At 37.3% G+C, this 288,358-nt stretch overlaps 9 protein-coding genes and 4 long non-coding RNA genes across 26 annotated transcripts; 7 read left to right on the top strand and 6 right to left on the bottom strand.

Moving 5' to 3' along the window:
* The first annotated feature begins 2,715 nt into the window (after window positions 1-2,715).
* Window positions 2,716-5,327, top strand: LOC129733066 (uncharacterized). Of its 9 annotated transcripts, none has more exons than XR_008729420.1 (4): window positions 2,716-3,033; window positions 3,241-3,299; window positions 3,457-4,899; window positions 4,956-5,327. It is a non-coding gene; the product is annotated as an uncharacterized LOC129733066 (long non-coding RNA). The 9 variants fall into 9 exon arrangements; XR_008729418.1 differs by having other exon boundaries at window positions 2,716-3,083; XR_008729419.1 differs by having other exon boundaries at window positions 2,716-3,083; window positions 3,427-4,899.
* A 448-nt stretch (window positions 5,328-5,775) lies between these two features.
* LOC129733060 (DDRGK domain-containing protein 1) lies at window positions 5,776-8,004 on the bottom strand. 2 transcript variants are annotated; one of them, XM_055694613.1, is made up of 4 exons: window positions 7,762-8,004; window positions 7,605-7,704; window positions 6,141-6,634; window positions 5,776-6,083 (listed from the first exon to the last, which is right to left on the bottom strand). In XM_055694613.1, the coding sequence occupies exons 2-4, from the start codon at window positions 7,696-7,698 to the stop codon at window positions 5,808-5,810; spliced, it is 864 nt and encodes a 287-aa protein (XP_055550588.1). In that variant the 5' UTR covers window positions 7,699-7,704; window positions 7,762-8,004; the 3' UTR covers window positions 5,776-5,807. The 2 variants fall into 2 exon arrangements, with proteins under 2 accessions (XP_055550588.1, XP_055550589.1); XM_055694614.1 differs by having other exon boundaries at window positions 7,814-8,004.
* Window positions 8,005-14,663: 6,659 nt separating this feature from the next.
* On the top strand, window positions 14,664-17,587 carry LOC129733068 (uncharacterized). Its single transcript, XR_008729424.1, has 5 exons — window positions 14,664-14,935; window positions 15,326-15,526; window positions 15,932-16,083; window positions 16,143-16,502; window positions 16,723-17,587. It is a non-coding gene; the product is annotated as an uncharacterized LOC129733068 (long non-coding RNA).
* Window positions 17,588-37,075: 19,488 nt separating this feature from the next.
* Window positions 37,076-37,583, bottom strand: LOC129733069 (uncharacterized). The gene is made up of 2 exons (XR_008729425.1): window positions 37,471-37,583; window positions 37,076-37,416 (listed from the first exon to the last, which is right to left on the bottom strand). It is a non-coding gene; the product is annotated as an uncharacterized LOC129733069 (long non-coding RNA).
* Window positions 37,579-52,443, bottom strand: LOC129733067 (uncharacterized). The gene is made up of 5 exons (XR_008729423.1): window positions 52,086-52,443; window positions 51,306-52,031; window positions 38,010-38,123; window positions 37,696-37,938; window positions 37,579-37,637 (listed from the first exon to the last, which is right to left on the bottom strand). It is a non-coding gene; the product is annotated as an uncharacterized LOC129733067 (long non-coding RNA).
* A 3,143-nt stretch (window positions 52,444-55,586) lies between these two features.
* LOC129733054 (zinc finger protein 83-like) lies at window positions 55,587-59,387 on the top strand. The gene is made up of 7 exons (XM_055694606.1): window positions 55,587-55,805; window positions 55,860-56,695; window positions 56,749-57,189; window positions 57,244-57,432; window positions 57,495-57,745; window positions 57,805-57,902; window positions 57,956-59,387. The coding sequence occupies exons 1-7, from the start codon at window positions 55,683-55,685 to the stop codon at window positions 58,151-58,153; spliced, it is 2,136 nt and encodes a 711-aa protein (XP_055550581.1). The 5' UTR covers window positions 55,587-55,682; the 3' UTR covers window positions 58,154-59,387.
* A 30,025-nt stretch (window positions 59,388-89,412) lies between these two features.
* Window positions 89,413-92,247, top strand: LOC129733056 (60S ribosomal protein L3). The gene is made up of 6 exons (XM_055694610.1): window positions 89,413-89,554; window positions 89,893-90,085; window positions 90,277-90,445; window positions 90,827-90,962; window positions 91,247-91,636; window positions 91,823-92,247. Exons 1-6 carry the CDS (start codon window positions 89,552-89,554, stop codon window positions 92,177-92,179), a joined length of 1,248 nt encoding a protein of 415 aa, XP_055550585.1. The 5' UTR covers window positions 89,413-89,551; the 3' UTR covers window positions 92,180-92,247.
* A 1,792-nt stretch (window positions 92,248-94,039) lies between these two features.
* Window positions 94,040-97,001, bottom strand: LOC129733052 (zinc finger protein 678-like). The gene is made up of 6 exons (XM_055694603.1): window positions 96,760-97,001; window positions 96,544-96,688; window positions 95,726-96,485; window positions 95,248-95,667; window positions 94,690-94,884; window positions 94,040-94,637 (listed from the first exon to the last, which is right to left on the bottom strand). Exons 1-6 carry the CDS (start codon window positions 96,883-96,885, stop codon window positions 94,082-94,084), a joined length of 2,202 nt encoding a protein of 733 aa, XP_055550578.1. The 5' UTR covers window positions 96,886-97,001; the 3' UTR covers window positions 94,040-94,081.
* A 5,948-nt stretch (window positions 97,002-102,949) lies between these two features.
* Window positions 102,950-174,401, bottom strand: LOC129733053 (glypican-6). Its single transcript, XM_055694605.1, has 8 exons — window positions 173,179-174,401; window positions 115,620-115,784; window positions 109,485-109,719; window positions 109,253-109,409; window positions 108,782-109,048; window positions 108,159-108,721; window positions 107,928-108,097; window positions 102,950-104,971 (listed from the first exon to the last, which is right to left on the bottom strand). Exons 1-8 carry the CDS (start codon window positions 173,432-173,434, stop codon window positions 104,607-104,609), a joined length of 2,178 nt encoding a protein of 725 aa, XP_055550580.1. The 5' UTR covers window positions 173,435-174,401; the 3' UTR covers window positions 102,950-104,606.
* An 11,935-nt stretch (window positions 174,402-186,336) lies between these two features.
* Window positions 186,337-192,190, top strand: LOC129733049 (UDP-glucose:glycoprotein glucosyltransferase). Its single transcript, XM_055694597.1, has 7 exons — window positions 186,337-187,094; window positions 187,147-188,576; window positions 188,632-189,270; window positions 189,330-190,060; window positions 190,228-190,348; window positions 190,415-191,795; window positions 191,854-192,190. Exons 1-7 carry the CDS (start codon window positions 186,878-186,880, stop codon window positions 191,895-191,897), a joined length of 4,563 nt encoding a protein of 1,520 aa, XP_055550572.1. The 5' UTR covers window positions 186,337-186,877; the 3' UTR covers window positions 191,898-192,190.
* Window positions 192,191-194,605: 2,415 nt separating this feature from the next.
* LOC129733048 (proliferation marker protein Ki-67-like) lies at window positions 194,606-212,812 on the bottom strand. 3 transcript variants are annotated; one of them, XM_055694593.1, is made up of 13 exons: window positions 212,395-212,812; window positions 211,931-212,307; window positions 211,810-211,874; window positions 204,322-206,182; window positions 204,046-204,255; window positions 203,675-203,812; window positions 203,416-203,610; window positions 202,528-203,296; window positions 201,843-202,487; window positions 200,419-201,786; window positions 198,514-200,356; window positions 198,229-198,450; window positions 194,606-198,168 (listed from the first exon to the last, which is right to left on the bottom strand). In XM_055694593.1, the coding sequence occupies exons 1-13, from the start codon at window positions 212,566-212,568 to the stop codon at window positions 194,768-194,770; spliced, it is 11,268 nt and encodes a 3,755-aa protein (XP_055550568.1). In that variant the 5' UTR covers window positions 212,569-212,812; the 3' UTR covers window positions 194,606-194,767. The 3 variants fall into 3 exon arrangements, with proteins under 3 accessions (XP_055550568.1, XP_055550569.1, XP_055550571.1); XM_055694594.1 differs by having other exon boundaries at window positions 201,843-202,475; XM_055694596.1 differs by lacking the exons at window positions 203,416-203,610; window positions 203,675-203,812.
* Window positions 212,813-227,477: 14,665 nt separating this feature from the next.
* LOC129733055 (chitobiosyldiphosphodolichol beta-mannosyltransferase) lies at window positions 227,478-229,309 on the top strand. 3 transcript variants are annotated; one of them, XM_055694609.1, is made up of 4 exons: window positions 227,478-227,617; window positions 227,693-228,287; window positions 228,349-228,915; window positions 228,977-229,309. In XM_055694609.1, the coding sequence occupies exons 2-4, from the start codon at window positions 227,731-227,733 to the stop codon at window positions 229,191-229,193; spliced, it is 1,341 nt and encodes a 446-aa protein (XP_055550584.1). In that variant the 5' UTR covers window positions 227,478-227,617; window positions 227,693-227,730; the 3' UTR covers window positions 229,194-229,309. The 3 variants fall into 3 exon arrangements, with proteins under 3 accessions (XP_055550584.1, XP_055550583.1, XP_055550582.1); XM_055694608.1 differs by having other exon boundaries at window positions 227,481-227,593; XM_055694607.1 differs by having other exon boundaries at window positions 227,537-227,637; window positions 228,977-229,308.
* Window positions 229,310-230,973: 1,664 nt separating this feature from the next.
* LOC129733064 (ragulator complex protein LAMTOR5 homolog) lies at window positions 230,974-232,693 on the top strand. The gene is made up of 4 exons (XM_055694623.1): window positions 230,974-231,153; window positions 231,212-231,273; window positions 231,331-231,445; window positions 232,563-232,693. The coding sequence occupies exons 1-4, from the start codon at window positions 231,119-231,121 to the stop codon at window positions 232,615-232,617; spliced, it is 267 nt and encodes an 88-aa protein (XP_055550598.1). The 5' UTR covers window positions 230,974-231,118; the 3' UTR covers window positions 232,618-232,693.
* Window positions 232,694-288,358: the final 55,665 nt, after the last annotated feature.

Raw genomic sequence — 288,358 nt, 5'->3', positions numbered from 1 at the left:
ACGGTGTCCTGTTTCAAATTGACCAAGCCATTACATTGCTCTACAATCTGTTGCAGGGTCAGGTCTGCCGATTCGTTGAATTTGTTTATAAAGCGCATTCGAATCTCCGCCTCTTGCTTGGATTTAAGGCAACATACATAAATAAGGCACTTAAATTGTTCCTCTGTTAACTCCGATAGCTTGAAGTCGACACAGGCTTTGTTTACCTAGTAGGCCAAATAGTCGTCACCATCCTCCTTGGTGGTCTGCAAACAGTTGTATCGCCGTTGGAATATTGACACTGTAGCACCGAACAGCGTCTCAGAGAAGGTGAATTATCGAGCAAGCTTCGGAAGTATGAAGCTGTTGTAGCGCTCGAAGTCGGGTGGGCTTAATTTCCGCAGGAGTAATCGCACTTTTGCAGCGTCATCCAGCTTGCCGGCATCTTTTTCGATAAACTCCGCCATGTTACTGGACAGGGAATCCAGCACCGATTCGTCACGGGATAGACTGGGCAAGCTGCGTAGCGGCCAATTGCTGGGAAATTTGCCGCATTAGGACCTGTTGATTGTTCACAACACACTACAACCTCTGTTAGGTTAGCTGACTGTGCTGGCTGTGGTTCTGCCATCACATTTAATCCCCGGTCTTTAGTTCCACGAAAAACGCTTTTTTCTCTAAACGAACGCGCAAAATTTCCACACGAAAACTCCTATACCTCGTCGCCACTGTTGCGATATATAGGTGAGGGACAACACACGATTTACATGAATAAAATAAACTTTATTGAAATTAACATGAACACAAACACAAAATATCAAAAAATTGGTCGCAGTGACGAAAATACTCAACACAGAAAAAAACATGAACAACGTGTGTGCTATCGCAATTGAGAATAAAACAAGATGACGTCGGCTCTCTCATCCGGTCACCGACGTTCGCGTTGGCATCTGTCAGGCTGACGGCTGTCAGTCGATGAGCCCTGCGGTGATGCCAACATTTTGAAATTACGATTTGAAAATGTACTTGCAAATTTTCAAACTAATATTCCCCAATGTATATCTTTTGCCAGTTGCGCCCTTATCGCAAATCACTCCGGAATTGTAGATTTATGTGTGAAAACAAAAAGCAAAAATATTTCCTTCCTTCACTTTCGCAAGTGAAAACCAAACCAATATCAGTAGAGTCGTCAGGGCCAGTATTATCCGAGCTATTGACATCCCTATACCGAATAACAGTGAATGACAATGAACTCATGTCCTGGGCTCAATCTCTCCGTTAAAAAAATTTGACAGATGGTATTATACGCATGTATCAACTAGCGATACTCAGAGGGAGAGATATGCGAAGAGAGTGTTGTGAGCCAAACAAACATGTCAAAATTCGAGCCAAACGAACAAGAAAGGTAACACATTGAAAGGTATTGCAATAAGGTTCAATAAAGATTATATTTACAGTCGTCGTTCGCTAACTGCAACATGTTTACATTGCAGTTATCGAAGGCCGTTCGATAATTTATTGCGTTTTAGTAACTACTTTACATAACCAATATGTAGGCGAAGATAAAGTTCATCATTACAGAAGATCATTTTACGAGATGTTTCTGAACTCAATTCATGAATGAAATTTCGACAGAAAGCTCGGAACCGCTGACATAACGCAAGAAAAAGCAACATCAGTGTCAGCAGGATCCGTGACACCTGTCAGTTCCTAAAATGGTCTATTTAACGCTAGGTCACAAAATATTGTTTGTGATCTACTATGCACTGCCTCACTGAGTAGTGAAAGCTAGCCAAACGATGCACAAGGAATTTTGTTTTTCTCTTATAATAACTACGGAAAGTGAACCACATAATATGGTGATTTTGCTTCATTGACTAATAGTGGAGATCTATAATCTCCCATCTAGAATGAAGAGACAACAAGTAAACGAAATCGAAAAGAAAAAGTCCTTTTGAAATGTTTCTAGATATTCAACAATTTTCATTTTCGAATGCATTTAGAATCCCCCCGCGAGATTTGTCACTTCAATGTCAAAAATGACTTTGACTTCAGATTTGACGGATTGCGGTCCGATAACTGCAAAATTGTTGCAGTTATCGGTCTGGCGTTGCAGTTAAAAGACTTGCAGTTATCGAACGGCGACTGTATTTTTACAAGTTTTTCATGTTTTAAAACATGAATTGAGAATGCTCCAAAGTTGCTTCATCACAGTGATTTTTAACTGGTGGTTCACAAACCCTTTGTATGGTCTACAGAATAATGATGAAAGTATATAAAATTAAACATAAACATAAAATTTAACACCTTCACGCTTTTTGTGATGCACTTTATTATTCCCCAGGACTTTTACCACATACATAAGACATACGTAACACTCAGGAAGAAATCTTCCAAAGAAGTTGGTACAAAATGAACTACTCGAAAGTACCAACCTCTGTGAAAAAAACCTCTGTTTGAGTTGTTTTTGATGGCAGTGTACCTGCGCAGCCCTGCATTTTTCTCGTTCCTACTCGAAAAATGCTGCATTGATTTTGTAAATAACTTTTTGACAGTTCCTTATGGGATTTTCTTTGGGGCTCGATAAGGCCGAGAAAAAGAAAATTTATTTTGTTCATTATTTATCGAGCAGTTTGACAGGGCGAGGTACGGAGTACTATGGGGCAACGTGTACCAGAAAAAAACGCCAGTGTTACGTATGTCTTATGTATGTGCTTTTACCGCCACCATCAGTTATACGAGCCGAATAAAAAAGTTAGTGAACATTGCGCTTTGAGAAGAGATCTGGCACCTCTGATATGTGAAACCTAGTTGCAAAATCAGCGGTTTTTTTCATCGCTTATCTCTCCCTCTGAGGATCTCTAGTATCAACTAAATCGGGTTCTTGTGCAATCGACATATTGATAAGTCAATTTCGTCAAACCACTTATGTTGACTATTTTTGTCACCCAATTAATTGGAAAATTAAATCAGTTGTCGTAAGATGTGAATTCAATCTGTTATGAGATCGCTTTATTATATAAAGTAAAATCGGATGATATTTTATGTTGATTAGTAAGCAAACGAAATAGAATTTCGTAGTGTTTGTCAAAATGGTTCCGGGAGTAGAAGCAGCATAAGATTTTTTGTCGGATAATTCTATATATTTCAGGTAAGTAAAAACTCATTCTTGAGTATTTTACAATTACTCACAGTTGCACGAATCGTTTATGTGACTTCTTTAATCATTAACAGATGATAACAACTGTTTTAACCTTTCAGACAAATTTCCTGTTGCACTTCTACATTTCGTAGAAGATTTATTGTGTCTTTCATCTCAGGTAAGAGAATTCATTATATAATGATAATGAGTAAGGTTGTGATCTATTAATCCAAAACAAGAACAATCTGAATATTGGGAAACCTTTGATGATTCTTTAACCGAATAAAATGTTTTGTTTTGTTCAGATGTTTAGAACAGAAACCGTTTATCGACAGGGCACTGGAAGGTTACCGGGATCGGAGCCGATTCAAAGCCCTCATTCAACTCCCGGCTGTACGAGCAACATCTAAAGCTTAACCGGCTGGTTCGATAACTTTAATAGGAGGATTAAGCTGTCCAGAAGTACCACTGAAGGTATGGATCGGCTGCGATTTAAGTTAAAATATAAGTTCAAATTAAAACTTAACTTTCAACTTTATACATGGATTAATCAGCCTATTTAGTATGCTTGAATAAAAATAATCTCTCTACTAATCTGCATATTTAATCTGATTTAATTGGATTCAGAAAATGATCCACCGATTTCTCAACCTATTTCGTATGGTTCAGGCAATTTCATCATCAGACTAATCTCCCTGTTTCGTCTGGTTTCGTATATAGGCTCGAACGAAATCACCCTAAAACCACTCGATTTGGTTGGTTTTCGTCGACCGATTTCGTATAGACCTTTTTACGTACGAATGCTATTAGTTGAGGAAAATATTTACTAATAGCTTCTTTGTTTTTCCTGTAGGAGCCTATGACCACTGCTACCATTAGTTAGATATATTGTGGTATAGCTGCTTTGTTTGCAATGCTATGTCTCTAGCAGCTGGACAAATATTTAGTTGAACACTCATTATGTGTTTTAAACTTGTTTCTGAATAAATGTTTTCATTTCTGATCAGAAATCGGAAGAAGCTGCTTAACATGATCGACCAAAAATGGTAAAAAGTGATAAAAGCCGAAGCAACGAGATGCGGTGTTTTACAGTCACATGATGTGACTCACATCTCTATACTGATCAATCGGTAAACCCCCCAGTTGTTTCGTCGGAATCGAAATCGGGCAATTGTGCCTATGAGAATGTACTAAATATGGGGAAAAATAGGAGGGTCTTTTTAACGGGTCATTTGTGCCCGCTGTCAGCTGTCAGATAAAGGTGTGTGAGAAGTGGCGGTGTGATATGCTATCTCGTTTACCTACGTTGAGATGTTAGCCCTTGAAACCTGGCCCTTGAAACCTGGCCATTCGGTTTATTCCGTTTATTCGCGTTGAAAGAGATTTCGAAGGCTGTTCGCACCTACGTGAGCACTCATATGTAATAGTCAAAATGCGCGTGATGACAAAAGCAAAAATATTTCCTTCTTTCTTTTTCGCACGCAGAAACCAAACAAATATCAGCAACACCGTCAACGCCAATATGGATGATATTTTCACAACAATAACAACGTAACAACTAGAACTTCGATTAGTTAGAACTTTTTTCAGAAAGCGACAATGGTATTGCAAGGCGTATTTGGAATGATGCTTTCAGCATCAATTGCCGTTTTAGTTGTAGTAGGTGTGGTAGGTGGTATAAGAGCCTTTTATCAATCGCACTCAGATTTCAGTCGAAACGAAGAACCGTTTCATTCAAGTAATTATGAAACGTATTATCCCGATAATAGCGACGATGAGTATGACACTTATTGTAAAATAAACTTGTTTAACTAACATTTCCACTATTTTTCAGGATATGTTCTATTTGTATGAACAGTATAAAAGATAAATCAGCCAGGAAGCTTCGTTGTAAACATGCGTTTCACAAGAAGTGTATTGACGATTGGTTGTGCGAGAAACCAATTTGTCCAAATTGTAGAAAAGAAGTGTAGATGTTCGGATCGATGAACTTGCATTAACATTTTTGTTTAATCTTCAACTAAATGCCGTTACGGGAGGACATTCACCAGTGCGCTTTCAAAAGAAAATTTCAAGCAATATGAGAAGTTGAATGATTTGGTTTAATTGAAGTTACTTCTCGTTGAAAATAAAAAAAAACTCTATTTTTATTGTAACAACGCGTTTCTATTACATGACACCGAGAAAAGGAACCGACAAAGGATTGGTAAGAAATAGCATTTAATTCCATAAACAAAATAAGAAAGGTGAAAGGAAATTGTTATATACAAGTTGAATCTTGAAAAGTTATGAAGCGGGTTATTATTTAGCTTTGAAGCGAGTACATGTCTAAATTTATTCGCAGCACATGGCACTAATGATACTCGATGGTGTGAAATTAAACGTAGACTTAATTTTGGTGTATTTCTATGGTGTAGGCACTTGCTGTTTGAGCGATATTTATATTGTATAGGACTTTTCTCTCGATGTCGCCTAGTTACTGAATGAAGTCTTGGTGATTGTAAGCTTTACAATAAGATAGACTGTTACTTCTTCCCAGACTGAGCAAATTGATCTAGTGAGCAATGTGACTGTGAAAGTATGGACCTAAAACCGTTATCACAATGTGTTATATTGCTATTTAATCTTTGAGATTAATACAAACCATTATTTGAAAAAAAAAAATTTATTGACAGAATTTGAGAAATTAAACAGTTTGTGCTGCATTTGTAACAACTGGTACTAAATTTATCAAACTGCTGCTATTTTCAGCTAAATCGCTCATGGAAATACGACCGCGTTGTTTGATAAACTTTGCCACCGTACGAAGCTCGTCTTCAGAAATATATATAAATTTCCCTCTATCATCTATAACACCACTTAGTCGTCCTTCTTTCTGAAGCTCAACTATCCTATCAATAGCTGATTGTGTTTTGAGCTTGAAACGGACGGCTAAATCTTCCAGAACTATAACTTTATTATCCTGCAAACAAATAAAATGAATGTTATCTATAGTATTGAGTTCTGAATCAGAAATTACCATAACGAAATTTATAAACTCTTTAAGCATGTTTTGCTTATCATTTTCTTCCTCTTGGTCAAATCCTTCCTCTTCGACACAAAACGCTTCTTTCATTTTAATATACTCTTCATGTTCTTTACGTTCTTTTTCTTCACGAGCTTTCCGTTCGGATTCTTCTCTTCTTTTTTCTTCTTCCGCTTCCTTCTCTTCTATTCGTTTTCGTTCTTCCTCCAAAAGCGCATCCTGTTTTTTCTGCTCTTCTCTTATTTTCAACTCTGCTTCCCTTTGTGCTTTTTTCTCGGCCTTAGCTTCCAACTTGGCCCTTTTTTTTGCTCCAATTTTCTCGCTGTTATAATCTTGTGCAGCAACTGGAATACCATCTTCATTATCCGAGTCGTCCCTAGGCTCGTTTGCTGGTGGCCTTTGTGGCTCGGCTATTCTAGTTCTGTTTCGCTGATTGCGAATCACCTGTGCTCGCCGTGGTACATTAGGCTCGTTTTGTTGTGGTTCAGCTGAAAATAATTGGTGCTATCAGACCGTTTTCTATCTAAAGTGGTATCCTTGAACAGCAAACCCAGAAGGATGGTTGAGAATCAACGAAACAGAATGTTGCCCAAACTTTTTAAATTATTGAACCAAAAGGTTTTTACTCGAATACTCCAGCGTACAATTTTCACGATGATCGATACAGTTTTAGAACTTATGAAGAACAATTATTGCTTACATATTGAGGTATCACTTAGATACACCTAGTATTCGAAATCACTTTCATACTAATAGGCACACAAAACCAAAAGTTTTTTAGTTAACAAATAAAACCACCGCCGAAAATGAAGCGACCCTGTCGCAGAAATAATCCAGTAACTCGACCGACCTGTACATATCTGTAACTGATGGCAAGCGAAGCAACGCAAATATCATCAGTGTACTGATGAAATATATTTTATGCCTGATATGCAAGATTTCAATACGCACTGCTTCCTGACATTTCATTTATCTAAACAACTAGCTGATCAATAAAAAGAACAAACTGCATTGCAATTGCAAAGATCTTTTATATTGGCTTGCTATCTACTCCATTTTTATGAATTTAGAATTAACTAAACTAACTGAAACACTACTGTTTCCCAATAAAGCTTTCGACGGTAATTTAGACTTGGGCATTTTTTTCACTTGATCGGATAATCACAAACGAAAACAATTAGTGAATTAATTAAGATATAGTACAAGTTGCGTTACTCGTCATATTGATTTTCTGTTCAAAAGGATGATTAAACATCTTGTACGCGTTAACAGTATTTTCAAGGCAACGCTCTTTGATGCAACTTAAGCCATCTCTGCTACACCCCTTTCCAACTACTCAAATAGTATATTGTTTATTGAGCTTAACTTTTTATCCAAATCCAAATATAGTTTATTATGTGCGTTTATAATAAACTTCAATTTGGTTTTCAATATTACGGAGTATTTTAAATCTCTTACCTTTCGCCTCTTTCCTCTCTTTAGAAAAATAATATAATGTCAACAAAATAAGAAGTAGTGCCACAGCTATGGCAAGCAACAGAATTACGTCCATATTCAACTGGAATAAGATTACAAAAAAATGAAAAAATATAATATCCCTAGTAAATGTACGTACATTGTACAATAGAGTAGTATGTAATACTTCTGCATAAAAATCGGCAACATACTCGTGAAACGTATGTCGATACAGGAGCCAACTAGTCAGAGATGCCAGATGTTTTTGAAAAATGTCTGCAACTGCTGGAAAAACCGGAAAAATGTGCTCGAAATCTGAAAAAAATCTACCCGTGATCCAAAAAAATTTCGCTCGCGCAGGCAAAAGTCTGTATAAATCTGCACAAATATAAGGAGAATCTGACAAAAATCGGCAGAAACCGTGGAAAAGTGCAAATGCATGCGAAAATAAAGGATGGAAATATTTTTGCTTTTGTCATCACGCACATTTTGACAATTACATATGAGTGTTCACGTAGGTGCGAACAGCCTTCAAAAACTCTTTCAACGCGAATAACCCGAAATCAGGGGGGATCTATCTGTCAAAAATCGTGTAACCAACATATTCGGCAACATGGTGTTTGTTTTGGTTTTTGTTCCTTTTGGTCATGAAATTGATCGATGTGAAATATTATAGAATTGGAATGTTTTTCATCGGAACTCGAGAAACCGCGGAAAACTTTCATGAATGTTGTTCAGCTATTCACATTTTTCCCCCATTATTGTTCATAGTTACAAACATCATGGACCAACAAACGTCATGGACCAGAGTTGATCTGCGATAACACACACATATATGAAATTTGACAGCAGTGAATCCCCTCTGGCGATAACACACACATATATGAAATTTGACAGCAGTGAATCCCCTCTGCCCGAAATGGAGATGTTCGATTTCGTAGGGATGGGCGATACTAGCATCGATACCAACGGTATCGATACTAGGGGTCGCGGCTAGCAATACTCAGAGGGAGAGATATGCGAAGAGAATGTTGTGAGCCAAACAAACATGTCAAAATCCGAGTCAAACGAACAAGAAAGGTAACACATTGAGAGGTATTGCAATCAGATACAATAAAGGACATTTTTATTTTCACACGTTTTTCCTGTTCTATTTTTAAACAATGAATCAAGAATGCTTCTGAATGACTTTATCACAGTGATTTTTAACTGATGGTTTACAAACCTTTTATATGGTCAAAAAAATAGTTTTCAATTATGATGAAAGTAAATAAAATTAAATTTTAACATAAAATTTTAACATCTTCACGGTGTTGCTGATGCACTTTATCATTCCCCAGGTGCGTAACGGTATGTGATCAGCTGGTGCGTTATTTACGTCAAAATGTTGTGTCATATTGAAAATCATGATGTCATGTACGTCATTTTATTTACATCGTTTTATCAATGTCGTTGAAATTTTCGGATGCATGCAAGCCCCATCAAGTGCCCGGAATGTCCCTAGCGCATGCGTACTGCAGTGGACTTGTACATCACAATCCGCTAACTGAAAAATTTAGCTCGATAATCGCTAAACGCTAAACCCATATTAGCGGAATTTTCGCTAATCGCTAACTTATTAATACCACAGACAAACAACGTACCACTCCGTATAAAATTCTAAGAAAAATTCGTTTCCTACTAACTTGTGCGACACCTACTGAACATATTCCGCAAAAGTTAAATTTTTTGCTTTTTAGGCAGCACGGTGTGCGGCAGCTGTCAAGTGAGTTTGAAGGGAAGTAGCACGTCAGCGCCACCACCGCTGCGACGGGAATATTCCGCAAAACTAAAACTCATTTGAATTGACCGTAATTTGATCCACGAAAACAAATTTCGTGGTACGTTCGTTTGGCTTTGTTAATACGTAGATTGTCATATGGATACGTTCATTGTCTATAAAAACAAACGAAAATAATTACTTAAGAGTGCTATTTCCAATAATAGATCAAAAAATTCACAGAACAGTAGGTACTTAGGAATTATATGAAGCAACATTTGGGTTATATGAGCAACAAAAGTGATTCTGTTTGTATGTAATGTAAATGGTTTTTAGAATGTTTTCAAAAACTCAAATATTATCTGAATCGAAAAAGTAAGACCTAAGTTGTCGTTAATTCTAGCGCATTGCAATATGCAGAAACTATTGGCTCTAAAAAAATTTAATCTAGATCACATTGAGCTTGTTCTCCAGAATGCTTATGTGGCTTATACCATAACTGGAATCATATTTTTGCACCTTTGTCAGAGAATTCTAGACAGTTCAGACAATTAAACGTTGTTTGAATGAAACATATGTGTTAGAAGTAACTTTTGCAGCAAGGTTTGTTCATCATTCGAAGTAATTTATGTACGCCATCAGTGACTCACAGTTTTTGAAAAAAGTTTTTTTTGTCGCTTCTCTACAAATTTAGCGAATTAGCGATAAGCGTTTCGAAGCCAGAAATTTTAGCTACGCTAACAGTCCGCTAATTAGCTCAAAAATAAGCGAAATCGCTAAATCGCTAACTGAAAATTAGCGTCGCTATTTAGCGATTAGCGAATTAGCGGAATAGTGCCCACCACTGCTTATCATCGAAAAGAATCGAAAGGATAATTCTGGAGTACTTCGTGATAAGATCGTATGTCTAAACGTAAACAAAACGAGTGAGAGATGATTTGTGCTTGTGAAGTACAAGGGATATAACTCTCACTCGTTTTGTTTACGGTTAGATATACGACCTTATCACAAAGTAGTCGATAATTCACCTGTATTATATGTGGCGACAAGTTGGTTAATAAGTGTAATTCCGACAAACATATGGCTTCGCATAAAGCACTTGAGAAAGGTTGATATGCTCTACTTGTGGTCATAAGTATTTTATGAGTACACGGTTGAATCGACAAATGCGATCCCACACCAACGAGAAACTGTTTGACTGTAAATCTTGTCCAAAGGTAAAACGCTGATTGGATGTTTGCTTCTTCTGATTGAATGACGCCTTTTGAAGTAGAATACTTCTCTCAGGAAGTTCGGCTACATAGGGATGTGAAATGAAAATCTAAATCCGAAAAAAGTGAAAAATAAATATGTCCAATTTCAAATGCTAATAAAATGATTGGTATTCGATGGATTTCCTTCGTTCTTGCAGCAATAGATTGGAAAATCTTCTTAGATTCTTCCCAAATGAAGATAATTGTAATTTTCGAATTCAAACTATTGTACTATTGAAAATAGTCAAGCCTTGTCAAAACGAAAAATTCGACCTCTGATTGGTCGTTATATGATTAGTAAAGCGGGCAATGTATGTAGTTTCGCGGGAATGCGAAGATGAACGGGAATAGAAGGTGTGACTAGAATTAGAAAAAAATTTCCCTCGTCCCGTCTGGACGAGGGGAAAATTTTTTCTAATTCTAGTCACACGTTCTATTCCCGTTCATCTTCGCATTCCCGCGAAACTACATACATTGCCCGCTTTACTAAACTTAAAATGTAAGTCAATATGACAAAAAATGAAATAAGTTCGTAAAGCGTTATATGATTGCTTCCCAAGCACGGTCGACAGAATCATATACCTTGCAATTGAAAATATGCTATTTGGCCTATATAAGAGCCTGTTTCAGCCGAAGCCGCTCATAATAGTTCTAGACAGCGACAACAGGAGTCATCCCTTAGCAGCAGCAATAGCAGTACAGTGGAGTGGATACAAGCGATAGCGGATAGCGGTCACTAGGGATGGGCGATACTGACGAAAGTATCGATACTTTTGTATCGCGATACTTCAATGAACTTTGATACCAGGTATCAGAGCATCGGCTGAAGGAGTATCGATTATCGATGTTTCGATAGTATCGGTATCAGACCTGTGATTTTTTCTTTCAAAAATCATCATTTAGAAAGTATCGATACCGGTACTCATCCCTCGCGGTGAGAATCGATGCTAGAACATTCGATACCGCGATTCCCAGTATCGATACCGTTGGTATCGATGCTAGTATCGCCCATCCCTAGCGGCCACAAATGTGAGGTAGCAATGGATAGCGCACTAGTTGCAGCAGATCTCAGCATCGATAGCAGCTGGGCCAGCTCTGATGCAGGGACAGCGGATACCAATGGCAGCGTATAGCGGCCACAACTGTGGCATGGCTACGGTTAGCGTAGCAGTTGCAGCGGGTATACCTGACCATGAAGCATTTATACAATAATTGAATGAAATTTGCAATTGCAGCAATCGGCCTTATTTAAGGCTACTAAATGTTTTTGGAAGAGCATAATGAATAGTTTTTAATAAACTGCAACTGAGGTTTGATGCTGCTGCAAATGCACAGCAGTGTGATGTTTATTACGATTTGTTGATACTGTGCTTACCAAGCGGTATAAACAAAACAAATCCGATTTGAAACAAAAAAGATCGGCACGTTCTGCTCACGATGCTGAGTCTGTTTTAGAAAATTCACAACACTTCATTAACAAGGATATAACGTCTTGAAGAAGGCGGTTAAAGTTCGACATAATAGCAGAATTTCGACCTTCATACTCATGTCTACCATCGGCAATATCAAACACGCAACAATCTGCTTCCATGCGAAACGGGAACATTTTCTTCTTCCAAGCCGCACAACACGACACAATACTTGTTATTTTGTTGCGTTAATGAGAGCTCTATCGGTCCGGCTCGACAGAATGTCCACAAGAAATCGTTTTTGTACATCCGTGTTACGAAACTGAGGAAAAACTGTAGGAACTGAAAATTAAGGCGGGGCTTATCAAACGATCGCTCTGAGCTAGAATAAATGAGATGTATTTTTTATACATTAGTATTACGACATACGAAATAAAATTTTTCGAACGTTGTAGAATGTTATAACTGGAAATAATTCAGTCACACCTATTTTTCCAGTTATATCATTCCACAACGTTCGAAAAATTTATTATATCAGAGCGGATATCGCACGCTATCTAATCATGAAGCATTTATGCAATAATTGAATGAAAATTGCAATTGCAGGAATCGGCCTTTTGCAAGGCTTCTAAATGTATTTGGAAGAGCATAATGAATGGTTGTTCAAAATGACTGACACGCAAGCAGCCGGGTTATCTTTCTTGTGAAAGTATTCTACTTCAACCTGCGGTCGTGGCTTTGCACACAACCCTCCTGTGATTTTTCCAGACCTTCGCAACCAAAAATACTCTCAACATTCACTAACGATCTCATACTGATGAAAAGGTTTACTCTTGTTGAGTTCTGTGTAGACACTTTTCAGTTTAGGCATCATCTAAAAGATCACATCAGTGCTGTGCATCCGAATAACGCAACTGAACAGATAAAAGTCGAACCCGATGTGAGGAGTCGAAACTTTCCCACAATATGAAGTGCGTATTCGGGTGCGACTTCATCACCGATAACAAGGCGAAGTACTATACCCATAGAGTGAAGCACCTGTCAAATTTTCAATGTACGCACTGCCCGGAACGGTCTCCCACCCGGCTAAGGTTGGTGCATCACCAGTTTTTGTTGCGATCAGTGCGGTAACACTTTTCGTTACAAGGGTAATTCTATTCCGTAAAGCGAACAGGGAGGGACAATAAAAATCGATATTTTTTCCTCTACAGAATTTGGCAGCATACAGCAATGATCGTCCGTACGCGAGCCAAATTTATGGAATGGTTTTCGTGCGGGAGCATCGGCTGAAACATTGGGATAATGCATTGACAGTATCCCGCATTGCAAGACGGCGTTTTCAACGTAAGGACTGTGCTTAGGAAATAAAGTAAAAATGAAAGATATTTTTATTTATATGATGCACTTAATTCAATAAGTAAACCAATTAAAAAATGCAAATTATAAAAATCACAGAGAGCAAGCCGATGAAAATTTATTTTCCAATACCTTGAGACTACGTGCATGTTATCAAAACAAAGTATTTTACTTAGACTTAAATTAAAGGTGTTTTATTTTCTCTGCTATTTCATCAAACATTTCGATGTTCATGTGCAGACTAGCAAACATTGTAAAAAATCGGTGCGAAGTTAATTAATAGGTTTCTCTCGAAACAGCAGATTTTGCAATGCTAAATTGTTTACGATAATATCGTAAAACGGGAATGAATAAACTCGTGTTCTGGAATAACGACGATATTTAATAATGCCCGAATTTGATGTTGATCCAAAGGAGGTTGTGTACATCACATTAGCTCCGGTGTCCTCCTTGGCATAATAGTGGTCATTGCTCCTTTTTTGATTTCTCGACTTCCTTACATCCAATTCAAAACTCCGTTCATTTTTCGGATCACTATCCAGCAGTCATCTCTTTTCCATTTGAGTGGCTGCATCTAGTTAACAATAATAAATGTCAATAGTTAACTATTAACTTTATTCTTGTAAAGATATTGCGAAATTCTTCTCTACTTAGACTCAAGTGATTTTAATTTCGTGCTGCCCAAATTTCGCTCTTGATTTCGAGCAGTGACACCAAATGCATTTAGCTGCGTTCGTTTCATATTTATTTATACAAAGAATATGAGTAACAATCGACTTGGTGTTTATTTTGCAGCTATTACGATTTACAACATTATTTCACCCTTAAAACTCACCTTCGAAAGATTTTTCTAGTTAGCCACAACTTTTGAGAAAACAACAATTGTGAAATTTTGAGTTTTTTTCCTACACTGAACCAAGTTGCCAGGCCGTAAGTGAATGATTCATCATTCAGAATTATCAGATTATGCAAACATCGATAATCATATGAAATATTCGAGTGAAAGATAATTAATGTTAAATGACATGATTCATCATGTGAATTGTGGAAGAAAAAAATTCGTTAAGCAAAGAAATAACTTTCATATTTTGAAGGATGCTAACCGACATTCAAAGCAAATGAATTCAAGAACAGATGTGAGTGAAAATCATCCACGAGAGCCCCATAGCGAAAATCATGCAATACCTGATTTCATTTACTCTGATGTTGGATTCATTTTCCTATAGTTCGGAAATTGACAACCGGGAACTTATAATTTCAGTTGCGAGCGTTGGGGTCACTCGGCTTTGGTTTAGGTTACAATATTATTTTTTAATTTCGATTCAACTGATAAATAAAAGTGGTTTCACCCGTGAATTGTTTGAAATAGAGAAAAGAAAATAAGTGTGTGAGTTAGTTAATGGTAAATAAACCTATAGCATTGTTTTTTTTATTTGGTGTTGCCTTCTGTCAGGCATTTGGCTGAGGCCCATAAATAGCATTGATTTATTTTCAACGACACATTTTGAGCAAGAATATCGACGGCTTACAAAATAGTCCTTGCTCCAATCAGTTTCGGTAAGTTCCTTTGACTACCCTGATTACACAGTCTGTTGGGCTCACTAAACAAAACTGCAAGAGCCCTATTTTATATGCAATTAGAACGTTACTGTGTTTCCTATAATATCCCATTAAAAGTATAATTGTTACTCTCGGTTGACTGTGCTTTCATATGCGTTTTCTAAAACCTCTGAGAACATTTCTTGTAATGACGATCTCGAAATAGATATTTAAGTTTTTTAAGGCTAAAATACAAACTTGAAAAGCAAACGATAACTGGTCGACAAAAGCGAAAAAATTTGCGCCGAAACTGAAAATAGTTTCCCTTAAAAAATTATAGCTTTTTAATCATTCCCCGGATGTTGTTACAAAACTAACAATATATTCACCATAATTTTGATATTTTAGATTACGTATTATGTTTCTGTAGCATTTCCTGAACGGTGAAATCCCGGTGGAAGCATTCATCAAGCATATAAACGATTGAAAGGGACCATCACTAAAAGGCAAGATAGGGAATTACTTCGTACTACCTGTTGAAGAAGCCTGAAGTGTGGTGATATTTTAATAAAATATCCCCACTATAAAAAGGAGCTCGGATATCAACTGGTAAGTAAGCAACATTTTTCGCCGAAAGTAAAACATTATCTATTTAGTTGAAAACTGGTTTTATCGTCTAGCGACAAGCGATTTTTTTCTTAACTACACGTTATACATACTGTCGGAAGCAAGGTGCTGTTTAATCCATCCGATGCATGACTTCCGACAAAATGTATAACGTGTAGTTGAAGAGAAATATGGATTATCACAAGTCGATGAATTCGGTTTTAAACTGATACATAATATTGCTCACTGAAGAAGATTCACATCAATTAGAATCTGTCGTTTTAAATTGTGTGAAAATTTCACAGTATTTTTATTTCATGGCCAGAATAGCAAATCTCAAACATTTATTTTGGCAGTTTGCTGTTGAAATAATCGAATGAGTTTTGATGGTTCACTTCCATGTTCCAGATCGATGAAGATTACCGTGATTTAGGATACAAAGAAATAAGAGCTAACTGGAAAAATATAATCGACAAATTATGGACGAATGTCATATTGAAAGTTCGAAGCCAGAACTCTTGTTGTGCTGGAATTTATGAATCGTTCAAATCAATCTGAAGGTAAGGATTATTATTAATCAATCACATTTACACTTGATTTTTGTTTTTCTTCATTTTAGATGCTCTCATTTGTTGCTTTTTAATTCAACTCACTAGGCTTTACACAAAAGCCTAGTAAAGTTACAAAGATCATGAGACCAGCAATTCTAACCGCACAAGAGGATGCGCTAATGTGTGCTGGTAATCTAGACTCTGCGCACGAGTCCAATCAAACCACATCCCAATCAGTCGTCGTTGAAGATGATTATACACCTCTACGAAGAGACAGTTCTATGTGTGAAACGTATACACAAAAATTGACAGCTGTATACCGATTTTCAAGATATGTTCAACCAATCTACAATTAAACGCTGCATAGCAGCGATATAAGCAGGAACATCGATATAAAACTGTCACGCACGAATAATACACAACCCCTGGTAAGCAACATTATTTGTTATATTTAAACTATTTGGTAAATGCCGGCTCGAAGAATTTATAAGTATTATATCTAGTTTTTTTGTAAAATATAGAGTTCCCCCAATATAGGCTTAGAGCCTAGCTTGGTACTGTTTCTTCCTATAAATATACAACTTCTAAAATTAAAACTTAAGCCACGCAGTTATACAGGGTACTACAGATAGTTTTCATTATTTTTAGGAACCAGTTCCAGCAGTACATTCACAAAGATCTGCAACGGTTTTTGAGAGCTATGAGTTTGTTCAATCGTTACGGGATAATGATCGCATGGCACTGAATTTTCTGCTTGATCTCTACAAACGTCGTAAAATAACACGAAAGGATATTCTCGATGTTCAATCTAGAGTCAGGGACTTGAACAGTCATCTTGAAGGCCTCATCAGTTCAGTAGTATCGTTTCAAACTAACGACCCACTAACGCGTTTTGTTACTTTTTTTATCTATGTGTTTTGTTACTGATATCTCTCTACAAAAATTGTCTGCTATGTTTGATTTTATTGATACAGCGCACAAATTCTCTAAGTTTCAGAATCAGATCTTTTTGAACAGCCAAGAGTTTTTATCATTGAGAACATCATCAATTTAATCTTAATGGATATAGAACTTCAAATCAAAAAAATTCTCGAAACCGAAGATGTTTCAATAGATATAATTACCAATATCAACGAACTAATGCAAATATGAAATTGTTAAAACCACTCAGTCCATAACACTAAAACACAAAGTATTGTTTGGGAAACTTCGTAGCAGTAAGTCAAAAATTTATAGCAGAATTATATCAAATAATAGAATAGCTCAATTATTACGCATATGCGTCTAGATGGAAAGTTGACTGTTTAAACAATTATTTTTAGGCGTTTGAAATAGGAAAAAAAGCTAGATGAATTTTATGTCATTGTTATGAATATTTTAGATGGAGCACCTTTTACTATAGAGCAAATTGATAAAAAGAAATGTTTCGCAGGAAATTGTATTAATCTTTTGATTAAATAGGAAGCAGAAAACAAAAATTCAAAAATTTTTATATTTACATGGTTGATAATTCACAATAAAGGGGATTTGAATTAAAATATGTCCGTTTTATTTCGATGTGATCGAAATCCTGAAACTGTAAGATATAATTTCTCTCTTCAACCTGTTCCAATTCCAAATAGCAGTGTGTTATGGTTTTAATATAAATTGTATAATCACTTAAGAACAACATGATGAGTCTGTAACTATTTCAATGAAAAACATACAGTTTGTTAATTTATTCTTCCTTCGAATGAATGATGATCATCCTGTCTTAGAATTGTTTACATACAGTAATGCTATGTTTATATGACTGAACTCGCGGACGATATTCATTCTGGAGCTAACACAAAATCCGTATAGGGCTTCAATGAAGCAATAATCATACACTTATGTGCGGCCGATTTGGTTCAGTGTAAAAGTCGCAGGTGCATTAAACAGAAAATATCGGTGCCCCTAAAATCCCGTAAACTTGGCATCACTGCATTCCTGTTCAATCGGTGTTGACAGCTAATTTTCGCACGACCGATATTCCTTGAATTTTGATAGCTACATTTTTGTGAAATATTTAGAGAGCATACTGCTTCATTCATAAACTCGGTTACAAAACAGTTGTAGAGGTTTGTAATGAAATGAAAATATGTGGAAATATATGATTTATTCATAAATAATTTCCGATTTTAGGTGTGAAAGAAAAATATGAACGAAGGCGAATTCGGTAGTGAGGATGAAACGGTGGGTTTTAGTACCGATTACGGATGGATAGAAAATCGAGAAGAAGAGCATTTAGAAGCGGAGGAAGATGAAACCGAAATACTGGAAAAGGAACATGACTCGGAAAACATGTTTGCTGAGCAAGAAGTAGCAAGCAATTTTGGGTTTCGTTTCTTGATTTTCGTGAGAGAATTCAAAGGACAATCCTCAGGTGTCCATATCGCATACTGGGATATTGATGGCAATACAGTTACCGATTTTAAACACAAATTGTGGGAGCTCGCAAAACCACATTTGCTGCGGGAAGTTTTATTTGAAAAGCAGACAGACGGTAGTACGGTTCCAGTCTGGCCGGAGAAGGATAGTCCAGAAGAAGAAGACTTTTCCAAGTTCGTCATTTTTTATGAAAAACAAAATCGAAGATACACTCAATTGGATAATTTAACTACAACCCATCTACAAAACTGGAAGAAAAAAGAAATCCAGTTGCATTTGCACAAGTACTCACTTGCCCTTAGCTCGCGAAAAATATTCAACAGCGTTAAATAGTGTTTGATCGATCCATCTGAACGAGATAAGTCGGGAGCAGCTTCAACACAATTAGTTGTCGATTTTTCTAAGAACCTCCGTCAAAATCACGGTAAATATTGGGACGCTCATGAAATAGCCTGGTCGATGTGGGCATCAGCTATTTTGGCTGCACCAGCTCATGTTCGTAGTAATATGATTGATTCACCTCCACCTCAACATCTGCAACATCTATTTCGAGCAAAAAAGAGCATAAGGATCGAGCTTATCCGTAAAGATCTCTCACTGGCACGTAATGTGAACGCTACATTTCGCGAAGAAATTGTACGAGTTAAAGAAGCTTTCGTGGCAGCTGATGGTATTGTTGAAGAATTGCAGCTTCGAATGAATGTTCTGAAATAGCACATCGAGTCACTGGAACTACGCAAACGTCTGGGAGAATCGTTTCTAACATCAATGGATGCGGCAGTAGATGCAACTGAAACAGAATTCAGCACCTTTCTTGCTAATCAAGTGATTGATATGGATGATGTAGACCATGAATAAATAGAGAATTTGACTTTTTTTATTTTTTGAGAGAGAGCATGTAATGTAATGCAAATAAAACATTTCTGCATTTTTATTTTTTAAGATTGCTTTTTGGCGCTCATTTCAAATTCCTTGGTTTCCAAATCTTCATCACAACCTATAAATACCCACAAATAAACCCTCAATTTCTAAAAAGTTTTGTCATATTAAAATTGCTGAATTTGGCCATCGTCTCAGCAATTTCCAATTTGATATCGACTCTTTCACCTTCCCGGTGACATTTTCACATTTCGCGTTTGCATAGTCCAAATACTACTTCGATAGGATTATAAAACGGGCAATAAGCAGGAAGAAAAATAGGGTAGATACCAAGTGAACGTTAATATTCAATTATTTTGGCATTGCAATGAATTTTGGCTCCGTTCATAATCCAAATGGAATGTTTGCCAGGGTAATGTTGCACCAGATTTGATTCCAATGCAAATCGCTTACAGTTTTCAAAGAAAACCAGGCGCGTAAAAGTGCCGTCTGTATTATAACAATCAAGCATGCCATGCTGTCCGATGAAACAAAGAAGTGATCCTCTTGCCTTTCGTACGAATTCACCACGAAAAACCAATCTGTGACCTTTAGTGCCATAACCTCTTGAACGAAGCATGGAGCGGTTATCGAAAGAAACCTCATCCAGAAAAACGAGATTGGAGTATTCCCACGATATTGATAAGAGCTCATTGAAAAAACGGATAATATCGCTTTCTTTAATTTCTAATGCACGTCGTTCGAGACTTTTCCAAGTTAAGCCAGAATACGCCAGATGCTTGCGACTGAGATACTTAGACCAAACTCTTGGTGAAATAGTTTTTGTGCTTCATGGAGATAGACAGTTGGTTTTTTCTTGTACAACTCTGTTAGCCATTGTCTTTTCTCCGGTGAAAATTTGCACGCGTCTCTCTCGTATTTTCGTCGGCAAAAAAAACCATTTTGTTCGTATCTCGAAATCCAATTCGTAATTGTTGTTTTGTGCTTTTTGTAAATGACTGCCAGTTTCGATTTTGACGATCCCAAAAAGTAATAGCCGTAGAGAACATGATACACCGTCGAATCAGCTGCCCGCTGTCTTTCAACTATCGCGAGAATGTCCATGAAAATGAAAATTTAGGTATTTAGTTATTACAAATATTTGTATTGTGAAAAAAGCTAGTACAAACAGTGCACTTGATTAAGGTTGACAGATTCGACACATTGTTGTAATGTCGAGTAGCTGTCAAAGTCAATTTTGCAGATTGGTTAATTTCGTATCAAAAGTCTAATCAATGACGAAAACCATAATACTGCAAGACAAAACGAACTACCACACTAAAACGTACCTAGAAGCATCTCCAACCCGGAAAACATTTCAGATTCCATTCTAACAACAAAATGCGATAAAGTGACGAATGACTAACGGTTAAAGTCACTATAATTAAAAAAAAAAAGTAGGAGGGTGGTATTCAAGACACGACCGCATGACGTTGACTACCGTATTCTTATATTCCATTAAAGAGGGAATTGTAGAGGGAATTGCAACGCTTCTTTTACAAAACTTCTGTAACAAAATTTCGAGGCACCAAAAGGTGCCAGTTGCCGATTATAGTTTCCTGGTTAGTCCGTCCAGAATTCCAGCCATTCAAGTGTTTTGCAGTAGCCATTTACTACTAAAGCCACCAGCATAACGGGTGAAACCGGCACGAGATGACCGGTACTATTTTGTCTTTCCTCCTTTCAGCTGCTAACACCTAGCGCTGTCGTGAAATTAACATCAACATAAACATGCATTTTTGGAAGGTTTTTTTCCGCTAACAGCAGCAATTGTAAAACATAAAATTCAACTAACCGCTTCTATTATAAAACTGCGAGGCACCAAAAGGTGCCAGTTGCCGATTTCTTGTTTACTGGTTTCCGTCCAGAATTCCAGCCATTTTAGTATTTTGCAGTAGCCACCAGCATCACGGGTCAAACCGGCACGAGATGACCGTTACTATTTTGTTTTTCCTCCTTTTAGCTGCTAACACCGAGCGTCCGTATGTATCCGGTACGGTTTAGTAGTGAAACTGATGGGGTGAAATGTTCGAACGATACGTTTTATACCAAGGCTTCGTCAGATAATTAGAAAGAAGGCGGGGCTACATAGATGATGGAATGGTAGAGACAAATGTTTCTTGAAAGCTGCGCCGGCCGCTGTCGTAATATTAACACCAACACAAACATGCATTTTTGCAAGGTTTTTTCCGCTAGCAGCAGCATTTGGAAAAACAGAAAATTCAATTAGCCACTTCTGTACCAAAATTTCGAGGCAACAAAAGGTGCCAGTTGCCGATTATAGTTTCCTGGTTAGTCCGTCCAGAATTCCAGCCATTTAAGTGTTTTGCAGTAGCCATTTACTACTAAAGCCACCAGCATAACGGGTGAAACCGGCACGAGATGACCGGTACTATTTTGTATTTCCTCCTTTCAGCTGCTATCACCTAGCGTCCGCATGTCACTGGTGCGGTTTTGGAATCAGAATTATGGGGCGCCGGCCGCTGTCGTAATATTAACACCAACAAAAAAATGCATATTTGCAAGGTTTTTTTCCGCTAGCAGCAGCATAAACATCGGAAACAGAAAGTGACAACAACAATAACAACAAAGTCAGATCGATTGTATCCGTTAGTGTCGACTGTGCTTGGGAAGAGAGGTAGTGATTGGCTGCGCGGTATGATTCAGACAATCGATATTAATTACCAATTTTTCAATAGTGTATCTCAAACAAAAGTTTGTTTTTGTTACATAAATTTAACCGTAAAAGAATTTCTGATCGATTGATGCCAAAACCTCGAAAACCTGATTATAGATGACTGCAAAATAAGCGCTCAAAACCTGACCACTTTTCTCTGGTTTTCCCTGGTTGAATTACTAGATTTTCAAATTCAGGGGCCTAACTTCGATACAGACGTTAGTCAACGTCAAAAAAAAAAAAACAAAACAAAACAAAATGCGATAGAAAATATAAATTTTAAATTTATAAGATTATAACACATAAGACCTTTCCATTTGCTGGTCAAAACATCTCTCTTTATTTTATCCTTTAGTTTTTCAATCGGAGTACAAAATTCTTAATCTAGTTACATTGATGGGAGGAGTCTAAACGCATACTTATTGGAACCGGCTATGCGCAGCCAGTCGGACTACGCATACCAAAACAAAACAAACATCGGTCGCATGCCGCTCCATATAAGCATGCCCGCGCGACCGAGATAGGTAGCGTCATCGATCGTACAAGTGGATTGGTGACGAACGAAATTGATCAAAGCGGAATCTAAAAGAATGATCATGACGGTTAGTGGATATTGGTTACGGTTCGAAATATAATTAGTGCATGCGTAGGCAATAAGCACTTCTGTGGGAAATTATGGATTTTGGACAGTGCATGCGGAGTGCACTTGGGTTTATTGCCGTGGCTTAAAGTGATGAGGATTGCGTCTATGGAAATTGATACTAAGAACAATCGATTTCGATTGTGGGAATGGATTCGTTGGAATGTTGGTTTGGTATCAGGGAAATCTGACTATGGGAAGATGTTTACGTAATGAAACTGGATATTTGGATAAGTGTTTGGGACGGTTATAAAGTTTTGGCTTATAGACTCATAAACTTAGGAAATGGAAAATTGTTTATTTTCAGGATTTATTATTTAATTTATGGGATCGTTAATTAGGAAAGGGAAAGTTATTAGTGGGTTTATTTTAATTACATGACATCACCCTCCTTTTAGTGATCAAACTTTATGTAATAAAGTTGATCATCCAAGGGGTTAAAAGATAAGAAATACATCGTGTTTAAACTCCCTTACAAAAGTTAATGGATATTACATATTTTTTTCCTTAAATGTAGTCTAACCGAATTTCACAGCATTCGGAGAGAAGCTCCGAACACTTTACCTACTTTCTTGGCAATGATTTTTTGATTTCTTAATATGTTTTTTTTTTGAAAGTTAGGCTCGGTGGGTCACTACTTAACTTAAAAGAAAATATGTTATAATTTGTTATAATATGAAAAATATAATATAAATGTAAATATGAAAATTCTCTTTTTTTTTGTACATATAATCATAAAGTCTTTAAGAATGTTATTTGCAAATGTATATATGAAATTTGGTAAATACATTTGATATAATATTTGAAAATAAAAGAAAAATTTGATCTTGTAATTATGCTTTGATAAGTCTATTTTTGTGAGTCTGAATTTTATTTTTAGAATGTATATGCTCTATTATGCAATTTGGTTCTTCAATATTTGTGACTCTATATGGGCCTGTATAAAATGAGTCTAGTTTTTCCTTTTTTCATTGGTAATATAAACTAGGTCATTGATTTTAATGTTAATTGAGTTTGTGTGCAAATTTGAATTTTCTACTCTATTGGTTTTGTCTTGTATAAGTTTTTGTCTAGCAATTTGATTTTATTTTTGAAGTTTGTATTGTAATTCTTTATTGTATGAGTCGAAGTTGTAGACTGGGTCGATTTTGTCAGTGTATTGTTCTTGTGGTAATTTTGCTTTTGTTCCGAAAGCTAATTCATATGGTGTATATCCATGATTACTATGGGGTGTTGTATTGTAGTTAAAAGCATAAAAATGTACCCAATCATCCCAATCAGACTGGTGCTCGGAAATGAAGGATCGTAGGTATTCGTTTAAACATCTATGATTCCTTTCAAGAGAACCTATTGTCTGAGGGTGATAAGCTGTGGAAAAAGTTTGTTTAACTTGTAGTAATTTACAAATTTGTTCTAGCACTTCATTTTTATATTCCGTGCCTTGGTCGGATTTTAGCTCTAAAAATTTTCCGTAGATTAAAATGAAATTTTCAACTAAGGATTTTGCTATTACGTTAGCCTCCTTTGTTGGAACTGGTATCAGTACTACATATTTGGTTAATTCACATTGTATAGATACAATGTATCTATTATTTTGGTTCGATTTGGTAAATGGTCCTACCGTATCGATAGCTATCACTTCAAAAGGTTTTGATGGTGTTGTAGTAACTACCATTTTTTCTTTGGTGTGTTTATACACTTTGTTTTTTTTTGCATGCTTCGCAATTCTTAATAAAATTTATTATTGTTTGTTTCATATTTTTCCAAACATAGATTTCGCTTAATTTTAAATATAGTCTGTGCTGTCCAACATGTCCACTAGACTGGGACACAGTTGTATGGGAAAAAAGCGTTGGTGTAATTTTTTCGCTCCAATGCACTTTTCGTGTTCCTTATGGGTCCTGTAACAACTGTGTAACTTTTCAGATCGATCGGTGGAACCCCTGATTTGCGCCCGATTTTTAAAGTTTCCATACGATTTTATATGGGAAAATCCACTTTTTCAAAACTTATCCTCTAGAAATTTCCAGTTGGCTCCTAAAAATATACCAATACATGATATACGTAGGAAATTTTCCTGGGAATAATTATTCTGAAGACTGTAAGGCGCTACAAAATTTGTAGAAAAAGTTATTCACCTTAAACTGATCGAATGTCTGACGAACGGCTCAACATTGAATTTTTCCAGCAACACTGCTGCAGCATGCTGCTGTTGCAAACTCAACAACGTGATGAGAAACAGTTTCGCGTAGAATTAAGCTTGAAAGCGTGATTTTTTGCTCATAGTATCTTCGGAGAAAATGCTTAGAATATCAATCCCTATATTTTGATAGTATTCGTTGTGTGATATATACCCCTAAAAGTGAGAAATCAGCTTTCTAAACACCCCTACGTAGTGAAAAACATTTTCGTATGGGATTAAGCTTGAAGTTATGATATTTTGCTCACGTTATCTTCATTATCGGAGAGCTTGCTTAAAATATTAATTATTAAGTTTTAATGTAGATTGATTACTCCCCCTAAAAGAGGGAAGTGAACTTTCTAAACACCCACCTCGTGTGACTCTGGTGTCTTTCAGAAAAGAGTTTGGTAGATACATAGCTACAATTTGTGCAGATACATGGCCAGCAGGTCACTACGAACCACGGTAAATGAAGTCTATTGAAAAAGAGAAAAAGAGAGTATTGATCTTTGGGCGGGATGTTGGTTGAGCGGGCACCAAGGTGGGCCGCTGAAAGATCCGAAACAACTGGAAAAGGGTAGGTTTTCAAAGTTTTTCTTTAGCTCCCCGTGTTGATTGCAAACCGCTGTCTGTTGAAAATGGAAACATCTTTGGCCCCAACTTAATTTTTATTACTGATAATTATTGCAATTTATATTGATTAAAACACTCAGCAGGTCCCCAAATTTTTTTCCAATACATATCGAAATATCAACTGCAACAATATGTTCTACACTGACGGATCACTTCTTGATGGGTCCACTGGCTTCGGTATTTTCAATAACAAATTAACCGTCTACCATAGGCTCGATAATCCTGCTTCTGTTTACGTCGCAGAATTGGCTGCAATTAGGTACACCCTAGGGATTATCGAAAAAATGCCCACGGACCATTATTTCATCTTTACGGACAGTCTCAGTTCCATTGAGGCTCTCCGATCGATGAAAGATGTTAAGCACTCTCCGTATTTCCTGGGGAAAATACGGGAACATCTGAGTGCTTTATCCGAAAAATCGTTTCAGATTACCTTAGCGTGGGTCCCTTCTCACTGCTCGATACCGGGTAATGAGAAAGCGGACTCTTTGGCTAAGGTGGGCGCAACAAACGGTGATATTTATGAAAGACCAATTGCCTTTAATGAATTTTTCGCATTTGTACGTCAGAATGCGATCATCAGTTGGCAAAATTCTTGGACCAAGGGGGAACTGGGAAGGTGGTTACATTCCATAATCCCCAAGGTGTCGACGAGCCCGTGGTTCAAGGGGTTGGATGTAGGTCGGGATTTCATTTGCGTGATGTCCCGGCTTATGTCCAATCACTATAGATTTGACGCGCATCTCCGTCGTGTTGGGCTCGGGGAAAGTGGTATCTGTGCCTGTGGTGAGGGTTATCACGACATAGAGCATGTGGTTTGGTCATGCCCTGTACACCGTAACGCCAGGTCTAAATTAATAGCTTCCCTGCAGGCCGAAAGTAGGCAGCCGGCTGTTCCTGTTCGTGATGTCTTGGCGAGCCGTGACCTATCCTACATGTCCCTTATATACGTTTTCCTGAAATCCATCCACGCCCCAGTTTAATCCTATTCCCTTCCGCCTACATCCAACCAAACGACAAGAACACGTTAAGACCCCGGATCCGGAAACAGCAATCAGACCCGCACGATACTCTCAAGGCCCGATGGAAACAACCCAATATTCCAGTCCGTAATATCTTGGCCCAGCAGCGGAACATATTCAATATGCTGCTTACCTATGGCGATGGAAAACCATCAAACAACAAATCAGTGCTTTAAATGCAAAACATTCTAGCTTTAAGTTAGATTTAGTTTCAGCTCGTAGTCGGCAGCGAGGATCAAAAATTTGCTTCTAGTTATTAAGATACTTTAGAAAGTAAGCTACCAGATATAATTGGCGCCGTTAAACATTAAATTGTATTTGTGCCGTGTCAAATAAATTATAGATGAAGAAAAAAAAAATTGATTAAAACATATACAAAAATTCAACAAAAAAAGTTATCACCTTTCAATATTTCAGAGGCTTTTGTTGTCTGTGGGATTCGACAACTTGTAGCAAATAATTCTGTTGATCGGGATCTTTTGTTATTTTGTTGTTGTAGTCGCTGACAAGCTTCACGGCCCTCTCTGCAAAATCATTCACTACTGCAATTGCCTTCACGCGTTCTTGTGCTTCCAGATATTGTTTATTTGATTGCCATTTTTCAGGTTTTTCTTTAAGAAAGTCCGTTGAGATTTTCATGATTTCGAAAAATCGTTTCGTTGCCTTTGTTTCAAAGTTAGAAAGTGTAGAGTTTTTCTGAATGTTATTAGCCTTTATTAAGACTTTAGCATTCTCAAGTTGTTTTGCCTTCTTAAGTTTTTTTTGCTTCTGTTTACCTTTTTTCGCTACTAGAACAGACGAATGTCTTCTTCTTCCTCACCTATGTACACCTCATTGGTTCGTAGTGACCTGCTGGTCATGTATCTGCGCAAATTGTAGCTATGTATCTACCAAACCCCTTTCTGAAAGACACCAGGGTATGATCTATTGAATTGGCACCAGAACCCAAGTTGTCACACGAGGTGGGTGTTTAGAAAGTTTACTTCCCTCTTTTAGGGGGAGTAATCAATCTACATTAAAACTTAATAATTAATATTTTAAGCAAGCTCTCCGATAATGAAGATAACGTGAGCAAAATATCATACCTTCAAGCTTAATCCCACACGAAAATGTTTTTCACTACGTAGGGGTGTTTAGAAAGCTGATTTCTCACTTTTAGGGGTATGAATCACACAACGAATACTATCAAAATTGATTTGATATTCTAAGCATTTTCTTCGAAGATATTATGAGCAAAAAATCACGCTTTCAAGCTTAATTCTACGCGAAACTGTTTCTCATCACGTTGTTGAGTTTGCAACAGCAGCATGCTGCAGCAGTGTTGCTGGAAAAATTCAATGTTGAGCCGTTCGTCAGATCAGTTTAAGGTGAATAACTTTTTCTACAAATTTTGTAGCGCCTTACAGTCTTCAGAATAATTATTCCCAGGAAAATTTCCTACGAATATCATGTATTGGTATATTTTTAGGAGCCAACTGGAAATTTCTAGAGGATAAGTTTTGAAAAAGTGGATTTTCCCATATAAAATCGTATGGAAACTTTAAAAATCGGGCGCAAATCAGGGGTTCCACCGATCGATCTGAAACGTTACACAGTTGTTACAGGACCCATAAGGAACACGAAAAGTGCATTGGAGCGAAAAAATTACACCAACGCTTTTTTCCCATACAACTGTGTCCAGTCTAATGTATATATTTTTTGTATTGGTTGTACTTATCTTAACTATGTTTAGTTTGGTAGGTTTAGCATCTTCCACGTCTTGATGAATTCCTGTGTAAGGTCCTCTGCGACTTCTATCCCTCTTTCAACCTAGTAAGTTTGAATTCCAGCTTTCCTCTAACTTTGAAGGTGAGTAATATTTCGATTTCTCGTTCTCCACATTTCGCGTATCTTTTCTGGACAAATGGGGTGATTTCCTTTATCGCCCGCTCCCACATTTGGAAGTATTCCACACACTCTTCGAAGTCGTCCAGAATATGTTTCGTCGTTTTCACTCAAATTGTTTTTTTTTTCATTAAGTTTTAATATTTTCTTTAGGCATTTATGTCATTTAAGCTTTTGGCTATCTTAACTGCACGTCTATTTATTCGTTTGTTTAAGAGTTCGTATGCAGTTATTATTAGTTGTATTATATTAATCAGTAAGACTGACCATATTGAACTTCGTGAGATTGCAGCGCTTCGCTGTGTAACTCTTGATTATTAATTATTTTTACTTGTGGGTCCCCGTTGTGGGATGTTTCCACTTTAGAATAGGTTTTACCCATATTGGCATTTTTATGATTTATTTTTGTTCCAAAAAAAAAATTCACATTTCACTATAGTTTTTTTTTAACGTACGTATGTGTTTCACTGAAATTCTTCGATTATTTCGCTACGTTTTACTGAATTTCTTCAATTGTTTCGCTATGTTTCACTGAAATTCTTCGATTATTTCGCTACGTTTTACTGAATTTCTTCAATTGTTTCGCTATGTTTCACTGAAATTCTTCGATTGTTTCGCTACGTTTTACTGAATTTCTTCAATTGTTTCGCTATGTTTCACTGAAGTTTTTCGATTGTTTCGCTAAAATTCTTCACTATTATTCATCGAATCCAATATCTCGCGCCCATCACTATTTTAACTTCTAAAATTTTTATCCCGGTTCGCTAAGTCCGGTCGCCATATAAGATTATAACACATAAGACCTTTCCATTTGCTGGTCAAAACATCTCTCTTTATTTCATCCTTTAGTTTTTCAATCGGAGTACAAAATTCTTAATCTAGTTACATTGATGGGAGGAGTCTAAACGCATACTTATTGGAACCGGCTATGCGCAGCCAGTCGGACTACGCATACCAAAACAAAACAAACATCGGTCGCATGCCGCTCCATATAAGCATGCCCGCGCGACCGAGATAGGTAGCGTCATCGATCGTACAAGTGGATCGGTGACGAACGAAATTGATCAAAGCGGAATCTAAAAGAATGATCATGACGGTTAGTGGATATTGGTTACGGTTCGAAATATAATTAGTGCATGAGTAGGCAATAAGCACTTCTGTGGGAAATTATGGATTTTGGACAGTGCATGCGGAGTGCACTTGGGTTTATTGCCGTGGCTTAAAGTGATGAGGATTGCGTCTATGGAAATTGATACTAAGAACAATCAATTTCGATTGTGGGAATTGATTCGTTGGAATGTTAGTTTGGTATCAGGGAAATCTGACTATGGGAAGATGTTTACGTAATGAAACTGGATATTTGGATAAGTATTTGGGACGGTTATAAAGTTTTGAGTTATAGACTCATAAACTTAGGAAATGGAAAATTGTTTATTTTCAGGATTTATTATTTAATTTATGGGATCGTTAATTAGGAAAGGGAAAGTTATTAGTGGGTTTATTTTAATTACATGACAAATTTTAAAAATATAAATATAAAATTTTCCAGCAGCACACAAACAGATCACGAGTAAAATCAAAATGGTGTAAGTGAATGATGTTTTTATTTTTTTCATCGCGACACTTTCGCCGAACTTATGAGACCCTATCTGACATGACAGCTCATTTCACATATTCGTCGATATGCTAACAAAAGGGTGTAGGTTGAAAATTGTAGGTAGGGTTGTTCGGTCGTTTTGTTAAAATTATTTAAAAGTGTCGGAAAGTTCATTTTCACTAGAATCATCAAGTTATTGCCGAAATTACATCTTAGCTAATATCACAGACAAATAGACGTGCCTCTTCGGAAAAAAATTCTGAAAAATCTTCATCTTTATTCGAAACGTTACACTCGTGCATGGTGGCGTGAGCTTATTGCCCACTAATTTATTTTCGTAAAACGGTTTTTGTCTTTGCTAATGGGTGTGCACGCTTGCTTAAATTAACACCAGCGGCATTACTGACGGTTTTTGTCTATGATAATGATTCTGCACGATTGCTTATAGCGACTCTAGCGGCATTATTGCCCACTAATTTTTTTTTTTTTTTTTTTTTTGTAAAAGTACGTTTATTCTAGTTATTAAAATTATATACATAATTATTTAAACTTCGACTTCAATACTGAATCTTAGTGTGTCTACGTCTATCCTATCATTACAATTTTCAATGAAGGTGATATAAACCACTAATGTCTTTAGTAGTATTATTTTTGAAGTTAATGAAATTCCCTCTAATGAAGGAAAGAGAAGTTCTTCTGCTCGAAATGTGCGACCGCCACTCATTTCCATTAATTTTTGTTGTAGAAATCTGAATGCATTTCTTACTCTGAAACAGTCGAAAAATTTGTGCTGAATGGTTTCCACTACATCTGCTGTGCAATTGGTACACACGTTGGTATCCGCTCGTCGCATTGTGTGCAACAACTGTTTGTGATTGATTTTTTGATTCACGTAGATGTATAAAGCGCTGCGCTGGGAAGGCAATAGATTTTTACTACTAATATTCTTCCACACACGAAGCCAGTTGATGGTAGGATTTGTTATTTCCACCTTTGGTTTATCTGTGCCTTGTACAAAGAAACGGTGGATAAGTTCGGCGGAAGGGTGTTGGCGAATTTGGAAGGGAAAATTGGCAATATTGTCTAGAATTTGTTTTAGGCAAGGGAGATCTGTTGCGGGATTTGTAGGTGAAGGATTAGTTTGGTTGATGACAGAATTGTAATATGGAAGGGATTCGATCTCGTGTAAGTGACGGCTAATCAGCAACGACTTGCATTTAAGTGCAGGCAGATGTAGATTGAGACCACCGTCCTCTTTTCTCCGTGCTAGCTGCTGCATCGGTATAGTGGCACATGCGCCACGAAACAGGTAGCTCCTCATAGTGACAGTCAACTTCGCCACGTGTGCCGCCGTTGGAAGTAAATTTGCAGAAATGTACCAGATGCGTGACGTCAGGAAAGTATTCAACAGAGTTACTTTTTGATGTAATGACAGGGTCCGCTGTGAGTGTAGCCATACAAGACGTGAGAAACTTGCTACTAGCAAGTCCCAGTTCAATTTACTCATTAATCGCACGGAGTTCGCGAAAATCACGCCGAGAATTTTGATTGTGGTTTCTGTTCGTAGCCATGGCACGGTCAATGGTGAATTTGTTATGCCAACGTCAATCGCCACAGTTTTTGTTTCGTTCAAACGCGCTCCTGCAACCCTTTCAAAGTGTCTGAACAAATCCCGCATTGCATTCAGTTGTTCTGTACTGGTTACTATCGCACTGATATCGTCAGCGTAGGCAACGATTAAATCTGTTCCGCACACTTGCTCCAGACGCCGCAAGAGAGGATGTAAATACAGCACGAACAAATGCATAGAAAGAGGATCCCCTTGGCGCACTGATCGCTCGATCGGAAAAGAAGAAGAAAGGTGACCATTAATAAGCAGTCGCGACGATGAAGCTGCTGCTATATTGGAAAGGAGATCCACAAACGATGAATTCAACCCCAACGTCCGCATTGTGTTGAATAGAAAACGCTGGTCTACTCGATCGAAAGCATGATCGAGGTCAAATGAAATCAGTTTGCCTTTCCTCCGGTTTGTTTTCAGTTGCGCGATTCTGTCTTTAACAGCAAGTGTGGCTTGAAAAATATTTCGACCGGCGTTTGAGCACTTTTGGGAGCCGGTCAAAACATTGTGGTTACGAACAACATTTTCTAACCGCTGCTTCAATATGCGGGAAAGAGTTTTATAATCAAAATTGCACAGACTGATCGGCCTGTATGATTGCGCAGTATCCCCCGCTCCGCGTTTTTTCACCAACACGATCACCCCTTCAACAAATTGTGCTGGGAAGTTTGAACGTATCGCTTCATTCAGTATAAGATTCAGCTCACGATGAATGACGTCAAAAGTGCGCAGATAAAATTCCTTGGGTAAACCGTCGGGTCCCGGAGATTTTTTCGACGCACTCGTACGGATAGCAGATAAAATTTCAGTTGTGGTAATGTCATGCATACACGCGTCGTTAGAAATATCATTTTCTGGGATTACTCTTTCGCATGCAAACGGGTCTCCTTCCTCTACTACACCCACATTCCCACGGGCGTAAAGGTTGGAGAAATATTGCACCATGTGATCCTGGACAGCAGCAGAATCGTCGATTATTTCGTCTCTTTCGTTTCGCAGGCTCTCGATGGTCGTTCGTCGTCTCATTCTTTCTCCTAGCTGGAATGTAGATATTGGTTCGCCGGCAACGTAGGTTTCGTTGATTCGCACAAACATTTCGGAGAACCGGCGTTGGTGTGAAAGCATTTTTGCTTTAACCCGGTTGATGGTGGTCAGCATTTCACGGTTGTTGTGGTAGCCGTCGTAGGCTTGTCGGAGCAGCACATACAGACGTTGTTGCTCCCGGTAGAAATCATCAAAAGCGAGTTTGGATTTCCATCTGAAGAAGGACTTTATCTTCGGCTTTGCGCAAGACAACCACCACTGCATCCATGACTGGTAGTTCCGACGAAGCCGAGTCCAATATTGCCATCGGATTTGGAATTCGTCGATGTTTTCGGGAGTGAGAAGGTGGGGGCGAAGTGACCAATAACCATACCCATGGGCAGTGTTTGGAAGAGGAAGGCAAATTCTGGCGGTGACGGCTTTGTGATCCGAAAAACAGCATACATGTACATCAGTTGATCTCAGCTGTTCTTGGAGGCTAGAGCTGACGTACAGTCGATCGAGCCTGGACGAAGAGTTGTGCGTGATGTACGTGTATTGGATTTCACGCGGCCGAAGCTGTAGCCACACGTCTTGAAGCCGGAGCTGCTGGACGGTGGTCTGAAGAGCGGGACTGGAGTTTTGGCCTGTTGCATCGCTTTGCCGAATTACACAGTTAAAATCGCCACCAAGCACAAAGTGGTCGGTGCGATGACGAAGATAGTAGGCAACGGTGTTTTTGAAAAAACGCTCTCGCTCGGCGCGATAGACTGATCCCGACGGGGCATACACGTTGCAAAGCGTAGTATTGTGTACACGCAGTGCGATTAATCTCCCGTCCAGGCTTTTCTCTACATGGGAATATTTAATGTGTTGTTTCAGCGCTATTGCAGTTCCTCGTCTGGAATGGTCAACATTGCAAACGATGTTGTATCCGGGTAAACTGAGCTGTTCGTTTTCGACCTCTTGCAAAAACACAATATCCAGTTCCATCGTGCGAATGAATGTTCGGAGAGCGTTTAGCTTGGTTTGATTGGTAATAGTGTTTATATTAATTGTTCCGATGTTACAGCTGGTGTACTCCATCACTGCTGCATCTCTTCATCAGAAGCTCGAACGTACTCGTTGCCGGTGATGGTAGTTTCGTCGAAGTGCTTCATTTTTTTGCCTTGTGGCGCTTGTAATTTCTTACATTTTCGACTGCTGTTTGAGGCTAGTGACGTTTGGGAGCTATCGGTTTCATCGCCTTCTGGTCGGTGGTAGGGAGAAGCAGTGCCATATGAGGTTGGAAGCGGCGTGAGATGGATGACGGTTTGCTTTCCAGACGACCTCGTTGTAGGTCCTGCGGGGGGTGGCATCGTGGTTTTAGTTTTCGAGAGAGCTAGGGCTGCAACCGATGTGTTTTGTTGCTCGATTTTACGGAACTGTGCTGCATTGGTCGCAGGTGTTGGTTTTCGTGGAAAAATTGAGCTCGACAGAGGTTTGGTTGGTGTTGGTTGAATAGGTTTAGCTTTGGCTACGTTAGCGTAGGATTGATCTGCTGCGACTTTTTGGACCAGCAGTTTTCGGTTTTGCACACATGGGATGCCGATGTGTGCAAATTCGTGGCAGTGCAGACAAGTTTGCCTCTGCCCCTTGTAAGCCACCGCAGTTTCTTCACCGTCAATCTTTATTAGAGATGGGATATTTTTTCGTATTACTACGCGCGCGATACGAACACCAGTTGTTATTCCACCCAACTCACCATACCGGTCATCCCATAGTAGATCACGAACACTGATAACATCCCCGTACTCGGCAAGGGAAGTGGCGACTTGATCGTTGGATACATATTCGGGCAGGTCGAATATAGTTACTTCCACCGATCCGTCCTCCATCGTGATTCGCAGCTTGTAGGACTTTCCGTCAAGCAAGAACTCATGTTTACCGTCGTGCTGGTCCACAATCTTCTCGGCAAGCTCGAGGCTGTTGACCTTCACAAATGTACATGCTAGCCGTTTGCTAGGTTGAAGTTGAACCACGTTTTCCCGCGTGAGACCGAGTTCTTGAACAACGAACTTATGGATATCGTCATGAGAAAGCTGCTTCGGAAACTGCGAATAGTCCACGCGAAAAGTATTTTCGCGGCGCGGCATTGCGAGATGTACCGAAACTTGAAACGATAAAACGTACGATATAGCCCGTGATCGACTTCCAATAACTGCTCGCTCGTAAAGAATCGACTAATCAGCTCGGAAGTTGAGCGCTAACCACTAATCAAAATTTCAAAATAATCGTTATTTTTCTGGTCGATGAAATCGTCATCGAGTGGCACGTCTGTACATCTGTGCTAATATCATAACATAAGAACCCAGTTTGTTTACTTTTTGCGACTCACGCCGATTTGGAAAATTACGCGAGAATTGCAGAATCGCGAGAATCTGATACCGATACTATCGAAACATCGATAATCGATACTCCTTCACCCGATACTTCGATACCTGGTATCGAAGTTCATTGAAGTATCGCGATACCAAAGTATCGATACTTTCGTCAGTATAGCCCATCCCTACGGTTTCGATTATGTCTCGGTTAAGGCCCAAACATAATGAATACGTTTGAGTTGCGTAGACGTTAATTTGACAGAAAATGTATGGACTAACTGTCAAATTGCCGCAAACGCAGCAGCAACGTATCCATTGTGTTTAGGCCTTTAGGGTTGTTAATATTTGATCGGTTTGAACTAAACTGTAACGTCTCCAGGCCTATGACAAGCTATCATTTCACCGTGACCTACAAAAATGTTTCCTGAATTGGGTTGTTTAGGCGACATTCATATATTACGTAACGCAGAAAAAACAATTTTTGGACCCCCACCCCCTCTTTATGTAACGAATCGTAACGCCAACACCTACCCCCCTACTGGATGAAACGTCAAACTGAAACGATAGCAACGACCGGTGTGAAAACGGGTGAGTGAGCAAAATAGCGGCGCTGTACACAGCCACCATAACAAATTAAATGGTACCGCACTGCTAAGGATGCCCGTTAAGGATAAAAACCTCGTGAAAGTTATATTTACTCAGTTTGAGCCTTAAACGTACAGAAGTATGTGTGCGTATACTAGAGTGCCTATATATAACTAGAGTGGCGCCGTGTCATCCAAAGTAACGCTGGTAACACTGAACATCCTTTCTCTTTTCCCCACACGTGTTTAATAGGTTGTTTGCTCACACGCTCGTAAATAATAACTCATGAACTGAGCAACTCTGACTCAGTTTAGAACGATGAAAATGAGTAGAAGTCCTTTTTGATTTTGAGTAACTTTGACTCACTTTTTGGGTTCCCTTCATATAACTTCTTTCTGAGTAACGTCGCATATAACGACGTCCATTTTGAAAGGTGATTATGATGTGCTTCAGTTTGTGACATATGTTTTTTAGTTGTGTGTGCCTCAGAAGGCATTATAACTGTTTACTTTTATTACAAGGTAATTATTGCTGAACATGTGATGTCGTTTATTGGCCGTGGCTGATTTCTAGCCAGTAATGAAACTGAACTGCACCCAAAAAATGAGTTATGTCGTACTCAAATTTTGAGTAATAATGACTCATTTTAAAGACGCCTAGTGTTACTCAGTTTTGAGTATTTGTGGAGTTACTCAATTTAAGAGTTGTTCCACTTTTTACGAAAATGCGTCAAATGTTACTCATTTTAGAGTTATTATTTACGAGCCTGCGCAATTGGAATGACACTGACAGATAATTTTTATTCCAATTTTGACAGTGTCGCCACTCTATACATTTATAGGCACTCTAAGGGATACCAAATGTGCAGATTTGTCTGCAAAGCGCAGATTTTTGGAGTCCGTGTGCAGATATTTATTGATTTGCAGATATTTGCAGTTTTTCCACGGTTTCTGCAGATTTTTGTTAGAGTCTCCCTATATTTGCATAGATTTTCCTTAAATGTGTGCAGACTTTTACAGACTTTTATTCGCGCGAGTGAAATTTTTTCGGATCGCGGATACATTTTTATCAGATTTCGAGCACATTTTTCCCGGTTTTTCGGGCAGTTGCAGACATTTTTCAAAAACATCTGGCATCTCTGCGTATTTCATATTTGGTGTGTTGGTGTACATAGAAAACTAAATTTACCCAAAATTAAGTTCTTTTTACTCAATTCGGACCATTTCTGCAGCTACCTAAAATTAGGTTAAATGCAGAGTACCCAAAATTGGGTAATCCGGTATGAACTACAAGTTGGGTTAAAAGTACACAATGATGAGTTCAGGGTTTCTAGTAAAAATTACCCAAAATTAAGTTCAAACTACCCAACTCAAGCATTGAAAATTTCTGCAGAACAAATAGAAAAATTTCGGTTTTTTTTCTCCAATAAAAATCAAAACATTAAAAATAATAATTATACCATTATTTATTAACGAGTCAGCGATATAATTTAAATAAAATATAAACACTTCACGGTATTGGGCTGTTTTTTTCCTACTCATAAGGCAAGGAAGCATGTCTACGCAGGTACGTTAAATGTTCCAGCCATACCTTCACAGCCAGTTCCGGAGCCGGAGATTTCACCGTCGCAACTTCCTTTATAATCTTAAGTCACGGAACGACACTCGTGACATCTTCGTGCTTTTCGCCAAGCAGTTTGTATTCATTGTACGAATTCTCCATATTCTTTAGAAGAATTCCGACCACCTGCTGAACCATTTGCACCAATCTTTTTGAACGCATTAAAATCTAAAACGAAAACAAATTAGTAAATAGCCAGATTATCAACCTCGTAAGTCCTACTTTTTAGTTTTCATCAGATAATCCTCGCAAAAGGTGTTCTAAATGTCACGACCCTTGTTGGTATGCAACTCGTACGTTGAATAACGTATCCCAGATTGAGTCCGATTGTCCCAGATTGAGTCCGATTGCCGCAATTTAGCCGAGTTTTATCCAGGCCGGACATTTAACTGCGAATGTAGGGATATCATTAAAAAGCATGAATGTAAAGAAAAACTACACACTTACTAAGCATGAACCAGAGATTTCACATAGTTATCGTAATTGTACTTGTCCTCTTGAATTTTAAACAGCAATTCCAAATACTGTTTGATCTGGCTGGCTTCATCATCGTACTCCCTGACGTCACTATCAGACGAGCAAGAAACCGGCACAGGCGGCTTTTGATAATGATCCCTTCATTTCATTTCGGCATCAAACAACGTGCGGTTCGGCGTTGGCAAACTTCTCAACATGAAAATGTATCGTAACCTGTTAAAAATGAAATACTATTAAAAAAAATTAAAGATAGATAAATAAAAGTGAGTTTTTTCGATACATACCTCTATCCATTTTATCAGGGGAAATGCGAGCATCCACGTCGCGTGGTTCAATCTGAATCCTGATTTCTCGGTTAGTAAGATGTTTTCCATTTCTTAGGGCCTCTCGTGCATGTTCTAAAAAAGAAAAAAGGCAATAGGTTTAATAAAATCATTCATATTCGTTACAAAAAAGCAGCTTTCTAAACAGACCTCTCAGACCATCTAAACATATAAAAATGCAGTTCTGTCTGTCTGTCTGATCCATATAGACTTAGAAACTACTGGACCGATCGGCGTAAAAATTTGTATGTAGGGATTTTAGGGGCCGGGGAAGGTGACTAAGATAGTTTGAGACCCCTCCCCCTTCTGGAAGGGAGCGGTCTCATACAAATGAAACACAAATTTCTGCAAAACTCTAGAACTAATCAAGCAAATGGAACCATATTTGGCATTTGAAGGTTTGTGGGAGCAAGAAATATTTCCATGGTGGTATGACACCCCTCCACACAATTTCTGCACTTCTCGAGAACTAATTAAGCAAATGGAACTAAATTTGTCATGTGAAGGTTTTTGTGAGCAAGAAATATTTCCATGGTGGTTTGACACCCTTCCCTCTTTTTGAAGGGATGGGTCTCATACAAACGAAACACAAATTTCTGCACAACTCGAGAACTAATCAAGCAAACGAAACCAAATTTGGCATGTGGAGGTTTTTGGAAGCAAGAAATATTTTCATGGTGGTACGACACCCCTCCCTCTTTTGAAAGGGAGGGGTCTCATAAAAATGGAACACTAATTTTTGCACATCTCTTGCAAATGTAACCAAGTTTGGCATGTGAAGGTTTCTGTGAGCAAGAAGTATTTCCATGGTGATTCGACACCCCTCCCTCATCAGAAAAAGAGGGGTCATATACAAATGAACAACTTTCTGCACAACTCGAGAACTAATTAGGCAAATTGAACTAAAGTTGGCATGTAGAGGTTTTCGTGAGCAAGAAATATTTTCATGGTTGTTTGACACCCCTTCTTTTTATGGAAGAGAGGGGTTCTATACGAATGAAACACACATTTTTGCACAACTCGAGAACTAATCAAGCAAACGAAACCAAATGTGGCATGTGAAGGTTTTTGGAAGCAAGGCATCTTTCAATGGTGGTTCGACACCCTTCTCCTTCTGACGGAAAGGGGACCTTTAAAAGTGAAACACAAATTTCTGCACAACTCGAGAACAAATCAAGCAAATGGAACCAAACTTGGCATGTGAAGGTTTTTGGGGACCAGAAATGTTTCTATGATAGTTTGACACTCCTTCCTTTTCTGGAAGGGAGAGGGAGAGGAAAGGCTCCCATACAAATGAAGCAGACATTCCACTTAATTTCTCCGAAAAACAGCCTAGAATAATCGGGCTGATGCACAATCGCCAAAAATCGACGTCAGACGCTATTTTTGAATGCAAGATGGAAGCTTCTGGCTTCTGGAAAATAGCCAAAAATGGCCGAAGACCATCCAACATCGGTATTTCTGGAACCATAATAATGACTAGAGGCCAGAAACTGATACCACATGTCATTTCGAAATCCAAGATGGCGACCTCCAGTGTTTGGAAAATAGCCGGCAAGGACCAAATACATACTAATATGGGTATTGCCGAAATCGGGATAATGCATAGAAGCAAAAAATCGACCCCAGACATTTTGAATTTTGAGAAGGCGACTTCCGATTTCTGGAAAACAGCCAAAAATGACTAAAAACCACGCAATATTGGTATTTCCGAAATCTAATAGCATAGCAGTAAAAATCGACCGCAGGCATGATTTTGAATTTTAAGATGGCGGTCTCTGGAAAACAGCCGAAAATGATCAAATACTGTCCAATATACTGCCGCTCCAAGCATAACTGTCCCATATTCTGTGCAAACCTTATGGACGCTGGGACAGTTATGCTTGGAGCGGCAGTATAGGTGTTTCTGAAATCGGGATGATGCACAGGAGCAAAAAATCGACCCTACATCCCGTTTCAATTCTAAGATGGCAGCTTTCGGTGTTCGGAAAACTGCCGAAAAATGACCAAATACCATCCAATATGGGTGTTTCCGGTACTTTAATGATACATATAAGCAAAACATCAACCGCAGGTATCATTTTGAAGTCTAATATGGCAACTTCCGGTTTCTGGAAAACAGCCCAAAATGACTAAATACCACCCAATTTAGGTATTCCTGAAACCTGAATGATGCATAGCAGCATAAATCGACCATAGGCGTGATTTTGAATTCTAAAATGGCAACTTCCGGTCGATGGAAAACAGCAAAAATTGATCATATACCACACAATATGGGTATTTCCGAAACCAGAATAATGCACAGAAGTCAAAAATTGACCCCAGGCATCATTATGAATTTTAAGACGGCGAATTCCGGTTCCTGGGAAGAAGCCGAGAGTTACCAAGTATCACTTATTATGAGTGTTTCCGAATTTCCGGGATGATACATAGAAGCAAAAAATCGACCGCAGGTGTCATTTTGAGTTCTAAGATAGCGACTTCCGGTGTATGGAAAAAAATCGATCAAATGCCACCCAATATGGGTATCTACAGAACCAGAATGATGCACAGAAGCTAAAAATTGATCTCCAACACTACTTTAAATTCTAAGATGGCGACTTCTGATTTCTTAAAAACAGCCGAAAGTTACCAAATACCCAATACGGATATGTCCGAAATTGGTATGATGCATGAATACCAAAAATCGGTCTAAGACACCGTTTCAAAATCTGAGATAGCGACTTCCAGTGTTCGTGAAACAGCCGATAATGACTAAATTGGGATGCTGCATACTGAAGAAATCGACCCCAGATACAATTTTAAATTTTAAGATGGCGACTTTCGGCTTCTGGAAAACAGTCGACTGACCGATTATCACCCAATAACCCCAAAACCCGAATGACGCCCATAGGCTCGATATTTACTCCACATCCCATTTTGAAAGACATGATGACGACTTCATGTTTCTGGAAAACAGCTTAAAATTACCGAATACCAATCAATATAGGTATTCAAAGAAATAATATGATGTACTGAAGCCTAAACGCGTGAATGTTTTTTTTTATATGATAAAACCAATCATTTTAAATGATTTGTTCTTTTAGTTACAACCTATCTAATATCCGATGCGTCATGCGTTTGCAGACTATAAACATATCGCAAGGTCAATCTTTAAATGTATGAGGAATCAATTTAGAATGTTTAAAAATTTTCAAATAAAGAAAACAAATGGACGGGGCGAAGTTTGCCGGGTCAGCTAGTCTGTTATAAATATGAAACGACTCAGTTTCATTTCGTGAGCCAAGCCTGGACCGGTTTGAAGGCTTGCGGTTGCATTTGAAAGGTCTTGTGCTGTATTATATCGATCCGAAGGGTCTTTCAAAAGTTTCGTAACAAAGTGTAGGTCGATATACTATTTCGATTTTTTCAGCAACAGCTGTATCGATTTTAGCCCCCTAAGGGCATCCTTAACAGTGCGGTACCATTTAAGTTGTTATGGCGGCTGTGTACAGCGCGGCTATTTTGCTCTAAGAGAAGAGTGGCCAAGTGGCTTCTTTCTCTTCTTCTTTGCTATGAAACATATCCCCGGTTGAATATTATTTTCGTCTGCCTTACAAAAATCCAGTGCAACCAGAACAATTTATTTATTTGATATTTTTATTTAACAAAAAACACAACAATGAAAATTGGATTACAAACAACATATAAAACAAAACAACAAAACTTCGTCCATATTTATATCATCATACTACCACTGCCAAACTTTTTTTTTGTTTTTCTGACTTCGGACTTTTTATAGAGAGCAGTATGAAAAATATTTGGCGAAACACTTAATTCCTGTTGCAAAATCAAGGGGAAAATTGCTTGTTTTCAAGAAAAGCTTGATTTCACGTTACCACGAACAACTAAATAAACAACATAATAATAAAAAGAAATACCTTCACTGCATTTTCGACTATTGCGTGAGATTTTAAAATTTGGAATATCTTTTCCAGATTTTTCGCATAATTTTAGCCACTGTCGATAAGGTTCTGCATTCTTGGGAAATCGATAAAATTTTACGACCAAACTCTTGGCACTTCATTCAAATTCTTTTTTGTTTTTTTTGTCGCCACGAAAACAAAATTGTGTCCACAATATTTCACTTTTACTTACTCAATGACTGGGTCGAACACCAGCTGTTTAGCAACACGGCAAGCTGAACCCCTTTTGAATATTGTCACACACGCGTGCTGTCAAAATCAACCAATCACGTTTGGAGCAAAAAACCTGGAGCAAACCGAGGTATCATCTTGGCCACTCTTCTCTTAGATTTTGCTCACTCACCCGTTTTCACACAGGTCGTTGCTATCGTTTCAGTTTGACATTTCATCCAGCATAAACCTTTAGCAGCGCGGTTATCGGGCTGCTAAATTTGAGAGCGCGATGCTTCCCGGAAGCTCGGCTACTATTTCTCTAGCGCGTTTAGCAGCGACCGGTACGGTGTGAAGTGATGATAGAGCGCTGCCAAACGGGATATAGAAGCGCACCGTTAAGGATGCCCTAAGTTGCATTTGAAACGTATTACGATCTAGATATTGACACTTTTTTAATAGCGAGTTGAATTAATGAACTACAATAATAAATTAAAATTAACACTTCATCAGAGGTCCTTAGAATTATCATTTAGGAAATCGTTATCTGATAATTAGGAACAGTGGTTAGTCGCGATTTCGCGGAAGCCGCGAATCCCGCGAAATTCAGCATTGGCCGCGAAATTTACAAAAACCCGCGAAATGCCGCGAAAGTTATGAAAAATAGCAGCATGCTATGTCAATCACGACGCATTTCGATTTAAAAACCAGCGAAATTCATGAAAATCAGCAACACAGATAAAGCTAAAGATTAATGGGCACCTCGATGGCAACGCGTCGTCTTTTTGTCAGCCTGGGTTGAATTGTCTTCGGACGGTACGGTTACTAGATCCACTTCGAGCAATAATTTTGGCGATTGCAGGTCACTGCATTATAGAATTTCAAAGTGTGCAGCCTTAAAATCGAAGTTGTAAGCTGAACCAGCGAGCATTTTTTTAAAATACTCGACAGTGAGATGATTTGGTAAGTATTCAAATCGCTGACATTTTGTTGTACTTTTACAGCTTGCAGAAAAATATTTAGCGATTCCCTGAAACTCGGTATATACGGAACGCAGCGTTAGCCAGTAAAACTTAATTAATACGGACCTGCCGAAACTAAAATAAGACTAAACGTAATTTGACACAGTTTGTACTTTTTGTTTAGTTTTACTTTTTGTAATGCAAAGAAATCATGAATCGTACGGTTAAATTACCGTATATTTAATTAAATAAAACAGTTCCTCGTTTCTACCAAAAAAATTACTTTACTTTGGGTTTTCCAGAAAAGTAGGTAGCCGCGAAATAACCGCGAATTTTGAATATTTTCTATTTTGCCACCCGCGAATTTTTGACTTTTTGCCGCGAATTACCACTGTCTCTACTGATAATGAATGTATTCAAGTATTTACCTCTTCTATTGTTTCAGAGCTAATTGTAGTGTTTTTCCAACGAAGGAAATTCGCCTAAAACGGTTGCAGCCATTACTGTTTTTTATGCCGAGGTTGATTATCTTTGCTTACAAACTAAAAAAGCTCTTTTTTTAATCTGTTTTTTTTTTCATAAAAAAACTACCAGAAAAATGGAAAAAATTAGAGCCAAAACGGTTTGTTCAATTAGTACAATATTTTCAGCAAAGCTGTAGACCGTTATTTTGTGCTTCCGGGAAAATATACATTGTGAGAAAAAAGGGTATCTTCTGAAAAAACCCAAAAATGTAATTAAAAATTATATACAGTCGAACCCCTTTATATCGACATCGCAAGGGACTGTCGTTATAGCGAAATGTCGCAATAATACGAAGAATGTTTGCATATGTAGAACAAAAGGTACCGTTGAGAATGTCGTTATAGAGAGATTCGACTGTACTATTGACGCAATAAAAAATGACAAGTATTAGTTTTGGTATGCCGTTATAGAGGAAGGTCGTGATAGCGAAATGTCGCAATAAAACGAAGAATTTTAGTATAAAACAGAAGGGACTGTTGAGATTGTCGCTATAGCGAGATTTGTCACTATAAAAAGTGTCATTATAGAGGGATTCGACTGTATCTCAAAACACTCGCTTTTTATAAATATGAATTTTTCTACAAAAACTACACGTTATAAGCTAACTAAAAGTATTTAACTAAATTTGGAGAAAATGAAAATAAAAAAATCAAATCAAATGAAACATCAAATGAAACTAATTTTTTTTGTCTTTTTTCAGTTCAGTTTTTTTACAGTGTATATTTTTCTAAGAACAAAATTATTATTTACAACTTTGCCGAATGAGGAGCGGGGGCCTAGTGTGGTTGGTAACGTCTCCGCCAACCACGCTCGACGCCTGGGTTCGAATCCCACCGCTGACATAGGTGTCGATGGTTGTGAGGTGGCGTGATCCACTCACAACCAACCAAACTGGTCTAGATTCAATCCTAGCCGATACCGGGAGATTTTCTGAGGCGAAAAATCTCTGGGATCACGCCTTCCATCGCATGAGGAAGTAAAGCCGTTGGCGCCGATCTGTTAATAAACGGGTCGTGAGTTAGGGTCCTGGGTGTGGAGTCGCCTCCCTGGGCGTCGGTGATTGGCCACAACAGTGGCGGAACTAGACCGACGGAAAATAAGCGAGAATAAAAAAAAAAAAACTTTGCCGAATAAACTATACCGATCAAACAAACCGTTCAGATGCTAAAAATTTTTATCATAATTAGACAATCCGCGCGGAACATAGTCTCAAAACTTGATGTCCCGGGTTTTGTGCTGACAGAAATCAAACGTCGCGACTATTTCCTTTTTACTATTTGCTATTTCCTGTGCTGAGTCTTTTTTCAATAAAAAAGTAGGAGGGTGGTATTCAAGACACGACCGCATGACGTTGGACTACGGTATTCTTATATTCCATTAAAACAAATAATAGAGAGAATTGCAACTCTAGTATTTGCTGCAATTTTATCTAACAGTGCATTTCTGAATGCTGAGACGTTAAAACGTTATAAATAATAATATATACTAAAAGAATGGATATCTTTTATTTAATCGCTGTCATTTCATACATATTCGAATCAACCCTTTGCTTGCTGCACTACCAAGACAATCATTTAATTGAGCGAATTGGTAAAATTTTCCTATCTAAGCAAAAAGCAAACTTTACGAAACTATCTGAAATTGGAGCCCAGAACGATTCAACCGAAAATTTTAAATTTGAAAATTGTTTGACATTTAATCGATAAAACTCATGCTAGTTCCAGCCCAGCATATAACTTCATGTATTTGAAAAAAAAACGTTTGGTTCAATAACTCAATATAGCAAGAGCTCAATCACACGTTTTTCGGTAGTTGTTATCAAGGTTTGGGCGAGTGACAGGAAAATATCTTAACTTCTTCAGTTGGGATTTAGAGCATTTCTAATTGTTTTGTTATTTTTCACGATAGCGACAAGTCTGTTTCTTTCTCTGTGTGCGAGAAACAAAATCAAAATAGCGTACCGAGAAACAAAAACGAAAATTTAATGAATGCTCATTGAGAAAACTTGCAACTCTTTTTACCAATAATTTATGATACTCAAAAGAACCCGTTTTGATCTAAATCAAATTTCTAGTAAATAAGTGTTGATCATTCATAGGTAGTAATTTTTCCTCGATGAATAAAGACTGGCTGAAGAAGTTAAAATCGCTGCTGTAAAATCAAATTCACAACTGTGTTCGTTAAGACGTTTTAATATTTTCAATGACAATAATAATCTTCGATAAACACCCGCTATAGTTATTCACACACATGCTATAACTATCTAAACACGCGTTAAAACTATTACTATCCATACATACGCTATAACTAATCATTACACACGCAGCAGCTATCCACACACAAGCTATAACTATCCGTACACACGCTGAAGATATACACGCAATAGCCATAATATGCTACACATGCTAGTGTCTTACACACGCTATAGCTAGCCATACACACGCAACAGCGCCATCCCTATCATCGCAAATGTCATAGCAATACAGATGCACATACGCTATATGTGCACACTGCACACACACCCAACGTTTTCACCCAACGATATCTGAATTGGATTACCGCTGGTGGGGTCCAACTCAGATCGAAGGAGCACCGAACTGAATGAAGAAATGCAGCTTCCCACTACCTCCGCCGCTGCTGCTTGATACCACCGCTCTGGTTCTGCTGCAGCTCAGTTTGGCCGCTGGAATCAGCCACCGCTGCTGATTATACAAGACCGGCCTGGTGGCCTTCCACTTGTTAACTGATGAGGCCTTCCACTTGCTATGAGACGACACAGGCTATTATATAGCCCAAAGCAAAAATCCATCCGCGAGCAAACAAGAAGCGAGCTTGTGATTGGTTGAATGTGCACGACTTTTAACACAACTTTTAACTAGTTTAGTATCGAAAACATATTTAAATTATTATATGACAATCTTGCGCAATATTTCCCCTATCAATCAAGCCATTGGTGTTTAGAATCTGTTCAGTGGTAATGATAAAAGAAGCATTTTAAAACGGTGTTGAAACACCTGATGCAGCTACCGAAAGCGAGCTCGTTATTGGTTGAAAGCTGCGAGACTGTTTACAAAGTCAGATCGGTTGTATCCGTTAGTGTCGACTGTGCTTGTGAATAGAGGTGGTGATTGGTTGCTCGGTATGATTTAGACAATCGATGTGATTTATCAATTTTTCAATAGTGTATCTCGAACAATAGGTTATTTTTGTTACATAAATTCAACCGTAAAAGAATTTCTGATCGGTTGATGCCAAAACCTCGAAATTCTGAAAAGAAATGACTGATATATAAGCGCTCAAAACCTGACCACTTTTCCCTGGTTTTCCCCGGTTGAATTACTAGATTTTCAAATTCAGGTGCCTAACTTCGATATAGACGTTAGTCCAACGTCAAAAATATTTTTAGCATTTAAACGGTTTGTTTGATTGGTATTTTTTTGTTTTATTTCACAACTTTAAGTTTTTCTATTTTTTATTTCTCCATGTTCAGTTATATATTTTGAGTTAGCTTATAACGTGTAGCTTTTGTGGAAACAAAAATAGATTCATAGAGAGTGAGTGTTCAGAGATATTCAGTTTTTAATTATATTTTTGTTTTTTTTTTTTTTTTTCTAAAACGTACCCTTTTTTCTCACAGTGTATATTTTTTCTGGAAGCACAAAATTACTATCTACAACTTTGCTGGAGATATCGCACTAATGAACCAAACCGTTTTGGCTTTAATTTTTTTGGGCAACTTCACCTTTTTCGTTTCTCATTTCTCCATCAATGTTAAGCATGTCTTTTGTAGTTTTTATGAAAAAAAAAATCAGATGTTTCAAAAATGAGCTTTTTAGATAATTGATTTTGAATGTTTGTTTCAACTTTGTTTTTTTAATAGTGAATTTTTTTTGGAGGGACAAAATTGTTTCCTACAACTTTGCCGAAGATGTCACACCGATCGAACAAACCGTTTTTGTTCTAAACATATTTGTAATCAATACCTTCCCTACATAGCATTTCAAAAATGATTCGTGGTTCAAAAAAAATAAACCAATAGCACAGAATAGCATCTTTTGCCCATACAAACTTCGATGCAAAGTTTCAGCCAAATCGAAAATGACAATTTGAAAAATATATAAAAACTGGTACATTTTGGGTGAAATTGTTCCTTGGCGATATTGTGCCTGTAATGCTCTTTTTTGTTCTAGAAACATTCATTTGACACAGAACAAGCGTAGTTTTACTTCCTCAAAAACCAAATCCCAGAAAAATCTCTCAAATTCAACAATACCTACGCTATTATAATGAATGATTTTGTCTGATTTATTTCTAATTAAATCAAATTTATTGTATGAATCTTTCTCTAAAAATAAAATGTCATTTTCGATTTTTCGGTTGAAAAGGTATTTCATTTACCTACCAACAATTACATTCACTATATTACGAAGTCATCTAATATACGTATTTGTTAAGTTAAAAATAAAAAATATCATCTAACAATATTGAAATATAGAAGTAGATTCTGGATAAACCTCAGTAAATGGACAAAAAATTCCATAAGCCGCGAATGCTTGAAAATTTTTTGTCCATTACTCTTACTCTTTTATAAATTTACATTTTTAGGCATTTACTCTTTTAATGTTATACTGGTCACGATCATTTAATAAAAATGAATTAAAAATACATTTTTTAACGCGTTTCTCAACAATTTTTTTACATGTATCCGTTTTCAAGATATTTTAATATAAAGTTTTAAAAATAAGATTTTCATGAAAATACGCTTTTTCGTAAGTTATTTGTAGTTCTCCAGCAACAAACATAGATATATCAAAATATATAACCGATATAACACAATTTATTCTTTGACATCAAAGAGTTCATTTTTATAAAAAGTTGCCTTATAACTTCTAGTTTCGTTGAAAAAAATTCAACACTTTGTTTTTGTAAATTAAAATTTAATTTTTTTTTTCGAATTTCCAGATCATTTGGCATGGAAACGCTCTAAATTAGATTTTGAATGATTGTATAACAATTCCCTGAAAACCATTATTCCGAAACCTGTTTCTCCAAAAGATATTTCCCCGAATGTACTGATTCACTGAAGATAATTTCTCTGGAAGATTTTTTCCAGAATGTACTAAGTCCCCGGAAGTTATTCTCCGAAAATATTTTCCCGAATACAGTCAGGTTTTTACGCGGGTTGGTTTTCTTAATAACTAAAAAACGGTACAGTGGTTTTCCGCTTTTATCAACAGTCGTTTTTATCACTACTCGCCAAATTCACGCTCGATTTTCTTTCGTTTTTATCACGCTTTTTTAAAAAAACTTCAAAACAAGAATAATGTACTTCCAGTTGCAGAAAATGTATTCGAAACATCATTTTAATTTGTACCTTGTGTCTTAGTTTTATGAACTTAATATATTTGATCAATTTTCTGAGGCAACCAAGTGTCATATCTGTTATAAATAATTTGTGTCATAATTTTGAGAAAAATGAACCGTGAAATACGTATTTCATTGACTTTGAAGCAAAAATTACATGTTATTCGGGCAGTTTAGAAAGAAGATCTGTTAACTACTTTAAAATCCCTACAGTTTGATCCTCATAGACCGTGGTTTCAAAAATTATAAAATCTAGCGGTTCCACAATTTCCACAAATTAGGCTCTGCTGGCTATGCTAAAGAATTAGCAGTACAAATCATATTGATATTGCATGTATAATAGCCGTGAGAAAGTCCGTAAAAATTCAATGGAGAAAAATATCAAAACCTAACCTTTTCTTGTTTATTCATTTGTATCTTGAACTTATATTCCATCCAACTATGCAAGTGCATCATTTTACTCAAAATATCAAAAATTTCAATTGAATCCAACACAAGAAATTCAATTTTTATCATTTCGCTAAGTTCACGGTTTTGCCAAATTCACGGTAAATTTTTTTTTAACCGTGATAAAATCGAAAAGGTACTGTACTACATATCGACCTCATTTCAATCACGTTTTTTGTTTCGGGTCAAAAGTAATCATATATTAGTTTAAAAAAAAATCACAATTCTTGGTATAAATACTGAAAATTTATGATATTGCATTTAGGCCTCAAGAATGACCACTTGTAAGTTTTTCAACTCAATTTAGTCTTTTTTCACGCGGTTCCATACACATTTGGAACGCATCCACCGCGTAAAAAACCTGACTTAAACTATTTTCCCGAAAGCTACAATAGAAACGTTGTCTTAGAATCCAAAATCGTTGAAAATCTGTCCACGTGGTATGTGGATGGCCCCTTAGAAAAATATGAATTTTGGTCAGTCCCATATTACAAATAAACGCCAAACGAGCTCAGTGCTGAAAATAACTAGCATAAAATTATCGTCGCTATCATAAAATACCAATTGAAGTACTAATAGGAAAAATAATCAATTTGTTGCCTATACTGCCGGTACCCGCATAACTGTCCCATAATGATTTTTGTCACTTTTAAGTTATCATCGGGAATCGACTTAACTGTTATCATATTTTCCGAAAAAATCTGAAATTGATACTTTTGTATGGAAAAACATGGAAAAAATACCAAGTTGTGTTGGTCCCATATTGAAAGTACCCGCATTACAGTCCCACTGCATAGTGGTACAAACGCGAACAGATAATTTTGCTCCAGATTAGTGTATATCGGATAACTTTAGGCATATAGAAGTATATCATTCAATTAACTATACTAATGTTGTTTTTCTGTAGTACAATCTACGTTGTTAGTGATACTGCTGGTTGCTGGTTGAATTTATATGTGATGGGACAAAATATGCGAGTGCTTTTGAAATGTACCCGCATATTTTGTCCCATATTGTTTTTTTTTCTCGAATTATGTAACGTAAAACCAATTCCATCCATGGTTTTTTGTTCTCAACGTTAAACTTATGGTGCCATGAAACTGTTCTGGTCATTGGTTTTGGGTGAAATTGCTCAAAATAGCTGGAAATCAGAAAAATTCACGGGTAATATTAAATCGCCGTTCTCTCAACATGTTGTTTTTTATTATGGGACAGTTATCCGGGTGCCGGCAGTATACAAGTATTCTGTCATAAATATATTTACGTCGGATAAAAGCATTTTTGCTCACACATGTTATACACACATACACGTGATACACACACACACACAAACACACACACACACACACTACTCTCTCTCTCTCACACACACACACACACGCTGCTCTCTCACACACACATACACACACACACACACACTGATCACACACACACTGCTCACACACACACACTGCTCACACACACACACACACACACACACACACACACACACACACTGCTCACACACTCACACACTGCTCACACACACACACACTACTCATACGCACACGCTACTCAGACACACCCACGCTACTTACACACACACACACACACACACACACACACACACACACACACACACACACACATACACACACACATTAACCGCACACACATACTCATACACGTTACTTACACATACACACACGTTACTTTTACATACACACACACGTTACTTTTACATACACACACACGTTACTTACACATACACGCCATTCACACATACACACACGCTATTCACACACCCACACATACACACCCACACGCTACTCAGACAGACACGCTTAATATATGATACACCATACCTCCACTATCGGCAGCACCCTAACGGCTTCCAAGTCTTCCAATGGTCCCTTCCTCCCAGTGCCAATTTCGGGCCGTATTCCTTCCAACTGGTGGGGTCCAACTCAGATCGAAGAGAAGCCGAACTATTCGCCTCGACGGTCGACCAGGGAATGATCTTCTTTCAATACGGAATGTCCTTTTATTGCGTCACTCAGTGTGGGGAACTTGGGTGATTGGGGGGAGAATTTTAGTATTTTGCTATTTCCTGGGCCAACCGTTTTATGATAAATAAACCATCCTAAGGTTGTTGGCAAAGTTCCTCAACCAACACCTGATTGTAAACGTGTGTGCTGTCCATGACAAACCATTTCGGCACACTCATGGATCACGGACTACCAATTATCCGGATGGTTAAAAAAATCAGAAATAAAAATTTTCAGTTTCCCGGCATCTGAGATCAGCTTGATGTTCAACGTTAAAAAATTCGGGTATTCCTCCGCTAAACAGTATATCAGGGACCACCAAGTGTGTTCCGAAATCATCTCTGTTCGCCAAGCTGGCGTCTCACCTAATTCGGTGGAAATTTTATTCGCCCGCACTCCGGCTGATATAAGCCATTCAATTAAATGATTTGACATTCAAGCAATTGCTGTGTGATTTGTTGATGGTTGATTAATAACTCATTCTGGCGTTCCGCCTGCTTAACACTCCCGGCAATTTTCCAGCGGCTCCTCGAAACCATCGGCCTACAAACGTTTAGTTTTATTAGGGTTATAGTTATGAGTGATAGCAAAACTTACGTCGCCTCGCCGTGTTGATCCCGCGGTTCATCCATCCTTCCTTCATGAATTCTTCACCCGTTGCACTTACGTTTATTAAACAGTTTCGAATAAACTCTCGCGAAAAATACGGCAATAATATATAAACTGGAGTAACAGAATTTGACCGGATTTGTTTTGATTGAGTTGTCAAACGAGAGGAGCTCAAATTACACGACAAAGCGGTTAAGTCCAAAACTACTCAAAAATAAGTTCTCGCGCAACAACTCAACGTTTGGGTTAAAACTACCCAACTTGGAGATCGAATTTTAACCCAACTACAAGCTCGAGAGCCGAACGTCAAAGTTGAGTACTCTCGAACTGCTTTTTGGGTACTTTCAGTTTTCAGTGTACTATAGTATGTTGATTTTAGTGATGGGAAATATCGCCCAAAACGTACATCGATAACAATCGATAATTCCGGGGGTTTTATCGATATTATCGATAAGTATCGATAATTTGACAGCTAACGTTTGCGGTAAAAAAATTTTTTTCAGATGATGAAAAAAAAACTATTTCAGATGGGGATGAAAAAGAAACTATGACAGATAATTGAGTTGGATGAATTTCCCATGCAAGGTTATCATGTTAGCTTCCTCGCAAAAAAATATTACGTCCTTGCGTGCGGCCTTCCGGCAGTTAACCGTAACATTTGCCATAGCGGACGAAAACATGCGTGTAGCCATGTTTTTAAGCTCTTTTATTCGTTTTTTTTTATTAATTCCTCCTCCGTTTTCGCGACAAAATTGTTGGAATAGATCTTGCGCTTCAAGTTTGCCCAGAAATTCTCGATGGGAAGCAGGTGGGGGACATTGGGCGGATTCGCCGACTTCGGTACCACATCGATATTCAGCCGCTCCATCTCCTCCTACGATCGCTTCGAGTAGTTGGCCGACGCCAAATCTGGCCAAAACACCGTGTCTTCGCGCTTATGGTATTTCTTGATGAACGACGCAACGTCTGTCAGGCACTTCGTACTATAAATTTCCCCATTAACGGCCAGCCCGGAGCGAAAGAAGAGTAACTTTGACATCCCTTTCTCGCTGATTGTCAGCCACAGCCGCACCTTCTTGGGGAACTTGGTCTGTGAAATAAACAACCGCTGTCGCTGCGTCATTGCCTGCAGCTCCGAGACCAGTGGTCGGGACTGCAGCTTCTTGTATGCATGTTCATGTTCTCCAGATACTTTTTCACTGTTTTAGAGCATGCACCAACCTCTCGGCCAAGTGCACGCAGCGATTTAGCCCTCGGTCTTCCTCTTCAGCATCCTTTGAAGCTTCTTGTCACTCAGGGTCGTTGGCCGTCCAGAACCGGGTTTTCTTTCGATGCTCTGATCATTGTCCAATAGTGTCAAAATGTTGTAGATGCCAGAACCGGCATACCCGGCGTCCACAAAGTGCCGCACGATGTCTGTTTTTGACGCCATTTTGAAACCCATGGAATCGGCAATTTTTGTCTATTTTTTTACCGACAACGTTATTGCGGTTATAGTAACGGCCCAAACAGAATGGATACGTTTGCGTTGCGTTGGCGACAATTTGACAGTAAATGTATGGGCTAACTGTCAAATTGCCGCAAACGCAGCCGCAACGTATCCATTGTGTTAAGGCCTCGAATGACAAATCTTACGATACTGCGAATGATAATTCAAACTACCGGACGAGTTAAACAGTTTGTTTTGGAAAGTCTTTGAGTTTTACGCCGGAAGTGCTTTCTACGGAGTAGTTTCAAGCCGAAGTTCATTTTGAAGGTTGTGTAATAAGGGAAATAATTGAAGCAGGCAAAATTCTGTCAATTTTTAAATGGCCAAAACTTTACGAAAAATGAATCAATTCAGACAAAACAGGTTTCATTTTACTGGAAAACAATCCTAGATTCCTAGTATAACTTGAGAACTGGACGTGACCAAGGGTCACTGGAAATGTTTCAGATTTCCGGAGTGTGTGCCAAAGTGTACATTTTTGCAACGCGTAGAACTTTTTCTGACATTCTGTTTCACATAGGTTTATATGTTGTCAATAAATCAGAATTTATTTCAGGTTCATTGGTAGCCAAAGATTGAAAATTCACCAAGGAATCATCGAGGTATGAATTTATTAAGTATGGGTGTTGGTTTTGGCGGTTTTTTCCCTGTTGGGTACTAATTTTCTTTGAGCTTGCAGCACTCTAGCAGAATTCAATCGAACATTGTGGGTGTGTAGGTCTTATTAAACCAAGCAACTTTGCAAACTTGCGTTTGAAAATTTATCTGGATTAACATTTAAAAAGGTCAGATTGAAAGTTGAGACCATGATAATTGTTAGTCAAAATTTCGATCATCATGTGACAAATTTCAGGAACTCATTGCTGAAAATTGCACTCTTCAGGATGGGCGTAAGTTCATCGAAGCAGTCCCAATTGTTTGCATGCTTTGGTTGGAAAAAAAAATCAAAAATAAATGTTAACATGTGTACTGTTTTTTGAACCCGTTTGTCCCGTTTTTATCCCGAGAAAATCTGGTCAGCCCACTTCAAAAATATAAAAAAATAAGTTTAAGATCCTACTCTGAAAAAAATATAATTTTAAAAACAAAAAATGATTTTAGAAAATATCGGTGATCTCAGATTTTTTTAAATGAAGTATTTTAGATAGACAATTTAGTTGCCTAAAACGTTCTATGCGTTGCAAAAATGTACACTTTGACACACACTCTTGAAATCCGAAACATATTCGGTGTAGGATGGTCACACCAAGTTCCCAAGTAATACTAATATAATACTGTTTGCCAGTGGATCTGGTTATCAAAATTGATTCATTTTTTGTAAAGTTCTGGCCATTTAAAATTCGAGAGAATTTTTTTTATCTCAATTATTTTTCTCACCCCCTGTATAAATCAGGATACTTTTTTGGCGCAACAATTTCGTTGATTTGGATTTTTAGTGGAACTAAAAATTGTTTGTTGGGTAACAGATACTTTAAACTTAAACAGTTCCAAGTTAAACTAAACAATTACCAGAGAATTAACAATAGACTGCCGCTATGCATGTCCATCATATTATAAGAGTTGGCAAGTCAAAGAAAATGCTTTTTATTACAATTTCGTTTCATTGCTTTTTATGAGATGGCGCGAAAAGTTTGGATATTTTTTAAAGTTCTCCAGTACTGAGTTGTCGAATTCATCTGTTCATAGGAAACTAAAAACTATAAATACCTTTTTAGTTACCATTATTTCTCAGAAACTCAGTGACATCCGGGGCGAACCTTTACACCACCCCCAACAATGCTAAATCTTGTCGAATAGCAACAAATACCCAGCGGCAAAAGCAACTCCTGGGGAAGGGTAGATGAGGTCTCCTTCTTTTGGGTCTCCTCCAGTAACCAGCCGCACTGACTTGTGCTCACCCTTATAATATCGATAATTATCGTTAACGTCAAAAAATTAACGATAATATCGATGTCAAGCACTTATCGATATCATCGATAAGTATCGATAAGTTTCCCATCACTAGTTGATTTGTGTTTTTGGTTAAATTATTAAACTAAAAACATAAACACTGTGTATAGTGATTCGATTTTCGATTTCCATTGTTTTTTGGAAAGATGGAAGTTCACATATGTGAGATATGCATGTCTGACAATGCTCTTATATATCTCGACATTTTTGGTGAAGCGAATTGCAAAAAAAATATATCTACTGTTATTACCAAGCATCTTTGGTTTACGGTAAGCTATTCTTTTGCTTTTTTTTCAACAAAACTAACTGTTTCTTCGTAACAGTTCGAACCAAACAATAAGCAGCAGGTCATTTGTAATGAATGCTGGAACACTTTAAACGAGTTCAATAATTTCTATGACAATATCGCAAAAATCCATCGCAACCTGGAAAAAAACATTTTGAAGGAGGAGATCTTAGATGATCTTTTTGGCGATAGTGTTTTACGGGGAAATCACAATAACGATAACGAAAGTTCAGAACATCCTATTATTTCAGAAAAGAAATTTCCTGGGCCTTCAAATTTAGATACTTCAATTAGCAGAGAGGTAGAGGGCTCCCCCAATGAAAGCTTTGAAAATTGTGCAACGCGAACAACAGAAGAGCAGAAAAAAGCATATGAGCAGATCACCACTATTAAACCACAGGTTGAGACACAATCTGCTTCTATGGAATATTCAACTAAAAGAACTGGAAGATATAAAGCCAAAACAGTTTACAAAGCTGAATCATCCTCGGAAGATATGAGTAACAATTTTTCAGATCTAGATGAAGTTGATTTTCATCAATCAATAACCAATGTACCAAGGAAGCGGGCTCGGTTGGAAGACACAGACTTCGCAAAGAGTGATACGAATGAAAGTGAAAGTGAAGCAAATGCGAAACCGATAAGGGCAAAACGAAAAAAAGATCCTAGATTATTTGAACATATCAAGGAATTTATTTGCTATCATTGTCCAGAAAAAATCGAATTTGATCGATTCTATCATGCAACGCTTCATTATAGAGAATTTCATAAAGAGCCAGCCTACATCAAATGCAGGATATGTGACAAGCGTTGTTATTCACCGGGAAGCCTTATTAGTCACATGGAAGTGCACAAAAATCCCGACGTATATAAGTAATTATTGTTTGCATGTGTAGTTATTTTTTTACTGTTTATTATATTTTTAGATGTCAAATTTGTGGTAAGGTGAATGATGAACAGGTGTCCTTAGCAAAACATATGCGTCTTCATCGTTCAGAAATAGTTGAAGATCTACCATACGAATGTAGCCGTTGTCTCCGTCGTTTTTCTTCAGAGAAAAGACGAGATAGGCACGAGAAAGATCATGATCGAAAGCGAAGTGTAAAACCTACAAAAATTGTTGGTCGTGATGAAGAGCTGTTGGAGTTTTATCGACGAATCATTTGTGATATATGTGAACAGCAACGGCCAGTTAACGATATCCGACATGAGACAGAATATGACAATTTACTACATTTGAAAAAACACATGCGCGAAGAGCATGATGACAAAGGCTATCTAAAATGTCATATGTGTGATAAAAAGTGTTATATTCGATCAATGTTGTTGATTCATAAAGATTTTCATTTAAATCAAGACAAATTCAGGTCACTTTTTGATTAATTTACATGTTTTAAGATAATGGAAATCTCTTTCTACAGATGCGAGATTTGTGGTAATGTATATCAAAACTTAGAAAAACATAAAGAAACTGCACATGCAGCACATGGTGAGGCTTTATTCTGTTGCGAACATTGTGGTAAGGCGTTGACTAACGAAAAAAGTTTAAAATCTCATGTTGAGAGAAAGCATGCCGTTAAAGATACTATTTGCGACATTTGTCAGAAGCCGTAATTATAGCGTTGTCAAGATAATAATATTATAATTAAAAATATTTTCTTTTGTATTTTAGGTTTCACAAAAGTATGCTTGAAAGCCATAAGCGAGTCGTTCACGAGATGGCGTCTTATATGTGCACTAAGTGTCCTCGTATGTTCAGGAGTATGTTTTCGTTAAATAGGCATTTGGATGAACATGAAAATAAAGTCAGAGAGAGAGTCAAATGTTCTCTTTGTGGTATGACATTCAAGCATAAGTACATATTGCGTAAACATATTGGTTCTGTACATACTACAGAAGCGCCTGTGTCTTGTGATGTTTGCGGTGAGAGGCAACCATGTAACTATGTTGATCATTTCCGATTATTTAGTTCTCTGTTATAGGTAAGCAATTCAAATCCAAGCATCATTTGTGGTCTCATAAGTCCGACACGTGTAACAATCGCAGATTTGCTTGCACAATTTGCGGACGAGTTTTCAAGGTTTGGTTAAGGCTAGTAAATTTATCAACGATATTTTAGATATTCTTTTTTAGGTAAAAGTTCGATTGAATGAGCATATGACTACCCATACAGGAAAAAGTTTGTACCAGTGCACATTCTGTCCGCTTACATTTAGTTTCCAATCAATTCTCTATACACACCGAAAAAAAGCACACTATGAGCAGTGGCTTGAGTTGCAGGCAAAACGGGAAGAAGGTGTCAAGTTTAAGGTTCTAGAAGCTCCTGCATGACTTGCCTATTCAATTGTTATTGAATTGATAAACGTGACGAACCTTAAAATATATTCAAAATTCGGTATACAGTAAGGTCGTTTTTACGCGGTTTTTTTTTCGCGGGTTGCTTTCCTCCATTACTCACGGTACAAGATATCGACCTCATTTCAATCACCTTTTCCGTTTTAGGTCACGAGTGATCATATAGGGTAACGGGGGTATTTTGGCCCACATGCATATTTTGGCCCACCCGGTAACATTTTTCGCATTTTATCTGATAAATTCAATGAATATTGGAAAACTATGCATGCAACATTGAATAACACACCTAAGAATCATACTACACTGTAATTTTCGCCGAAAAACTGGCTCTAGGTAGTGTTATTTTGGAATTAGTTCATACATATTCAAAGTCATGGCTGCGTCAACCCAAAGTCAAGAGGAAGTGGTAATATACAAGTCAACGTCCGGAAGCTATAGTAACAAATATGTATGCTCTTCAAACAATTCGTTGTTGTAGTTTGTTTTTAATGAAATGTGCGAACACTTCCCAAAGCTGGCCAAAATACCCCTGTTACCCTATCAGCTTTCAAAAAAAAATCACAATTTTTGGTGTAAATACTCAAAATTTAAAATATTGCATTTTGGTCTCTAGATTGGCCACTATCATATTCAAATGAGGTTTGAACGTTTTAGGACGGTTTTCTTCGTTGTATTTGCAACTCAAAAAAGTCGTTTCTTACGCGGGCCCATACAAATTTGAAACGCATCCCCCGCGTAAAAAACGACCTCAGTGTACTTCACAATGTCTTCTTTGAAACTTGGAAACTGTCAAGTTCTTTTGACGTTGGACTAGCGTCTATATCGAAGTTAGGCACCTGAATTTGAAAATCTAGTAATTCAACCAGGGAAAACCAGGAAAAAGTGGTCAGGTTTTGAGCGCTTATATATCAGTCATTTCTTTTCAGAATTTCGAGGTTTTGGCATCAACCGATCAGAAATTCTTTTACGGTTGAATTTATGTAACAAAAATAACCTATTGTTCGAGATACACTATTGAAAAATTGATAAATCACATCGATTGTCTAAATCATACCGAGCAACCAATCACCACCTCTCTTCACAAGCACAGTCGACACTAACGGATACAACCGATCTGACTTTGTAAACAGTCTCGCAGCTTTCAACCAATAACGAGCTCGCTTTCGGTAGCTGCAACAGGTGTTTCAACACCATTTTAAAATGCTTCTTTTATCATTACCACTGAACAGATTCAAAACAGGAATGGCTTGATTGATAGGGGAAATATTGCGCAAGGTTGTCATATACTAATTTAATTATGTTTTCGATACTAAACTAGCTAAAAGTTGTGTTAAAAGTCGTGCACATTCAACCAATCACAAGCTCGCTTCCCCTTTGCTCGCGAATTGATTTTTGCTTTGGGCTATATAATAACCTGCGTCGTCTCATAGTAGTCATCAGTCAACAAGTGGAAGGCCACTAGAACGGTCTTGAATAATCAGCAGCGGTGGCTGATTCCAGTGGCGAAACTGAGCTGCAGCAGAACCAGAGCGGTGGTATCAGGCAGCAGCGGCGGAGGTAGTGGGCAGCTGCATTTCTTCATTCTGTTCGATAGCTAGAGCTGTTGCGTGTGTATGGCTAGCTATAGCGTGTGTAAGATATAGCATGTGTAGCATATTATGGCTATAGCGTGTATATCTTCAGCGTGTGTACGGATAGTTATAGCGTGTGTGTGGATAGCTGCTTCGTGTGTAATGATTACTTATGGCGTATGTATGGATAGTAATAGCACATGGTTGGATAGCTTATGCGTGTTTATAGATAGTTGTATCGGATGTATGGATAGGAATAGCGTGTGTATGGATAACTTTAGCATGTTTGTATAAAAAACTATAGCTACAGCGTGTGTATGAATAGTTTTAACGTGTGTATAGATAGTTATAGCATGTGTGTGGATAACTATAGCGGGTGTTTATCGAAGATTATTATTGTCATTAAAAATATTAAAACGTCTTAACGAACACAGTTGTGAATTTGATTTTACAGCAGCGATTTCAACTTCTTCAGCCAGTCTTTAGTCATCGAGAAAAAATTACTGCCTATGAATGATCAACACTTATTTACTAAAAATTTCATTTAGATCAAAACAGGTTCTTTTGAGTGTCATAAATTATTGGTAAAAAGAGTTACAAGTTTTCTCAAAAAGCATTCATTAAATTTTCATTTTTGTTTCTCGGTCCGCGGTTTTGATTTTGTTTCTCGCACACAGAGAAAGAAACAAACTTGTCGCTATCGTGAAAAATCACAAAACAATTAGAAATGCTCTAAATCACAATTGAAGAAGTTAAGATATTTTCCTGTCACTCGCCAAAACCTTGATAACAACTACCGAAAAACGTGTAATTGAGCTCTTGCTGTATTAAGTTATTGAAATAAACGTATTTTTTGTTTAAATACATGAAGTTATATGCTGGGCTGGAGCTAACCGAGCATGAGTTTTATCAATTTAATGTCAAACAATTTTTAAATTTAAAATTTTCGTTTGAATCGTTCTGGACTCCAATTTCAGATAGTTAAGTTAAGTTTGCTTTTTGCTTAGATAGAAAAATTTTACCAATTCGCTCAATTAAATGATTGTCTTGCTGGTGCAGCTACGAACAAAGGTTTGATTCGAATATGTATGAAATGACAGCGATTAAATAAAAGATATCCATTCTTTTAGTAGGGCAGGAAACATATTTAAGTAGCTTTAGGAACCGCCTGTGTATTCAGACGAAATACTCGAAATGTGCTGGGTGAAACTCAAACAGTAGTATATCAATCTGCTCTCTATCGTTTCCTCTGTCAGAACTTGTTTTCGGATTGTAAAACTAAGTTAGCAAACTTTGACAATCATCAATCAAAGTTACCAATCGAGGGACACTATTCCAATCACCCCGAACCTATTTTAAGCAGTTTCCATCTGTTTTGCAGGCGTTTTTTTTTCAGCACCTGAAGTGGCTCCTGAATGGCTGCAATATAGGTCGATTTGTTTCAATTGCAATTGTTCACAGATTTCTTTGTGATTAACGGTATTTCTTATATTCGTAAGACAGCTAGACAATCAAAGTTTTCGTTTCCATCATTGAAATTGTCGATAGTGGTCGAAATGCAGGAGTTTGAGGCCTGTTTTCTTCGACTGATTAAAATAGGTGCTACTGCTTAAGCCGTTCCCTACCCTATATATTATTATTTATAACGTTTTAACGTCTCAGCATTCAGAAATGCACTAGATAAAATTGCAGCAAATACTAGAGTTGCAGTTCTCTCTATTAGTTGTTTTAATGGAAAATAAGAATACCGTAGTCCAACGTCATGCGGTCGTGTCTTGAATACCACCAATACCATTTTTTAAGTTATTTTAAACACTCAGTTTGATTCAATTGATCATTTGACCAGGTACAATCATATAAAATTGATTGTGATTGAGCCGACTCTACAAACGATTGCAACTATTAAATAGTTTCGACTCGGCGCAAATCAGAAAAAGTAGGAGGGTGGTATTCAAGACACGACCGCATGACGTTGGACTACGGTATTCTTATATTCCATTAAAACAAATAGTAGAGGGAATTGCAACTCTAGTATTTGCTGCAATCTTATCTAACAGTGCAGAGCATATCTCAATACTGAGACGTTAAAACATAAATAATAATATATGGGTCATTCAATGTCAAGTGATCAGGCAAATGCAACGACCCTCTCTGATTCGCTTCAAAATGAATAAAACGACTTGTTTTAGTTCGAAACCCACCTCCAATTGCGGGGCCCTTCATTTTTGTATTTTTTGACAAAAAATCATTTTCCATGTTTCGTGAAAAACATCATATATCAGAGACCGAAAGAGCTACAGACAATATTAGACACTCTTGATGTAGATTTGATACGGTATATTTTTCCAAATCTGTATCATATTTCCAGTTCGCTTATTTTTCGTTCTTTCTCTACTCACATACTGTCTGCTTAATGAACTTGAGTGTTGCCAATATTGATATTTTTACGTTTAAAAACTAAAACTTCGTTTATCTCAAAACACCTCCAATTGTTTTTTAAATCTGATGTCACCAATGTGTTCAGCGAAAAATTTTACATAAGAATCACCTATCCACAAAATGCAATATGCGCCGTTGTGAAGATATTCAACTTTTAAGATAACGAGTTCGTTAAATTCACACAACAAATGTGACCAAATGTTGAAACTCACTCGAAACAAAAGCACTATTTCACATCTTAAGTGTGGGTTTCTCATGGCCTTTTTGATGGTTTATTCCTTTGTTTTCATAAAGTGGTTTCTGTCAAAACATACGCAGGTTGATTTGAGTTTTCACGACAGTGAAAAAAATTGTGTATTCAATAGGTTGGAGTTTAAAAAGTAAGTGTACAGCTGAAAATCACAATCGATCGCACTTAACATCGCGAGAATGGATTTTGTTCAAACTTCGGTCTGGTGTTCAACGTATGCAAACTATATGCGGAAGCCATGAAAACAATGCTGCAATTCGCTGAATTGCCATGGTGGTGCTCGTAAGAAAAATTTAAAAATAATTTCGTCATGTTTTCATGACAGGTTTCATGAGTACAATAGTAGAAGGTCGAAAGACATGCATCCAATGTAATGCAACACTGAGAACGGAGGTTGTAAGGATAAATTTGCGAGATAGAATGATGGATCAGGGAAAAGGTGTAGCAATCGGTAAAAATAGTGAACCTCTGCACAAGTAATGTTACAAGCATTATAGTTAGCATTCATTATTTCCTTGTTATAAATACTGGTGAGTTGGATCATTTAGCTGAAGAATTGGAAACTCCGCATGAGCTCAGTAAAAGGATTTTTCACACTATAATCTTTACAACATGAAAATATTAAAATTGAAATTATTAGCTCACTTCTACGATGTTATTATTGTTTTGTTCCATTTGAAATTGTTTTGAACCTATTTTAATTGTTTACTTGTATAGTAAAGACACAGCTGGTTTGCCGTAACACGGTTTTGCAATCTCTTGGTCAATCGCCCGTTAGTGAGTCGAAGGTCAAACGATCGAATAAATACAGTAGAAAAAAAACTGCTCAAGGCATCAAAAGCTTTAAAAAAATCTTTTGAGGCTGTTTCTAGTCAGCAAAATGAAGGTCTAGAAAGTGCTGGAGAGGAAATGGTTCGGCAACTCAAAGAAAAATTCATTTTTTAATAAAACGAGCGATAATATCCAACAGTTGTCAGTGTTGCCAGGTTCGATTCAGTTAAATCTGTTCCGGGAATCCGAGGAATGCATTCGGCGACACCTCAAGCGGACGCCATTCTAATGAAGACATTGTCAAGCTCTGATCGGGTATTTATTTCAATTTAACTCCAAAAGTTAAACAAATCGCATTGTAGGCGTATTGTAGTATGAAATATTTGAGTTGCATATTGCAAACAGATGTGGCATAGCAACCTTCAATTCTATCGTTGAGGTCTCGCAGCGTGAGCAATAACGCTTGGGTTCAATTGCCTATGTTAGAACCACCAACGATGCAAGTTCACAGGCTCAGCCTCGACCGTACTCAAATTACAGCATTTCCATATTTCACGACGGGTTGACAACCGTCATAAAATTCAAGTACACATGCCTGTTACCAGGTACCTCCAATTCTCTCTCTTTCTTGAGAGACACTCTCGTCTCTCTATTTTCCAATTATGTATTTTGACTAGCATTAAGTTCGATTTAGTGATATTGAAATAAACTCATGCATTCGTAACCAGTACTTGATGGCGTAAAGTCCTCATTCAGAAACAAGTCCCTAAGTTGGGGTTAATCATCATCCACAGTCTAACTGGGTAATAACCACAAGCTAAAGTCCTCATTCAGAAACAAGTCCCTAAGTTGGGGTTAATCATCATCCACAGTTTAACTGGGTAATAACCACATGGCTGACCGTGACTCGGAACAAGAGACCTGTAATTATTGCAGTAACTCAATTGATTTGATCTGAGTGGTAAATTGAATTTACCAATAGTGCTAGTGCCTGTGTAAAAACCAGTCAAGTTATCAACTGTGCAAGATAAAATGGGCAACTCCAAGTCAAAAGACACCGAAATTAACGGAGACCCTCAAGTGCAAGTACTGAATCAATTACAAGTACACGAAGAACTACATAGCAGCCACGATACAAAACTCAACATAATCCTGGCTTTGTTAATAGTGCAGTTTGCCGTTATGGTGTATAAGCTCTTCAGGGAGCACACAAAAAAGCAGGCTTTGAAAGCAGCCAAAAGCATGGCTTCAATGAATCACGTATGAAGCTCTTCTAGTGATTTGAACAATCAATGGTAAATCTGACTTTTAAGTGACTTTCATGTTAGGGAACAGTGCAAAAAAAAAAAAAATGTGAAGAAAAAGCAAACACATAATACAACAAAAAACGGAACAGCGAGGAACAACACGATCGACAGCAGAGCGAGCGACAGCAGCAGAGCACAACGAACCCGTAGGAACGGTTACCAGCGAGCGGCGATTTCCAACGACGACATGCAGATGACGATTTCAAATCGTAAGTTACCGTAAATGGAGATTTTTTTTAATTAGATGGATTTTGAAGTTGATAACATAAGAGTTCAAAACGGAATAAGAGAACTAACTCGAATACTTAATAATCTAAAAAAAGCCCCCTATAGGAATTTTAAAAAAGATACATTGCTGAAAAAAATAACATATTCTAGGGAACTTTTTAAAAATATAGAAAAAACGCTAATTAAAATCGAAAGTGTAACTCTTCCGGACACCTTAAACTTCTATATAAAATCATCCAGACAAACTTTTCTTGAAATTAAAGATCTAATTGAGGCAAAATTACCTTTTGCGAAAAATAGCCATTCATTTAAATCAATAGTGTTGGCAGTTCTATTTTGCATAAAAGTGAGTAGAGCTAGCAGAAAAATAATAATAATGCCGTCAGTAGATATAAAACTGGGCACCGCATTGGTTAATACCTATGACGGTTCACCAGCGCAATTAAATGCATTTATCGACGCGGTCACATTATTTGCTGACACCGTCGAGGCAGAGTTTGAGGCCGCAACAGCTGCACAAAAAGTAACAGCGCAAAACACAGTGGTCCGTTTTATTAAAACGAGGCTTACCGGTGTAGCGCGACAAGCGATTGGAGAACTAAATGAGCTCCAACAAATACTCAACGCTATAAAACTTCGATGTGCCTCAAAAGCAACATCAGATGTAATTCTGGCCAAACTAAAAATAACAAAACAGAATTCAACCTCCGAACAATTTTGCGACGCGGTTGAAAAATTAACAAACGATCTGAGATCTACCTACCTCACTGAAGGAATCCCTCCAGACACAGCCGAAAAGATGGCTACGAAACGAGGAGTGGAAACATTAATAAATGGTATAAAAAACCAAGATACAAAGATAATCCTGAAAGCAGGAAACTTTGAAAAAATCAATGATGCAGTTCAAAAACTGCAAGAAAATGACTCTTCAGAGTCATTGCAACAAAAACATATTTTCCATGCAACACAGAGAGGTCATGGAAGACACAGATACCAACGTGGTCAGAGCGGACGAGGATATGGTCCTCGAGGTAGAAACACATAGAATAATAGTGGACGCTATAACAATAACCGCAATTTTAATCAGTACAATAATAACGGTTACAGAACTGGTAACAACAATAATTGGCGTGGTAGAGGTAACCAGCAATCCTACTATCGAAATCAGGGAGCTGGACAGCAAATTTATTACGCAAATCAGAACCAGGGAAACGTCCAGATCCCCCAACAGCAACAACAAATTGGGGGAATACTTCCGAACCAACAAATACAGCAACAAAATCAACCTGTGCGTCTAGCCCAAATAGTGCAGCGCCAGTAAAACCAACGAAACAATTCTTTGCAATTAATTCAACCTGTAGTAATTTTGTGGTCCTGAAGCTAGATTTTCTCGACTCAGAATGCACTTTGCTAGTGGATTCTGGTGCTGAAATATCTATTTTCAAAACAAACAGAATTAATCCAGCAACATTTGTTGACACCAATGACCAATGTTCTGTTTCAGGAATAAATGACTATGCAGTACCTACTTTAGGTACCGCACTTACCTACATTGCTTTACAAAATCAAAATAAAATTGGTCATAAATTTCATCTAGTTGACCATCCTTTACCGATCCCTACCGACGGAATACTCGGTAGAGACTTTTTATGCAAGTACCATTGTACTATTGATTATGATACCTGGATTCTGACAGGTAGAAATAAATCTGAAAACTTTGAATTTCCCATTCATGACAGCATCGAGGGCAACATTTTTATCCCACCTCGTTGCGAAGTGTTTAGACAGGTCAATATTGGAAGCACGACTAGTACATATTTAGTAAAATCTAACGAAATTAAACCAGGAGTATTCGTCGCAAACTCTTTAGTAAATTCAAAAAATTCAATTTTAAAATTCTTAAATACTACCGACAAAATGGTAGCTATTAGCAGAAATTTTCAAAATCATTTGACCGATATCGAGAACTACGACGTTTATACTTTCAATAAGCATAATGAAAATGTAGAAAAACGACAAGAACAATTGATCTCGGAATTACAACTGGATCAAACACCGCGAGAACTAAATTCAAAAGTCATTGAATTATGTAAGGGGTATGACGATATATTCGCCCTAAAGACTGATAACTTAACGAGTAACAATTTTTATAAACAGGGAATCGAGCTCATTGACAACTCGCCTGTTTACATTAAAAATTATAGACTTCCTGAAGTTCATCGGGAAGAAATTAAAATCCAAGTTGACAAAATGTTGAAGGAAGATATCATACAACCATCGTTATCCCCTTACAACTCACCCATTCTAGTTGTTCCCAAGAAGTCTGCGACAAATGACAAAAAATGGCGTCTTGTCGTAGATTTCAGACAATTGAATAAAAAGATTCTAGGGGATAAATTTCCTCTCCCTAGAATCGATGATATTTTAGATCAACTAGGTAGAGCTAAATATTTCTCTACTCTAGATTTGATGTCCGGATTTCATCAAATAGAAATTGATGATAATTCGAAGAAATATACAGCCTTCTCCACTGATTCAGGCCATTACGAGTTTAAAAGACTTCCATTTGGTCTGAATATATCTCCTAACAGTTTCCAAAGGATGATGACCATAGCATTGAGTGGTCTCCCTGCGGACTGTGCGTTTTTATACATCGATGACATAATTGTCATTGGATGTTCCGTTACACATCACTTACAAAATTTAAAGCTTGTTTTCGATAAACTTCGCCAACGAAATCTGAAGCTAAACCCAGCGAAGTGTAACTTCTTTTGCTCTGATGTGACCTATCTTGGTCACCATATTTCCAATGAGGGGATACAACCCGATAAATCTAAATTTTCAGCAATCAAAGACTTCCCAGTTCCTCAGAACGCAGACGACGTAAGAAGATTCGTCGCCTTTTGTAATTATTATAGGCGTTTTATACCCTATTTTGCAGAAATAGTACATCCTCTAAACAATTTATTAAGAAAAAATGTAAAATTTGAATGGTCAGAAGATTGTGGAAATTCTTTTGAAATTTTAAAACACAAATTAATTTCTCCACAAATTTTGAAATTTCCTGACTTCAGAAAACCTTTTATTTTAAGCACGGATGCATCCCAAATAGCTTGTGGCGCAGTGCTTACTCAACAATATGACGACATTTACTTGCCAGTGGCATTTGCAAGTAAATCCTTTACTAAGGGTGAACGCAATAAGTCCACCATAGAACAGGAGTTGATTGCAATCCACTGGGCAATCACCTATTTTCGACCATACCTGTATGGAAGACGGTTTACAGTGAAAACTGATCACCGCCCATTGGTATACCTTTTTACGATGAAAAATCCTTCCTCTAGATTGACTAGAATTCGAGTGGATTTGGAAGAGTTTGATTTCAGCATTGAACACGTCGAAGGAAAGCTAAATATCGGCGCCGACGCACTTTCACGTGTAATTGTTGACTCAGATGAACTAAAATCTATCTCTGTTTTACCAATACAGACAAGGTCTATGACAAGAAGTAAAGCCAATAACGACACTGAAATTCGAAACCCTGAGACTGATCACCCTAGGGCATGCGACTCGGTGAATAATATTGACGCTTTTAATCTCCCGAAACTAGTTTTGAAAATAAATGAAACCACACCAACTTTGACAATGGATATATATGATAAAAAAATGAAAAAGAATCTTGCTCAAGCGCAACTTTCTGAAAATAAGTGCAAGGAAATACAAGATGTCAAAGAAATAATTGACATAATTAATGTGATGGCCACACATTTAAATATAAAAAGATTAGCAATTGCAAGAAACAGTGTTATTTTTTCGAAAATCAACTCTGAAAATTTTAAAGCGCTATATAATAAATCACTAAATGAAGTAGACCTAGTAGTCTACACACCAGCACAAATTATAACAAACAAAACTGACATCGACAAAATAATTCTTGAAAGTCACACGTCTCCTCTAGGTGGACATGTTGGAACCACAAGATTATTAAATAAACTACGAACGACATATTACTGGAAAAACATGCGAAAAACTATCAACCAGTTCGTTAAAAACTGCATTGATTGTAAAAGAAATAAACACACGATACATACGAGGGAAAAATTTACTGAAACAACTACTCCCAGTAAAGCATTCAACCTTGTATCTATTGATACAATAGGTCCTATGACAAAAACCATAAACGGGAATAGATACGCCTTGACGTTACAATGTGATCTCACAAAGTACGTTATTGCCGTACCTATACCCGATAAGCAAGCACAAACTCTTGCGAAAGCATTCGTAGATCATTTTATACTTATATTCGGATGCCCAATTTTGATAAAAACAGATTTAGGAACGGAATACAAGAACGAACTGTTCCAAAAAATATGTCTATTACTTTCAATTAATCACAATTTTTCTACAGCCTACCACCCGCAAACAATAGGTGGCTTAGAACGCAATCATCGATGCCTTAATGAATATTTACGACAATTTATTAGTGAGCAACAAAACGATTGGGATTCTTGGCTTAAATACTATACTTTCTGCTATAATACTACTCCCAACACTGAGCATAATTACACATCATATGAATTGGTCTTTGGAAATTTGGCAAATTATCCTCAAAGATTAGCAAATCCCGAGAAAATAGATCCAATATATAATTACGATAGTTATTATACCGAACTTAATTACAGACTACAATACGCAGCAAGTAAGGCTAGAGAATTATTAATAAAATCCAAACAAAAAAGAATTACAAAACAATCAGCAACAGCAAAACCTACAGATATCTCAATCGGAGAAAAAATACTACTAAAATCTGAAAATAATAGAAAACTAGATATGGTATACAATGGCCCACACGAGGTAATATCAATTAATCACCCAAATATAACAATAAAAAATTGTATCACAAACGGACAAAAAACAGTACATAAGAACCGAATAATTAAACTATAACGTAACATTGAAAACGATATCAAACCATTATTATATAACTAGATTTAAAATTTGAAGGTATTTGGTAACATTTTATGATTTAAAAATGATTTCCCTACGCTCATCATTTTTCATAAAAGGGGAAGATGTAGTATGAAATATTTGAGTTGCATATTGCAAACAGATGTGGCATAGCAACCTTCAATTCTATCGTTGAGGTCTCGCAGCGTGAGCAATAACGCTTGGGTTCAATTGCCTATGTTAGAACCACCAACGATGCAAGTTCACAGGCTCAGCCTCGACCGTACTCAAATTACAGCATTTCCATATTTCACGACGGGTTGACAACCGTCATAAAATTCAAGTACACATGCCTGTTACCAGGTACCTCCAATTCTCTCTCTTTCTTGAGAGACACTCTCGTCTCTCTATTTTCCAATTATGTATTTTGACTAGCATTAAGTTCGATTTAGTGATATTGAAATAAACTCATGCATTCGTAACCAGTACTTGATGGCGTAAAGTCCTCATTCAGAAACAAGTCCCTAAGTTGGGGTTAATCATCATCCACAGTCTAACTGGGTAATAACCACAAGCTAAAGTCCTCATTCAGAAACAAGTCCCTAAGTTGGGGTTAATCATCATCCACAGTTTAACTGGGTAATAACCACAGTATTGTGGAATTTAACGAACTCGTTATCTTAAAAGTTGATTATCTCCGCAACGGCGCATATTGCATTTTGGATAGGTGATTCATGTGTAAAATTTTCCGCTGAACACATTGGTGACATCAGGTTTAAATGGGGGTGTTTTGAGATAAACGAAGTTTTAGTTTTTAAACGTAAAAATATCCGAACAATTTCAAATGAAACAAAACAATAATAACATCGTAGAAGTGAAATAATAATTTCAATTTTGATGTTTTCATGTTGTAAAGATTATAGTGTGAAAAATCCTTTTACTGAGCTCATGCGGAGTTTCCAATTCTTCAGCTAAATGATCCAACTCACCAGTATTTATAATTGGCAACACTGATGATGTCATTCGATTGTAAATTTAATAACCGTTAAAAAGAGTGTCTAATATTGTCTGTAGCTCTTACGGTCTCTGAGATATGAAGTTTTTCCAAAACATGTAAAATGATTTTTTGTCAAAAAATACAAAAATGGAGGGCCCCGCAACTGGAATTGGGTTGTCCGATTGACCCAAAATTCTGGATTTTTCAGTTACGACCTAAAACAAGTCATTTTATTCATTTTGAAGTGAATCGGAGAGGGTCGGGGCCTGAGCCTGAGAGGTCGGGGCGGGATTTTCCTGATCATTTGACATGGAATTACCTATATATTAAAAAAAATGGATCTCTTCTATTTAATCGCTGTCATTTCATACATATTCGAATCAAACCTTTGTTCGAATCAAACCTTTGTTTGTAGCTGCACTACCAAAACAATCATTTAATTTAGCGAATTGGGTAAAATTTTCCTATCTAAGCAAAAAGTGAGTTTGCTTTCTGAATCTGCAATTAGGGACCAGAACAATTCAAGCGAGAATTTTAAATTTAAAAATTGTTCGATATTGAATCGATAAAACTCATGCTAGGTTCGCTCCAGCCCAGCATATTGGCCCTGACGACTCTGTTGATATTGGTTTGGTTTTTACTTGCGAAAGCGAAGGAGGGAAATATTTTTGATTTTGTTTTCACACATAAATTGACAATTGCATATGAGAATTTGCGTAGGTGCGAACAGCCTTAAAAATCTCTTTTGCTTGTGTCAGGGCCAATAACTTCATGCATTTTAGAAAAAAATACGTTTATTTCAATAACTAAAAATAGCAAAAAAAAACCTTTATTTCAATAACTTAAAATAGCAAAAGCTGAATTACACGTTTTTCGGTAGTTGTAATCAAGATTTTGGCGAGTGACAGGAAAATATATTAACTTCTTTAATTGTGATTTAGGGCATTTATAATTGTTTTGTTATTTTTCACGATAGCGACAAGTTTGTTTCTTTCTCTGTGTGCGAGAAACAAAATCAAGTCCGCGCACCGAGAAACAAAAACGAAAATTTAATGAATGCTCATTGAGAAAACTTTCAACTCTTTTTACCAATAATTTATGATACTCAAAAGAACCTGTTTTGATCTGAATGAAATTTCTAGTAAATAAGTGTTGATCATTCATCGACAGTATTTTTTCCTCGATAAATAAAGACTGGCTGAAGAAGTTAACATCATTGCTATAAAATCAAATTTACAACTGTGTTCGTTAGGGCGTTTTAATATTTTTAATGATAATAATCAGAGTCTATGTTTATAATATAGACTCGCGCAAAGCTGAAACCAAAGAGACCAAATCAGTGTCAAACAAGGGTACCAATCGAGCAATGTAAATAAACAAGGTGATAATGTTAGGAGTGGATGAAAAGTGTTGTAATTGAGCGTGATTAAGAATATGTGTTTTTCCGAAGTTTTACTTACACATTTTAATCCAACATCAAACCTGTACACTGGTTCAGTTAAATTCAACAAAGCATCACCGGTGTAATCTTTCAAAACTGTGTACCTTGTGAAGAATTTCAAAAAATGATATTCGCTTATGCATGGTGAAAAACAGAACTGTATAGTTCTTGGCAACAAACGGCACAAAAACTGTGTTGCCGAAACGATAGATTTTCTCTTTGCGCGACTCTATATACACATAGACTCTGATAATAATAGACCATTTTACGAGACGTTTTTGAACTCAATTCATGAATAAAATTTTGACAGAAAGCTCGGAACCGCTCACATAACGCACGTAAAAGCAACATCGATATCAGCAGGATCCGTGACACCTGTCAGTTTGTAAAATGGTCTATAATCTTCGATAAACACCGCTATAGTTATCCATACACACGCAAAAATTTTACATACATACGCTATTCCTATCCATACATCCGATACAACTAGGGGTGGGCGAAACGCCTCTTTTGCAAAAGCGGCTCTGAACCGCTCACTCACGGTTCTGAACCGACTCATATAAACGGCTCATGGTTCACAATGATTCACGAGCGTTGGCAGTTAGTGTTGTCTCGGAAAACTTCGGGTTCGCGCGAATCAAACAGTTTTGGTGCGCTCAAAGAACCGTGGTTCTTTTCGTGAGCCGTTCGTTCTTTCGCTCTTTTTTAAGAACCGGTTCAAATGAACGGCTCGTGAGCCGTTCGCCCACCCCTAGATACAACTATCCATACACACACATAAGCTATCCAAACATGTGCTATAACTTACTTACTTCATTTATATGGCGTCATATCATTAAGATCCTATGCCGAATCCAGAATACGTCTCCACAAAACTCGGTTTTGGGCTGCTACTCTCCAGTCTCCCCTTACACCCGCTGCTCTGGCATCCTCATCGACAGCACACATCCAGCGCGTGCGCGGTCTGCCTCGAAGTCGTCGGCCTCTATCCGGTTCTCTACTAAATATTATCTTTGCCGGTCGCTCATCCGCCATCCGTGCTACATGGCCAGCCCACTGTAACCAGCCGTGTTTCATCAGCTTGACAATATCATCGTGTTTATATACTTCGTACAGCTCGTGATTCATGCGCCTGCGCCACACCTCGTTTTCTAGTTTGCCTCCGAGCATTGATCGCAGGATTCTACGCTCGAAGACCCCAAGCGCTCGTCGATCGACCTCCTTCCACGTCCACGATTCATGTCCGTAAAGCGCCACCGGGAGGATCAGCGTCCTATAGAGCGCAAATTTCGTACGGATCTGTAGGCTACGGGACCTAAGCTGGCTACGCAATCCGTCTCTTCACCTCGCGGCTCACCTCGTTGTCACATATCACGAGAGTACCAAGATAAACAAACTCGTTGACCACTTCGAAAGTATCCCCATCCATCTCCACCGCAGCACCAACACTCGCAGAACTACCACGCTCTCTGCCAGCCACCATATACTTCGTTTTGGCAGTGTTTAAGGTGAGTCCAATTCTCGCAGCTTCCCTTTTGAGAGCCGTAATGGCCTCCTCAACTGCTCTACGGTTAACACCAATTATATTAATGTCGTCCGCAAAGCCCAGTATATGTGAGACTTAGTGATGATGGTGCCGCTCCTCTGCACACCTGCCCTTCGTATTGCACCTTGCAAAGCTATGTTGAACAGCAAGTTCGAGAGCCCGTCACCTTGCTTCAGACCTTCTAACGTCACAAACACGTGCAAAAATTTGCCCCCTGTCCTGGCGCATGATGTGAAACCGTCGAGCGTCGCACGTATCAGTTTAGTTGGGAAACCATGTTCTAGCATTATTTGCCACAGCTCGTTGCGTTTCACTGTATCGTACGCCGCTCGAAAGTCTATAAACAGATGATGTGTCTGCAGGTTGTGTTCTCGAAACTTGTCGAGGATCTGTCTCAAGGTGAACATCTGGTCCGTTGTAGATCGTCCCACTTGAAACCCGCATTGGTATTCTCCAACAACGGCTTCCTGCAACGGCCTCAGTCGCTGGAACAGGATACGAGAGAGAATTTTGTAAGCGGAATTGAGGAGGGTTATGCCTCGATAATTACTACACTCGAGTCTATGTCCCTTTTTATAGATAGGGCATATGAGTCCTTCCAACCAGTCCGTAGGTAGTTGTTCCTCAGACCATACCCTTAGGATAATCTGGTGAATTGCACTACACAGCCGTTCGCTCCCAACTTTGAAAAATTCGGTCGGTAAGCCGTCCTTCCCAGCGGCTCTGTTGTTTTTTAGCTCTGCAAGCATTCTTCATCCAATGGTGGTGGGTTCACAGCTTGTCCGTCCTCCCCAATTTCTATCCTGTTCCCCTCGACGACTCTCCTCCCTTCCTCACCGTTCAACACCACTTCAAAATGTTGCTTCCAACGCCTGGCCACCTGCGATTTATCGGTAATCAGGTTCCCCTCCCTGTCATTGCACATGGCAGGTACTGGCACGGTCCCAATCCTGATTCCGTTGATCGTTCTATAGAAGCTCCTCGTGTCGTGCCTGGTGAAGCAATTCTGCGCCTCCGCGAGGACGCGATCGTAGTGCTCACGTTTCTTACGGCGATGAAGCCTCTTTTCGGCAGCTCTTGCCTCCCGGTATTTCTCCCGCATCTGACGCGTTACACGATTAGCTGCTACTAACGTGTTGGCGTAGGCTCGATTCTTCTCCTCCGTCACCTCTAGGCACTCAGCATCGAACCACCCACTACGCGTGGTTCCCGTTGTCATGCCTATCACCTCTCGCGCTGTTTCACTGACCGCATCATGGATGTGCTTCTACTGCTCGTTCAGGTCCACTCCAGCTGGTTCACCGATCCGTCTATCAACTTTCCGAGTATACTCTGCAGCAACACCTTCCGCTGATAACCTCTGGATGTTAAGATGTATCTTCCGCGCCGATCTCAATTTAAATACATTGGAAAGAACTCCTTTCGTCCGACTTGTGCGTTCGTATCTCCGATGACGATCTTTATATCGTGCTGTGGGCACTCTCCATAAGTTTTATCGAGAAGCTCATAGAACTCCTCCTTTACGTCATTGGTTTTATCGTTTGTCGGCGCGTACACGTTGATAAGGCTGTAATTGAAGAATCTGCCCTTGATTCTCAATACGCATAGACGGTCATTAATAGGCCTCCACCTAATAACACGCTTCATTTGGTTTCCAAGTAGTACGAAACCGACGCCCCGTTCCGCTCTATCGCCGCCACTGTAGTAGATGTGATACTTGAAAGAAGTGCCCGTGGTCTGATCGATCGCCCGGAATTCACGTTCTCCGGTTTTAGGCCAACGCACCTCTTGTATGGCTGCTACCTCCACTTTTGCCTTCCGTAGCTCTCTGGCCAAAATGCCCGCGCGTGCCGATTCGAGCAGAGTCCTAACATTCCAAGTACCAAGTTTCCAATCGTTGTCCTTTTTCGTTTGCCTAGGTCTATACCGATTGTTCCGATTCGTATCATTCTCTGGATTGTTCGTACTATGTTTATTTTCAGCATGCTGCCTTACTAGGGCTGCGATGCCTAGTCTCGCGACGGGGCTGCCGTCTTGGGTGTAGCTGGCGAGACACCGCATTTCATAGTTCAGCCGTCCGCTCCGGATAAGTCGCTGTTTGAGCCGCCTCTGACCTGGGGAACAGACGCTCAGGCAAGCTGCTCTCCAAGGAGAACAACTCTCCCTTCCCTGTCAGCATACGACCAAGTTCCCACCGGTCCACCGATCTTCCCTTGGTTGCTCGTATCCCAGTCGGTACCACGTGGAGGTAGGGATAGGAGTTGCTGGGCATTATGCTATGGACCTCACTGGGGTCTATTTTATGCCAACTAGTACGGGTGTACGGCTGGTACGCATTGCCCAGTCGTTTACCAACCTGTGCTTTAACTATCCATACGCTATAACTTATCATTCAACAGATATCCAAGCTAGAACAAAAACCTGGATTAATCCACCTAGCAGTGCAGCAACTTTCGTTATACTAACTATTACTACATATAAATTTATACTAACTACAGTGCCTCCACAGTTATAAGTCGTCGCAAATACGTCTATTCTCTCGAAACTGAACAATTTTCATAAGCAGTTGTTTTTTTTTTTTGTAACACGTTTGTAACCTTATTTATACGATTAAAATGATTTAAAATTGAAAATATCACTAAAATCTATAATTTTGCTCGGTGCAATAAGTGAAGTGACCCATAATTGTAGTAATGTTACATTTTGCGGTGCACAATTATGGGTCAGTCCATATTTTGGCTATTTTCAGTACTTTTACATGAAAATGCATCAAGACCGCATGAAACAACTTATTATCAAGCTTTTACAACAAAAAAATTTCTCGCTTTATGTATTTTTGCGATTTTATAAACTAAATCATTTCGAATGTCAAAAGCAGTGCTGATAAAAGTCATTTTCACCAGCAAAATTTTTCGAAAAATGCAGCCAATCATTTTCAATTTTCACTTCCAATGATCGCAGCACTCTTTCAGATACACTAGATTTTTGTCCTAGTAACGTGCTGTTATACTCAGATGAAATAGATCGCGCGCATTGTTCACGGTTACGGAATAAAATTTGACGACAAATCCAACCAAATTATCTTCACTTCAAAGCGAAAAAGAAAAACAAACAGTCCACTCAACCAAAATAAACCTCACCGAAACACTTTTTCACTGACACTGACCGATGCCTTGACAATCTTCGTTAACTGATAAACTGATTTTGTTGTCTTGCTTTCATCGCATGAAATATAATGAGGTGTTTTGACAGTTCACTTTCATGCAAAAAGCGGGAAAGGAGAACTCTGAAAGGATTGAAAAAAATAACGTTTATGGATGCTTTTTTTCACTTTCACTCAAGAGTGTCAACAAATATCAACCCTGGTCAAAAGTGACCCATAATTGTGTCTTTTTCCCAACCGATTTACACGCATCAACTGCAGTGAAATTAATTGTTGATCGAAAGTACACATCAGAACACAGAGGTAGTTAGTAAACATTCGTAGTTGATAATTTTTCCGATTTTATATCCATTTTTGAACATTCATACAACACGTTGACTGACCCATAATTGTAGAGAGACTGTATTACTACATATAAATTTGTTATGCCCACCACCGCACGTGCTTAGTTCGTAAACAATCATCTGGCATCTCTTTCTTACTTGCATTTTAAATGGCGACGACGTTTCATTATTTATCGGCAGTTTTGCCCGCACACCGTGGAATAAAGAAATTCGCTATGAATCAAACCTCCATGAGGTTCCCACATACATTCTCAATACCACAACGGCTACGTTTTCAAAAATCGCGAGACCGAGAAAAGAACATAATGATTATAGATTATGGATTAGCATCGAATATTTCCTACGAATTGCAGCAAAGTCCTAAAAACTTGCTCTCAAGAAATTATACAACGCGTTAAATGCTTTAGTACCATAGAAAAGTTGCTTGAATAATACGTGTGATTATTTAAAGAAATCAACAACAAAAAAATGATAAAATCTTTGAGGATCAAGTGCTAAAAGATTTCATTGAAACTCCTATAACTGCTGTTGAAATGTCAATTCCCAGTACACATCAGATGCTGTTAAGAATTGTTAAATTAATTCAAATTCAAATGCATTTTTTCAAAATTGAAGTTTTTCGCAAGACTCAAGACTTTTGACTGTTTAAAGTGTACTCGGGAACGTAACTCTTGTTGGAGACCTAGGCTGTATAGATCATTGCACACGAAAAATAACCTCACTTTTCTGACACTTCCCACGGGTTTGTTTACAAGGTGTTCCATTCACTTTTTATATGATAGGAGTGAACACGAACGATACGAGTACGAAGAAGATGGGAAAACTCTTCGCCTATGCGAATTCGTTACTGCGACCTTTTGGTTTATTCTTGGAAACGCAATTTTCAACAAGACACTTCCGCATTTTTATTCGAGCCGGAAATTTTACTATGCAAACAAACCCGCGACAACTGTCAAATCTCTTTCTACTTTTTGTTTTATGACGTCATCGTGCAATGATCTATGGTAAAATCTTAAACACTTTCAGAACTTTATAAAACTTGCTGCCAAAACGAGGATCGGGATAACATGAATACTCTGTTTGCACTGACCTTTGAATAAATTTAAAATAAATTTAGAAAACAATATTTATATTACACAAAAGCGAAGTGTATCAAGTAAACGAGAACCGGACTTAAATAAACATTGCAGTTTCCTCTGAAATCTATTGAATATTGTTTGTAAAAAGCTATTAAAAATAAAAGGTTCATTTATTTACACCAGTTAGAACGAACTACACAGAGTATGAAAATTATGCACAGATGTCTTTTAATCTTAGTTTTTTTTCTGAAAAAAGAGAGAGCGAGAGAAAGAGAGATAGTGATACAAAAAAGGGGTTGAAAGAGAAATGATCCAAAAAGTAAAATACTCCATGTTTGAAAATTCTTTGGTAAATATTCTAAAAATCAAGCAACCAATAAAAAACTCGTTCAGTATGATTTTCAAAAAGGTTTGGAGCTTCCATTTGCACTTGCAAACACCTCAATCGATTAATGCATTCTATGAAAGGTGGGATTTTTTTTTGTTTTTTTTTGCTCGATTTTGGTATACTACACACTTAGATTTTATTACCGAGAACTCAACAGCTGATCAATTCAGCGAAATGTTCTATAAGTTTCCGGCGAAATTTTCAAGAACTTCGGCAAATGGAATGTCAATACTTGCTGGTTTACGGTAAATCGATATATTTGCTGAGTGTTCGTCGAAATATATTGCTGATATTTGTTAAAAACTTCGCCGAGCTCAATCAGCTGTTGGGAAGTTTGCCAAGATAAATTTAGTGTGTACACATATAAACAACATATTTACAAATACTAACGTACATACACACATACACATTTATATAGGCAATGTTCATTTAGACGAACTGAGTCGATTGGTATACGACACTTGGCCCTCAATAGACTTATTTTGTGTTTAAAGTTAAATAACCTATGTTAGAAAATACTCTATGATCAATATCTCGAAATCTAAGCCAATAATTAAAAATCCACTCGGAAGCATTCTGGGGGAGCACAGTAGCTTTCATTTGCATATAAAATCATCAAAATCGGATATTGCGTTCTATAAGAAAGGTGCGTTAGTATTTTGCGTCATATACATACAGACAACATACATACACACACACACATACACACGAACAGACATTGCTCAGTTTGTCGAACTGAGTCGAATGGTATATACCATTCGGCCCTCTGGTCTTCGGATCTATTTTGCGTTTTTCGACCGATTTTATAACCTTTGTTTAGTATAACAAATGTAAAACTTCAGAAATCGTGTGTAAGATTTCAAATTCTTACTCGTTTGGAATGCTAACGACATATTTCTGCAACTTCGACTTAACCACCTTATTGATGGCAGCGATGCATTATAGTCAAAGCTGCCGGACGCATGAAAATTCTCACAGATAATAGAGTCGCTGTTTGTGCAACGATATAACACTGTTTTTGTGAGGTTTGTGTATTTTTTTTTCATATCAACACTAAAACAAACAAATTTATCGCAAATATAAACTGGAATTAAATGAAATTATCGATTATGTACAAATTACGACTGCTCAAAATTTTTATATTAAAAAACACTTAGATTTTATTGCCGAGAACTCAACAGCTGATAAATTCAGCAAAATGTTCTACAAGTTTTCGGCAGAATTTTCAAGAACTTCGGCAAACGAAATTTAATACCTGCTGGTTTACAGCAGATCGATATATTTGCTGAATGTTCGTCGAAATATATTGCTGACATTTGTTAAAAAAAATCGCCGAGCTTCATCAGCTGTTGGGAAGTTTGCCGATATAAATTAAGTGTGAACGGCAACGCTTCTTATTGCAATAATATCGATAAGAGCTGGAAAACTATCGATTTTATCGAATCATTGACCACTGAGTGTTCTTAGCGCCACCATACTGCGTATTGCAACATGCTAAAAAACCGTTGCGTCTTTTTACACATGAAGCAAAATTAGCTTGGATGTGTGTTATCTGTGGTGTAACGTTTCGAATAAGAACGAAGATCTTTCAGGATTTTTTTCGAAGAGGCACGCTTGTTTGTCTGTGGTGAAAGCGTGGGCACCGATCTGCTAAAGCGTTTTGTTCGAAGTTGCATATCTGTTCTGTGGCAACATTCAATTTTATAAATCTCTACTTGGTCTAATACCTCAATTGAATCTCTAGTGGAGCCTAATACCACAGATAACAGACATCCAAGCTAATTTCGCTTCATGTGTATAAAGATGCAACGGTTTTTAGCATGTCGCAATACGCAGTATTGTGGCGCTAAGAACACTTATAGTGAATTTCTTTATTCCACCAGCTCACCTGGTTTTGACCTAGAAGCAACCCAACTGCTGTTAAAACCCTTCTTTATTCGCCCGATTTCGACCCAGTGTTGACCTGGCATGCTGCCCGGAGCGCACTGTAAAATTTGCCAGCTTCAATCCGCTACCACACGTGCTTAGTTCGTAAACAATTATCTGGCATCTTTTTCTCACTTGCGTCGTAAGTTACGATGTCGTTTCTTTATTCCTCGGCAGATTTGCCCGAACACAGTGGAATGATAAGTCAATGATTTCCATAAGCCTGTATTACACTCTTTGACCAAGCGTCAGATATTTGGCACTTTTTGACAGATAAAAATTTGGTCAAAGATAATTGTTTGTCACTCCTCAATTTTAACATGGGGCAAACACGGGCAAACAACAACCATGATGTCAAATAAATTTGACCATTATGTCAGAAGGTCAAATATTTGACCATTAGACAAAGAGTGTACTACAGGCTATCCAGCTTTTTACGCGCCACAATGGCGGACGCTATAATGAAAAATTCGTAATTATGTTACCTACCCTTTTGACAACTCTGCTTACGTCAGTTTGACTCTTCATGTATTTCGTACGAAAAACAATAAATCTGGCAACATTAATGTTTCCGAATCCGCAGAAATCACGAATCTGACGTAAGCAGAGAGGTTCACAAATTACGAACACGCATTATAGCACCCGCCATTATGGTGCGTAAAAAGCTGGATAGTTTTCCAGCTCTTATCGATATATTATCGCAGTAAGAAGGGTTGCCGTTTTTTAATGTAGAAATTTTGAGCAGTCGTAATTTGTACATAATCGACAAATTTATTCAATCCCAATTTATATTTGCGATAAATTTGCTTGTTCTAGTGTTGATTTGAAAAAAATCACAAGAAGGTTGTATGCAAAGCCACGATCGCAAGGTTGAAGTAGAATACTTTTACAAGAAAGATAACCCGGCTGCTTGCGTGTCAGTCATTTTTTCTAGTAAATAAACGTTGACCGTTCATTGGCAGTATTGTAATTTCTTTTTGTCTGATACTTTGAATGAAGTTCATTGAATATTTTTAAATTTTGTGCAAATGAGAAGTTGAAGTGCTGCCGAATTGTAATATGCACATTTAATACGACATCATGAACGGGAACGGAACAAAAGGCTACGGTTATACAGAACGCGAATGCCGGCGCGATGCGATTCGCCTTACCGTGGTGAAATGTACAGCTCTTTTTAAGGCGAAGTAGAGCTATACATTTCAACAGATTTCGTCTTGCCGAATCGCATCACGCCGTTATTTGCGTTCTGCATGACCGTAGCCAAACACTAAGCGGCGCAAACACGTAATAATAATCAGAGTATGCATGTAGATGAAGATAATTAACTTTGGATTATAGCGCAAAACGAGAAAATATTAACTCTTCAAATAATCATTTGTGTTCTTCAAATTTCAGTTGTTCAATTTAATATCCGATGAAATGTTTGTTTATTATCTGATGAAGCTCTTATATAGGCCAATTTACTAGGTCCATAACTCTGCCGACCGTGCTTGGGAAAGCGCGGTATAACGACCAATCAGAGGTCGAATTTTGTGTTTTGACAAGGCTTAAGAGTTTTCAATAGTACAATAGTTCAAATGATAAAATTGCAATTTCATGCATTTGGTAGGAATCTTAGAAGATTTTCTAATCGATTGCTGCAAAAACGAAGGAAATCCATCGAAAACTAACCGATTTATTAGCATTTGAAATTTTTCTCACTTTTTTCAGTTTTAGATTTTCATTTCACATCCCTATGTAGCCGAACTTCCTGAGAGAAGTATTCTAATTCAAAATTAAATCTTCATTAATTCATTTGTTGTCCTTATAAGGACAATTGTTCAATTTATCATAGAATGTAGTGTTTATCTTACATCTCTGTGTTACCTTGATAGTGAGGTCAACACAATGAGAAAGGTGTTTTCACATTGAAAACTAGACACGGCTTTACTGGAGGAAGTGTTGGCAAATGCATCTACCGCTATCATACGAAAGCGCGTCGTTTCATGTGGGGAATATCAACAACGAAAAATGACGCGCGTCTAAGCATAACCCGAACTGTTTCGCCGTGCTGCTCCCATTTACCTTTACATCGGCCTCAGGGAAGTACCGGCTGCATCTGCATCTACCGCTGAGGCTGTCACTATACTGCTATTGGTACCAAAAGCTATAAACTCTTCAAATAAGTGTTTTATTTGTTCTCAAAAGAACAATTGTTCAATTCAAAATTGGATTTACGCAATCGCATCTCTGTAATATTACCGACAATAATATTCTTCTGAACAAAATGATACAACTTTCCCATTAGGCCTCTGCCATAATAGACGCGAAAAGCGACGCGAACCGATTCGCTCGGCTGTAGGTTAATGTACAGCCATCAGTAGAGCTGTACATTAACCTACGGCCGAGCGAATCGGTTCGCGCCGCTTTTCGCGTCTACTATGGCAGAGGCCTTAGAGAAAGTTGCTGGCTGATGTATTCACTTCATGCAAGCCTGCTGCTGATGCTTCCCGCTACCACGCTGAAACAGCATTTTAGTGAAGGGAGTGTCGTTGCATCAGCTGACCCTGCTACTATCGACGTGATATACCCGCTGCAACAGCTACGCTATGCATAGTCATGCCACAGTTGTGGCCGCTATACGCTGGCCCAACTGCTGAGCAACTGCAACGCTATCCGTAGCCATGCCACAGTTGTGGCCGCCATTGGTATCCGCTGTACCTGCATCTGCTGGCCCTGCTGCTATCGATGGTGAGATCCGCTGAAACTGCTACGCTTATCCACAGCCATGCCACAGTTGTGGCCGCTATCCGCTATCGATGGTACCCACTGCTCGCTCCCGCTGCTGCTAAGGGAGGACTGCTGTCGTCGCTGTTCAGAACTATCATGAGCGGCTTCGACTAAAACAGGCTCTTATATAGGGATGAAAATAGGAATGAATTATTTTTCGTACGTGGTGGAATGATATAACATGAAAAATATGTGTGACTTCATTCTGACTCAGAGCGATCATTTGATAAGCTCCACCTCTTTTTTCAGTTTCTAAAGTTTTTCCTCAGTTTCGTAGCACGAATGCACAAAAATGATTTCTTGTCGAGTCGGACCGATAGCACTCTTATTGAAGCAACAAAATAACATGTTTTGTGTCGTGTTGTGCAGCTTGGTTGAAGAAAACGTTCCCGTCCCCGTGTCGCATGTAAGCAGATTATTGCGTTCAGTAGACAGTAGATAGTGTATCCAGCGAATAAACACCGATGGTGCTCTCACACACGCAACGGTTTTAACCCGTATCTTATTGCGGTTTGTAACATCAAGCGATTTCGTTTGCTCGCTGTTGCGTGTTGCATCATGTTGCAACTTGGCAGCTGGGAGACGACGAAATTCTGTTCATGCTGATTGATTGAATCGACTTCATATTAGCTCTGCATAGTCGAACTAACTGCTTTTGTGAATGCGTTCTAACAGGGCAATTTATTATTCAATGTCGGTTATGCTGATCGCAGCCTTTGCGCTGCCCCTACAGTGGGGAGTTTACTGAATAAAGTAAAAATTAGACAACTACAACAGAATTTGATTGCATCCCGCACAGAATGTCTGCTTGTGTTGATGCCAGAAAATTATTAACCTTCAATTATTTTTTTATTTGCCTTGAAAAAAGCATGTTGCGGTTCAAAATCGGTTGATAATTACAACCTTTGAGCTGCCCCAACATTGGTGGAATTAAGATACACGGACAACATGCACTGTGGAAGCTATTTCACATTCAGTAAATTAGACGGGTGCGACAAATTTGAATTTCTAGGATGCAACACAGAATGCTTGCTTGCGTTGACAAAAATTATTAACTTTCAATGACTTGTTTATTTGCCTTAAAAAAGGCATTTTGATTTCCGAAATTGGATTTCCTGATGGCAATCATCATGCTGCCCCAACACGGGGGGAATAATGGCTGTCTGGCGACACACGCTGAGAAAAACCGCGCTGCTTCTGAGACGTGGTGACCAACCACAGGGCTAGTGCTGCTGCTAAGGAAGGACGACTGCTGTTGTCGTTGTCTAGAACTATTATGAGCGGCTACGGCTGAAACAGGCTCTTATATAGGCCAAATAGCATGTTTTCAATTGCAAGGTATATGATCCTGTCGACCGTGCTTGGGAAGCAAGCATATAACGACCAATCAGAGGTCGAATTTTTCGTTTTGACAAGGCTTGACTATTTTCAATAGTACAATAGTGTGAATAAAAAAATTACAATTATCTTATTTTGGGAAGAATCTTAGAAGATTTTCCAATCTATTGCTGCAAGAACGAAGGAAATCCATCGAATACTAACCGATTTATTAGCATTTGAAATTGGACATATTTTTCACTTTTTTCGGTTTTAGATTTTCATTTCACATCCCTATGTAGCCGAACTTCCCGAGAGAAGTATTCTACTTCAAAAAAAAAAAACATAAACCTCACAAAATCAGTGTTATATCGTTGCAAAAAATAGCGACTCTATAAGAATTGAGAAGAGAATTCTCATGCGTCTGGTAGCTTTGACTATGATCGAGCTTTAGTGATGGCAGCTAATGTTGTTAATGTCGCAAGTTGCAGGAAGATGTCGTGAGCATTCCAAACCAGTAAGAGTTTGAAATCTTACATGCGATTTCTGGAGTTTTTGTTCTAGCTTGGATGTCTGTTATCTGTGCGTATACTGTTTTGAATTGGTAAATGTAGTATCCTCCGATACGTCTTCCAGTTATCCAGCTTTTTACGTGAAATAATGGCGTACGCTCTAATGCAAAACTCGTAATAAGTTTAAATTTTTTCTGAAGTTTCCATGTATTTTATCAAAACAAAAATATATCTGGCAACATTTGTGTTGCCAGACGTACACACTTGAATTTTACCACTGAGTACGGTAAAATAAATTACCTAGATTTCAACAGCTGAGATCTCGGTAATACATCAAAACACCGAGATTCTGTAAAAGCAATAATCAAAAACCTGTCAACTTTGACGAGATTCTCGGTAATGTTCAACTGTCAAAGTATTACGAGAACTTCGGTAAAATTTACAGACGTACGTATTTTGCGATATTTGTTCGTCAGATAACCCAGAATATGATTGAAACGATTAAATATACAAATTGATTTATTAATTACTAAGTGATTAACTAAACACAGCTTTGGTAAAAACTGGAATGTTGTATTGCTTCCAGGAAATAAAGTAACATCTATCACTCTGCAACTTCCATCCTGCGAGCGAGTTGGTAACCTATAAAATTGATTGGAGAAAGAATTAATCGTTTTATTTAAATATTCTTTGCAGCAAAAAAAACGAGATCTGAGAAAAAATAGTGTATACTCACTCAATATTTTAGTTAATCTGAACTTTGCAGATTTCTCCATAATAATAATCAGCCGCAAACCTGCTCCTTTCTTTCTACACCGAAACACCGAAAAAAACCGCTAGTGAAGCACTCGTTATTTTGACAGTTCAGTTTTTCGGAATCTCGATAAGATTTTTTTTTGTTCGACGAAATCTCGGTTAAATAATGTCAGGGTTCCGAGATTCGGTATTTTAGTTTACTGAACTCGGAAATTTTCGGTTTTACGGATTTTTTCTGTAAAAAAAAATTTACGGTATTCCGGTAAACACTTACGGTTTCCGATTTCTCAGTAATTTTCTTACGTTTAGTAACGTTAAACTAAAATGTTTTCAGGTATTTCGGTACTTTACTTTACCGAGAGAACATTATGCAGTTAAGTGTGTAAGCAAAGAGGTTCGCATACAAGGCGATGACAGCCCTATCCAGTGGTGGGCACCATTCCGCTAATTCGCTAATTAGCGACGCTAAAATTCAGTTAGCGATTTAGCGATTTCGCTAATTTTTGAGCTGGTTAGCGAAACTGTTAGCGTCGCTAAAATTTTGGCCTTCGGAACGCTAATCGCTAATTCGCTAAATTTTGTAGAGAAGCGACAATAGAAATATTTAGAAAAACTGTGAATTGCTGATGGCGTACGATAATTGTTTCGAAAGATGAACATACTTTACTGCGAAAGTTACTTTTGTCAGTTTTTTACACTAGAATGGAGTTCCAGCTATCGTACAAGCCACAGAAGCATTTTGAAGAACAAGCACAAGGTCTAGATTGAATTTTCGGCACACCAAGAACTTTGGTAAATTGCAATGCGCTTGAAATTATGACAATTTTGGTTCTACTTTTTCGATTCAGATAATAATTGAATTTTTATGAAAACATTCCTAAGAGTATCTATTTTCAATGCAAGCTAAATAACTTTTGTTATTCTTGTTTTTACAAAATCAAATATGAATACCGTTTCGTGAACCTCTTACTGTAAATAGCTTTAAAAAGTAATTGTTTTCGTTTGTTTAACCAAAACAGATCAAAGAGGCCAAATCTTACAAAACACGAGCAATAAATATAGCGATATGACTATTTACATATTAAAAAGTTAGCGATTAGCGACTAGCGAAAGTTCCGCTAATGTGGGTTTAGCGTTTAGCGATTATCGAGTTAAATTTTCCGGTTAGCGACTTAGCGATTAGCGTCGCTAAATTTTCGGTTAGCGGTGCCCACCACTGGCCCTATCTAAACTCTACACGTTTGACAGTCGGCAACCTATTATTTAAAAATAACGCCCCGAGGCAGGCGTCCAGCAAAAGTTCCATAAACTTATCACTTTAGTCAGGAATACTCTTCACTTATTCAACTTAGAAAGAGATAGCATGTGGCCCCTGTTCGCATATCACGAATCCAGCTTTTTACGCACCATAATAGACCTTTCTATCTGCGGTAGTATTAGTGGTCGATTTCACTAATACATGTTTTTTGTTGGTTGCAAATAACACGCTGGTGGGTAACAAAATAATTCTAGAAAGCTCTGGCGGGTGCTATAATGCGTGTTCGTAATTTGCGAACCTCTCTGCTTATACAGAAAAGTAAAATGACCCAACTATGTGTATTTATGACGCAAATCAGCCCTTTTATGCGGGAAGGTACTTTTAGGTAAAGGTGATTTACCTAATTTTGAATACCTGCACGGAAGCAAAAACATCATATCAAGAAGATCTGAATCGATCCCATAGAAATAGCAAGCGTCAAATCAAACAGCGCACTCGCGCAGTGGAAGTTTGCTATAAAAGTGCTGCTAATTACATCGCTGCGAAAACAAAGTGTGTGTATTTGGTGGTCCAGCCTGTGCGTTCGGGTTGCATTCGCATCGCCAGCACACACACTAGTATGTGTCAGTTCCACTTTTACTCAAAAGGCTGCGCTGCCAAAACTGTCGCTCAATCTCAGGCAGAGTTCCTAGTCTTCTTGATATGATGTTTTTGACGGAAATCATCATTTGGGTAAAATGGAATACTTTAAAACATTAATATCAATATTAAAAACTCCATACAAAATTTTACCCAACATTCGGTATTCGGATTTTATTGAGCTGTTGTGTTGTTTTTACCTATTTTTATGCGTATTATTTACCTAAACCAGTGAAAACATTCAGGTTTACGTAAATTTACGTTGTTTTTATGTGTTCGCTTGGTAATATTTTCTTTGTGTGTACGTCAGTTTCGTGATTTCTGGAGTTTTGGTAACACTAAAGTTGCCAGATTTACTGAATGACGTAAGCAGAGTTGTCAAAGGGATAGGTAAAATATTACGATTTTTTCATTATAGCGTCCACCATTACGGCGCGTAAAAAGCTGGATAGATTTCTCCAAGCAAGATCTCACGAATATTAGCACCATTGCAATCGAAGATAGTGTGCGTAGAATCCATCTCTGTTCAATTAGTTTTTGTTCGAAATTCCTACAGCTAACCAAGAAATTTAAAAAGCTAACAAAGAAAACTATCTCACTAACACTAATGCATTACACCAATACAGAATCCAATGGAGAGCTCTTTCCAGCTTTTTACGCACTATGATGGCGGACGCTATAATGCAAAGTTCGTAATAAATAACCCACCTTTTTGACAACTCTGCTTACGTCAGTTTGGAGCCTTCATACAGTTTATGAAAAGAAAAATATATCTGGCAACATTTGTGTTGCCATTTTTTCAGAAATCGCAAATCTAACGTAAGCAAAGAGGTTCGAATATTACGAACACGCATTATAGCGACCGCCAGTATCCACCAATATCGTTCTCGTTTCATAAAGAAACTTATAGCGAATTTCTTTATTCCACTGAATGCGCGGAAATCTACGAGGGAATAGAGGAACGATATTGCGATTTACGATGCAAAAAAGAGATGCCAGATAGCCTCAGGTGGGACCTGAGAATGAAGAAATTCGCTATTAAAGAGTGGTTGGTCGAATTATCCAGCTTTTTATGCGCCATAATGGCAGGTGCTATAATGCGTGTTCGTAATTCAGCAAGTCTCTCTGCTTACGTCAGACTCGAGATTTCTGGAGTTTTGGCAACACTAATGTTGCCAGAATTATTGTTTTCCTTGCAAAATACATGAAAAGTCGAACTGATGTAAACAGATTTATCAAACGGGTAGGTAACATATTACGATTTTTTCATTACAGCGTCCGTCATTATAGCGCGTAAAAATCTGGATAGCGACCGCCATTATGGTGCATAAAAAGCTAGATCTTCTTGCCTCTAGAATTCCAGTGTAATAACATTTTTATGATATACCCTCGAAAATTGTGAAAAACTCTTGTGAGTATAATTGATAAAGTTTAGTGTGAAATCATAATAATTGCATTATAAAACCAACGGCTAAACCGATTTAAGTGCACAATTAATTAGAAAACGGATCTATTTGTTACTGCGATTTGTTTCAGTGCAGTGAATATGGTAAAGTTGCTATAATTTTTTTTATAGTACATCAATATTTGTTCGGTTTTCGGTTGTGAATGTTTCGGACTATAGGTTCTAGTCCGTCATTCTTTTAGGGTGTTCGGGCATGGTTTTTCGTTCATCCATCTTTTCCGTGTCGATACCTCTTGCGAGTTACACGTGTTCGTAGACAAAATGGTAAGTTTTAAAAAAATACCTTATGAGGTTTTTTTCTGTTTAGTTTTGCATTGGAAGTTTACCAGTGGATTAAAATTGATAATGCTAGTTAAGTCTATCGATAAACTAGTTTTTATGATGAGGGAAAATATTTCACTACGAATGTGTATTCGTTTATATATTTTGAAATTATAAAGCTAAATTGACTAGATAATTGACAAAAAAGGAATTTTATACCTACCTTCATATTTGCTGGTAACAATAATGTATAAATATTTGCTGGTAGAAATCCACGTTATTACTCAGGTTATTACTATTGTAGTACCTACGTCAGTCTAACCTCACTTTAAACTTTTCAGTCTCATCGTAAGTTCTCTGCGCCACGTCATGGCTCCATGGCGTTCTATCCAAAAAAACGTGCTTCTCGGCATCAAGGACGTATAAAGGCATTCCCGAAAGACGATCCATCGAAACCAGTGCATTTAACTGCTTTCCTTGCATATAAAGCTGGTATGACGCACATTGTGCGAGAGGCGGAGCGCCCCGGATCAAGTATGTACCTTTATTCGCTATTTATTAGTTCCAAATTTTTCGATGATGATCAATTTATTGTTTACGGTTATTTTCTGAGTAACTATGATTACAAACCAGTTTAGAACTAGGGCTGGCTGAAAAGTGACATATCAAACGAAAACTCTTGTTTATCGAACGTTGTTCACAGTATTCTGCTTTGACAATTCCAGAGATTAACAAAAAGGAAGTGGTTGAAGCTGTTACTATTTTGGAAACACCGCCCATTGCAATTGTAGGAGCCGTTGGTTATATTGAGACTCCCTTCGGACCACGTGCTTTGTGTAATGTCTGGGCTCAGCATCTATCGGAAGAATGCCGCCGTCGCTTCTATAAGAATTGGTAAGTGTTAAAAGGATAACTAAGTTACCTTTGCTCGATCTACAAGTTGAACAATCTGAATGATGAAATTTATCTTGTTTTACAAGATGTCTAAACACCCATGTTTGAAGCATTTTCACTGCTGCTTTCCTTCTGAATTCATTTTGTTCAATGCGTAAATTTTATTAGTATTATTTCACTGTACTAATTATTATCAAAAGCTCTTCGATCATAGTAAGAGGGCTAAAATTTGTCATGTGAGCCTATTTCTTTGTAACGCGGCGAGAAATATAGGTGACCATGGCTTGGGTAAATGGCCTCCGCTCAAGAAGAGATCCTTGAAGAGGACACTTCCCACTTTTCTCTACTTCTTTTATCCGAACATTTTTCGTTTGATCTAAGGCATGCGAGCAAGAAGAAGGCTTTTACGAAAGCCTCCAAGAAGTGGACCGACGATCTAGGCAAGAAGTCTATTGAGGACAACTTTAAGAAAATGATACGATACTGCAAGTTTATCCGCGTCATCGCTCATTCACAGGTAATGGTTTTATTGAATAAGAAATATGTTGACATAACCTGGATGAACTGTTGTCGCAAGACGATAGAATCATCTAAAATAGAGGGCCGACTCTGCTTTCACCATGCACGGTTGTTCCTCAATGTCACAGAAAAAATCACCCTTCGGGAGGTGATGGATGGTATATTCCTAATCTTTCGTGTAGCTCTTCGGGCCGTGATCGCGTAGATAAACCATACCAGCCACATGCCCAATAACAAATTTTTGTTCGCAGTTTTAACAGATCAGCTGTTTTTTTGCCATAGATTCGTCTTATCAAGCAGGGTCAAAAGAAGGCTCACATTATCGAGATACAGTTGAACGGTGGAACTATTGAAGATAAAGTCAACTGGGTAAAAAATCATCTGGAGAAACCGATACCGGTCTCGCAAGTATTTGCGCAGGATGAAATGATTGATTGTGTCGCCGTAACTAAGGGTAAAGGTTTCAAGGGAGTTACCAGCCGTTGGCACACCAAGAAACTTCCGCGCAAAACGCACAAAGGTTTGCGCAAAGTAGCTTGTATTGGTGCTTGGCATCCATCCCGTGTCGCCTTCACTGTTGCTCGTGCTGGTCAGAAAGGTTATCACCATCGTACCGAAATTAACAAGAAGATCTATCGTATTGGAGCAGGAATTCACACTAAGGATGGAAAGGTAACTATAGATCTGTAATTGTGCAGTTTAAAATCACAACAATGATGAAATCACGTGTAGCCGACATCATTTTTACTACATTTTTATGAATATCAAATGTTTACATAATGATAGGACTGATGGATATATGTGTCAATTCGATAAACTAAATCTCGGATAAGCAATAACGGAACAAATTGTTTACAGATCATCAAAAATAGTGCAGCAACCGAATATGATCTAACGGATAAATCGATTACACCAATGGGTGGCTTCCCATTTTACGGTGAGATCAACAACGATTTTCTCATGATCAAAGGATGCTGTATCGGGGCCAAGCGGCGTGTTATTACGCTGCGCAAATCGCTGTTGGTACATACTAAGCGTTCTGCACTGGAACAAATCAATCTTAAATTCATCGACACCTCTTCCAAAATTGGACACGGTCGTTTCCAGACACCAGCAGATAAACGTGCCTACTACGGTGTCCTTAAGAAAGATCGTATCCGCGAGGAAAAGGCCCAGGCTGCTTCAGCTGCAGCAGCTGCAAAATCTTCAGCTTAGGCTAGATACATTCAACATTTGTATTTGCATAGCCATTAATACATTTGCCTGTACATGCAGCATTAAAATGTGGTTGAAACATTTTTTCTTAAGAATATATCCGATTATGAACATACACTAAGGTCGCTTTTTACGCGGGTTTTTTTACGCGGATTCCGGAATTTACGCGGTTTTTTTACGCGGATTCCGGATTTTACGCGGTTTTTTTTAGGCGGCACGTTTCCCCCGCGTAAAAAGCGACTTCAGTGTTTTATACTACGACTATGCTACCGCTCTTCGCATGTCGGTCCCATAGCAAAAAACTTAAGAGGAGAAAACTTCCACTGAATTATTTTATCAATTTTGGTTATTTCGTGTCCGCATAGTTTATATTTTTCTATTAGAATAACAGCTATGGGGCCGTTCAATAATTACGTAAGCATATTTTTCCACTTTTTCAACCCCCCTCCCTCCCTTGTAACTTCGTAATTATTGAACGGCCCCTATGTGACTGACATGCGAATAAACTTCGATCTGGTCAGCTAAAAATATTCGCATAACCGTTCTCAACCATATTTAATAGTTTCATCGTTCATAGTGGCAAGTAGGTATAGTTGGTGAACTGTAATTAACGTAATTAAAGTTTAGATGTCTGGTGATGCCATACGCCACCAGCGCAGTTCTGCTCTTCGGTAGGTTTTATTACAAAAAATTCGGCAGGTGGATATTACAAAAGATAACGTTTGTATTCAAAGTTTGAATGCGTTTTCACATTTTTTTTGTGAATGTTAGGTAGAACCACAGACAAACAGACGTGCCTCTTCGAAGAAAAATCCTGAAAAATCTTCGTCCTTATTCGAAACGTTACACTCGTGCGCCACCATGTAAGCTTACTGTCTATTAACTTCTTTTCGTAAAACGGTTTTTGTCTGCTAATGGGTGTGCGCGCTTGCTTAAATTAACACCAGTGGCATTACTGACGGTCTTTGTCTTTGATAATGCATGTACCGTGAGGCGTCCTAATTCTGCGCGGCTCCTAATTCTGCGCACTTCGTACCAAAATGTTGATGCCGTTTAGTAAGAAAGGAAACATAAGCTGAAAGCTAACAGTTAATATATAGGAAATCACTTCCAAACTTCATTTTTGAAAATCTGCTTTCAATTGATATTTTTTTAACATTTTAATACGAAGTGCGCAGAATTAGGAAACGCGCAGAATTAGGGCACCTTACGGTACACGCTTGCTTATAGCGACACTAGCGGCATTATTGCCCACTAAGCAAAATTTTAAAATAATCGTTATTTTTCCAGTCGATGAAATCGTCATCGAGTGGCACGTCGGTTTGTCTGTGATAATAGGTACATCAGGTTATAGATCATAGGGCAATCCACGGGTGACGTTTCACTGCTTGTACGTTTGTTATTGTTGCTGTTTTTCAAGCTGATCGCAACTGTCTCATGGATTGCCTTATTGCACGATGACGTCACAAAAAAGAAAAAAAAAGGGATTTGACAGTTGTCGCGGGTTTGTTTACATAGTAAAATAAACCAAAAGATTACAGTAACGAATTCGCGTAGGCGGAGAGTTTTCACATCTCTTTCGTACTCGTATCATTCATTTTAACTCCTATCACTAAACAGTGAATGGAAAAAAAATCTAACACCATGTAAACAAACCTGTGGAAAGTGTCAGAAAAGAATGGGTAATTTTTCGTGTGCAATGATCTATTTTGCGCGTTTTCTTAAAATTATTTTGTTTCAGATGATTTGTAATTTTATTGCTCTGATGCGTGCAGACTGATTCAACCGAGCTGACAATAAATCTGGTATAAGAAAGAACGATTCGATCGAATTAATTTAATATTCCAACACATTTACTAATACTTTAGTATAATTTCAATATTTATTAGCGCAAAACTACAGTTAATTTCTTATTTCGATAACAGTGGCAATACCTTGATCAGGGCGAGACTGTACTTCTTGCCACTCCTCCGGATGCGCCTTTTTGCGATGCTTGTAAAGGTTAGAGATGTATCCAAACGTTTTAAAACAAAAAGCACACTGGTACAAACTCGTTCTAGTGTGAGTCGTCATATGTTCGGTCATTGTCAATCGCATCGAGAATCCTTTTCCGCACACTTCACATTTGAATGGTCTCGAATTGATAGTTGCCGAACAAGTGTTAGTACGATGGCGAACCATGTGAAACTTAGTGCGGAACTCTTTGCCGCACATATTGCAATTGACGGGAGCCTCCTTTGAGTGAATTACTTTCATATGTTTTGTTAGGCTTGCACCACGACGCATTTCTTTACCGCATATTTCACATTTCACCGGTTTGCGTAACTCAGCATCATGCTCGCTTTTGTGAGATTCAAGACCACTGCGTGTTTTGAACATTTTCGGACATTGCTCACACATGAACATTTCGTCGGTATGAGCGGAACGTTTATGAGCACTGATTGCTTTTTTGCTGAAACTGTGAAAAGTATCAGATATAGCGCAAGACTAGTTTCGCTGCATCAACTTACGGTTTGTTGCAGATATCGCATGTAACATCTTTAATAGCATGCACGCGATCAATGTGATTCCTAAGGTTTAACACACAACGGAACATTTTGCCACAATGTTCGCAACTATAGTTTTTCTCCTGGGGTTCCGTTTGGCCATGAGCCTTAAATTTGTGCTTTTCGAGAAACTGGAATACTTCACCGCATATATCGCACCTGAATAGACGTTAATTATGTGTTCAAATATTTAGTGCAATGAAACTGTAATCAGAATTTAATTCAAGTTTTCGATACGATTTTGAAATAAGTGATGAAGGGTCATACACGAATTGTGTGAGGAGACCATTTTACATTCGAAATACTATAGCACTCCATTTTGTTGAATCACCCCTTTTCCCAGTGAACGTGCATAAGAAATTTTGATATTTCTCTCTCTAAACTAGAAACTTGTACATGACCCCTGAATAGAAAACTTAATACAAAACCTAAATAACTAGCTTTACTCAATTTGACTGTGCTATTTGGAAGCGCACCTGTCGTAAAAAAACAAGACTAGTGAAAAGCGATACAAAGTCCTACCTGTACCGTTCAGGATTCTCATGTACATCTACATGTATCATTAATTGTTGCCGGCAAACATTTTTTTTGAAACATATCGGGCATTTAAGGTATGGTGTTTTGTTGTGCTCACCAGCCATGTGGAGTTTAAGATCCCAAAAGTTTTCGTACGTTACACCATCGTTCTTTTCTTCATCGCAAATTTCACAAGAAATTTTCTTATAAAACGCAATCAATTCATCATCACGTCCTTTTTCTCGTTTTATGACAATTTTTCTTCCATGCAATCGCTCATGCTTGTCGCGAGCACGTTCCAATTCAAACCGTCGTGGACATATCGCGCATGGGAACGGTAATGATTCCTCCATCTGAAGACGATGGGCCCGCATGTGCTTTTTTAATGTGATTTTTTGATCAGTGACCTTACCGCAAATTTTACATCTGTGAAGCAAAACAATTAATAAGCTTTATTGTGAAACTTTGACCAATCTATTCGTACTTGTTTTTATCTGGATCATCGTGAGTTTCCATATGATTGATAAATCCACCTGGCGTAAAGCATTTTCGATCGCATTTTGTGCACTTCAAGTAAGCCGGTTCCTGGTGGAATTCTCGATAATGTAAATTAGCATGGTGAAACCGATCAAATTCAACGCGTTCCGGACATAAATGACATACAAATTCTTCTATATATTTAAACAACCTTTCATCTCTGGCTCGTTTGCTGCCTATTCTAGAACGATCGCCATCATTTGAACCAGTATCTGAATCATATTTGTTTCGAGTTAATCTTTTCTTAAATTTTCTGCGTTTTTTAACCTTATGGCGCAATTCAGAATCTTTTGAACTTTCACCCTGCTCGGTTTCATTTGAGGTGTCTAAATCCGTCTCTTTTTTAACCGCAATAGCTTTTGGAGGCCTGCCACGACGTTTTTTTATTTTGGGAATTTCTACTGCTTTTAATTTTCCTTCTTTTGGCTCCGTCTTATAATCCAAATCATTGTCATCGTCGAAATCGTCTGCAAAACAGTCTCCATCTATATCTTCCGCATCAGACTCTGTAATCTCTGCTTTATATTGACATACTGGAGTCGATGTATTTCTTTTAGGACGAACTGCTTCAGACGATGACACCTCTGTTGTTTGTTTACCGATAAAACCGATAATAGAGCTATCGGCAACTCCATCGGTGCTGCGATTTTGATCATCTTCGTCTAAAGGTTCGACTTTTACTTCATCAATCGGATGAAATTCAAAATCTATAAGAAACATATATCTGTCACGATTGATTGCTGCTTGATAATGAATATTCACTACCTGGTTGCACATCAATTTGCACTGTTCGAGAATCAGGTTCGTTTGTCTCTAAATGTAGTTTTTCCAACTTGCAATAGAACAAATGAAAATCATAAACATTTTTCCAACAATCTGCGCAAACATAGCATTGGCCACTAGGTTTCAACTGCAAAACAATGGGATTAGGATTTTTACCCATGAACCCATGGATTTATATGCATATAATATATCAATTACCTCAAACCATAAATGTTTTGAAATAATGGCCGAAATATCCATAGACTGGTTCTCCTCGCAATAGATGTCTAAGAACCATTTTGATTTAGTGGTAAAACACAGTGCACAACTTTCAGTTTTCACCATTTTACCTCAATTTTTTCCCATTTTGCGTCAAAACTGCTAATGAATGAAGATGCCACAAAACCAACCCTCTATGTTGTGTTGCAATATTCATGCGTTATTTTTGACAGCAATGGCCTATACCACAGACTTGAAAGAAAGATATACAACTTCTGTGTTGAATCATAATTTAAGATTATTTAGTCCCTAGATAAGTAATGTACTGAGAGGGAGAAACGGGTACGAAGCTGTGTGAGTGTCAAAATTAACCAGAATGAGCTGTCATTGACTGTCAATTTGAACCAAGGCAAAAAAAGCATTTTTTTGCGATGAGTATTGTTATAACTGAAAGGTATCGCGTTGCTCGAAAAAATATTCATCGTAAACAGTGTTTGTATTAGATGCCGTTTTGCAAAATGTTTTGGTTTGTTTTTACGTAAGATAATAAATTTCATAAGCTTCAAGTAATAATCATGCTAGTAGCGTAGATCGATTATTAAACTTGCGCTTCCCGTTATTTAAGGCTTTGGTTACAATTTCGAGCACACTTCATCACTGTCGAACTCAAAACTTTTATACAACTGAAAAAACTTTTACAACGGCAAATTGGAAAAAGACACAGACTCGAAAAATTAGTCTGTAAAATTTGCACATTCAGTATTCCTGATGTTACTACAAACTTCGTTTGAGTCATGCATGCGTTACAGCAAGAAGATAGTTACACCACATACTTAGACATACGTAACACTGGCGATTTTTTTTGGTACTCTTTGCCCCACATCACCCGGTACCAACACCAGTTTGAACTGCTCGACGAAAATGAACGGAATAAATTTTCTTCATCGCGGCTCTACTCGAGCCCTTAACAAAATCCCTTAAGAAACTGTCAAAAAGTTGTTTACAAAATCAATGCTGCATTTTTCGAGTGGGAACGAGACAAATGCAGGGCTGCGCAGGTACAAAACCTCCATAAACTACTCAAACAGAGGTTTGTTTTACAGAGGTTGGTACTTTCGAGTAGTTCATTTTGTACCAACTTTTTTGGAAGATTTCTTCCTGAGTGTTACGTATGTCTTATGTATGTGGTTACACGCTATCAGAAAACGACGCTTGTGCGTGTTCTCTGTTTTGAGTGTAGCATTCGTTTCTCCCTCCCAGGTTATGTATATGCCTTGTTCAGACTACCTGATATCGCCAGATGATATCGGATGTCACCTCGAGCGTTCACATTAGAGTGAGCTGATATGATTTGACATTTGCTTTGGTAATTGAAAAGAGAAGAAAACGAAAACAGGTCAAAACTAAAGCAAGACAACAAGAGCAATGGGATTAGGATAGAGATGTCAGCGAGTTGGCTCGCACCAACGCGAACTCTCATATGAATTGTCAACATGTGCGGGATGAAAATAGCAAAAAATATTTCCTTCCTTTTTTTTCGCATGCAACGCGAAGGTCGAAATTTGTAGGGTTGCGTCAAAAGTCTTTTGGCCGTGTTGCCAACTGCTTGAATTGTGGTTATTATTGGTTTTCGAACATGATATCCGCGATAGCATGCAGCCGAGGTGATATCCGTTGACAGCTCGATTGTATGGGATATCAGGTAATATGGATGGTGATATGGCCTCGATAGCACGAATCGCCTGATATCAGGTGATATGCGGTGTAGTGTGAACGGGGTATAAGTATGTGGTTCACCCATATACCAACTGTCATTGTAGCAATTTTGGAGCGATTTTTATTCTTCATTTATTAATTTTAATCGAAGGACAATGATATAAAGTTTTAAAAATCACGTTTTACTCAGAAAATTACCACATACTTAGACATACGTAACACTGGCGATTTTTTTGGTACTCTTTGCCCCACATCACCCGGTACCAACACCAGTTTGAACTGCTCGACGAAAATGAACGGAATGAATTTTCTTCATCGCGGCTCTACTCGAGCCCATAATAAAATCCCTTAAGAAACTGTCAAAAAGTTGTTTACAAAATAAATGCTGCATTTTTCGAGTGGGAACGAGACAAATGCAGGGCTGCGCAGGTACACAACCTCCATAAAATGCTCAGAGGTTTTTTTTACAGAGGTTGGTACTTTCGAGTAGTTCATTTTGTACCAACTTTTTTGGAAGATTTCTTCCTGAGTGTTACGTATGTCTTATGTATGTGAAATTACTCTCTTTTAGCTGATATATAAAAATCAGAGATTCGTGAATAGCTAAACAACCCAATTGTCAACATGTGCGGGATGAAAATAGCAAAAATATTTCCTTCCTTTTTTCTCGCATGCAACGCGAAGTTCGAAATTTGTAGGGTTGCGTCAAATGTCTGTTGGCCGTGTTGCCAACTGCTTGAAATGTGGTTATTATTGGTTTTCGAACATGGTTCCGCGATAGCTAGAGTGCCTGTAAATATATAGAGTGGCGACACTGTCAAAATTGGAATAAAAATTATCCGTCAGTGTCATTCCAATTGAGCAAACAACCTATTAAACACGTGTGGGGAAAAGGGAAAGTGCAGACATACGTCCAAGCTGAGTTCTAAACTTGTGTAAAGTTTTTTGTAGTAGCAATCCGTAACCAGATAGCACTACCAGTACCGCCAGCGAAGTTCGAAATTTGTAGGGTTGCGTCAAAAGTCTTTTGGCCGTGTTGCCAACTGCTTGAATTGTGGTTATTATTGGTTTTCGAACATGATATCCGCGAAAGCATGTAGCCGAGGTGATATCCGTTGACAGCTCGATTGTATGGGATATCAGGTAATATGGATGGTGATATGGCCTCGATAGCCTGATATCAGGTGATATGCAGAGTAGTGTGAACGGAGTATAAGACCGTCGTCTTTATCTCTGGTGCTTTTTTCAACGTATAAACCTTTTTTTCCGGTTTTATTGATGTTTTTGTTACATAAGACCTATGTTGTTTCCGTTATCACATAGGACCTATCTGATTGGTCTCGTAGTTAATATTGGTGACACATTGGACCTTTGATTCAATGGCTTTAAAGGCCTAATAAAAACAAATGCATATATTATTATGATCAACGTATGATATTCGAATTCGCGATTCATTTCCATAGAAATATTGTCTATATTTTCTCACGAAATTCAATTTCTTTTACTAGCATTATTCTTACACTAAATTCTTCTTTGAGGATCAAAATAAATAGGAATCTATTGGCCACATGCGCATGAACGTAGAGGTGAGGGTGTAGTCGTCTGTGAAATGACCGTAAAAGACGAAGTGGGAGGTCAAAAGGAAAATGGAAATGTAAGGCTTAATCAAGAAGGAAAATGTCAAGTGATAGCTCATACAAGAAGATTAGAAATGTATAAATATCTGAAATAGTTTAATAAAATTTCTGCTGGTTCCATTTTTCACTCTAAATAAGGAATTTCGGATAGCCAACAGCACAACTATACCAAACATTCAAAACCTAACATTCACACACATATGAGCATACATTTCAAATACATCACGCAAAAAATCCAGATGACTAATTCTTACCGGAAATTCAGCTTATCGGAATTTCCGGTCCGGAATAAATCCTAAAATGGCCAAATTTTGCCTAATCCAGGTTCCTGGAAAACAACTTAAGATGACCAAATATCATCCATTATGAGTATTGCGGAAACGTTACACCCAGAGGCCAGAAATCAACTTAGGACGTCATTTTAAATTTCTAAATACATAGTAGCTTCTAAATTTCTGGAAAACAACCTTAAAGTAGGCTGACCAGACGTACCGTTTTGAACGGGACAGTACCGTTTTTTCAACTATTTTTAACCGTCCCGTCTTTTTACTATTTTGTACCGTTTTAGGACACTGCTTGAAAAATTTCCAAATAAAGCTTTGCGTTGAAATTTTCCCATAATGGAAAATAAGTTTCCAATCAGCCAGGATTTTTTTAATATTACTGAGTACATTTTGCGCCTTCCTGATAGCACCGCACCACTGGAAAGGGCATCCCCTATCGTGGAAAAGTCGGGATTGAAGTTGAGACCATGACAATTATTAGTCAATCATGCAAGTGACAAATTTTAGGAACCTATTGCAAAAAATCACACTCTTCTACGCAAAATTTATCAAACGCTAAGTATCGTACAGGATCCGGTAGGTTCATCAGAGCCTGCCACAAAAGATAATTAATATGATGGTCGCAATGGCTCTTTTAGTCCGAATGCCCTTCAGGCATACAAAAAAAAAAAAGGTTCGTCAAAGCAACGAATAATTGTTTTCTTGCTTTTGTTAGTGAAAGTTTCCAAAAACCAATCTTATTAATTGTCCCGTTTTTTAGACCCATTTGTTCCGTTTTTATCCCAAGTAAATCTGGTCAGCCTACCTTAAAGGGACAAACATCACCCAATGTTTTTCAGGAACATTATCCCGGGCCGCAAGCCGGGAGTAAACTCCATGTTTAGCTTTGGAACTCGATTTTGCAGCTTCCGGTTTCTGGAAAACATCCTTGAATTGTCAAGTACAATTCAATGAAGGTATATCCACGCATTTGGGTACATTTTGCCGCAGCGCCAAAACTGAAAGTTTGATTACAATAAAATTCAATAGTAACCTAAGCGGCAAATAGACCCTTCATTTGACACCAAGATAGGAAGAATCGGTCTTACCATCTCTGAGAAAAGTGAGTGCTAAAAAACACACACACACACACACACATGTACACCTATATACACTCGGCCATTTGGATCACTTTTCTACTTTTTTAATTAGCCAGTGATCGTTAGGAGAAAGTGTTTACTTTCATTATGTGATTTCACATTTTCATTAACAACGGACAAAGTTTGAATCCGATTACAATGAAATTCAATAGCAATCTATGGGGCAACTTGACCTTTCATTTGACACTAATTTTGTAAAATCGGTTCAGCCATCTCTGAGAAAAATGAGTGAGTTTAAATAACCGCAGGATAACTTTTCTTTACATAACTTTTGAACCATATGTTCAATCATTACGAAATTTAAAGGTTAAGGGTTTTGGAGACAGCTTGATCATTTGCAACCAGTTTTATTGAAATCGGTTGTGTGGTTTCTGAGACATTGATGTTTCGGTATTTTTCACATTTTGATACATAACCTCTAAACTAAAAATCCGATTACAATGAAATTCAGTAGCAACCTATGGCGCAACTAGACCTTTCATTTGCAATTAATTTCATGAAAATCGGTCCAGCCATCTCTGAGAAAAGTTGGTGAGAAAAAAAAGTTGCACATACACACACATACATACATAAACACAGAAAATGCGCAGTTCGTCGAACTGAGTCGAGTGGTATATGACATTCGGCCATTGGGACCACTTTTATACCTTTGGTTTTTCCAGTGATTGCTATACCTTTCTAGGAGAAAGGCAAAACGTAACAACTCAACCAGAAGCTCGGAAAGAAGGGCCGGAAGAAGGTGAACAGTTATACGTCTCTATGCCGTGGTTCGGATGACGCCAGTAGGACGGTAGTGACATGGCCGAGGATGGTACTGAGCGGCGATTAACGATTCAGCATCTGAAATCGTATTGCTAGTTTAAATACAGTTTTCAACTTTACAGAAATTATGACATTAAATCAGTGGATTGCATAGATGGATAGAATAGATTTCTCATACTATGAAAAAATGTTATGCAATTTTTAATCTTTGGACTTCGCTGACGCCAATCAATTCTCTCAGCGGCATCTAGGAAAACAAAGTATGAAAAATAACACAAATAATTCCGAAATAATTCCACAACTTACCGATAAAAAAGTGAAGATTAGACAAAGAATACTTTTTTCTAACTTTTTTTCACAGCGTTTTTCCGATAAAGAATTTTCAAGAAGTTATGAATTCTCATCACATAGGAGACTGCTGAGTAAAAATGGCTACAAAATAGTATAAGACCCTCATAACCTCCCTTGGCTCCTATCCTTCACCCGGAAGCACGCGACGTTGGGCTGTCAAAGCTGATACAACTTTGCGGCTCATCAGGATTGCGTAAATCTTTGAGACTCGAGATTGGAGCTCAACCCCCAAGCCCAGAGGAGAGGATACGAAAAATGAGTATTTAAAAAATAACATGCAGTGATATTAGCTTGAAATTAATTGTTGTTATAAATTGATTTTTATTTCGCGTACCATCATATACTGTTATATAATTAATACTCTTCAAGGACATTTTTTATTACATATCTGCATTCAGTATCACCATACGATTTATCTTACCGATGAACATTATTATCCATGTTTATTTGGAAATCGAACTGTTCATGTACCTATTTGCGTTTATAATCAGACTATGCCATGAGAACTATTGTTGGTACTGAGAGTTTAAATTCCAAAAAGGTACTTTGATATGGATCATCTCGCTATACGGTATTCATCTTTTTTTCTGAGTGGTTGTAGCCAGTTGCTTTCTATCATTTTTTCCTAAGTATGTTTACTTTTGTACAAATACTATGTATATTTCAGCAAATACTGCACTTACAACTCGTCCAAATGCGTGCGCTTTTATCATGTGCGTGTTACGCTTTGAATTACAGCTTAAAAGTTACTGTTTTATACCCCTGTATTAAATATGCAGCTCATTAACATGTCTTAGAGATGTAGATATTTTAGACATGTTCATTAAAAATAAGAATTGATTTAGACATGTAATCGGTTCGTGGTTGAGTTATGAAGCGCCTAATTGCTTTTAATTTGAAAGAATATTTTGTTTCAAAAGGTATCTAGCGCTAGTTAAACATAAATTTTTTCTACATAAATTAAAATATATTACCAATACGGAAATGTTAATAAATATACTAAGCATTTATCGACACTTTCTCTGTTCGTTTCGTTATACTATCTAGAGATCTATTAATAGATATTTACAGAGGATCAACGGTGTACGCAAAGCATTTTAGTGGCATTTTGTTGGCAAATAAGTAGCTGTATTAAAGGCAGTCGTATGTTACTTAGATTTATGCTAAATATGCTGTGAAATGGTTTGAACAGAGATGTTTTCCTTTTGAAATAAGGAACGATTGAGATTGTTTTACAGTTGAAGGTTTCTTTTTACGCGAAGGAAGTAGGTTTATCTATTTAATTTGACTAGAGTTGTGATAAGGCCTAAAATATTAATAATGAAATCGCATTTCAGCCTAAACTTCCTTCGCATTTTTGTTGATGGAAAATTTGCACCAAGATTTGAGCAAAAGAAGGATTGGCGTCACACAACTGCAATGTAATTAAATGCTTCTATGGAGTTACGTTGTAATAGACAACAATTCGGTAAATGCTGGCACGGTAATTTGAATACTATAACACTGGGAAATATGCGTTTGAAATTGAAAATCTTATTATGATAATCGGAATTAACAATGATTGTGTCTCGCCACCTTCATTAATATAAGATTAAGTAATTAAGTTAAGAAAATGTTCACTTTTAAGAACATAGAAACACATATATGTTAGCTACTCAATAATTTTAAAGCTCACATACAGTTAGACAGAACTGAAAAATCTATTCATTGTCGGTTACGTATTGAGGGTTGGGTGTATATATTATCTTATACAGCTGCTCGGTATATTTTCATCACATTTGGATCATGTACAATAACAAACGCATCAATTTGAAAAAGAGCATCTATCTATAAATATATGCACATCTCTTCAGTATCCACTATCGCACTTGCCTTTACATTCAATAAAACTCAAGACTTTGACGGGATAAATTAAAAAATTAAAATAATATACATATTTTATAGCTACTTTAATCGGATCACAGCAAATCAGCAAACAAACCGCCAAACCAAGCCATCACAAGCGGCAGGAAGAATTGCAGCAAAGCTCGCGTTATCGATAACGGTGGAATACGCTCACTGTTACTTCCGCCGGTAGCAGTTGACGTTCCACCGCCACTACTGCTGCCGCCGTCAACGACGGGAGTAGTTTTATGACTGGTGTAATCAAAACCACTATTCCTATCGGTATTATCTCCTGCGGCACCACCGGCCGGCGGTCCTGATGCTCCCGGGAAATGCGCATGTTCATCCAGTTCAGGCCAAGGCCCAAGTCCGGATCCATTTTCTTCTTCATCATCCAAGCCACTTCCGCCTCCAGAACCGCTTCCGTAGTAATTATCTTCTGCAAAGAACAAAAAAAAATCAATACATCGAGAAACGTATAGCATGTCTAGCTGATTCCCTGTTGTATCCCTAGTTCTTATGAAATCTATCCAAATTGCCTATTAGGTACGGCAAGTACTCGTTATGTCAAAAAGTCAGTGTATGGCACTGTTATTTCAAATGTGTCAAATGGCGGTTAGGACGTAAATCTAAAAGAGTGGCCAGCAAGCTTGAAAACCAATAAATGACACTCAAAAGGCAAAATACAGACCGATATCGAGTGAGACCATTCGTCATAGTCGGGTAGCCTGAGAGGCAATGAGTATTCTCCGCGATTCACTATACAGTGTTCTATCCAGTTAGTTCAAAGAGTAATACCTCGTTCTAAGAACAGACCTCGAATTTAGCTTAAATATTATGCTTAAATAATAATTACACTGTGCTATAGCGATTTAGAACTTCTGAATTGACCTAGTGTAGGTTGTAAGTCTTATTGAGTGTAACATTCGCTCATACTAGAAATTTTCCAAACACCCCCAAAATCTGAAGTTATGGTCAAAATACAGTTTTTTGGACCTCAGTGCATACAATTTTTTTTTAACTCAGTCATTTCTCAACCGATTTTCAACATTTAAGCAGTTTTGGAAAGAAGATAAACAGAGCTTTCAAAACATCTACTGGTTTGAACTAATAGCACTAAAACATGTTGAGTTATTTGAGTTTAAATTTAATTTTTTAGTTTTTTTCACGCAATTTTTCAATTTAATTTGAAATTTGCCACCTGTTTTTGTGAGGAAGACACTACAAATACACTAAACTTTTGAAATTATATTCAATGAAGAATCAAACAAAAGTGGTTTTGTGAAAATCGGTGAATATTTGACTGAGTTACATATTTTTTTTATGAAAACCAGAATTTTTGGCTTCTATCCCACAATTATTTCGCGGTGCTACAAATGGTGAAAAAACACAAAAACTTCTGAAGTGACCTACCGTAGGTTGTAGGTCTTGTTGAGTGTAACATTCGCTCATACTAGAAATTTTCCAAACACCCCCAAAATCTGAAGTTATGGTTAAAATACGGTTTTTTGGACCTCAGGGCATACATTTTTTTTTAACTCAGTCATTTCTCAACCGATTTTCAATATTTAGGCAGTTTTGGAAAGGAGATAAACAGAGCTTTCAAAACATTTACAGGTTTGTACTAATATCCCTAAAACATGTTGAGTTATTTGAGTTTATATATAATTTTTTAGACTTTTACATGCTATTTTTCAACATAACTTGAAATTTTTCACCTATTTTTGTGAGAAAGATACTACAAATACAATAAAATTTAGAAAAAAATATTCAATGACGAATCAAACAAAAGTGGTTTTGTGAAAATCAGTGAATATTTGGCTGAGTTATAGGTTTTTTAAGAAAACCAGATTTTTTGGCATCTAACGCACAATTGTTTCACGGTGCTACAAATGGTAAAAAATGTAAGGCGTCGTACACAAATTACGTAACGCCAAAAATCTAGATTTCAGACCCCCTCCCCCCTTATGTAACGATAAGTAACGTTCGATATGACTCCCCTCCGTCAAATTACGTAACGCTAAACAACCTGACCCCCCTCAAAATTTTCAATTTCGAGCCAACATCGTAGTTACGTAACTGTCCCTACTACCCCCCCTCCCCCCTATGTAACAATAAGTAACGCAGGCTCAACCCTCCCCCCCCTTCATGCGTTACGTAATTTGTGTACGACGCCCAAGAGCTTTCGATGTGACCTAGTGTGGGTAATAGCTCTAGTCAAGTGTTAATAGTGCGCATACTTAAATCTTTTCAAATACCCCTGAAATTTGCAGTTATGATCGAAACCCAGTTCTTGGACCTCACAATAAAAAATTGTGTGAAAAAATCTAAAAAAATATATTTAAACTCAAATAACTCAACATGTTTTAGTGATATTGGTACAAACCAGTAAATGTTTTGAAAGCTCTGTTTATCTTCTTTCCAAAACTGCCTAAAAATTGAAAATCGGTTGAGAAATGACTGAGTTAAAAAAAATGTATGCCCTGAGGTTCAAAAAAACGTATTTTGACCATAACTTCAGATTTTGGGGGTGTTTGGAAAATTTCTAGTATAAGCGAATGTTACACTCAACAAGACCTACAACCAACGGTAGGTCACTTAAGAAGTTTTTGAGCTTTTTCACCATTTGTAGCAACGCGAAATAATTGTGAGATAGAAGCCAAAAATTCTGGTTTTCATAAAAAATATATAACTCAGTAAAATATTCACCGATTTTCACAAAACCACTTTTGTTTGATTCGTCATTGAATATAGTTTCAAAAGTTTAGTGTATTTGTAGTATCTTTCTCACAAAAACAGGTGGCAAATTTCAAATTAAATTGAAAAATTGCGTGAAAAAATCTAAAATATTATATTTAAACTCAAATAACTCAACATATTTTAGTGATATTAGTACAAACCAGTAAATCTTTTGAAAGCTCTATTCATTTTCTTTCCAAAACTGCTTAAATGTTGAAAATCGGTTGAGAAATGACTGAGTTTAAAAAATTGTATGCACTGAGGTCCAAAAAACCGTATTTTGACCATAACTTCAGATTTTGGGGGTGTTTGGAAAATTTCTAGTATGAGCGAATGTTACACTCAACAAGACCTACAACCTATACTAGGTCACTTCAAAAGTTCTTGCATTTTTTTTCATTTGTAGCACAGTGCTATATTTGGGCTATATTTGGATGAATAGCATAACGACAGCGCTATGAGAAGCTTTTCGCAGCATTTAGTACAAAAGCCAAAACTTTTTAGTTGCAGGTATTCCTTCTGGTAGAAAAACGGTCTAGAGCATATTTATTATATAACAACGCGTCATATTTGCTACCCAAGATCATGTCATCTGCTATGATTGATCATAATTTTTCGCTAAAAACACCCATAAAACAGTGATTTTTAATATGTACCTTGATCAGGCCATTCTACGTCGTGTCCGTTGTACGCATTTCTCAACTGACTAATTGCAGTTCTTAGCGTGTACAGCTGTTGTTGCACTATTGCAATTTGTCGATTACTGGATGGGCGGTTGGGAAATTCTGGGTTTTTGTCAACCTCGGACGCAACTGCATGAAGATACCTAATGAATATGAAATGTTTTAACGTGTTCTTTACAGATATTATAAGTCATTGTATCTTACCGGTCAATTGTGTGCCCATTCCAGCAGCTACTATCGCTACTTGGAGGGGCAGCAACATCTTCGTTATTACATAACATATAAGGTAAATTGGACCAAAATCGTTTCGAATCCTTCACGCGTTGCCTTATGTCTTTTACAAGACGATCTATGGGCTCTCGATTGTTATCTCCCTCATCAGTCTGTTTTCGATTATTCTTTCTTCTATTGCTACGGTTGGTGTTTGCATTTTCATTTTGTATTTGGTGATGACTAGGTGGACTGTTGTTGTTAGTAAATTGAATTTCTCCAGTAGAAAACTGCACTGGCTCATATTTCAATTCACGACTAGACGAATCCTGTGTTGATCTTTTCACTATATGTCGATCATTAAACACATTCTCTTCGTCAAAAATAAAACTATCACTGTCGTCGTGAGCGGTAGTTAACCTTTCCATGTTACGTTTATTTCTTATAACGGATCCTGATGCAACCACTGGTGTAACACCAGAAGCTCTTCTTCGACGACCAAGAGCAGGCTTGCCGCATCCTTGAAAAACGCGATTAGATATATCTTGACCGGTTTCCTAGAACAAATGCACCATCATTATTTCCACTTCTCTTTTTACTAACGTTTAACAACAAACCTGGAAGTTCATAATAGCTTCTGATATTTTGATATTTATTGGTTCAACAACCATAACTATATTAAAGGGTCCTAGCAAACGGTCTGAAACTCGTTCCATCGTGGCTACAAATGAATCCCACTCAGCATCCAACTCGAGGTAATTTTGTAGACAACCCTTCATCACGTTTACGCAATAGGATGAGCACGGCTTTTCCAGAAATCCTGCACAAGTATTACATGTGCTCATTTTCGTCAATGCAGCCGTGCACTCAGCTGTTAACCGTACCTGCAAGGCAGAATAACACACATTTCGTATAATAAAAGTATAATGAAAGAGGAAATGCAAATAAGATGTATGTATGTTGTACACTTTTTATCTGTTTTCAGACAGTTTGTGCTAGGCTGTGTCGCCAGCTTTTATAAACAGACCATAATTTAACAGGTTCATGAGAGCAATTGTGCAGCTTCGTTTGCCGGAGGTGAAACTTACATTAACCATGTTCTTAGCAACCTCAGCAGCTGAATTTAACGCCTGGGCGAATGTACGAGTAGCAACGAAAGATCGTTTGATTTGCACTGAAAGCTTATCCGGGACGTCTCCAAATGGTTTTAATTCCTTCATATGTTCGCTGACACATCCAAGATATCTAAACAGAGATGCAAATGAATATATAGGTAGAACAATTTCGGCTTCGTTATAATGGGCATTGATGAACACTCACTTAGTGTTGAACGTGTATTGCGAATTAAGAACGGTAAACATTTTCTGATACAGCACATTGAAGAATGAATCCATAGCTTCCCCAAGGTCAACCTTGCCGTTTGCATAGTACCGCTCCAATTCAGTAAATAGATCTGAGAAGACGTACGCATTTTGCTCGTAAATTGTACCGTAGGTTCGCTTGAACATCGCATGAAACTCTGCTTTAGATTCTGAGAGCAATTGCTTGAAGAAATCTGTAAAAGTAAAGAGAATAGAAAAGAATTTTAGAATTTTGGTTTTGGTAAGATTACTTGGGTATTAATTATTCCTGAACTATTTCGACTTTCTGTCATCCGCAAACACTCTTTTTTGCATACAACCATTTAACAACTTCAAACATGTTGAGAAGTAAACATTTTTTCCTAGACTTGCTTCCAATAAAATTTTAAATAAACAAACGAGATAAAAAAGGAAATGAAAACTCGACATAATTTGCATGGCAGCTATTTGTGTGTTGAGCTCCATTCCGTTTGTATCTCTGCTAGCACGGTGGACGCCGTCTTGCCATTTTCTACACCAATCTGTGCTCGACAGCCTCATAAATTTGTATACATTTCATTTCGATAATTGAAATAATATGCTAATATTCTTAATATTGACAAACGACGAGCGCGCGTAACAGGTTGACTTTGTCATCTCTCTTTTAGATGAAAGAAAAGTGGTTGTCGCTGTAAACGCATTGATTCTGTTCATTGTTCAACACACTGAACCTAATAAGGTAATATCTTACTGGGAATAAATAATGCAGAAAAACTTTTCTTGCATCAGCGTTAATGCGTAGTAAAACGGTTGAGCCGTTGACTTATCCTGGCGAACTGTGATCAATCGCGTGCTGATCATCATGCGAAGCGCTTTCTGTTCCGTTTGATGATGTGTCATAGTCTGGCAGCGTTTAGACGTAAACTTGATGATGCTACAAAATTATAAATTTGCATACGATTGGAATATGAAAACCTGCTCAGTTTGTTCACGTTTTGATTTCACGCCTGATTCGGACGGTATAAAGTGACTGCCAAATAATGAGTTGATCGGGAACCACAGGCTTTATAGCTTTATTAATTCACAATACTTGAACATAATGGTGATTTGAGCTTGTGCTCAGACAACCACGTGCGATTCCATAATTGAAAGTAGAAAAAAAGGAATTACTTTACCTTATGACGAATTTTCAAAGTTATAATACTTTAAATAGCCTTGGAACATTTATGAAGTGACTTCTGAAAATGTTCACATAACTCTTCGCGTATCTCCTCCTTTTTGAAAGATTCAGTTTTAATAAATTCTAAACTGTGTTGGCTTTATGGTCCGATTGAAGATAAATTTCAGCGATTAGATTTTTTCAGCGGCAATAAACATTGTATCAATAGTAAAGTGTTGTAGTTGATAGTAAAATTTTGTAGTTGAAAATGACATAGGAGAACTTAATGGGATATTCACCAGCGTTAATTTAGCTAATGAAATTTGCTAAATTGACAACTTTGGGAAACGTTGACGTAAACATGATTTCATTCGCACGAATTCGTGAATATCCATCAGCTTTAATGAACAGACAAGTTACAGACGTATTTTGTTATCATAACACGGAATATATTCTATGAGATTGCAGTCTGCATATTGATTAGTGTTAACAATTTTACCCAGAATGCTAAAGATGTTCGATGTGTGAGATTTATCATGAGTATACTGAGCATCCAAAAACAATTTTAACATTACTAGGATTACAATCTATCATGACAAGTAACTTTGAAAATCAGAATTTCCTACGACTATAAGTTTTTTTTATAAATTATGCAAGAAACTTGTCAAAAATTTTGTGAGTTCGAAAAAGGTTCGAATTCCTAGAACCTAAGATTCCTAAATCTTCGCTGCTTGCTTTATTTTACGACGAGAACATCTTCGCGCAGTGGTGACAGAGGCAGTATAATTGGAAATTGATTGAAATTTATTTTAAAATTTAAATGAATTTCGCGGTTGGCGGTGCAAACGACCGTTAGGCTTTAATCTGAGTTCCTCTTTCTTGTCGATGGAACATCGCGCTGTAAATGGTGGCTTATTTGAATGATTTATCCATGCTCTGTGCTTTCAACGTGCCGCTTAGTTGTGTGAATGAAAATTTATTCTAATTTGAAATCGAATATGACAAAATTAGTTGATAGTAAGCCAAAATTGATACATCATTGGGGGAGACGATTATCACATCTGTCGAGTGAATATTGTTGTACAGATTTCTGACCAAACATAAGTGACATTTTGTTTGCTAAGAAAGTATGAGAACATCGTTTAGCTTATTTTTGTCGGTCAAATTATATGTCAAATAAAATATTGAAATGTTATACTGAATCGAACTTGGATCTTGGATTAATTATAAATAATGGACATCTCATGGTTGAAGCTGAATAAAAACAGGTTAATTCAAAGTTTCTTTTTTTGTCGTTGATTGCTATCAACTGCCTCATGACTTGCTATAACATAACAGCTACACTACAAAATGAGCAAGTATCGCCTACCAAAGGCAGCTCCACATGTGCATTTAATGTGGGCACATAAAATCGGAAAAAAATCCTGATTAAAATTCAAGTTTTACCCGCTCATATACATATAACAGAAACCACAACGACGTTTTATTTTGCATTCAAGCAGATAACCATTCTGCGTGGCACGTCTGGCTAAGTGTAGACTAGAATTCGAAACACCTTGAGACAAATGATGACATGGCATAGACATGCGGATGTAACAACTTCATGTAGTCAATAAAAATACACAAAAACTTGATAGGTAAAAGTAAATAAATTACATTTCACTGTATTTTCACTGTGTTCGATCGCACTGGAATTCTACTATTGGAAATTTCTCTTATTTATTTACAGTTTTGAAATTGAAAGGTTTTTGATTAAGTAGATAAAACGAAAACACTAATTCCATGCATGGGATTTCTGATCCTATATCAATATGTCGGTCATATTTCTAAAAATAACGAATAGAGCCCGGTTATTCAGGGAATATAAAACGAATCGTCAATCAATATCGGCTACGGACAACAGTTTAAAGGCTAATAAATTAAACTCAACGACGAAACTTAGTTTACAACTACCACATAGGACCAATTTAGTTATTCCTTTTCTCTGCCGCTTATGTTTAATTTCACCTAAAAAGACGGAAACAGAGAAAATAGTGCAAAACATACATTCATACTGTCGGTGTTTACACCTAATAGAGAATCGGTTGGTGCTCATCTACTACATGTCGCAGTATTTCAACATAAATGTATCATTTACCCATTTTCCTCACTCAGAATATTTTTCCTCCCCTCCTTTCGGTTTCTCTCACGAATATAACTTACCTATATTTCTAACACACTAGAGCTAGGCATACCACCCAGAGCCAGTGTGGTGCACTGTTGTGTTTTATGTTTTTCTAACCTTTTCTGGGTTTATTATTTGTTTAATAATATGTTTCGTAAATAAAATGCTCGCTTGAAAACCAGTAGATAAAACTGGAATGCGTAAAAACGATAAAGCATCCAAATCATTACATGCCCCGTGGTAAACAAACTCCTCAATTGTTGAAACAAAATTGGTGGTCTTCGTGGTGTAAAAATAGACAAGCAGATGCACTTACATTCAAGACAGTCAATAACTACTTTGATGTTTCACAACTCGAGTTAAATGTACGCATTATAAAGTATGCAGGTTTATGAGAATTTGTTGCAAGAAATTGAATAAGTTACTATTAGTAGCAAATGTGTGAACAAAGTTCCTTTCAGCAGATCTCGAGACACGTTCCTAATTTAACAAATCAGTCGTCGTATGTTCGAAACCCGTCTTTCTTCAATTTCTGCTGTTTAGTACTAAACGATTAGCACATCTACCTTGAATTAATCGGAACTGTGATCTAGGCCTAGCGTTTTTGTATCACGGGATTTAAATTTTCGATCAGCTACCTTCCTTAGACGACTTAAATGTCAAACTTTCTTATATGCTGCATTGCAGTAACTTGTAGGTAACACATCCTCGCAAGATGCTTAAAAGAATCTTCTTATGAAGAAACGTAAGTTAGTTGATTCGTAAGTTGATTTAATTTGGTGAGATATCGGACTCCTTCATGACGTTAGATGGTTTGAAGCGGGGAGACGGGCTGTCAAACTTATTTTTCAACATCGCATTGGAGGGTGCCATACGGAGAGCCGGCGTGCAAAGAAGCGGCACCATCATTACGAAGTCTCACATGCTTCTCGGTTTTGCGGACGATATCGACATCATTGGTATCAACCGTAGAGCTGTGGAAGAGGCCTTCGGACCTTTCAGGAGGGAAGCTGCGAGAGTAGGGCTCATCATTAACTCTGCCAAAACGAAATACATGGTAGCTGGTAGAGAGCGTGGTATTCCGACGGATGTTGGTGCTGAGGTGGTGTTAGATGGGGAAACTTTTGAAGTAGTCGACGAGTTTATTTACCTGGGTACACTAGTGACATGTAACAACGAGGTTAGCCGTGAGATAAAAAGGCGGATAGCAGCTGCAAACAGAGCCTTCTATGGATTGCGTAACTAGCTGAGGTCCCATAGTCTGCAAACCCGTACTAAACTTGCACTATACAAAACACTAATTCTTCCGGTGGCCCTGCACGGCCATGAAGCATGGACGTTGAAAGAGGCCGATCGGCGAGCTCTTGGTGTTTTTGAGCGTAGGGTTTTGCGTTCAACCCTTGGCGGCAAACTAGAAAATGGTGGTTCATGCGTCTGAACCATGAAGTGTACCAGGTGTACAAATCGGCGGATATAGTTAAGCGGATAAAACACGGCAGGTTGCAGTGGGCTGGGCATGTAGCTAGAATGCGACCAGCGAAGACTATATTTAGCAGAAATCTCGATAGAGGCCGTCGACTTCGAGGTAGGCCTCGCACCCGTTGGATGTTTGCTGTCGACCATGATGCCCGCGAAATAGGTGTTAGGGGAGATTGGAGGATAGCAGCCCAAGACCGAGTGACATGGCGACGTATTCTGGATTCGGCATTGGATCGATAACCGGTCTATTGCCGTAAAAGTAAAAGTAAGTAAGTTAATTTAAATTCAGCAAGTATTCGAGAGTTGGGAGAAAACGACCGTTCTATATGAGCTGTTGCGGAACAGAGTGGTCTAAAGACCATTTTTTTTTCGAAAATGAGTTTTTTTCATAAACCGCATCTACTCAAGAAGCTGAAGTTGGGAGATTAAGAAAATTTCGGAAAATCGAATTTTATAGCTGATTTATTCCGTGTTGAAAATTCGTCCGAAACAGAATGGCCGTTTTGTTTCGGAACAGAGTGGTCTATGTACATAAATCGATGTAAAACTATCATGTAACACGTAACATGTAGCATATTACATGTGATAAGGAACATGTAACTTGTTTTGTACATGTCACACGTGATATGTAACATGTTACACGTAATGTAACACGAAAAATGTAACATGTAAAAGATTGTGATATGTAATATCTTGTGTTACATGTAATGTAACACGTGACATCTTACATGTGACACGCTATATGTATCATATAACATGTGACACTAGCCATTTTATACGATTTACCGTCATTTTCTTTGTCATTTACCGGGTTTGTGTACATAGACCACTCCGTTCCGAAACGATTCGAGGATTCCAGTGAATATATATATATGAAGTCAGAGTGGTCTATGTACATTGGTGAGATAAAATCACCGATTTCGCAAATAAACTGTTAATTTGATGTATCCCAATGTTAAACCACTTCATAATCTTTACATTAGAACATTTTGTTTGAAAGAATTCGTTGAACAGAATTTTATTCAGAGATTTTTCGAAAATTGCTTCTCCTGAACAATTTGCTCGATGGCACATAGACCACTCTGGTTCGCAACAGCTCATATGGCGGAGACAAACTGTATACTGCTCTAACGGCCAATCTCTACAATGTGGCTAATTTCGAGTTCAAAGGTGTTAACAAATTATGTCTTAGTAAGCAGAAGCTATGGTTATATTCAATTTGATCGTTTGCAATAGTTGGTGTATGTTTTATTGCTACTTTTGTACAGTACGAGAAAGATGAAACAAAATGACGAATTCAATTAGCTACTTACCATTGAATTTCTGCGCTCGGTTCCCTAGCACAGAAGATAGTTTTGTGATCGAGTCTTTGGTGTTACGTTCCAGCAGCGCTTTAGCGTGAACGGCGAGTTTGTTCTCAATAGTATGCGTACAACAGGTGCCACCAGGTGGAACATCACAGTATCGAAGTGGTCTATCTGCAAGGTGATAGAGGAATAGAACTAATTTAGATCAACGCTGATGATATGACTTTCAACTTTACGGTTTCCAAACAGAGTTCTGAAACCAATATTATACAATTAACTTGAAAAAATCTTGAAGAAACAATATTCAACCCAAACTTTTGTGCTGTAGAAAGAAGTTCGTCACCGAATTTTAAAAACGCAATTTTTATTTTCATAGATCATTTACACTGGTATTGATAATGGTAGTTTCATATTACTTTATTGTAATTCAAAGTTATCTTTACAACATCGATTTTTATCAATAACACTAATAATACGGTACTCCTGAAAAAAAGTTGAATGACGAGGCGACGTAGAACAGTTACTTTCAGTAATTTCAATTTATTAATTATATTATAAAAATACTGCTAGATTAGATTAGACTAGGTTTGTAATTATTAACTATGAAATCATATGAATAAAACCAATGTTTATCTGAACTGGTTCTATTGAAATATGTCCCAAGGGATTAGCTCTATAGCTTTCTATTTATTTGTTTATTTCGTCGAGCAAATGTAGACTACAGTTATAATAATACAATGTTTTCTTATATTATTCATACCCGATTAACGATTTGTGCTTTTTAGATGATAAATTGGGATTGGACCACCCAGCAATAAAATGTGTTACCATTTTTACTCGTTTGCGCTGATCAGAGATACCCAAAATTAAACCATGTCCATTTGAAGAACGTGAGAACCGACGAATGAAAAAAAGAAGGACATATCTTCATTATACACTGCTTTGTGAACTGACACAAATCGCATTCGACACGCTGAGGTGTGGCTTAGCACTCAATAAATTACGATTTTATGTTAGATTTTGAATAAAACCTAACAAATAATTAAAAAGCCTAATCAACTGTCATGAAGTAAGTAGTGAATAACGTTCTTCACCTTTTTGCTTTCAAGCAGTTCGAGAATGTGTAAAAAGTGAACATATATACTGTTTGATATAAGTACAATCCATCTTAAAACTTTTTCGCATTCTTGAAATGTGTTCGATTTTGTCAATATTAAAAAAATGCACAATTTTATGGATATTTTGTCATCCTTATAAATAAAAATAAGTTGGTGTCCATTCGCGGCTACGAAGGGGCTGATATTTGTTTGGTTTTTGCATGAGAAAAAGAAGGAAGGAAATATTTTTGTTTTTGTCATCACACACATTTTGACAATTGCATATGAGAGTTCGCCTAGGTGCGAACAGCCTTTAAATTCTCTTTCAACTTCGTAGTCGCGGATAAATAAAGACATTACTTGAAATAAGATCAACGGATTTGCACGATTCTTTTTTGCCTTTCTCCTAGAAAGGTATAGCAATCACTTGCAAAACCGAAAGTATAAAAGTGCTCCAAAGGGCCGAATGGCATGTATCACTCGATTCAGCTCGACGAGCTGAGCATTTTCTGTATGTGTGTGTGTGTGTGTGTGTGTATGTGCAGATTTTTATTCTCACTCACTTTTCTCAGAGATGGCTGGACAGATTTTCATGAAATTGATTGCAAATGAAAGGTCTTGTTGCCCCATAAGACCCTATTCAATTTTATTGTAATCGGATTTTTAGTTTAGAGGTTATGTTTAAAAATGTGAAAATCACGAAACAACAATATCTCAGAAACTACACAACCGATTTGAACAAAATTGGTCTCAAAAGAATCTGAAAAACCCTTAACTTTTGAATTTTATGAAGATTGAACATGTGGTTCAAAAGTTATGAAAAGAAACGTGTTCTGAAGACTGTTTAATCTCACTCATGTTTCTCAGAGAGGGCTGTACCGATTTTCATAAAATCAGTGTCAAATGGAAGGTCTAGTTGCCCCATAAGACCCTATTGATTTGTTTTGCAATCGGACTATTACTTTTCCTGTTATGTTTAAAAATGTGAAATCCAGCTATGCAAAGGAACATATTCCGAAGACTACTTGGACTCACTCACTTATCTCAGAGATGGCCGACCCGATTTCCACAAAATTAGTGTCAAATGAATGGTCTAGCTGCCTCAGAAGACCCTATTGAATTTTACTGTAATCATACTGTAACTTCATTTGTAATGTACCAACTTGTGAAAATCACGAAACTTCATTATCTCAGGAACTACACAACCGATTTGATTATTATTATCAGATGAGCGGGCTAGTTAAGGGTTAACTGATGAATTATGATTGAACACGTGGTTTCAAAGTTTGGCTGCCCTACACGTTCCCATTTCATTTGATTATAATCGAACTTATGCAACCGTTATGTATTAAATTATTAATAAAACAACGAAAGTCTATTATCTCAAAGATTACATGACCTATTTGAACATAACTAGTGTCATACAAACGAGTCATCTCTCAAACTTACAAATAACAAACTTCATAACAATTTGATATGTGGCTCAAAAGTTATGGAAAGAAGAGAAATTCAAAGACTATTTAAAACTATACCTGCTTTGATCGATATATGTGGCCTCAACATAATTTAAATGTGGTATCGTACTATTTGAACGTTCCAAATTCATTGATTCCTTGCAATGTGTTTAAAGTCTGCAAATGCACGACGAATCGATCATAGGATATGATCAAAGTCAAACAACAAACCGTTTGAAATGATTGGTTTTATCGAAATGACAATATCCTCAACTTTTGGCTTCTGTACATCGCCTTAATTCTGAATATTTTCATATTGGGTGGTATTCTGTCATTTTCAGCAGACTTTTTGGCATCAATCTGACACCGGAAATATCCATATTGGGAGGTATTTTTGGTTATTTTCAAGAAACTAAAAGTGGTCGTCTTTAAATTCAAAATGGTGTCCAGGGTCAACGTATGTTTCTATGCATCATCACGTTTACGGAAATATCCATATTGAGTATTATTCGGTCATTTCCGACTGTTGCCTATAAGTTGCCATTTAGCAATTCAAAATGGTGCCTGAGGTCAATTGTTAGCTCCTTGCATCATTCTGGTTCCAGAGATACTCATATTGGATAGTATTTGTTTATTTTAGGCTGTTTTTCACAAACCGGAAGTCGCCATCTTAGAATTTAAAATGCTATCTGTGGTCGATTTTAGCTCCTGTGTATTATTCTAGATCCGGATATTATTATATTGGGTGGAAATCGGCCATTTTTGGCTGTTTTCCAGAAACCGGAAGTTGCCATCTTACAATCCAAAATGTTGTCTGAGGTCTATTATGGTACATATCAGTTACCACTAAAAACATTCACCTGCCAATATGGTTCCATTTAGTTGATTAGTTCGCGAGATTTGCAGAAATTTGTGAAGAAACATGTACTTCCAGAAGAGGGAGGGGCGTAAACCATTATGAACATATTTGTTACCTCTAAAAACATTCACATACCAAATTTTGTTGTATTTTCTTGATTGGTTCTTGAGCTGTGCGAAATTTGTGTTTCATTTTCATGGGATCCCTCCCTTATAGAAAAGGGAGTCGGGTGTCGAACCATTATGTACATATTTGTTACCACTAAAAACATTTACCTGCCAAATTTTGTTCCATTTGGTTGATTAGTTCTCGAGATGTGCACAAATTTGTGTTTCATCCCACTATTATGGACATATTAGTTACCCCTTAAAACATCCACATGCCAAATTCGGTTTCATTTGCTTGGTCTATTCTTGAGTTGTGCAGAAATTTTCGTTTCATTTGTATGGGACTCCTCCCTTCCAGAAGAGGGAGGGGTCTCAAACTATCATAGGAACCTTTATCGGCACCAAATACCCCTACACACAAATTTTCACGTCGATCGGTTCGGTAGTTTTCGGGCCTATATGAATCAGACAGACAGACAGACTTGACAGACTTGTAAAGATTACAACATCAATATTTTAGAACCTAAAGAGTGAATATACATTTATTTATATTGAAGCGGTCATGAAAATCTATTTTTGCAAATAAAAAATTGAATGAGAAAGGCTGGGTCTGACCGCTAGGTGGATTAATTTAGGTTTTTAGTAGGAGCGTTTGTTTGTAACTAACTTATTTTGTGTAGTAATGTGTAATTCGAATTGTTAGGATTTATTTGTCTTCACAATTACGACTTATCATTATTCATCCTTGCTTTCAATTAATTTAATTGCTAACTTATTGACTATTCCATTTTATTTTTGGCAAATGAAACTCAAATATCGAGGTTACAGCGTTTGCAGAATAAAGTTATGCGGTTAATTTTGAGATGTAGTAGATTCACTTCCTCGGCCTTGATGTTGGATGCCTTGCAATGGTTATCTGTGAAGCAGCGAATTGTGTTCATGACGATGGTGTTCATTTTTAAAATAGTTAACGGATTGCTGCCTCGATATTTGTGTGATCGAATTGTGAGAGGAAGTGATATTCATAGATACAATACTAGAAACGCGACAGAAATTCGAACACCAAATTTTATTTTTGGAGCTTCGCAGAATTCATTATTTTTTAAAGGAATTAAAGTGTTCAATTCGATGCCTACACAGGTCAAACGTGCAGCAACGCTACTTGAGTTCAAGAGACAATGTATTTCACACGTCAAAGCTGTTTTTTAGGCAGCTAAACAGAAATGTTTTACAATTCACGCACTAAATTGACGAAGTTTTCATAACGGATGATTTTATGTGGACTTTTGCTGTGATAGCTTTTTAGTATTTATTTAAGCATTGTAAAAACTATTATGTTCGTCCCGATGATAATGATGGATTTTGTATTTAATGTAGTAGTAAAAAAAAAATAAATGAGAAGTCTACAAAGGTTTGAGAATCGCGCGCGTTACACAGATATAATTGACTACCTTTCTTAAATTAATATATGACATTTTGAAAAATAAAGGTTTTTTTTTATTTACATACATACAGATGTATTATGCTGATGTATGTTATGAAAATTGAGTTTTTGTGACACAATAAACTTTTAAGTAGTTCTGGACATACGTCGGATTACTCGGGAAAATTATGACACTTTTGATTGTCTTTGGACGTTGAAATTCCTAGCTGTTCTAGGACTTTTTCGGGTTGGAAATTTTCTAGACTTCCCTAGGTGGGGACATCCTCATGAGTCTCATGTTAAGTTCACGGTTTACCTGTGCTTTGCTTGCTGAGTTCGGCGGGAATGGCCTTGTTGGGACTGTAGCAATTTAGCTGTGGGCTAGATTGGGTGTTGGCTTAATTCAGATGTGAATAATGTTCAATTGATTGAAAGAAGTAAAATAATTAGAACTTGGTAATCTTGGTCGTAGAACGGCTTAGAAATTTGTGTTTAAATTTTTTTTTATTCAGTAATACTGCCGTTTAAGCATTGGAATATTATGGAGGATTTTATATCTGTATTGACAAAACCAGTCCGTTTTTTTTGCTTTCTGGTTTAATTGAAGTAATAACTAATTATCTAATAGATAAATCGTCTACCTCAAATCTTTGTAGGGGTAAGAGGCGGGACCATGATCATCATCATCACTATAAGGCAATCCACGAGACAATTGCGACCTGCTGATTTCAGTTTGTTTTCAACTTTTGACAGCTTCAGGTTTGTTCGAACGGTCGCAACTTGGACCCTTAAGGATTTTTGTCGAAAATTGGCAGTAATTTTACATGACCTAGCGTTCAATGTTTCAACATAAACGCTTTGAAATCTTTTTACGAATTTTACTCTAAATCTTTTGCGGCGTTTACTTTCTTTTGAACAACACCTTGACCAGATCGATACAGCATAAGGCATTGCTGATCGAAAAATTTATTTGTGAATCAAAAGTTAATTCTTCAAACAAAGTTCAGAGTTTTTGTGGATGGGAAAACATCAACATCTCATGTATTTATTGCACTTCGATTGAGCAAACTTATCTACGGAAATGCTGATACAAGCAGAACAATGACTTTGTAGATTCTGGAAGTAAATCAAGAAGATCCGAGGTAAATATGTAGTACATGACTGGTCCAAGACTTGGCCTTAAGGTTCACCTGCTCTAATAGAAAACTTATCAGATTTTGAATTCTGGTAGACAAGCTGCAGTTTGATCATTTATATATATTAAAAAAAAATGATTGTAATAATGGGAAAATTTAACAATTTCGCTATCCAACCTTTATAAAACACTGTCGAATGCTTTTTCTATGTCCAGAAGCTGGAATAATCATCAGATTCGTTAGCTTATAATTAGCAACTTTTAGCAATTGATGAGTTGCGAAATGCCTATGGCGAAATTCATCTGGAAAAGTTGAATTTTCGTTAATGTGTGATGTCATCCTGTTTAGAATAATTCTCTCAACAAGTTTTCTAATTGAAGATTGCTGATTGGTCGATAACATGAAACCTCAGCTAAATCTATATCCAGGGTAATAGTACCCACAGGGAGAATATCCCAGTTGGTTTTTACCCACTCGTGAAACTAATGTCGAATTGGTTCTCGCGGTGTAGCTACACTCGGACTACACTTTTTACCCCGTAAATGTTTTTTTTTTCACTTTTCGGGCTACACCCGAATTGAGCAGAATGTACTTTTGGGAGTTACCAACACAGTCACGGAACGGGTTTGTTTTGGTTCTCGTTCCACGTGCTAAAGTGACAGGTTAATTTTTTTCAGCACATATGCGAGATGGAAATATAAAATGGAAACGAGACCAAAAGACGATAGCGATAATGACCAAAACAAAACAAATTGACAACTATCCCTATTATTACGCATACTAATGCAACTACACTAAAAATGATTTTTTTTTTCAAGCTGCAAAGTGTAGTCCGGGACATTACTTTCACGAGTGGGTAAAAACCAACTGTAAAAGTTGTAATATCTTTCCTCTCCCTTCTTCTATTTCACGCATACAATGCGAGCCGAGATGTTAAAAGTTTTTTGAGAGAAAATCCGTAAATTTGGAAATTAAATCCGTAGAGCTGGCATCGTTGATCGTGACTGATGCATGTAAATTAAGGCGAAGAGTTCACATTACCCTTTTTAATTCTATCACTCTCTATCACAGAGTAGTGTTGCCACGTCCATATTCTCCCAAACCCTTACTATCCTCTCGGAAAAAAGTGTGACGCCAGGGCTGTTCTTACCCGGTTTTAAGGTGAAACTGTGATGAAGCCACAAATGACCGGTTTCAGGCCACCACCTCGAATTTTCAAAGGCACAACACAATCTGAACCGATTGATTTTACAACTAAGAGCTGTTACATTTTATTAGAATCTTCACTTTAAAAAAAAACCCAAATTAAACCACCTAGCAGTGAGACCCAGTCTTTCTCATTCATGGTAATTTCTGCTGGATTTATTTGTCACTCTTAACAACGAATTTCTTGAAACCAAAAGCACAACTATACCAAACATTTTAAACGTAATATTCACATACATAACACATACACATGCAAATACCATGAAATAATTATGTTTTAAATATATGACGCGAATTTTTTTTTCGATCGTGGTATAATCGCAACGTCACCGCACTTATATATAGGTCGGACTCGATTATTAACTGAAATGTCGTAAAAACAAAAAAATTGAGGATCTATGCGAAAGAAGAGGGTTTCGAAAATATACATTTTTGTTTGGCGTAATCAATGGACGTTTCCTAATTGATTCATAAAATAACAAAGAAATTGAAAAAAATAATTAAAAGTTTACGTCTAGGGTGAAAAGTAAACAAATAAATATACACTGATCAAATTTTTCTTTATGTTTGACTGCATTTACATAAACAATAACTACACGACATAAATAATTTTTTTGCAAAAAAAACTTGTCTTCTGACTTTCCTTATAAATTTATTTCAATGATCTCACATATGAATTCTCTAAAGCAGTTACTCTTATTGATATTATTCGTTTCGTGTATCCGTGTACCATTCAATATGGGTTTTTAAAACCGGGATATTACCCAGAGGTCAGGGGCCGACCTCAAACACCATTCTAAATCCAGATGACTACTTCTGGTTGCCTGAATACATCCTAAAGTGGTCAACTATTGCCTACACAGTACCAAAATATGAAATTTACAACTAATACAAATGAAAGCACATAACGATTTCTAGCACATAAAGTGAAAAACATATACATTTTCACACCGTTAATAATGTACAATACAGAATCGTTTTAAGCCATGTAAATTTGTACGTTAATTGATATAAACTTAAAGCTTCGAATATAAATATGCATGCAAATTCACAATATATTCATTTACTTTGCATGTGAATATAATGACACACGGAATATTACGTGGTTTCCAATGCTCCATTTATGTGCATTTAAAGTAATGTAAATTTTTTTACTGTGTAATCTGGGTATTTCAATGGCGACATTGTGTTTCTGAACAACAGCCTAAAGTGACCAAATATCATCCAATATGCGTATTCGTGGAAGCAGTATGATTTCCAGAGACCAGAAATCAACTTCAGACGCCATTTTAAATTTTTAGATAGTAGCCTCTGGTTCCGGAAAACAGTATAAAAAGGACAAACATTACCCAATGTGAGTTTTTCAAGAAGCGGGATAGTGCTCAGAGGCCGGAAGGCAACTTCATGTATCCTTAAAATGTCAAATACAATTCAACAAAGGTATATTCACTTTTTGGGTTCTAGAATGTTGATGTTGTATATGATGTAATATTTGAAGTATAAAATGTGGAATTTGACATAATATGGACACTTCAATCACGAGCAATACCGGAAACGTTCTAATAGTTCAATACCAAATTCGAATTATGTTGAGGCCACATATTTTGATTAATCAATTTCGTTTCTTTCCATAACTTTTGAACCAAATTGTTATTAAACTTGTTACTTGTAAGTTTGAGAGACAGCCCGTAGTTATGTTCAGATTGTTTTTACAATTTAATACATAACGGTTGAAATAAAGGCCGATTATAATCAAATGAAATTGTAACCAATAGGGCAGCCTAACTTTTCATTTATCACTAAAATTGTTAAAATTAGTCTAGCCATTTTTGGGAAAACGAGTGAATTTTAAAAGTCATCGGAACATGTTTCTTTTCACAACTTTTGAACCACATGTTCAATCATTACAAAATTCATTAAATAACCGTTAAGTAGCCCGTTCATTTGATACCAATATTGTTCAAATTTGTTGTGTAGTTTCTGAGTTAATGAAGTTTCGTGATTTTCATATTTAGAAACATGACAGACGAAGTTACAGTCCGATTACAATGAAATTCAATAGGGTGTTATAAGGCTGCTAGATCTTTTATTTGACACTTATTTAATGAAAATCGGTTCAGCCATCTCTGAGAAAAGTGAGTGAGTTTAAGTAGTCTTCAGAATGTGTTTCCTTACATAAGTGGATTTCACATTTTTGAACATACCAGGCAAAGTAATAGTCCGATTGCAAAAAACAATCAATAGGGTTTTTTTATGGGGCAACTAGAACTTTCATATAATACTGATTTTTTGAAAATCGGTCCAGCCATCTCTAAGAAACATAAGTGAGATTAACTAGCCTCCAAAACACGTTTCTCTTCATAACTTTGGAGCCTCATGTTAAATTTTCATAAAAGTCAGAAGTTACGAGTTTTTTTAGGTAGACCGTTGATTTAAAATCAATTTTGGCGTGAAGTTTCTGATGTTTCGTGATTTTCACATTTTGATACATAACCTCTAAACTTAAAAACCGATTACAATAAAATTCAATAGGGTCTTATGGGGCAACTAGACCTTTCATTTGTAATTAATTTTATGAAAATCGGTCCAGCCATCTCTGAGAAAATCGAATGAGATTGGGAGAGCGTTACACACACACAAACAGAAAATGCTCACCTCGTCGAACTGAGTCGAGTGATATACGACATTCGGCTCTTCAGAGCACTTTTATGCCTTTGAATTTTGCAGTGACTGCTATACCTTTCTAGGAGAAAGGCAAAACTTTACTCGTAAAATTAGGATATCTGAGAAGAATCAATTGAAAACAATTTATAACACCTCTGCAATTCATATACGATGCCAATTCACTTCCACATCACGTCCTGCTTTTTAAACGAGCGTCTCGCCTTGAGGCTAGGCCGCGACCAATAAAGCAAAGTTTATTGCTAATAATTCATCCATAGACGAGTGAAATTTCAAATATAATGTTAACTAATAAAAGGTATGTCAGTAATAAATCAATCTGCAAGACATCTATAAAAAGCACATCAGATTGCTATACTCGAGTCCTATGAAGACATAATGATTGCGATTGATCAAACTACGAAGTGCGTGTATGAAGTGGAGTAGAATTAGGGTTTACACAAAGCATTTTCTTCTCTCGGCATATCACTTGTCTTATTTTTTGTGAGACGTCCGCATGATCTTAAAGTGATTTTATCTTTCAATTAAGATGCTAATGGATACCAGCAATCCACCGTAAATAGTTAATTTATTATTGTTATATACTAATGCCTTAGAGCCGGCGATGCTTAGAGTACGCATTGGACAAATATAATGCAAAACTAGTCCAGTTGAGGTTGAGCCATTAAAATTACGGAATACGTGTGTGCTATACAAACGTTCATATGTTTCGCAAAAGCAATCAGTTTTTTTCCTTTTTATATTTTATTTCAGACATAGAGATCGGCATAAGGTGATAATTCAATAATGCAATAATGTTGTATGATGTATACTGTAATGCAATATTGCATAATCTTTAACCGAACATTTTTTGTAAATTAATATTTTAATAAAATGTAATTATTTTCATCGCATAGTACTTTTTTATCAATTTAATAATTTATCCATTTATTTTAGAAAAATCTCGATGAGAAGGGGGTGCAAACGGACACTTCTAAATCGCATAAGCCATTCGAGGTATGTTCAAATTCCCGTCTCGAGAAAAACCGTTAGTGTCAAAAAGATTGTAGCGCTAGCCCCGTTTCTTACCTTACACGATGAATTCAAACCAATGCAGTCTTTTGAATTTCGTTCAAAGTAATGTAAACGTGACTTTTTAAACACGAACTATGAAGCAATTCATTAGGCAATATGATCTCTGCCATATTCAATTTTCGCTCTAAAAATCTTATTGATCTGCAAGGAACAAAACATTTCTACAACAAATACTACACAAATTTAGTTTTGTAAATTAGTTACGTAACTATTCAATAGCAACCTACGAAGCAAATCGACCTTTCATTTGAGACTAAATTGGTGAAAACTGTCCAAATATCTCTGAGCAAAGTTAGTAAAAATGGAGAGCTCTACATACACATACAGAAAATACTCTGTGCGTAAAACTAAGTCGAGTGGTGTGCGATATTTGGCAAGCTTGACCAATTTTGGAATTTCAGTTTTGATTGTGTGTTTGATTGCTATACCTTACTAGGAGGAACGAAAACACGATTAATATTTGCAATTTCCACGAGAGATTGCTCAGTCTTCCATTTAAAATGTTTTTGGTTATTCTATATCCGTAGGATCTGTCAGATATGAAGTGCATAATGGGAGAACACAAGAGTACACTGCATAAACGTAATACACATTTAAAGTGGTAGTGGTAGGTATATCGAACTGTGGGTGATCTATTTGCCCTCATTGTATTGTAGTTTAGCACTTCCTGCAGCTGCATGAGCGGTACGCTGAAGATCTTGCATCATTGAAAAACTGTCGAAAATAATGGGAAGGAAAAGCAAGCAATTTAAAGGTAGCAGTTAAGGCGCTTGGGTTTTTTTAGTAGCTTAGTTTCTTTACACACTTATTTTCTTTTACCGAACTCAGCAAACTTTTCACTGAGTTTTCAACAGCTGAGCCAAACCCTGTGATCTGTTCGGTAATTCATTTGCTTGGCGAGCGTTCGGTATTTTTTCATTGTTGCTGAAACGTCAAATAAAGAAGATAGCTCAGCAAAAATTTAAAATTTAGCGTTCCGCAAAATGCAACTCAAGCTTTTTTTCCGGTTGTAATAATATAGATAAATATGAATGTAACTATTCCTATAGCTGCTATTGCAACCGACGATTAATTTTATACAGATATTTCGGATTGTTCAAACCAGTATACTGATGTTTCATGCACATTCTACTAAAACTAGACACGTTTTATACCATGGCGAATATAGACTTTTCATTAAAGGCTTCGAGTAAATTATTCTACTGTGGTAATAAATTTGAAAGCACGATACCGTTTTTTGATTCTTTTTGTCAAAATGGCTCGTAGAACACTTTAAGTAACACAGCCAAGAAACTTTTCTGAAAATCTAAAAAAAATCTTTTTTGACAGATGCGGAAAAATTACCGAACAGTATAGTACAAAGAACATATATTAAGGACAAAATAATTTTTTTAACTCTTTTATCACCAATATATAGTGGTTAATTTGTGAGTTCGAAATCTAATTTGTGGTTAAGCGGTTCCCGAGAAATTTTCAAAAAACTGAGTCAAGCCAACTTGAAACGTGATTTTGCTTCAAATGAATCGGACAACGATGATATATACATTATTCGAAAGCTCTTAATTTGCGTCAACTACAAATAAACAAAACGTAGAACAACGTGAACAATAAATCACAAATTTCTGTACAAACACTAGTAATTATGAACCTAAAATTACATTTTCGTGAACCACAAATTATGAGCTTTCGATTGGTGTATAAATCATCGTTGTCCGATTCATTTGAAAAAAAAAATCATGTTTCAAGATGGCTTGACTCAGTTTTTTGAAAATTTCTCGGAAACCACTTAACCACAAATTGGATTCAAACTCACAAATTAACCACTAAATATTGGTGATAAAAGAATTAAAAAAAATTATTTTGTCAAGCCATCTTGATATATGCGTAAAAAAAACAAAAGTTCAGTAAAACAATTGGAGGTTTTTCAGCAACATCTGGATAAGTGCTGATAGATCGTTAAATATTTACTGAACTATAAAAAAGTGCAAAAATATTTTAGTTTCCTGAAGGGGTCAGCAATGTTTTGCCTTTCTCCTAGAAAGGTATAGCAATCACTGAAAAAACCAAAGGTATAAAAGTGCTCCAAAGGGTCAAATCCCGTATATCAATCGACTTAGTTCGACGAGCTGAGCATTTTCTGTATGTGTGTGAGTGTTTGTATGTGTGTGTGTGTGTGTATGTATGTAACGGTCTCCCAATCTCACTCGATTTTCTCAGAGATGGCTGGACAGATTTTCATGAAACTAATTGCAAATGAAAGGTCTAGTTGCCCCATTAGACCCTATTGAATTTTATTTTAATCGGATTTTTAGTTTCGAGGTTATGTATCAAAATGTGAAAATCACAAAACTTCATTATCTCAGAAACTACACAACCGATTTGAACAAAATTGGTATCAAAAGAACGGGCTTGTGTTTTGAACTATTTGTGAAATAATTTTATAATGATTGGACATGTAGTTCAAAAGTTATGCAAAAAAAGGTGTTTCAAACACTGTTTAAACTCACTCACTTTTCTCGAAGATGGCTTTACCGATTTTCACAAAATTAGTGTCATATAGAAGGTCTTGTTGCCCCATAAGACCCTATTGAATTTTATTGTTATTGGACTTTAACTTTGTCCGTTATGTATAATAATGTGAAATCAGGCTATGACAAGAAACATGTTTCTAAGACTGTTTGAACTCACCCACTTTTCTCATAGATGGATGGGCCGATTTTCACAAAATAAGTTGCAATAGAAAGGTCTAGTTGCCTGATAAAACTCTATTGAATTTCATTATAATCGGACTGTAACTTTTTCTGTTATGTATCAAAATGTAAAAGTTATGAAACTCCATTATCTCAGAAAATACACAACCGATTTGAACAAAATAGGTATCAAATAAACGGGCTGTCTTCAAAACCCCTAAATAACGAATTTTATGATGATTGAACATGTAGTTCGAATGTTATGAAAAGAAACGTGTTCAGAATACTTGATCAAATTCACTCGTTTTGCCAAAGATGGCATCACTGATTTCAACAATCTTAGTTTTAAATTGAAGGTTTAGTTGCTTTATTGGTACCCATTTAATTTGATTAAAACACTGGTTGACAAAATCGAAAAAAATGCTGCTCTAAAGCTCATAATAGTTGCCCTAGAAAGAAAAAAATTCACAGAAAAAGCTATAATTTTTAATTTTTTCTTAGTTTAACGTTCGGTTTGTGTTGACCAGTGTAATCGGACTTTTATTTTATCCATTATGAGTTAAATTGTAAAAATATTGAAAATCCCTTCTTTCAAAGATTACACGACTTATTTAAAGAAAACAGGTGTCGCAAATTCGGATTTCAAAATAAAGTATGAAGTTGATTCCTGGTCTCTGAGCATCATCCCGGGTACTGAAAAACTCACATTGGGTAATGTTTGTCTCTTTCAGACTGGTAGAAACCGGAAGCTACCGTCTAGAAATTTAAATGGCGTCTGAAGATGATTTCTGGCCTCAGGGTATCCAATCGTATTGGATGATATTTGTCACTTTAGGCTGTTGATCGGAAACTTTCGCCATCTTAGCCATCGGAATACTCAGATTAGGCAGTACAGCAATTTTATGACGGTTTTAATGATTCTATGATTATCAGGCAACCAGAAGTGGTCATCTGGATTACAAATGGGGTCGGATTCTGGCCACTGGGTATAATCCAGGTTTCAAGAACCCATATTGAACGGTATTTGGCCATTCGTTGGATGCCCCTCAGAAACGATCAGTAATATCAACTGCGTTAAAGAATTTCAATTTCACTGATAAGATCATTCAAATTAATGTATAAGGAAAAAAAATTAATTATAAACTATTTGAAATCAACTGACTAACGTTGACTTGAAGAATCTGAATATTTATAGGCAGTATATGAGTACAAATCGATTATAGCACAATCAAAAACAAAATCGCATCATATAGTTGAAAGAATTTAATGTTATTTGCATGTATATGTGTTAATTTATATTCATATCGTCGGTTTCAAAAAACATAGTTTCGAAAAAAACGCGTTTGAAAATGTGCGTCAAAAATTTATTTTTCGATTTTCAAGAAAACTTTGAAGTTTAAGATTACCAATCCTTATTAAACACCTTTGGGTCTATTATGCACATATTACGTGCTCACGTTGTCCAAGTTAAAACCTTATTTTTACTAACTTTATGGAGAAATTTCGATTTGTGCAGCAAAGGCACTTCTACTCATAACTCTGGAATTTTTGTGATTTTCGAAATGGGATTTCGTGTGATGAAACTTAACAGTATTTGGCATCGTTTGCCATCAAAAACTCAAAAATGCAAAATTTTGAGTTGTGCCAGTGTTGCACGAAGCCGATGATATGTTAAATTTTAAATGTTCGGTATAGTTGTGCTGTTGGCTACCAAAAATTTGTTGTTTAGAATGAATAACAAATCCAGCAGAAATAATCAAGGTGTATTTTTTAAGTGTTGGAGTAAATCTATTTTAACAAATTATAAGTTCGAAGGAGAAAGGCTGGGTCTAACCGCTAGGTGGATTAATTTAGGTTTTTGCTGAACTCGTCAAGTGAATTTTATTGAACAGTATTTCGACAAAAAAAAAATAACCGACATCAGTGATTTTTCAGGAAATTACAGAATGATCAGGAAAATTTTAAGTTTACTGAGTGCGACCATAATAAAAATTAACGAACAGTTAAGACGGAAATAAGTGTGCAGTAATAAGCTGCGTTTGAATTTCTTTATAGGCATTTAGGTCTGTCAAATAGATTCATAGAAACGAAATCAATTTGTATGTTTTCCGTTTCGTTCGAAAGGATCAGTTTAGCACTATTGAAAATTGTTAAAATCATGCGTGCCTTTGTTCTAACAAAGGCCTCATTTGTTTATGAACTGTTTTTTTGACAATGTTTTAACAAAGATATGTATATGGTTCTTCTTATTCAGAACTGGAACCTAGAAGACTCGTGCATATCTAACATGTCATTGATCGTATGTTCGAATTGCTTTTTGAAAGAGATTTTATGTGCAGTTGGCAAAACTAGTATGCACTCTTTTAGATTTTGTCAGGTGACCGTTGCAGTTTATTTTCCATCATTTTTTAATAAATCTCCTAAGAAACTGCCAAATTAGGCGGGCAGTTCTTTCATACAATTCTCTTGGAGTGTGAAAGACTGAATTTTTCATATACACTTTTAGGGAAACAAAATTGGTATTGTTTTGAGTGTCTTAGTATGTGTTTGAACTAAGAAACAAATACTAAATGGGGGTTTTGGTAACGATATAATTTTATTTCCTCTAGATAGTTGATTCTTTTCGAAGATTAAAACATACTGCATTGTTTCACATTTTGCAGTGTGTTTTATCACCGAATAAACATAAACTGGATTTGTTTCAGATTGTGAAACAAATGCAGTGTGTTTTAATCGCCATAAAGAACCAGGGGAAAGAAAAGTAAAAAATAGCTGAGGTGGTACATTCCGTTTCGGATTTCGACCTTCTGTTTATTCGACATAGACCCCGCACAGTCAGTCGTTAGTGTATAGGACAGAGCCGTTGAGCGCAAAAGTGGTACATGTGCCATTTTTACACTTTTTGGGTTTTTTGCATAAATTGATGCAGAACGCAATAATGTACTAGAATATCCATGAAAAACCGAGATCTGTTAACCTAAACCAAAGTGATAGCTTACACAATTTTTGGTAATTAACATAATCACCATTTCGTCGAGAGTGAAAGTGGTACATGTCCAGTCTGTGCATATTAGATGAATTGTAAGTCGAAGATCTTAGGATATAAAATAATCATGTCTTCAGCAAAGTCGGTCAAGTGATTGAGTTCATTCAGATGAAGATCTGTCTGGTTTGGAATTTTCTCACTACATGGTGCTTGTGTACCCGTGACTATTTTGTAACAGAAACCATTTTACCTATTTCAGTATCAACTCGTATGCTGTTACCAAATACATATACACTAGCGCCACGATGAGACAGAATTACTTAACAAACAGATCATCATTCTATAGTACTCAATCACTTGGACAATTCTGCTGAAGACATGAATGTTCTATGTCCTAAGATTAGAGAGCTATAATGCATCCTTCAAGCTCACACTGGACATGCACCACTTTGCTCTCAACGTTTTTTGGTTGTCATTATTTTTCCCATAGAACAAAAGTGGTACATGTTTTTCCATTGAAGTTTGGGTAAGTTTCTCAACCAGAACTCGTTATGCTTCATGTACTGTCTTTTTTAACCTTTCCAGCAATGATTCAATGCAGTTATGTTGAAAATGTTGAAAATAATTTACTATTTGAGTGTTTCGTTTATCGCGTCTCCCTGAAAAATTTACCTAATGGCACATGTACCACTTTTGCTCTCAACGGCTCAATTGCGGGGTTAACGCTACGATTTTATTTGGCTCTAACGGTCTCTACCAATCGTAATTCGAACATGCGACGACTGGCTTATTAGACCAGCATCGTATCCCAAGACCAATTGGAGTGTCTAACTATACAAAAAAATATATTTGAATGACGAACATCAAATCAAGCACTCATTTTGTGATACCCGTCATTCAAACTGTTTTGTACTGAATCTTAGATTTAGATCAGCTTGCGATCAGACTGCAAATGTATTATTTGCCAAAAATGAAAACATAATAACTTTATTCAGTTCTAAACGATTCTTTCCTTTCGATAAACCTACCAAATTTTGGAGTAAAACGGAAACAATAATTATCAGCTTTTCCGTAGAGTTATTATTCCGAAGAATTTAAATTACTCGACAGATTTTTTCGGCATCACAAAAGGAGAAAAGAACAAGAACACGTGTGTGATGTGCAGAAAAGTATAGAACAAACTTTTTTAACGAAAATGTGTGTGAAACAAACTAATTGACCATGCTCAATTAGATGGTATTTGTTTGGCTCGGGTATTGACACGGCAACTGGTATATATCAATCCATACTGAACATAATGTTCTTATTAATTTAAAAATAGAAGCCCTTATAAATCTTGATACTTCGCATATTACTTGTTGTATTTTGTACACTATTCCATTAAAAAATGTTCATTATTATTTAGCTAAGGGGCCATCCACATTCCACGTGGACAGATTTTTAACGATTTTGACCCCCCCCCTCCCTCTCCGTGGACAACTGCCCATATAAATTCTAAAAAAATTGTATGGACCGTGGACATTACCCTACCCCCCCCCCCCCCCCCAAAGCTGTCCACGTGGTATGTGGATGGCCCCTGATTATTGTATAAAAAGTTCAGTTTCGTTCCAGACGATAATATCAGACGGTTGCGAGGTCATACGAAAACGTGCTAATTTCTGACATTGCGCTAAATTTGATAACAAGCAACTTCTAGGCCAGTAGCTTACCTAACGCAATTACCATCACTAATGTGACGTAGTTTTAAATTTGCCAAAAACAAAATGCGAATTGCGTCATTCATACAAGACGATGGGGTTTGATCATCAGCAGATCTGCACATTCCTATAGAGTCGAACAAATAATAAGCACACATTAAATTCGTATGCTAATTAATTAATAAAAATTCTTCTTGCATTTTCCTCCATTTCGAACAATCTTCTGCTGAAAGCATTTATAACGACTACTATCTACTTTAAATGTTGCTCCATGTAATCGTCCATTTTTTTCTTATCCGTCGTACACCCATTTTTCTGATCCGCTTGTCCCCCTCGTCACGAAGGCGAAGATACCGGTTATAAGATTCAGTATCTCAAAAAGAACCATGGGAATAAAAATTCAATACTAATACAAACAAAGCGGTGAGGAATTTCGATTCAGTTTTTCCCCTCCACACGTCTTACAATCCATTCATTATTTTCGTGGAGTTATTCCTTGGAAAGGCAAACCGTGCTTTGCAGACCTACCTCGATTTGCCTGTTCACACCGGCCATATGCGGGGGACAGCACCTCTGCATGTATGCAACGTACAAAAGAGAAAATGGACTTGAACTCGATCGGACAGGACCAGACAGGTAATAGGCCGAGGAAGAAATAAATTTAGCAAAGTACATTTATGAACGTATTTGCACACCGCGAAAAGGTGGTCGTTCAACCTGGGGAATACTTTAACTCAAGAACGTTTAAGTTGTAAGTGATTTATTTAAATGATAAATAAATTAAGTCATTCGTATGAGTAATTTATATCTTGCAAAAAAAAAAAACAGTTTATTCAACAAACAAAAAATGTAAACATTATTTAAGCTACACGTTTTTTGAAAAAGATAGTGGTAATAAAATAATAATGAATGCAATGGTGATAATTTTGTTTCATAATACATGTACCAATAATCTAGCTCGAATTTTCTCTACAATGGTTTCACCAAGCAAAGCGTTTTTAATTATATTTGATTTGATGGGTTTGTTAGGAATATTGGCAGGTTAAGAACAAAATTATTTCTTATTTCGATATAATTTAACCAATTCAGAAGACATTAGTTGCAAATTAAAGGGGCACAATTTAGATTAGTTCAGTGACGATAATAGTAATGAAATACTTTACTTGATTCAAGATGCTGATTATTCAGAGCGGAATATAAAGCGTAATAAAGATCCACGACATACACCAACGTTTAATTAGGTTAGAGTGAGTTTTAGACTTCACAAGAACAACAAAAGGATTTTTGATGCAAATGATAATAATCAACTCATGCTTAGTCCTTACCACTTCCGACAAAATTCTCTATGGGAAATAGGCCGAAAATTGAAATTGTTGAATGTATACGCGAAATTTACGACTTCACATAGCTGGTATCAAAATCAGGTTTTTTTTTCACGACTTTTTTATTTAGTGCATAAAAACATGTGAAATTTATAGGAAAGTTGGCGGAAATCAGCAATAAGAAGAAGGATAACGCCAGGTAAAATTCGTACGCCCTGAATTCAAACAAAGAAGGAACATGAGATAAGTGGTATGTGTTGACACATAAAACCATTGTTTTGTAACAAATTGTATTAGAACGATTTTTGATACTCACGTGTAATTTTTAACCAGTTCGAAAACAACTACTGGAATAAAACTAAACACCCTATCCCCGCCTAATTGGTGCCCACTTAAATTTTTAGGGATCTACAGATCTACGAAAAACTATTTTAAATTCTTCGGTTCGGCCAGCTATCGAACAATGTTTAAAAAATTTTATAAATTTTTTTTAATAATAATACAATATTATGGCTTAATGTTGATTATATTTAATCTGATTTACACATTGTTCGCAGCCATATTTCTGGCTATTTATTGAATCATTTGTTTTCAATCATTACATTGATATTATAAAATGAATCCATGAAGGCCGAATTTGCCGAATGCCATTATCGAATATCTCATGCAGACCTCAAGCGCATTATGTTTGAATTTCAAAATTTAAAAAAAAAACTGATTGTTCATAACCTTATATTTAGTTCTTGTAGTTTTGAGGAAAATTCGAGCCACTTTAACCACATTTTAAACGCCAATAACAACCTTGATTAGCAAATCTTCATGAGCGTCCCAATTCCTATGTAAAGATGCCGCAGCATTATTTTATTTCATTTAAAATTAGAAAACGCCTGCCACAATAGAACAACACACATTATTTTCAATGCGAGCTGTTTAACATATTACCTCATTAAATATTAACCATAACTTTCTAATATGTTTTTACAGTAAAATTACACAACGGTAAATGGAACTAAACTCTGCTTTTTTGGCAAATTGGAGGTGTTTATCCATTCGCAGAAAATTATTGCAAACCGTATAATGTCCATTACAAGAGTATTGAACGTATTGGTCTTTGTGTAAAACGTGAGATCGCTCTTCCTAAAATGTGGTACACTCAGTCGTTCGGAATGTTATGGAATGTATATCTTCGCTGTACGTCAGCATGCGGCAAAACCTCAGAAACTGCCTGCGACGCCGTGAACGTTCAGTGGTCGGAGTAAATGAGCAGTAAAAGAGAAATATCCGGAATGCGTTGCTTAAGAACCATGAGAACCGAGAGAATTAAATTTAAACTGAAAAAGATTGAAGCCTTTGAGGTTAAAAAACGAAGATTGCAAAGCTAAAAAAATGCGTATAACGAGAGAAAGGGACACTGAAAGCTATGCAGGCAATGCTGGGTATTAAAAATGGAACCACCTATAAATAAAAATGATCATTGAGGTTTGTGAGAAGAAGAAAAATATTTTAAATGGTTCAATATAAAACGCCAATAATATTGGAGATGCAAGTTACAGACCCTATTTTCTTCATATGAAAGGCATTCCAATATCCATTTGTTTCTTCACATCAAAAATATTAGATGCATTGTGCAACAGTTTTGCAGGCTAATATAAATGGATGAATATAGGGCTCAACTTTGGAAATCGAACATTTTAGGTCTGATATTCGTAAATCATAAGACTTAAATGCATATGCACGTGAAAAAATGACGAAAAGAATTGCCTATCTTTTTCGTTCTAACCAAGCAATTTGAAGGCATGTTTATTTAAGTCGTTTCTTCCCAAACCTTTCATTTAAAATTAGAAGTTACATGTTGTCAGTAACAGGTGGTGCAAAATAAAATTTGTGTGATTATGTTTATCTCATCATGTTAATTCGCCTAAAGAATTTAGTGTGTGTGGAAAGACAAATAACACAACATGTATTTATTTGACTGCTAATGTACAAAGCCACACTTAAACATACCTTGTGAAAATTAAACTGTCTTCAGTTGATGAGTGGAAGCTGATTCGGCCGGATCCGTTGGCAAGAAAATGACTCAGTCAAATTGAGCGCTAACTTATTCCGAGCCAGAAAATTGCGCTGTTTGCCTAAGAATTGATTTCAGATGTTCGTTGCGTTGAAAATTGTGGAACGTATCAATGATTAGCCTGTTGATTCGCTTTATTTTCGGCTTCTCTTTTACGTATCGCATTTTTCAACTCACTTGTGTATTACCGACTTAATCGGTTGCTGAATGACTCAGACTGGAACAACTTATTTTCGGCCTAGTCTGGAAGATTCAACCCTATAATAGATAGTGTGTGTGTGTTAGGCTTTGGCATACCAGTTATGGATTAATGCGATGATAATCTAGCTAGTTTTTAACTGAAATTCAATTGCAATCGACTTCTAACAACTATCTGAATAAAAGTAGTAGAGTCTCTGCAGAATAGCTTTAATACACGGGTGAAAATATTTTCCCGTTTTCATGACCTTTCAGGTCATGAAATCATGAATGTTGTTTTCCGACAGAATCATGACCTATGACTCATGATATCATGATGTCAACCCCGAATATCATGAGCTATGAAAAGCGTTTTCAAGAATTGAGTCACATGGCTATTATAAGCGTAACACATCGCTGTCGCATGGACTCATAGAATCATGAGTTATGACTCATGATACCATGGGTTGGACTCTGAATATCATGAGCTACTCAGAGCGTTTTTATAAATACGACTCATGACTACTAATAACGTAACACATATCTGTCAAACTGTGCGCCGGTATATTCAGTGATTGCAAGTTTAGAAACCGTGATTAATACCGTAGGTGAACTAGCGTATTTTATGTGCAAAACAAGGTTTTCGCGAGACATTCGTTGTTTTGCTTTCGTCTCGTTTAGACGCAAATTGTTTATCTCCGTTTGAGTTCGCAAAATAACAATACACGAGTTATCGTACGGGTGTTTTTTTGTCGATTAGTTCTTGTGCTGCGCGATAACAATAGCCTGTTATATATCGGCAGAAACATCTGCACACTGGTAGGGGCAGGCTACCCCGCCAGTGATTCGATACGCAGCTGATATATCAGCAATAATTCTCCCGCACCGCTGTTACCCCGCTAGCAGCACGGACCACCATACGATCGAGCGAGTGGAAGTCAACTACAAGTGGCATCTACAAGGTCGCGTGTAGGACACTGCCACTGTGTCACAACACGATGCTGGATCGTCATTGTTTGTTCTGCGGAGACGCTCGATTAATCCTACTATCAGCCGTGAGGTCGTGACTTAGACGTTCGGTGAAGTATTACCTTTAGAATTTTTACTATTATTATCAATATTATTACTATGTTATAATATTATTATTAATATTATTATTGATATTATTATTGTTATTATTATTATTATTACTATAATTATTATTATTATTATTATTAGTATTAGTATTACTGTCTTTTTTTATTTGATCCATTGTAGATTGAAAAATTGTTTTTAAAATTTAATATCAACTACTTGAACCCCCCCCCCCCCATATTCGAATATTTATCGTTTGTGTGCGGTAGAGCGTAACGCTCCCGCAAAATGGACGACATGCAGGTGCAACTTTTCCTGGATGTGGAAACAAACGGGGAAGAAATTGAAATTTCTCCCATCAGCTCACCCCTACCTTCCTCTGTGCCCTCCCCTTTGCCAAGTCCTGTACCAAGAGTACCGAAAGTACGGGTAAAAGCTTACCCAGATGCCGCTGGCGGTCCCTACGTTGTTTTTTTCCGGCCCATAAAGAAGCCATTGAATATAATTCAAATTGGCAAAGACCTGGCAAAACATTTTTCGGCCGTAACCGAGATTACGAAGGTGAGGCCGAACTAACTGCGAGTTGTCGTGAGTAGCTTGAAGCAAGCAAACGAAATTGCTGGCTACGAGCTCTTCACGAGAGAGTATCGCGTGTACATCCCTGCCAAGGATGTAGAAATCGACGGTGTGGTTACCGAGGGGAATCTCACTGTCGATGACATTTTGCGTCATGGAGTTGGCTGTTTTAAAAACCCCTTGATGCAAAGTGTAAAGATACTGGATTGCAAGCAATTGCATTCAATATCCATCGAAGAAGGGAAGAAGAAATTCCTCCCTTCGGATTCCTTCCGAGTAACATTCGCCGGATCCGCGCTGCCGAACTACGTCCGCTTGGACAGGGTTCGTCTACCTGTACGCCTGTTCGTACCGCGGGTCATGCATTGCCAAAACTGTAAGCAGTTAGGTCACACAGCCACCTACTGCTGCAACAAGGCACGCTGTAGCAAGTGCGGAGGCAATCATGCTGAGAACGCTTGCAGTGGGGATACTGAAAAGTGTCTTTATTGCGAGGTAACTCGGCATGACCTTCCGGCATGTCCCGCGTACAAACAGCGCGAGGAAAAAAATTAAGCGTTCCCTTAAGGAACGATCAAAGCGCTCTTTTGCAAAAAATGCTTAAGAGGGCTGAGCCACCCTCGACAGGAAACATCTTTTCCTTTTTGCCAACCGATGAGGGTACATCTGACGATCCCGTCGAAGGGTGTTCCTATGCCTTGTCAGAGGGATCTAGGAAGAGGAGAATGCTCAACTCTCCTAATCTTTCTCGTAAAGGTCGTAAGATAACCCCTAGCGGAATGACCAATAAGACAACACAAAAAGGAAGCGGTGAAGAAAAACCGAAGCAAGTACCCCCCGGTTTTAATTTCAAATCAAACCAGGAGTACCCACCGCTTCCTGGGGCACCAAAAACCCCTCGTGCACCCATTTCTCGATCAGAAGACATAAAAGAAACAGGGTTCATAAAATTCTCTGATATTGTGGACTGGATATTTAAAACATTCAACATACCAGATCCCCTTCAAAACATTCTTCTTGCCCTTCTCCCCACAGTGAAAACCTTTTTGAAGCAACTCACAGCAACTTGGCCCCTCATTTCAGCTATCGTATCTTTCGATGACTAATACGTCGAAAGAGGTTAGGAATTTTGTCACTGTGTTACAGTGGAACTGCAGAAGTATCATCCCCAAATTTGATTTATTTTCACATTTGATAAACACATACAATTGTGATGCGTTCGCGCTTTGTGAAACTTTTCTCAATTCAAATGACCAACTTAATTTCCACGATTTTAACATCATTCGTCGAGATCGAGACTTACACGATGGAGGGGTACTTTTAGGGATCAAAAAGTGCTATTCTTTTTTCAGAATTGACCTCCCCTCGATCTCGAGTATTGAAGTTGTTGCCATTCAAACGAATATGAATGGAAAAGACCTTTGCCTTGTTTGGTTATATATTCCCCCATCCGCGCGGATTGAACAGAAGCAACTCCTTGATATAGCAGAATTGCTTCCCGCACCTTTTTTGATTTTGGGAGATTTTAACTCTCACTGTTCGCTATGGGGGTCGCTGTACGACGACAACCGATCTTCTTTAATTTGTAACTTGATCGACGACTTCAATATGACACTTTTGAATACTGGGGGAGCGACACGTGTACCTAATCCTCCAGCACGTGAAAGCGTGCTTGACCTATCCCTCTGCTCGACATCACTAGCGTTAGATTGCCAGTGGAAAGTAATCAACGATCCCCACGGTAGTGATCATCTTCCAATCGTTATATCAATTGCTAATGGTTCAGCTCCCCCGAACCCAATCAATATTTCCTACGACCTTACACGTAATATTGATTGGAAGCGTTATGAGTCTATTATAGCGGAATCTATCGAGACTCACGAGGAACTTCCTCCGGAGGAAGAATACGCGTTCTTAGCTGGCTTGATAATCGACGCCGCGACGCAAGCTCAGACGAAACCGATACCCGGGGTAACGATTAGACAACGTCCTCCCAACAAATGGTGGGACAAAGAGTGCTCTGAGCTGTACGCGCGAAGGTCCGCGGCGTATAAGGACTACCGGGAGTACGGCACTGTCAACCTACTACGAAAGTACGAGGCACTGGGCAGGCAGATGAAGAGCTTAGTAAAGGCGAAAAAACGCGGGTACTGGCGGCGGTTCGTAAACGCGTTGTCGAGGGAAACAGCGATGAGCACTCTTTGGGACACCGCCAGGCGCATGCGGAACGGTGACGTTTCGAATGAGAGTGAGGAGTATTCAGATCGCTGGATACTCGATTTTGCCAAAAAGGTCTGTCCGAACTCTGTACCGGAACAGAAAACCTTTCGCGACGCGTTTATAGTAACTACGGAAGAGCCTCCATTTTCGATGTTGGAATTTTCAATGGCTCTCCTGTCGTGCAACAATAAGGCTCCAGGGTTAGATAAAATAAAATTCAACCTGTTGAAGAATCTACCCGACTCTGCAAAAAGACGCTTGTTGGACTTGTTCAACAAGTTTCTTGAGCTAAATATTGTTCCGCATGACTGGAGACTGGTCATTGCTATTCGGAAACCCGGGAAACCTGCCTCTGATCACAATTCATATAGGCCGATTGCGATGCTCTCTTGCCTCCGGAAATTAATGGAGAAAATGATCATCTTACGGTTAGACAAATGGGTCAAAACAAACGGTTTACTTTCAGATACTCAATTTGGCTTTCGCCGGGGCAAAGGGACGAACGATTGCCTAGCGTTGCTTTCTACTGAAATCCAACTCGCATTTGCTCGAAAAGAGCAAATGGCTTCTGCGTTCTTGGATATTAAGGGGGCTTTTGACTCTGTCTCTGTAGAACTTTTAAGCGCGAAACTTCATTCGCAGGGACTTTCACCAAATTTGAATAACTTTTTGCTCAATTTGTTGTCAGAAAAGCATATGTATTTCTCACACGGCGATTCGACAACTTCCCGAATTAGTTACATGGGCCTTCCCCAGGGCTCATGTTTAAGTCCTCTCTTATATAATTTTTACGTCAATGACATCGATGAATGTCTTGCAAATTCATGCACGCTAAGGCAACTTGCAGACGATAGCGTTGTATCCATTACTGGTAGCGAGGCTAGCGATCTGCAAGGACCATTTCAAGATACCTTAGACAATTTGTCTGAATGGGCTCTTAAGCTGGGTATCGAATTCTCTCCGAAGAAAACTGAGTTGGTCGTTTTTTTCTAGGAAGCATAACCCAGCTCAGCTGCAGCTCCTACTAACGGGTAAAACGATCTCTCAGGTTTTAGTCGCTAAATATCTCGGGGTCTGGTTCGACTCTAAATGCACCTGGGCTTGTCATATTAGGTATCTGACACGAAAATGCCAACAGAGGATTAATTTTCTTCGTACGATTACCGGAACCTGGTGGGGAGCCCACCCAGGAGACCTTCTAAGGCTTTACCAAACAACGATATTGTCAGTTCTTGAGTACGGCTGTTCCTGCTTTCGCTCCGCCGCGAACACGCACATTATAAAATTAGAGAGAATACAATATCGTTGTTTGCGTATTGCCTTGGGTTGCATGCAGTCGACCCATACGATGAGTCTTGAAGTGTTAGCGGGTATTCTTCCGTTGAAACATCGTTTTTGGAATCTCTCTTACCGGTTGCTAATTCGATGCACCGTTATGAACCCATTAGTAATTGAAAATTTCGAGAGGTTGGTCGACCTTCAATCTCAATCCAGATTTATGACTTTACATTTTGACTATATGGCTCAAGATATTAATCCTTCTTCATACGATTCCTCCAATGTCGCACTTTTAGATACTTCTAATAATGCTATATTCTTCGACACCACCATGAAACAAGACATTTCTGGTATCCCGGATCAATTGCGACCCCAAGAGATCCCTAAGATTTTTTTCAATAAGTTTAAACATGTTAGTTATGATAAAAGGTTTTACACTGACGGATCTAATCTAGATGAGTCCACTGGCTTCGGTGTTTTCCACGAAAATTTTACCGCCTCCTACAAACTCGATGCTCCTGCTTCCGTGTACGTCGCAGAACTTGCTGCTATTCAGTACTCTCTTGGAATCATCGAAACCCTACCCACAGACCACTACTTCATCTTCACAGATAGTCTCAGTGCCATTGAGGCTCTGCGATCGATGAAGCCTGTAAAGCACACCCCGTATTTCCTGGGGAAAATACGGCGGTTTTTAAGTGCTTTAACAGATAAAAATTACCGGGTTACCTTAGCGTGGATCCCTTCTCATTGCTCGATTCTGGGTAATGAAAAGGCTGACTCTTTAGCTAAGGTGGGTGCTATTGATGGCGATATTTATGAAAGACCAATTGCTTATGATGAATTTTATAGCATTTTGCGTCAGAGAACACTCAGTTGGCAATCATCATGGAACTCAGATGAACTGGGACGGTGGCTACATTCCATTTTTCCTAAGGTATCGACGAAAGCATGGTTCAAGGGGTTGGATGTCGGTCGGGACTTCATTCGCGTGATGTCCAGACTTATGTCCAATCACTACACGTTAAACACGCATCTGTTTCGTATAGGGCTTGTAGACAGTAATCACTGCGTTTGTGGCGATGGCTACCATGACATCGAGCATGTTGTTTGGTCGTGTACCGAATACTGTGGTGTTAGGTCCGAGCTTATAGATTCCCTTCGGGCCCGAGGAAAACAACCGAACGTACCCGTTAGAGATATTCTGGGAAGCGGTGATCTCCAGTACATGACACAGCTATACTGCTTTCTGAAAAAAACGCTGACATTAAAATTTAAAATTTTCTCTGTCTATTTGTAAGATTTAGGATACAAATATGCTATGCTGAAGACACGGAAACGAAGAGCCCGCATCTATGCTTACACAAATATTTTGAACCCACAACAAACAAGAATACAATTGCTCTACCAGTTGAAAAACAAAGTTCCAAAATAGTTTTAAGTCAAAATTGTATCCCCCCTCCTCTCACCTTAAATCCCCACTAGCTCGTAGTCGGCCGCGAGAATAAAAAAAAGGCCTCCCTCTTTCCCTGCTAACGTAGAATTAATACGAATTGTACTTGGCTCAGTAAAACAGAAAATGTATCGTGCCGTGTCAAATAAACTAATTTAAAGCTCAAGGTTTTCGCGAGTGAACGTGTTGATAAAACATAAGACGAGTGTCCGGTTGCATAAATTTACTCAACACAGTATTATCAAGTGCGGTTGAAACTGAAACAACTATGGCAGAGAACATACGATTGCTGCTAGAATTGATGGATAAGAAGCTGTGCGGCGAGTGTCATCTGCCTATTAAAGATTTGAAACCAGTGCCCCGCAATTTCTGCGATGCCTTTTGTCACATCGGCTAGCAATTTTGTGAAATTAACGGTCGTGCCCACAAGGATTTGTTCGCACAAGGGAAGGCAATGCTTATTTGTCCCGCCTGTAAAGATAAATTAAGCGGTAGAAGAATTCGTACCTATTTTGCCGAAAAACTAAATAATGTGCCGGCTGTGCCAACGAATGCTGTCCAATTTAAACAGCTGTGTGTGTACGTAATTCTGCAAGCCGCGGCAGTAACTCGATCGATTTTATGATCTTTCGGTTGCATCTATCACCCCCGCTCCCCAATCAGTTAGGTGGTGGTTGTATTCGCTTCGCATGAATTGTAAACTGCAGATTGGTGAAATACCTGTGTGTTCTCCAACCAGGTTTTCTGACAAGTTTCGCTAGCGGAAATTTGGAACTGTAAACTATCTTGACACATCACTGAAGTTGAGCATAATAAAGACTTGTTTTTTTTTACGTAGAACTACATTTCTCAGGAAGATTGGGGTGAAAATGAAAATATAAAAACGGAAAAGGGGACAACATTTGTGTTTTTTAATGCTTATAAGCCGCTTAGTTTCCAACGCATTCCCGTCATTTTTTTGGCAATCAATTGAAAATTATCCACGCATGAGCCCCCAAATACAGACAATTGTAATTTGATTATTTGAACTATTGTAGGTAGCGAACGGCTTCGGCAATGGTTAAGATTGCTGCAGAAAACCTGCCGAAGCCTTTCGCTACCCTACTATTGAAAATTGTTATTGAAAAGTGTTAAAATAACAAGAAATAAAACAAAATTTATTAAAAAGTTTTGAAAAAGCAACCAGTTTACTAGTGAAGGATGGGTGCTAACTATGTAGCAGCGGGCAGCAGCGATAGCGAGTACCAGTAGCGGTAGTAGTAGCAGCGTAAGCGGTAAGGGAACATCCATAAATGACGTAGCATTCTAGGGGGGGTTTGCAGTTTTGTGACGAAATGTGACAAGGGGGAGGGTGGGGTTCAAGTCAAGCTACGTAGCAAATATAAACAAAGAAAAAATTTTGGATTTTTTCTAATTGTTTTTTTTTATTAATGTTTTTTTCTGTTTAGGGTTATTTTTATTACTTTCTTGTCTTTTCTTGATCATCTATGATACAATGTTTTGTTTTGATAGTAAAATTTGCAAAAAAATATGTCATGAGGGGGGGGGGTTATAAAGCTACGTCATTTATGAATGTTCCCTAAGTGTAACGGTATTACCTTTTCTAGTAAAAAGCTGCTTATGTGCGGTAGCGACAATTCCTCCAGTGAAAAACTGCCGTATTCAAAATCTGTCTGTCGTCAAATTTTTAGTCCGAAAACAGCTTTTAATGTCAGGAATAGCACAGATATGGGATCAGCATCATATCCTAAATTGAATCAAAAAACTAATTGTCCTATTAAGGATGAACTAAATAGTCAATTGAAGAGTTTAAATTTTGTCGTTCATACATTACACCTTAATCAAAATGTTGGTGTGCCTGATATAGACGATTGTAAATTCGATATGATCTTCATATCTCAGTACGAGTTCGAAATTTAAATGTGCACCAAGGAACAAATAACTGAGTGACCAACTTTTTTATAAGTAGACCGTGTTGATGTTTTCCACAATAATGTGAAGGAGCCCAGTTTAGAGCAACCATCAACGTCAAACATTAGTTCTACTATTCAGGATGTCCATGATGTTCAACATATTGCTTTCTGGGAGAATTTGAGGCGACATTTTGACGACAACTTATAAACATTTAAGCATCTGATAGGAACAGCTTTTACTACATTTACACAGTTTACCTAACTATAATCGATCCGCTGCATCACGCCACGCCATTCCGATGCGTCTTGAAACAAATATTTTTAGGCTGATCGTGCTCGCGAGTAGGGGAGTGCATGCGAATAAGACCGTAAATAGGAGTGTGTGTCCATGGTTTCGGGAGCGAAGGAAACTCGCAAGCGTCAACACTCGGTGGTGTGAAATGAAGGAAGTGTGAAAGAACGAGAGACAGTTCTAATGGTGGAGGTACTCCATTGTGTGTGTGATTTCGATAGCGGTGAGAACACTACTTGGAGTATCACATGCTTGTTTAGAGCGAGTTTAGCAACACTGGAGCATACAACCATAAACCATTTGTAGTTAAAAAAAACTTTAAAACAAGCTGTTTTCCTTGTTTTGTGTTGCAAAAAAATTTTTTTGTGTATACTTTTATCGGTAAGATAAAACTGTTATCTGCAACTTTTCTGAAGAAGTCACACCGAATAAACAAACCGGGTTGTCTCTAAAAATATTTTTTAACCATCCATAAGGCAATCCACGGGTGACGTTTCACTGCTTGTACGTTTGTAATTGTTTTTTCAAGTTGCAAAACCAAAACACAACCAAACACAAAATCTTTTAATGCCGGAAAAAAAATCTAAAGTGATATTTTATTATTGGGTGAAGGATTGTCACTAACCATACTGGAGCAACCGATCGTTTGTTTTTCGTGCTTTTCGATCCGGGTTGCATCCAAGTTGCGACCGTTCGAACATACCTAAGGCTGTCAAAAGTTGAAAACTAACTGAAAACAGCTGACCGCACCTGTCTCGTCGATTGCCTTAGCAACATCCATAAATTACGCAACGCTAAAAACCCAATTTTTGGACCCCCACCCTTCCATATGTAAAGAAAAGGAACGCCAAAACCTACCCCCCATAAAAATTACGTAACGCTGTAGAAGAATATGCCAAATAAAAATGCTCATATTTGGAAAATCTCCCCATGGATTTTTTGTTACGTAACGCTGATCTTACCTCCCCCTCCCCTATATAACAAATCGTAATGCCAAAAAATATATCGCCTCTCCCTCCTATAGGTATTACGTAATTTATGGATGCCGCCAAATTATTCGTAATAATAATAGCACAAAATGACAGCTTCAGCCCATAAGAACATCTATGCAAAGTGCAAATGCAATGCACAGTGGGGAATCGCTGGCCATTAGCCAAAAAAATTTTTTTTTGTTTTATAATATTTTTCCTCTATTGCTATAACATTCAAGTGTCTAAATCCAGAATTGGGGCGCAATATCATGAAATCTGAATTTTTTATGACTTTTCAAAGCTTGGCGAACTGACGTTTTTTGTCTTTTTTTTTTGAAAAAAGTACATTATTTTGAAACGCTCGGTAGCTTCAATGATAGCTTGGATTGTTTTTGACGTCAAAGAAAAAGTTGTTGTAAATATTGTGCAAAACAAACCCTTTTCATTAGAAATTGTAAAATTTGGTCATAATAGGCCTGACACTAGAAAAAAGTTGAAAAAACGTGATTTTTTTGTAGAAAAGTAGCTTAAAAGCTTAGTTGCCGCAGTTCGCCACGGTTGTGACTACATTTAAAATTTAGGTAAAAACGTAAGCTTTCAAATACATACTGTCCGCTGCTGCGCAAAACTGCGCAAATCGCCACTTTAGTGAAAAAAGCGATAGCAGTTTTTTTCTTTTTTTTTTTTGAGGTTGAAGTTTCATCCAGGATTAATTTTAATCATAACCATTATACCCCATTAATGGAAATTTATGATATCGAACTCAATCCGTAAGAATAAAATAAAAATTTGGGCAAAAATTACAATATTTATCAATTAAAAGTTATAAAATAAGTGTCAACTAAGAAAATAGTAAACAAATCTTTATGAAACTTTTAATTATGTCAAATTTTATCGCTTCCTGCCAATTTAAAACAATATTAAAAACATTCAGCCCTTTTCAATTTATGATCATGAAATTCGCTAAACTGATTGAAGTGTTGAATACTAGCAGCAAATTCATCCCATCAAACTCCGGCTAACAATAGCCCGTTTGAAGGTTGCTTTCGCTTCGCACTCGTTGGCATACAAAAGTGAAGCACACATTTTGCTTTACGAGAAAAAAACAAAAGAACAGTCGGCGCCCTTCGCAGCTTTTCGTATTCATTTAGAACTTTGTGTCATTCCAGTGTCTTGGTTTTCAAATTCATAAATCCGTTGAATTTTATTATGGAGCCTTCAATTTCAGCGGCACCACCTAATTCAATGTCTAGTAAGTTGTCAATTCATGGTGTTATACATGTATTTAAATGTCCTCTTCAACCATAGAAACCGGATTAGGAAGATAACATATATATGAAACAATGAAACATCGAAAATTACTAGAAGAAATGAAAATTGCAGCGAAAGACATTTTTCCTGCTGATAAGTATAATGAACTTCAAATTTTCTGGAAACAATTCAACACGAGATTTAAGCGATCACAGCGGAAGATGATAATGCTGATGATGATTTTTCAATTTGTAATTAGTTTGTATTACTTATGTTGTTTTAGTTTATTTAAAAAAATATAAATATTTCGGCAAAATTTGTTTAGTTCAAGGGGTTGTCCATAAATTACGTATTTTTTCAATGGGAAGGACGCCCGGTGGCATTACTTGTGGTCAAAGATCATATAATTCTATAAAAAAGGAAAAAAGTGCCAAAAAAATATTAAAAAATGGATTTCGTGCTTTATGGACGGCCCCAAACAAAAAATTGATGCCAAATTCGTGTTCATCGCCCCAAAATTATGTAAATACCAAGTTTTTGTCGCATTTATCGACACTTTTTTGCTTGGCCAGCCTTTGTATGGAGTCGCCCCACTGTGCAATGATATGCAAATGACATTTTAAAATAATAGATGAGAAACATTTTGTGTTCTCTAGTGTCATCGATAAAGATTTACAGTACTTTTTCCAGAACAAATAAAATCCGTTAGGAAAAACGATCAAAAATGGTTGAAATGTTATTATAAATTGATTAGGGTATCGAACGTCTTTGGCAGGTTTTTGCATAATACTGCTGCAGAAAAGCTGCCAAAGAAAACTTATTAATTTATGTTTTACTTTGTTTTGCCGTGCAAATCATAAATAATACTGACTGTCGAAAATAATACTGACTGTTACTACAAACGCAAATCCTAAAACCCGTAACGGTTTGGCATCTAAGACCGTGAAGAAAATCTGATCTTTTACGATTTTTAGTTTTAAGTTTAAAAATTATAATTTCAATAATTCATAATTATGAATCAAATTCCAACTCATCTGATGAATCCAATTCAAAGTTTATGAACTTTATCCTAAGTTTAAAGAATTTTTATTGTAGTTTCATGAAATAAATGACTGACTTCATAAACCAAAACACGAATTCAAATATAATGTCTAATTTCATTCGTGGAACGCTAGATCACATGAATTATATTTTCAGTTTCGTGATCGATAAATCATGACATTAAGATTTAATGAACCAAAGTGAAGTTTCATAAATTAAATGTACACCCAGTCCGCACAAATGACATGTTGGTGGCCTTTAAGAGAAGATTAATATTCGTATTAGGAATATGTTCTGTAAATGGTCAGGAATGCTGAAAAAGCGTCGAAATGGCGGGGCTTAGAGCCTTATACAATTTTCTGCATTTATATGTTTTCAACTGTGTGATCTTTATAGGAGAAACCAGAAACGTTTCTAATGTTGTTTTAAGTTGTCATCGCGAGTCGTATTTTTATCAACACATTCATGAATATTTTTCGTGACAAAGTTCTAAAATAAAATATACTGTTCGTGACCAACTCCCGAATATTGCTATTTAATTTATTTTATTTCGCCGATAAAATTTAGAAATGATTGAACGTGTACATATTAGCAATAACATAGAACAAGTTGAATTTGCGATGAATACCAAAAGCTATTTTCAAATGCAATCCCATTTTCATGGAGAAAGTATGTCGCCTACCCCTTGAAATTTTCGCGCGCCTTCCCAAAAATTAGGTTTTAGATAGTATTCGTAAAATTATTAATATTTTAGAAACACTAAAAATGAAATTTATTGTTTTTTTAAGCGTCTGTCTGTTAATGGATAACTCTTGTTGTAATTTTGTTACAAAATATATGAAAATTATCAAAGAAAACTTCTAAATCATATTATGGTTTAATCTTAAAATATATGTACTACTTTCGTCAAGCATTGCCTCCATTTTAGTGAGCCAACAAACTTTTGGTGCTCGTCACCAATTCTTGGTGACTTTCGTAAAAAAGATGCATTCCTCTTAATAACGGTTTTGGATCATTTCTTTATTTTCCAATAAACATCAATTAATACGGGGACTCTTTTGAGACTAATCGAACGTTAGTTTCAAGAAATATGTGACCTTATTAATTTCAACTAATCTTTTCGAAGCTACTTGATTAAAAAGGATAGTTACTAAAATTCCGCGAAATTTTTGAAAAGATCACATATTCATAACAACATTTGACATATTCTTTACAAAAGTCACGGTGACTAAAAAGTAACATTTGTTGATTGAAGCCCGATGTTCACTTTTTCTGATATTTATTTAAACTAGAAGAGATGATTACCAAAATCACTGCGACAATGTTAATAACATATAAGTTTTTCCAAAAGGTCACAAATTCTATTAAACAAAACTTTTGACAAATATTCTCTCACAGAAGTCACAGGGGAAACTATTCCTATGAAGGTCACCATGAAGTTATCAGAAAAATTTAAATGTACCTTTTAATGACTTAGTGACTATTCTAAGGCAACAATTGTAAGAAAAAAGTCTTATTTTATTTGTGACTCTCGGCAATTTCGTGAATCGGATCGCACAAATCATGATTTCATGAAACTAACCCAATCAATCATGAGTTCAATTCATGGTTTCCTAATCAAAGCATGGTTTTATAAATCGAACACCCGATTTCATGAGTCAAATGCTATATGTCCCGACTAGCAACTCATGATTTCATAAATCAAAATCATGTTTCCAGTAGCCAAAGCAAGAACTCATCAATCGAACGCCCGATTCCATGAGTCAAATGCTATATGTCCTGACTCGCAGCTCATGATTTCATAAATCAAAATCATGGTTCCAGTAGCCAAAGCAAGAATTCATAAATCGAACACCCGATTCCTGGAGTCAAATGCTAAATTGCATGACTCGTGACTCATGATTTCACGAGTTCAGCTCATAATTTCATGGGCTAGAATAAGCCAAAGCAAAAATTCATAAATCAAACACTCGATTCCCGGAGCCAAATGCTATATTTTATGACTCGCATTTCATGATTTCATAAATCACAATCATGGTTCCATGAGTCAAAGGGAAATTTCATTAATTGAACTCCCGATTTCATGAGTCGAATGAGTCAAATTTCATGACCCATAAATCATGGTTTTAATCCAAATTGCTCATGATGTCAGCAAAACAGTAACGCACGGGGTGCGTTACGAACAATTGGCTAATGATTCCATGAGTCTTTACTCATGGTGTATATTCATATCATGAAAATACATCCAAATCATGAAATCATGAGTCATTTTGCCCGTTTTCGAGATTTTATTTCTACCCGTGTAATAACGATAGCTTTGAAGAAAAAGTTTATCCATAAAAAGTCATCGAAGATGCAATGTGTTTTGCTCTCTCAGGCAATGCTTATGTAAATTTCAGCTAGATTGCTCCTACACAAATTCGTTTACATAAAAATCAGTTGCTAATAGTTATTTTTTTCTTAAAAGCATTTTGAATTTTAGTAAAGCTATCATACAATGAAATTTGAACACAACACGCAAAAGTTCGAGCTTTCACCATCCAATGTGTCCTCTTCAAAACGCACATTGATTGCTCTGATTTCACAAAAAAAGTGAAATGCATAACGCATCAGTTGTACAATGAATAAATTGACAGAGATCGGAATCAGAATATTTATCATACACACAAAATCGTGTTGTTTCGGTAAACTTCGGCTTCGGGCTAACGACCTGTTTTGAAGTGCTCAAAAAACCGATCCCTAAACACTGTCAGCAAACGAAAGAGCCAATAGCGGGCCTTGTTGCAACAGGATTTACTGACGCTGGTGTCAGTAATGTGGAACCGAATGCATATGAATAAAACCAAAGTCATGGTTAAATTCAAAATGTTTTGAACAAACCCAAAGTCGTTTTGTTAGTTATTGTTTCGATGATGTTTCTAAATGAGCGGATTCATGAAAGTGAAACGATCAGTGAATATTTTAGTCAATTCAAAATCATCAGTACTTGTTGTTGGTTGGACTGCTTCAACGATAGCAGCCTTTTAAAAAAAACTTGAAACTTTTAAAGTATAGGGATTTGGAGGTGCTGAATACATTCAAAATACGCTAGAACATCAAATGCGTTATTCCCAGCACACATTTGTTGTACTGCTTGCAAACTTAATCAGTAAATGCAATGCGCTAATTTCGCTCATAAATGACGGTTACGCACATTCCAACTTTTGCGTGAACATCTTGTCTGATTTAACCCGCAAAAAGCATGAAGATTAACCTTAGTTTCACTGAAATACGAATATTAAGTTTGTCATTTCACGTTTTGATAACAAATATTTTACATTAGGATTGGAGAGCTTCACATTGAACTAATACATGAAAACAAACATTCGAATACAACAAAGTCTTTTGTTACACGATTTTTCACACAGTTTCATTTTACACGTTTTTTACGACGATTTTCCATATAACGCGATTTTTTTGCGTCGTTTTTTTTCATATAGGTTCCGCGGATTTGTACCCAATTTTTTTTTGGACGATTTTTCGTCCTCGCGTAAAACAGTTACAGTAAGAAATGGAAGCGGTAACAGATTATAGCAGGATGTTCTTTACACAGTTACATGTTTACACATTTTTCACAAAAGACTTTACTGTATTGCACTTTACTGTGCCCCTAGGGGTACGCGAAGGCCTTCAGGTGGTACGCGAAAGAAAAATGAAGAGTAATGGCGGACAAAGCATTTTTTCTAATACTCAATTTGTTGTTCAAACTTGCTTTTAAAATATGACTGTAGCAATCAAACAAATCATAGTTCAATTTGAAACCTAAACTAGGCTACCACAACATGATCTACCACTGCTCTCTCTCACTCTGCGAGAACATTCCAAGCCAGGGGGTACAATTTATTTGGAAAATATCGCCAAGGCTGAGAACCGCTGGTGTATTGCATTGAGTTTGGAAAGTTTTACATAATTTGTTTTTAAACGCTATTCTAATTACTAAACTTTTTGAGTAGGCTGTAAAACCTGAAAATTTCAAAGTTTTAAAGTCTAGGGTCATAAGTTGATATGAATTTCTATTATATTTGTTTATTGAAATATTAATTGTTAAATAAAAGCCGTTTTAATTTAAAGAACTCGAAAAAAAATTAATTATTTTTGTATCAAAAGAAGAACACGTGTTCAATTCAGTCCTGTATTGTAACAAATGATTAAATGAAAAAATTGGTTTGACTATTTTGTAGATTAAACAATTTTGACAGCGACAAATGGCATTAGCAAAACGTCTGCTTAAATAAATGAATGAAATTCCAAGTTTTGGAAGATTACTTAAGGTTTTTCAAATAAATTGTTTTTGAGAATTCTCTCGATTACAGAAATTACATGAAAAGCTAATTATTCTTGCATCTCTAAGCCTGGCTTCCATACTGTACGAGTGTTTTGCTTCGGCACAGTTTGAAACACCTCAAGATATTCTGTTTTGGAATGGCAGAGCAAAGTAATACGAAGTCGAAAGTCCAAAATTTGATGCTCTCTGAACAGCAAAAGAGAACTGCGGCTCGAGCAGTCCAGCAGGAAATACAAGGAAAAGAAAAGGTAAACTCTGGAATGTACCTCATAGCTTATTTTATGTTTCGTTCTCACATTTCATAAACAACATCTAGAGATGATTCACTCATCAGTGTGTAGTAGATTCAAAAAGGATTTCTGGGGTCAATTGAATTTAAGCGTCAATTACTAAGCCAAACTTATGTTTCGTTCATGATTATTATTAGTTGCGGCGAGCTGTTATAACATTGTATACCGCCTATTGTTATTGCATTGTATATTCGATACCATGCATACCAACAACATTAACAAGAACTCTTTCCCAACATCAGAGTTGCATTACTGACTTAGTGAATACCATTTAATAGAATGATCCACGGCACTGTTTTCATATGTATTATGCTTGAGTAACTTATGAACACGGATTGTACGCTTTTGAAAATATTCCATAACTTTTCATACAAGTGTATGAACGAAAAACAAACTGCAATAGGCAGGAGAGGAAGAAAAGGGAAAAGAAATTCACACACTGGAACTTGAAAAGTACCGGTCGATTCAAGTCTGAACATGCGGAGATGCCGAGATCCGAACATCTTCTCTCATACAGTTTGGACGGTTTTGTTGTAAAACGACCTGCGCATGGGAGAAAACGCAAAAAACAGTGAATGGAAGAGAGCAGAAATAAATAGTGAAAAGATTTTTAGTTATTAATTTACAACTACTATCGCAAAATACTTTGTTCGGAATGAACAACCGTGGGTCAATCTAGGCGAGATAACTAAACCATCAAAAGTTTCGAAAATTTACAATTAGAAAATATGTCCAAAATAACAAATTGTTGGTTTTTATGACACCGTTCCTTTTCCTTATTTAAAGTAGGAAGCGCTTACAAATATTTGCATCACGTAAGACAGGGTCCAAAAAACTGTCAGGAAGGCAATTTTTATTCCTGTTCAGTTGTAACAAAAGCATCCTATCCTACGCAGCTTCGTTCAGTATTGTGACAGACTTAACTTGCTAATATTAAAATGTTTCCACCTAGAACTAAACTTGAAACAATTGCAATGTTTAGGTCGTTTTTTTCAGTGATCTACTCGAGTTTTAGCCTACAACTAAAATAACTTTGATGTCGAATGACTCTATTTAATTTTCTTCTGTTGGCTTAAGCTGGTGGGTTCATTTCACCTGTCATTTAAGTATGAAGAGAAACACAGTAAAAACAGAACAGATGAAGATATTCAGGCTTGTGTTATTCGCTTTAACTCAAACACAGTGCAAAGCATTATGCACAGTAGGGTTGGGCGATATTAATGCCGATGCTGTCATTATCCATGTTTAAACCTAAATATCGAATATTTTGGTATCGGCACGACGCGGTACAGATACTACGGTATTGTTGCTGGGAAGTAAGTTTAGACTCAATATGTAATAGAAATAGAGTACTTGATACCAATAATTCTTCGACCTGCGTATCTATACTTAGTATCGATTTCATCGCGGCAAAGTATCGTGATTCCAGAGTATCTATACTTTTATTGGTATCGCCCACCCCTAGCACACAGTAATGACTTCACGGATCGCCTATAAAAAGAATTTATGCCGGTGGTGCATCTGTATTCCATTGTCAGGTATTCAAAACCATTTTCACATTCCTAAATTTAAGTGTGAGAGCAACCTCAGACGGCCTACTGCATCGTCCATAATAACAAACACCACAACATCACTATTTCGAACACGGCAAAACTATAGCAATGTTTCCTACAGAGAAGCGGTGTGAGATAGGAAATAAAGATTAATACTTTATCAAGTAGGTGGCCTCCCATGTTAGTTCTTTAGAATATTCTACCCTGCCGACCACGGAGAATGCGCCTCATATACAAAGTTCTCGGGTAGCTCTTTTTTAATGTTCTTGCCGAATTCATTGAACACAGGAAAAATAAGAGCACAAAGCTCTGATGAATAGTATAACACAGGTCGAACGTCGGAAAGAAAGAAAAATACAATGGCTTGGAGCGTAAAAGAAACGTCTTGAGAAGAAGAAGGCAGCACATAAAAATTGGGAAATATATTAAGAAGTTTCGAAACGACGAGATTAAGGTAAATGATGATGATGCAGACCTTTCAATACAATAATAAAGGCATGAAAAGAGTCTCATGCTACAGTCTCTGCATGTAAATCTTCCATTTTAAAGTTTGATGGCTCGATAAATCTTTGTCGAACTTCCTTAATCCGGATTTTCAAATAGTTGAGCTGAAATTAGTCAGATTATCGAGGGAAATCTGTTATTCCATGAACGTTTTGTTTATTAACCATACAGTCATATGCACTGACATTAGGGATTGTATACGTTTGAATGTAGATTGCCGATTATCAAATGCTTTTTTTACTGCTTTTTTTGATAATGAATATTACTGAATTTTTAACATCACTACCAATGAAACATGAAAGCCTATCAATAATAAGCCTGCAAAGGAGTTGGCAGGAAGTCTAAATCAAGATTACCTATTTCTTCTGCCTATGCCGTTTGAAAGGTGTAACTAATTGACTTGTAGATAATTCTCTGATTCTTTTTCATTTTGTTACTTTTTTCTAATCAGACAACTGCTTATGGAGCACGATCGATAGAAATTTTTAATTACAACTGTATACAGCGTTATAAATCTAAATACTGACGCAATACGAAATGCGAAAAATAACTTTTTGATTTGTGTTTTATTTCATCGTATTTGTGTTTTATTTCATTCCTATTTTTGACTCAAACATGTTTATTTTAACATGCATTGGGTGATTTGAAATGACGAAATTTCTGTTCACTTTGTTACTCCCTCTACCAATTCCAATGAACATGAAAATAGCAAGGTTCTACAATATAAATGTCAAAAATTGGGGTTTTAGTTGGGAAGTACGCTAAAGTCGCTTTTTACGCGTGGGATACGTGCCGCGTAAAAAAAACCGCGTGAATTCCGGAATCCGCGTAGAAAAACCGTGTAAATTCCGGAATCTGCGTAAAAAAAACCGCGTAAATGCCGGAATCCGCATAAAAAAACCGCGTAAATTCCGGAATCCGCGTAAAAAAGCCGCGTAAAAAACCCCGCATAAAAAACGCGTAAAAAGCGACCTTAGTGTATTATCAATACTTGTGTAGAAGTCCATTTGAAGAAAAATGAAATGGTCTTCTACAAATAATAAAGAGTTGGTTTTCAATTAAGATGCGAAATAGGAATGTTTTTCGAATTATTTATTTTTAATAAGCTCTATCGTTTCAGTGTAATTCGGTTTAGACTTAACCTCTATATAACCAAAGGGTTTCAGGTTACATCTTTTGAATAGAATAATTTTTCAAACGTATAGAATGTGCAAAGTAGGGATTTTTCAGATGATTTAATATCTGCAGATGCGAATGCGGATATGTGAGTTCTGATGCGGATGTTCCGCATTCACAGATGCGAATGCGGATATCCATAATATCCCTGCTGTTTTATTTCTCAGTTTTCAGCTATATAATTTAAGTTGTAGAGTCGATAAACAAACAGTTATTTGATCAAATAGATAATATATATTGGCACATCCTGTTAATTTCTTATTAAGTTAAATTCAAGTTGAAGTTTTATTATAACTAGATTTTCGTCCAGAGTATCGTTATACGTCATAGTTATTACATGCAATCAATTCTTTATATCAGTATCAGAGCAAATTTGCAAAGATTGTGCGGCAAATGATGCTAGCAAGGCCAAGTTGTTATTTAATACCGTCGTGATCTCAAACTTACTTCGTATGGTGGTCGTTTTCTTCCAACCACCGCCAGACATAGTCTGACGAATGCCACTCCCTAACTTTAGCATTTTTTTAAGGTTTATTTTATTTTTTACGGTAGGGTGACACCCAATACCTTTTAGATTCTTTTCTCAGGCGAGACAGTCAATACCTGTGACTAAACAAATAGCTAGCTGAATGCGACCCGAGGATTTACTTAAAAAGGATTTTACATACGCTAAATGTAGAAACGAAACTGCGATAGCCCGTGGAAAAGCGTGAGTAAGAAATTATCTATTTGAGTTAATATTGAAGCTAAAGGTAAGTATTGATTTCGACAAGTAATACCTACATTTTAAAAAATATGCATATACATAGTATTTATAAAAGTAATGCACTAAAAGGTTGAAACATAAATTGACCTGTTTAAATATGAACTCTATTCATCATATACAGACCTCGTTCGATTTTGGCACGTTTCGTTTTTGGCACGGTTCAATTTTGGCAACATAAAAACTTTGGACGTGTTGCCACCAGCAACCATCCAAGCGTTGAATTGAATTTTCGCTTCAACCCGGTAGGCATCGGACATCACTGTTCGGATTGGTTATATAATTGGCTATTGAATTTTCTCTTTAGTCCGGTAGACATCATAAAAAAATTGAATTTGGACGTGTTGCCAAAATCGAACATGGCCTGTACCAAAATTTTAAAAGTTTGTTTACCTTAATAACTCCGACTATCAGTTAGTTAATCATTTGAACGTATTGCGGAAGCAACCTACATTGAATGTACACAAGTAACACGTATGACGGTACCGACCAACTGCATCCTGTGTGTTCTCACAAGCTGTTTGATGGTAGCAGTAAATTACATACATTCATCAGAAAATGAGAAAGTGTGAAGAGGCAAAGCTCGCCAAACACGTTTTCTTTCGTGCAGCACATAGCGTTGCGTTGTTATTGTTTTGTCATTATAAGAGAACGGAGGCGCCAGTGCAAGCAACTGTTTAGCTAGCCCATCTTCTTTGTTACTTTCCGTATGCCCAACATCCCAATTCCGATACCGTCCGTACCGCCTCCTAGTACAAGTACCATGCCGACCCGAAAGAAGGAAACGAAGATAGACTACGCATGTCGTTCTTGCAGAACAGAGCGGGATAGAAGAGCATTGTTGGAATAGGAATGCAGACCGCATGAAAAACCTTGTTCAATCCACCTAAGAGGTGCAAGACATCTATAATAATTTATCGAAATACACCAATTATAAACTTAGATACTGACAAGAACTTATAGAAGGCTGTTTATTGAGCTTATTCACACATGAGTTTTACTGAGCTTCAAAAGACATATCTCATTTTACACAGTCGATTAGGGTTCATCTGTTTGACGATGTGTTTCACAGTAGGTAGCTCTAAATTATACATTTTTCGATGAAATCTCATCAAATCGGCAGCTTACGGTAAACTTATTTCAGTTCCTGTATATGTTTAGCTTTTTCTTTTATATTATTCTCTCCGTTTCTGAGGAGTGTAGGATGGTCAAATACCACCCAATGTGAGTATTTTCAGAACCAAGACGATGCCAGAGATCAGAAATCAACCAAAAACAATGATTTGAAAACCAAGATGGCGACTTTGAATTCTGAAAAACAGCGTAGAATAATCAAAACCTATGCAATATAAGTATTGTCATAATCGGAATTACGTCTTTACGTCGGAAATCAACCTCAATCTTAATTTTCAAATTCAAGATACTACTTCCAATTTTTGAAAAACAACCTGAAACAGAATGTAGAATGTTGCGCAAACCAGGAGAACGTCTCAAGGTAAAAAAAAACCGTCCAAGGGTACTATTTTAAAATCCAAGATGGCGACATCTGGTTTTTTGAAAATCAGCTAAAAATGGCCAAATACAATCCAATATGGATATTTCCTGACTGATGAAGACGATGCCACATACAACCCGAGAATCAGCTGTTTTGTTTTAAATCTAGATGACGACTTCCGGTTTCTGAAGTATAGCATTAGGTTGTCAAATACCAAGCAATATAGGTGTTTTGGAATCACGAACATACATTACATCATTAAAAGAGTGTCGTGAATTTGCAATCGTGTCATTTGTAAACGACATCGTTTAGCAGCGCATTGATTCAGCTACACTTTTATCTAAGCTAAATTTCTACGGACCCATTAGACAACTTCGATATCGAAACACGTTTGCCACCAATCATTTCCGCACAAATTATGCAAAATTCAGACCTTTGAATCGCATGATGGCCACTTACAATCAATACTGCGAAACCATTGACTTCACAATGTCTCGGCATAAGCTTGAACACTTTTTAGCTCAATACGCAATCACAATGCTAATTGAATGAAAAATAGTTTGTAAGTAAATATTGTATAAGAATATTGTATATTGTCTACTTCTGATTGACGAAATGAATAAATCTAAAGGTCGGATATCGACCCTAGATGCCGTTTTGGAATATAATATGGATAAAAAAGCAGTGGAATAAAAGAAATGATTTTAAAATATGAATGCTTTTGAACCGACTTTCGCCGGGGACGTTATACTAGCTCCGAAAAAATTGTGAAATTTCTGATTTACAATCAATTGCTTTAGAAGCTGTCAAATAGCGTTGTAATATTCACAGTTTGGTAAAGTTTTTTCGATGATGTTTCAGAACAAAAAAGTTCAAAATTGTAACTGCTTGTTTAAATGGCTGTTTGTTACGAATGCACAATGGTCCAGAAACCAAATTTAGGAGGAAATTGGGGTCTAGAGCTCTATAGCAATGTTTTAGAGAAAAACTTTCTTCTACAAAGTTGTTACATATGACAATGCGCTTATTGAAAAATTATCAAAAAATTAGGGTGACCAAAATTTTCGAAGCAATCAACTATCTAACTTTTTTATCTTTGAAGATAGAAGAAAAACTTGTTCTACAATTTTATAGCTCCAATAATTTTAAGTAACTTTATAAAAAAAGTTTTTTTCTATCCTTGAAAACAACCGATTTATATTGAAAAAACACATTTTGCGCTCTAACTTCTTTATTTCAAGTTTCACCTTTAAACTTTCATCAAAAAACATGCGTTTTTCATTTGTATGTCATTCATTTTGGGGCAAACATAAAAAATATCTCTTGGTCTCATTTTGAAGGGCATACTTGACTCTATAAATGGAGGAACTTTTAGAGATATGTTATTTTTTAAATTTGAGTAAATTCAATTTAAAAACAAGACGAAAATTTCAATAATTTTATACATTATGCATATAAAAGCACCCACATTTATGTTTTGGTATTTTTTCTTATAACTAGACGTAATTACCTTTAATTTGACCCAAAAAGATCGAAAATCGATCAACTGGTTCAAAAGTTATGAATTTTTTTAAAATTAAATACATCGAACACAGTCATTTTTTATGGTCACCCTATTTCGCAGTTGGTCACGCAAAGTGCTTCAATTGTGCTCAAAATCGCAGGGATTCATCTATGTTGAAAATAATCAAACCCGTATTGTTTCGTTGGGTTGTTAAGGGGACCAGTTCCGAAATAGGGTGACCATAAAAAACGGCTATATTCGATGTATTTTATTTAAAAAAATTCATAACTTTTGAACCAGTTGATCGATTTTCGATCTTTTTGGGTCAAATTAAAGGTAATTACGTCTAGTTATAAGAAAAAAAAAACCAAAACATAAATCTTGGTGCTTTTATATGCATAATGTATAAAATTATTGAAATTTTCGTCTTGTTTTTAAATTGAATTTACTCAAATTTAAAAAATAACATATCTCTAAAACTTCCTCCATTTATAGAGTCAAGTATGCCCTTCAAAATGAGATCAAGAGATATTTTTTATGTTTGCCCAAAAATGAATGACATACAAATGAAAAATGCATGTTTTTTGATGAAAAACATCAATAACTTTGAGTAGAATAGAGATAATAACGATATCAGAATTGCAAATTGCTTCTCTTAAAAAGCTTTAAAAGTCGTTCAAGGGCAGGGGTGAAACTTGAAATAAAGAAGTTAGAGCGCAAAATGTGTTTTTTTTTTTTCAATATAAATCGGTTGTTTTCAAAGATAGAAAAAAACTTTCTTTTACAAAGTTACTTAAAATTATCGGAGCTATAACATTGTAGAACAAGTTTTTCTTCTATCTTCAAAGCTAAAAAAGTTAGATAGTTGATTGTTTCGAAAATTTTGGTCACCCTAATTTTTGATAATTTTTCAATAAGCGCATTATCATATGTAACAACTTTGTAGAAGAAAGTTTTTCTCTAAAACATTGCTATAGAGCTCTAGACCCAAATTTCCCCCTAAATTTGGTTTCTGGACCATTGTGGAATGGTTAGAAACGCTCAATAAAGCAAGACTTCCGATACAAATAACGTCAAAAACAAAGTAGTCGTAGCATTTGATCGATAGGCCGTACTTTTTAGATCACCTGCACAATAAATTTTACAACCAAAATTTTTTAAGAGGATCAGGCCGTTTTCAAAAAAGTCGAACGAGTTTATTAATTTCCATGTACTTTTATTATACGAACCTTTCGAACTAACTTTTTGGCAGAATTTTTGTTTATTGCGATAATTTACACTCAGCATTTTTTTCAAGTGCAACACTGAATCAAGTCAAACTTGTTTGAAATACGTACATCATGTTAAAAATAGGATGAAATAGAAAACTTAGAAATAAATGTCATACAGAGTAGGTAGCAATTTTGTAACAACAAACTAAAAATCAAACAGAAATAAAACAAATAAAAGATATGTATGTATCCGAAGTGTTTCTAAACTACTTAAACAAATTTGTACCGGATACACTTCTATTAGTATTTTTGATTGCAGTCATTCAATTGCTTGATAAACATGGTTTTTACGTGTCAGCATTTCTCATATTTATTTGAAAAAAAAAAGTTCAAATGGGAACGAGCTGCTGTGATATTTTCATCAACGTTGATAAACACCACTAGCTATCGACATACTAAGAACACTCATTTAGATTAAGGCTTCTGAAGCCAGGCTCATGAGAGACATAAAAGGACAAAGATAAATAGCCACGACAGATACGAGTCAGAAAGAAAAAATGTACAATGTATTTACATCGGTTTCACGCTTTAATGCTTGATGCTTTACAATCCGAAAGCGCTACATTCAGTTCGTGTAGACAGTTTTCCCAAGAGATTGCACTGAGTTTAGTGAATGATTATAAACTTTATACTAAAATTCTACTGGCAAAACCACATATTCGGACTTTATAGTTCACATAATTATTTATATTGAAGGTAGACGACTTGTGTAAACCGCCGGCGTATCTCCTCTGGGTTCCACCAATGCTCCAAATAATTTTGCCATATGGCATCATTCGACACATTGAACATTTCTCGATTTAAAATGAATTCAATGACTTTTTCATGATTTAGAACCCCAATAGATGTCGCTTGATAGGAAAAATCACATCAAGTTAGTTTAGTTTTGTACGTGGACGCAGAAGCTATCCAACTATTATACTGGGCTGATTCGGGTTAGGGACTCTAGTATAGGGCTAATATGTCCTAATAGCTAATCATGCCAGACAGAAGAATAATTTCATTATATATATATATATATATATATATATATATATATATATATATATATATATATATATATATATATATATATATATATATATATATATATATATATATATATATATATATATATATATATATATATATATATATATATATATATATATATATATATATATATATATATATATATATATATATATTATGGTGGGGAAAAGTGATCGATTTTCCAGAACCAAGTTTTTTTGGTTCCTTTTGGGGCCCCTAACAACCCTAAACTTACCGAAAGTCGATTGGTTTTGTCTCCGCTTGGCGCATTGCATTTCAAATTTGTATTAAAATTTATATGGGAAAACCTACTTTTTTGCATTTTCCTTTTTAGAGAGCTCAATAATGATCTAATAATGCACTACATTATGTAAAAGTATAGTATTTTAGATGCCTAACAACTTTGCAGAAGGCACTGAAGAGCTAGGATGTCCCTAAGAAGGGCTATAGCTGTTGAAAGTTGAGTATGTCGTTTTAAATGCAGAAAATCTTGTTTTCTGCCAACATTACTAATGTACCGGCGCCAGTAGGATTCCCATCAGGAATAACTTGTCGTAACGAGTTTATACACTCAGCTGGATCGAACAAACAAATTCAGGTCAATATTGTAGGCATAGGTAGAATCTACAACGTGTTTTAAAAGTTATTTCTGATGGAAATCTGACTGAGGCCGGTACACTGGCAGTGTTGGCAGAAAAAATGATTTGCAACATAAATTTTGACATACTCAACTTTGAACAGCTCCAGTAATTTTTTGGGACACCCTAGCTCTTCGATGTCTTCGGCCAAGTTGTTAGGCATCAAAAAACCTACCCTTTGAAGGCATTAAATCTAAAGTTTGAGCCACTTTGAGCTCTTTAGAATTGAAAATGCAAAAACGTTGGCTTTTCCATACAAATCTCCATATAAATTTGAAATGCAATGCGCCAAGCGGAGACTAAACCAATCGACTTCCGATAAATTTAGGATTGTTTGGGGCCCCAAATTGAACAAAAAAAACTTGGTTCTGGCTTTCTGCAATCAAGTTTCGTTTTTTTCCATATAACGATTCCCCACCCTAATATATATATATATATATATATATATATATATATATATATATATATATATATATATATATATATATATATATATATATATATATATATATATATATATATATATATATATATATATATATATATACAATATATACATATACAATCAATACTGCGAAACCATTGACTTCACAATGTCTCGGCATAAGCTTGAACACTTTTTAGCTCAATACGCAATCACAATGCTAATTGAATGAAAAATAGTTTGTAAGTAAATATTGTATAAGAATATTGTATATTGTCTACTTCTGATTGACGAAATGAATAAATCTAAAGGTCGGATATCGACCCTAGATGCCGTTTTGGAATATAATATGGATAAAAAAACAGTGGAATAAAAGAAATGATTTTAAAATATGAATGCTTTTGAACCGACTTTCGCCGGGGACGTTATACTAGCTCCGAAAAAATTGTGAAATTTCTGATTTACAATCAATTGCTTTAGAAGCTGTCAAATAGCGTTGTAATATTCACAGTTTGGTAAAGTTTTAGGTTTTGAAAAAGTGAATTTTCCCATATAAAATCGTATGGAAACTTTAAAAATCGGGCGCAAATCGGGCGTTTCACCGATCAATCTGAAAAGTTACACAGTTGTTATAGGATCCATGAGGAACACGAAAAGTGCATTGGAGCGAAAAAATAGCACCATCGCTTTTTTCGCATATAACCGTGCCCCAGTCTAATATATATATATATATATATATATATATATATATATATATATATATATATATATATATATATATATATATATATATATATATATATATATATATATATATATATATATATATATATATATATATATATATATATATATATATATATATATATATATATATATATATATATATATATATATATATATATATATATATATATATATATATATATTAAGGCTTCAGAAGCCTTAATCTAAATGAGTGTTCTTAGTATGTCGATAGCTAGTGGTGTTTATCAACGTTGATGAAAATATCACAGCAGCTCGTTCCCATTTGAACTTTTTTTTTTTTTTCAAATAAATATGAGAAATGCTGACACGTAAAAACCATGTTTATCAAGCAATTGAATGACTGCAATCAAAAATACAAATAGAAGTGTATCCGGTACAAATTTGTTTAAGTAGTTTAGAAACACTTCGGATACATACATATCTTTTATTTGTTTTATTTCTGTTTGATTTTTAGTTTGTTGTTACAAAATTTGCTACCTACTCTGTATGACATTTATTTCTAAGTTTTCTATTTCATCCTATTTTTAACATGATGTACGTATTTCAAACAAGTTTGACTTGATTCAGTGTTGCACTTGAAAAAAATGCTGAGTGTAAATTATCGCACTAAACAAAAACTCTGCCAAAAAGTTAGTTCGAAAGGTTCGTATAATAAAAGTACATGGAAATTAATAAACTCGTTCGACTTTTTTGAAAACGGCCTGATCCTCTTAAAAAATTTTGGTTGTAAAATTTATTGTGCAGGTGATCTAAAAAGTACGGCCTATCGATCAAATGCTACGACTACTTTGTTTTTGATGTTATTTGTATCGGAAGTCTTGCTTTATCGAGCGTTTCTAACCATTCCACAATGGTCCAGAAACCAAATTTAGGGGGAAATTTGGGTCTAGAGCTCTATAGCAATGTTTTAGAGAAAAACTGTCTTGTACAAAGTTGTTACATATGATAATGCGCTTATTGAAAAATTATCAAAAATTAGGGTGACCAAAATTTTCGAAACAATCAACTATCTAACTTTTTTAGCTTTGAAGATAGAAGAAAAACTTGTTCTACAATGTTATAGCTCCGATAATTTTAAGTAACTTTGTAAAAGAAAGTTTTTTTCTATCTCTGAAAACAACCGATTTAAATTGAAAAAACACATTTTGCGCTCTAACTTCTTTATTTCAAGTTTCACCCTTAAACTGCCTTTGAACGACGTTTAAAGCTTTTTAAGAGAAGCAATTTGCAATTCTGATATCGTAAATATCTCTATTCTACTCAAAGTTATTGATGTTTTTCATCAAAAAACATGCGTTTTTCATTTGTATGTCATTCATTTTTGGGCAAACATAAAAAATATCTCTTGATCTCATTTTGAAGGGCATACTTGACTCTATAAATGGAGGAAGTTTTAGAGATATGTTATTTTTTAAATTTGAGTAAATTCAATTTAAAAACAAGACGAAAATTTCAATTATTTTATACATTATGCATATAAAAGCACCAAGATTTATGTTTTGGTTTTTTTTTTTCTTATAACTAGACGTAATTACCTACAATTTGACCCAAAAAGATCGAAAATCGATCAACTGGTTCAAAAGTTATGATTTTTTTTAAATTAAATACATCGAATATAGCCGTTTTTTATGGTCATCCTAAAGTTTGAGCCACTTTGAGCTCTTTAAAATTGAAAATGCAAAAACGTTGGCTTTTCCATACAAATCTCCATATAAATTTGAAATGCAATGCGCCAAGCGGAGACTAAACCAATCGACTTCCGATAAATTTAGGATTGTTTGGGGCCCCAAATTGAACAAAAAAAACTTGGTTCTGGCTTGGTTCTGGGGGAAATATGTTGAAAAACAGTCATACAAGTTCATTAAGCAGACAGTATGTGAAGTCATACATTCGTTGATTTTAGTGGTTGTTTGTTTCTATAATATATCTAGATAAGCTTTTCAAAAGGTCCTATCTGCTTTCATCGTTTTTCCGGGGCGTCTTTTCTTTCTGGTAATGGTTCCGCTTTAGTAACTCTCCCAAGCGTGGTTTTCGTTCAGAAGGCTAGAGAGATCCCTCCGCTATCAACTTGTGCAAATAGCGTGCAATAAAAGGAGTTTAATAAGTTGTAGTGATTAAATCAAAGTGATCGATAAAAAAACGATCAAAGCAGATAGGACCTTTTGAAATGTTTTTTTAGATATTGCATATGCAATTAGTGATGTCCGATTTTTTCAACTAATCATTATTTTCTCGGCGGTAGGTAATCGACATCGATTAATTGACATGAAGTAGTCGATTTCCGACAAAAATCGTTGCAATCCTCAATTGCAACGATTAGCTCACTTTATAGTCAGTAAGATAATTTTAAGTTTATTTTAAGTTTCGTTTTATTCCTTTTTTTCTGCCTGACAAGTAGGTTTAATAATTTTCCTACTATTACATTAATTTAACTGCGAAAGCTAATAACATTCAATAATATAAAAAGCGTACAAATATATATATATATATATATATATATATATATATATATATATATATATATATATATATATATATATATATATATATATATATATATATATATATATATATATATATATATATATATATATTTTTACGCTTTTTATATTATTGAATGTTATTAGCTTTCGCAGTTAAATTAATGTAATAGTAGGAAAATTATTAAACCTACTTGTCAGGCAGAAAAAAAGGAATAAAACGAAACTTAAAATAAACTTAAAATTATCTTACTGACTATAAAGTGAGCTAATCGTTGCAATTGAGGATTGCAACGATTTTTGTCGGAAATCGACTACTTCATGTCAATTAATCGATGTCGATTACCTACCGCCGAGAAAATAATGATTAGTTGAAAAAATCGGACATCACTAATTGCATATGCAATATCTAAAAAAACATTTCAAAAGGTCCTATCTGCTTTGATCGTTTTTTTATCGATCACTTTGATTTAATCACTACAACTTATTAAACTCCTTTTATTGCACGCTATTTGCACAAGTTGATAGCGGAGGGATCTCTCTAGCCTTCTGAACGAAAACCACGCTTGGGAGAGTTACTAAAGCGGAACCATTACCAGAAAGAAAAGACGCCCCGGAAAAACGATGAAAGCAGATAGGACCTTTTGAAAAGCTTATCTAGATATATTATAGAAACAAACAACCACTAAAATCAACGAATGTATGACTTCACATACTGCCTGCTTAATGAACTTGTATGACTGTTTTTCAACATATTTCCCCCAGAACCAAGCCATAACCAAGTTTTTTTTGTTCAATTTGGGGCCCCAAACAATCCTAAATTTATCGGAAGTCGATTGGTTTAGTCTCCGCTTGGCGCATTGCATTTCAAATTTATATGGAGATTTGTATGGAAAAGCCAACGTTTTTGCATTTTCAATTCTAAAGAGCTCAAAGTGGCTCAAACTTTAGGGTGACCATAAAAAACGGCTATATTCGATGTATTTAATTTAAAAAAAATCATAACTTTTGAACCAGTTGATCGATTTTCGATCTTTTTGGGTCAAATTGTAGGTAATTACGTCTAGTTATAAGAAAAAAAAAACCAAAACATAAATCTTGGTGCTTTTATATGCATAATGTATAAAATAATTGAAATTTTCGTCTTGTTTTTAAATTGAATTTACTCAAATTTAAAAAATAACATATCTCTAAAACTTCCTCCATTTATAGAGTCAAGTATGCCCTTCAAAATGAGATCAAGAGATATTTTTTATGTTTGCCCAAAAATGAATGACATACAAATGAAAAACGCATGTTTTTTGATGAAAAACATCAATAACTTTGAGTAGAATAAAGATATTTACGATATCAGAATTGCAAATTGCTTCTCTTAAAAAGCTTTAAACGTCGTTCAAAGGCAGTTTAAGGGTGAAACTTGAAATAAAGAAGTTAGAGCGCAAAATGTGTTTTTTCAATTTAAATCGGTTGTTTTCAGAGATAGAAAAAAACTTTCTTTTACAAAGTTACTTAAAATTATCGGAGCTATAACATTGTAGAACAAGTTTTTCTTCTATCTTCAAAGCTAAAAAAGTTAGATAGTTGATTGTTTCGAAAATTTTGGTCACCCTAATTTTTGATAATTTTTCAATAAGCGCATTATCATATGTAACAACTTTGTAGAAGACAGTTTTTCTCTAAAACATTGCTATAGAGCTCTAGACCCAAATTTCCCCCTAAATTTGGTTTCTGGACCATTGTGGAATGGTTAGAAACGCTCGATAAAGCAAGACTTCCGATACAAATAACATCAAAAACAAAGTAGTCGTAGCATTTGATCGATAGGCCGTACTTTTTAGATCACCTGCACAATAAATTTTACAACCAAAATTTTTTAAGAGGATCAGGCCGTTTTCAAAAAAGTCGAACGAGTTTATTAATTTCCATGTACTTTTATTATACGAACCTTTCGAACTAACTTTTTGGCAGAGTTTTTGTTTAGTGCGATAATTTACACTCAGCATTTTTTTCAAGTGCAACACTGAATCAAGTCAAACTTGTTTGAAATACGTACATCATGTTAAAAATAGGATGAAATAGAAAACTTAGAAATAAATGTCATACAGAGTAGGTAGCAAATTTTGTAACAACAAACTAAAAATCAAACAGAAATAAAACAAATAAAAGATATGTATGTATCCGAAGTGTTTCTAAACTACTTAAACAAATTTGTACCGGATACACTTCTATTTGTATTTTTGATTGCAGTCATTCAATTGCTTGATAAACATGGTTTTTACGTGTCAGCATTTCTCATATTTATTTGAAAAAAAAAAAAAAAGTTCAAATGGGAACGAGCTGCTGTGATATTTTCATCAACGTTGATATTTTAAGTTTCGTTTTATTCCTTTTTTTCTGCCTGACAAGTAGGTTTAATAATTTTCCTACTATTACATTAATTTAACTGCGAAAGCTAATAACATTCAATAATATAAAAAGCGTACAAATATATATATATATATATATATATATATATATATATATATATATATATATATATATATATATATATATATATATATATATATATATATATATATATATATATATATATATATATATATATATATATATATATATATATATATATATATATATATATATATATATATATTTGTGGCAGAACACACAATATTAATTCTGAATAGATATTTTAGTACATAAATAAATCATTACAAACTACCGCCCCTTCCCCCCCCCTAAAAAAAAAGTAGTCGATTAATCGAATTAATCATTTGAGTTGGCGCTTTCCAAAATTGGAGAACTTTGAAGCATTATGGAATTCTTCGTAACGCGACGTGCACATTTAATTATTAACACAAAGCTCGTACAATTAATCACGTTTCATCGATGTGTGGAGCAGTTCACGAGAAAAATTTACGCGAATTGTAAACAGTTTAACAAGTAAAAATAACGCCATGTATCATATTAACTTTTACAAGCAAAAATTACTTCGCGAAAAATGTACAAATCAGAATCGAAATAGAAATCCATTGATGTTATTTTAAGTTTTATACATAACTAGCTGACCCAGCAAACTTCGTCTTGCCCATTTTTTTATATAAATAATTTCAAATATTCTTGTTGTGGAGTTGATTCTGGCCTCTGAGTATCATTCTGGTTTCGGCATTTGGTCATTTCGGCTGTTTTCCAGTAACCTAGAGTTACTGGACCTTGGATTTAAAAACAGCGTCTGGAGTCGATTCTTGTCGGCATGATTAAGTTCATTTTAGACTGTATTCCGGTCAAATTGGTTGAAATATCTGTTTCATTTGTAATTTTATTTCCGACGTTGGATATTCGTTAAATTTCTAAATATACTAGATATGAATTTAAGCCTCAGGAGGATAAAAGCGAGAAAAAAAATTTATAATAGTAAATTAAAAAAATTTTAAATCAGATCATTAAGGTAAAATGCTTTTAGAACATCAAAGTGTTCTTTGTGTGTTCTAAAAGCATTTTACCTTAATGATCTGATTTAAAGTGAGTGTTCTTTGTCCCGGACATTTCTATTTAAAAACAAACTTTCAGATAATTTCAAGATTTTCAGGGTTAAACGCCCTGACAATTATTTCCTCACTATTAACTTTTTACTTGGTTTTTACCTTGATTCACAAATGGAGATCATTTTTTCTTTCGCTAGTTGAAAGCAAACTCAGCTCTTCATCTGTTTTTTTAGTGTTTAGCTAAGTTCATGAAAATTTTTTACGTGTGCAGTTTTCGTTTGTGGATATTAAGTCATTCAGGATACTAGAATGTATGCTATTTTCAAAATTTATGTAGGCTTCAGAATTTTCGTGTATTCACGTAAAATTTGTGGCTCACGTGTTTATCACGGTTTCTCTGCGTAGATTGTATTTGAGTCTAAGTTGATGAAACGTTTGAGTCAATTAAATTGGAAAGTAGCATCGTAACTACCTTGTACATTCACGACTTTCGCACATGTGTCGCATGAATGTTTGTGTCGGAAAAAAACAAAAGGTCGTATTCAGGATTGAAATATAGTACCTGGGCTTCACTTGGCTCTTATTGTTTTGCTAGTTTTATTGCATAAATTCTTTCACCAATCGGACATTAAGGGGTTATATACCTTTTTGGTCGAGAAAAATGATGGAAGTTTGAATTTATTTTTAAGTGCATAGCACCATTTTCATAGCATCAAAGTGGTATTTTTCTGAAAGTACAGTTTATCAACAACAAAAAAATACGTTTGATTTTGAGATATACCAATTATCACTGGAGTAATGGCCGTTTCCCCGAAACGCTATTTTTTTTTGCAGAGGCTTGCGGTGATCCTGATAGAGACTCAGCGGATCAACCGAAATCGAAAAACTCATATTATTTCATTATTTTAGAAGTGCGCCCTTGAACGATCGCTTTTATGAGTATTTTGTTTTCAGTGCAAACGGGAACGTTTGTCCCAAAAAATGCACGTTTTGAGCGCAAAAAATTGCATCAAAAATTCTTTTGCGGCAAAATGTAACTGTATTTTTCAAAAAGCGACCGGCGAATTTTATAACGAAAATAAAAAAAAAGATGAAGGAAATCGGTTCAGTAGTTTTCCCGCAATCAGGATTACGGCAAAGTAATTTTCCGGAAAAAACTATTCCGAGATAATCGCGTGTAAAGTTTCAAGTTTAGCTTATGCGGCCGTGGCGAGGCGCGTTGCAAATCGCTCTAACTTTCTTCCTCTTGCTCAGATCTTTATGAAAATTTGTGGAAATGTTCTCAAGATGTTGTATTTGAAGATAATGTAATAAAAATTTTTCCGGTTTTTTGAAAACTAAAAAGGTATATAACCCTTTAATCGAGGTCATCTAATCGATTATCTAATAATCGGTACTTCGCTTAATCGATTAAAAATTATTCGATTATTTTTACAGATAATCGATTTAACTCGTTTAAATCAAGATGTAATCGGACATCACTATATGAAATATTCTATGAAGTTTCATTTAACGTTTGGTTCAGTAAAAGCTGTTAATCAAAACTTTCCATTTTACACAATACTGTCAAATAACAATTTGCGTTAAATCATACATTGAATTGAAAGGGTTCTTAAAAAGAATCTATTTTTTTTCTATTATATACGCTCTGTCCAAATTTATGTGTTGATAAACAAAATGCGTAAAGAAGTGTGCGAAGATACTTTCGAAACTATAAATACAATTCAACTTGATTAGATACCGAAAAAGTTTACAGTAATTACAAAAATGCTGATACACGATATCAATGTTTTGATAATGAAAGATTCTACCTGTAACTGGGTCAGCTGGAATGTTGGCTGCGTTAAAACCTCGCTGCTCGAAGATAGTATGTACATTGGTGCAAGTTCGCTTGGTGGCTGAACTAGTGCCAACTTCGCTGTGCAACTGATTCTCGCTACTATTACCAGTGGTAAGAGCAGATGGTGGGATAATATTTGCTGTCGTTATTTTCCATTGGCTCACCAAAATCAACAAACTAACACTTGCGTGAAAAACCGTAGCACTTTTGAGGTGTGCCATGTTCATTCTGTTTTACAATATCACTGAGTGATCAAGCACTGTATTTTATTAAATAGTTATTTTCTAGGGTATAAAAGATTTTTGTTTCGCCGCTATATGTGAATCATGAAAAGCCGGTCATATTTCTACACACATTCACATATACGTCATATAAAATCGAGCGAGTACACTTTCGACGCAGATACCTTCTCTCCAGGAATAATCACAATCAGGTTGAATGACTTGTATCACGATTTGTTCTCTGTTCATCAACTTCTTGCCATTTATTGATACTCAATGTCATAGGTTAGCTGTTTCGGTTTGTTATTAGTTTAGTTTACCACTCCGTACCAACAGCATCCAGAACAGTTGAAATTCCAAAAATAATTCACGAAAACATCACACCGAAATCGGCGGTCCTAATCATTTCGCGATACTTGCAAAACTATTAGTCAAAAAATCGCAGATCTGACGACACACACTATCAAATAGCTGCCGCCAACAGAACAGCACTCATACCAACGACAGATTTTCTCACGCACAACTCCTTGGTGGTTAATACGTCAAGTATGCGTTTATGGTTTCACTCCCTTCTTAATCCTACCACCATCAATGAGAAGAGAAAAGTGCACCTTTAATTTACGCTCTGCCACGGGAGAGTTGAACAAAAAATGTCACCACTACACCCACATAAATACATCAAATTTTTCTCAATGAACAAATTTTGCTAGCTCTTTTCGTCTAGCTTTTTTCACTCGCAAATGTATGATATTGCAAAGCGCGATTTTTTATTTATTACTATCTTTTTCAACACAAACACCTGAACGACAAAGTTAGCTTTACTTCAAATTCAGAAATTATAAAAAACTCAAAAGTCAGCAAAACCCGTGCTAATTTTATATCTTGAGGCATAAAACCAATTTAAACACCAAGCTGCCTCAATGCTGAAAACAGACTGAACATAACTAAAGAGAGAAAGATCTCAAACCTATGTGTTCAAGCCTGCCGTCGACTGTGGTCTGGACAGGAATGCCGTTAGGAAGAAGAGTAACGAAAATAAAGATGAATGAAAAAAAATCATACTGGTTGCTGTTGCTACACGAGAAGTCACAATTTGTTCAAAGTATGTCGAAGATATAAGGTATAATAATATCTCATTTCTTACACATTTTTCGTGATCGTCAATGATATGAAGCGACTACAGCCAATTTTGATGATTCATGAAGGTAATTTTTTTAAATCATAAAAAAAACCATAGTAACATTCGTTATCAGCAGTTACCGGAACCGCAAAAATTTGTAAATCCTCTATTCGTTCCCCTTGATATTGGCGATCGAAAAACACGTAGACTGGCAGGTAACATCTCTTGTCAAATGATAGCAAGCGACGACCGACGATTCGAAATTATTATGTTCAGCTGCAGTACCGCGTGTTCCGGAGTCATTTTCATAATATATGTCGTTGCTCATGTATTTTTTTTTATTTATCATTTATTTTATCATCAGACCGACATCGGTCTCCATGAATGCTGGGTGAGGAAAAGCTCACTTGAGGTGGTTGCAAGGACCTTCCTCAAATGTGCACAAAACCTCAGCATCTTTTAGTATACAACATATAATAAAACTAAAAAATAACAATACATCAGAATGATTAAAACAAATTATAAGAAAGTAATCTACGGCGGTACACGAATGAAGATTCATTAAAATTGAACAATTCGCTGAACTCGTTGAATTGGCGAATCATAGAAGTGATTGGAGAGTTTGCAGCGTACTGTGTTGATTGGAATCCCACCTGTAGCATATCTCTGGGTCGTAGCGTTCTGGTCCGGAGCATCAAATTCAGCAGTCACCAACTTGCAGACAAATACGGCTTGTGACACTCGACGCCGTTGATCCAGAGTTTTTATGCCCAACAGGCGGCAGCGGTCTTCGTAAGGAGGCAAGTTCAGAGGATCATTCCAAGCAAGATTCCGCAAAGCATACCGAACGAATTTGCGTTGGACACTTTCTAGTCTGTTTATCCAAACTGCTTGATATGGCCACCAAACAATACTGGAAAATTCCAACGTTGAACGAACAAGTGCACAGTACAGCGTTTTAAAGCAGAGCGGGTCTGTAAATTCACGAGCGATTTTAAAAATAAAACCGAGCTGACGATTTGCCTTGTCAATAGTAGCAGTGATTTGGGGTTTGAACGAGAGTTTTTCATCAAGTATTACACCAAGATCTTTCACTTGTTCAACTCTTTTCAGTTTTATACCAGCCATCTCGTAATCGTAGGGCACAGCATTTCTTGTACGATGGTAGCTAATAACATAGCATTTCTCAATACTCAATAACAAGCTGTTTCGAGAGCACCAGTCACTGAACAAGTTTAATAAGTTTTGTAACTACTTGCAGTCCTCATGGCACCTGACAACTGAGAATATTTTCAAGTCGTCAGCAAAAAACATTTTTCCTCCGGAATTGAGCAGCAGTGCCGCATCGTGAATAAAGATGGAAAATGACAGTGGTCCAAGATTACTGCCCTGCGGTACTCCTGAACAATTTGAAAACATGGCAGAATTACAGTTTCCAATGCGTACAAACAATTCTCTATGCACAAGATATGATTCCATCCATTTACAGAAGCGCACAGTACAGCCAAGTTTCTCTAACTTGGAAAGGAGAATGGAATGATTGACCGTGTCAAACGCGGCTTTCAAGTCAGTATACACTGTATCAACTTGAGATTTGGAGCCAATATTCTTAATACAAAGTGATACGAATTTCACGAGATTGGTTTCCACCGAGCGACCTCGAAAAAATCCATGTTGTTCTTTGCATATGTAACTGCGAGACGCAGCGAAGAGTGTGTTGTAATAGTCTCAAACACTTTAGATTCTGCGCGCAAGGAAGTAATTCCCCTATAGTTTGCAACGTTACACTTATCTCCTTTTTTAAAGACTGGAAACATGGATGATTTCTTCCAAGCAACGGGAAAGCATTGTTGTTGTAGAGAAGCATTGAACAGCCAAGTTAGTGGAGCTGCTAGGATATCGGAGCATTGTTTCATCAGAGCTGCAGGAATTATCCCCGGTCCAGGCGAAAAAGATGATTTTATACTCTCAGTGGCGCGTATCACTGACTGCTCGCTCACATAAAAAATATCCATGTTTAAAGCTGAATACGGCACATCCCTCAAAGCTTGTTCTCTTTGTTGAGCAGTGACTGTTTCGCTACTAAATACACTAGCAAAGTGTTTTGCAAATAAGTTGCACTTGTCATTTGGCGGAACGTCACATACGTCATTGAGAGATACAGTCAAGGGTAAACCATTCTCTTTCCGTTTGGAGTTTACGAATTTCCAAAAGTGTTTGGGATTTCTCCTTAAATTTTGCTGAGTGTGAAGAATATAGCGCATATACAGATGCCTTTTGTAATGGCGATATTTATTACTAGAAACAGCAAAACTGCGTTTGGTGTTCGGTTCACGTCGACGGGTATATTTTCGAAGGGCTTTAGCTCGAATGATTTTTAGGCGTCGAAACTTTGCATTAGACAAAGGTGGCTTCCTAGAGACCTTACATAAAGGTACAGCAATCATGAGACAATCATTCAACTTTTGATCGTAATAGTTAACTGCATCATTCACATCAGAGATAGTTTCAAGAATGCTCCAGTCAATTTGCGATAAAAGATTTCGCAATTGGTCAATATTCGTTCTACGATAGTCAAGCTGGTTTAAGTCAGGAACATCTTCAAATTCCACTGGGCGACAAGCAGTTACTTCTACGTTGAGAGCGGGGTGGAAACCATCAGGTGGAACCATCGTTTCAGGAGCTTCATGAATTTTGCACTGTGAAACACAGTCTTCATTTACGAATACGAGGTCCAAACAGCGTGACTGGTGATTGCGAATATCATTTATTTGTTGGAGTCCCAAAAAAGCGATTCCGTCAAGCAGAAGACTAGAAGGCGTGAACGCAGAATTTAGTGGATCAACGTATAAAAGCCCATTCGAAGTGTTTTTCCAGAGTAGACCAGCCTGGGTGAAGTCACCTAGAACTACCAGTGAATCTTGCGTGTTCATTTTAGATGATACAGACTCGGAAACATCTAGCACATTTTGAATTACGTTACAGTCGAAACGTTTGTCGGGGGGAATATACACAGCCCCAATAAAAACGCTTTTAGTTTCAGTGAGAATTTTAACCCAAGTCGTTTCAAGATTAGCTGGAACACATTCAGTGATTTGATGGCAGACGTATGACGACGAGACAGCAATCAAAACACCACCTCCACGCAAGAAAACACTGTTGTTGGAATTACGGTCGGTTCGGAAAACAGTGTACGCATCGCCTAATAGCTGTTGAGAATTGAAACGATTATCAAGCCGTCAGTACGATTATCCGTCAGTACGTAGACATCATAGTCGTTTTTCGTAACAGCCAGGTAAACATCGTCGAGTTTGGTACGAAGTCCTCTAGTATTTTGGTAATGTACACGAAGTAACTGCAGATCATCGCCACCGGCACCAGAAACATTGCATCGCTGAAAAGATGAAGATGCAGATGTTGGCGGGTTGAAATCAGCTACTCGGTACTCGCCTGTGACAAGGGCGTAAACGCCCTCGCCATCAAAATTGTTATGCCTTCTTAAATCGTCGAAGTCGTCGTAGTGCAATATATTAGGATGGTTGTTCACAGAATCGTTGTTGTCTGCAACTGCAACAGCATTATTTGTCGCTCCTATACCTCCCCTTGCATTATCGTCAGAATAGCAGTCATGACGGTTAGTAGCCAACTCGGGTTCGCTAGAAAAAACGCACATTCCCTGAGTTTTTTGCAAGCAAATATCATACATATACTTAACTGGCGAGGGGGCCCGTTGGCCCCCTGAGTCCCCCGTTGGTTGCATCGTGGTTATTGACAAACGGGTGTCAACGCCAGTGGTATTGCAGGTGCCAAATCGCGACCATTTTTTGATCCATATTCTACAAATTCCCTGAACATTATTCCGATCGGCCAAGTATTTGGCGAAAGAGCAGTAGATTTATATTTGGGATCAATACCCACTTTAAACGAGACAAAACGGTGTGATTTTATATCAACATCCTTTTTTATATCAACATCCTTTTTAACCAATGCAGACATTCCTTTATTAATTCATGAATGTTTTCACATGACACATCTAGATGTATTCTTGATAAGTAAATCCAGAATTTATTTTCAGCGGCAGGAACAGTAGCTATTGTTGTCAGCAGACTGGAGTTCGTTCCAACAACAATGTCACGGTTAGCAGCAAACTGCTCTTCGCGACGTCGCTTAGACACTGGGCGACTAATTGTAGGCCAGTAGTGATTGCCGCGCGGAGTAGAGCCTGTCTTGTCGATCAAACTGGTAGAATTAACGGGTTTGCGCTCGGTCAGCTGTTTTTCAAATTGACGCAAGTTGGCTGAGGTGCTGGCGACACTTGCATCAACCACACCGGTCAATGTTGTTATTCGCTCTTTCAATTCATCCAGCTCGTTCTTAAGAGCCTGCAAAGCAGGAACATTGTCCCACAGTTTTTTTAAACAGCGGTTATTCAGAGTAGCGCGGCATTCATCACAGAGCCAAAAAGAATTGGATGAAATCGTTTCATATACAGGACGGGTTATTCCGCAGCAAGTAAAATGAAATATATTGTCACAGAAACCACCACACTTAGCAAATTCAATGCCACGAATAGCTTTAACACATTTATTCAGTTCGGTGACGAAACGCTCGCTTGCTTGAGCAGAATCTAGAATGCCGGTATTTGACCAAATCTGAGGTAAATTTCACAATCGATCACTACGATTACGTAGTCCGGTGTTAGAAATATCAATTTACGACTATTTAAAACTATGCGAATAATACCATCACACTACGTCAGTGGCAGCATAATCAAATTCATGCAAAAATATCATCGGACATTTTTCCAATCGCTAGTTGTTTTAAGGTGGAAGTGCGTCGAAGCCATAAATGGCCGACTTCAAGCCAACACGTGGTCGACTTCTAATTTTCAAATGGTAATAGTTAATGCATCACTTGTGAAAACATATCATCATGTTTGTTATGGTGATGAAAACATAAAATAGTGTTTCCGTAGATAACGCATTAACAATTCCCGAGTCTTGTTGCGCTGAAAATTCGTAGTCGACCACGTGGTGGCTTCTACATACTACCACCTTGAAGCGGCGACAAAAATTGAAGCAAAATAATGTAAGAGACAAATTAGGCAATGTTTAAACTTTATAAATTACACTGAACAATAAAATTGCAAATTGATTCGTTATGTTATGCTTTTCTTTGATTTTTTTCATCGAGTTTCAGAATACCAGACAATTTTAAAAGGTATTTTACAATATCTGTAGTTAATAATTTAAGTTAATTAAGGACGGTACAAAAATAATAAGACAATTAAACATAAAGAACAATAAAAATATTTGATCCTCTGTGTGATTTTACTTCATAAAGAGATTTGTTAGTAAACGTCGTACTTGTTCGACTATCTATAATAGGACGAATGTTCTACGTCGAATGTCCTGACTTAAAACAAAAGGTCATGTTTAACTTTTTCCTTAAATTTAGAATTGGAAATTTTACAATTGTTGAAGTGTACTCGTTCTGGAACTTATTTGTGTCCATTGTTATGCCTTGTTCAGACTACGCCGGATATCACCTGATATCGCCAGATGATATCGGATATCACCTCGAGCGTTCACATTAGAGTGAGCTGATATGATTTGACATTTGCTTTGGTAATTGAAAAGAGAAGAAAACAAAAACAGGTCAAAGCTAAAACAAGATAACAAGAGCAATGGGATTAGGATAGAGATGTCAGCGAGTTGGCTCGCACCAACGCGAACTCTCATATGCAATTGTCAACATGTGCGAGATGAAAATAGCAAAAATCAAAGTATTTTGAAGTTAGAAGGTATGATTATAGGGTCATGAGGTATGTATTGTAGAGGGAGCAAAAAATAGTTTCCATAGAAAATTGAATGGCTTGGCGAAACTATTTCATTGGTGTTAGTGAAATACTCAATTTTCGTGTTTTTCCACTTTTTATGGAAATGAATTGTTTTCTAATCATTTTTGAATTCATTTTAGGGAGCGTGTATATAGTATATAGTATATAGTATATAGTATATAGTATATATATAGTATAAGTATAGATGACAGTTCTAAAAGGTATGCTATTCACGTCGATGCATTAGTATTAGTGAGCGTTATGAACTTTTTCCAATTTTGTATGAAATTTATGCATTTTAAACTAAACTTATAAAACATACTTTCCTTAAAAGTTATAGAAATGATGTTGAAACATGTGAGAAATACATAAACATGCTGGGGTTTAGGTAAAATATGCTGTTTTTCATCATTTTGCCAGTAACCTTTTTGCACTTTTCGTTTTTTTCTTGTACTCTAATAGCGCTTCTATGTTTCATACAGTAACAAAAGTCATGAGCTATGACAATGACTCAGATTATGCTCCAACTATTAGAAATATAGCATTTTTATATATTTTATTTCTACATATTGTCGCAATTTACCGAGTAAACATTACGCAGTTAAGGGGGGACCCTACTCGCCCCCCTAAAGTCGAAGAAATCGAAATTTTTTTTTGCTTTTTTGGAATGCTTACATATTCAGAAATGTTGTGCCAAAAGATTTTTTTTGATATCTGATCGCGTTCAAAAGTTACAGCTTAAAGTATGGGGTCACCTAGAGAGAATTAGCGGAGACGTTTTATGTTGCTCTGTTCGAACAATGCACGCGCATTTTCTGACCAAATATATACAATAAGTAACGTTTAGTCGGACCTAAACTCACAAATATATTTACACCGACATATTGGAACTCACACATACATACATGTACACACACACATACATATACATAAAGTGCGTCATTGTACGAATTTTCTTGTAGTCTGTTGATCAGCGTTGCTAAACGAGCGAGAAGCAAAACATATCCACTCCTTTCTGCTCGAGACTGAGATGTGTGCTACGCTTCTCCAGTCGTTCGCACACACACTTTCGAGAAACTCTTTATTATCCATGCATTTGCCAGAGCAGCAGCCAGCATACAGCCGCTCGCGAATTCACTTTTGCTTTTTTACTCACGCCAAATACGCGAGTACTCGAATAAGAGTACTTGACTAGGAGTGCTTGAAAAAATGTGCCCGAAAACGAAAATGCTTCGTTCACCGACTCACGCATGCGGCTTGTCCATCGCTAAACTGATGCCAAGCAGTTTTGCATCGTGCACCGACGAGCGAAAGTGGGGTGATAAATCTATATAGAATCGCATGCTTGAACGTGTATGATATTCGACCACCTACTCGCAGTGATGCCACAATTTAAACTGTATTTCGAATCTCAGAAAATCACCTTGGTGGTATTTCAATCTGTATAAATATCTGCATATGTACTGGACATATCCCTTAAAATAAAAAACACAATTATGCACACGTTTATGCGTAACATATAAATATAATGAAACCTCCAATACGCTCAATAGCATTTGAGTTCTTTTTCGATTTTCAACTATATCGAAAAGTTTGTTTCGCGATCCACGAAAATCAAAAAAAAAAAAAAAAAAATCTGTATAGTTCTGTACTATTTCCAGAAAATCTGTAATCTCCGTAATCTGTAATCGCCACTCCGCTTTGTCGTACCTTGTCACTCCGTATCGTCATAATGCGTCTTGACGGTTGTGCTCGCGAGAAAGGAAGGTACACGCGAGTGGGAAGGTACGCGAGCGAGAGTGCGTGTCGGCCTATGAGAAAACTCGCAAGCATCAACGCTCGGTAGTGTGAAATGAAAAAAGGAAAAGAGAATGAGAAACAGTACGACAGGAGTATCTCTAGTGTGAGATTTCGGTAGCGGCGAGAACGCCACTTGGAGTATCGCATGCTTTTTGCGAGCGAGTTTAACAACGCTGCTGTTGATTGGTCACACACACACACACACACACACACACACACACACACACACACACAAAGTGTGATAAATCGAAGAGGATTAATCAGTAGTTTTATCGAATGGTGAAAGACAGCAACCCATTGTTCCTCCTGTGCATACATATGCATAATTCCCAGGAGTGTGCTGCCAGCGAAGCCAACACGAACACCAAGTCAACATTATTCATACACAGAAGAACTGTCAGTGGGGGCCGGTTCCTGAAAAAACAAAGACCTTTTTGCATGCAGCATATGCGTGTAGTGGTGTCAATGTTATTTTTTACTCAAACACCTTTTTTAAATTTTTGTTCCACCATATTGCATCCGCAATTTTGTTTTTTTTTTAATATTGTACCGGATACATCTTCTGCGTCCAAGGAAATAGTAAGTAACACATTTCTAAACAATTTACTTCATTGATTACAGTATCATCGTTGTTTAAAACTTTAAACGCGTTTTTCTCGAAACCATGTTTTTTCAACTGGTGGTAAATTTTTCTCAGCATCTACTGAACCGATTCTGCTGAATTTTTTTTTAACATGTAAAAATGGATTATCTAACTTGTTACGTAGCCGTTTTTTGATATCTGAGTTTTTCAATGTTTTATGATTTTTTAAATAGTGATTTTTCATGAAAAAAAAACATTTTTTTTACTAAAATGGCCGCCATTTTGGCAATTATTGGAATTTTCAAAAACGGCTACGTAACAAGATAGATAATATGTTTCTATATACTAAAAAAAAATTTCAGCCCGATCGGTCTACTAGAAGCTGAGAAAAACTTACCACCAGTTATGTACTGATTTAGAGAGAGCATCCACGTTCCCAGCTGCCAACAGTGTAATACTCACTATATTTACATTCACGACATGGAAAATACATCTTCAAATATACCTTAATCAATAGCCAAAACAGCCAAACACTTCACTTTACCCTAGACAGCCAAAAAAAAAAAAATATGAAAATTCATGATTTTTCGACCTTCTAGAGTAGGGTCCCCCCTTAAGTGGGTACAGTTTTAAAAGATTATCGCGAGGATGCTTTGTTGAATGTCACTGAACCAGTTTACAGGTTTATGCTGGATTACATATAATATGTACTCACGCTCAGTTACAACACTTTTCATCCACTCCTAACTTCATCACATTGTTTATTTACATTGCTCGATTGGTACCCTTGTTTGAAGCTAAATTGATTCCTTTGGTTTCAATTTTGCGCGACTCTATATTATAAACATAGACTCTGAGCTGTTCTTCTTTTCGTTCAAAATAGCCCTCATAAAACATTTTAATTTTTTGGCACGACGCTTGCCAGTGTCGCCAAAAATATTTGATAAGGGAAATTTCAATTCCTAGGGTTTTTCAAGTTCTGGGTTACTATTATAATTAGTTACTTGATAATGGTTACTCAATGAATCTTGAATTGATTTGAAGATATATTTTGGATTTATTTGAACTAGTCATAATTTCAACTTATTCCTCTTGCCTTCTTGAATTAAGGTGAAACGGGATTGTGGTTTTTTCCTATACAATTTTGAGGTTAGAGTTCTTTTTACTTTTGTAGTTTGAGCGTAAAAAATTCGGCTTCCACTAAATAAACAGCACTCAAATTGCTACTTCAGGCATGCAACAGTTGTGAAAACAATTGATCAAAGTTTCATGTACGTAGTCTTCATAAATCTAGTAAAAATTAGATTGCAAAATTCGAGTTGATCGCGACCACGTCCCGTTCACCTTAAATCCGCAATCGTTCACCATAAAAGGTTTAAAAACATGATTAATATTTCGAATGTTAATTTTCACAGATCCGGTGTATGAAAATGTTTCGAAAAGTTGTTGAACGAAACTCAGTTCATCCACTTGGTATGCAGAAACAGTGTAAACCAAAAATATCGGATGTTTTTGCAGCACGGCCAACCATACCGACTTATAATAAAACTTAACAGTGCACAAATAAAATCGACCAATCAGAGAAGGCTTTCACTTTGACAGAACTTTGGGTGATTTTTGGTTTCTCTTGCCACATCCTGTCCTAGACTCTGAGGTAAATCCAAGCATAGATGACAGTTCTACAAGGTACACACTTAGTCTCTTTTACCGAACTCAGCAATCTTTTTAACGAGTTCTCAACAGCTAAGCCATCAACAATCTGTTCAGCAATTTATTTGATTGACGAGTGCTCGGTAATTTTTCATTCTCGCTGAAACGTCAAACATAGAAGATAGCTCAGTAAAAATTTACGAAGCGTTCATCAAAAATTGCTGCATGAGTCGGTATTTACAAAGCTGACTATTCGTCACGAATTACCGAGCGTTCTTTAAATTAACAAAGCTGAAGATTCGTCACAAATTACCGAGCATTCTGTAAACGTAAAGTTTTTTCATGGTTACGAGAGAAATATGTACCATTGTGAAAGTTGCCATCGCAACTGTTGAATAATTTTATAAAGGAATTTCGGATTGTTTAGATCGATTATACTGGTGTTCCCAGCACATTGGAGTAAAAACTTGATACGTTTAATGTTATGATGAATACAGGCTTTTTATTGCAGGTAAACTATTCTCCTGTGGTGGAAAAATTTCCATATGCTGACTGAATAGATCGTGTACCTCCACGTCGTTTTCTTGTAGATTTGAAACAGGGGGAATCTATTTGTCAAATATCATGAAACCGTGACCAACACATTTGGCAACAAGGCGTCTGTATGTTTTGGTCTTTGTCGTTTTGATCGAAGTAAAATGGAACGTTCTCTTTTAACAAAACTCGAGAAATCGCGGAAAATAATGCGTTTATTAATAATGCGTTCCGTAGTGAAATTTTGGGACAGCAACAAGTTTTTGACGAAAATTGATGATGTTTTATCGTCACATTGGTAATTTATCAAACGTCATGGACCAACAAACTTCATGGACCAGAGTTGATCTGCGATAACGCACACATATATGAAATTTGACAGCGGTAAATCCCCCCTGATTTGAAAGTAAGATATCCATTTAATTTTTTTTTTTTGAAAATCACACGCGAAACACTTTAAGAATTCAGCTTCGGAACTCTTTGAATATTTGAAAATGGTGGACTTTTGATGTTTCGTTTTGACAGATGCAGAAAAACTGCCGAACAGTATAGTAAAAAACAACAAGAGTTCAGTTAAACAATTGAAGGTTACCGGAAAAAAGGTGAAAAACAGCATATTTTGCCTAAACCCCAGCATGTTTATGTATTTCTCACACATAAAACATGTTTCAACATCGTTTCTATAACTTTTAAGGAAAGTATGTTTTATGAGTTTAATTTTAAATGCATCATCAATTCCATAAAAAATTGGAAAAAATTCTTAACGCTCACTAATACTAATGCATCGACGTGAATAGCATACCTTTTAGAACTGTCATTTATACTTGGGAGGTAAATAACGTTATGTTTCGATACCTATTTTATCGATATTTTTCTCATCAATCACGTTGACGTTTCGTGACGTTAATGGCCAATGTCATCGGGTTTTTACCGGCAGACCACCCGAAAAAAATAACATAAAAAAAAACCTTAAAAGTTGCTGTACTTGTACATAGTTATATCATAACTAAACTAAGTTTTTCATTGTATATACATCAATTTTACATTGAATATCATTGTCCAGAACAATAAAAAACATTGTTTTTGTCATTTTTACCATGAAAAAAGGGGGTTGTTGTTGCATTTTCCCATGCATTTAAAAGTCACTGACAATGTTTTTCATGGTAAAAATATTGTCGGCAACAACAAAAAACGTTGTTAAAACATGGTAATGACAAAAATCAATAAAAAAAACATTGTCCGTTTACTGTTCTCACCGCAAAATACATCGTAAATTTTTTTTCGGGCATAGTGCATCTATTCTGCCCAGAGGGGATTCACTGCTGTCAAATTACATATATGTGTGCGTTATCGCAGATCAACTTTGGTCCATGACGTTTGTTGGTCCATGATGTTTGTAACTAGGAACAATAATGAGGGAAAAAATCACTACACAACACATTCATGAAAGTTTTCCGCGGTTTCTCGAGTTTTGATAAAAAACGTTACAATTCTATAATATTTCACATCGATCAATTTCATGACCAAAAAGAACAAAAACCAAAACAAACGCCGTGTTGCCGAATATGTTGGTTACATGATATTTGACAGATAGATCCCCCCTGATTCTGCCGACTGCGGTTACGGTTGCGTGTTCGTCTTTATACAGATGATGTGTCAAAACAATTTTAATTTCCATACCGCCTATTGATTAGCTTCTGGGTTTTACATTAAGTCCGTAATTGTTAATTTTTTTGTGTAAATTGTAGAAGCGATAAATGGTGAAATGAGAACGTGAATGTTTATTATCCTTAATTTTCTTATGTGAAGGCTGTTTGGTTTAGTGTATTTGAAGCCTTCATTTGAGGTTACCACTTGTACCAACTCATTTGAAACCATTGCCCCGGAAAAAATAAATTCAATTACCGTACTTTGCTCTTCGCAATGGAAACATTGTTCTTGCTTCTTGGAGCGCTTGTAATAATTGGTGTAGTTCACGGGGAATTTAAGAGTCATCCGGTAACAACACATCTGTCAGCCAAATGGGACCTAACTCCAGTACAACTAGAAATCGCTGAGTTTATTGAAGATGAGAATGTGAACCTTTTCTGGGATTACGTGGAGCTAATAAATAAAATACCAAATAGTCTTTATCATATAGGTGGGTATGAAGTATGTTTTAACAGGACTATAAATAAGTTAATGCTTTACAGAAACGGAGGAAAAGCGTTATATGAAACTAATAGAATTCGCAGAATTGTTACTAGGCACTGGTCAAACTAATTTGCTTAAGCTTGCATTGTCTTTGCATAGCTTTTCACCAAAAGTTCAAGCGCATTTGCAAATAGGAAAGGAAGCGCTTAAACAAAGTGATTGCGACGCAACAGCCTTTGTCAGTATTGGAGGAAAGTTGGCATGTGATGAAGATGATCTTAGAAGCATTTTAAAAGTTGCTGACCACGATTTGCATAAGATAGAAACACACAGCTTAGATCACATATATCCCGGATCAGAAAACAACTCGCTCACTGCTATACTATACGGTCAACTAGGAACTACACAATTTACAGCTTTTCATAATATGCTAAAGCTGGAAGTTGATAAAGGTATTGTGAAATATGTATTTCGACATTTTATGAAAAGAACATTTAACCGTAAAATGAGACTTTCCGGCTATGGAGTTGAGATGCATTTAAAATCCACTGAGTATAAAAGTCAGGATGATTCACCCACACACCAAGTAACAATAACGAATGAAGATGTTACAGAACCTGAAGTCGAAGGATTCGATTTTATTAAACTTAAAGACAGATACCCTCACCTGTCTCATTCCTTGGATCGTTTTCGCAATTCGTTGTTAGAAAAGCATGATGAAATAGCCCCGTTAAAAGCATGGGAGTTTCAGGAGCTGGGTCTTCAGGCAGCACAGAGGATTGCTCAAATTCAGGGTGAAGAGGCTTTGCAGATTTTACAATTCACTGCACAAAACTTTCCGACGCAGGCAAAAACTCTATTGTCGCAATCAGTTTCCGAAGAATTTAAAAAAGAAATGAAACATAACATAGACCTTTTAGGTCGTAATCTCAATTTGCAACCACCAGACTCGGCACTATTTTTGAATGGGCTATTTTTTGATGCAGACACAATCGATACCCTCACTCTGCTTGATACACTTCGTGCAGAAATGCGCGTGCTAGATGGACTTAACAAAATAGGCATTCGTGGTAAAGCGGCCACTCCGTTGTTAGCATTGGATCTCTCTTCTACTGCGAAAGAATTTGCGATAGATATTCGTGATTCTGCAATAACATGGATAAACGATTTAGAAAACGACGCTCAGTATAGAAGATGGCCTAGTAGTGTAATGGACCTTCTACGCCCTACGTTTCCAGGCATGTTGAGAAATATCCGTAAAAACTTGTTCAATCTTATTCTTGTGATCGATCCTGTTTCAAGTGAGGACAATAGCAGAGATATTGTCAAACTGGTTGAAAGTTTCGTTGTCCATTCCGCACCCGTCCGTATAGGATTAATTTTTTATTCTGAAGATAATGATTTACTAGAATACCGATCATTGATATGTGCTTTCAATTATGTTCATCAGAAAAAGGGTTCAACGGAAGCTCTAGGTTTTCTCACTGACGTAAGTTTGAAATGTTTATTATGTATAATATTCCCTAACACATTCTATTCAACAGCTTTTCGCCAGTACCCCAAAGCGAGATATAAAAGTCGAAGACTTGCGCAAACAGCTGAGAAAATCTTTCGCCAAGCTGAAACTAGATGAAATTGATGAAATAATCGGAGAAGATTCCGACTTTGACTACGGCCGTCAACTGTCTAAAGAGTTTGTTGCTCGTTTGGGTCTCAAATCTATTCCACAGGCGCTACTCAACGGTGTTTTGCTGCCACAGAGCACTCTAAATTCAGACGATTTTGAAGAAACCATTCTCACTGAAATAATGCAGCAAACTCCAACAATACAGAAAGCAGTTTACAAGGGGGATTTGAATGATGGGGAGCCAGTAATTGATTTTCTGATGAAACAACCGCATGTCATGCCACGCTTAAATCAACGAATTTTATCAGCGGATGAACCGGTTTTCCTGGATATATCAGGCAATGCTTTTTTGAATCTCGAAGACGTGTCAGCGTTGGCTCAACTATCTAACACAGATTTAACTGCAACTTTAATGAATAATCTTAAATATTTTGGAGGAAAACATACGTATGAAAAGTTTATGGGAAGTAGGTTACATTTTAATAGTTTTTGGGTTATAGCAGATTTGTCAAAACTCTCCGGTCGTAAACTATTAAGAAATGCTTTAGAATTTATGGTAAGTTTATTAAAAACAAACACAGGCAGTCTAATAGTAATTAGTCGTCTATTTTGCAGAAATCCACCAGTGGAACACGTGTTGCTTTCATTCCCAACGTCGAAGGTAGTAATGCAGCAAGATCCGAATTACAGAGAAATTTGAATGCTATTGTTTGGGCAACTCTAAATACATTGCCAGAGGAAGACGCTACCAATTTAGTTTTGAAATTGTTGGAGAAAAATGAAGATTTGCAATATACAATTCCTGAATCAGTTATGGGTTTCCTACCGTCCGTCCAGCTCCACCTAAAAATGTTGCGAGTATACTGTCAACGTGTGCTGAAAGTCAAGGTTTCTAGAAGCTCTTTAGTAGCAAATGGACGAGTTATTGGACCCTTTGATGACAACGAATCTTTCGACGCGGATGATTTCGCGCTCCTAGAGAAATTTTTTAGTTTGCAGTACACGGAAAAAATACGGACAGCATTAAGAGAATCAAGCACCTACGGTGATGACGCTAAGCTTTCTGGTGATACCTTATTCAAATTAGTATCCATTCTGGTTCCGAGACAGCAGTCTAAATCACGTTTTACAATTCCTGCTGAAATTGAAGATAATCATACAGTTGTAACTCTTGCTCCAAAGTCAAAAGATCTTCCGTACTTCGAAGTTGTAGCTGTTCTCGACCCGGCCTCAAGAGGAGCTCAAAAATTATCTTCATTGCTTATTCTGTTGCGAAATGTTGTTAACTGTAACATGAGAGTTATTCTTTGTGCAATAGACAGACACAGTGATATGCCAGTTAAAACGTAAGTTGGAAATTCAACTTTCCGGTTTTAGTCATATAAAAAGATTTTCTTAGAACGATTTATTTATCTTTTCTTTAACATTATGAGTGCTACAATTATGTGCTCGAAACATTTTCGTTCAAAATAAACCTTATTATTACATGTGTGTTTTTATTATATATTTACAGATTTTATCGATTCGTCGTTGAACCTGAACTACAATTTACTGCAGACGGGAGACACTCTCCAGGGCCATTCGCCAGGTTTGTTGGATTGCCGGCAAACTCGTTATTGACACAAAGCCTAAATGTAAATATATGCGTCATTTAGGCCACTGGTAACAATAAATAATTATAATTGATCATTCCATTATAGGTGCCTGAAAATTGGCTTGTGGAGGTGGTTCGATCTGTCTATGATCTGGACAATATAAAACTTTCAGAAATCAATGGGCCAGTTCATAGTGAATACGAGCTGGAGTATCTGTTGTTAGAGGGTCATTGCTTTGATACCACCACCGGATCACCACCTCGTGGATTGCAAATCACTTTGGGAACAGAGCAACAACCCATTATCGTTGACACAATTGTCATGGCCAATCTAGGATACTTCCAGCTAAAAGCAAATCCAGGTGCGTGGATATTGAAACTTCGTCATGGCAAGAGTGCAGACATCTATGATATTACTAGTGCGGACGGGACTAATGTTATACATTCAATCAATGGGACACGAGTAATTTTAAGTTCTTTACGATCTCATGTGTTGAAGTTACGAGTTACGAAGAAACCAGGCAAAGCAAACGCCGATTTATTGAGTGAGGAAAAAGATTCCACTGGTGGTATTTGGAATTCGATAAGTTCAATTGTCGGAACCGGTGATAGCCAAGACCAGGAGGTCTTGAATATATTTTCGGTGGCTTCAGGTCATCTGTATGAGCGCTTGTTAAAGATTATGATGCTCTCACTTTTAAAGCATACCAAAACACCGGTGAAGTTCTGGTTTTTGAAAAACTATCTCTCGCCCCAGATAATTGATTTTTTGCCTCATATGGCTAACGAATATCAATTTCAGTATGAATTAGTGCAGTACAAATGGCCGCGATGGTTGCATCAGCAAACCGAAAAACAGCGAATCATTTGGGGCTACAAAATTTTATTTTTAGATGTTCTTTTTCCGTTAGACGTGAAGAAAATTATTTTTGTCGATGCAGACCAGATTGTCCGTGCTGATATGAAGGAGTTGAACGATTTTGATCTTGGTGGTGCACCGTACGGATATACTCCGTTTTGTGATTCACGGCAAGAAATGGAAGGATTTCGTTTTTGGAAGCAAGGGTATTGGAAAAATCATCTGCAGGGAAGGAAATATCACATCTCTGCATTGTATGTAGTCGATTTGAAACGGTTTCGGAAGATTGCAGCTGGTGATCGGATACGTGGTCAATACCAAGCACTCAGTCAGGATCCCAATAGTCTGTCTAATCTAGATCAGGATTTACCAAACAACATGATCCATCAAGTTGCCATCAAATCGTTACCTCAGGAATGGCTCTGGTGTGAAACATGGTGCAGCAGCGAGACACTGCAATACGCTAAAACTATAGATCTTTGCAACAACCCGTTAACCAAGGAAGCTAAGCTCACCGCTGCTCAACGCATTGTGCCGGAATGGAAAGATTATGATTCGGAAATTAAGCGATTACAAGCCAAGGTAGACGAGCTCGAGCACGAACAGGGTCAAACTTTACATTCCGAAGGTAAGTAAATTTGTTAATATACTGCTGTTAATCAAATTAAGGCTTTGAAATCTTGTAGGCCACTCTGCCATAAGTGAAGATATTCAACACACTGAACTTTAAAAGTTCTGTGGTCAGCGGAACTTCCTTAACTGAGGGCAACTGTAGAGTGATTTATATCTTTTAATTTAATTGTAATCTAAAAGTAATGCTAAACCGATGTTCTCGTTGCAAGGAAACTTTATCTGCTGTGATTTGATGGTTGCGGTTAGGGGCAGATTTCGAGCATAAGTAATTTTTTTAAGACTGCGCCATTTAGAGTTCTCTTAGATTTTCTAGGTAAACGCGTAAAAAACAGTTCAGTTAGCTCATCCAAGGTCAATAAAATGTACAATATATTGTAAGAAAACGTGTTTCACATTTTTCTCAAACGAGAATTTCGCTGGTTTCTAAATCCCAAATCAATAGGCTTCTTATAACGAATTTATTGATTGACTCAAGTTTCGCTAGAAATGCTGTCGAATAGAATAGAGAAGCAAATGAATCAAACAAATATGTTCATTAAGTATTGGACTTGAGCCACTTAAAAAAATTGCTATTAAATGATTTCCCAAGTCTAAAAAATGTCCTCCAATTTCACCAATTATCGATACATAACTTTTAATTATGCGTACAAAGTTCACTCCCGCATCCTACTTCACATATGGTCAGCTTGTAGCCAAACCGAACCAAGCGCCAAGAACATTATGTCGAGTAATCGGCGTTCGAAGTTTTACCACTCGGTATGTTTTTTGTAACTGCTTCAGCGTATTTTTGTTATAATATCATAACGATCATTGATTTTATACTAACGTGGCAGAGTATACTTGCCTACTTTATACTGTAGAGTCCTCCGATAACACCACTCAAAACTTTACTGAGAAGTACGGGACTTTTTTTCACGATACCTAGGCCATAGGTAATAAACCGAGATTTCGAATAAAGTTAGTCGTACTGTTCAGGAGATCCGGTTTCTATTACGAACTGGAAAAGGCCAGTTCAGTCGGATTCGGAATGATTTTTTATTGTAACCGTGATTGATATGCTATTACATTTCTTCGAATTGATACATATTCTACTGCTGCAAAGAATGAGGCAAATAACTTGGCTGTACATAGGTATTCAAAACGGTATAAGTGGCAAAAGTAGGAAATCCCTTTTTCTGCATTTTAAACTATGAGCGCAGTTTGACACCTAGTTCATGCTTGTGCCGCGCGTTCCACGACTTGATTTTGCCTGTTTATGCTTTAAAGCAGCGGTTTTCAACCGGGAGAGAATTCTCCCCTAGGGGGGAATTTGACCGTTGCAGGCGGGGAGTTGCGAGTGGAAAAATTTCACATGTAATGCGCTTTTGTGATTGACGGTGGTGCTACGTTTTTTTCAGTGTCCAATGAAATAGCTCGCAAAAAACCCATGCAGCAGTTTTATGCGCATTATTTTGCTCTATAGGCATTCATAAAGCTTGTGTAAATTATCAAAAGGGGGTGCATGAACGGGTGCAAGTGATGTTCGATGCCAAATGACCTTTGAATATCAACCATTTTTGTTTTGAATGAAACTTTGCACACGTATTTGGCTTATTGCAAATTTCTTTATTCCACCAGCTTACCTGGTCTTGCTCTGGAGTCAACATAAGTGTTATCAAAACCCTTCTTTATTTGTTTGATTTTTAACCAAGATTGACCTGACGTGCTACCCGAAACGCACCGTAAAATTTGTCACGATGTCGTTTCTTTATTCCTGGGTAGATTTGCACTGACCCAGTGGAAAAAAGAATTTCGCTATTGAAACGGTTGCAGAAGCAACTCTTTACACTCACATTAGAGATTGGCTAAAAATGGCAAATTTTACGGTGCGCTTCGGAGGTGCTGTCAGGTCACCAAGCGAATAAAGAAGGGTTTTGACCTTTCTGGTCAAACATAGGTGGGCTCTGAGAATAAAGAAATTTGCTATTAGTTTAGCAAGACCTACACACAAAGTTACATTGACTTCGAGAGGGAGCTGCTACTTGGTTGTGTTGGCACGAATTCTGTCTATAGTATGCAACTTCAAATACATGTACAATATCTGTAAAGACCATCTAGGTTTAAAAAATTCACATAAACAAAATTTTATCAACTAGACTAGATACTTCAAAAGGATGAGCGAATATTGTTTCAATGGGGTCCTGAAGCTCTACACGGTTTTCTGATTTTTATATATCAGCTGAAAGAGTGCAATTTTCTGAGCAAAACGTGATTTTTAAAAAACGTTCATCGTTGTCCTTCGGTCTTTAAATGAAGAATAAAAAACTGCTTGAAATGCCTTAAATGACAGTTCTCCCATCAACCGTACATAGGCGAACTGTCATTGAAGACCTTTCGAGTAGTATTTTTATTATTCATTTAAGGTGGAACCTCATTGAATCCAAAAATGGCCGACTTCGAGTCACCACTTCGAATTTTCGAAAGCACAAGACTCGCAAATAGTTAATGCATTCCCTGTGAAAATGCTATTTGATGTTTGTTGTGGTGAAGCAAACATAAAATAGAATTTTCAAGGAAACGCAAACTTATTCTATTTCCGAGTCTTGTGCTTTTGAAAATTCGGAGAGGTGACTCGAAGTCGGCCATTTGTGGGTTCAATGAGGTTTCACCTCAAAAATCGAAGGAAAAACGATAAACATTTGTCAAAGACCACGGTTTGCTCAAAAAACGCGGCTTTTCAAATGATATATAAAAACTGATATTGCTTCAGGACCAAATTCTTTTACTGATTCAATCGTACGTTATTGTCAGAACAAATATAAGAAATATTAGACATACATTTTATTGTAGTTGTGGTAGCTTATTCATTAAACAAGAAATATAAAAAAAACATGTTAAAAATTCTCAAAAGTTTTGAAGTTAGTGAGAAGGTTTAAAAATCAAAACCAGGTATTAATATAAAATAAAATGCAGCCCTTACAACCTAAATTATTTTCGCGATCGCACTGGTCTCCTTCGACTAGCTGTATCGGTGCTCTCTGCTTCAACCACATCAGCTGATTTATTTTTCTGCGTTCTTTTTCGGGTATGTCTCGCTGTCACAGATTCACCGGAAACACTGAGATCACTTTCGTTTTGAGAATAAATTTCTGCAAGTTTGTTTTTTTTCGTCGGTTGCTCATCAACGACTTCAATATTCTCACGATGCCGTTTTGGTGGAGTCATATTTTTGTTTTTTGTTGCAGCTTGGGATTTTATTCCGCGGCGATTGCTTTTAATTGGAACTTTGTCATCAACTGACAAACTCACTTTAGAGAGCTTTTCTTCTTTAGCATCGTTTCTTGGTAGTGTTGTAGTTTCAGAAACCTCTGCAATACTAGGTTCATGTTCGTCTGCATTTAATTTACCACGGCGGTTTCTTGGTGACCGTCGTTGTTGATTAAGTTCTTCTTCTACTAGTGCAGATATTATAGGATTACCAAGCTTTTTTGTACGGGTTCGGGTTGGTTTTAATTTGGAGATTGTTGATTCCGATTCTTCAGCAACCTTCGGCAAAGGTGTTGATGTATGTGATGCAGATAGCATTGTTTTGACCATATGAGACTCGTTTAATGATTCTTCGATATTGTGGCGTAAATCCGCAGTATTATCCTGTTTGGGTTTTCTTTGACTCCTTTTTGAAAGTTTGGGTGGAGGTTCTTGAAAGGCAGGATTTTTCGTAAGTTGGCGAAAAGTTCTTTTTCTTGTACCTTGGTATTCGTCCCCTGTTCCAATAGATTCTTCGTTTCGAGTTGATGGTATGACTATTTCCTGAATAGTTTCTTCAGCTGATTTTTTCGGAGGTGCACGTCTACGATTCTGTTTAGGTGGAATAACATTTTCCGTTTCATCTTGCTTTGTTGAGTTATTTGTTGCTTGTACAATAGCTGATGTTTCAATACGTTCGTTTGTAATGGACTCTTCAGTCTCAGATGTTGAAATTTTATCCTGTTGTCTTGGTCGTTTATTAGTGGGCTTTTTGTGTGCTGCTCGACGAGACTTTGTGTCTTGTGGTTTTTCGTTCAACTGAACAATTTGTCCAGTTTCCGAACTTTCCACGGTCGTTTCAGACGAGTCAACAACATTCATAGCTGTGCCCGTTTCAATTACATTATCCTGTTTGCGCTTTCCACGTACAGAGCGTTTCGTTTCTGCAGGAGAATTTGTTGATTGCAAATGCTCCTTTGAACCATTAGAATCTTGCTTCCTACGCAATGGTCGTCTTTCCCGTTTTGGGGGCATACCATTACTATCAAATAGAATGTCTAGCTTTACATCACTACCCACAGTGATCACACCACTATCTGTGTTTGGCTCATGATCGTTATCATCAAACGTCAAGGAATCTCCAATATCATCTCTCTCCTTCGACATTTGTTTACCGGCCGTTGTTGACTTCTTCGTAACGCGCTTGTTTTTGGTTTTATTGACGTCCACATCAGTTGCATTCGGATTATTCAATTCAGTAGTATTAGTAGTTTCAATTTTAGATTGCTCAACTTCTGCGTTTTGTGATAAAGCTCCAGCATTTCTGGTTTGCTTTCGTGTAGTACGATATTGCCTTCGGGTTGTGATTGGCTCAGCGTTATCATTCGACTCAAAGAGTGTTTTTGGTGGTTGTTCATTATTCACTTGAATTGTAGACTGCTTCAATGTTTCGGCGTTGTCAGCAACAGGTATTTCAGTCTGCTCAAGTTTACCAGTTGTAATGGTGGCTGTTCGTTTAGATGAAGATTTAGCACTTCTAGTTGGTTTTCTAGTAGCATGATGTTGTATATTCATGGTTGTCTCATTCTCTTCATTAGAACCTGCAGATGGTGTTCTTTGAGTTGAAATATTATTATCGGTACTTTGCAACATAGAATCGTTTGTAAGCTTAATTTCTTCGACGTTTTTAATACGAGTGTCATTGGGTGCCTTTTTTGTTTGTACTGTTTTAGTTGTCTTACGAGTAACACGTAACGGTTTTGTCTTACTCTCAGTTTCAAGCAAAATTTGCTGGTTCGCATTGATTACTACATCTGCATTATTTGATTTATATGGAGAATCATGCTGCAGCTCCTGATCGGATTGAGATACTATCGCAGTGGGATCTGCGGCATTTGCTTTCTCATCATTATTGGGCACAACAGGAACGGTATCACACTCGGCTTTATTTTCCGTGTTTTTTGAATGGCGAGTGCTTCTGGTACTAATCCTTGAGACGGTTGAATTTTTATTTCGTAAACCACGGCGTGTCTGCTTTGGCGCTGGGTCACCTGATAGAACAGTACTAGGAAGCTCATCATTGTTGGTCGCAGTTGTTATCTCGGTTATTTTCGGAAGACGTGTGCGTCCACGTCTTTTGGATGAAACATTTTGGATGATATCACCCACTATAGCGGGAGAGTTTATTTCCCTAATCTGGATACGATCTTTAAACGTCACCTTCCTTTTACCAGCAAAATTATCTTCCAATGATTCGGTCTCTGATAGTAAGCTTTTACTAGAATCGTCTTCACAACTATCAATTTTTATCGGTTTCGGTTTCACGAATTTGACCTCTGGTGAAGCGCCTGCTAATGCTTCTTCAGATAGCGTTTTAATATTTCTTCTTGATGCACGCGACGGCAGAACCCTTTTTTGAGTATCTTTGTCTTTTCGTGAAGATGGGATGAAATTTGAACCTGGCGATTCTGGGTTCATGCTATCTTCTGGCTTAGTCGTAGGATTCAACATACTCAGGTACTCACTACTGGACATTCGCTGAGTAACTATTGATTTTCGATTCTCTGGAGTTGTGTTATCAGGATCATTTCTAGTGTATAGCTTCCTCTTATTCTGAGCTGTCGACTTTGTAGAATTACTAATTTCTACGGTCGATGATAGTGATGGTGAAATTCCATCATCAACAGAAACAGTATGATTCGGTGTTTCTATTGAAGGCTCAATGTTCAAAGAATCCTGTATAGAGTTACTGTCGTTGAGACAAGTTTCTTGTAATGCGTCAAATTCCTGCTCCAGTGAAACGACTCGCTCGCATATATTCTTCAGCAAACTTTCATTGATGGAAACTATTTCTTCTACAGCTAAAGTTTTTTCGCATTTGGAATGTGACAAGTTTAGCTCGCTCTCTGCGTTTTCGACAGAGTTTATCTCTGCAACATTTTCAACAGTTGTTTCATTCATCTCCAACACAATTGTGGTTTTCGTTGAATAAGTTTTATTCTTCACCGCACTGCGCTGACTAGCAGGAGTTTTGAAAAGTTGATTTAAATTTGTTTCTGGTGTTTGATAAGTTGTATCTGATAATGTTTTGCTAGGCGTCGCTAATGTTTGGTCAGTGTTTGGAACAGACTCATCATAGGTATCTGTAAACCGATTGAAACAGTTAGTATAAATAAATTGTCAATCGAAATACACCACTTTACCAATATTCGGAATTAGTTGTGGTACTGGTTCGAGTGTTAGGTCCACAGACTGCACATTACCATCCTCAGACTCTGTAGACCTGTTGGACGTTGCATTTATATTTGAAACTTCGGATGTGGATATATTTACAAAATCATCCTTGTGCGAACAAGATACATTTGTTACAGTAGTTGTTTGAGATGCGGGTAAAAGCATGGCATTTCGACGTTCAGTGAAAGATTCTATAAAAAAAAAACATATCAGTTCATAAAAAAGTTCAGATGTTTTAAAAACATGTTGCGTACCTTCAGTTTCATGTGTATCCTTAATTCCGAGCAAGTCGTGATCATTCGCAGTAGATACGCTGATAAAGGGATTTTCGGGTTCATGTGTGGCATTGTTCTTGTCTGATGAAGATGTATGATTACCAAGCGGTATCCGTTGAGGAGTATGCGTATTTTTTATACTAGACGGTGAATTATTGGCTGTACTGTTTCTAGCCAAACGAGACAAACGTGTCGGTTTTGGTCTATCAGTAGAGATTAGTGATGTTTCTAGCGTTGTATCTACATTAGGTGATCGAGTGATTAATTGGGAATTATTACAGTTTGTCACGGATGTTGAGTTTATCGGAGGTGTTTCAAATAATTTCTTCAAGGCAAAAGACTCTTCGGATACCACGTTTGGTTTTTCTATGGTCATACGAGCTGAACTCAAGGAAGTTGCAGACGTGTTTTCATGTAGAGTTCGAGAAGGCGTCTTAAACAGGGGATTTAAACTAATGGACGTTTCATTCGACCCACTTGCCTCAGACGAAATGCTGGTTTCTGCGAATGGTAGCGTTGCAGAGAATTTTTCATCTCCCACAAATCTCTCCTCCTCAACATTACTTTTATTCATGGGTGTAAGGTTGCATACTACTGACATTTCGAGAGAATTTTCAGCTTTTTCTACTTCTGACCTCTTGCAATTTGATATTGAACTAGCAGAATAGGAATGAGACAAATTGTTCGACCGTTCTTGCGTCTGTTCGTTAGTTTCAGGTGTTATTCCTGACCGAAACGGTGTTTCATTCAAAACATGCTCCGTTACACTTTCAAGTGAATTATGCAGAACATTTTTGTTAGATGAGGCAATTGATTTCACATAGGGCGTTGATGTATTTCGAGCAGGAGTCCTGAACAATGCAGTAAGTGGTGGTGTCATTGAAATTTCTTCTACGTTGTTCTTGGAAAAAGTGTTTTTTTCTAAGATCATGTCAGAAATTGGAGTTGCGTGTCGCTGTTCAAATTTCTTCATTTCAGAAGTGCAGGGACTGTTCTGAGTCTGTCTTAATGGTGTTTTAAATAATTGCACCAACGAAAGATTTTGTTGTTCTTTTTGTGTCTGGTCACCAGCAGCGGAAGAGGTACAATCATGTGGTGTCGCTATGCTATCAGGCGTTACAGTCTTAGTGGACGGAGGATTTCGCATAGGAGTTTTCATCATGTTTGTTATCTGAGACGTGTTCTTTTTCAACGATAATGATGCACGTGTAAAACGCGCAGGTGTTTCCAAACGCGCAGGGGGTAAACTGTTTCTGTTTGACGCATCTGTTTTGTATACTAAGCAAAACGACTTATGTTCTGAAGCGCTTTCATTTCGCTCAACAGAAGAATCTTTGTTTTGGTAAAGATTCGCTTCAGGTGTCTGACTGAAGAATACGAGCTCATTGACATGTGATGGATCCTTTGAGTCATATAATACATTTTCTTCATTGCTGGAAATTTCAAATTTCGAAACATTGTTTTTTAGTAATGAAGTTTCTTCAAAGCCCTTTTCCAGTGGACTCGTGCATTCGGGTATTTTGGTTTCTACATTTGTTTCTGATAGGGAGTTATCAGCAATCGTTCGCTTCGATAGGGGAGTGGCACTTAGAGCAACACTTCTCGTTCTGCGGGTTGACTGTATCTCGTATTTACCATCAGGTGTACCGACTTGTCCTTTGTTAGGAGTATTTTGCCGTTCCAAAATTGATACAGATGTAGTTGACGTAATACTAACTGAGAAGACCCTCGTCTTAATTGGTGTTTCTGATTCGCACGCGGCAAAAACAGACGAACATGTTTTTTCCAAGCTATTGTTTTCGGAATGCAAGTTCTCATCAATCTGAAAGTTTCATAAATTTATACTCAAAAGTAGTTATTGCGATAAAATTCGATTATAGTTACCTGTTCTGCTTTTGAATGATTTACAGTAGCTATTTCACTTTCATCAAGAACGGTATGTATAGGTTTCACAATTTCTTCGGGCATTAAATCTGTTTCAAATCCACTTTCTAATACAGGAGAATCAATTCCAACCGAGGTAAACAGTCGCTCCAAATTTAGACTCTTTTCAATAGGAGCTACTTCAGCGATATAAGTTGTCTCACTATAGTCATTCGGAATTGATGAATTTGTGCATTCCTTTTGTTCACTGGATGATGTTTCATTCTTATCTATGTCAGAGGATCTTGATGAAACTTCTTCGTTTGCTATAACACGTGCTGACCGTAACACACGAAGTGTTAGTTTTGATTCACTTAATGGAGTATTTTTTACGCGAACCATTTCCGGAGTTCTAGGAATTGCAGCCATTGTTTTGCGAGCCATTTTCTTTGAGCTCCAGTGACCAACTGCAGGACTAACGTCAATAGATAGACCTGCACCATCAATATTTTGTATCATGCTAACTTCAGTCAGTTCTCGTTCTGTAGCTAGAGATTTATTTGAAGATTGCTCATCAAATATATTTGCTATTGTTTTTTCAATATTTGTTTTGTTTTCTTTGTCGTCGTATTTTTGTTCGCATGCAGAAGAAGAAAGCATAGTGGTTGAAGGGATGGCACTTGTTACGGACGGTGAAGCTCTTGCAGATGTAGTCAACGAAGAACTAAAACTTTTTGAAAACGCCCGACTTCGATTCGGAGTTGTATCATTTCTTATCTCAAGAGTTTTTTCTGGTATAGGAGAATTTGTTTGGATAGCGCTGTTTAGCATCATGATTTTGAAACTTTTATCATCAGGAGATAGTTCGGTGCTATCTGCAGAGTCATCGCCAACTAGAATTGATGCATCTGATTTTTCCGTGCAGTGTAGTCCTTCAGACAATTGTTCATTTTTTTCATCGGGACGAATAGTGGGCAGTGGACTTGAAGACGCAATAGCGTTAGCACGAAGTTTGGATTCACTTAACGACGCATTTTTCATAATAGGTTGCTTGGGAGTTCTCATAACCGTAGCAACTGTTTTACGTTTCATTCCGGTACTGCTTGAAACGCCAATAGTAGAATCATTGATGTCATTAGCTTTTTCACTTTCAGTGATATTCTGCACGTTGCTAACTTCATCCTGTTCAGAAGTTTGAGGTTTTTCGATAGATTTTACATCAACCATGAAATCAGTTTCAACGGTACTCCCAGTTTGCTTGCGCGTAGAACGTGTAATGTTTGAAAACGATGCCCTTGTTTTAACAGGTGTGGCTAATACGGATGAAGCCCGAACAGAAATACCACCATAAGAAGTGGTTTCGTTGTCATGCAAAAGAGCTTCATCGACCTGTAAGTCGAATGAATATATTTTCGAAACCAATCATAGAACAAATTGTTACTTACCTGTTGTGACTGAGAAACATTAGTCTTAGCATTTTTGCTTTTATCGAGAATAGTAGATTCGAATATTTTGCTGTTCGGCGATGCTGTTCCCTCAAGGTTTACAGATTCATCGGCTTGATTATCATTATTGGGTTGTTTTACACTTAACTCAACAGATGATATTTCCACGCCATGTTTAGTTTTGTTAATGTCATCTAAAGTTGCAGAATTTACATTTTCCAAGCATTCAAGTTTATCAGATAATCTAGAGTCGTTAAGAATTTGAGCTGAACGTAGCACACGATATGGAAGTTTTGTTTCGCTCAACGGTGCTTCTGCTACATAAAAGGTTTTTGGAGTACTAACAATCGCGTTAATGGTGTTGCGAGTCTTCTTCCTTATACTCCGAATGCCGACAGTAGAATTGTTTATGCTACTTGAAGCTCCTTCGTCAACACTTCCAACCTTGTCAAAAGTGTCAATAACTTTCTGTTGAAAAAATAAAGATTCCTCAATACATTCAACATCATCTCTCTGTAAGCAGACAGAAGACGAAAGTTTCGTTACTGTAGACGGAGCAGTTGTTTCAACCGGTGTTGCTGAAGCAGATGTAACCAAAAAGGAAGTGCAACTAATTGGAGAAGTATCATATTCCTGTAAATAGAACTGATGTTATTAGTTACCAAAACTATTTATGAACAATTACTTCTTGTCGTTGTGAGAGATTCAACTCAGCTGGTTGAACTTCATCAATAACATTAGGCATAGATTCTAAAGCTTTTCCAATTTCATTACTCAATATTTTTGCTTCGTTGAAGACTTCCAATGCTGGAGCATCTTGTTGAACACCATCATCTGATTGCTGCATATTTATATCCTCATCATTATGTAGTATTGTGTCATCGGTAGCTTTGCTCTTGTTAACCAGAAATAAAGAATTGGTATCATCTGAGCATTCACGCTTTCCAGATAATCTTTTATTCGTTGAAATGCTATCCGCGATTGGCAATGTCAGAGCGGCGTTTGCATGCGCTGTATGTGCTGACCGTAACTTACGGAGCGGTAGTTTTGATTCGCTTGTAGGTAAATGTTTGACATTATATGTCTTCGGTGTATTTAAAACGGTAGCAATAGTTTTACGAGCCATTCTTCTTGTGTTTGGTTTATTCACGGTGAGAACATTGACCTCACTTGTCACGTCATTAACAACAATATCCTTATCAATGGCATTTTGGGCAGTGCTAGGTTTACTGCTACAGAAAGACTTGCTATCTTTGTATTTGGACGGTGATATTTCTGGAGTGTTAACGATTGCAGCTATTGTTCTACGAGTTATCCTTCTTGTGCTTGGAATACTAACAGTGGAGTTATTGGAGTCACTTGATCCAGTGTTCTGCAGCTTATCATTTACGGGACTTGAAATATTTTCACAATGAGACTCACTACCATCAAATGTGGAAGACGCTGTTATATTACTACAAAATAAAAAAAAAACGAATTATTATTATTATACCAACTATTTGGTAGACAGTTTTCGTGATATTGATAAAGTCCTAGTAGCTGACATAAAATTATTAATAAAAAAATTAGTTACCCATTATCTGAAATTACTGGAGACAAGCTAGAAGGCGTTTCATGTTTCTGCTTGTCTTCTTCGCCTGTTCCTAGAATGGAACGATTTGTACCAGTTTTTGGATCACTGACAAATTGGTTGGCGAACTCAGAGCAAATGGAAATCTCGTCAGTGATCAGTGACGTTTCGTGTATTGAAGTCTTTGAATGAGTTTTCCTATAAGATTCAATAATATTCGATATTTTCAGGCACAGTAATTTTAAGCATAAATGTTACGTACACGATCTTATTCGGAGTTGAGTTTATAACAGGCTGGTGAGCAGCAAACATTGATTTTCGATTACGGAAACATGCATTACGAACGGGCGTTTGGTTGTTTTGGACCTCTTTATCTATGTTTGTATTTGAACATTGAACACTATAAATATAGGAAAATTACTTCAAGTTAGTTACCACTTAGCGCTCTCATATGCTACAAATGTCTTTTGTTTGTTGATTCATAGTTTGTTGAAAAAATAAAATAGGCCAACTAGTAGATAGAACTCGGTAGTTCATGACGGACATTAAACGAATACCGCAACTAAGTACCCTTTAAAATCACTCAAATTCCAAAATTTTAATTTTTTACACAGAAAACCACGATATACGTACTTTTTTCCACGTGCTGACGATTTCTCTAATTCGTCGCTGATATGTGATGTATTTTGATTATTACTTATTGATTTAGATGGGTCTTCTGTCGATATATTCTCAGACGAAATGGCAAGAGAGCTTTTTCTGAGCGTTCGCAGGATGTTGGCAGGAGAAGAACAACCATCGCTAGAAATACATTGCGGAGTTCCTTTCTGGGTAGAATTTATTCTGAAAACAAAAGCAAAAGATTAAAAAGAGGTTGGTCTAGATGATTTTTATGAAGATCATATTTACACTTCAGAGTTATCTATTCTGCTCTTCTCACAGACCGGAGTTTTTCGTGTAAATCTTCTTGTCCTTGGTGTTAGGATTAATTTATTAGCAATTGGTGATGTTGTTGAATGTTCTGTTTGCAATGCACTACTCAAGTCTGTAAGATCATATCCTTCATCGTCAATGCCGTTCGACTCGTTGATTTGCCCGGTTTCATTTAACAATAAACTTTCGTCAAATTCCATTATGTTTTCTACTAACGATTTTGATGTGTTCAAGGACGTTAAAGCATTCCCTATAAACTTCCTAGTGTTACGCAGCGACTGTCGTAATTTGGGGCTGGAAAAATCTGTGCCATGTTGTTGTTGATTGATGTTTCCTTCCAGGCCGGTCTCACTTTCATGATAAACTTCCTCTGACTCATCGGAGTCGGTACCCGAAAATTCCTGTTCCTCATCCTCTTCTGAATTATGATAATCGTCGGTAATATTTAATTTCGTTACTGGACTGACAGTAAGTTTACCGAATATATTAGTGAAAAATGATCCAATTGTTTGTCTTTTGTTGTCCAATGTGCGAACAATTTTACTTGCAAGTGGAGTGTGACTTCGACGAATTTGGTTTGATATGACTGGAATTTCACTCAAGTTTTCTAGTTCGCTTTCTTTTGGGACTTCTGAGCCTGTTTCATCCGTATTGTCATTTTCTTTAAGATCACTTGACAAACGTTCACTCACAGTTGCTACAGTTAACACGTCGACAAAAGATTCGTGCGGAGTGATATCCGAATACTGCGATGATCGAATTTGTGTAGTGCGATTAGGTTTTCTGATAGCTGACTCAACCTCCGCTATTTTAGCAGTAGCAGTAGTTTCCACGGCTGATTCAACCCACAAATCAATATCAGTTTTTGGTAGTTCACTCGAACAACCTACATCACCAATTAATGGTACAATATTTTTCTTTGGAGAATCCGATTTTCTAGTGTAGGTCTTTTTAACGGAATGTCTTCCTAATAATGTATCAAATAATTCGTCAGTAGTCATTGCAGGGGTATTATCAGTTTCAGTATCTGCGAGCTGTATGTTGTTTTCAGAAACTGTGCCTTCAGTTGAATGAAACTGTTTAGATTCAACTATTTTCGGGCTTTGGGTTAGTACCCGCACGCCGCTCGTTTTTTTGCTGGAAACAGGAGAGGCTGCAAAGTTGCTAACTCTAGATTTGTGGGTGTTGGATGTATCGTTGATTTTTCTGATTGGTAGCGATTTGCTAATTGAGTTGTCTATGACTATTTTTGGTACTGGTTTCGGCGTACCGACCAGCAATGTTCGTGGAGTCTTACTGGCATTTTTCAGAGCTGATTTTAGTAAAACTTTTTGGGTTGATTTAATCATTGCGGATGAGGGAAGTCTCGACTTTTTCGGGCTGGGTGTTATTAAATCAATAAGTCCACTGGACTCGACTGATGACTGCGATAAAGAATTTTTTTCACGTAATGGGCTGCAAGCGTAACTGCGGCTATGGCCACTACCTGGCGTAGTGAGATCAATCAAATACATGGAGTTGCCTGCTTTAGAAACATTGCTTGATTTTGACGGTGTAATCGGGCTCAAATTTTCTGAACTCATTCGTGGAGACTGAATACATTTTGTTTTAGCAACCGATAAGGGTGTTTTCATTACATGAGCTTTTGATCGCGTTGCACTTGATGGTGTATAGGACAGAATCATCATTGCAGAATTTTCCAACTGCAACGCCGGCGTCTTAGTAATTTTCATGGCAGAAGAAAAGTTAGTGTTTTCTTTATCCATTTCAGGTGTATAAAAGGGGGTGTTGTTACTGATTGTAACGTTTGTTGATACAGGCGTCTTTGACAATTGATCTGTAAAGTGGGGCACAAAAAAATTAGAGAAATTAAAAAATATCTAAAGATTATAGATTTTTTTTTTTTTTGCGGGTTTAGATTGATGCTTTTCGGTGAAACTAAACAACCTTTTTCTTATTTCTTTACGTTTCGACCTACTTGATTTCTTTCGGCCATCTTCAGAAACTTTATTGAATGAACAGAAAAACAGAGAAAAAAACAAAAAAAAACAAATTACAACAAATTTTAAAAATTTTATAAAGGTACACTCACTAGTTCGCTGCCTTGCGTTAATCCATCAAAGCGCGCAATTTAAATCTAAATTATTTTCCCCCCCGGGGTGGTAATCAGCTGTTACTTATGTCACTCCTTTGCGTTCGTTTCTCTTCCGTCGTCGTTGTGTGCGTTGTTGCTCGTTTTTTAGTTTGTATGCCAGGTTGTTGTATGTATTGGAGAAACCGTCCACTTTACGTTGTAGGTTCACTGTCGTTTTGCTGTTCATTTTTATGTGGAGCATTTCAGCAGATAGCCTGCTCGCATTGTTGTTGATTCTCTCTCGAATTCTCGTTCGAGAGAAGTCAAAACTGTGGCCATGCTCCAGAGTGTGCTGCGTGAGTCCCGTTGCTGATATGTTAGTACGAATGGAGTTTTTATGTTGTCCAATGCGTTTTTCTAATGTTTGTGATGTTTGTCCTATGTAATGTTTGTCGTCACATGCGCCACATGGGATGCTGTACACAACATTTATTTGTTTCATTTTTGGTACAGCGTCCTTCAGTTTGGTGAAAACCACATTTTTCACCTTATCCGACGGCTTGAAAGACGCCGTGATATCAAAATTTTTTCAGCATCTTCCCCACCTTTTCACTGAGTCCCGGTACATACGGGAGCGAGCGAAACGTATTTCTTCGGTTGTTCGGTTTTTTGGTTGCCTTGGAGCGTGTTGTAGAGTAAGTGAACCCTTCTCTCCAGAGTCCGTTGAATTAGCGCCTCCGGGTAGTTGTTGTTACGCAGAATTTTTCTCGCGGTCTTTATGCTCTCTATCCTACTCTCCACATCCGTGAGTTTCAGTGCGCGATCGACAAGCGCAATGGCAGTGTTAACCTTGTGAATATGTGGACTCTCCGAGTTATAGTCCAGATACCGACCATATTGCTGCTTCGGGAACCAGATCTTTGCTATTTTTCCTTCCTTTCTAATGAGCGTGAGATCTAAGAACCGAAGGGTGCCTTCGATCTCATTCTCTATTGTATAATTAATTTTCTCGTGTCCCTCATTAAACTCTTTCACCACTTTTTCGATCTCTTCTTTCTTCCCCACGACAAAACAGTCAAAGACAACCCAGAACGAAAAATAACGTTTGGATCCATAAGGAAATAATTCGAGCCAGAGAGTACCTCAGAGAGCATCCCGAACTGTACGTCACGAAAGCAGATAAGGGAAACAGAACGGTGATATTAGCAGCAGATGAATACAGACAGAAAATGACAACAATGGTAACCGATGAGGAAACGTACACGGCTCTATATGGCAATCCCACTGCAAGAACTCTCAAAAAACTCAACCTAATCGTGGAACAGTGGTTTACTGATGGACACATAGATGCGCGAAACAAATACCGACTTAAGGTGTACAACTGTCACCCACCAAGAATTTACGGCCTGCCGAAATTGTATAAACCGGACAGACCATTAAGGCCAGTAGTATCCACTGTAGGGTCTGCAACTTACCGGATGGCACAATATTTAGCGGCTATTCTTGGTAAACTCGTTGGAAAAACCGAATTTCATGTTCGCAACAGCTTTGATTTTGCCGAAGAAATTTCACGAGTGCAAGTACCCGATGGATATGTCATGTTTTCGTTAGACGTGGTATCTCTCTACACAAATGTGCCCGTAGAGGAGGTGTACGAATGTGTTGAGGAACGATGGGGAGAACTACAGGAACACACCACCATTCCTTGGAACAGCTTCAAAGAAGCAATGAAAACGGTCCTCGATGCATCTTTCTTCCAATATGAAGGGAAATTCTATGGGCAGAAAGCGGGGGTGCCCATGGGATCTCCTTTATCACCGGTAGTTGCGAACATCATCATAGAAAAACTAGAAAATGAAGCAATAGCACGTCTGAAACAGCAGAATATATCGCTCAGAACCTATCGACGGTACGTGGATGACTGTTTTGTCGTGGGGAAGAAAGAAGAGATCGAAAAAGTGGTGAAAGAGTTTAATGAGGGACACGAGAAAATTAATTTTACAATAGAGAATGAGATCGAAGGCACCCTTCGGTTCTTAGATCTCACGCTCATTAGAAAGGGAGGAAAAATAGCAAAGATCTGGTTCCCGAAGCAGCAATATGGTCGGTATCTGGACTATAACTCGGAGAGTCCACATACTCACAAGGTTAACACTGCCATTGCGCTCGTCGATCGCGCACTAAAACTCACGGATGTGGAGAGTAGGATAGAGAGCATAAAGACCGCGAGAAAAATTCTGCGTAACAACAACTACCCGGAGGCGCTAATTCAACGGACTCTGGAGAGAAGGGTTCACTTACTCTACAACACGCTCCAAGGCAACCAAAAAACCGAACAACCGAAGAAATACGTTTCGCTCGCTCCCGTATGTACCGGGACTCAGTGAAAAGGTGGGGAAGATGCTGAAAAATTTTGATATCACGGCGTCTTTCAAGCCGTCGGATAAGGTGAAAAATGTGGTTTTCACCAAACTGAAGGACGCTGTACCAAAAATGAAACAAATAAATGTTGTGTACAGCATCCCATGTGGCGCATGTGACGACAAACATTACATAGGACAAACATCACAAACATTGGAAAAACGCATTGGACAACATAAAAACTCCATTCGTACTAACACATCAGCAACGGGACTCACGCAGCACACTCTGGAGCATGGCCACAGTTTTGACTTCTCTCGAACGAGAATTCTAGAGAGAATCAACAACAATGCGAGCAGGCTATCTGCTGAAATGCTCCACATAAAAATGAACAGCAAAACGACAGTGAACCTACAACGTGAAGTGGACGGTTTCTCCAATACATACAACAACCTGGCATACAAACTAAAAAACGAGCAACAACGCACACAACGACGACGGAAGAGAAACGAACGCAAAGGAGTGACATAAGTAACAGCTGATGACCACCCCGGGGGGGAAAATAATTTAGATTTAAATTGCGCGCTTTGATGGATTAACGCAAGGCAGCGAACTAGTGAGTGTAGCTTTATAAAATTTTTAAAATTTGTTGTAATTTGTTTTTTTTTGTTTTTTTCTCTGTTTTTCTGTTCATTCAATAAAGTTTCTGAAGATGGCCGAAAGAAATCAAGTAGGTCGAAACGTAAAGAAATAAGAAAAAGGTTGTTTAGTTTCACCGAAAAGCATCAATTTAAACCCGCAAAATAAAACAAACGGTGATGAAAACAAGATTCAAACTTTCAAAAATTATAGATTATTATTATTTATTGAATAATTCATCCGGCTCAAGTATTAATAAATAAATTTAAATAAGAATGTATATGGGAAAAGCCACCTTGAAAGACCGTGAAGGCAACTTTTAAGCTGACATAAAAACCCAGCATCTCTTGAGAACAATACATAGCAATAGTACAAGCGTATAATAACATAGATAACAAAAAATTTATGAAATTCATAATATACAATAAATTACTAAGAATTAAAGTTATCGTTGAGTTGATTGAAGAGCAGAGCCATTCGGCGAACAGGTTCATGAAGGCCGTAGTTCGTACGGTAAGCATTCGTTTGCAGTAGATTCTGGTTTCTTCGAGGACGAATGTGACCTACATATACATACATATACATACAAAGTAATCGATTTTCAGAACCAAGTTCTTTTAGTTCCATTTGGGGTCAAAAACAATCCTAAGCTTACAGGAAGTTTGGTTTTGTGTCCGCTTGGCGCATTGCATTTCAAACTTGTATTAGAAAACCTTCTTTTTGCATTCCCCTTTCTAGAGAGCTCTGCTTTATAGATGCACTACTACATTACGTTAAAGTATAATATTTTAGATACTTAACAACTTTGCGGAAGTGACTGAAGAGCTAGGATTAAAAGCAGAAAATATTTACCAGTGTCAATTAGGTTACCATCAGAAGTAACCTGTCGTATTGTGTTTATACATTCAGCTGAACTAAGCAAACTTATGTCGATATTCCACACATTTGTAGTTGGAGAAAAAATGATTTTTAGCATTCAATTTGACATACCCAACTTTTAACACCTATTGCATTTTTTGGGATATACTCGCTCTGCAGTCTCTTCAGCATAGTTCTTAAACATCAAAAACATAGTTTTTGAAGCCATAAAACATATCTCTAAAATGGAAAATGCAAAAAAGCAGGTTTTTTTTTTTTTTATTCTCGCTTATTTTCCGTCGGTCTAGTTCCGCCACTGTTGTGGCCAATCACCGACGCCCAGGGAGGCGACTCCACACCCAGGACCCTAACTCACGACCCGTTTATTAACGGACCGGCGCCAACGGCTTTACTTCCTCATGCGATGGAAGGCGTGATCCCAGAGATTTTTCGCCTCAGAAAATCTCCCGGTGTCGGCTAGGATTGAATCTAGACTAGTTGAGTTGGTTGTGAGTGGATCACGCCACCTCACAACAACCATCGACACCTATGTCGGCGGTGGGATTCGAACCCAGGCGTCGAGCGTGGTTGGCGGAGACGTTACCAACCACACTAGGCCCCCGCTCTAAAAAAAGCAGGTTTTCCCATACAAATATTCGTAAAAATTTGAAATGCAATGTTGGCGCATTGCAGCGGAGACAAAACTAATCGACCTCTGATAAATTTAGGACTGAATCGAGTGACAAATAGAAAAAAAAAACAAACTTGGTTCTGGTTTTGTGTTATCAAGTTTCATTTTTTCCGCATAACGACGCCTCGTTGTAATGTACATATTGCATATGCTGTTTGATTTTAATGTTTTGTTTGAAATTTCACTTTGACTATCCCTTTCGCCATATTTGTTACCATTTATTGTCCATTCCGGCATGTTTGGAACATGTCAGAGTTAAGTGAAATCAATCAGTGTCTAATTGTTTTTTGTTCTTACTCCTTAAGGTTTTGCCTCTTTTTCCTAGGAATAGTTTCTGGCTACGCTACTACATCATTTAGGTAACAACGCAAATAAATATTTTGAATATATTTGATGATTCGATTATTCGAAGTGAAAAAAAATCGAAACTCGATTAACTTAACCCTCTAGTACCCAAATTAATTTTTAGACGGACTTCGAAAAAATCACTATTAAGCCTCATAAACATTTTTTAAGTTCTTATTGAAGCTTTTTAGAGGTTCGACTGAAGGCCGCCTAGAGGCGACACTGAGCACTAGAGGGTTAATTACAACTATAATAAATAGCCCGAATTCTAATCTTTAAAGGTATACCTGCTTACTTAACGAAGATTCGAATTTATTGTACCACCTCCATTATCTAAGAGCGTATTGATACGTAAAGCAGGACATTGGTTTGGTAAACCGCATACTTTCCCTTCGATTATACGCCATTGGCGTAGAAAATTTTGACGACTGAGTATTTGTAAACGAGCGCTTAATGAATTCCTATTTGAAAAAGGTTTATTTCATATTATACGAACCTGTATTATCCGGCATATTTTCGTAGTCACTCTCCTCGTCATCGAATTGGTGATTACCGACGATACTATAAAAAAAATGACAAGACATCAATCATAAACCTACACAACTTTAAAATCATACTTATGAACGGTAAATCTTTTGCGAATATTGTTCAATAGTTGTTGGCGACTTTTTGGCAGTGTGTAAACCGGTGTCTTGTTAGATTTTTTGGGTAGAGATTTCTTGTTTTTTCCGCATGTGGTAGATTTTTTATCAGTTATCGGTTTTTGTTTGTTTTGAAGCATTGTAGTACGCCGTCTTTTTCCGTATCGCGTACTGGTTGGGGTTCGTTCTTCAGTTTTATTACCTTGGGTACACAACTGGCTTTCATCGAAAAGCCAACGAAATCGAGTTCCACATACTTCCAGAATCGAACCATTGTTGAGTACGCTTCGTTTCCTTACAATATTTCCATCTATTTGTATTGGCCTTTCGCTCGAGTAGTTGATGATTATTACCTAAATAGAATTTCTTTTATAGCAACTTTATTTCTTATGCACAAAACCGTTCAACGTTTAAAATTTAAGCGCATATCAATACATTACCTTTTCGTTTTTAGCAAATATTTTGCAGTGTAAACGATCTGCTGCTTTAGATTTTAAGCGAATTGTATTTAACGGATGCGAGCCAAATTTTACTTGCGAAGTGCGTATGGGTATTTCCCGGTTAATTGCGTCGCCTTTTTCAAGTACAAGCAGTCGTGCGCCATTGAAAACCATGTTTGAAATCTACTGTTGTTACTTCAATCTTCTGTAGTAGTTACGATTGCTATGATAGTCTTTTAAAATCTATATAAACTGATGTAAAAATTTAACTCAATTAATTCAGCACACTACTTTTTTGTTACATTGTTTGATTTGCTAACAGCACAACATTAATCAGTTTACAGCAGAAAAAAAAAACAAATTTGTAGTCAAACACTGAGCTTTAACGCGCTAATTCCGTTACGAACTTAACTGCGAGACCAACTTGAAACTACAAGAAACTCTTTGCACGCTAAAATTTAGATACTCAATTTTGGTGAAATCTCTCGTAACTTTTCAAAAGGACCTAAGTAACATTGAGAGACACTTTTAGCGAATTTCTTTATTCCACCAGCTCACCTCGTTTTGACCTTAAAGTGCACTAACTGCTGTCAAAACCCTTCTTTATTCGCTCGATTTCGACCCAGTTTTGACCTGCCGTGCTGCCCGAGACGCACTGTAAAATTTGTCAGCTTCAACCCACCACCGCACGTGCTTAGTTCGTAAACAATTATCTGGCATCTTTTTCTTATAGCGAATTTCTTTATTCCACTGTGTGCGGGCAAAACTGCCGAGGAATAATAAAACGTCATCGCCATTTAAGACGCAAGTAAGAAAGAGATGCCAGATAATTGTTTACGAACTAAGCACGTGCGGTGGTGAGTTGAAGCTGACAAATTTTACAGTGCGCTTCGGGCAGCACGGCAGGTCAAAACTGGGTCAAAATCGAGCGAATAAAGAAGGGTTTTGACAGCAGTTAGTGCGCTTCCAGGTCAAAACGAGGTGAGCTGGTGGAATAAATAAATTCGCTATTACTTGCGTCTTAAATGGCGTTGACGTTTCATTATTTCTCGGCAGTTTTGCCCGCATACAGTGGAATAAAGAAATTCACTATTTGTTTACTTTCTTCTTAACCAATTCCGGATACTTCGTGATAAGGGCGAATCGCAGACAGACGTCCAAGCTGAGTTCCAAACTTGTGTAAAGTTTTTTGTAGTAGCAATCCGATCCCAGATAGCGCTACCAGTACCGCCAGCCTCGTGCACCAGCGAAAAAAATGTATTTAGCGATAAGGTCACCAGGCGGCGCTAGTGTACGAGTGATTTACAACGCAATTTACTTTGAAAATTTACACGGAATTTTGATCAATGTTGTTCTTGCTCGGACGTCTGTCTGTGGGCGAATCTAACAATAGTTTTCATCTGCTCGACAGTATCGCCCTTTACTATACGCCGTGTTTACGATATTGTATCGGAGTACGCCCTTTGCTTTTGATGTTTATTTTGTTGACAACTTTGATATCGCACATTCATCAAGATGAAGTCTCGCCAAACATGTGAAAAGGGCCCATGTGCCATATGTAAACAAGCCAAATTTTCTCGTTTTTTGATCAATACAAGCGAAATCTGCTCTTACCAATAAGATTTATTGATAAAAGAATTTACTCTTAATCAAACAATCTTATTTGTACGAGTAGATTAAGCTTGTATTCATTGAAAAACGTGAAATTGTGGCTTGTTTACATATGGCACTTGGGCCCTTTTCACATGTACAGCGAGAAGTGTGGTTTCGTCTTTCACAAACGTTCACAGCATAAGGGGCTTATTTTTTATTCTTTTTCCCTTTTGATATAAAGTAGATTTCGCCCTTAACAAACATCGAACTTTTCAATAGTTATAAAAGAGATACATTATTTTCTTGAAGTTTGAAGATAGATAGTAGTTCACTTCATACGTTTTCGGTATAATCTCATTTTGTTTACAGTTTGTTATATTCGCCCTTATCACAAAGTATTCCGGAAATGAAGAATAGAAATTCGCGCTAAATCGCTACAATGACAGTTGGTATATAGACCTATTTACGTACGAATGTGTTAGTTCCACTCATGAGGAAAATATTTACAAATCGCTCTTTTGTTTGCAATGCTATGTTTTTAGCAGATGGACAAATAATCAGTTGAACACTTATTATAAGTTCTAAACTTGTTTCTGAATGATTTTTTCATTCGTGATCATGAATCGGAAGAAGTTGCTAAACATAACCGACAAAAATGGTAAAAAGATAAAGGGTATGTGCTTGAGTGCACAAACGAAGGCTTGACGTGGGACTATTGTGGGTGTAAAGATTTAATTCTGCCATAGCCATAGCCACAGCCACACACCAAACGTACAAATACCATACACAACAATCCATGAAAAAAAAATACATACACCTGTCATAAACCATAGCATACAAACTAATAGGAAAAATAATTAACTTGTTGCCTTTAAAAGTATTCTGTCATAAATAAATTTACCTCGGATGAATGCATTTTTGCACACACGTTATACACACATACACGTTTTACACACACGCTATATACACACACACTTCTCACAAGCACACGCTCCTAGACACACCCACGCTACTTACACACATACACACACCCACACACCACTTACGTACATACGCCGTTTACATACACACGCCACTTACACACATACACACACACGTTACTCACACACACACGCTACTCACACACACACACACACGCTACTCACACCCACACACACGCAACTCACACACACACACACACACACACACGCTACTCACACACACACACACGCGCTACTCACACACACACACACGCGCTACTCACACACACACGCTACTCACACACACACATAAACACGCTACTCACACACACACATACACACGCTACTCACACACACATACACACGCTACTCACACACACATACACACGCTACTCACACACACATACACACGCTACTCACACACACACACACACACATGCTACTCACACATACACACGATACTCACACTACTCACACATAAACACGCTACTCACACACACACACGCTTGGTATACGACACACTATACCTACACAAATTACTATCGGCAGCATCCAAACGGCTTCCAAGTCTTCCAATGGTCCCTTCCAACGGCTTCCAATGATCTCCAGTGCCGATCACGTCCAGTTTCGGGCTGTATTCCAACAACGATATCTGAATTAGATTACCACTGGTGGGGTCCAACTCAGATCGAAGGGAAGCCGAACTGTTCGCTTTGACGGTCGACCAGGGAATGAGCTTCTCTCAACACGGAATGTCCTTTTATAGCGTCACTCAGTGTGGGGAACTTGGGTGATTGGGGGAAGAACCAATCACGTGGAAGCATTTCCGCTTTCTTTCTTCGTCGCTTACGTTGGGTGATGAATGTGATGCCAATTGGCTGGCATTGCTAGCCAATGACTGAATGCGTGAAATCATTTCGTCTATGTTTTTGAAGTCTGCGTTAGGGAAATATACCAATCGTATGAAAAATGTATGTGAATATTCGACCTTCAAACTTTCCCGCAATTTTCAGGGAGTAATAAAAAAATGGTAACTAAAATTATCATGTTATACAAATCTTGTATGTTCTAGCTTTCCAACGGTATATTAACTATTGAAATCGGAACAGTTGTTTGAGCGCTATTAGCATCTAAAATCTTCCTTTCCGCCAACCAAAAACGTTACATGTTAAATCCAGTTTTCCCAGAATGTACCTTAGTATAGTGAAGAAAGACGTAGTCCCATGACAAAAGTCGAAGCAACGAGATGCGATGATTTACAGTTTGGAGGAAACAAAAGCAACTCTACACGGGTTTACACGTTTACTAGTGTGCGTAGGTGAAAAGTCACTTATCTCTATGGGCGAACTGTCATTGTAGCGATTTCGAGCAGTTTTAAATCGTGATTTAAAAATTGAAGGACAACGACAGAATTATCTATTTTACTTGATAAATTTATTGAGGAATTATAGGGGTGCCAGGTCATTTTCAAAATGTCTTCACACTCCATAAAAAATGTCTCCATCTATAAGAAATCTGTAAACGTGTACCCCATTGAAAGGCAAAAATTCCAGTGAAAACCTTATATCGGGTGCGGGTAATCAACCGACTATTAAGCCACAGACAAAAAGACGTGCCACTCGATAACGATTTCATCGATCTGAAAAATTAAATTATTTTGAAATTTTGTTTAGTGGGCAATAAAAATGCCGCATGTGCCGCTATAAGCAAGCGTGCACATTCATTAACAAAGACAAAAACCGTCAGTAATGCAGCTGGTGTTAATTTCAGCTAGCGCGCACACCCTTTAGCAAAGACAAAATCGTTTTACGCAAAGAAGTAATAGGCAATAAGCTCACATGGTGGCGCACGAGTGTAACGTTTCGAATAAGGACGAAGATTTTTCAGGATTTTTCTTCAAAGAGGCACGCCTCTTTGTCTGTGATTAAGCTTCCACTTCTTCACACGAACTCTAATGTCTTCGAAATTGAGACATTTCTTCACATTTGAAATCCCTTTCATAACACGCGAACCAGGGTTAAATTTCCACAGGTCAGCAGTATTAATGTCACTTTGTGCTCGGTCAGGATTATATTTTTCATAAGCCAGCAGCAGAAATGTCATTTTGTGCTCTACCAGGCTTATATTTTCCAGCAGCAGAAGTGTCACTTCGTGCACTCCTTGCCAGTTAGTGAAAATTTGAAAAAATCTATTTTTTCAATTGAAAAATCTAAGAAAAATTGTAGAGATTTAAGAAAAAATACGTAGTGCGTACTAAAAGGTCGGTCATCGATTAGTATAAGAAAAAGCAGGTATTTTTTCAAATTAAAACCCACTATTCCCTTTTAGTAAAGGATTATGTGAATGATAAGCCTTATTATATGAATAATAAAACCTTGTCACAAAGTAGTCGAGATTTGCACTTCATTTCTCAGGTTTTCTCAGAAAATTCAGAAAAACTCAAATTTACTCACTGTTTTGCCCCCGGAAGGCGGTGTACCTGCGCAGCCCTGCATTTGTCTCGTTCCCGCTTGAAAAATGCTGCATTGATTTTGTAAAGAACTTTTTGACAGTTCCTCATGAGATTTTCTATGAGGCTTGAAAGAGCCGAAAAAAAATTATTTCGTTTATTATTTGTCGAGCAGTTGGACAGAACGTGCACTGGATACTGTAGAGCAACGTGTACCAAAAAATCGCCAGTGTTGCGTATGTCTCATGTATGTGGGCGGCATTTTCACCTGGTACACGTTGCCTCATAGAACTCCTTACCTCGTCCTGTCAAACTGCTCGACAAATGATGAATAAAATAAATTTTCTTTTTCTCGGTTTTATCGAGCCCCAAAGAAAATCACATAAGGAACTGTCATTACAGCATTTTTCGAGTGGAAACGAGAAAAATGCAAGGCTGCGCAGGTACACCGCCTTCATAAACTACTCAAACAGTGTATGGTACCATTCGAGTAGTTCATTTCGTACAACTTTTTTTGGCAGATTTCTGTGAGTGTTACTCATGTCTTATGTATGTGATTCGCCCATATACCAACTGATGTGAAAGCGGTTTTTAAGTTTTTTACAAAATCATTGCAGCATTTTTCGAGTAGACACGAGAAACATGCAGGGCTGCGCAGGTTCACCGCCTTCATAAATTACTCAAACAGTGATTTTATTCCACCCCTATGGCATCGCGCCTAGAGTGCCTGTAAATATATATCCAGCTTTTTACGCACCATGATGGCGGGTGCTATAATACGCGTTCGTAATTTGTGAACCTCTCTGCTTACGTCAGATTCGTGATTTCTGCAGTTTTGGCAGAGATGCCAGACTTTTTTTTGGCAAGTCTGTATAATCCATAAAAATGTCTGTATAAGTCTGTATACCGCTGCGAAAAAAAGTTACCGATACATTGATACCTAATTATTTGTCGACCTGTCAGGTTGTTTTGTTTTATTGCTTGTTTTGATTGTTCTTTCTCGAGTCTATCATAGTTGGTCGATTAATCGATAACTAATTTATCTTTTAAATCTAAGTAACACATAGAAGTAAGAGTCTTTCCCGTGATAAAAATCGTCGTTCGTCGTAATGTAGCTAAACTGATACATGATGGCAGAAGTCTCGCGGTTATAAAAATAGTACCTTCAAGGTTTGGGACATTTTAAGCAATTCTTCAACGTTGGATATTGCTCCGAATAGAACAAACGGTCTTTTCACCAATATAACCTGCATGGCAATCGATCGAGACAATCAGCTGTTTGTTACTGGGGGCGAAACAGGCAGATTAGTGCCCACGGGGCCGATAAAAACCCCGATAGCCTGACTCGATTCCCGTTGTCATGATTTCACTCTCAAAAACGCAAGATTAATATGTTCAGCAAAGTGTTCAGTTCCTAGTTCACTTTTTCCAGCAACGGCTACAGTGACTTTTGGTTTTTGTGTTCGTTTTTTTGTGTATACTGGTAAAACCGTTATGTAGAATATCAGATATCTGTGTAATATCTGTATTATACTAAATGTCTGTATAAAATCTGTAGGCTTATGCGTGTCTGTATCGCAACACAGAAAGTCTGTATAATACAGATTTGTCTGTATATCTGGCATCTCTGAGTTTTGGCAACATTAATGTTGCCAGATTAATTGTTTTTCTTGCGAAACACATGAAGACTCAAACTGACGTAAGCAGAGTTGTCAAAAGGGTAGGTAACATATTATGAATATTTCATTATAGCGTCCGTCATTATGGTGCGTAAAAAGCTGGATAGAGTGGCGACACTGTCAAAATTGGAATAGAAAATATCTGTCAGTGTCATTCCAATTGAGCAAACAACCCGTTGAACTCGTGTGGGGAAAAGAGAAAGGATATTGAGTGTTACCAGTGTTACCAGTGTTACCAGCGTTACTTTTGATGACACGGCGCCACACTAGTTATATTATAGGCACTCTAATCGCGCCATGTTTCATTCAAGGGCTAATATCTCAACATATGTGTAAACGAGATAGTATATCACCGCTACTTGTCATACATCTTTATCTTACTGCTGACAGCGGGCACAAATTAATTTGAGCCCAGGACATGAGTTCATTGTCATTCACTGTTACTCGGTAGGTATGCCATTGGCTCGTTTTATTCAGAGTATTATACCAACTGTCCAACCAACTGTCATTCAAGCGATTTAGAGCAATTTTATTCATCATTTAAAAATCGAAGGACTTAATGATATAAAATTTTGAAAAATCACGTTTTGCTCAGAAAATTACACTCTTTTAGATGATATATAAATATCAGAAATCTGAGAATTGCTAAACAACCCAATTATGGTAAACGCAAAAACAGTTAAATTGAACAGTGAGTTTCGAGCAACCCTTTGGAATCACACCATGTTTCAAGGGCTAACATCTCAACATATGTGTAAACGAGATAGCATATCACCGTCTCTTTTCATACATCTGTATCTTACTGCTGACAGCAGGCACAAATTAATTTGAGCCCAGGACATGAGTTCATTGTCATTCACTGTTACTCGGTATAGGGATGCCAATAGACCTATTTACGTACGAATGTTTTAGTGCTACTCATTGAGGAAAATATTTTCAAATCGCTGTTTTGTTTGCAATGCTTTGTTTTTAGCAGCTGGACTAATAATTAGTTGAACAGTTATTATAAGTTCCAAACTCGTTTCTGAATAAATTTTTCATCCGTGATCATGAATCGGAAGAAGTTGCTAAACATAACCGACAAAAAATGGTAAAAAGTGATAAAAAGTCGAAGCAACGAGATGCGATGATTTACAGTTTGGAGGAAACAAAAGCAACTCTACACGAGGTTACACGTTCACTAGTGTGCGTAGGTGAAAAGTCACTTATCTCTATACTGCCGGTGCCCGCATAACTGTCCCATAATGATTTTTGTTACTTTTGAGTTAGCATTGGAAATCAACTTAATTGTTATCATACTTTCCAAAAAAAAAAACTAAAATGTATACGTTTGTATGGGAAAACATGAAAAAAAAATACCAAGTTGTATTTGTCCCATATTGAATGTACCCGCATGTTTTGTCCCATATTAAAAGTACCCGCATTACAGTCCCACTGCATAGTGGTGCAAACTACGAGCCTGTAACCTTGCTCTAGAATATGATATATCGGATAACTTCAAACTTATAGTTGCTCAGACGTTGTAGAACACAATTGTGTGTACTTGTGTGTGTCTGTGAGTGTGTGTTTGTACGTGTATGCATACATACGTGAGCGTGCGTATAAAGTATTTTTGTAACCCAGTTTGGGTAATTGATACTCTATTGAAAGTCGTCTTGCAATGGAATATCCCTTACGGAGGAAAATTGGAAAACCTTTTCATGTACCGTAAACCGGTGTGAGATTGTGCCACTTTTTTCCAATGCCGCAAAAACGCGCTCGAAATTATTTTGGCTTATAAAATCGATTTTGGAGCATTAGTGTCTTTCTGAAACTGCTTTAATTATTTATTCTCCGTTTTAAAGAAGTTACAATTCCGTGATAAATCCACTTAAAGGTGAGAAACCAATCTTACTTTTCCTATTTTTGCATATGAAAATCCACTATGTTCCGACTTCGCGGTAAATTTTATAAGAAACTACTTCACCGAAGACACCATATTTCAATCTGCCTATTAGAATGAGCTTTTGTGAAAGCAAGTCTTTAGTTTTCTATAGAATGCCCGTCAAAATCTTTCAAATTTTTCGACGTAACTTTTCATAGCAATTTTGTATAATTTTCCAATGTTCTACAATTTTTACATTATAGTGAATCACACAATGTCACTCGAGAAAGTGAATTTTCATCTCTTATGTTGACATTATCATGTAATCATTAGTTATTGAGGATTTTATCTAAATATTGCACTAACTAAATTTGTGCAACGTTTCAATACCAATCTTTAATAACAAAAGGAGTATAAGAAATGAAACTAAGCTTCCTTCGGTGAAATTTTATGTTTCGTTATAGTAAATGGCATTGTAAAACACTGCAAAAACTGCAGTAAATCGTTATAAAAAGATATTGCAAAATAGGTCCTAAGTGGTATTCTATAAAAAAGTCTGCAAAAGTCCACTTAAATAGGCATCTGCCTAAAAGTGTGTCTTCGGCAAAGTTGTTTATTCTAAAATGTGCAACAACTTTGCCGAACAAACTGGATTTTTATATGCAAAAATAACAGTGCGTCTTGAACTGTCCTACAGATCAGACGTTTTTTCGGTTGCTTGTGGACTGGTCTTTGACTGCCTATAGCTTCAAAGTTTGTGTTTTGTCAGTGTGTCTTTTAAAGATTACCTGAAAGTTATTTCCCATCAGTCTTTCTCAAGACTACCTACTTTTGAATTTAACATTTGTTTTAACTTTTTTCGTATCACCTGAAATGGCTGGACGGAAAAAGAAACCTCGCATCGCTGCGGGGAGGAAAAGAGAGGCATCTCTTTCTGACACATCGAGTGTCTGTAGTGACAATCCTTTTGATATTTTGCCTGAGCAAGAAGCTGGTGAAATGGAAGTTATTAATAACGAAACTATACAAAATATAAAATCTTTAAAAAAGGAGAAAGTTCCACCTATTGTGGTAACTATTTCTTCTGAATTTAATATATTCAAAAAGGAACTTTCAACGTTTGTTTCTGACGTTAAAGTTACCTATCAAATTGGCCGTAGAGGTGAATGCCGCTTATTAGCCGACTCAGTAAAGGGTCGTGATCGTCTTGTTCAGTATTTAACTGACAAGATGTACAAATTTTTTACATATGACACCAAGAACACCAAGCCGTTCAAGGTTGTCTTGAAAGGTCTCACCAACGATCAAACCGTTGATGAGATCAAACTTACTTTAACAGAATTACTTGGCATAGCCCCTACCCAAGTAATTCTAATGAAACAAAAATCACGAGGCGAAAACAGTCAGAGAACTGGAATTTTCCTTGTTAATTATTTAATTCATTTTAACCGCAATGAGGTTAACAACTTAAAATTTTTTGAAAAAGCACATGCTTTGTATAATGTGCGTGTAAAGTGGGAAATTTATAGGAAGTATGGCGGAGGTGAAAAGCATATCACCCAATGCCGTACTTGCCAACGTTATGGCCATGGTTCCAAATTCTGTAACATGGACCAAGCAATTGTTAAGGCAAGGCAAGGTAAACAAAATTCAATTTCTCAATTAAAACCAACTTCAAAACAAAATTCTCCAAGCGTTCCAGTGACGCATAGTTTACCTACTCCTTTGCATACCCGTTTAACTTATGCACAGGTTACAGGTAGTTCGAACATTATACCGCCTAGTGTTGGTAGTTCGAAAATGACCGTTAATATGGGTAAGCAAAACAGGCTAGAAAATAATTGTACACCTATCACTCCAGCTAATATTGCTGCCGAAAATATTTTTTCTAATGTCAACTGCCTGGGGCCTATTACGGCAGGTAAACTTTCTTTTTTGCAACAGGCAATGTTCGATCTTATGAACGCCATGTTGCAGGCAAAATCAATGTTTGAAGCCATTCAAATAGGCACAAATTTTACTATTAAAATTGTTTCTAATTTAAAATTTAGCAATGATTTTAAATAAAACAATTAAAATATTAAATTGGAATGCTCGCTCATTGAAGGCCAATGAGAATGAGCTTTTTAACTTTTTAACAGTAAATAATGTGCATATTGCAATTATTACTGAAACATTTTTGAAACCTAACATAAAATTAAAATATGATCCCAATTACGTGGTTCATAGATATGATAGGATTCAGGGTTCTGGCGGTGGAGTTGCAATTGTTATTCATCGCCGAATGAAACATCGTGCTCTTCCCCATCTTGAGACGAAAGTTATTGAAACTTTGGGAATTGAAGTTCAAACTGAACTTGGGATTTTATTTATTGCCGCAGCATATTTATCATTTCAATGCACACGCGAGCTCAAAAATTATTTTAAAGGTGATTTACAAAAACTCACCAGAAATCGTTCGAAATTTTTCATAATCGGCGATTTTAACGCTAAACATCGTTCATGGAAAAATTCTCGAAGTAATTCCAATGGCAAAATTTTATTCAACGATTGTTCTTCAGGATACTATTCTATTTTGTCTCCGAATAGTCCTACATGCTTTTCTTCTGTAAGAAACCCTTCAACAATTGATTTGGTGCTTACAGATCAAAGTCATGTATGTAGTGATTTGATCACACATGCTGACTTTGATTCTGATCATCTTCCAATAACTTTTTCTTTATCACATGAATCAGTTTTAAACCCTATGAGCTCTGTTTTTAATTATAACAAGGCTAATTGGGAAAGATACAAAACTCATATTGAGAGAAATTTCAATAATGAGCTTGATTTGCAAAACGAAGTGAATATTGATTCCGCTTTGGACGCATTAAAATGTGCAATTGTTGATGCCAGGAATTATTCTGTTCCAAAGGCTCAAGTGAAATTTGATTCATCAATAATTGACGAAAATCTTCAACTTCTAATTCGTTTGAAAAATGTCCGCAGACGTCAATATCAACGTTCTCGTGACCCTGTTTTTAAAACTATTTATAAAGATTTACAGAAAGAGATTAAACATAGATTTACTCTTCTGAGAAATCAAAATTTTGAGACTAAAGTTGAAAAATTGAAACCATATTCAAAACCATTTTGGAAGCTGTCGAAGATTCTTAAGAAACCTTCAAAGCCTATTCCAGTTTTAAAAGATGGTGAACGTTTTCTTGTATCCAATGAACAAAAGGCTCAAAGACTTGCTCAGCAGTTTGAGAGTGTTCATAACTCAAATTTGAATTTTGTGAGTCCAATTGAAAATGAAGTCACACGTCAATTTGATTTAATTTCTTCCCAGAATTTTTTACCTGCAGAAATAATTGAAACTAACTTGAATGAGATTAAATCAATTATTAAAAATTTCAAAAATATGAAAGCACCTGGTGACGATGGAATCTTTAATATACTAATCAAACATCTCCCTGAGAGCACAATGGAATTTTTAGTAAAAATTTTCAATTGCTGCTTCAAAATTGCATATTTTCCCAAATTATGGAAAAATGCAAAAATTACTCCCATTTTAAAACCGGATAAGAACCCAGCTGAAGTTTCAAGTTATCGACCAATCAGTTTGCTTTCTTCAATAAGTAAACTGTTTGAGAGAATTATTCTTAACAGAATGATGTCACACATCAACGAAAATTCAATTTTTGCAAATGAACAGTTTGGATTTCGCCATGGGCATTCCACAACTCATCAATTGCTCAGAGTTACTAATATGATACGAGCTAACAAATCTGAAGGTTATTCCACTGGAGCTGCTCTTTTAGACATAGAAAAAGCATTCGACAGTGTTTGGCATAAAGGTTTGATTGCGAAATTGCAAACTTTTAATTTTCCAATTTTCCTAATCAAAATTTTAAAAAATTATCTTACTGATCGAACTCTGCAGGTTGTCTATCAGAATTCAAAATCTGATAGATTTCCTGTCAGAGCAGGTGTACCTCAAGGTTCAGTCTTGGGTCCAGTCCTGTACAACATATTCACTTCAGATCTTCCTGATTTGCCTCCAGGATGCACAAAGTCATTGTTCTGCGATGACACAAGCATTTCCGTAAAAGGAAAAAGTCTTCGTGTCATATGCAGTCGATTGCAGAAAAGTTTAGATATTTTTTCTTCCTACTTGCAAAAGTGGAAAATATCTCCCAATGCTTCTAAAACTCAAATGATAATTTTTCCGCATAAGCCTAGGGCTTCTTTCCTCAAGCCAAACAATAATCACGTTGTCAAGATGAATGGGGTTATTTTAAGTTGGTCCGACAAGGTTAAGTACTTGGGACTAATTTATGATAAAAAACTTATTTTCAAAGAGCACATTGAGAGTATACAAGCCAAGTGCATCAAATATACGAGATGTTTATATCCTCTCATTAACAGGAATTCTAAACTTTGTTTAAAGAACAAACTTTTGATTTACAAACAAATTTTTAGACCAGCAATGCTTTATGCTGTACCGATCTGGTCAAGTTGCTGTTCAACAAGGAAGAAAACGCTTCAAAGGATTCAGAATAAAATTCTGAAAATGATTTTGAAGCGTCCTCCTAGGTTTGGTACACTCGAATTACATAGACTTACTGGTGTTGAACCATTAGAAGCTATGTCAAATAAAATTATTAACAATTTTCGACAAAAATCGTTGCAATCCTCAATTGCTACGATAAGCTCTCTTTATAGCCAATAAGTTAGCAATTATGTTAGTTGTAAGTTTACTTCCCCTTTTCTGACAAGTAGGTTTAAATCCCTACGAATGATAAGTCCTAATTGCGAAAGCAAACAAATCCTAACAATTAAAATTACAAATTTCTAACAGTGTTGAGAAGTCACCATTTGTGATTGGACACACATACTCATTATTTACTAATATTTATCATAAATACTTAAGCTACTAACAAATCCCCCCTTAAAAAAAAAAAAAAAAAAAAATATGCAAAAATAAGAAATGTGAAATTCGTTTCTCGCTTTTAAGTGGATTGAGCAACTAGCAACAAAATAGAAACATCTATAAAACGGATATAATGGAATTTTAACGCTGTTTTAAAAAAAACCGGAAGTCGCCATCTTAGATTTCGAAATGGTATTTGGAGACATGCCAGAAGAAGGAAGGGTGTCGAAACATTATGGACATGTTTGTTACACCTAAAAACATTCATTTGCCAAATTTGGTTATATTCGCTCGATTGGTTCTCGAGTTGTGCGAAATTTGAGTTTCATGTGTATGGGACTCCTCCCTTATAGAAGAGGGAGGGGTGTCAAACCATTATGGATATATTTGTTATCCCTAAAACATTCACCTACCATATTTGGTTCCATTTAGTAGATTAGTTCTCGAGATAAGCTGAAATTTGTGTTTTATTTGTATGGAACCCCTCCCTCACAGAAGAGGGAGGGGAGTCGAACCATTATGGACATATTTGTTACTCCTAAAAACATCCACATACCAAATTAGGTAGTATTTGGTAGATTGGTTCTCGAGCTGTGCGAAATTCGTGTTTCATTTTTATGGGACCCCTCCCTTGTAGAAGAGGGAGGGGTGTTAAACCATTATGGATATATTTGTTACCACTAAAAACATCCAATTACTAAATTTGATTCTATTTACTTGGTTAGTTCTCGAGATGTGCAGAAATTTGTGTTTCATTTGTATGGAACCCCTCCCTTCCAGAAGAGGAAGGGGTGTCGAACTAATATGGGCATATTTGTTACTCCTAAAAACACCCACATGTCAAATTTGGTTCCATTTGCTTGGTTATTTTTTGAGATGTGCAGAAATTTGTGTTTCGTTTGTATGGGACCCCTCCTTTCCAAAAGAGGGAGGGGTCTCAAACTATTATAGAAACCTACAAATTTTCACGTCGATCGGTTCGGTGGTTTCCGAACCTATATGGATCAAACAAACAGACAGACAGACAGACAGATAGACAGACTGGACTGCATTTTTATAGGTATAGATCGCATATCATTTGATTACCTAGAATAATCTTGTATAAATGTATTACAAACAAAAATGCCTGTGATACCGCCGAGTTATGGTTGAATTCGTATGTGATGGGACAAAACATGCGAGTACTTTCAAAATATACCCGCATATTGTGTCCCATAGAGATTTTTCGAATGCCACAACGTAAAAGCTATACCATCCGTCGTTTTTTGATCTCAACGTTAAATTTGTGATACCATGAAACTGTTCTGATCGTTGGTTCTGGATTTCAGTGCTTTAAATAGCTGGCAATCACGAAACTAATCAAAAATATTCAATCGCCGTTTTCTCAACATGTCGTTTTTCATTATGGGAGTTATACGGGTACCGGCAGTATTCGGTTTATTCGCGTTGAAAGAGATTTTGAAGGCTGTTCGCACCTACGTAAACTCTCGTATGTAATTGTCAAAATGTGCGTGATGACAAAAGCAAAAATATTTATTTTTTTCTTTTTCGCACGCAGAAACCAAACAAATATCAGCAATACCGTCAACGCCAATAGCTCGGTTTCGAGTGAAGAACATTTGATGTAGTATTTTTCAGTGTAAAACTTTGCTACTAAATCAGGCATGTTTCACTCATTTTTTACGTACGTGTATTGCCGTCGACGTCAATTCCTTCAACGCGAATAGCAAAACAAATTAGGTATATACAGTCACTGTTGTTTTCGTAAGCAATTTATGGAAGCTGTATTATTGATCTGAGATCGTTGATTACGTTACGAGTTAATTTATTTAATTTTAGTGCATTGTTAAAAAAATACCGCATGTTATGTTACCACGATGAGCGGCTCTAACACCAAAATTGAAAACGCTTGTGTTGTTGTGCTGGGTGATATTGGGAGAAGTCCACGAATGCAATATCATGTGAAAAGTCTTTCCGAAACCCGGTACTTTATTGATTTAATTGGTTATGTAGAAACACAACCGTTGGACGATTTAACGAATAATTCACATGTGCGAATTCACCCTTTAACTCCATTCCCGGAGCTGAATCTTCCTACTCCAGTCAAGTATATTTTCAAAACTATGTGGCAAGCGCTCACCTTGTTGATGGCACTTATCAGCATTGAGAAGCCCAGGTTTATACTTTGCCAAAATCCACCGGCCATTCCAACAATAATCGTCTGTCAAATATATTCCTTTTTTGCGAGATCTACAAAATTGATTATTGACTGGCACAACTATACGCATACTATTTTGGCAATAAATTCTAGTCAAAATAGCATAATTGTTAAATTAGCCAAGATAATTGAGTCTTATTTCGGACGAAAGGTTTATGCCAATCTTTGTGTAACAAAAGCAATGAAAAAAGACCTTGAAGAAAATTTTAACGTTAGGTAGAAGCAGTTTATTTTTAATTTATAAAAAAATCTTAATACATGTTCTATTCAATTTAAGATCAACAGTGTTGTATGACCGACCCCCAATGCAATTTCAACCTAGTTCGATCAAAGAAAAACATGAGCTCTTTATGAGGCTATCAAGTGTGATTCCGATATTCAAAGGAAGTGAATCTGACCGAATGGATATTGAGGATTTTTCCGAGTCATCCGCATTTACTATCAAGCACTGTGATGGACAGATTACGTTAAAGCCTGGCCGATCGGCAATCCTAATATCCAGCACTAGCTGGACACCAGACGAGGATTTTGAACTTTTGCTTGCCGCATTAGAAATATATGAAAAAGAAGCGACTGGTAATGAGTTGTATTATCCACACTTGGTGTGTATTATAACAGGCAAAGGACCGTTGAAGGAACATTATATATCACTCATAAACAAAAAAGTTTGGAAGAAAGTTACTGTTGTAACACCATGGCTAGAACATAATGATTATCCTAAGTTATTGAGCGCTAGCGATTTGGGAGTATGTCTCCATTACAGTTCCAGTGGCTTAGATTTGCCGATGAAGATTGTCGATATGTTTGGAGCTGGGCTACCAGTGTGCGCAATCAACTTTCAGTGGTATTTTATTTCTAAAATAAATAGGGTTGCAGAGCCAATTGAATATATATTTTTATTTCAGCCTTGAAGAACTTGTACGTCATGGTGAAAATGGTTTTGTTTTTGAAAACGCTTCGGAACTCGCTGCATTGATTTGTACATGGTTTCAAAATTTTCCCAATAATATCGCCATAATTAATCAAAAGGAAGTGATAAATCAAAATCTCACAAAATTCCAGCAGCTTCGTTGGTCGGAAAATTGGAAGAAACATGTACAAAGTATATTAAATCGATTGTAAAAATTATGCACAATGATGAATTTAATATAAGCAACTAATAATATATGAATAAAGTGCCTCTGCATGTTATGTTTACTACTATGCGTGAATCTGCAAAATTGTTTTTTTTTTTGAGTATCTAAAACATTTCGAAGAAGTGCTATGAGCGTCATTAAATTCAATCAACTATGCGTAATTTCTATATATTCTAGTTTACTGTTATTCTAAGCTGATACAAATGTAATTTAACAATCTAAATAAAATAGCCTCATAGTTTTGTATGTTACGCACCTCTTTGTTGTTTGCATTCTTTAAGCGAAGCAAAGTATCTTTTGCGTATAAATACATTCAGTCGTCGAGTAATTTCTTCTCGTCAAGTTTATATTTCAGAGGGATACTAATGTATACTAATAATCTTAATGAAATATATTTCAAATTTAAATAACATGAACGAGTGTGCAAAAATAATCTACCCGTAATTTAGTTATGCAATAGATAACACAAAAAAAAAAAAACAGTCCAAACAAGTTTTGTGATGAAATAAATAACTAAATCGGGTTTATATCGCAAAACTCTATTAGTAAGATTACTTAACAAAAGCTCATTCACCGAATATTGAAGTTATTACCACATTACCATAAAAAAAGCAAAAAAGCAACAGTTTAAATTTTGAAAAAACTTACTATCATATTATCTTTCTTACAGTTCCATTTGAGTTGTCATTAGGACGCGGATTTAGGAATTTGCGCGGTTTCTTTTACGCGGCACATATTCTCCACGTAAAAAGCAACTTTAGTGATGTATTAGTGATGATACACTGTAAATAAAAACCACGTCGAAGTAAAGTGATTTGCTGTTGAATTCGCTCTACATACTTGCCTAACATTTCAGAGTTGAATGAAAATCTTTCGAAAAAGATTAATGAATAATATATATGTGTGTTATACATAGTGAATGTTCAGATCAGATTTAGATAATCGCTTGAAAACCGCCATCTCAAGCTGGTTTAACAAATTTAAAAAAAAATCATAATATTTTTCTCTGAGTGATTATTGAGCATAATTTACTAAACATACAATGTTTAGTAAATTATGTATACTTAAAATCAGTGGAACTGGTTTTAATACTCAGGTTTTAATCTAAACAACGGCATTCGGGGTGAGGGCAACAGTATCGATAGAAATATCGATCTAGAGCATCACCATCCCGAGCGCCTATATCAGCTTTATCAGTTCTATCAGCGATGCCAGATAGCAGATTTTCAGCAAAACGCACACTCATAGAATCCGTAAGTTTCAAAAGCCTATCTCTCTCAATTTTAAATCCTGTCTTGGGGTGGGCAGTTTTATCACAGAGAACAGACATTCATGTTCATATAAAGAAATTTGAAAATCGTCTGTAAATTTGAATCCAAATACATTAATACACTAACGACATCTGTCTCGTGGTGCCCCAGTTGCACCGCATAAATATCGCTGCATCGATATTTTATCGTTATCAGTACCTGGTTTTTAGGCGACACGAGCGCCACATAGCGGGAGTATTACCACTTACTGTTAAATGACGGTTGCAAATTTTTATACATCTTTTAAAAATAAGATGAACGTCTGTTCTTTGTGATTTTATGCAGAATTTCGCAAATTTGTTCCCGAGTCTTTTCATATATACGCAGATTTGACAAAATGTTTGTTTACCTTGTTTATAGACCTTTCCTTTCCGGCTTGTTTAGGGCGAGGTGAAATATTTTGAACAGAGTTGGATTTCGAACCTTTTTTTGTTTTTTAATCAGTGTAGAAATTTCCAATAACATCTGGCATCTCTAGCGTCGGCAATGTTTTTATTCGGATATTTTAAATACCTTTATTCTTCAAAGTCAACAACCGCAACAATTCAATTCTGGTAAATCTTTTAGATCTTTCGCATTCTTTGTGAAATATCTTACAATTATGGAGGAACAGGTAGATCAAATTTTAGACAAAGTGTAAGTTACTTAGAAAGCTTTTGTTCAAATTAGATTGAGAAATTTATGCTAATTTCAGGATGGCAGCTCCAGGGAATGTTGGATGTCTTCTGGCCAATAACCAGGGTTTGTGTATTGGAGGTCCGACTTAATTTATTATTCTGCAGACATTGTTAAATATAAGCTGTTTTGTTGTAGCTAGAGGAAATGTTTCTGAAAAATCAGCAGGAATCATTGTAGCAATATCGGAACAAGCAGCCAAGTTAGATCCTAACTGTAATGCTCCTGTTGTTTCTCTGGAAATTGGGGATAGGTGAGTTTTCTAATTAGACCTCAGCAGACCTAATGGAATATTACATCATCGTTATTCACGAAGTGAAACAGCGTAATTATTTTCAACAATATTTTATTGAAGGTCATTAGCATTACTGGACATTTCCGCGCAAAATACATAGGCGACTGTCTCTGTTCCGAATGAAATTTGATGTGTGATGTGTTTTTAAGATGAGTTTATGTTTTATCTCCGCGTATCAGCGAAAATATAGCGAATATTCGGCTGAACACATTATTGACCGGATGAGAGAAAAATAACCAAATGTTTATTTTTTAAAGTTAAAATTGTTTCTGTTCTCTAAAATGAGTGAGAATTGTTTGAGAAATTCTTGTAGCATCCGCTCTTAAGGTGGAAGTGTGTTGAAGCCACAAATGACCGACTGCAAGCCACTACGTGGTCGACTTCGAAATTTCAAAGGCATACCACTCGGTTATAGTTAAAGCTTCACCTGTGAAAACATATCTTCATGTTTGTTTTTTTTTGTTCACACAACATTTATTTGACACGGAACAATACAAAAAAATAATGTTTTACGGAGCCAATTGAAGTCTTCATGTCTGTTATAGTGATGAAAACATAAGATAGTATTTTCATAGGTAACGCATCTACTATTTCCGAGTCTTTGGCCATTGAAAATACGTAGTCGATCACGTGGTGGCGTCTACACACTACAACCTTAAAGAAATACGTATCCTTTCTAATCCTCAAAAATTAATAATTTTTTATAGGAAGCACCACTGTAACTTCGTTCGAAAGAACCGTAGTGCATCTACTTCTTTTGTGAGTTTGAATATTTTTTAATTTCCTTGATGATTATCAGAAGTCATTGTAATTCGTAAGTACCTGTATTTGAAATATATTAGAGCTAACAGTGAAACGTTGCTGTCACATTAAATTTTTACCAGCGAATGGAAAATAAAACAAAAATGCACACGGTTGAATGCGATAAAAATATTCAAATCAATTTTCTAAAGAGCATTTGTGAAGAAAAAAAAATTTTTTTTTCTAAAGTGTAAAGAATACTGCTCACCTCTTTACTTTTTTACTTAACCACATTTCTATGTATTTTGATTAACCATATGTTTTTATATTTCAGGATGTGCATAATACATAAAAATGGGATTACCGGTGCAGTTTATAAAAATATTTAATATGGATTATAGCATCAAACTAATTATTAAGTGTGTTATTTACAGATATACAATAAATATTAATCCGTAACAGTAATTTACTGCCGCTCCAAGCATAACTGTCCCAGCGTCCATAAGATTTGCATAGAATATGGGACAGTTATGCTTGGAGCGGCAGTTTAGTACATGAAACTGCAAATCAAGTAAAGAAAGAACATATTGAAAAACATGCAATTAAGTTGTTTAGACTATTAGTTTCCTGTCGGAGAGCCATATTAGACATGGTTTGAAATTTTGACTAAGCTTATCTGAGAAAAAGACTATAAACAAACATGTTTTTACTTGTTCGTAGTTTGTTGCTGAACTATTTTAAATGAACGATGTCGACAAAAAGTTCTTCGTAGTAGGCCTGTTATAGAAAACAACGTGCACTCAAATGACGATTTGCAGCATTTTTCAGTTTTCTCTCTTGAGCAATTCCACACAAAAAAACGGGCAACCAAATCAATCGACCATTTTTGACTTGGCTGAATCTTTGCATAGACGTTTCTATAGGCAAAAGATGCCTTACTTACCTTACTAGTCATCTTCAGTCGCCTTCATTTAATTCGGTCCATGGATGCAGCTCGCTAGCCATGTCGTCTGTGGAGACCCCGCTGGTCGTCTTCCACTCGCCTCGCCAAAAGGCGTTGACAAGTTTCTCTGCTAATGTCGATGTCAGCAGTCACCAGTGAGACCAGGTACACGAACTCGTTTACCACCTCGATTTCATCACCGCTAATATGAATTCGTGGCCGGAGGTTTATACGGTCTTCTCTGTAACCTCTTCCTCTCATTTACTTAGTTTTCGATGCGTTTATGGCCAGTCCAATTCGTCGTTTAGCCCGTGGTGGCGCGGGTACCCATTAATCCCGCTTGGTATTGCCCCACGAATTCCTTCGCAAACGGTGATAAACACACGGTGATTGCACGGTAGTTGCAGCAATCCAACTTGTCGCCTTTTTTGTTGATGGGGCACACTGTACCCTCCATCCACTCCTCCGGTGTAGTATCTCCTCCTCCCAAATCTTGGCAATAACCCAGTGTAGCGCCTTGGCCAGTGATTTACCACCGTGTTTTAACAGCTCGCTGGGAGTTGGTCAGCTCCAGCGGCTTTATTGTTTTTCGGCCAACCGATCTCCCGTCTAACCTCCTGGAGGTCAGGGGCTGGAATTCTGTCGTTATCTGCGCGTACACCGGGATCTACTACCACTCCGTCGTCGTCCTCTGCTACATCACCATTAAGGTGCTTATCGTAGTACCACATACATAAGACATACTCAGGAAGAAATCTTTCAAAAAAGTTGGAACAAAATGAACTACTCGAAAGTACCAACCTCTGTAAAAAAAACCTCTGTTTGATTAGTTTATGGAGATTGTGTACCTGGGCAGCCCTGCATTTGTCTCGTTCCCACTCCAAAAATGCAGCATTGATTTTGTAAACAACTTTTTGACAGTTTCTTAAGGGATTTTGTTATGGGCTCGAGTAGAGCCGCGATGAAGAAAATTCATTCCGTTCATTTTCGTCGAGCAGTTCAAACTGGTGTTGGTACCGGGTGATGTGGGGCAAAGAGTACCAAAAAAATCGTCAGTGTTACGTATGTCTAAGTATGTGGTAGTACTGCTTCAACCTTTCAATCACCTCACACTTGTTAGTGAAAAGGTTGCAGTCCAGGTCCCTGCACATGTCGGCTTGTGGCGCATAGCCTTTGCGGGAACTGTTCAGCTTCTCGTGTGTCATTCGCACGGTACAATTCCTCCATCGCCTCGCGATCTCGATTTTCCTCCTGGCGCTTCTTCTTCCGTGGCGAGTTTTGCCTGGTCCGTGCGCGTCGGTAACGCGTCATGTGCGCCCTCGTTTGATGTTGCAGCAGAATGCTCGTGCTGCATTCTTCTCTTCCACAAACTGTTTGCACTCATCGTTAAACCAGTCGTTTCGGAGCCATAGTATCAAGTGCTGCTACAGTAATACTACTTATGGCTGATCGAATGTCCCTCGAGCCATCTTCAAGAGTAGCTGCGCCAAGCTGCTCTTCCGTTGGTAATGCTGCTTTCCAGGGTTGCCAGGTCATTACTTCAAATGTTTTTACGTTCGGAGAAAAATGTCTTCACATGTCTTTCTCCACCTAGAGATGGCTCGTTTAAACCGATCGAAGGCTTAAAACCCAAAATTAATCCACCTAGCGGCGAGACCCAGCCTTTCTCTTTCGAACTTATTATTTGTTTGAATAATTTAATTAAGAGAGAGAGAGCCGGGAATTAACTCCATACTTCATTTTGAAATCCGATTTTGCGACTTATGGTTTCCGGAAAACAACCTTCAATTGCCAAATTCAATGCAGTAAAGGTATCTTCACTCTTTGGGTCCTAGAATGTTGATGTTGTATTTGAAGCAATAATTGAAGTATAAAATGTGAAATTTGACGTTATATTTGTACTAATATATCGTTATACTAATCGAAATAAAAAAATTACTCCTAATTTCAAACACTTTAATCACGAGCAATACAGGAACGTTCAAATAGCACATTAAATTTTGATCAATCAATTTCGTTTCTTTCCATAACTTTTGAACCACGTATCAAATTGTTATGAAATTTATAATTTGTACGATTGAGAGACAGCCCGTAGTTATGTTCAAATAAGTCGTGTAATCTTTGAGTTTCATTGTTTTCAGAATTTAATACATAACGGTTGAAAAAGTACGATGATTGTTAAATGAAATGGCAACCAAACCTTTCATTTGACACTAAGGTTGTTGAAATTAGTCCAGCCATCTTTGGGAAAACGAATTAACTTGAAAAGTCATCGGAACATGTTTCTTTTAACAACTTTTGAACCGCATGCCTAATCATCATAAAATTCTTTAGTTAACCCTTAACTAGCCCTTTAATTTGATACTTGATAATATTGTTTAAATCGGTTGTGTTGTTTTTGAGATAATGAAGTTTCGTGATTATCACATTTTGATACATTACAGACAAAGTTACAGTCCGATTCCAATGAAATTCAACAGGATGTTATGAGGAAGCTAGACCTTTCATTTGACACTAATTTTGTGAAAAACGGCTCAGCCATCTTTGAGAAAAGTGAATGAGTTTTAGCATTCTTCGGAATATGTTTCTTTTCATAGCTAGACTTCACATTTTTAAACATAACAGGCAAAGTAAGAGTCCAATTGCAAAACAAATCAATAGGGTTTCATGGGGCAACTAGACCTTCTATTTGACACTGATTTTATGAAAATCGGTCCAGTCATCTCTGAGAAACATGAGTGAGATTAAACAGTCTCCAGAACACGTTTCTTTCCATAACTTTTGAACCACATCGTCAATCTTCATAAGATTCATAAGTTAAGGGTTTTAGGTAGCCCGTTCATTTAAAAACCAATTTTGTTCAAATCGGTTGTGTAGTTTCTGAGGTAATGATATTTCGTTATTTTTACATTTTCATACATAACCTCTCAACTAAAAACCTGATTACAATGAAATTTAATAAGGTCTTATGGGGCAACTAGACCTTTCATTTGCAATTGATTCCAATAAATCGGTCCAGCCATCTCTGAGAAAAGTGAGTGAGAATAACAATCTGTACATACACACATACACACACATACAGAAAATGCTCACCTCGTCGAGCTGAGTCGAGTGATATGTGCCATTCGGCTCTTTGGAGCACTTTTATATCTTCGGTTTTGCAAGTGATTGCTATACCTTTCTAGGAGAAAAGCAAAAATTACCGGTGAATCGAAATCGAAAAAAAAGGGTCAACACTAGTGAACCTGTATGTTAGAGAATCGACAAGCAAGCAAGCAAGCAACTGTCAACATCAAAACGATTAACGGTAATGCAAAATTATACAGCTCGCCCGTTTTGATGTTGACAGTTGCCTTAACGATTAGTGCCTTGTCGATTCTCTAACATACAGGTTCACTAGTTACCACCACTGCAAAATGCGGGTCGTAATAACAATGTCTAATGTCTTCACATATCTTTCAATGTCTTCCATTTGTCTTCACAAACAAGGATGTCTTCACCGCAGGCAGAGCCGGATTTACGATTGTGGGGGCCCGGGGCCCAGTTTTAGGTGGGGGCCTCAAAATAAAACAAAACCGTTTTTTCATCGTACGAGTTGAAAACATTTATTTGTTATAAAAAAGTTAGCAAAAATTTGTTGGAAATTTTTCTTACGAGTTTTTTTTGCAAAGAACTTATTAATTAAATAAGCAACGTCAAACTCCTTCAGTATATCGTACTCGCAACTTAACAATGCTAAGTTTGACAGCCTTTCATTCTTCTAAGTCGTACGCAACCTATTTTTGATCAATTTAATCTTCGAAAAAAACTATTCTCGAGTTGCGTTCGAGATCATTTTTTCACTTACTTATGTGTCCATGGCCGCCGGTAGAGCCGGTCTCCATTGTCGACGATCGCGTGCCATCCCGAAAAAAAATTTACGATGTATTCTGCGGTGAGAACAGTAAACGGACTATGTTTTTTATAGTAACCATTGAAAACATAGTATTTTTACTGTAAGCTTGCAAACGATTTTTGTCATTACCATGTTTTAACAACGTTTTTCGTTGTTGCATCTACCACCGACAATATTGAAAAACATTGTCAGTGACTTCTAAATGTATGGGAAAAATGCCTGAAAAAATGCTGTTAAGATACATAACAACCCCCTTTTTTCATTGTAAAAATGACAAAAACAGTGCTTTTCGTTGTTGTTCGTTGTATTTACAATGAAAAACGTATGTAAATTATGGTATAACTATGTACAATTACAGCAACTTTTAAGGTTTTTTTTGATATTATTACTTTTCGGGATGGCTTTCACTCGTCGCCATGACAGATTCTCGTCAGCAGCCTGGATGTCACTGGTCACGCTTCGCCATCTTGAGCCTCTAGGTCTGCTTCTCTTGGGATGTCCCTGTGGTTCCAGTCGAGAGATTTCTTGCAGATTTGGCCTGCTCCTTTCCTCAAGGTGTGGCCGATCCGTGGGGATGGATTCGTTCCCGTTTCTCTGTTGTTATCGGCCGTTGGCGACATCGACGTGGAGTTCCGAATTGGATATCCAGTTGTGAGGCCACCAGGCACGAATAATATAACACAGGTAACGATTGACGAAAACAGTGCAGTTTTTGCGTTACATCCGCCGCGATGCACCACGTTTCACAGGCGTACAGAAGTGCGGATTTCACGTAAGAGTTGAAGATGCGGATTTTCGTATGCAGGGTGATCTGGTTTGAGCGCCAAATGTTGCTCAAAACTTCAAAGGTACCCCGAGCCTTCCGTATGCGCATTGCAACATCTTTCTTGGTCCATCTGGCGTAGTTTGACTACCAAGCTATTGGAAGTTTTCGACCTTCTCAACCTGTTCTCCCGCTACTATGAAGTTGGAGGAAATGTTAGCGTTTATACTCATCGATTTGATCTTGGCGACATTCACTGTGAGACCTGCTCCCTTGGAGCTATTGCAGAAATCATTAAGCTTGCTTTGCATGTCCGCACTTCGTTCGAGATCATTAGACTAAAATAAATCCGCAACGCAATTTCAGCGTTTACAAATACATTTTGCTTATTGTTGTTCACAAACGATTCAAATGGTGTGTTAATGTGTGTCTTTCCAAGAGAATCCAAGGTGAACTGTTATGGATGTAGTTGTGATATTGGCGCTCATGAAAAAATAAAAATGAAGGAAAGTTTCAGATTGTAACGATCTGTTTAAATTTTTTTGCTGTAAATCGAACTGATCATGTTTGATAGAGAAAAAAACTTTTCTCGATTTGTAGACGTTATCTAAAAGAGCTCATTTTTTAAAAATCCTAATTTTTTTATAGAAATTACAAAAGATCACCTAAACAATGCAACCGGTCCAATCATGGAGAAATCAGGAAAAAAAGTTATGATATTTTGAAAGAAAATTTAATTTATTTTTCTCAGGGTATTTTTTTATGAAAGGACAAAAATATTATCTACAACTTTGCCAAAGAGACTATGCCAATCAAAGAAACCGTTTTGACTGTAAAAATATTTTTTATTTCTATAGAGTAATCTATTGGAAATTAAAAATATTTCTGCAGCCAAAAAAGTTTGAATGATTGGCATTGTGTCTTCGGCCAAGTTTAGATAACAACTTCGCCCTTCCAAAAAATGCCCCTTAAAAAATAAAATGAAAAACTTTTTTTTCCATAAATCAACTTTTTTTTCTTGATTTCTCCCTGATTGGACCGATTGTATTGTCTAGGTAATCATTTGTAGTTTTTATGAAAAAATTTAAATTTTTCTTTTACCTTTTTTTCAAAAAAAAATTTGTTTTAAAAGTGCATATTTTTTTTTTTTGGAAAGACAATCTACAACTTTTGCGAAGACTTCACACCGATCAAACAAACCGTTTTGGCCCTAAAAGTATTTGTAATCATCAATACCTTTCCAAAATAGCATTTTTCAGTAGCTTCTCAAAAATGAGTCATGTTCCAAAAAATTAAACCAATAGCACAAAATGGTATCTTTGGCAATTCTTCTTCTGCTTAGCAGCTGGAAGCAGCAGCGAAGCGAGCCAGATTGGAAGACACGTCTACAAATCGAGAAAAGTTTTTTTCTCTATCAAACATGATCAGTTCGATTTACAGCAAAAAAATTTAAACAGATCGTTACAATCTGAAACTTTCCTTCATTTTGATTTTTTCATGAGCGCCAATATCACAACTACATCCATAACAGTTCACCTTGGATTCTCTTGGAAAGACACACATTAACACACCATTTGAATCGTTTGTGAACAACAATAAGCAAAATGTATTTGTAAACGCTGAAATTGCGTTGCGGATTTATTTTAGTCTAATGATCTCGAACGAAGTGCGGACATGCAAAGCAAGCTTAATGATTTCTGCAATAGCTCCAAGGGAGCAGGTCTCACAGTGAATGTCGCCAAGATCAAATCGATGAGTATAAACGCTAACATTTCCTCCAACTTCATAGTAGCGGAAGAACAGGTTGAGGAGTTCGAAAACTTCCAATAGCTTGGTAGTCAAACTACGCCAGATGGACCAAGAAAGATGTTGCAATGCGCATACGGAAGGCTCGGGGTGCCTTCGAAGTTTTGAGCAACATTTGGCGCTCAAACCAGATCACCCTGCATACGAAAATCCGCATCTTCAACTCTTACGTGAAATCCGCACTTCTGTACGCCTGTGAAACGTGATGCATCTCGGCGGATGTAACGCAAAAACTGCACTGTTTTCGTCAATCGTTACCTGTGTTATATTATTCGTGCCTGGTGGCCTCACAACTGGATATCCAATTCGGAACTCCACCGTCGATGTCGCCAACGGCCGATAACAACAGAGATACGGGAACGAATCCATCCCCACGGATCGGCCACACCTTGAGGAAAGGAGCAGGCCAAATCTGCAAGAAATCTCTCGACTGGAACCCACAGGGACATCCCAAGAGAAGCAGACCTAGGGGCTCAAGATGGCGAAGCGTGACCAGCGACATCCAGGCTGCTGACGAGAATCTGTCATGGCGCCGAGTGAAAGCCATCCCGAAAAGTAATAATATCAAAAAAACCTTAAAAGTTGCTGTAATTGTACATAGTTATACCATAATTTACATACGTTTTTCATTGTAAATACAACGAACAACAACGAAAAGCACTGTTTTTGTCATTTTTACAATGAAAAAAGGGGGTTGTTATGTATCTTAACAGCATTTTTTCAGGCATTTTTCCCATACATTTAGAAGTCACTGACAATGTTTTTCAATATTGTCTGTGGTAGATGCAACAACGAAAAACGTTGTTAAAACATGGTAATGACAAAAATCGTTTGCTCATTATTGCTCAGCAACCTTCGCTTGGGAAGTGTCGCATTTATTTACAGCTGCTACCGTCATTAATTTTCTTTATAATTGCAGATCTGAAGTATTGATTCAATATTGGAAATACCAGGATTTGCAACTCTACAGGATACCGCCATCAGTATTCAAGAGATTTGAAGATTCCAAGAGATCCAGAGCTATTCAAGATTTGCTGCTCTACAGGATACAGGAATCAGAGTTTTCAAGGGGTTCGAAGGTTTCGAAAGATCAACGACAATTCAAGTACACCAAGAAATTTAAAGATCAAGATTTCTTTTATTATAACAGCTAAGTATAGAACTTAATTTATTATATTTGTATCCATTTGCATTTTTTGTTGCCCTACCATAGTGTGCTCTTTTACACACAATGGAAGTGGATGAAAAAAATTTGGCCGATCCTGTTTCTATTACACCTAAACCTCCTGACCCTTTTTCCACTGTTTCCTCAATTCCCTCACGCGTTAAACTGTATCCAGACGGATCGACTGGTTCATTTGTTGTTTATTTCCGACCAAAAATAGGGCCCAAATCAAAGCCCTTAAACATCATTCAGATATCTAAAGATTTAGAGTCTCATTTCAAGTCTATCATTGAAATTTCTAAGGTCAGACCTAACAAATTGAGAGTTGTGGTTAAAGACCTTACTCAAGCTAATAAAATTGCTACTTCGGAGTTTTTCACCCGGGAATATCATGTTTATGTTCCCGCTCGAGATGTAGAAATTGACGGTGTTGTTACCGATTCCAGCTTATCCAGTGAATTTCTTTTAAAAGACGGTGTTGGATATTTCAAGAACACTTCCATTCCAACGGTTAAAATTCTCGATTGTCAACAATTGAGATCCGTTTCCTTTGTAGAAGGGAAGAAAATATATTCCCCCTCAGATTCATTTCGTGTCACATTCGCTGGATCTGCTTTACCATCTCACATCTCGATTCACAATGTCCTTGTACCCGTTCGCCTGTATATTCCACGAGTCATGAACTGCACCAATTGCAAACAGTTAGGCCATACTTCTGCCTACTGTTGCAATAAAAGTCGATGCGGTAAATGTGGGGGTAACCATCTTGATGACTCTTGCAATCAAGAAAATAATAGTTGTTATTACTGTGGTGAAACCAAACATGAACTCTCGAATTGTTCCTTATTCATTCAACATAAAATTAAAATGAAACGATCTCTTAAAGACCGCGCTAAACGCAGTTATTCTGATCTCCTTAAGCAATCGGAAACAAATTCTCTTACTTCTTCTAATATTTATGATTTATTGTCCTCTGATGAGACGGACTGCGATGTTCCTCTTGCTGGTCCTTCTTTTTCAAACCCTGGTTGGTCTAGAAAAAGGAAAAATCTTTCTTCCCCAAAACTTCCCAACAAGGGCCCTAAAATATCACTTAATTGAAATGGTAATGTTCCCAAATCTAATCACGATACTGAAAAATCAAATCAAACTTCCTCTAGAATTTTAAATTTAAAGTCAACACAAGAGTTTCCACCACTATCACCCAAAAACTGTGATAGCTCATTCACACCTTCAAATAAACAAACAAAATCAGGAATTCTGAAATTTTCTCATGTAATAAACTGGATTCTTGAATCATTAAACATACCGGACCCTTTCAGCAAATTTATTCATTCATTACTCCCTGTTTTCAATACATTTTTAAAGCAGCTTACCTCTCAATGGCCCCTCATTTCTACTTTAATATCCTTCGATGACTAACTTATCGTCTGAGACTAATGATTTTATACATATTTTACAATGGAATTGCAGAAGTATCATACCAAAACTTGATTCATTCAAAGCTATGATTAATAATTTGAAATGTGATGTGTTTTCTATTTGTGAAACATGGCTCACTTCAGATATCAATCTCAATTTCAATAATTACAATATCGTACGATTAGATCGAGATATTCCCTATGGAGGTGTACTTTTAGGGATTAAAAAGTGTTATTCTTTTTATAAAATTAATTTACCTTCAATTCAAGGCATCGAATGTGTAGCTTGTCACATTAACATACAAGACAAAGATCTCTGCATTGCTTCTGTATATACCCCTCCTAAAGCACTAATTAGACAACAAATGCTTTCTGATATTGTCGAACTTCTACCCTCACCCCGTTTAATATTGGGAGATTTTAACTCTCATGGTGTAGCTTGGGGTTCATCTTACAACGATAACCGCTCCACTTTGATTTATAATCTTTGTGACAATTTTAATATGACTATTTTGAACAATGGAGATATGACACGTGTTCCGAAACCACCGGCTCGTCCAAGCGCATTGGATTTATCATTATGTTCAACGTCATTACGGTTAGATTGTAGCTGGAAGGTTGTCTATGATCCCCATGGTAGTGATCATTTACCAATTTTAATTTCAATTAATAATGGGTCAAATAGTACTCGACCAATTGACATTCCGTATGACCTTACATTAAATATTGATTGGGAAATTTATAAATTAAAAATTACAGAAGCTTTAGAGGCATTGCAACACCTTCCACTTCTTGAAAAATATGATTCATTTGCGGGTTTAATTTTAAATTCTGCAATACTAGCCCAAAGGAAAAAATATCTTGGCGTTTCAACTAAAAGACGACCTCCTATTCCTTGGTGGGACAAAGAGTGCTCAAAAATTTATGTTAAAAAATCAAACGCGTATAAGATTTTCCGGAAAAAAGGAAAAATCGAAGACTTTGTACGATACATGAAGTTAGAATCCATGTTTAAAAACTTGATCAAAGCTAAAAAACGTGGTTATTGGCGACGATTCGTTAATGAGCTTTCCAGAGAAACATCTATGAATACTCTTTGGAACACTGCTAGAAGAATGAGAAATCGAGTAGTGGCTAATGAAAATGAAGAATATTCAAATCAATGGATATTAAATTTTGCAAAAAAAGTATGTCCAGACACTGTTCCTGCTCAAAATATTAATCGTGACAATTTTTCTGAACAATCGGTGATGGAACTACCATTTTCTATTACTGAACTGTCTATCGCTCTTCTCTCTTCCAATAATAATGCCCCTGGTCTGGATAAAATAAAATTTTATTTACTGAAAAATTTACCTGACGTTGCTAAAAAAATGTTGTTAGATTTATACAATAATTTTTTTGAACTAAACATCATTCCACATGATTGGAGACAAGTAAAGGTGATTGCTATCCAAAAACCTGGAAAACCTGCTTCGAATCATAACTCATATCGTCCAATTGCGATGCTTTCTTGTATTCGTAAATTGTTTGAAAAAATGATTTTATATCGTTTAGACCATTGGGTTGAAAGTAATAATTTATTATCACATACCCAGTTTGGCTTTCGTAGAACTAAAGGAACAAATGATTGTCTTGCATTACTTTCAACAGAAATCCAGATTGCATTTGCTAAAAAAGAACAAATGGCTTCTGTATTCTTAGACATTAAGGGAGCCTTTGATTCTGTTTCTATAGATGTTCTTTCTGATAAACTTCATCAAAAAGGTCTTCCTCCTAAATTTAATAATTTTTTATACAATCTACTATCAGAAAAACATATGCATTTCTCTCATGGTAGTTTGTCAGCGTTTAGACTTAGCTACATGGGTCTTCCACAAGGCTCATGTTTAAGTCCACTGCTCTACAATTTTTATGTGAGTGATATTGATGACTGTTTGGTAAATTGCACTATCAGACAATTTGCAGATGATAGTGTGATTTCTGCCACAGGTCCCAGGGCATCCGATTTACAAAGATCTTTACAAGATACCTTGAACAACTTATCCAATTGGGCAATACAACTAGGTATAGACTTTTCAGTTGAAAAAACTGAATATGTAGTTTTTTCTAGAAAACATGAGCCAGCTCAGCTCCAACTTATGTTAGTGGGTGAACCCATTACTCTAGTTTTAGTTCATAAATATCTTGGCGTATGGTTCGACTCAAAATGCACTTGGAAAAGTCATATTCGATATTTAATACAGAAATGTCAACAAAGAGTTAATTTTTTGCGCACAGTAACTGGATCATGGTGGGGAGCACATCCTTGGGACCTTATTAAACTTTATCAAACTACAATTCTATCAGTGCTCGAATACGGATGTTTTTGTTTCCGTTCTGCCGCAAAAACTCATATCATAAAACTTGAACGAATACAGTATCGCTGTTTACGCATTGCTTTAGGTTGTATGCATTCAACTCATACGATGAGTTTAGAAGTGTTAGCGGGCGTTCTCCCCTTAAAAGATCGTTTTTGGATTATCACTTCTCGCATTCTTGTGAAAAGTGAAATTTTGAATCCTATGATAATCCTATGAAAGACTTGTTGAACTTCAATCTCAAACTCGTTTTATGACTGTTTATTTCAATTACATGTCTCAAAACATCAACCCTTCTTCATTTCCTTCAAATAATATTTACTCATTAGATACCTTTGATTCTACCCTATTTTTTGATACATCAATGTTAAATGAAATTCGTAGTATGCCTGATCAACTACATATACAACAGATTCCAAATCTATTTCGTGAAAAATATCAAAATATAAACTGTAATAATTCATTTTATACCGATGGTTCTTTTCTCAACGGATCTACTGGTTTCGGTGTTTATAACAATAATTTATCCGTCGCTTACAAACTCGAAAGCCCTGCTTCTGTTTATGTCGCAGAGCTGGCTGCTATTCAGTACGCATTAAGTTTTGTTGAAAATTTGCCTAAAGACAATTACTTCATCTTTACGGACAGCCTCAGTGCTATTGAAGCTCTCCGATCGATAAAAAGTATAAAGAGTTCTTCGTATTTTTTGAATAGAATACGCGACCATTTGAGTACTTTATCCGAAATCGCATCACAGGTTACATTAGTATGGATCCCTTCTCATTCTTTAATTGAGGGCAATGAGACGGCAGATTCATTAGCTAAGATCGGTACGGTACATGGTGACATTTATGAAAGACCTATTGAATTCAATGAATTTTTTAGTTCTATACGTCGAGAGTCGCTCATGAACTGGCAAAACTCTTGGGACAATGGAGATCTAGGAAGATGGTGTCATTCAATTATTCCTAAAGTTTCTTTAAAACCTTGGTTCCACAAATTGGACGTAAGTCGTGATTTCATTTGTATGATGTCTCAGCTTATGTCCAATCATTACTGGTTTAATGCTCACCTTCGTCGTATAGAACTCACAGAGGATCACCTTTGCACCTGTGGCGAGGGTTACCACGATATTGAACATGTTGTTTGGTCATGTCCGTTATATCGTGAAGTTAGATCCAATTTAGAAAATTCTCTTAAAGCTCGGAATAAACAACCAAATGTCCCTGTTCGTGATGTCTTAGCAATTTTAGATTTCCCATATATGCGTCTTCTATATTCCTTCCTTAAATCAATTGATGTTCCTATTTAGAACACTTTTGTTTTCATTTCAGATTCTATTTACGCGCTTAACCAGGAATAAGACGTTTCCGAAAATATATTTGGCTCTTGAAGCTGCAGGAACCATACTTATCAAGATTGTGTTTTATGATTTGTAACTTATTTATAATTGTATTATTGTATATGAAAAGATGAGAGGGTTTTTATGCCTGTTTGAGGAGAAATATTTATTAATTTTACTCAAGCAGGCTTTTCCCTACTCCAATAATTATTTCGGCCCCGTTATGCTCTCTGCGATTGGGCCTTTATCTTATTACATTTAATTAGAATAAAAAAAAAAAATCGTTTGCAAGCTTACAGTAAAAATACTATGTTTTTAATGGTTACTATAAAAAACATAGTCCGTTTACTGTTCTCACCGCAGAATACATCGTACGCGATCGTCGACAATGGAGATATCTAACTTCATCCCTTTGTGCCTCTCTACCGGCGGCCATGGACACATAAGTAAGTGAAAAAATGATCTCGAACGCAACTGGAGAATGGTTTTTTTCGAAGATGAAATTGATCAAAAATAGGTTGCGTACGACTTAGAAGAATGAAAGGCTGTCAAACGTAGCATTGTTAAGTTGCGAGTACGATATACTGAAGGAGTTTGACGTTGCTTATTTAATTAATAAGTTCTTTGCAAAAAAACTCGTAAGAAAAATTTCCAACAAATTTTTGCTAACTTTTTTATAACAAATAAATGTTTTCAACTCGTACGATGAAAAAACGGTTTTGTTTTATTTTAAGGCCCCCACCTAAAACTGGGCCCCGGACCCCCACAATCGTAAATCCGGCTCTGCCTGCGGTGAAGACATCCTTGTTTGTGAAGACAAATGGAAGACATTGAAAGATATTACATTAGACATTGTTATTACGACCCGCATTTTGCAGTGGTGGTAACTAGTGAACCTGTATGTTAGAGAATCGACAAGGCACTAATCGTTAAGGCAACTGTCAACATCAAAACGGGCGAGCTGTATAATTTTGCATTACCGTTAATCGTTTTGATGTTGACAGTTGCTTGCTTGCTTGCTTGTCGATTCTCTAACATACAGGTTCACTAGTGTTGACCCTTTTTTTTCGATTTCGATTCACCGGTAATTTTTGCTTTTCTCCTAGAAAGGTATAGCAATCACTTGCAAAACCGAAGATATAAAAGTGCTCCAAAGAGCCGAATGGCACATATCACTCGACTCAGCTCGACGAGGTGAGCATTTTCTGTATGTGTGTGTATGTGTGTATGTACAGATTGTTATTCTCACTCACTTTTCTCAGAGATGGCTGGACCGATTTAATGAAATCAATTGCAAATGAAAGGTCTAGTTGCCCCATAAGACCTTATTAAATTTCATTGTAATCAGGTTTTTAGTTGAGAGGTTATGTATGAAAATGTAAAAATAACGAAATATCATTATCTCAGAAACTACACAACCGATTTGAACAAAATTGGTTTTTAAATGAACGGGCTACCTAAAACCCTTAACTTATGAATCTTATGAAGATTGACGATGTGGTTCAAAAGTTATGGAAAGAAACGTGTTCTGGAGACTGTTTAATCTCACTCATGTTTCTCAGAGATGACTGGACCGATTTTCATAAAATCAGTGTCAAATAGAAGGTCTAGTTGCCCCATGAAACCCTATTGATTTGTTTTGCAATTGGACTCTTACTTTGCCTGTTATGTTTAAAAATGTGAAGTCTAGCTATGAAAAGAAACATATTCCGAAGAATGCTAAAACTCATTCACTTTTCTCAAAGATGGCTGAACCGTTTTTCACAAAATTAGTGTCAAATGAAAGGTCTAGCTTCCTCATAACATCCTGTTGAATTTCATTGGAATCGGACTGTAACTTTGTCTGTAATGTATCAAATTGTGATAATCACGAAACTTCATTATCTCAAAAACAACACAACCGATTTAAACAATATTATCAAGTATCAAATTAAAGGGCTAGTTAAGGGTTAACTAAAGAATTTTATGATGATTAGGCATGCGGTTCAAAAGTTGTTAAAAGAAACATGTTCCGATGACTTTTCAAGTTAATTCGTTTTCCCAAAGATGGCTGGACTAATTTCAACAACCTTAGTGTCAAATGAAAGGTTTGGTTGCCATTTCATTTAACAATCATCGTACTTTTTCAACCGTTATGTATTAAATTCTGAAAACAATGAAACTCAAAGATTACACGACTTATTTGAACATAACTACGGGCTGTCTCTCAATCGTACAAATTATAAATTTCATAACAATTTGATACGTGGTTCAAAAGTTATGGAAAGAAACGAAATTGATTGATCAAAATTTATTGTGCTATTTGAACGTTCCTGTATTGCTCGTGATTAAAGTGTTTGAAATTAGGAGTCATTTTTTTATTTCGATTAGTATAACGATATATTAGTACAAATATAACGTCAAATTTCACATTTTATACTTCAATTATTGCTTCAAATACAACATCAACATTCTAGGACCCAAAGAGTGAATATACCTTTACTGCATTGAATTTGGCAATTGAAGGTTGTTTTCCGGAAACCATAAGTCGCAAAATCGGATTTCAAAATGAAGTATGGAGTTAATTCCCGGCCTCTAAGCATTGTCCCGGATCCTGAAAAACTCACATTGGGTGATGAAACTGGAAGCTACTATCCAAAAATTTAAAATGGCGTCTGAAGTTGATTTTTGGCCTCTGGGTATCATACTGTTCCACCAGTTCTCATATTGAATGATATTTGGTCCTTTTAGGCTGTTGTTCATCAGTGACAATTTTCCTACTATAAAAAGTTGAATCTAAAATGATATATAATCGAATCCGACCTATATTATACCAGGAACAAAAAAAGAATCGCATCATATAGGTATTTGAAACATTTATTTCATGTTACCCAGAATGTTCGGTATAGTTATGCTTTTGGCTACCAGAAATTCGTCATTTAGAGTGAAAAATCAATTCAGCAGAAATAATCAAGGTGTATTTTTTCTATTAATTAAATTATTCAAACAAATAATAAGTTCGAAAGAGAAAGGCTGGGTCTCGCCGCTAGGTGGATTAATTTTGGGTTTTAAGCCTTCGATCGGTTTAAACGAGCCATCTCTAGGTGGAGAAAGACATGTGAAGACATTTTTCTCCGAACGTAAAAACATTTGAAGTAATGACCTGGCAACCCTGGAAAGCAGCATTACCAACGGAAGAGCAGCTTGGCGCAGCTACTCTTGAAGATGGCTCGAGGGACATTCGATCAGCCATAAGTAGTATTACTGTAGCAGCACTTGATACTATGGCTCCGAAACGACTGGTTTAACGATGAGTGCAAACAGTTTGTGGAAGAGAAGAATGCAGCACGAGCGAGAATGCTGCAACATCAAACGAGGGCGCACATGACGCGTTACCGACGCGCACGGACCAGGCAAAACTCGCTACGGAAGAAGAAGCGCCAGGAGGAAAATCGAGATCGCGAGGCGATGGAGGAATTGTACCGTGCGAATGACACACGAGAAGCTGAACAGTTCCCGCAAAGGCTATGCGCCACAAGCCGACATGTGCAGGGACCTGGACTGCAACCTTTTCACTAACAAGTGTGAGGTGATTGAAAGGTTGAAGCAGTACTACCACATACTTAGACATACGTAACACTGGCGATTTTTTTGGTACTCTTTGCCCCACATCACCCGGTACCAACACCAGTTTGAACTGCTCGACGAAAATGAACGGAATGAATTTTCTTCATCGCCGCTCTACTCGAGCCCATAACAAAATCCCTTAAGAAACTGTCAAAAAGTTGTTTACAAAATCAATGCTGCATTTTTGGAGTGGGAACGAGACAAATGCAGGGCTGCCCAGGTACACAATCTCCATAAACTAATCAAACAGAGGTTTTTTTTACAGAGGTTGGTACTTTCGAGTAGTTCATTTTGTTCCAACTTTTTTGGAAGATTTCTTCCTGAGTGTTACGTATGTCTTATGTATGTGGTACTACGATAAGCACCTTAATGGTGATGTAGCAGAGGACGACGACGGAGTGGTAGTAGATCCCGGTGTACGCGCAGATAACGACAGAATTCCAGCCCCTGACCTCCAGGAGGTTAGACGGGAGATCGGTTGGCCGAAAAACAATAAAGCCGCTGGAGCTGACCAACTCCCAGCGAGCTGTTAAAACACGGTGGTAAATCACTGGCCAAGGCGCTACACTGGGTTATTGCCAAGATTTGGGAGGAGGAGATACTACACCGGAGGAGTGGATGGAGGGTACAGTGTGCCCCATCAACAAAAAAGGCGACTATATATATATATATATATATATATATATATATATATATATATATATATATATATATATATATATATATATATATATATATATATATATATATATATATATATATATATATATATATATATATATATATATATATATATAACTTAAACAAATAATTAGAACTATATTTTTATTATTCAAACTGTTGCGAGTCGAGTTAAGTTCTTGAGAAAGTTTTTATGCATAACATAACTTTCCGGCTCGATTGCAAAAAACATCTTTGGGACAAACATGCATAGATATACTTCTGGGTTCCAAAACTGAGTCGTTGGTATCTGTAAGACATCTAAGCGTCTTCCAAAAGAAGCTAACTTTTGAAGTGAATTTATTGCTTTTCCTCGGTGAATAAAGCAAAAGCCACTTGTCTGTAGCACATGCAATATCATAAGCGTTTGTGCTTCTCGGTTCTTTTACCCTTTCGGGAAGCGTACTGCTAAATCTCAAACGACACTAATTCCATTCAGCTTTTTATATTTTACTGAGTTCTTGGCCGTACTTTACATACACATTTGCGCTGACTCACTTATCTCATCTGCACCTTGATTTTTTCACCTTTGAATGTACATTTCACTCCTACATAGGTTCAGAAAACCACACTACAGGATGGAGGATGGCTCCTGTATAATATATTTTAACGATTTCAATTTGTCACTTTTTATAGTAGGTCGGAGTCAAGTGCATAACTTTGTCATATAGCCATCCGTTTGGTAGAATAACGTTTTTATCGTCGTGAACCGAGCTTGCGGTGAAATCGACTTGACAATCGTCGCTGCAGAGGATTTGGGAAAGTAAAAATGATTGAATGTTAAAACTTGATTCGTTTAAAGTTTAAAGTTCAGAATAGCCACCACTCTGTGGGACTCCCCTCTTTGTTGCCAAATAAGCCAAATACATTTTTTGGTTAAAACCTCTCTGTTCTCTTTTATACATTTTACAGATGCGAGACGTCCAAAACTGCTGATAGGTGATTCCTGAAGAAAATAAACCAAGTAATCCAGACAAAATATTATTTTTGAATTATTTTTGAATTTAAAAAGTAAATTTGCATTTTTCAAATGCAAATGCAGTTAATTTCACTTTAAATTTAGTAGTTTCGACGTATTTCTCGGAACATTTTACGTAAGAAACCCTCATCACGAAGAAGTAATAATGAAAATTAAAAAATTAAAACTACTTTCGTAAAAATGTTATATATTACCTCGAGGTGATAAGTGTTTTCCCAGTAGAACGGTGAAACCATTAAATTGAAATAAAATTAGTGGCATTTACCAGGAAAAGGAAAATTTAGTTTTAAATACAAAAATAATCTATCTGGCAACACTTCCGGTCAAAAATATTATTTTTTCTGGATTTATTGGTGTAACTTCTTCGAAAATCCGCTACCAGTATTTTTCGGACGTTTTACGTCTATAAAATGTGAAAAAGAGAACAAAGAGGTTTTGGCCCAAAGCTTTTGGGCGTCGTAAACAAATTACGTAACGCTGAAAATCTAGATTTCAGACGCCCTCCTCCCTATGTAACGATAGGTAACGGTCGATATGACTCCCCCCTAAAATTACGTAACGCTGAACAGCCTGACCCCCTTCCGAAATTTTCAATTTCGAGCGAACATTACAGTTACGTAACTGTTTCTACTACCCTCCTCCCCCCTACGTAACAATAAGTAACGCAGACTCAACCCCCCTCCCCTTCATGCGTTACGTAATTTGCGTACGACGCCTTGACAATTATTATTATACAACATTATTATACAACATTCGTATCAACATCATCACTGGGATTTTTCTATATTTACACATGACATGAATAATTCCATCTACTTTGAGCAAAATCTGTGATGGTCGTGTGTGTAAGTGGTATGTACACTCCGTATGGTCCAGCAAGCCAGCCGCCTTATGTTCGAATCTCGGCTTGGAAGAGAGAGACTGTTAGTGTCAGTAACTGCTATAATGAACAGACGGTCAAGCCGCAAACAGGGCCTTTTACGGATTACGTAACCAGCTAAGGTCCCGCACTCTGCGAATCCGTACTAAACTTGCACTCTATAAAACACTGATTCTTCCGGTGGCTCTCTACGGCCATGAATCATGGACGCTGAAAGAGGCTGATCGGCGAGCTCTTGGTGTTTTTGAGCGTAGGATTTTGCGTTCAATCCTTGGCGGCAAATAGGAAAATGGTGTTTGGCGCAGACGCATGAACCATGAAGTGTACCAGGCATACAAATCGGCGGATATAGTCAAGCGGATAAAACACGGCAGGCTTCAGTAGGCTGGGCATGTAGCGAGAATGCCGGATGAGCGTCAAGCGAAGGCTATATTTAGCAGGAATCCCGATAGAGGTCGTCGACTTCGGGGTAGACCCCGCACTCGTTGGATGTGTGCTGTCGACGAGGATGCACGCGAAATAGGTGTTAGGGGCGATTGGAGGATAGCAGCCCAAGACCGAGGGACATGGCGACGTATTCTGGATTCGGCACTGGATCGATAATCGGTCTGTTGCCTTAAAAGTAAAGTAAAGTAAGTAAGTGTATGCATAATTGCTTCTAAGTGCGACAGAGTAATTGCTCGCCGGGTTCGTTGCCTCTACGGTGGCATATGGGAAAATTAATTTAAGAGAGAGAGCGGAAGGAAGCCCGCTGCGTGTAGACGCTTTGTTTATTGCGTTTGTAATATTCCTTGTTGTTTCCAGTATATTTGGAGTGAATTACTAGTGAAGAGATTCAGAAATTTTAATTTTTACTGTTTTTTGTGCAGTTTATCGCTCTGCAATGGCAGCTTCGAAGCGCAGTGCCCTTCCTTAGGGCCGAAGGTTAAACTACAGCTCACACTTTTTGCAGAGAACGGCACCACTGAGTGCTCGGTTAAAAAAAATAATGACAGTTGTCACATTTTTTCGTAAATCTCGGTTCACCTAACTGAAATTTCGGCACAAAATATCCGTAAGCTCGGTAGTGATAGTTCGGTAATATTTTAAGTGTGTGTATGGGAAAAATTTGTCTTTTTAATTTCGTTTAGCAGTAAGGTTCAAAAGTTTCTTATTCTTGAACAATGTTCCTATACAAAAGTTCAGCTCAATCGAACTTCGGGAAGTGGTTCTTCGAACCAGTCAAAGTTTCACTTTTTTGACATGAAGTGTACGGTATCGAAGTTTTTTGTACGCCAAATGTCTTAGAAATGCATAAAACGTTGAGATCTGGTGTTACCTCGAGAAAAACAAAATCGAAAAAACGACTTTCCGGGACATAGAAAGTTTAGAGCTGGAAAACACTCCATTGGCCTTAGCGTCCTGACAATATGTGACATATGGTGGTTCAATTTTATTGAAATCGCGGGACATCCACATCCCTGTTACGAACGTCATCCCCATACATTTCGCATGAAACCGTTTTTCTCTGGCTCTCTGGCTCGATTATACGTCAAACGGCTGTCAGTGCTTGCGAAACAGCCGATTAAGCACCGTCCATGCGAGATCAACTGTTGCTGCAAGTGGTGTGAAGAAATGCAGAAAGCTTAAAACGATTGTTTTGTTTTGAACGTTTTATGGATTTTGTGCAGGACATAAATGGTCACGTTCAAACATGTTTCAACAGGTTCCGGATAGCCCTACATTCAATATAGTTAGAAGCACGCGAAAAATCCGTACAGTAACACATGCGGCACAATGAACGGAGCTTATGACCATATTTCCAACAGTAGCGCCATCATCATCGGCGGCGGCTTCAGGAAACTGTTGCCATGACATCGGTCTGGGGACATCGCGAAGGTGCGCGGGACACTTTCGATGAACGCGGCGCATTTCGCGGGACGTTTTTCTACGCGGGACACTATGCTGAAACGCGGGACTGTCCCGAGAAATGCGGGACGTCTGGTCACTTTACGTATCGCGTAGCTAACTCTCACAGAACACAAAATCGGTGCCTTCAAATCAGCTCGTTGAGTGTTGGGCTTTTTTTAAAGGGGGGGATTTGTTAGTAGCTTAGGGGCCATCCACATACCACGTGGACAGCTTTGGGGGGGGGGGGGGGTTGGCTAATGTCCACGGTCCATACATTTTTTTCAAAATTTATATGGGCAGTTGTCCACGGAGGGGGAGGGGGGGGGGGTCAAAATCGTTAAAAATCTGTCCACGTGGTATGTGGATGGCCCCTTAAGTATTTATGATAAATATTAGTAAATAATGAGTATGTGTATCCAATCACAAATGGTGACTTCTCAACACTGTTAGAAATTTGTAATTTGAATTGTTAGGATTTGTTTGCTTTCGCAATTAGGACTTATCATTCGTAGGGATTTAAACCTACTTGTCAGAAAAGGGGAAGTAAACTTACAACTAACATAATTGCTAACTTATTGGCTATAAAGAGAGCTTATCGTAGCAATTGAGGATTGCAACGATTTTTGTCGAAAATTGTTAATAATTTTATTTGAAATAGCTTCTTATGGTTCAACACCAGTAAGTCTATGTAATTCGAGTGTACCAAACCAAGGAGGACGCTTCAAAATCATTTTCAGAATTTTATTCTGAATCCTTTGGAGCGTTTTCTTCCTTGTTGAACAGCAACTTGACCAGATCGGTACAGCATAAAGCATTGCTGGTCTAAAAATTTATTTGTAAATCAAAAGCATGGTACTCAACCCTACAAAATGTTCAGTAATAACGTTTACTAGAAAACACCGTCCGCTACACTTCGATTTCAAGTTAGATGGGTCTTCAATACAGCGAGTCGATAACGTCAAGGATCTTGGAGTCTTCTTCGATACCAAACTGACATTTAAGCAACATTTATCGTTTATTGTTGCTAAAGCCGCTAGACAACTGGGAATGATTTGCCGCATGACGCGGGATTTCAGAAACATACAATGTATAACAACACTCTATTGCTCGCTTGTTCGGTCCTCATTGGAATTCTGCTCTGCTGTCTGGATTCCTCACTACAATAATGCAATCCACCGCATCGAAAGCATCCAGCGCTGTTTCGTACGCTATACTCTTAGAATGCTTCCCTGGCGGCAACCCATGCGTATCGCTGCCAGCTTCTTCAGCTCGATACTCTTCAGCTTCGTCGAGAAACAGCTCGCGCCATGGTAGTTTCAGATGTTTTGACTTCACGTATTGACTGCCCGACCATTCTTCGCCTGATCAACCTAAACGCGCCATCCAGAACCCTGCGGAGGTCTTCTACGTTGCAACTGCCTTTTCGTCGTACCAACTACAGCGCAAACAGTGCCATCATTGATATTCAACGAGCCTTCAACCGGGAGTCATCTGCTTTCGACACTCACTTATCGCATCACGTTCTACGTACAAATAACCATTAGGACTAGTCTTGAAATGTCTGTTGGTAGAGCTAATAATAATAACTTGTTTGAACAAAGTTTAGAATTCCTGTTAATGAGAGGATATAAACATCTCGTATATTTGATGCACTTGGCTTGTATACTTTCAATGTGCTCTTTGAAATAATTTTTTTATCGTAAATTAGTACCAAGTACATAACCTTGTCAGACCAACTTAAAATAACCCCATTCATCTTGACAACGTGATTATTGTTTGGCTTAAGGAAAGAAGGCCTAGTCTTATGAGGAAAAATTATCATTTGACTTTTAGAAGCATTGGGAGAGATTTTCCACTTTTGCAAGTAGGAAGAAAAAAAAAACTAAACTTTTCTACAATCGACTGCATATGACACGAAGACTTTTTCCTTTTACGGAAATGCTTGTGTCATCGCAGAACAATGACTTTGTGCATCCTAGAGGCAAATCAGGAAGATCTGAAGTGAATATGTTGTACAGGACTGGGCCCAAGACAGAACCTTGAGGCACACCTGCTCTGACAGGAAATCTATCAGATTTTGAATTCTGATAGACAACCTGCACAGTTCGATCAGTAGGATAATTTTTCAAAATTTTGATTAGGAAAATTGGAAAACTAAATGTTTGCAATTTCGCAATCAAACCTTTATGCCAAACACTGTCGAATGCTTTTTCTATGTCTAAAAGAGCAGCTCCAGTGGAATAACCTTCAGATTTGCTAGCTCGTATCATATTAGTAACTCTGAGCAATTGATGAGTTGTGGAATGCCCATGGCAAAATCCAAACTGTTCATCTGCAAAAATTGAATTTTCGTTGATGTGTGACATCATTCTGTTAAGAATAATTCTCTCAAACAGTTTACTTATTGAAGAAAGCAAACTGATTGGTCGATAATTTGAAACTTCAGCTGGAGTGTTGCGCTTAGTTTTTATATCTGCAGATTTAGTATGTGGTTTGAAATTAATTCTCCGTGCGCGAGATTTGTAAATATCTGAACAAATTGCCTACCACAGCGAATCCTGATCTTACCTACCCCAACATACTAACACAAATTTCCTTCTTGTGACATTCGTAGAGTTGCAGGTGAACTAGGTCTCATAACAACTTTTGCCGAACTAACAATCCTCTTCCTATTTTTTTCCCAACGACTGTAAAGACGTGACCGGCGCCGTCTTTGATCTTTCTAAAGTGAGAGTTACTGAATTGCTGCACATTGAAGATGGTAACGTATGAGGAAAAAAATCCGAACAAACCTTCAAAAAAAATCAAGCGCAACTTATTTTTCTAAACTTATTTGTTTATTAGGGTGGGGAAAAATCGATTTCCAGAACCAAGATTTTTTGGTTCCTTTTGGGATCCAAAACAACCCTGAACTTACCTGAAGTCGATTGGTCTTGTCTCCGCTTGGCGCATTGCATTTCAAATTTGTATGAAAATTTATATGAGAAAACCTACTTTTTTGCATTTACCTTTCTGAAGAGCTCAATAATGCATTACATTATGTTCAAGTATAGTATTTTAGATGCCTAACAACTTTGTAGGAGACACTAAAGAGCTAGGATGTCCCTAAGAAGAGCTATAGCTTTTCAAAGTTGAGTATGTCGATTTAAATGCAGAAAATCTTCTTTTCTGCCAACATTACCAATGTGCCGGCGTCAGTAGGATTCCCATCAGAAGTAACCTGTTGTAACGAGTTTATACCCTCAGCTGGATCAAGTAAACAATTTTAGGTCAATATTCTAGGCGTAGATAGAATCTACAACGTGTTTCAGAGGTAACTTCTGATGGAAATCTGACTGACGCTGGTACACTGGCAGTGTTGGCAGAAAAAATTTCGACATACTCAACTTTGAACAGCTCTAGTATTTTTTTGGCACACCCTAGCTCTTTAGTGTCTTCGGTCAAGTTGTTAGGCATCAAAAAACCTACCGTTTTACCGTCATGAAACCTATGGTTTGAGCCATTTTGAGCTCTTTAGAATGGAAAATGCAAAAAAGTTGGTTTTTCCATACAAATCTCCATATAAATTTAAAATGCAATTCGCCAAGCGGAGACAAGACCAATCGACTTCAGGTAAGTTTAGGGTTGTTTGGGGCCCCAAACAGATCAAAAAAAACTTGGTTTTGGCTTTCTGCTATCAAGTTTCGTTTTTTCCATATAACGATTCCCCACCCTATTGTTTATTCAAGTAGTGTAACTCATTAACAAACCTTATAAAAAACTCACATCGCGCTGATTTCCTGGTCCTCTGGGGTACTTGCCTCATAGCTTCCTGAGTTCCGGATGTTTCAATTGTTTTCAGCTCCTTCTTGAGTTTTCGATCAAACAATCGACGTTTTTTTAGCTCTGTAACCTTTATGGTAGACCATTCGCTTCAAAATTGCCCAGAAAGTTTCAATAGACTGCAAATGTGGCACATTTTGAGGATTGCATTCTTTCGGAATAAATTCGACTAGAACAGGTCAATCACGGAGGTGCAACTATGATATATTCGGTCGTCAATTCTCTACGTTGGCATACGGGAAAATTAATGAAAAGCGCTGAAAAAGTTACCTTCACTAGGGGCGCCAAATTCACAGAAATGTTTGAAAATCTATAATTTTTTTAACAGTTTTAACTCTAGGGCAAAATCTGTTTTTGCGAGTGATAAACCAATAATTTTATATCTCGGGTGCTACAGAGTGTTGGTGTTTTTCCATAAACTAGATATTCGCAATTAATTACCGTTCTCCGTTTAGTCTTCATAAGTAAAATATTGCATCCTTGGTTATCGTTCCTGAATGTTGAAAGTTGCCTGTAGAAAAAAAAATGTTCGTATTGTCAGGAGCAAAATAGGCAAATAAAATTATTATAATCAAGATTCAGAAACGAACAAATAAAAACAAGAATTTAAATGAAATCTCCTGTCTGGATGCAAGGAAACTGACACGTGCACGTGCTGCTGATTTACACGTGAACGGTAGTAGCTGTCTTATGGATTCGACAGAACTAACATTTTGAAATTTAAAATGAAATAAGGAGACATGAAATAATGTGAATGGCAAAGCGGCAAAATTGCTTTACCATCGTTTTCTGCATTATTGATTTATGGTATGCTGTGAATATTATTTGCATAACATTTTTTCCGACATTATAAAATAGGTGAATGTGCTTACGTCGAAACGCGAGAACATTGTTACGTTCACAGTGTTGACCGAAAATCTATCTAATGTTCAAGAGGGCCATGGCTGTATGGGCAGATTTTTATGGGGAGCTCCATAGCCGCTAGGTTACAGAGTCCGCTTTAGTAAGCGGGTAGTCGTGGGTTCGAATCTTAGTAGAATCAGACCATTTGGTTGTCAAAGGACTTTAGCATGGATTTATTCTCAGGCTTCCCACCACGTACCCTTCCTTCAATCTGAATTCTAAAGTACCTATGTTGAGTCTCCTTCTAACAAAAATAAATCCCTATTATAATAAAACTGGTGTGAGTAACGTATGAAAGTTCTCTCCAGGGAATTGTAATTAGGCGATATTGCTAGGATGGACAGAGGCTCGGTATAGTAGAGTAGTAAGCTTGAAACGGAAAGGTAAAACTTACACACAAGCACGGATATGAATGATAAGCGTATCACTTACTGCAATACTGTGATACCGCCAAAAATATGAAGTGCGGAGTACAGAAAACACCTGGGCAATATCACAATAGATCTAACCTTTGGTCGCAGTGATGAGTCCACACAGGAAAAAAATGGGCAGATTTTCCGAAGATATGTTTTGTTGTTCATTGTCAGTGGTGAGTCCTTTTGTTTTTCATCACTAGAAGCCAACCATTTGCCATTTAATCAGGAAATGCTCTTCCACATTTGTTCAACATCAGACAAGATACACTGTTTTTCAACGCTAACGCTGGCGAAGAATATTCATACAAAGAAGCGGTTTTGTGTACTGCATATTGCATAGATAAATCAAGTTGTAGGTAGTAAGTGGGAGCATACGACCAGCCTGTCAATCGTAATTACACAAGATGAATTTTGTTAAACCCAGTGAATATGGGATTTATTGTTCCATTACTGTCTTTAGAATCCTGAGAACTCTCGTTTTTGAGCTAAGGTTTTTCATGCCGAATTCATCTAAATCTTTGGTTTGAAAGATTTGAATTTTATTTTTGGTAATAAGATATTGCAGTTTTACCACCTTGCACCATAAATTGATCTAGCGCTAAAATGTAATGTATTGGCAATGAATAACGTGATTATAAATACTGGAGAACAACATAGGATATCAAACGTCTTCGGCCATTCCTTGCTATTAGTATAGGTGTGATACCTCAGACAAAGTTGTTGATAGTTGGTTTTTCCTTCCAAAATTTTATACATTGTAGTTTTTTTTTGTTCTTGTCGTTATAGTCTAGAAGAGAACATCTAAAGGGAAATTACGGGGCTAGCACAACGATTCTATTGATACCTAACAAACTCTCCCGAATCGGGAGTCCGAAATACAATGACTGGCTTGTAAGGCCAGCATCGTACCTCGAGACCAGCCAGGAGTAATCCATTAAGCCCACTTTTTTGAAATCTGGTTTTTTGATGCAGGACTTTGTTTTTCTTTACTATGCTGGGGTACATTCTGTGAAAACTGAAATAAACATGAAACGTTTTTGCTTGGCGGAATGGCGAAATGCTGATAGTTCTCAAATGACTGTTAAAAAAGAACATTCAGCATTGAAAGAAGCTCACCGTCAAGGACCCCACCAGAGAATCCAATTTAGATTACGTTTTGAAAATACAGCCAAAAACTGAACGAGACCGGCATTGGGGACCTTTGCAGGACTTGAAGGCCGTTGGATTGGACCTTTGGAAGACTTGGAAGTCGTTTGGTTACAGTCGATAGGAAGCCGTGTAACTATAGTAACTATAGTGTGTGAGTGTACTGTTATCGATGACATCGAAAACAATTATCTGAACTATGTACGTATGCATGTTATACATTTGCAAGTTATTGTAGTATTGCTATTATTGTTGAGAAATAAGTTAGAAAATAAGCTATATATAACCCTAAAATATTCCAACAATATAAACAGTTATCAGACTGTGCATGTAGTCGAAAGAACCGCATTAAAACTAGCCAACCCTGAAAACCATAGACCACTAACAATCTCTAAACAAGTTTCGGTGCAATGGGCGTTTTCGACGGTCGAAAACGGACGTTCTGGAGGAGAAGGCCCGAAGAGGTCCGGTTGAGCCTGGTCCCCGCTTTTGGAGGCACAAACTAAATAGGTTTCCTCCTTGTCTACGAGCACGGTGGATAGGGCGAAAGATACATTGTACAACGAGGCGACGGCCATTGTACAATAGCGCTACAGATCACGGTAAATCTGTTGCAGGTTTGTCATTCCGGGTTACTATCCCTCTCCCTCGCATGTACGTTCCAGTCTTTAGTTCCTGACGGCCGCAAAGTACCAGCTGTCCGTGGGAAATCGTTTAAATATAAGTAATTAAAAATGATTTGTTTTTTAATTTATCTACCACTGAGTCTTGTATGTCTTACATGTCTACAAGGCCAGCTTATGCGGTGGGGCACTTCCTTCAATGAAATGCTGTCTCTGTGCGATAGCGGGCACTAGTAAATATGCATCCATTGAAAAGTTGCCTCATTTTGACAATACACCAACGTTCTGGAAAGCTGACGTTCAAATTACAGAAGCCGTCTAGTTTTGAGTGTAACAGCTTTTCGCTGGTTTATTTTTCACAAGGAATACCTTATTTGCATTGTCATGTTAGTGATAATGCAAAGATTTGATAGGCATCTTATCCGATATTGAATTAAACAGCAAATTGTCCTTTTCAGGATGAAATAAATACCTAATTGAAGAGTTAATATTTTCTCTTAAATTAATTTATACCTTCAAATGTTGGAACAGTTATAAATTTGACTTCATTTTCATGTCTCGGAACGTGCTGAATCATCTTTTCCCTTAGTAATAAACAAAACACCAGAACAGTTTTTATTATCTGCATGAAAATTAGGTTATCGCATAATCAAACCTTAATATGACAAGCAACTATATTATTGAAAATGATCAATTTCGATTGGTTTGATTGGCCATTATATGATTGCTTCCCCAAGCACGGTCGACAGATTTATAGCCCTAGTAATTCGGAATGTACTGTTTGGCCTATATTTGAGCCTGTTTCAGCCGAAACTGGTCATATTAGTTTGAGACAGCGACTACAACAATCCTTACTAAACAGCAGCAGCTGTGGCAGCGGGTAACATCAACTGCAGCAATGGTATCAGCAGCGATACTATTTATGAAGAAAAAAAACTACAAGGTATACAGCCCTAGGGGTTGTATGAAATGGTGACGTAGGACCAAATATATATTTATGTGGTAAGAGAGAAATTCAAAACCAACTCTTCTTTTGACGATTTTGGGGTCCTGAAAAGGACCGGTTTTGCTCGTTGGTAGTCCTATTAATTAGACTATTCATAAGCGACACTACCGTTTATCTCTCGTGCGCCCTGGTCGTTATTGTAAAAATGATTATTTAGAAATAGATGAACATTTCACACTAGTAGTAGTTGTGAAAATTCTTATAACTCTTATCTTCATCATCTTATAGTTCTAAAAAGAACCGATTTCGTAATCTTCAGCTCGAAATTTATGCTACAGAATGCTGATGATCACAGCACCACCGGTAGCATCGATTATTCTGTTGGCCGCGTATAAAATTTGCTCTCCGCTGTGCCCTCCAGCAGCTGTGCCAGCAAAATATCCTGCAGCGTACGATGGTAACTGTTGCTGCCATGTGCAGAATAAAGGAACATGCTCCGCGGTGCCTGGAAGTTGACTCGTATGCAGCTCTCGTTTCTCAATGTCGCGAAGCTTTAACAACTGCACCGCACTCGCTATTGTGGAACAAACTAAGCTGAAGCTGAATTTTCCACACGCAGTCTTTTGTATCGAGTTCAGCGTAGATTTTTACCATTAAGGCGTGGCCACATAGCTTATAGAATGAAAGAGAAACAAACCAAAACATCTTCAATACCACTGAGTCATTTTCATAAGCATCAAAAGAAAGTTTTTGCTTTCCCGATGCGAAAATCACTCTGGTTCTTAGACTAACTAATTTTCGTTGCTAATATCTGACTGATAACGGTGTTCGAGTGAACACAAACAAACAATTAAACCGGAAAATCACTCAATTTAGCAGTAAAAATTCTTGAAATGATGGTTATATCTTGTTGTGATAAACTATTCATAGGTAACACTACCGTTTATCTTTGGTGCGTCCTGGTCGTTATTGTAAAAATGATTATTTAGAAATAGATGAACATTTCACACTAGTAGTAGTTGTGAAAATTCTCATAACTCTTATCTTCATCACCTTATAGTTCTAAAAAGAACCGATTTCGTAATCTTCAGCTCGAAATGTATGCTATAGAACGCTGATGCTCACACCACCACCGGTAGCATCGATTATTTTGTTGGTCGCGTATAAAATTTGCTCTCCTCTGTGCCCTCCAGCAGCTGTGCCAGCAAAATATCCTGCAGCGTACGACGGTAACTGTTGCTGCCGTGTGCAGAATAAAGGAACATGCTCCGCGGTGCCTGGAAGTTGACTCGTATGCAGCTCTCGTTTCTCAATGTCGCGAAGCTTTAACAGCTGCACCGCACTCGCTATTGTGGAACAAACTAAACTGAAGCTGAATTTTCCACACGCATTCTTTTGTATCGAGTTCAGCGTAGATTTTTATCATTAAGGCGTGGCCACATAGCTTATAGAATGAAAGAGAAACAAAACAAAACATCTTCAATACCATTGAGTTATTTTCATAAGCATCAAAAGAAAGTTTTTGCTTTCCCGATGCGAAAATCACTCTGGTTCTTAGACTAACTAATTTTCGTTGCTAATATCTGACTGATAACGGTGTTCGAGTGAACACAAACAAACAATTAAACCGGAAAATCACTCAATTTAGCAGTAAAAATTCTTGAAATGATGGTTATATCTTGTTGTGATAAACTATTCATAAGCGACACTACCGTTTATCTCTGGTGCGCCCTGGTCGTTATTGTAAAAATGATTATTTAGAAATAGATGAACATTTCACACTAGTAGTAGTTGTGAAAATTCTTATAACTCTTATCTTCATCATCTTATAGTTCTAAAAAGAACCGATTTCGTAATCTTCAGCTCGAAATGTATGCTATAGAACGCTGATGCTCACACCACCACCGGTAGCATCGATTATTTTGTTGGTCGCGTATAAAATTTGCTCTCCGCTGTGCCCTCCAGCAGCTGTGCCAGCAAAATATTCTGCAGCGTACGATGGTAACTGTTGCTGCCGTGTGCAGAATAAAGGAACATGCTCCGCGGTGCCTGGAAGTTGACTCGTATGCAGCTCTCGTTTCTCAATGTCGCGAAGCTTTAACAGCTGCACCGCACTCGCTATTGTGGAACAAACTAAACTGAAGCAGAATTTTCCACACGCATTCTTTTGTATCGAGTTCAGCGTAGATTTTTACCATTAAGGCGTGGCCACATAGCTTATAGAATGAAAGAGAAACAAACCAAAACATCTTCAATACTACTGAGTGATTTTCATAAGCATCAAAAGAAAGTTTTTGCTTTTTGCTTTCCCGATGCAAAAATCACTCTGGTTCTTAGACTAACTAATTTTCGTTGCTAATATCTGACTGATAATGGTGTTCGAGTGAACACAAACAAACAATTAAACCGGAAAATCACTCAATTTAGCAGTAAAAATTCTTGAAATGATGGTTATATCTTGTTGTGATAAACTATTCATAGGTAACACTACCGTTTATCTCTGGTGCGCCCTTGTCGTTATTGTAAAAATGATTATTTAGAAATAGATGAACATTTCACACTAGTAGTAGTTGTGAAAATTCTTATAACTCTTATCTTCATCACCTTATAGTTCTAAAGAGAACCGATTTCGTAATCTTCAGCTCGAAATTTATGCTACAGAATGCTGATGATCACAGCACCACCGGTAGCATCGATTATTCTGTTGGCCGCGTATAAAATTTGCTCTCCGCTGTGCCCTCCAGCAGCTGTGCCAGCAAAATATCCTGCAGCGTACGATGGTAACTGTTGCTGCCGTGTGCAGAATAAAGGAACATGCTCCGCGGTGCCTGGAAGTTGACTCGTATGCAGCTCTCGTTTCTCAATGTCGCGAAGCTTTAACAGCTGCACCGCACTCGCTATTGTGGAACAAACTAAACTGAAGCTGAATTTTCCACACGCAGTCTTTTGTATCGAGTTCAGCGTAGATTTTTACCATTAAGGCGTGGCCACATAGCTTATAGAATGAAAGAGAAACAAACCAAAACATGCTCGATACCATTGAGCCATTTTCATAAGCATCAAAAGAAAGTTTTTGCTTTCCCGATGCCAAAATCACTCTGGTTCTTAGATTAACTAATTTTCGTTGCTAATATCTGACTGATAACGGTGTTCGAGTGAACACAAACAAACAATTAAACCGGAAAATCACTCAATTTAGCAGTGTAAATTCTTGAAATGTGGGTTATATCTTGTTGTGATAAACTATTCATAAGCGACACTACCGTTTATCTCTGGTGCGCCCTGGTCGTTATTGTAAAAATGATTATTTAGAAATAGATGAACATTTCAAACTAGTAGTTGTTGTGAAAATTCTCATAACTCTTATTTTCATCATCTTATAGTTCTAAAAAGAACCGATTTCGTAATCTTCAGCTCGAAATGTATGCTACAGAATGCTGATGATCACAGCACCACCGGTAGCATCGATTATTCTGTTGGCCGCGTATAAAATTTGCTCTCCGCTGTGCCCTCCAGCAGCTGTGCCAGCAAAATATCCTGCAGCGTACGATGGTAACTGTTGCTGCCGTGTGCAGAATAAAGGAACATGCTCCGCGGTGCCTGGAAGTTGACTCGTATGCAGCTCTCGTTTCTCAATGTCGCGAAGCTTTAACAGCTGCACCGCACTCGCTATTGTGGAACAAACTAAACTGAAGCTGAATTTTCCACACGCAGTCTTTTGTATCGAGTTCAGCGTATATTTTTACCATTAAGGCGTGGCCACATAGCTTATAGAATGAAAGAGAAACAAACCAAAACATCTTCAATACTACTGAGTGATTTTCATAAGCATCAAAAGAAAGTTTTTGCTTTTTGCTTTCCCGATGCAAAAATCACTCTGGTTCTTAGATTAACTAATTTTCGATGCTAATATTTAACTGATAACGGCGTTCGAGTGAACACAAACAAACAATTAAACCGGAAAATCACTCAATTTAGCAGTATAAATTCTTGAAATGATGGTTATATCTTGTTGTGATAAACTATTCATAGGTAACACTACCGTTTATCTCTGGTGCGTCCTGGTCGTTATTGTAAAAATGATTATTTAGAAATAGATGAACATGAATGAACTCTCCGCTGTGCCCTCCAGCAGCTGTGCCAGCAAAATATTCTGCAGCGTACGATGGTAACTGTTGCTGCCGTGTGCAGAATAAAGGAACATGCTCCGCGGTGCCTGGAAGTTGACTCGTATGCAGCTCTCGTTTCTCAATGTCGCGAAGCTTTAACAGGTGCACCGCACTCGCTATTGTGGAACAAACTAAACTGAAGCTGAATTTTCCACACGCAGTCTTTTGTATCGAGTTCAGCGTAGATTTGCACCATTAAGGCGTGGCCACGCAGCTTAGACAAACCAAACCAAAACACTTTGTTGAGTCAAAATATGTAGGCAGTGGAATTTATTTCGTCCATGTTATTGTTATCTGTGCTTGGGAAGCAAGCCAATAACGAGGGAAATATATGGGAAAGCTTGACCTTGGAACTTTTCACCTTTTTCCACCATTAAGCAGTAAAGCAACAATGTTGAACATAATATCAAAAAATTGTTACACATTTTATCTATTCACCGACATATAAATGACTAAGATGCATTAAGTCGTTCGCTTGCTATAACCGTTTGAAATCTGACGCAACATTTGCCAGTTTCATTTTCATTTTCACAAAGTGTAATCTAGTATAGAAAACAAAGACGTAGTCCTACGTCAAAATCAGCAGCGATATTGGGGCCTTCCTCTAGTAGAAGCTGCCTTTATGCAGAGCGAGCAGCATCAGTAGTAGGTACATTAGCCGACATTTCCCCTAATGAAAAGTTGCCGTATTTTGACAACACACAAACGTTTTGGAATGCTGGCTTTCAAAGTATATGGGCCGTAAAATTTTCAGTGTGAAAATAGATTTCCACTGTGTTATCAGCAAAGTACCTTAATTTCCTCTGTCGGGGTAGCACACTGATGCGATCAACATTATATACGATATGAACTTGAACAACAACAGTCCTTATAAGGACAACAAACAAATTATATAATTTACAAATTGCATAGTGTTTGTTTTATTCCTGTTCAGTGATGTATGTGCAAACTAAAATTCGGTAGCACTTCAACTCCTCTTTTGCACAAAATTTTAAACAGATTTCATACAAGTAATGAAACAAATAACCTTATGTAGTTCTACGTTAATCTTGCGGTCGTGGCTTTGCATACAACCCTTGTGATTTTTAATCGGAGGTTCATCAACCTTGGGTATGGTTGACAAAATAATGATCAAATGTGGTGAAAGTGTATAATATTCAACATAAACATAAAATTTGACACCTTTACGGTTTTCGTGATGCACCCTAGCACTCCAGGGCTTTCATCGTAATTACCGATTGCATGACAGCGCCCCAAATGGTGTTCTCGCATGGTGACTGTTATTCGATTGGAAGTTTGAAAAGATCGTTTTTCGTGGCGATGGAGCTAGGTTCCAGTGTTACGTCGAGAAGTAGGAGAAAATGCGAAATTTCGAACATGAGAATAAAAATGATTTTATAAAGAACAAAACCCAATGGCAGACCTCTTACCCATCTCGTGTGTTGCATTGAGGTTATGATTACAAAAAAAGAACTATCAAAGCTGTTTATAAAAAATTGCATTTGTTGTAAGAAAGAATACGCAACTATTCCAGTACCGATTTGAAAGAAATATTGTTTTTAATCGAAAATACTCCTTTCTCTTTCAAACTTACCTTCAAATAAACGCAAAACACTATTCCTCTGTGTCGCTTTTTTTACCTAAAAAAATCCACCTCTTCTTGAAGCAACGTTATTGTCTAGAGCAGCGATTCTCAACCTGGGGTACGCGTACCCCTGGGGGTACTCGAAAGCCTCCAGGGGTTACGCGAAAGAAAAATCAGTAATGGCGGACAAAGCAATTTTTCTCTAAAATACTTTATTTGTTTTTCAATCTTGCTCTTGAAACATGAATGTAGCAATCAACAAGCCATAGTTCAATTTGAAACCTGAACAAGACTACCACAACATGATCTACCACTACTCTCTCCCACTCTGCGAAAACATTCCAAGCCAGGGGGTACAATCGATATGAAAAATATCGCCAAGGAGTACGCGAACAAAAAAAGGTTGAGAACTGCTGGTCTAGAGTACAGAGGATAGTTTTTAGTGTTTCTCGAAGTTTGTGCTAAAATCTTCAAAGAAAGAAAGATAAAAAAAATAGTGAAACTGAAAGACAAGCTCATGGAATTTGGTTACGCTCATTGATTTATTTCGGTAAATTTCCTTGCAGTAACGCACGCTTTGTTCGACAATATTTTTTTGCAATTGATCACTGAACAAAATTTAAAAAAAAAAAAACAGAACAGTCCCATCTAAACGGTATTCAATTTCATAATAGCTGTTGGCTTATTTACCTATCTGGTGACGATTGTTTTCACAAACTGTTTGTAGCAGAGTAAATCAGAGTAAATCAAAAATTTCATTTTTCAAACTACAACAATCACTGAACGAATTATTCTAACGCCATCTTTTGAAGTAGAATACTTCTCTCAGGAAGTTCGGCTACATAGGGATGTGAAATGAAAATCTAAAACCTAAAAAAGTAAAAAATATGTCCAATTTCAAATGCTTATAAATTGGTTAGTATTCGATGGATTTCCTCCGTTCTTGCAGCAATAGATTGGAAAATCTTCTAAGATTTTTTCTAAATGAAGATAATTGTAATTTTATTATTCAAACTATTGTACTATTGAAAATAGTCAAGCCTTGTCAAAACGAAAAATTCGACCTCTGATTGGTCGTTATATGATTGCTTCCCAAGAACGGTCGACAGAATCATATTCCTTGCAATTGAAAATATGATATTTGGCCTAAATAAGAGCCTGTTTCAGCCGAAGCTGCTCATAATAGTTCTAGACAGCGGCAACAGCAGTAGCATTGGCCAAAATCCGCAAAAGTATCGATACTCGAGCATCGATATTTTTTTCCTGGTCGTATCGATGCTAGGCTGATATCGAGCGCGGAGCATCGATGCCAGGCTGATATCGAGCGCGGAGCATAGATATCAGCTGTATCGATATTCTACCTGCTACCTAAAACAGGTCTATGAAAAACGACATTTTTTATCTACATTACGGTTAGTCAGAGATGGCAGATGTTTTTCAAAAAAGATTGCAACTGTTCGAAAAACAGAAAAAATCTGCTTGAAATTTAATGAAAAATCTGGCCGTGATTTGAAAAAAATGCGTTTGCGTAGGCAAAAGTCTGCAGAAATCTGCAAGATTTTGAAAAAGTCTGCGCAACTATAAAGAGACTCTGACAAAAATCTACAGAGAATATGGAAAAACTGGAATTATTTGCAAATCGAAAATCTGCGTTTTGCAGACAAATCTGCACATTTGGTATCCTTGCGGTGAATAGACCTAATGGAACCACGGTAGGAATTATATGTCACATACAAATCAGTGCAATAGCATAAGCGCGTCTGCGGCCTGATTTGAAATTTCGGGTAGCACAAAAGTTCTGGCGTTTTATTCTTTATTGTCTGCCTTTCTACAAAAAAAATATTACGAGTCCCTGCAGTGTTGAGGAGATGACTTATTGAAGAAAGAAGATACAGTTCAACAATGTTAAGACAATTTCAAATAAGGAACAAGAAATATTCTGCAGTGCTCCAAAACGGTACAAGACATTGCCCTAATTTTAGTTAAGCTTCCGTTTTATGTTTAGAGTCATCTGTTTTACAAACAAATCACAATTTCTGATGAAATGTTGCATTTTGGCCCCTCAAACTGATCACTCTCATATTTAAACATAGCTAAAACATTTTAGAACGGTTTTCTAAGTTATCTTCTCTACTCAATGTAGTCATTTTTTACGCGTTTTCATAAAAATTTGAGACAAGAAAGATTGCTGTATAATAATTGGATTACTGAGCCATTCACCACAAAACGCTTGTCAGGTGAGTGACGCTGCGATTCCGATTTTGCTCTGCATAAACAGTATTGTCATTGCAATTGCAGTTGCATAACAAGCGGTATATAGGAAACAAATCCGATTTAAAAAGGACTGACACGCAAGCAGCCGGGTTATCTTTCTTGTAAAAGTATTCTACTTCAACCTTGCGGTCGTGGCTTTGCACACAACTCCTGTGATTTTTGGTTTTGATTTGTCTCTAGTTGGTTGCAATTTAATTTTTCTTCGCAGTGTTTTATAGAGCGGTTTCGCTGTATCCCGACCAATTTGCAAATTTAGCAAGAGATCAAACGAGGTATACCAAACTGTGGATGACAACCGATCAAAAGTTTCTCTTTGGTTCCAAGTTCCTCTGGAGTCGAATCAGTTATTATCTAAACTATAATAGACGGCGGTAGCGTTGCCTCCGCTTAAACAATTTACTTTTGGGAGATAACGTACAGACCACGACGAAATTAAAATTCTATGCATGATTCTCATCCTTGATTTAAATGAGACTTGATAAAGCTGCTGCGCGCCATAATGAAGCGTTAAATTGTGCATTATTTTAGTACACGAGCTACCAGCAGCCGGGGCAGCGGAAAACGTAGCATCATTGTGATTGTGTTGCGTCGTGTGAAACAGTGCTTATGCTCCACTTGGGAAACGTTGTTTTTGATATGCGCAGCTGTTACGGGTTTATTTTTCCGTATCTGGTTCTGTCGGCATAATTTATAAATACGGCTAGGTGTAACAACTGTGGCGTAGTAAATTGTTTTACGCAAAAAATACACACTTCATTTTATAACTGGGCGAAGAGCTATGCGAGCCAGAGGATTTAGCAGATGTTCCAGTGATATACCAGGGATTCGGTGGGATTTGTTCATTGGGATAGAGTTGGTGTTTATGTTAATGATCCATAATCAATCGCTATTTTATGGCCGCCGTCGGCCACGCTATTCAGGGCTCCGTCCAGTTTGTGATAATAATGTCTCATATAAAGATTATCTTTGCTAATAGCACATGTATCGGAATAGCGAAATGAAAATGGAAGATGGCTAATTTGCTGAAACTCATAAATATAGTTTTCCTGATCTAGTTATAAAGAAGTTATTCAATAAAATATCTGAATATTTTTTTTAACTCGGAGATTTTTCGTTTAATAATTACGTACAGAGGTCATTACATAAAATCACAAAATAAAAAAAAATGCTAATTTCGAAGACTGAAAAAACACAAAACATAATATGTTCAAAAACAAGTTTGCTTTTTAATTTTCCGTCTCATCACAATAGCCTCACATATTTCCCAGGGAGATCACTTTTTGATTACCAATTATATTGGTCTAGTTCGTTACATGTATTAGGTAATTAGATTCCCCAGAAAGTTTAGACAGTTTTAAACTTGCTTTTTGGTTTAATTAATTGGGTAGGTATTGGTTTTATGGTTATGAATGTATGTCTGCAATTAACTACCCAAGATCTACGTAAGGCAAACAGCACATGGACGGGTTAAAGCAATTATCACCACCTAAGAAAAATCATCACTTCGCTACATAAGTTGTGTTATTTTTTACATTAATTGGCTAAGCAACGACTAAATTCGGCAATGATAACGATTTTGGTGTTACTAGAAAATTTTTATAGTCTAGTTTATTTTTTTTTATTTATTTTTTTTATTGAAATATAAATTATTTCGTAATTTGTTTAAAGCAAAACTCCTTCATGCGATTAAAGTACAAATAGATAGTTTTATTTGATGGGAAAAAATATCGATTATTAATTTTGTGATGACATTTTCCCAACCAAACAGTACGAATCATAACGAAACACTGATACCAGCTGAAGCACATGTTGATATGTGTAAACTCACATACAGTCCAAACAGTAACAGCTTGATTGCAAATCACACGACATGACACGAAACTCGATATCATTTGATTATGTTTATAAGTTGAAAAATGCAAATTTTAACCTTCGTTATATCATATGGGAAATAAATTTGCACTGTGTTGATAGAATCTAAATTGAAATCGTAGACTTTATTTTCTAATATAAATGTAAATAACGTTGACACAGTGCTGGCACTACCGTTGCCGTTCATGCGGTTTTGTGGTCGGCTGACTCGGAAGCAAATCTCGCCCTGATGGGTGGCTGTTGGGAACGAATAACGGACTACTCTCAAATGCAGGACGAAACACCCGTCATTATTTCCTATGGTGGTTTTGTAGTTCGTGTTTCAAGACCTGAAAACACACTTGATTGTTGTTAAAAAATATTTTTGTGACAGCTATTTTAAGCTTGTTTTTGTCTGACAATTATTTCGAAAAGAGGATAATTAAGCTTTATCTATATCGCAATAATTTATTTTTTAAACAATAACTAGATTCAATTGATATTTTTTGATGCAAAATGGACTTTTCATTATTACGTCTAGTAAAATCTAATGTATTGGCGAATGTTTGCCCTCTTAACCGGAGAAAGATTATAATTTTGCTCTAATAGTAAGCATTTTAAAAAGACGTGACACTGCTTTTAAAGTATACCAATCGGCTTACTCTCGAATATTTATTCATGTAAAGCTCAATGTATATGTGTAATCAAAGTTAGGTTTGGTGCTAACATTCCGTTGTCGGCACTTGACCTTTCTGTTCTGATGATGATGAGGATGGTCCCACTTCATACCCCTACATCGGTTTGAGCTGGTCGATTTATTTAAGTAAGATATTATATAGAGTCATACAATGTATCCGGTTGATAAATAAATAACGGACTGGTTATAATTACAGACATAGTAACCCTTCAATAGAATACCAATAATTTGGAAATAAATTAAAAAAAAAAAAAAGATTTTCCACTAACATTGATCCAAGGCTCATCCAGAACGTTTCCAACCCGAAAATTATCTGGACTTAGTTAGGAATTGAGCATAACATTTAGGAGCATTAACTAATCAGAATTGGTTCTGGATAACGATCCAGAACTACGAGAGAGATCCTATGTGTTTCTCGATAACGAGCTCTACAGTCCACAGGCTGCCAAAGCCAAGCCTTTTCAGTTTTTTCTCCTAACCCTTTGTACTAAATCGTAAAAACAGATAAATGTAGAAAATGAAAATAACAGCATATATACTATTACAAACCAAAAAGCAACTTATCAACCCGACATGCTTTTTGTTTCAATTTCAGGGATTGAAACTTGTAGTATTCAATATCCAGATTATCTATGTCAGTCTTCGCGCGCGTGGCTAGAAACATGTGTAGCCGACTCTTTTTTAACTCTACTATTTAATACTATATAACTATATTCAAACAAAAATCCATCATCATCAGTAAACATAATAACTTAATGTACCCAATAAATAGAAAGAAAAATATTTAAATTTTACAATCTTCGTCATTAATTTACAAAAAATTCCATATAATCTGTCTACAAAACAAACTTTATGTGTGAAATACAAAGCCTATTAAACTCCGCCATTGTTGCTAAACGTTTAACCTGTCTCGGCATCGAATTGAAAAAGTTAATTCATTTGTACAACAGAGAATTCTGTGATCTTCCCATTAAAAAATGTGGTGTTCTAGCATCAAATGCGTTTCTAGTGTTGTACCTATGAAAATCACTTTCTCTATCAAAGAAATCAAGTACTGTGTTTTACTAATATTTAATTTAAGCTGTTTGAATTTTAACCAATTCGCCAGATAATAATTCTTGATTCAAAAGTGCTACAATATCGTTTGGATTTTTTGCTGCAATGAACAGAACAGTGTCATCGGCAAATAAATTTATATCGCGAAACCGTAAAACTCGCTTCATGCCATTAATATAAATTATGAACAAAATGGGCCCTAGAACACTTCTCTGCGGTACACCAAGTGTATTAGCCATGGAATCCGATTCAAAATCATTAAAACGAGTCTTCTAAGTTCTAGCACACAAATAGCTTTCAAACCATTTGTATGCTGTCCCTACGATACCAAAGCGCTCCAATGTTTGTAACAATAAGGGCCTAGAAATTGTTTCAAAAGCGCGTTTTAGATCCAAAAATACAGCAAGAATAGTTTCTTTAGCTTCGATTTTTTCTTTCCATTTTGCTAACACCAGATTTAATGCAGACTCACAAGAGTGCCCCTCTCGATAACCTGATTGCTCTGGGATAAGCAAACCATTACTATTTAAATAATCCATCAGCTGGCCTTTTACAACTAGTTCCAAAATTTTCTCTAATGTGTGCAACATATTAATGGGTCGGAACTCTTCGGCTTTATCCGTCATATTAATCTCGGGGATAGGAATCACAAGCGATTCCTTCCAAACTTCAGGCACGTGCCCCGTTCGCAACGATTCATTAATAAGGTCCAGCAGATCGTGTCCAATGACATAAAAAAATCTTGTAATACTTTTGCATTGACTGTCGAACTTTGCTGCTAACTATTAGAGTATACAGGACAATTCTGAGGCCAGCACTACGATCCTATTGGCACTAACAGTCTCTCCCAAACTGAGATTCCGACATACAGCAACTAGCTTGTAAGACCAGTATCGTACCTTCAAACCAGCTAGAAGGCATCTATATGAGTGTCTGTTCTAACTTCGATACCGTTGTAAGGGACTTCTTCTGTCATGCGGGGCTACCTTGGACACTTCAGTCTAATGATGTTCTGTAGCAAAAATACATCTTAAACTTATACGTTATCTTCTGCATGTTTAGAACACAATGTATTCTGCACCATATCGCATAAACTGTTCTCAAAAATCACTGATTCGTGCTTGTCAGAACAAGGGCCAGAATAGTCACAGGAATGTCTCAACAAATGAAACCCGAAGACGTGTCCATCGCGCACGCTGCAGGACGGCTTAAATGCAGTCGGCATACTATCTACAAGAAGCTCTCCGAATAACGCCAAAGAAAACCAACGTATATGCATTAAGCAAAAAATGTATTTTTTGTGTAGAGTCCTATCGATTTTATAAATTGTCCAAAGTAGTTTCCAGTCGGAAGTAATAAACAACTTTTTAATAGCTGTATGGTTTTTTTTCATTTCTCAACGTATTCAAATGAAATAATTCGTGAATGTTTAATATATATCCGCGTTAAATAAATGTAAAAATTATTGAGCTCCAATAACTGTAATGGGAATTTCAATTACCTGATGTTGGAAAACTTGGAAAAAATGTCAAAAGAAGCCCCACACGACGGTATGCAATTTTGGACTGTTAAACCGATTAGTTTGCTTTTAGTTTTGGTCACAATCTAATTTTCTAGTCTAGTAGTAGTAGTCTACTGAATATTTTTTTATCTCCGTTTTTTGAATTATTCAACCAATATTTTTGCTGTCAAAAAGTTATCTCTGTGAATGTGAATCTAACAATAACTTCTGAATTATTAATCCAACCTCTTGGCTGTCTGAGCGCTGATTGTGTTTATTGATCATTGATTTCTATGATTTTATGCTAGGTGTTGGAGAATCACGAATATCTCATAAAACAGGTCTTTTTTCATAGAACATTGAAAGTTTCTAAAACATATTTTTGAAATATCTCCAGAAGCTCAAATGAGATTGATGATCTTGTCGATAAAGTCAATTTAGATATTGAAAAGATTACTAATTGGAGTAACTTCAATAGCATTAATTTAAATGCTAAAAAAACTCAAGCAATTGTATCTAAAACGAAACGAATGGTTCTCAATGTAGACTCTCGTATTAAAGTTGGGAGATATCATCGCTTTTTCTCTAATCGTCGAAAATTTGGGTATACTCATAGACAATCATATGAAGTGGGATGCGCAAGTATTGGCGGTATGTAAAAAAGTATATGAGTCAATGCAATCTTTAGTTGAATTCGGCATTTCACTCCACAGGCTATCCGGTTACAACTCGCGAGATCTCTCATTGTCCCCCTATTCGATTAAGGCAATGTACTTTACGCAAATGCTCCTCACGAAAACCTCGAAAAATTAAAATTGGCTTTCAATTCTGTCACCCGCTATGTGCATAACATTCGCCGGTTTGATCACATTTCTAGTTACCAGAAATTTCTAAAACTACTTAGATTTTAGACTATGCACTCAAACCTACAAAATATTATTTGACGGACTTCCATCTTTCTCGATTTTGGCCCCGATCAAGAATCAATGGCCCCGATCAAAAAAATCTTCTTTTAACCAGATGTGCTACTGATATTGGTAAAAAAGCTTTCCGCCATCGTAGTGTCTGTTTATGGAACCACCTGCCAGACGTGTGGAAACGAGCTATAAGTTACTCAACAACTCAATTGGATTAAATAAAAATAAATTAAACTGATCTGCAGAGGTTACTCACAATGTTGTGTGCACAAGCTTCGAAAACCATTATTACGTTATTTGTGTAACAAATGATTAGATGAATAAAATAAATAAATAAAAGAATTTTGAAACCTCTCGAAATCGAATGCATTAATAAAGTTAGTAAGTATCTAAGGCACGCCTTATGATTTTAAATGACTTTTAGAATCATACTTAACCACCACCACCACCGCTTTTTGAAGCTATTGATGAGGAGTCTCCTTAATTTTAATTTTGAGGAGCATCATTAATTTCCTGCAACTCGTTGCTAAAAAGTTTTCAAAACTTAAAATACTCAATTTGATAAGCCGATTGTGCGAAGTTTTTGTTTATACACAGAATTCGCCAACTCTTAGCGCTACGAATCCTACTGACACTTATAATCTGCTTCATTCCGGGATTTGAACATACGAAAACATTCCATATTTCTCTATATTTTTATGATAAACTTACGCAATAATATTTTTTCTGTATAATGATTAGTTTATAGGGTATGTATTATGATTCTGAGCAAAATTACATTACGCCTTACCTTATACAGAACTTCCGCACTCGGGAAGGTTGCAAGCTGTAAACGATTATCGAGAGTATTCGTTAATTGTTTTACATACATTTCACAAAACCCGATAATGAGAAGCAGCCCTGAATAACAATTGAAATTTAAAATTTTGCAAACAGCATAAATGTACAATGTAAATTGCAAATCGGCACATTAACGTCTATGTGTGAATAGGAGAATGAGCATCGGCAACCCAAGAAGGGCACAGAATTGCTGCTGAAAGTGATAACGTCGTAATAATAATGAATAGGGTAAATGACCCAATAGTGGAGGAGCTAAGCACGAGTTATGCATGTTTAGCCATGTTTTGGCTAAGATAAACGAGTCTAGCTGGTACTTTTCATTATTTTCTGTTGAAATGGGCTCTACTTGATAGTTTTGCACCTTAAAATTGACTTTAAACACGTTTTGAGGCTTGAAATTAACAAAAATATGCTGTACGCTTTTGCTCCAATAGTTGCGGTAGAGTTCCTATAGTTGCGAATGCGTGTTCCTATAGTTGCGGTATATAGAATATTCGTGTTTGCTTGGTTAAATGAAGGTTTTTAACTCGCTTGAAGTGGTTTTTAATTGTTTTAGTATTTATCATGTTGTTTTAATCGGTCGACTAGTAGGTTGGCAAGTGAATACAAAAATGCACGAAGTTAACCAAGAGACGGATTATGCACCAACTTGATCAGATTTTGGCAGAATTCAGTGAGAGTTTGTGGGTATGTAGGTTTTATTAAACTAAACAATTCTGCATGCTTTTCATAACATTTCTCTAGACTAACATTTAAAAAGGGCTGAAGTTTTTGAGCAGTTTTTTGAAGTAGAATACTTCTCTCAGGAAGTTCGGCTACATAGGGATGTGAAATGAAAATCTAAAACCGAAAAAATTGAAAAATATGTCCAATTTCAAATGCTCATAAATCGGTTAGTATTCGATGGATTTCCTTCGTTCTTGCAGCAATAGATTGGAAAATCTTCTAAGATTCTTCCCAAAATAAGATAATTGTAATTTTATTATTCGCACTATTGTACTATTGAAAATAGTCAAGCCTTGTCAAAACGAAAAATTCGACATCTGATTGGTCGTTATACGCTTGCTTCCCAAGCACGGTCGACAGGATCATATACCTTGCAATTGAAAACATGCTATTTGGCCTATATAAGAGCCTGTTTCAGCCGGAGCCGCTCATAATAGTTCTAGACAGCGACAACAGAAGTCGTCCTTTTTGATTTTTTGGATAGTCAATTTACCTAAAACATTCTGTGCCGAACACGCATCAGCATCGGTTGTGTTTCGAATTCGCTCCGATAAAATTCAAAACGTTTGCACAAGTGCTGGCATTCTTTGATCGGGCCCGGTGTCTTTTGTTTAGACTGCTGCTTGGCATTCAAGGTCAAGTGCCTTTGTGTAACTTTGTCGCTTTGTAGCTGCCTGCTGTCGAACGATTTGGTGGTGAGTGCAGTGTACTCCTGTGGACGTTTATCCAACACGAAGGAGAAAAGGAAAGGAAGGTACGTGCTTCTTGTCTGTCCCATCGGCGCGCTAGTATTAGCGCGATGGATGTAGATCCCCCACCTCCCGCACCTCCATCCTCGAATCCCCCCGACTCTGTCCCTCCTGCCCCTCCTTCTACCGTTAATTCTTCAGCTCCCTCACGTGTCAGGTTGTATCCAGACGGATCGACGCTTCCAGTGGCAGTTTACCTCAGGCCTAAAGCAGGGCCGAAATCGAAATCATTGAACATATTACAGATTTCGAAAGACCTGACGTCACACTATAAAGCTGTGACTGAAATTTCTAAAATCAGGCCGAACAAGCTCCGTGTCGTGGTCAATGACCTTAAAGAGGCCAACGATATAGCTTGCTCCGAGCTTTTTACACGAGAATACCGTGTCTATGTACCCGCTAGAGATGTGGAGATCGACGGTGTCGTGACCGATTCGAGTCTTTCCGTGGAGTGTATATTGAAAAGTGCTAAAGGGTGCTTCAAGAACAGCACATGTCCCGATGTGAAGGTGCTCGACTGCAAGCAATTGCGGTCGGTATCGCTCGTTGGGGACAAAAAAGTTTACACTCCGTCAGACTCGTTTCGAGTTACGTTCGCCGGGTCTGCACTACCAAGCCACACCTCGATCCACCGGGTTCGTCTCCCTGTGAGGCTCTACGTACCCCGCGTCATGAACTGCCTGAATTGCAAGCAGTTAGGCCATACAGCCGCCTACTGCTGCAATAAGGCACGTTGTGGCAAGTGTGGGGAGAATCATGCGGAAGATTCTTGCAGTGTTAACGCTGAAAAGTGTATTCACTGCGGGGAAAATCTGCATGAGCTCTCGACATACGCTGACATGCTGAAGAAGACCGTTACCACTTCTCCCGTTACTTCGAACCCCTTCGATCTGTTGTCCTCTGATGAAACCGATTCTGACGATTCACCAGCGGGAACATCTTACGCCAATCCTGGGGAGTCTAGAAAGAGGAAAAATATTTCCTCTCCTAAACTTCCCCGAAAAGGTCCAAAGATTTCCCAAAGTGAAATGAATGGTACAAACAAACCTAAAAGTGCAGCGGAAAAACCGAAGCAAACTCCTCCTGGGCTTGCAAATTTAAAGTCCCAGAAGGAGTTCCCAGCACTTCCTGGAACATCTGAAACCCCAGTTGTTCCTTTTGCACATCCAGTTGAAAAATCAAATGCTGGACTGGTGAAATTTTCTGACATTGTGGACTGGATTTTTGAAACTTTTAATGTACCCGATCCAATAAAAGTTTTTCTTACAGCATTCCTCCCAACAGTTAGAACATTTTTGAAGCAGTTGACTGCTCAATGGCCTCTCCTTGCAGCGATCGTATCCTTCGATGCCTAATTAATCTGCTAATCTGAAGGATTCTATCTCTGTCTTACAGTGGAATAGTAGAAGTATTTTACCAAAAATTGATTTGTTTAAAGTTTTGATAAATAAAAACAAATGCGATGCATTTTCCCTTTGTGAAACTTGGCTTACTTCAAATATTGATCTCAACTTCCATGATTTTAATATTATTCGCCTTGATCGAGACACCCCATATGGAGGAGTACTTTTAGGGATTAAAAAGTGCTATTCTTTCTATCGTATTAACCTCCCCTCGATTCCAGGCATCGAAGTTGTCGCATGTCAAATGACAATACAAGGTAAAGAGCTTTGTATTGCCTCAATATATATTCCTCCCAGAGCACAGATTGGGCAACGGCTGCTCTTTGATTTAATAGAACTTCTTCCCTCGCCACGTTTGATTTTGGGAAACTTCAACTCTCATGGTGTGGCTTGGGGTTCCCCTTACAATGATAACCGCTCCTCTTTAATCTATAACCTTTGCGATGACTTCGACATGACTATTTTAAACAACGGTGAAATGACACGTATCCCGAAACCTCCAGCGCGCCCAAGCGCTTTGGATCTATCCTTATGTTCGACGTCGCTACGGTTGGATTGCACATGGAAGGTAATCCTCGATCCTCACGGTAGCGACCATTTGCCTATTCTTATTTCAATTACTAATGGGTCAACTCGCATGCGACCAATTGACATTCCGTATGACCTCACACGGAATGTCGATTGGAAGTTATACGAGGAAACGATTTCCAAAGCGGTCGAGTCGATTCAACATCATCCACCACTTGAAGAATACAACCTCCTCGCGGGCTTGATTCTCGACGCCGCGTTGCAAGCCCAAACGAAGAAATATCCCGGCGAAACGATCAAAGAACGGCCTCCCACTCCGTGGTGGGACCAAGAGTGCTCCGATGTCTACACGCAAAGATCCGACGCGTTTTTGGCCTTCCAGAAGGGAGGTATACCCGACGACTATATACGGTATTCGGAGCTTAATACCAAGCTTAAAAGCCTGGCTAAAGCAAAGAAACGCGGATATTGGCGTCGGTTCGTGAACGAGACGTCGAGGGAGACATCGATGAGCACTCTTTGGAACACAGCCCGAAGAATGCGGAATCGCGTAACGGTCAACGAAAGCGAGGAGTCTTCAAGTCGGTGGATATTTGATTTTGCCAGGAAAGTATGTCCGGACTCTGTTCCTGAGCAAAACATTGTTCGCGATGCGTCTCCGGGCCACGACGCGATAGAATCACCTTTTACGATGGCAGAATTTTCAGTTGCCCTCCTGTCCTGTAACAATAACGCGCCTGGGTTAGATAGAATCAAATTCAACTTGTTGAAGAATCTACCCGGCAATGCCAAGAGGCGCTTGTTGAACTTGTTCAATAAGTTCCTGGAGCAAAACATTGTACCGCAGGATTGGAGACAAGTGAAGGTGATCGCCATCCAAAAACCAGGGAAACCAGCTTCTGATCACAACTCTTATAGGCCGATTGCAATGCTATCCTGTATCCGGAAGTTGATGGAAAAAATGAAACTCCGTCGTTTAGACCATTGGGTCGAATCAAATGGTCTACTATCAGATACTCAGTTTGGCTTCCGCCGTGCCAAAGGAACGAATGATTGTCTTGCGTTGCTTTCAACAGATATTCAGCTGGCGTATGCTCGCGAAGAACAAATGGCGTCAGCATTCTTGGACATTAAGGGGGCTTTTGATTCCGTTTCTATTGACATTCTTTCGGGTAAACTTCACCGACAAGGATTTTCTACAATTTTGAACAATTTTTTGCACAATTTGTTGTCCGAAAAGCATATGCATTTTACGCATGGCGATTTGGCAACTTTTCGCATTAGCTACATGGGTCTTCCCCAGGGCTCATGTTTAAGCCCCCTTCTTTACAATTTTTATGTAAATGACATCGACGAATGTCTGGCAAATTCATGCACGATAAGACAACTTGCAGACGACAGTGTAATCTCTGTTACAGGAGCCAAAGCTGCCGATTTGCAAGGACCATTGCAAGATACCTTGGACAATTTGTCTGCTTGGGCTTTACAGCTAGGTATCGAATTCTCTCCGGAGAAGACTGAGATAGTAGTTTTTTCTAGGAAGCATGAACCTGCTCAGCTTCAAACACAATTAATGGGTAAAACGATTTTTCAGATTTTGGTACACAAATATCTTGGTATCTGGTTCGACTCTAAAGGCACCTGGGGTTGCCACGTGAGGTATCTGATGAAAAAATGTCAACAAAGAGTGAATTTTCTTCGTACAATAACCGGACAATGGTGGGGAGCCCATCCAGGAGACTTTATAAGACTTTACCAAACAACGATATTGTCTGTTATTGAGTACGGGTGTTTCTGCTTCCGCTCCGCAGCAAACACACATTTGATCAAACTGGAGCGAATACAATATCGTTGTTTGCGTATCGCCTTGGGTTGCATGCAGTCGACCCATACGATGAGTTTGGAGGTCTTAGCTGGAGTTCTACCTTTGAAAACCCGCTTTTGGAGCCTGTCTTCTCGTATTCTTATCAAATGTGAGGTCTTGAACCGTCCTGTGATTGAAAATTTTGAAAGGTTAATCGAACTTAATTCTCAAACCCGTTTTATGACATTGTATTTCAATCACATGTCCCAAAATATCAATCCTTCTTCGAATATTCCAAATCGTGTCAACTTATTGAATACTTCTAATTCTACTGTGTTTTTCGATACATCCATGATAGACGAAACCCGTGGAATCCCGGATCATTTACGCGTGCAGCAGATCCCCAAAATATCGAAACATCAACTGCGACAATATGTACTACACTGACGGATCACTTCTTGATGGGTCCACTGGCTTCGGTATCTTCAATAACAATTTAACCGTCTCCCATAAGCTCGATAATCCTGCTTCTGTTTACGTCGCAGAATTAGCTGCAATTCAGTACACCCTAGGGATTATCGAAAAAATGCCCACGGACCATTATTTCATCTTTACGGACAGTCTCAGTTCCATTGAGGCTCTCCGATCGATGAAAGATGTTAAGCACTCTCCGTATTTCCTGGGGAAAATACGGGAACATCTGAGTGCTTTATCCGAAAAATCGTTTCAGATTACCTTAGCGTGGGTCCCTTCTCACTGCTCGATACCGGGTAATGAGAAAGCGGACTCTTTGGCTAAGGTGGGCGCAACAAACGGTGATATTTATGAAAGACCAATTGCCTTTAATGAATTTTTCGCATTTGTACGTCAGAATGCGATCATCAGTTGGCAAAATTCTTGGACCAAGGGGGAACTGGGAAGGTGGTTACATTCCATAATCCCCAAGGTGTCGACGAACCCGTGGTTCAAGGGGTTGGATGTAGGTCGGGATTTCATTTGCGTGATGTCCCGGCTTATGTCCAATCACTATAGATTTGACGCGCATCTCCGTCGTGTTGGGCTCGGGGAAAGTGGTATCTGTGCCTGTGGTGAAGGTTATCACGACATAGAGCACGTTGTTTGGTCATGCCCTGTCCACCGTGACGCCAGGTCTAGATTAGTAGCTTCCCTGCAGGCCGAAGTTAGGCAGCCGGCTGTTCCTGTTCGTGATGTCTTGGCGAGCCGCGACCTATCCTACATGTCCCTTATATACGTTTTCCTGAAATCCATCCACGCCCCAGTTTAGTCCTATCCCCTTCCGCCTACATCCAACCAAACGACAAGAACACGTTAAGACCCCGGATCCGGAAACAGCAATCAGACCCGCACGATACTCTCAAGGCCCGATGGAAACAACCCAATATGCCAGTCCGTAATATCTTGGCCCAGCAGCGGAACAAATTTAATATGCTGCTTACCTATGGCAATGAAAACCATCAAACAGCAAACCTGTGCTTTTAATGCAAAATATTCTAGCTTTAAGTTAGATTTAGTTTCAGCTCGTAGTCGGCAGCGAGGATAAAAAATTTGCTTTTAGTTATTAAGATACTTTAGAAAGTAAGCTACCAGATATAATTGGCGCCGTTAAACATTGAATTGTATTTGTGCCGTGTCAAATAAACTATAGATGAGGAAAAAAAAAATATGTTCTACACTGACGGATCACTTATCGATGGGTCCACTGGCTTCGGTATCTTCAATAACAATTTAACCGTCTCCCATAAGCTCGATAATCCTGCTTCTGTTTACGTCGCAGATTAGCTGCAATTCAGTACACCCTAGGGATTATCGAAAAAATGCCCACGGACCATTATTTCATCTTTACGGACAGTCTCAGTTCCATTGAGGCTCTCCGATCGATGAAAGATGTTAAGCACTCTCCGTATTTCCTGGGGAAAATACGGGAACATCTGAGTGCTTTATCCGAAAAATCTTCTCAGATTACCTTAGTGTGGGTCCCTTCTCACTGCTCGATACCGGGCAATGAGAAAGCGGACTCTTTGGCTAAGGTGGGCGCAACAAACGGTGAAATTTATGAAAGACCAATTGCTTTTAATGAATTTGTTGCATTTGTACGTCAGAATACGATCATCAGTTGGCAAAATTCTTGGACCAGAGGGGAACTGGGAAGGTGGTTACATTCCATTATACCCAAGGTATCGACGAATCCGTGGTTCAAGGGGTTGGATGTAGGTCGAGATTTCACTTGCGTGATGTCTCGGCTTAGGTCCAATCACTACAGATTTGATACGCATCTCTGTCGTATTGGGCTCGGGGAAAGTGGTATCTGTGCCTGTGGTGAAGGTTATCACGACATAGAGCACGTTGTTTGGTCATGCCCTGTCCACCGTGACGCCAGGTCTAAATTAGTAGCTTCCCTTGAGGCCGGAGGTAGACGGCCAGCTGTACCTGTTCGTGATGTCTTGGCGAGCCGTGACATACCCTACTTGACCCTTATATACGTTTTCCTAAAATCCATCCATGCCCCAGTCTAGTCCCGTTCCCCTCCGTCTACACCCAACAAAACGACAAGAACACGTTTGAACCTTAAGCACAGATCTTGGAATCAGCAACTGCACCCCATACGAATTCGCCACGACCTGAGAACCCGAGGTCTTCAGTGATATTTTGGCTCAGCGGCACATACCAGATGGCCACTTGAACACTAGCGAACAACAACAACGAACCATAACCAGCAACTAGACCCCGCACAATACCTCCAGGACCCAAGAATACAAACCTCTGCCCCAGCTCATGACATCGGCCATTCAAAGAGCATCAGACGACCATTCAACAACAAAACAATGATTGAAAAATTCATGCTAGTTTTAAGTTAGACTTAATTTCAGCTCGAAGTCGGCAGCGAGGATAAAAAATTTGCTTTTAGTTTTTAAGTCACCAGATATAATTGGCGCCGTTAAACATTAAATTGTATTTGCGCCGTGTCAAATAAATGATATATGAGGAAAAAAAAATACCTAAATCTTTTTTGAACGATTTAAAAAGTTTTTCTAACAAAAATTCAGTCATGTTTATGGAACATTTTCAACGTAAAACAATGTTGGACATAAAAAAGACTAATAGCGCTCATTTTGAAATGCTTAGATGAATTTTAGGCGACTAAAGTGTTTGTCCAGAAACCTTGGTTTTTGGAAATCTAAGATAACAGTTTCCATATCAACTCACTTTTTTTTTTAAATATTTTTTTTTGTTCAAGTGAAGCTTTAGACACTTTCCTAAACGTCTCTTTCTCTTGTGTTTCTCTTGAAAAAAGCTAAAGTCTATCACCTCTGCTTCGTACCTACCATGTCTGCGCCTACATTTTCTACGTTAGTGTTTACTAAAAGAGCCATCTAGTTTCTGACTGTACATACTGCGAAAGGCTCGTCAAAAGAATTACAAGACCATAAGCAGTGAGTAAGCATCTATTAAGAGGTCATGCATAAGTAACGTAGCATTTTAGGGCTGAGGGCGGCAGATTTTGTGCCCGATCATGTAAACGCGGGGGTAGGGGAAGGTGTGGTAATTTTTGAACCCAACCTTCCCCTTCCACAGTGATAAGTTACATAATTTAAGTATGTCCCCTAGTACCTACTTATCCTTAATCTTTTCCATAATCTTTTCTAATAAACGTAAATCAGAAATGCGGAACATACCGCAACTACAGGAGAACAGTATATCCTGTGATCCAATAGTGGAGGAAGTAATTTATAGATAATATGATCACCAATTAACGAACTTCACCTGTGAAACAGTTTCTATAATAATCTACCATCTGGGAAAATAATTATATGAGCATTAATCGTACTAAAAACACACACATATCTTAAAAACTTTGTGGACAAAATAAGAAAATAGGTAGTGAAGGGTGCCTTCCAGGTAAGTTTCTGAAAAATACAGTTTTTTCCAGTAGTTTGAATATTTTCAGTACATATTGATATAGTAACGTATGACTTATGTTAAATCTATTGTTTCTTCAACATGTATCATAAGCAATTCACCTCTAATTAATTTAAACGATGAATTTAAAAGCGATACCGCAACTATTGGTGCTACCACAACTATTGGATCATCTACCCTAAACAATGATGCTTCTGTAAACAGAAGGTTCAACTGGTCTATTTGCTTTCCATTATCAGTGCGAGCGTCAATTTTTCACGCAATATTGTGCAAAAGCGGAACGCATATATATATATATATATATATATATATATATATATATATATATATATATATATATATATATATATATATATATATATATATATATATATATATATATATATATATATATATATATATATATATATATATATATATATATATATATATATATATATATATATATATATATATATATATGTATATATATGGCAGAGCTGTATGCCACCACGGGTCGGTAATTGGCGATTACCGAAGGCCACGGAAGTGCTCACTGCTAGCAAGCAGTCCCGGACCATCAGCGGGAGCTAGCCTAGGACGTGGCGAGATTCAGGCACTGGGCCGCTGAGTTCTCGCAAAAGCCACACTGGCCGGAAGCAGCTCCGACGGAGCGAGTAGTGCCGCTCCCACCACCCAAATGCACTATACCGCCCATTGGGACTGATGCCAGTAATGTTCCCAATTACGGCAACTGGTCGCATCACTATAGGATAAGAGTCGGATTTCGTTTTCGTACCATGGTTTTGGGCTGGCACCTGCGCCGAGCTCCCTTAGTAATGTCGTGTGATAACGGCTTGAAACGGCGAGATTACAACCGGTGTAGAGGTCTCCGTCCCGTAAAACCTGGCAGGCCTTCCAGTACGTTCCGAGTCCATTGCCTGGTGGGAACCAGGCAGGAGTAGGATCAGATGTCTTTTCCTGACTTGCGCCGGTCGGGGGTGTCATAGTTGCCCATAGGGCGCTATGGCAGCCGCCCCTAGCCATGGCCTCACTGCTCCGGCATAGACTACCTTGGGACCATTTAGGCGACTACTCCATTATGGATAAGGATAGCGGCTGGTAGGGGGACCCATTAAACAAAAATGCAGCAAAACAAAACTCTGGAGATGGGGGCAGATGGGTTGGAAAACCCATTTGCGCGAGGTGGCATCCAGCGGTCTCCGCCTAGAAAAGTGGAGACGGATGCAGTGAAGGTAGCCTGCGAAGACGGTAAAGGCAGTACGCCTACCGGATCTACGCAAGACATCGCGGTGGCTGGTCCACAGCTATTAAAGGCGGTCGGAAGACAGCGGGACACGCTACCGAGGGTAGTGGCCCTGTCTGAGCAGCTCGATGCTATAATCGAGTTTGCGGAAAGTCGCAGCAATACAACGAAGTACTTGAAGCAGGCCCTCTACATGCTTCGGTCTTCCGTCGATGCTGCGAAAAAGGAGCATGCCGAGCTCGAAATGAAAGCTGCGGCTGCGGAGAAAGAGGAGACGAAGGTGACCGAGCTGGCGACGAAGTCGGTCCAAACGGACGCCAGCACGTTTGCGGCGGTTTGCGCGGCAGGGCCAGCTGCCAAACGGACGCGACAGTCCCCGGGAGAGACGGCCCCCGGGGGCACCAAGAAGCGTTTAATCGCAAACAGCCCTCAGACCGGTGTAGGAGTGGCGCAAGCAACGCCCACGGTGGCAGCCAAAGAGCAGAAGGCTCCCGGTAACCCGTGGGTAACGGTTCCGGGAAGGAGTAGGAACCAAAAAGTGGTGGCCAAAAAACCGCACCCGGTTACAAATCCTGCGACGAAGAAAGTTAAAAATAAGGGCGACGCACTCATCCTTAAGACAGAAGAGTCAAAGTTCTCGGAAGTCCTTAAGGCAATGAGAGGCGATGCGAAGCTCAAAGATCTGGGGGCAGATGTGCGTAGCATCCGCCGATCACGCAAGGGAGAAATGATCGTCGAGCTCCGCAAAGAAGCCAGAAACAAGGGCCCAGCCTATCGGGCATTGGCCCAAGAGGCGCTTGGAGATAGAGTGCAGGTTCGGGCACTCACGTCGCAGGTAACCCTACAACTTAAATACCTGGACGAAGTCACCGAGGCATGCGAAGTCGTGGATGCCCTCAAGGAGCAGTGCGAAGTGGTTGTGGCACCAGAGGCAGTTCGACTGCGCAAAGGCCCAGTAGGAACCCAGACCGCCACTGTCAGGCTTCCGTCAGTAGACGCAAACCAGGCGCTAAAGGTAGCGAGGCTCAAAGTGGGCTGGTCAATGTGCCCACTCAGCATCTACCAGCCGCCGGAGGTCTGCTTTCGATGCTTCGAGCGAGGACACAAGTCCTTTAGCTGCAAGGGGCCTGACAGGAGCTCCCTATGCAGGCGGTGCGGTGCTGCAGGCCACAAAAGCAAAGACTGCGGAGAGTCCCCGAAGTGCTTGGCGTGCGCCGGG

Source organism: Wyeomyia smithii, chromosome 3 (genome assembly GCF_029784165.1).
Source record: "Wyeomyia smithii strain HCP4-BCI-WySm-NY-G18 chromosome 3, ASM2978416v1, whole genome shotgun sequence".
Taxonomy (NCBI): Eukaryota; Metazoa; Arthropoda; class Insecta; order Diptera; family Culicidae; genus Wyeomyia; species Wyeomyia smithii.
The sequence above is the reverse complement of the archived record's forward strand: the minus strand, read 5'-3'. Positions and strand labels throughout refer to the sequence as shown.

Coding starts and splice junctions, on each gene's coding strand:
- LOC129733060 (XM_055694613.1), bottom strand. CDS start 7,698: ATGGACGTAATTCTGTTGCTTGCCATAGCTGTGGCACTACTTCTTATT. Junction 6,635..7,604: donor AGAGAGGAAAGAGGCGAAAG/GTAAGAGATTTA, acceptor AATTATTTTCAG/CTGAACCACAACAAAACGAG. Junction 6,084..6,140: donor AGTTTATAAATTTCGTTATG/GTAATTTCTGAT, acceptor ATTTGTTTGCAG/GATAATAAAGTTATAGTTCT.
- LOC129733054 (XM_055694606.1), top strand. CDS start 55,683: ATGGAAGTTCACATATGTGAGATATGCATGTCTGACAATGCTCTTATA. Junction 57,746..57,804: donor TGTGTCTTGTGATGTTTGCG/GTGAGAGGCAAC, acceptor TCTCTGTTATAG/GTAAGCAATTCAAATCCAAG. Junction 57,903..57,955: donor TTTGCGGACGAGTTTTCAAG/GTTTGGTTAAGG, acceptor ATTCTTTTTTAG/GTAAAAGTTCGATTGAATGA.
- LOC129733056 (XM_055694610.1), top strand. Junction 90,086..90,276: donor GGCGGAGCGCCCCGGATCAA/GTATGTACCTTT, acceptor TGACAATTCCAG/AGATTAACAAAAAGGAAGTG. Junction 91,637..91,822: donor TTCACACTAAGGATGGAAAG/GTAACTATAGAT, acceptor AATTGTTTACAG/ATCATCAAAAATAGTGCAGC.
- LOC129733052 (XM_055694603.1), bottom strand. CDS start 96,885: ATGGTGAAAACTGAAAGTTGTGCACTGTGTTTTACCACTAAATCAAAA. Junction 96,689..96,759: donor CAAAACATTTATGGTTTGAG/GTAATTGATATA, acceptor ATTGTTTTGCAG/TTGAAACCTAGTGGCCAATG. Junction 94,885..95,247: donor GAGAATCCTGAACGGTACAG/GTAGGACTTTGT, acceptor ACGTCTATTCAG/GTGCGATATATGCGGTGAAG.
- LOC129733053 (XM_055694605.1), bottom strand. CDS start 173,434: ATGAACATGGCACACCTCAAAAGTGCTACGGTTTTTCACGCAAGTGTT. Junction 109,049..109,252: donor TTGCTAAGAACATGGTTAAT/GTAAGTTTCACC, acceptor TCTGCCTTGCAG/GTACGGTTAACAGCTGAGTG. Junction 104,972..107,927: donor CGTAGAATGGCCTGATCAAG/GTACATATTAAA, acceptor TGTTCTTTGCAG/AAGATAATTACTACGGAAGC.
- LOC129733049 (XM_055694597.1), top strand. CDS start 186,878: ATGGAAACATTGTTCTTGCTTCTTGGAGCGCTTGTAATAATTGGTGTA. Junction 187,095..187,146: donor AAATAGTCTTTATCATATAG/GTGGGTATGAAG, acceptor AATGCTTTACAG/AAACGGAGGAAAAGCGTTAT. Junction 190,061..190,227: donor AGTGATATGCCAGTTAAAAC/GTAAGTTGGAAA, acceptor ATATATTTACAG/ATTTTATCGATTCGTCGTTG.
- LOC129733048 (XM_055694593.1), bottom strand. CDS start 212,568: ATGGTTTTCAATGGCGCACGACTGCTTGTACTTGAAAAAGGCGACGCA. Junction 202,488..202,527: donor ATCTCTCACAACGACAAGAA/GTAATTGTTCAT, acceptor TAATAACATCAG/TTCTATTTACAGGAATATGA. Junction 200,357..200,418: donor ATCATTCAAAAGCAGAACAG/GTAACTATAATC, acceptor TGAAACTTTCAG/ATTGATGAGAACTTGCATTC.
- LOC129733055 (XM_055694609.1), top strand. CDS start 227,731: ATGAGCGGCTCTAACACCAAAATTGAAAACGCTTGTGTTGTTGTGCTG. Junction 228,288..228,348: donor GAAGAAAATTTTAACGTTAG/GTAGAAGCAGTT, acceptor ATTCAATTTAAG/ATCAACAGTGTTGTATGACC. Junction 228,916..228,976: donor TGCGCAATCAACTTTCAGTG/GTATTTTATTTC, acceptor TTTTTATTTCAG/CCTTGAAGAACTTGTACGTC.
- LOC129733064 (XM_055694623.1), top strand. CDS start 231,119: ATGGAGGAACAGGTAGATCAAATTTTAGACAAAGT. Junction 231,154..231,211: donor GATCAAATTTTAGACAAAGT/GTAAGTTACTTA, acceptor TGCTAATTTCAG/GATGGCAGCTCCAGGGAATG. Junction 231,446..232,562: donor TCTCTGGAAATTGGGGATAG/GTGAGTTTTCTA, acceptor TTTATATTTCAG/GATGTGCATAATACATAAAA.